The following is a 237221-nucleotide window of genomic DNA, read 5'->3' as shown; positions in this document are numbered from 1 at the left end:
AGATCCCCTTGGAAGCAAGATATAAGGAAACAGTTAATAACAAAGATATATGAGGGCTGAGTGGTTTGGAAATACAGAAACAGTAGATGACATCAGATCAATGAGATTAGTCCCTTGCACAGTGGCAGTCCAGATCTGGAAGAGTCCCCTGGAACATTCTTTGTCTTCTTCCTGCCCACCATGAGTGACTCTAAAGACTCTGAGTACCCAAGATAAAACATCACAAAAGAAAGCAGGAGAGAAAACCACAAAATCTACTGTGCTACAAATATTAGATGTAAAAAAGACCTTTCACTGGTCCTGTCACCATGAATAGTCCCTTCAGACCACAGGAATGGCAACAGGTTTCCTCTAAAATATGCTCACACCTGCACCCAGCATTCCTGCAGTCTTCCTGGGACATTTCAGAAAGCCTGAAAACTGACAGGCTTTTTACTGTACTGTGCACCTGTAATAAGGCACCTCTTGGTGAAGAGCTGATGTTACTGTCTCACAGTGGGAGCAGAACTCTCCACCAAGAGTAGAGCTATCAGATACCAGAAAACTTTTAATAGACAGAGCAAATCCTAAAGACCTGGTTGTGAAAACATTCCTACTTTAAAAAAAAAAAAGTGGTAAGAGAATAGGCTTAGAGTAACCTACCATAATCTAAGATTTAACACACAATGTGAGCAGACATGGTGACCAAGCATCTTTCCAGTACAGTTAGTAATCTGTCTCTCATAAGCAAATTTTTTTCCAGCAGAATTATCCCTGTCCTGTTATTCAATGTCTTTCCTAAACTGCTCATGTAGTACAAGCAACCCTTACTGATCTCCTTCCTCCTCTATGTTCTTTGGAAGATCATGTCTGAATGTGAATGAATATAAATTATAATATAATTCCCACTTTAAATGTAGTTGCAACTTATTTAGACACACTTGATTTCAATCCCATATTTTTTGGTAGAAATGCTCCTTCTTCCTTGATATTTACAGACCTTCAGCTCCACTTTCTCAAGCTCTTTCATAGTCTTTTCAGGAAGTCCTACTCATTCTGTAAGTCTCCACTTGGTCACTCAGCATATTTGACCAGAGCTGCACACAAAAATCTAAACAAGCCCTCACCAGTCCTCTGCACAAATTTTTTTCCTGCCTCTCCCAAAAATCATTTGCCTAATCTGCACTCAAATTACATGTACTTTCTACATGTGCATGTCATGTTAGTGACTCATTGTGTCCCTGGCACAAAGCAAAAAAGTTTTCTTTCTATCCTTAAGTATATGACTTTGCTATTAAAATTTGGTTGAGTTCTATCACTCCAATACACAAATTCTTCTCCTCCTTCCTGTATAACCTATTGGCTCACTCAGGATGATAACTGCTTAGCTTAGAATATCTTCAGGTAACATCAGTATAGGCCCTTCTCTTGAACCAGACCCAAGTAATGGATCAGACAGGATCAGACCCATGACTGATGCCTGCAGAACACTGCAAGTAATCCCAATTAAACTCAGTAATTCCCTTTCTGCTAAAGAGATGTGGCTTTAACCATCTCCTAGTCTACCTTACAGTCCTTCTGATAGGTCACATCTTCTCCCAATTCCTGTCACTTAAATTTCAACATAGGATATCACCTGAAATACTCTGCTGAAATCTAGACAAATAAGTAAATTGTATTGCCTTTGCCTTAAATGCCAGCTCAGCTTTGCAAAACAGGTATTAATTTATTAATTAATTTATTTATTAAGAGACATAATCCCTTGTTAGTGAAATCTATATTAGACGTAGCTACATATATCTGATGTTTTCTCATTCAAATAGGTTTTTTCAAAGTTTTTCTTGTGGTCAAAGAAATAAGCATGTAGCTGCCCTGGTGACTTCCTGGTTTTAGGAAAATAGGTAGAGTGTTTGCTAATTGCCCTTATAAGTATCTGTAGTTGTATTTGCTATTATCTATATAATAGATTGTGTTGATATATTTAATTGAAAGTTTAATAGAAAGCAAATTATTTGAGACTTACATCAACACAGTAATATTTTCAGTGCTGTAGCAGTGAGATTTTAGGAAAATCCTGATTTCCCCACAGAATGTAGTTTAAACCTTGCTTCTGACACAGATACAGTACTTTCCGGTTTTTTATGATTATATTTATTTATCCCCCATTGATTCATACTGAGAAGATTGGTCACTGAAAACTCAACTGATTGTTATTTAGAAGTTAGGCATCACCAATATATACTACTACCCTCTTTTCTGCATTAGCCAGCACTTCACTCCTCTTCTTCCTTCTTTCACCACTTTTCATTGAGTTTTTTGTTTTAGTTTTTGGGGTTTTTTCTAGATCTAGTTCACTGAAGTTTATGGCCATATGCCTTCTTCCTTTAATTTTTGTGCACAGGAAGTCTGCAGCACTACAGAACTTTAATACTCTGACCAGGACAATCCTATTTTTCTGATAGTATCATCTATGAAGAGCTCAATAATTAAAGGCTATATAGCAATATAGTTCAGCTTATTAGAGATAGAAAATTCCTTCAGATAATAAACATCCATGAAAGTCTGGGTCAGAAGGAAATGTATGGAATTTACAGTGAAGCCTAAATATAGGCAAATTCAGGAACCTTGAGTATGGAAAATAAAACCAAAATACATTTGCCTTTTTAATTCAGTCAAAGTTTACTGAAAAGAATAACTATATAATATTATCTTCAGCATAGACCTGGTTTACATGAAAATCTTGGAAGCAATTAAATGAATGAATAAAACCTATTCATCCTTCACAGCAGTGCAACGTAACCCAAACAAATACCGTTTACAATTCTGCTAGGTCTCTGATACTGTGCAAAATAAGAATACTGCTGATATCTTTGCATGTGAAGGCTGGGTAGACCACGTACACTCTCTAAAGAAACATTCATAGTGAAGGACAATGAACATATTTCACCCCTCTAGTTCAGTACCTACTCCTCAGCAGGCTTGAGGAGACAGAAAAACTAGAATTATGGTAAGTACAGGACTTCATTAATTTATTTTTTATTACATGGATTCATTAGCACTAAAGCTGCCATGGATGGGACTGTAAAACTTTAAATTTACTTCTATCAGATTTGAAATCCTTGAATTTGGCTTTCTTCTTTTGAGGGCATGAAGAAGCTTTTTTATTTTTTGGGGTCCTTCATCATCTGAACTGGTTTTTAATTTATTTACTGATTTTGGCATTCAAAATTAAGGAAAACAACTTCTTTCAATGTTAAACTGACAAATTTGTTTGTGTATCCAGAGGAATTCTGCAGTCAAATGTCCGTGTGACACTAGCCAAGAAATGGGAAGGGGTCACACCTTCTAACTAGATTAAAAAAAAAATAAAATCTATTATCTTATTCTGCTTCAGCAGGATTTTGTAACTAAAAAGGTAAGGGAATTTATCTGTATATCTTCAGAATAGTTGTATGGGGAGTGTGGTGTGGTGTTCTGTGTTTAGCAAACCGATAGAATATTTTCCTTACGAAGTCAGTTTTTTTAAACTTTCTGTATGTATGTTTTTGTAAATATTTTATTAACAAATCAAACAGATAATTTCAAGATTAGTGATTTTACAGATAAATGTTGCAAAGTAAGAAATCTGCATAACTTTTCAGGCCATCTTTTCTCTTGGAAATAATTTAGAACTCCTGAAGTAGCTTGTGTATACCATGTATCATATTACCTATGTCCAAACAATCATCCTACCTGGATGTAGTATTACTAAAGAGGTCGACTTGAAGCTGTCAATCCTGTTTCAAAAGAAAAAAAAAGGTGCCTTGTGATACTTAGAGGTGAAAAAGGTTGCCCATTGCAAGTGCTACTTGAAGAATAATAGTCAAATAGATTGAATAAAGAAAGTGCTTCTCAATAATGCTTCACTAAGTTCTGAGTTTTCTGGTTGAATTTGTCTCTGCTTTACACCATGACTGAATTCTTCCTGAATCCTAAGGAAAGTGTTTACATAAGGGATAATTTTAAAAATTTTAAAATTTGTTTTTATGCCAATAATTCAAGTCACAACTTACTCTAGATTCCATATGTATAAACAGGAGCTGAATAAGGACTACCAAAATAGCATCTTGCTGTGCTGTTGCCTGTTGATTTCTAGCTGCCACAAGGATTCTTTAATTTGTACTAGAGGAGACCAAATATGTATGGAATATTTATATTTGCAAAATCCTACATTAAAAATTGCACAGGAAGTGCACAGTTACTCTTCTGGCATGATTCAAGTGTCTAGCTGCTTTCACAACCAGGTTTGTTTAGAAACAATATGCATGTGGATATGCTGATCACTGAACTTCTGCTATTGACAAATACAGTTTGAAAATATGCAAAAATAGTTTCACTACTTGGATTCAATTTTTTCAAATTTCCAGGTTGCTTTCCCTGATTCCAAATATGAATGACAATTCAAAGTAATGCAAACCATAAATTTATTCCTTTAGTCTATTTTCTTCACAATGCCATACAGAACTGTGGGGAGGGAAGTGCTTTTATCTTTGCATCACAGGCAACCCAACAGTTTCACCAAGGAAGGAAATTACATTTTTTGGTCTTAGTTTTCATGCTGTACAGGTAGAAATTTATATTACAGCAAAACGAGAAGACAAAAGAAAAAATTAGGAGGCGAGCAAAACAAATAACAAAACAAAGTGGAGTGATGAGCACTCTAAGGAAGTTTGATTTGTGGCAGTTTTACACCAGAAAACAAACTTGTAGAAAAGAATGTATTTTTACAAAAAAAAGATAGTAAATGAACCTTTTGAACATGAAATTAGGTATAATCTGGTTTTAGTGCATACAGGAAGAGAAGCAGAGAAAAAAGTTAGGCCTGCAAAAACCTGAAATCCAAATAAGGACCAAAACATAGAATTCACTATTTCATTTCTGACCATCACCACAGAGGAAAGTTTAGACCAAAACACTTGGATATAATATGAGATGAAAAAATACCAGAACTACAATAACAGCTTCAGACAGGTGAGACTGAATCTTGTTAACACAAAGGAAAAAAGTTGCATTTGATTTCAAGCCAGGACAGGCTGCATTGGTTCCTGACCTATGAAATATCCCTAAACAAGTCTGTCTTTTTGCAGTGATACTGGTAGTTCTCAGATATACTCTAAGAAGGAAAAAACTTTCAAGATATGTGAATTCAGTAATAAATCTTATGATGGAAATAAGGCCAACCAAGGAACTTGATTGATCTATTTGATTTGCTCTTTAAAGAAAAAAAAGTCTTACAGATTCTGTACAGTAATACATTACATTATATACAATTATATGTTGATTATAAAATGCTGAATGTCTAAGCACATTCAGAAGGAACCATCTCTTAAGGAACTCTGTGGGAAGGGACTTCTAGCTGCTTGCAAAAATTACTGAGATCACTGGACTTCTGACAGCCACAGAAGACCAGCGGATCTTGCAGAACAGGGAACTCAGCAGACTTTTGAAAAAGATTTGTGCAAAATACAGCTGTCAGCTAAGAACAATAAATTACTCAGGATATCATATCACTGTTTTTCTTAAACATGCATGGGTTTTCTGTCCCCCAAGCTGAACTGGAACAGAAGTAGAGAAACATTGAGAGAGAATTTTTTTCCCTGATATTTATGCTACTTTCAAAAATTCTGTAAACCAACATCTGCCCCAATTAAATCCAAAAATGCTTTTTTTTTACTCAGTGTTTAAGACAGTAGGAAAAACACCATAACAGTAAAGCCAGACAAGCAGCAGGTGGATTGCTGGTAGCACCCGAGGACAGCTTTGCTCTGTGGGTGCATAATGCCCTCTGTTGGCACAGGGGGACACGCTGCACTCAGAGCCTCACCAACACCAGCACCCTAGTTTTAATCTGGTGTCCTGACAGCTTCAGAGCCTCATCATATTGCTGTGGAAAACCATTGGCAAGCCAGGTCTACTACTACATCCACCAGATCATTCACACTGAAATCAGGCAATATTTCAGCCTATTTAAGAGATGCTGAATTAATTGAAACCTTCCCCATCCCTGTACTCTGCAACTTGGACAAAAAACACATTTGCAGACATATTTAGAGTGCAGAACAACAATACCCTTCATATGATCTTTATTTGTTAAAGTTTTTCATATTTGTGGTGAATGGTGGGGGAGGGAGGAGGAGGGAAAGCTAATATAGGAAAATGTGTTAGATATGTAAATTAGACAAAGATAAATCATATGCATAAACAAATGTAAATATGAAGCTGATACAGAACATATCATGTGACTGTGTTAACATCTCCAGATAGCATAATGCAGAAAACACAAGAATATTAAAAGGTGCACTTTTAATTATTTAATATTTAAAGGCACACTTTTTGTGACAGGAGCAGTTTTAGTGTTTATCAGTAAATCATCTACACCTGAATCAACATTCTAGGATTAAGAACCTGCTGGGATTTGTGGGTTCATTTCAACAGAAAGTAATCTTTTCAGATATTTTTTCTTACAAACTATTCATATTGGGTTTTTTCATAGTTAAGGAAAAAAAATAACAGTAGTTCTTCAGCAGAGTTCAGGAGCATTTACAGGAAAAATATGAAATGAACAAAAAGAGCACCTACCTTCAGCCACAACCCTCTATGCAAAAGGTGAAGTACACAGAAAATTAAGAATGGAAAAATTACACAGAAATGTACCAAAACAAAGCCACGTCTATGTTCCAGCACTGAAATTGTGAACAACGGTCTCTCTAACTTGCAATATCCTGTTGAAGAGTAATGAAAATTATTTATTACACCTTTAAAAATGGGACATGTAAGAAATTTGCCAAATTCAATCCATAATTATAAACAAAATTATTTAATCATTTTAGGGAGTTTACCTTTTCATAGAATGAAATGGGGATCAGAGGATCTTGTGCATATTGTATTCGTAGCTATGGCTGGGTGTTCCTTTCACTTTTGCTGACACATCTCTAATAGCTTTTCTACCCATTAGACTCTTGTTTAGCTAAGTTTTAGAGAGGCGTCACAACCTCTATAATACCACGATTCTTCTCTAAACCCCTGAGGGCATCTGCATTCTGATTCTGAAGGTGAGTCATAGGGAGACCTGTTTTCTTATGTCTTTGGAGAAGAAAAACTTTCAGAAATCATGTCTCCAGGCTCTCGCTTATCTTCTAAAAAGGCCCACAGAACATCTCTTTATGTGCAACCATTGATCTCCATCTCTTAGTAATTTTTTTACCTTTTTTTCAAAATCCTTTTGTTAATCCTTTTTATATCTTAAGGTGTTTATTCCCCAGTGGTCCTGTTTCTATGATTTCTGCCGTCTTGTCTTATTCTCTTATGGATCTCAGTCTTGAATGCATTATTCCACACCTAAGTTTCCAGGGATTTGGGTATTTTCCACACATAACATGAGTTTTCTTATCAAATCTCTTTTCATCATCCCATAAGATAAGTTGTTCCAGCTCAATTTATGCAATAGCAATAGCTCACAAGAATGAACAGTATGGTCTTCCCCAAGCTGACCACTGTTGCATTTCTGCTTTCTGCTGCTCTTCTCCCCGTGACAGTCAGGAGCTGTCCTATGCTCCACATTAAAAATATTCTGTAGAACTGATGATCTACCCAATGGCCCAATCTTTGATAAATGCTCAGCAGACTCACATTTAAATCTAGCTCATGGTCAGCAAAATGTTGGCAGCATGATCTTGCATAAAAGAATGGATTAATTTTTTTCGCCATACAATTTAGCATCTGGAGCAAAAAAGCTGCTATATGCTGCCTCATCGGTCATGGCCTGTAACCCCCCTGAGGCAGCAGCAAAACTGAAAGAGACACTGCTGAATTTGCCCTTCTCATTCACCCAAATTGTGTAAACAGCAGATTCAAGTGCCTGAAACAGTGCAAATAACAGACTTGGTAAGTAACTAAATTTGCATCATTGAAGTTAGAAAAGCAGCCATAGCTTCTCTTGATGCCTCAGGTTTTAGCTTTTATATTTTTCAGATGCTGTACTCCTTTAGTATGAAGCTCTGAGCTTCATATTAAGGGATTAAGCTCTCTTCACAGAGTAGGTAGACAAAACAATTCCTTCTCTAGCTGGGGACCAAAGACAAATGATGCAAATTTCAGGTCCATGAGCATAACCAAACATAGACTGAAGACAGAAAAACAAGAAGGATGGGAGTTCATAAGCTAAAGCTATAACTGGACAATTAACTCCAACATGCAAATGGAACAGAACTTATAAAAGTGTGAGACCCCATGACCAGTCATGCATTTGTGACCATTTTGGGCTCACCTTGGGTGTAGCCCTGGCTGGGCTCTTGTACTGCCCAAGGTGTATCCATTGAGGCCTTCTAATAAACACCCACCTTATTCTTATTCTTGTCTCTGTTCTAGGTCAGCCTTCACAAGGCATCACTCTGCCTCTTAGGCAGGGCAGCAGGCAGGCACTGAGCAAACAAATCAGCAGCACCTGTAGGCGATCAGGGAGCCAGGATGCGTGACAGACTAGAAGCCAAGAGAAGGAGGCAAAGCAGAGACTTTATTGGTGTTTTCAAATGTCTGATGGAAGTGCGTCATACTCATCTCAGAGATGCACATGGACAGAGTGAGAGGCAAAATGGCCTTGGAAACAACACAAAAAGGAACCCCAAAATCCCAATTAGTTTCCTTCTTTTGTTGTTTTGGTTTTGTTGTTGCTGGCGTTCTGAAAGTTAGTTTGTTTGGGGTTTTTTTGTGTTTGGGGTTTTTTTTTCTTTTATTTTTCTTTTAACAGCGATAGAAATCAAATGCTGGTACAATTTAAAGGGTCAGCAGATTTTCCACCCTTGCTCCCTCCGTACCTAAATGATGCTGGAAGGTTAGGATTTGTCACAGGAGAGGCTCCCCCGTTAGAGGTCACTGTTGTGCCAGCGGCCGGGAAAGCCGCCACGTTAAAAACAGGCACGGGATGTTTGTCCCGAGGGAGTGCAGCTTGGAAGGGCTCCCTTCTGTGCACGGCTGGCAGGTGAGACCCATCTGACCAGGGCAGGTGTATGCTGTAAGAAGGGACACACAGCCCACCTACTCTCATTTCACAGGTAGCACATTCCAAACGCTGGATAAAGAGGGGAAAAGTAAGGCTAGCAGAAGAGAGGAAAGCCTTGGGAAATGCCAGGAGCATAGGATAGGAAAAAAGAAATGTTATTTTTGAAAGAAACTCTTAGTATGCCAGCAAGGCTTCAGAATATGGGGTTTGTGTACACTCTCTGTCTAAGCTGACTTTACCAAAAGGACTCTTAGCAGATGGAAAATTGATCCTGTTTTTCTGCTGTAATTGCCAGTGGCACAGGTGAATGCATTCTCACTTTAACTTATCCTTTCTTTAATTTATGGATTTATATCAGAGGCTAACCAATTATTTTAAAGCCAGAAGGTTTTGTGACCAACCTGCCACCACCTGCTAAAGATAAGGGATCTGGGATAGCAAAAATTGTTTAAAAGCCTGAAGAATAGGGACATAGAAAAGTTGTCAGGCATTAAGCAAATATTAGGCAGAAGGACTTAGGAAATTTTTCCAGAAACATTCTTCTTAAGATGTTTGGATTAAACTGTGTTTTCATTTTTAAACTTTGGTGTCTTTGACTAAAACTATTTCTGAAGTTTTTGAACTTCAGAAAAAAAAAACTATTTATTTGTGTTTTGAAATGTTTATGATGTGGGAGCATTCTCTTTGTTGTTTTTATTTAGGCCACATCATTGTCTCCTTTTTTTAAGCTTTCCCTTTCCACCTTCTTGCTTTAGAAATAAAAATAATTGCACTACAGCATACATGGTAACTAAAAAAATTAAAATTTTAGCCTAGGAATAGAAGACTCTACAAGTTTTAGATGTAGTTCTAATAAATAAGACTAATTATCACAGTAGCACTGGGAAAGGATACAGAAGCAGAGTGGTGAAATGCTCCTGGCAACTGAGAATTTAACTTGAGCTTTAACTTTCTGTTTCAGATCTGTTCAAATTTAGCCTCACTTGTGACAGGTAACTTCTTGAGAGCACATAAAGTACAGAAAGATGTAAATCTGCATTCAATAAGACTTACTTTTTTTCTAAACTTTACTAGGGTTTGACTAATTGAGATTTACTATGAAAATTTAGGAGATTTTGTTTGTTTGGGGTTTTTAAAGGAAATATCCTTTAAAAGCAAAAGCAGTGTGACCCTTCTAATATGAATTGGGGAATAGCTAGTAAATATAAGTCTGATCTTCCATTTTTAAAAAGGAAAAGACTGAAGAGCTGTTGTTAAGGAATCATCAGATATTAAGGAGACTAAATTGCTCTCATCTGAAACCTTTTACTCAGAGGTTTAAGGAGGATACCTTAAAGGGTAAAGGCCCTTTATTACCCACTTCCCAAAGAAAGCCTAAGATACCTGAGCTAGCTGATACCTGAAGAGGCACAGATGTCACCTCTGAGTCTTCTCTGTCCCATTAAGGTGGTGCAGAAGGCCAAACAGCTCAGAAGAGCACCTTGCCTGCAGCTTGGATGCTTTTTAGGAAATATGAGTTTCTGTTTTGCTCCTCTGCACTAATAGCAGGTGAGACCTGAAGAGCTGATGAATGTTTAATATATGAGAGGGCAGGAAAGGACGTTGTTAAATTTGTATATGAAAGTGTGGGGTGTCCCTGTCTCCCTCCCACAGGGTTTACACAACCCCTGGTGAGGTATTTGCATGGGTTTTTTGCACACCTTTTTGCCTCCCAGGCAGAGGCAGGGAGTGACATGTTGAAGAGGAAGGGAAGTCAGGAGTGTTTTGCTAAAGCTGTCCCTGCTGCTTTCCCACTTCCTCCTGGTATCAGCAGCTGTGGGGGGATGCTGAAGGGGAAGCCAGACCAGCTGATAACCCCCTGCTTAGCCATTCACATGAGGGCATATAGGGTGGAAACTGAAGCAACTTCTTCCTTGAGAGAGTTTCCCTTCCCCTCTGACGTCCCAGTGTGCGTTTCCCGCAGCTCGGGCTCGCTCCCTTCTCGTCTCCACGGCGCAGCTGCTGCCATCGCCGCCTCCGCGCTCTCAGGCCTGCGCCGGCTCCATCCAGCCCCGGGTCCCTCCGGGACAGCCTGAGCCCGGGCAGGGAGGCACAGAGTCGGGGCTCGGTGTGCAGATGGTGCGGGAAGGCAGAGCACAGGCACAGCCATTCCTGAAAGGCACGGAAGAGGGGGGCTGAGGGGGAAAAACTTCACCAGGACACACCCTCCCCAGCTGCCGGAGGTCCTCTCCCCACACAAAAAACTGCCCCTGCGCAGCTCCCAGCCCTGCCCTGCTCCTCCATCCTCCCTTCTCACCTCAATTTCTTCTGATTTCCTCTCATACACAGCTTCTAGCAACTTCCCAGCTAGGAGCCTGCTTGCCTGCCACTGTCTGAGTGGCTAGCTTGCCTTACCGACATGGCCACGACGTCCTCCCCACATCCCCCTTGCCTCAGACTAGGAGGCTTTGGTTACTGTAAACTCAGCCATCACAGCTACACTCACATCACCTGCAATTTAGCTCATTAAATCGTCTAACCAAGCTTCCCCTGGTGAGCAGTGCTGGCCCTCGGTGAGGTAGAGCTGTGTGAGCGGCAGTGGTGCTGTGGCACCCTGTGAGCCCCCTCAGCCCCTGTGTCACGGGGCTGTGCCTGCATTCATCAGGGCTCTTCACGCCATCGTGAACTCTGTGCCTTCCAGAGGGTTTCCCTGTGGAAGGGTTAGGAAAAGCCTGGTGTTCCCATTTGTTCTGTCTGCAGTGTTTTCTGCTGCGGCACTGCTTTCAATTCCCCCTGAGCTCCTGCTGCTGAACGCAGGCAGACAGAGCACAGGAGTACTGATGTGAGCAGAACCTACACAGTTTGCAGGGCAAAAAGCCTCATTCAAAAGCCACCTCACCTGAGACCCCGTGTGGGTGACCTTGGCAGCAAACGGGACAGGGATGAGCCTGTGACATGGCAGTGGGCACTGGGGGTCACCGCAGGGACAGGCATGGAAGGAGGTGCAGGGAAGTGCAGGTGAATCCCTTGGTCGAACATGACATCTAACGCTTGAATATGAGCTTTGTATTGAAATAAAAATTGCTTGAGATTTGAGCACTCCTTAAGTCACAAAATGCGAGACCTTTGAAAGTTTTTTTGGTTTTTTTTGGCACGGCAAGTGCCTTGTCTCAGCTTCAGCTGTCCCGAGGAAGGACTTATTACAGTACATACACTGCAGCAGAAAACCAGGATCTTAGTGCACCCTTGATTGTGATGCCCTGGAGTGCACTGGGGCTTCCTTCGTGACAGAAACATACCCCTCACAAGGCACAGTCAAGGCAAGGACACTGCCAGTGTCCCTTGACTTCTTTCTTGAATTTGTCAATCCTGCCTGTCTCTAGTATGGAAAAATATAAATAGTGGAAACAGATTTCTTGCTCTCTGTTCCGGCAAGTATAAATATATTGATATTAGGAAATGGTTATATAAAAATATTGAATAGCAAGAATTTAAAAGAGTCACAGCACTGAGCTGAGGATCTTCCTGGGAATCCTGCATGTCAGTAGTTCCCAAACAGCATCTGGAAAGCCGAATTGTTCCTATAAGCATAGCACTGCATGTAGACACAAGGAAATGCTGTTAATTTGCTTATGACCAAACTTCTGTCAGAAATACTAAAACTGTCTTCAATTGAGAAAGCAATGGAAATGCAGCAGCACATTTTTGAGGAAGTCTAGCTCTGTCTGCAGACACAAAGATAACAGAGACTTGCCCTACCAAAAATGTTGGTTCTCATAGTGCACTGTAGCAATTGCAAGCAGAAGTTCCTGCCAGCATTCAAGAATATTAAGTTTATTCTGAAAATCAGGTTATTTCCAAAGTGATGCTGTAACAGGATCACTCTCATGGCAAGATGGCACTTCACCCCAGAAGTCTGACACTGGGGAGTTGCACAGCATTATGAAGCAGGATTGCTGACTCTTTGCCTTGCCCCCGATGAGGTTCATGTCCTCAAAATGTTACCTCAGAAGCGGCACAAAACTAGGTAGTTTCAATACAGGTATGTACAAAGATTATTGATAAATGTTATTTTTTTCTCCTGTGCCAAGTCTGCCTCCGTGTCATGGAAAACTGGGAAATAACAAACTTGTTTGTTAAGAAGAATAACATTACTTATTAGTAACACTGGGTGCATGGGGAATTCTCCTTAAAACATATGTGTTCAGTAACCTAACAGACCACATTATATTCCTGAAACTAATAAATATTCATCACATTTCCTGAATACATGTATATGTATACTAATTATTTCAATTTAATTGTTTGGATACGGTTGCAGATCTTGTGATGAAACTTTTCTCCTTGAGACTGTCAGGTCATAATGTACTTCTCTTATCATTCTTAGCTCTGACACACAATCCTTGTTCTCAAAACTAAGATATCAGCTAGTACATATTAATCACTGATAGAAGTAAACAAGGAAGCATTAGCTGGCACAAGACTTATTAGTCACAGATGTAGGGAGTTAACACAAAGCCACATTAATCTCTGGTATTTGCACTAAGCACTGTATGGTACAAAACTAAGCATTAACCATTAATTCAGGGACCATACAACCAACATTTAGTAATGTGCTAAAGTTAAAAGAATTTTCCAACATCCTCCCTCACTGCTGCATAGACTACTTTTTACAGAAATATTACCTGTTCAGTAACAACTAGGAGGCAAAAGCCCTATGAGTGAGAGGAGGAGAAGGCAGGAAGCAAAGTTTCAGTGAAAAACGCTGCTAACCTTGACTTTGTCTTGCTCTGTGCTCCACATATTTGCATGTGTTTTATATTACAGAGCAACATTATTCTGACTTAAGAAGGAGTTTTTCAAACTGCTTTAATGATATTAATGCACTTGTCCAAAGGTGTTCTCCCACATACTGCCCCCCAGTCCTGTCTCCCACTATATACACATGGTTTAAGGATTAACTGCCCAAACCAGTCATTTTTGCCTGTTTCTTCTCCCACCCTCCCCCACAACTTACTCTGTTACACAGTCTCTCCTTATGTGGGATCATATAATACAGTTAGTGAAATTAAGCGGGTTAAAAACAATGTCAAAAGATTTAAAAAAAATTATTGTATCATGTCCCTTCAGTTTACAGCAACTTGAACAATCATATTTACACAGCTGTGGAGGTAACAAAATCCCAACTATGGTATTCTTTGTGAACATTGAATTGGAAACCAAGAGGTGTTCAAATGAAAGTGCCTGACTTTTCAAACCATTTTGGAGTAAAGAACATCAGTAGATTAAAGAAAAATATCTTAAAAATATGAACTAACATTTGCAGCAGAGACTCACAGAATCATTAGGGCTGGAAGGGAGCTCTGTAGATTCCTGATGGGGTTACACAGGAACATGTCCAGGTGGGTTTTGAATATCTCCAGAGAGGGAGACTCCATGACTGCCCTGGGCAGGTGTTCCAGTGTTCTGCCACCCTCAACTGAAAGAAGCTCCTACTCACATTGAGGTGGAACTTCTTGTGTTTTAATTTATTGACATTGCTCTTTGTCCTCTCTCTGCGTGTCACTGAAAAGAACCTGACACCATCATCTGGGCACCCACCTCTGAGATATTTTTATGCATTAATAAGATCCCCTCTTAGTCTTTTCTCTCCAGACTGAACACACCCAACTCCCACAGTCTCGCCTTGTAAGTGCGATGCTCCAGATCCTAAATCATCTTTCTAATCTTTGCTGAACCCTCTACAGTATTTGGTTTTCTTATGTGTACTGAGTAGCCCAGAAATGGACACAGCACTCCAGATGTGGCGTCAGCAGAGCCAAGTAGAGGGGGGATTACCTCCCTTGGCTTGCTGGCCAGACTCTTCCTGAATGGCCAAGGTTCTGATTCTTTTTCTTCCCTTTCTTTTTTCCATACTTTTTGACAAACTTAATTCCTATGTAGCCACTTTACCCAAAGTTACATGAAAACATCCAAATAAATGCTCTGATTAAAAAAAAAAAATTAAGTCACCACTGGTGTGCTGGAATTTAGATGCTGGGTTTGGTCTATACAGAGAATGTAATGGCATGTGTATACATGAGAAGGCATTATCATTATCAGCATCCTTGTCTTCCTTGAATATGAACTAGTGATTTTGTTGCTGCTGCTGCTGCTGCTGCTGCTGTTGTTTTTGTGAAAAGTGAAAAAGGCAAAATAACTTTACACTGCTTTCAGGTCCTGTTACTTAAAATATTAATTTATTCAGATTCTTTCTTCACCTAAAAATAGCTAATTTCCCTATATCACTCACAAACGACCTTCACAGAAGTAAGCAGGGAAAAACTAGAGAGATTTCAGGAACATATTGCACCTGCAAATGTAAAATGAGGCACGTGGTGGATATTGCAGATGGACAGGTTTCACAGAAATTCACAGCTTAAACTTATTTTCATTGTGTTTGTTGCAATTTACATTCTCATGAGCATTCTGTCAGTTAGGGATGTACTTATTTGTGTGTATTGGATGAAAGAGAAGACAACAGAAACTGTCTAGCATTCAGAGCTGTGAAGATAAGCTAGTTCTTTGATCATTGCATGATTTGTCTAGAGCTGATACTGTGAGCAAACCCTTGCAGTGGTGTTTACCCACATAAAATGGCTATTGCTACAGTTACCATCTTGAAACAGTCGTGAAGGCTGCCAGATACATCAGCAAGTCACAAATTCTAATCTGCCATAGTTTCATTTGTGATAAATATTTATATTCACAAATAAATACTATTTTATAAATAAAAATACAGTGTTTAGCTGAATGAACAGCATAAAACCCAGCATTTCTCCCACTACAAAAACCCATTATGTTATATTAGAAAAACATCAGTTGTCATTGGTATGCAGCAGTGTTTCTAACTCAAATAAGCTCCATCCAATACCCTAATAAACTTATGAAGTTTATTGTAGCTCAGCTACAAGTTTTTGTAAAATTAAGCTAGAAATATCAAGCACTTTCAATGTTTTACTTTAACACTCCAAAATATTTCAAATTATACTAAGAAGCTTGTGCAGAAGGAGAGTAGTAGACCATGAGGAAGATTCAGTTAACTTCTAATTAAAGACACACAGCTTTCTTCTGCAATCTCCTCCCCATGCACTGCTCCAGCAAATTCACTAAGCTGTTTTTTGTAGGGGGTTCAACCTCTGTTGTTTTAATTTACCTTCAACACAAACACACGTTTAGAATTTCTCGTGAAGCTTATTTACTCAGTATTGACTTTTCTATCCTGTATCATCCTTAAAACTCAAACACACATGAGGAAGGGCAGAAGAAATGTATGATCACAGCTTTGTTTTGTTTTATTTTTAATATCTCCACATAACAGAAGTTTTTAAAAACTGGCCAGCAGAATCTCAAGATCCCACTGGGGAATGTGAGGTGGCAAAGGAACATGCTAGCTGACACCTGAGAGTAGGCCATGTATGCAGGGTTCTCAGTGGTAGCAGGGCACTGGACCTGTGGCCCGCCCACCCTTTATGCCTGTTAATTGCCTCACACATTTGTTTAGCAGCTATTCTGTAAAGGCTCAGGCTTGTGTGCACCCAGGGAGCCTCACAGGGCTACGCAATATGGGGTGAATGCAATACTTTTGGATATCACATGGTACTTACTGCTGATGGAAGCAGCCAACCAGTCTGAACACATTTTAGTTCCCTTTTCCTCCAGCACTTCTTGCCTAATATCCTGTGGAGAGCAGTTACTGTTCATGATAATGAAACCCACAAGTGTATCTTGTGAGAAGCAAGAACTCTGTGAGAAGCAGAACTCCTCTTTAGCAAATAGACCAGGCTGTGAAGTTGTTACACCCGAGGATTGTCGCACTGAGGGAGCCAGTGTTACCGCTTGTTTCAAAATACTGGAAAGCTTTGGGATATCCAGGTAAACTGTTGCACGTGTTCATCTTAAAAATAAGCATGGAAAGTTCCACAAGACATAGAATCAGTACAAGGTATTGAATACAGCTTAAATAAGTAGTTGTAGATTTTACTTAGTTTAGAAGCTGAAAAGATGGTAAGCTGAAAAAATTGACTTTTCTCTCTCAGAGTTTTATAGTTAGTTCTCTGAAATTCTACTAAAAGTAATCCTAATTTAAGTGGCCTTTGCATTTTGAATAATAGCAGCAAGGGTATCACTCAAAGGCAATTATTTTTTAGTTATCCTATCACTTTTGCATTTTTTGTTGTTTGTTAAATTATGGGTAGGGTATAAATTAATATACTATACTCTGGGTTAAGATGTCAGTGTATGTGTTTTGTTAGTAGTTCATCATGGAAAGTATTTTCCTTTCCAGGTATGAGTCAAAATGCTACTCAATGTCTTTAAATTGCACAAAATTTCCTCTAAAATTATATGGGATCAGAAATTCCCAAAATAATGGTAGGAACTTTGCAGTGACAGGAATTCAAATTTTTCTTCCTTGAGACTTGGAGCATTCACTTTAGTGGGATAACCAGACAAGTAAGACATTCCTAAGACAGTTACTGTATACACTATATATATATAGGGTTCTGAGAGAAAAGAACTGTGTTTCATTTCTGGGCAGATCCTGAGAAAATTTACATTAATCAGAAATAAATAATTGATAAAGGTTATTAGAAGGCACACGATAAAAATAGGTTTTAAAATAAAATTAAGTATAATGAAATTTTGTGTTTATATAAAACCATGTTGCAAAAATGCAATCATTTTACAGAAATGGATATGAAGTAGTCTGTTTATACCAGATACAAATTCTTGATGGAAAAATTGAAGCCACCAGGCTTCTGTTGTTGAAGATTAAGTTGCCAGTGGTTGATAGTTCTTGTTTTCTCTTAAACAAGTACCAAATCAAATCCATGTAGAGAGAAACTTTGTGATCCTATTAGGACACAGAGCGAAGAGATGATCATGCCTCCATTGATACTTTGACTTCATGCATCGTCTTTGACAGAAGCAGTTTGGGAACAAGATGAGATGTCATCTGGCTGTTCTGGTCAAGCCCTATGCCCTCACTCATCCTGGTCTCAAACTCATCTGGAACTGGCCTTTTATTTTTCTGCAGTATGAATAGCTGGTCTTATGATTAGATAGAAGGAGAGAAAATGTGGCAAAAGAGAGATTAGAAAGATGTAGAGAAATGTACAGTTGAAAAGATACAGAATACACTGTGACCAGGCTGGAATATTGCTTTTACTAATTTTGAGAACCATATGTCCTCATGTGTGTGCTGTTTTTTCTTGCTGCTGTTAGAGGGATGTTTGAAATTATGCTCTTAGGGTAACTAAGGGGCTATCAGGGAGCTGTCAGCTCTCACTGGGGAATCTCTTAGATTTCTCTCTACCCTTTCCATCCTAGAGGTCTTCCTTTCATAAAAACCCAAGACAGAAGAATAGCCTGTCTCCTCATCCTTAAGTATTATCTGATGAGGGCTCATTTCTCTTTCATACCAACCATTGTATTAGTAATTAGCATTTTATGAGCAAACTGTGTCTCTTTGTCTTCTTTTCATGCTTCTGCTACATACATTTATAGGTGCAGAGCATTGCAACTTCTCAACTTCACTTTCCAATGCACTTACCCTTAGAGGGACTCTTGAACTAGTAATTACAGCTAGACTCAAGAGGAGGAAAAGCAGTTTGGAAACATCCTCTGCAAACAACAAATTTGCATAATGATAATTCTGAGGTGTCTGGAAAAGAAAGTAGTCAAGCAATAATTTATCACAAATTCAGAATGGCATTGCCATATAAACAAAAATCTAGACTGCCTCAAATCTACTACCTTCAGTAGAAGTTATATCAGACTATATAAATTTTCAAAATAATTTTCAGGTCTGTATTTTTATATAGTTCTCTTTGTAATTTTTCTTGCCATTTTTGTCCATTTTCATATTCCTTATATCCTGCACATAGGTTGGAGCTCAATTCCCTTAGTGGTTATCAACTTCTCTGGTTAGTTCACTATCAAAGAATTCATAATTAAGCATAGTTTTCTTCTTAAAGGGATAGTTTTGTAATCTTTATTTTATTACTGTCTAACAAGCTCATCAAGATCTGATTTTGAGTTTTGAAGGGTGTATTTAGACCCCATCACTTAGGAACAGAAATGTAAAAGTTACAGTTGAGAAGAGAAAAGATGGGGGTTTTATCCTTTATAAATCAGCTCTGCATGTATTTTGAATTAATTCTTTGTACAGTCAAAAATTTCATATTTTTCATTTGCCTAATTAATGATTGTATGCACACACATCTGCTGTTCTGTTCACTGATCCAGTGTTGCTGTTTAAAGAAAGCTTGGCCTCAAGGGCAAGTTGAACTGAAATAATCTTTTGGCTTCACCAAGACAGGAAAGTAAATAATAAAGTTGTATTTATGCCAAGGCAAAAAAAATCCAAGAAACTTTTTTGTTCAGGCTGCCAGTTGAGACTGAAGTATCCATACTAAACTCAGGAAGAATAGAGCTGAATTTTTTATGTACTTTCATGTCTTTAGTACAGTGTACTTCTGTACAGAAATGTACAGCCATATTGTAAATTATGGAGAATTATGTTTGTTAACAGTGAGGTGTAATTAAGGTGTAGTGTAACAACTCTGTACAAGTTTAACTCGGTAGCTCTGTGAGTCTGCTGAGGGCTGTGGGAGGCTCTGAAAGCTCTGTGTATAAAAAATATATCTATGGCATGAGAGCTGACACATAGGTGTTGATTTAGATTTGAGCAAACACATTTGAATAATGCAACCGTCTTATATTAAAGGAAATCTTGCTGTGCTCCTTATGTGTTGCTCGCAGTTCAGATCAAAAGTTGAAAAGCCAAAATATTTTGCACAGTTTCCAATAGACATCAAAGACAAAGTTCAGAAAATAACCCAAGCAGCTTTTGCACGAGACTCCTTTTTTGCACAGAGACTTAGAACTTTAGAGGGGAAGGGTAGAGGGAACTTAATCTCTCTTCAGAATATTTTCAAGTTCCCATTTCATGATTTACAACCTACTGTATGTGATAATGATGTAGGTAACTGCTGTCGCTTCTGAGAATGGAAGCACAGAAACTGTGGAGATTACTCTATGATCAGGGCCACAAACAAAAATATTTTTTCCCCAGTTCTCCTCTTTCTACCTGTCCAGTCAGGCTCTGCATTAAAATCTGCATGGCTTCTAATGTAACAGAGCTTATGAAGGCAGAAGCTGGGGATGTACGTTAAAGAGAAGCAGAAAGATTTCACCAAGTTTCTTACTCTGTTTTGATTCTTACTATTACCTTTACTAAGTAAATGAAAGAGGCTTTATTGCTAATTGTAAACTCTTCCACATGTCCAGGAACATTTTCCTCTTGCTGGGCTTGTAAATATGCATGACTAGGGCAAGGTTTGTTCACAGTGTTGTGAAGAAATTTATTTTAAAAAATTCATTGACACTCCTGACATGGCAGGAATGAATGGTTCAGTGCATTTGAAAGCATGTATGAATGTAATTCATGTAATTAATGTAATCTTGCTATTGCAAGTCTAGAAAATGCCTCAGAAACCATACATCATAATAATAAAATTTTCTTCAAAGTCACATTTCCAGCTTCCTAAAGGTCTGCATTCTGAATGGCACTTGCTTGTAAAAAGTATTATCATTTGCACAGTACATTTTCTTATATTTCAAACAGAAGAAGTAGCAAACATAAATTTATTGCTATGACTTTCAAAAGAAATGAGTAGCTGAGCTGGCCAAGCAGCTGATCAAATCCTAATTTAGAAGGTCTGAAGACTTCCGACATAAGCTATAATTGCAGTGTCTCTGGAGGTCTAGATTTTCTTACAGACCTTAGGAAAAAATCATTAATTAGTACAAAGTCAAAAGAGATCAGAGACAAAAGGCTTTTTACTTCTCTCTGTCTGAGTTGTCTAAACTGGGTAAAATCAGGGCCTTGTGAGGTTTGTGGGACAAATCTTGAATGATTAATGATGCATATACATACCTCTGCAATGTAATTGTGTGTGTGTGTGTGTGTGTGTGTGTGTGTGTGTGTGTGTGTGTGTGTGTGTGTGAGTGTGTATGCAACAGCAGTATATGCCTTAACCCTGATAATCTCCATAGTAAATGTGTACTTCCTCCCTTCTTTATATGCACAAAAATACCCAACAATGCGGTCGCTGGGTATAAGTTTCATTATGTCTCTCTTGTTTTGGCTGCATTTAGTGTAAGTAATTTGTAGCTCAACACAATCTGTTTGGAAAAATTTAATTTCTTGACAATGCCAAAAGTCTGGGATAGTTACCTTTAAGTTGCAGAAGTCTCTCTCTCTGTGTCTCTCTCTCTCTCTATATATATATGTAACTACTCCAACTTAACAGGCCATTTATGTAATGAGACACAGTCAAATGGAAGGCAAAAGGAGAAAAAGCCCAAGTGAGAAGCTTTCGTTATTGAATTAAAAAAAACAAACACAGAGTACTTGCTGGACCATAGTAAATAAAGACAGTTCATTCTTAAACCTCTAAATCTTCCAACACCTCTTTGTTATGTTTTGTAGCAATACTCCTTGTTTTACAGACAGATGATTCAGAACCCTACCTAGTTTATACCGTAAGTTTTACATTTGAACTCACACAGGAAATCCAGGTCCTGTTTCTGAATTTTATGTATCAATGTATCTGCCATAGCTGCACCCCTGCTGCCACTGCAAGCTGGGAAGAGGACCTCTTGATCCATGGGGCTCCTGGAAACCCAAGGTGCTGCCTGCCCAGTACAGTGGGACCAGCTCATTGCCTTTTGCTCCCATTCTGCACTGTGATGTGTTTTATTTTTCCTGAATTCAAATGTATTGAACTTTTGGGTTCAGTTCATAATTAAGACCAGTCCTGAAACTTATTGAATTGGGGTGACTATTTTTAAATGAAGCTGGATTTTATTCTCTTGGAATTACATATCTTCTTTTTTTTTATAAGATATTTAGTAACTTTGACAATATCTGGGTATATTGATTGTCATTTCTTTTAATTTTACTTCACATATTTTCATTTGCTACCTACACATGCACAGTTTTATTCAGATACAAAATGGAGAATAGAAACAAGGACAAAGTGAGAGTGTGGGAAGCAGAAAGTAAAAAAAATTGCTGAGAAAGGAAAGAAAAATTAACACACACATACATCAACCAGAAGAATTTGTTTTCACAGAGGAACTTGCAGTTCTCCAAAGAGTTAGCAGGAATAACATGGATCTGGTAGATTCCTCCAGATTCCAGTACAGGAACTTCTTATCACAGGAAAATAAAATGTTTAGGTAGGTTGATTTTAAAGTTGTATGTAATTTCTTATGTTTATTTCACAATTCCAGAAGTAAACAGAAACTTGAATATGCCCAAAAGGACTTGCAGTACCTGAAAGGCAACACCTGAAAAAAATTTCAAAAAAACCATATAAACGCTGCAAGGATACAACAAAATGTTCAGCTTCTCTTAACTCTACAGGAAGATGAGCTATAGCACCTTGTCAGCCAATCAGCAGTAGTAAAGCCTCAGACCAGGAAACTCTTTAAAGTACAGTATTTGTGAACTTTGCAACAGTACTTTCCCATTGCTGCCCTTTGTTTTTCTCTTCTTTATGTTTGCAGAATCAGAAGCCACTGGTGAAGTTAGTCATGGAGAAATTTGAGAGATGTAACAGAGACACAGAGGATCCTTCAAACAGCCGACCCATCAAAATTCCAAAACAAGATGCCCCCAAAGGATTACAGACAAGAAAAGCAACACTTGAGAAATTTGCAAATAAAGGATATACTGCGTTTTGTCCAGGACCGAGTACCCTTCACAAACCTGTTCAGTCTAAGCCTCCTATGGCAGTCAAGCCTTCAAGCGATGATAAAACAGAAAAAGATCCAAACTCACGACATTTGAACCCAGTGGCGCAAAGGTTTGGTGTTCAGCTTCAGCCCACTAACAGAGGAAATGATGAAAAAGCTGGATGCAGTAAATTCTCTATCAAAACCAGTGACCCATCAAAAGAGGACCCAAAGCCTTCAAACCCAAAACCTGCATGGAACAAGTTTGTCACTCCTGCTGATAACGAAAAAAATCCTCTGGGACGAAAACCTAATTTAAATTTTGCATCACAGGAGAATGAGGCAAAACCAGAATTTTCAAAGGTAGCTGCAGTTAAAGAAAAATTAAGGTCTGCAACACAAGAAAATGAGCCCAAGCCTCCTGTTTCTAAACCACCTGTTGCTCAGAAACCTTCTCTAAACAATGAGATATCACAGAATGAAGACACTTCTAATAAAACTGGTTTTCTGCAAAGACAGTCTGGACCCCGAACAAACATACACGCGCACCAAGAAGCAAAGGAAATGGGTGAAATTAGTAACTCTGCTGCAGAAGCTCAAGGCAGTAGTTTTCCTAAAATAGCTCTGAAGCCTACTGGCCACGGGTACGGCTCACCAAAAGGACCCCCCAAAACTGTGGCAGAAAACACTGAAGAAATGGGAATGAGTGCTGCCAAGAACATCTTCCTCAACAAAATCACCCAGGAAGAATCAGGTTCTTCTCATAAATTCCTAAAGACGAATTCAGCGCTTGCTGCAGGAAGACCATCAGGTGAATCACAAGCGAATGAGGAGAGGAAGTCCGAAATACCCAGGCGGAAAATCTTGCCCCCAGTGTTCAAGCTGGGCCAGCCCCCACAAAAGCCCAGCAGACCCCCCACTGTGCACCTGGAAAAGTTCCAGAAGAGCAGCCAAAAAAACAGTAAGTCCACTCTGTTCTTTCTTCCTTGAGTATTAGCTTTTTGATGCATTTAGAACCAGGTTAATTTCAGGTGGAATCTCCTCTTCTGTTCAGAAATAACGTGTGCATCAGAAAACCCTTTAAAACTGTAACTTGGGCTTCTGTCTCTTCTGTACAGAAATTAAAATTATATTCTCTATCCTTCAGTGGTAAAGTTCAGGAAGAATGTTTACAGTATTGAGTTCACCTATTTCTTAAAACTACTCAGATGCAGCTATAACTTGTGTCAGGGAGTATTTTCTCAAGACATTTAAGTCCTGACATAATTAAACAGTTCAAACTTAGATGCTTCAATTTTAAGTCTAGTTAGAGAGAAAGGGCCATGCCTAATGCTGTGATTCAGAGCTCTGAAGTTGCTGATAGTGGATCTCTAACTCCACACTGTGCATATGTGGTATATCAGGTGCATTCATGTAATTTAGTTGATACATAATTTGTTTTTGTACGAGAATGACACCTTCTGGGTCTGTGTCAGTGTCTAGAAACAGGATGGCTTGTGTTTCAGCAGTTCTGAATACACATAAGGCTGGTCTTCCTGAGGCAGAAGAGGTTCAGAGGGGCTATGGCAGCATGAAAAAGCTCAGAGCTGATTTCTCTTAAGAGAAAAAGCCTCATTGAAAACACAGTGCCTGCATGCAGCTATATATTGTGTTGCTATTAATTCCACTCAAAGATTAAGAGTGTGTCAGTAATAAAAAAATGCTTTCTTTTCAGCTGCTGTGTTCTGGTTTTCGTCTGTTACCTTACAGTTAAGGAAATGTTCTCAGAGATCCAAGATCAGGCCAAGAACCTCAAATGATGCAAATTTGTGTATATATTTGTGTATGTCTTTAAGACAAATATGCTCAAATACAATCTCAATACAAAAAGACAGCATTTTCAGCCAACTGCACAAGTAAATGTTTTGGTTATGTAAGAAAAGTGAGAGCTTTGCTAGTTAAAACTTTAAGAAATCCTAACAAAGGCTGGAAATACAGAAAATGACAATTTATTTAGAATACATTTTTAAATTTACTTTAAGTAATTAATTGAGGAATCTTTATTTCTTGTTCTGCTCATTGTTTATTCTGATTTTTTTCTGGGTCCCATTCAGTTATAGTCACAAAGCATTTTTTTCATTCTCTTTTTAAAACTGAACATAAGAAATATTTAGCCTGTGCATTTCAAATTAACACTGTGAGCAGGGCTGTAAGAATAATATCAGAATTTTTGTTAGAAGGAGGGTGTCCTGTTGTTACTAACCAGGTGTAAGAGAAGCCACTACCCTGACAGTCATGGGAACATGAGCTAAGGATGGAGCTGCCCAGCATGGTGGTCCAGGTGGTTTTCCAATTATGTTGCAAACCTCACAACTAAGTAGAAATTAAGGATCAGACATGGTCTTCTCTATCTCACAGTCACAGGGGCAGGTCACAAATGAAATATTTAGAAACCATATCCATGAGAACCTGTCCATAGTGTCCCTGGACTTCAGCCTTCACTCAGAGAGCTGGCATGTAGACCTTGATATTCAGTTTGGCTTTAATTAATGCAGCCCATTTCATTGTGGTCAAAAGTCTACACAGAACGGTTCTGGTGGACAGACAAGTTGTTCTAGAGTGAATCATGAACCAACTCCTTTTCAGCTCAACAGTTATTTGTTGATGGGTTTCTTGGAACATAAATTAAAAAATCTACCTGCTTTGGAAGGGCAGTTAAACTGAACTGTGGTTTTTTTTCTTAACTGTTATTTCAAGAATCAAAGTCATGTCAGGAAGACACCACCCTCACAACACAAATTCTTCCTGTTCATTACTGTGTCCTGTTGAACAGAAGCTTTCCATTGTTGCTTAATTTGCTGCTGTGATTCAGGTGCTGAAAGTAAAGAAGACTAAGCAAATGAAAATATTTTTTTCCATTCAACAAAGCTTTCTGAGATCTAACCTTTGGAGATTTTTGTCTGTAATAGGGCGAAAGTTAGGCTTTGTGCTGTTCTTTGAGAGGAGAAAACCTCCACACATAGTGGTTTTTACACTTGTGTTAGGGGCATGTGCCTGCACTTTAGAAAACCTTGTACCGCCTGATTTAAAACAGGAGTTTGAATTCTGCTTTCTCAGAAGTATCAATTCACCCTTTTTTCTTTGGTTGTTATCCTTTCCCATGAAACCTGTTTTACTGGTTTTTGAAAATAAGTATTCACTGGGCATGAAATTACATTAAATGTTAGAGGCTGAAGGACTTAGCTTTGATACAGCAGTCTTAGTTAAGTGTGGGAGAAGGATTTTAGTCATCCACCATGCCTGCATGAATGTTGTTCAGGGATGCTAGTTTGATATTGGCCTTGTCCTGAAAAACCTAGTCCTGAAAAACTTTTCATGATAAAAACTTCTGTAGATACAGATGTCTTTTTCAAGAAAGTCTCACTATTGACATGCTACTATTTTCCAGTGAAGGCAGGCTTTAAGAAATTCCTGTCTGGGCCTGCAGATATATGGCAGAATAGTAAATTCCTGTGTTATGTCCCATTGCAGCAATTTTGCATGACAGACCAGATTTACCTCAGCTAAGAATCAATGAGGTGCATGTGCCTTTTGTGTTCAGAAAACAATAACAACTATATTGTTTTACAATAAACACCCAAGGTCTTAGAAAAAAACGAAGAGAAACAAAGTAATTTTGCTGACAGCTTTCCATGTGAGGCCACAACTGCAGTGTTGCTTCCCGAGGAGAACCACAGTGGCAGAGGGGGACCACGCAGGTACAGGTAGTCACACACGCAAAGCCAGCCACAGGTTGAGCCCCTAGTACTTCACACACCTCTGCATAACTCCTGAACAACAAAGACCAGGGCTTCAGTGTTATTCAGTGAATTAAAAGTGGGTACATGCTGTCAGTCTGCTTCTGTCAGGGAGAAAATTCCTCAGAATTTTTAAAAGCCTCCACAACAAAGAATGTTAAGGCTGTGGAGGAAACCCTACCACTCTGGATTTTTGAAGCATTACCTTAAAAGGTCAAGGGTTTGTCACATAGTTCTCCTAAAACATGTGGACAAAACTGTAAATTAAACTGCCAGTATGGCTTACAACATTGAAAAAGATAAATTGTTGCAATTTAAAAATTAATTCAACCATCCTTAGAGAAATATGAATGAGACCATTATTTATCTGTCTTGGTTAGTTAGTTAGTCAATCTGCCCAAGAAAACAGATAAACCAACATTGAGTATTTCCTTGCAGGTGATTGTTCAGAGTGCAGCTTGCTGCTATTGTGTATAAAGAAGGAAAAGTACATAAAACCCACTGCAAATTAATATTTGAACTCATTATGCTTGATTATTGCCTTAGCTACAACATTCTGCAACATTTTCTAAATGTCTTAGAGTATATTTTTATTTTTAAGGGAATAAATTGTATCAATTTAACATCAGGAGACACCTCTCCATTGTGAATGGTCAAAGCTTCTGCAACCGGGAGAAGAATTTCTCCTAACTGTCTCCATTTTTGTTTGTTATGGCTTATGTGCCACACTTGTTCCCTTCAAGATTATCTATTCTAGAAAATTAACAGTAAGATGTGGATGGTTTTTATCAAAGGATGGAGGCACAGAAAACTATTTTTCTCATGTATACACTTGTTATAATCTGGACATGAATTCTAGTGTTGTTCGTGCAGCTGACTGCTCTAAATCCCATTGAGTCAGCTAAAACCACTCCTGAGTGGAGCAACTAACGTGCAGAATTTAGGACTCAGAAGAGAAACCATGTAAGTGCACCTGTTACTTTTGGTAAGAGGTTTGACATGTAATTTAAATGGCTTTGAGATTCAATGGTTTTGAATCAAAGTATATGCATAACATATTCACTCATTAGGTCTGGACCTCTGCAAAAGATTGAATGAAGCACATGAGGTATTATGCTCTAGTTGAAACCATTGCCCACCTTCCAGGGTCGGTGCTGGAAGGATTTAACACAGCACCTTGAGGATTACACTATGTGTGACAGCAGCCTTTGAGAAAAAGTGCTAAGAGGGGTAGTTAGAAAGGAAAACTCATAAGGACGCAGAAAAAAGACAGCCATGAGTTTCTCATGGAAGGTGACAGAAAGAAAGCTGCTGAAGAGAAAAAAGTAAAACTGATGGAACTGAGTTATACCTTCTGCTTAGTAAAATTTGGTTAATTTAATTTCTGAAATCTTGTTATTTTGTTCACTCATTTTGATTCACAAGAATAAACACCTATTTATGCACCTTCATCATGTGGTTGCATTATATGGGTCACAATACAAAAGCATCTCTGCTGTACCAACACCTCAAGTGTTCTGAAACCTGTCCAGATTCCAGAAAAAAAATGTGAACATGGAGTATATTTGATTTACAGATTGAAAAAGTTATAAGGACTGGCTGAAATTTTCCCATTCCTTGACACACATTTTTCTTAAAGCTTACTTTACAACTTTTTTTAGCAAGAGAGGGTATCCAGCATATCACACTATTTTATAGACAGCTTTATGTTGGAGAATATCTTGTTTTCCCTGATACATAGAAGTGCTGTAGTGATGGAGTTCTGGACATGTTCCTGGTATCATTGCTGTAGTATACATCTTGAACCCAAAACGTGTCTAGCTCCAAAAAAAAATACAGCTTTGTAGTCTGTTTACTTGTAATTACAGAAATAATTATCATATACTTCTCGTATTTGAAGTTTGATATGTACTGAAATTTCTCTCTGAGCTGAAAGTTCTAATTTCTCTGTACTCTTTAAGTATTTCCTGAGCAGCTCACAGAGGTAAAACCTATGCAACATGGGTAATGTTTGAATTTGAAACAATCTGTGCCCTACTGGTGCAAGTATTTTTACCTTTTTATTTTCTAGACCTATATTGGTTCACAGGGAGAAGTGCTCTTAATAAATCTTCATCATTTGGTAACATTGCATGAGTAATAATACAGCACAAACTAATATATTTCATTATAGAAAATATATTAAAATCATAATTCATTATAGTTCATATATGGAAAACTTCCAGTCATTCTTGACAGTTTTGATATTAAATGCTATAATAAATATTCAGTATTAATAGACACAAAAGAAAAAAAAAAACCAAAAAAACACAGGCCTTTCATAGTGAAGCTGTTAGGAAGATTTTGAAATTGTATTTTTTTTTTTTTAAATCCTAAATGGTTCATTTTAGTAAAGAACATTCCTGAGGTCATTGGTTTCTTCTTGAAATTGAACCCTCCTCAGATATGTGCATTTGGAACAATGGTGTTCCTTGTCTGCAAATTCTGAAGAGAAAATCTGCAACTTCCGCTATACAAATGCAAGACTTTGTTGCATGGGAATTTTTTATTAAAATTATTTTATATACCATGGTATGTATGATGCAATTATTTTTCACATTGAAAAATTTTAAAATCCCTCATCACTTTTTTAGTTTGGGAAATAGTTGCATTTTAAGAAAACTTTTCCACTACATTTTCTTTACAAAGTTGCCTTTGTATCATGGTGCACATTTTCTTTTGCCTTCTCTTTCAAATACAAATGAATTACAAAAGATTATTTTGAAACTATTACTATCTTTTATGTCCTCCAACTCGGAATGTTTTCAATTTTTATTCTTTTTCCTTGCATGTGAAATGATACCATGCAACATTAATTTACTCAGGTTTATAAATATTTTTAGTAGAACCAGAAGCAGTCATTAAGGCTTTTTATCAGACCAACTGCAGTTCAATGTAGATTTAATTTTGTGTTCCTTTTTAGCTAAGTACAGTCTTCTGTCTATGACAACACATCTGCAGTTGGAAATCACTTTCCTCATGCCAGTCAGCTGTGCACAGAAGAAGTGCTGGAGAATTAGGAATATCTAACCTCATATTTAGCCGCCACAAGGCTCAGTCCTGCAAACTTTTATATACTGAAGCACTTTGGGTCAAACTGTGGGCCTTCTTTTGGGGCAAGGCTATGGGCATGCTTAATATTTTTCAGCCTTCAACCTTAAATGTAAATGTAGATGCTCACTTTCATGTGCTCTGTATTCTTCATCTCTTTGTCTCTAATATAGGTATGGAAGGGGAAAAAGCCCCAACCTTGTATGGGGTCTAGAATTATGTCAACCTGTAATATGTCAACTATATGATATTTTTGAGAATATAAGTGTTAGAATAAGTGTTAAACCTTATGTGAAACACCCTTAAGGTAGTCTGTGCCTCTGTTGGGGAAAGATTTTCAAATTGAGACCAATGAGAGGTTTTGCTCTAAAAAGGACAGATTCTCCACCTGTTTTAATTGTCTTTTTCATGATGTTATGAGCAACCATCAGCAAATTTATCTGAAAAAGGATGAAGACTTAGGTCTTCATTTCCCCTTTTTTCCCCTTTGTCTGAAGTTCCACTCTTTTGGGACAAAATTTTGTTTGCACAAGGAGGAAAAAAAAAAGCTTAAACACCTAACTGGAAGGAGAATCAAGAGAGATGAGAAGAATAAAAGAAAAGAAAACTCATAAAAGCTTGTACCTAGGCATTTCTAAAAATAAGGTCTGGACTCAAGGAGAGCAACAGCCAGAAACTTTCCATGCTCTTTGTTTTCAAGGCGCAAGCAGTGTCACAACTGAACTTTGTTCTACACTACGTGTCACAATAGCATAATCAAAAGAACTGAGATTCAGCTCTTTTGTAAGCTTACCTGAGCAGCTCCAAAGCAACATAATAGTGAAACCTGAAACCATGGCTTGTATCTAAACGAAATTGTGGTTAGGGAAGCAGAGCAGAGCACAGCTCTCTGCACATTACAAATGAAGTAGGAAGTGGCTGATCAGCTGCTGCAGATGTTGTTGCAGGTTCTTAGTAAACCCTCTGTAAAACCCTGAAAACTACCCAGGTCTTGCATGTAGAAGTAGTGAGGTGCTTTGCAGTAAAACTGAAAAGCATGTTGGGTTTTCCAAATAGCTCAAAAGCATTTTGCTTTATAAAAAGATTCTTTTAAAGACTCTCTGATGTGTAACTGATTAAAAAATCCTGATGTAATTTTATGATAAAAACTATAAACATTCGCTAATAATTTTACAAGCGTTTTCTCCCGCAGAATATTTGAAGTTTCCTTGTAGCACCTCACCTGTCAGGTTTTCTTAACTTTACTAAAAGCAGGAGTCAGCAACAGACCAGGAGCTCACTGCATCAGAGCTCAAAGGGAGTGAGATCTCACCAAATGCCATACTCTATGCCAAAGAAAGAAGATGGGGTTTTTTTAGAATGCAAAGTCAGTGATCCATTTTTGCCTTGCATGTTGCAAGAGACTGCATTGTTATAGAAGGGATTTTCTTACATACATATAGATTTATGTTGTCTATTTGTGGTGAAGTGGTATGATGAGACCACTCAAAATGGAATGTACACAGTGCTATGCATTGCTGTTCAGTTCCAGTTTTATTTAGGATGCAGTCTTGGACTAGAAATTTCTGGATTGAGGCAAGGGATAAGCTGGATGCTACAGCCTGATACCTTAAATATCATTAACAGTTCAGTCTTTTGGTCAAGTCTGGACTATTTGGAGACTGGAGGCCAGGCTAATGCATTTGCAAGAGAATGTATTGCAGATAAGATCAACACAGCTGTTCTGAGCTAACTGGGATTTCTAAAGTGCTGCTGGCTTTGGAACAGGTATACATTGCTGCTGCAGTCCCACCAAGGGTGAGAAAAATATGAATAGCTGAAGCCAGACCACCCTCTGCTAGAACAGGATATTTGCCTGCTTCAAGGGAGACTATCAAAATTACTATTTTTCATTGTTGCCAATTAAAAGCTTTGTGCCAAATAAACACATTCTGTTGCAATACTGATTGGATTGAACAGATGGGTTTGTATCTTCAGCTGATGGCTGCAGAACTGCAGGTTTGAGTGCTAAATAATATGTGGGATTTTTTTCCCTTTGACAGCTTCTATTCTGCTCAGGTTGATAAGTGGATGTTCACTGTCTTCTATGTGCCAATGTCTCACCCAAACACCCACATACCCTGGTATTTAGGGAGGCAAGAAATAGAGAAATGTCCTTTAAGTTTTATGAACACTGGAGCCCTTGCACATGAGTCCAATTCATTTCACAGTTTTGAAAAACAGGGAACCACCTATGACCAAAGGACTGGTTCCCACAAGATTCCCATGTAAAGCATGTTCCAGGTGTACTCCATTACAGACTTCAGGCAGTGCTAGGACTTCCCTCCGTTTTGTGACATATTTATGGTATAAGCATCTCAGGACAGAGAGATGAAGTATCTCAGGACAGCAATGAAGGTTGTAATAGAGAGAGAATGGCCTTTTCTCATTCTGTCCTGAATGCTTTTGCCCACATAGAATTCACAAGTTCCAAAAGAGCTGGACTTCTAATTTCTCTTTGAGTTCACATGGGAGAAGCATAGAAATTATGCTCTTTTATGCAGGTTCATTTTTTCCACTGTTGAACACAGAATGTCTGGACATGAAGGGAACATGGGATCTTTCTCTAGATGTCATACTGGCTACCAAAGATGTATCAGTGTTTCCCTTTCACAAGCCAAGAATGGCAAGGGTCAAAGTCACAAGTACTGCATCAAGACAACTTCAGTGTCCTTCACTTCCCAATAAACAAACATTCCCAAGAACGTAAGTGAACATTTGGCCAATGCCCATATGAAAGCTGTTTGAGAAGGCTCTCCAAGAGCACAAGATAAATTTTTACAGTGTTCTGTGCACAGTTGTACTGTAAGTGCTGAGGATCTGGGCATTATTAAAAAATTTTAATCCCACAAGCAGCAGTATAATGGAATATTTGGGACATTCTGTGGACAGTTTTTATGGCAGGTTTCTCTATACAGCTTCTTCTGTTCTTTTGTTTCTATTTGAAGAGCTTCCATTTCTGCCTCTGTATATTCAGTGCAGCACTACATGTGAAAAAGCTGAGAGTCCTGAGAGGAGGGGCTATTTGGAAATCGAGGTGTTAGCTGCCAAAGCTGCCACACAGTGATCACCCTTAACACTGCATACTGTGATGAGAGTGCTTCAAGTGCATGTGAAGCCACAATGTACTTTCAGTTTAATTTATTGATCTGTGTCTGCTGCTGACTGCTGTTCCACTACCCCCATAGAGCTTTTCCATGGTTTTACAGTACCAAGTGTCCCAGATTAAAAAAAAAAAAAAAAGAAATAAAAAAGAAAAAAAAAAAAAGGAAAAAAAGGAACTGGAGTCAAAATTAAATGCTCCATCATAACAGGAAAAAAACCTGCTATTGAATGTTATGATAGGTTTGGCTCAGCAGGCTTGATTATTACACCTTTTTTTTTTTTCCAAACAGCTTTTCAGCATGTCACTTTCGTACCTAAATCATTCCACTATTCACTATTTCTAGTATTAGAATTAAAGTACTTTACACCTACATCAGTCTCGGTCATAAATGTAACTAATTAAGCTAATTAAAACTCTAAATGCAGAGAAGAGTCAGTTATAATTGTTAAAAAATAAAAAGCAGCATTTCCACTAATATGATGATCATTTAGTTACTGTTAGATTATAACAAACTACAAAAATTAAAAAGAACAGGTTGTTCGCCTTTATACTTAAAAATAAGCTCTTAATCTAAAATGCATGTGGTGTCCTTTCCTGGCTCACTTTCCTATTGCCTGTATTTGGCTCTCAAGAGACATCAGATGAAAGAAGTGTTATGCACAGAGACCTGGGAAGAATTTTTACCTTAGTCCTACAAAGGACTCATCACAAGAAGTAATACAATAAGAAGACAAAAGTTTCATATGCATGTTGTGCACATACCCAACACTCTGTTAGGACAATATAGATATAACCACAGAAAAACTGATATAGGATTCCCTATTAAAACACAAAAATAAATTTCAGAGTATTATTAATACCAATTAATGTGGCTTTCAAAACAACAACAACAACAAGAAACAAAAAAAACCCAACCAAACAAACCAAAAAACAGACTCCTGTCTGGTTGTTTTATTTGATTAGAACTCTAGAATTTATCTGGAGATACATGTCAGTGGTATTCATCTTTATAAGAAGTTTTAGAGCAATGAGAAATTGTAGTCTGCATATGAATAAAGACTGTGAAGAATTTAATGCTAAGACAGAGTCTGCAAATATTCAGATACAACAAGAGCACAGTCATGTGTTACCTTGGCTTGTTTAAGAAAAGTTTGCTTTTATTCAAATGCAATTTTACGTCTCTAATGTAGAAATGTAAACCATACATGCGAAACAAGGTTGTGTAATGATTTGTAGGAAAAAATCAAGTTATAAGCAGTTCTACAGTTGGGTAAGGACTATGATGAGACAAAAGAGTATAATGCATAAGGGTTATCAGCTTGTAACTCTAAATTCTTGGAGTTTTAACCTTAAAGAATTTTCATATAGTTACAAAGTTTTTGAATAAAAGATTTTTGCTCATGGGCATTAGTTTAATAGTCAGGAGTCTGCACTTCCAAAACAGGAGGAGAGATGAGAATGGAGAAAATACTGAAACTCCCTGGATGCAATCAGTAGAGATATGACCAGATGAAGAATGACTTGCAATTTTCATCACTACATGTGGTAGACAAGTGCATGCTCTGTAGAATTCCAGTGCCAGATTTTCTATGGTGTTGGAAAGGTTGGAGAGATAACAGAAATATCTATGAAATAATTGCTACATGGGAAAGAAAAAGAAAAAACAAGCACCCTTGATTGAGATTTAAAAGGTCAAGTCTTTTAAAGTCACTGAAAAGACATCTGAGTTATGTAACAATTCCAGTGGTGTCAATGCCATTTGGGTATAAAACAGTGGTGATAAAAATGCTTTTGACCCTGTGTGTAAAGGTAAAAATAAAATTAATAGAACATGAAGCCTAAGAAACTTGGAAAACCATAATATTCAGATTTTAATAGTAAGCAAACTTAAACAAGCACCACTACAAAAACTCTGTAGTATTATTTCTCTTGTCAACACCCCTCAAACAACTGAAAGACACATTTTAGCCAAAATGCTACTTTAGTATAGCTCCAGCTGTTGATCTCAATATAGCAGCAAATATTTCAAGTGTGATGTTATACACAAGACAGCAATGAAAGGATGTCAGCATTGAATTGGAAGGGATATAAAGAAGTTGTTTGTCACTATGTTGATGTCCATCCCAATGTACAGCATAAGAACAACTGTACTAGAACTTATTCATGCCATAAATTTATCCTACTTCTTCAACATGGACCTCAAAGCATGAAAACCCCACTTTCACTGTTAGAAAGTGCCTTCTAGCAAATGTTGCTTGGCTTTAAGCATGTTACTTATTGCCTCTTGGCAATATGGGAAAAATATAAATTATCCCTTTCTTCACTACCAGAGACTTAGGTATTAATTTTGTCCTACCCCAGTCTTACCACATTTCCCTAAACCACCACCATTTGTTCGATATATCTAGATCTCATTCTCACTATTCTCCACTATTGGGTACTCTCCAGCTGGCACACGTTGACTCTGCTGTAGCCTTCTCAGTACTGAGAGAAAGGATTATTTCACTTGACTTTTGGGCTATAATTTTTAATAAAATGTTAAAAAGATAAGTGGTACAAATTTAATCTTGACATATCCTAAATGGTAAGAATCTTCTTTTGTAATATGCATGTTCCTTATTGCACAAACCACAAAATAATTCACTTTTATGATCATCCATTTTGGGGCTATCAATATTTTGCCATTTAAGTAATGGAGGAATTGAACAGGTTTAAAGTGCTCCATTCCTCACATGTATGTTGACAAGTTGGTCTAAGCATCCATGAAGAAATATTTATCCTTAATTTTTTGAGTTGTGTGGTAGTAAGGAGAAAAATTGTCAAGGTTTGATGATTTCACTTTGATTTCCATGTGCAATACGGAAAGGTCCGTCCTAAAGTTACCAACTCCCCTTTTCTTGTCTATAACAAGGACAGAATTCCAGACACCCAATAAGCTAAAAAAGCTTTTCCAATAACTTCTTAAAATTTTCTGTCTTGCCATTAAACTAGTAAATATTTGTTGTTTTTCTGTGTTTTGAGCCCCTTTTTTTTCAATGAGGTTATCATTTCCTTTACTTGACAAGATTTTAATCTCTCATAGGTGTGAACTTAAATTCTCCAGAAGACAATGGGCTTCTTCTCAGCTGTAACTGATTTTAACAGAACTCTGAAATTGTTTTTTCCCACTGTTCTCCTTTTCCTTGGATTTTCCTGGATTTGTCTCCATGCAGCTGCGGACAGTTCTTTTTTGGTAGATTTTAGTCCACTAATGATACTTATTAAAACAAATAAACAAAACAAAAAAAAAAAAAAAAAAAAAAAACAAAAAACCAAAACAAAAAAACCCAAACAAACAAACAAAAAAATCCCAAAAAATACAAACAAAAAATTCAAAAACATCATGGCATCCAAACTCTGACTTAATTTCTCTCAAAAAAACTTAATTTCTCTCAAAACTCTGAATAATTTCTCTCAAAATCAACCCTCAGAGCAGTGGTTGCTATGGTTTGGTTGTGGTGTGTGCAGGGAGCATGAATTCAGTGCAGCACACATGCATACCAGCTCACTCATGCAATTGTGGCTTCTGTGCCTGGTGCAGAGCACCATCAGTTTTTGAGGCTATACCTGTCTGTTGAGGGTGTAGCTTCTGTGCAGCTTTGCAGACTGCCACTTTTCTAATCTGAGCTTGCTAGCAAAGTCCAGAATTTTACAACTTATATTAAAAATGTTTTTGAAGATGTTCAGAAACCTGTACCTCTCTTTATAAAGGCCAAAATATGTTTTTGTTTCTCATCTCTTCCCATAAAACTCTTTCTTTGAGCAAGAAAACTCAGCAAGACTACATCAGTGCTCATATGAAACTCTGCAGATGGTCAGATTTTTAATCAAATTGTGGAATTAAATTATAATTTAGTTTTGAAACACAGGTATTAATATATTGGATGAACTGTGCTGTTTTTGTGTCTAGTTCTTGTCTTGGCAAAGGTATTTTTGTGGCCTTGTACAGGGAGAACATTCTTGAATGCAGAGTCTCCTCTCTAGTGTGATAAGATAATGCAACAAAAATATCTAAGAGCAGGTTCAACAAAATATACTTTCTCTGGGGTGCGTGCAGTACTGATAGCTTACCCAAAAACTTCATCAAACACAGCGAAGTTCCTTCCTCAGATGTTTGCTTGATAAATACAGTCTGTTCTGCTATATTTCAGATCCTAAAAGTAAAGGTTTGAAACAGAAAACACCTTCCTCAGCAGCACTTGCCCCGCCGATACCTCCATCACACACTGCTGTGCCTCCTCCTCCGCCAGCCTTTCACCCATCCCTGCAGGTGCCAGCAGCTCCCAGTCTGCCTCCCAGAAACATCAAAACCAGCTCTGAAACAATGTGAGTGGACATAAGCAACAAGATCTTTGTTTTCTCAACTTTCTCTGCCTACCACTTTCCTCCTGGTGCAGCAGGCAAAGGCTACATGAGTTCTGGGTTTCTGAGAGAGGGGTGTCTCACATTATTTTCCTTATCCCACCCTGTACCTGGCCTGTTTAGAATTAGCTTTTTATGTTAATTTGTACCCTCCATCTATTCAGTTCTTTCCCTGAATTGTCTTGTGTATAACAACAATTTTTTTTTGTCCTTTGTTGGTGAGAATAGGGGGAAGGGAACAGACTGTTTTTTTACTCCAGAACAATCCAAAAACTTTAAACACTGATAGAAAATAAGTTGCCTCAATAGCTTAAGGTTTTCCCTGAATTTTTCTAGGCAGAGAGGATGAGGAGGGTCAGGTCTATGACCCAATACCCCAGGAAGCAGCTTTGCAAGCTGGAGGAACTGAGCTCAGCACTGGTTGTGAAACTGAACCGAGGCCATGTCATGGCCTTGTGTGATAACCCCGAGAAGCCTCTGTTGATATGGGGCTCCTTTCTTTATCCTTCTTTGAAGAGCTGCCTACAGAAGCAGAACCTCTGCTGACAGATTTATAAGTACTTGAGTCCAGCATCAAAACTGACTAGAATTAAGCTGAGCCTGAATAATGAGCTGCTTTCTGGAGGTCCTGCAAAGAGCATCAAACTGCAGGCAGGGAGAGTAGGGAGGAGTGTCCAGCTCAGCGTTCTGTGACAGCATCAGTCCTGCCTCTCAGCCATGCTGGGTATCCTCCTCTTTATCCAGGCATAGGGGCCAAGTTTGACATCAGACACTTCTGAAATGCACTCCCAGACGCCCTGTCTGCTCTCCCGTTCCTGTGTGCCTGTAAATTCTCCTCTCTGCTGAAAATTTTTGCCTGGGCACTGTAACCTTTGCTTTCACCTGTCTCCATGCTTTCCCCATCCAGTTTTAGAACATCCCATTCTGCTTTCAAGTCCTTTTTTGATTACACTTCTTCGATGATAACTGTCAGCCCTTGTTTGCTTTCTGCTGTTACAAAATATTATAAAGTTAAAAGTCCGTGATATTATTAGTCATATTCTCAATTCAATTTCCTGTTTCTCTCATTTGGACAACATCTTAAATCTAAGAGCTCTGGTGACATTTTACCTGGCCTAACCTACACCATTTCTCTTGTCCCTTGTTTAGACATTAAGCCCAACAAGTGAAAGTCTCAGAGCTGTATTTATCATTGTAACAGTCTGACATTGTACTTTTGCACTGTAAGAAGACTGCACCTGCAAAAATGGTTAAGAAGCCAAACAGATTCTTTCCATTCAGTCTGCTTATGATATTTTTCATACCACACTCTCTCTGAGTGCCTTTGGCTCACTTTGATGTTTTTTACTCTGCATCAAGATGGCCCCACCTGAAACACTGAGTCACAATCAGAGAGAACAATTTAGAAAATCTTGTGTGTACTTAAGTAGGATATAGGGCTCAATAGACTGTTCTGCCTTTGTATAAAATAGATAATAAAAAGCACCAGAAAAATGGTTAATTAAAATATAATCATAAAACCACCTTCATAGGTTTCACGTTTACCTTTTCATACTTACAGAAATGTAGAAAATGAAGAAAATTATGATGACGTTGAATTTGTTTCACAGGGTAAGCTGCATACATTTTATATATTTTAATTAATGGCTACTGTAAGCAGCTGTAAGCATGTTGTATTTATAAGATAAACAAGATGTTATTGTATTCAAGAGTGATTTGTTTACTAATGATACTGGCTCTGCTGCTTTATGGGTAAAGATGGTTGATGGACTCTCAGTTTCTGAGTCTATCATATTAATCACAAAACAGTAGATCCATAACACTGATGGATCTACTGTTTTGTGATTAATATGATAGACTCTCAGAAACTGCTTTAAATTTCTTTCTTCCCCCCTACACCCCCTTACTCTCTTTTTCTATATTTTCTTTTTTTTATCTCTCTTTTTGTTTTTGTTTGGTTAGAAATATGCTGGGACCATAAATCACCAGGTCTTCAAATCTGAACCAAAATGAATGCGGCTCTTTCAGAGCTGATGTTGTGTGGTCTAGTGAAGGAGGCACTGTTTTATACTTGATTTAAAAAAAAAAAAAAAAAAAAAAGATGGGTTGACTGTGCTTTTACTGTCACTTTGTGGTCTGAGGCAGTGAGAGGCAGTGAGTTGTACCAGGAGCAGCAGACAAGCAGATTGTGACACAAAGAATGTCAATCTGCCTTCTGAGCCCTCCTTGGTGGCACTTGGTCTGTGCATCATTTAGGGTGCTACCCATCCACGACTCACAGCACTGCAGGCTGTGCAGCTGGAACAGAGCTTTCCTTACCTGCCTGCAGAGTAAGGAGGAATCAGGAGATTTACAGAATATCTCTTCCTGCTGCCCACGCTGGCTTAGGAAAAGAGCCTTTGGCCAGCCTACTCAGCTGTTGGGCTGGTGCAAGCAATTTCTTTGAGGTCTCTTCAGATTTATTAGGTTTTGACAATTACTTTTTCCTATAAATAGTGATTTTGCAAACAAATAGCATAGGTAAATTCACTAATGTCATTAAAGATTTTTTAAAACAAATTTTCCACTTTTAAAATACATAGTGAAATATACTGTTTGTAGATATTTTTAGTTTGCAATGTTCCACAAAAGTAATCTAGAAAAACTGAATTTTGCATTCATACCTTCATCAAAAACAGGAGCCTGCACAAACTTTTAATTTTGAATTCATATTTTCATCAGAAAACAGGGTCCCGCATAATAAAAGTTTCTAGTTAATATCACTGATGTTATAGGCAGTTTTAAATAGTTAATGCTAGAAAGAATTCTTTTCTCTACAAGAAAAAAAATAAATATCCTGGTTTTATTTTTTTGTTCCTGTAGGTCATGGAAATACACAGAGGGTAAGTACTATCCAGCAACATAAACCTATCCTTTGTTAGCAAAAAATTACAAGTTTAGTGAAACTTTCAACACAGTAGACAATTACCTGCAGATTTAATCCAGTCTATCCACAGTAAGTAAGTTGTAGAAGCAATTATTTGTTGTGAAGGATAGAAATAAAATCAGAGAAGCAGAGTAAACTGGAACAAATTATCAAAGCTGGCTAGACACCAAAAATTGATTTAAAAAAAAAGAAAATGCAAAACTATCCTTCTATTAACACTGATATTTCACTGGAATTTTCCAGAAATAATAGAAATAATGACCCTGTTCCATTCCGGTAATAGAATATTTCAGTTAATATTTCAGTTAATCACAGATTTTTCTCAATTTGTTTAAGCACCTGTCTATATAAGAACTAAGACAATCTCTTAGACCCTAGTCTGAGTCCCATTTAGCTCCTTAGCATTCCAGTTTAAATAGGGCTAACCCTGACCCCTTCATCATGGCAGTGCAATCATCAGCAATGATAAAAATTTTACAGGACACACTTTGAAATTAAAACATCCACTTTGAAGCACATTAAGCAATGTGTTTAGGTGATTCTAACAATCCATAGCTTCATAAGTATGATATTGTAAAAAAAATAGCAGAAATATCAGTGTGTTTGAATAATGGAGTAACTCGTTTTGGGAAGAATAAGGGTATTTGCGTTTTGCTATAAATGTTTTATATATAGTTTGTATGAAACTTATATAGCAGACCAAGTTTCCTCATGTCTTTTCAACTGTACTTAGACCATTGAAAATGGATTATCTTTATAGGGTCAAGAAAGTGATGGAGAGATGTATGAAGACATTAATGACATCAGGTAATAATTCTAAACTCTATAACCTATTCTATCTTTATTACTATCTTTTCTAATAAGATATTATTTCATTTGTATTTCATTTGGTGTAAAAGTGCCATTCTGCTGCAGTCCCTGCAAGGAATTACTGTCTTCATTCATTTCACCTGGAGAAAATCTGTCAGTTCACAGGTTCTTTCCCAGTTAGACCTGCCATGCCCTGGCGTGGCAAAACTCCTGCAATTAAATAATGAAGTTATTGATTGAAGTAACAGAGCTCTGATTTCTGATCTAAGGAGTATGCCTGAACCACTGGTTGGAATTACAGCCTAGGAGGAGAAATAAGCTCAGCCCCAAGGTATTATGGTCCCAGATAGATCTTTTGTTTTTTTGGTTTTGGGTTTTTTGGGGGATTTTTTGTTTGGTTGTTTTTTTGTTTTTTTAATTGCTTTTCAGATAAATTTTCTTAGAACTCCTGAGAGATTCTGGATTGAAAATTTTCATTGCCTGAGTCAACTAGGATAGCTGCAGAGACTGAATACAAGCTCTGCTTATTCTTCTTCCACTTAGACCTTTCCTTTGATGACTCTCTCTGCCCTGGTAATATCTAAATCTATGGGATTTACTGTGTTACAATAGCCAAAGAAAAACTCTAATTCTCTCTGAATAAGTAATTGATGTAGAATATTTCAGATGTACAACAACTTTCAGCAAAAATTTATTGTTGAGTTCCCTTTGATTTATAGCACAAGTAATCCTCATTTAAGGCCTTTTTTTTAGCAATTTGAGCCTACCTGCTTAGCAAAAATATTGGGGACAGGGGGAGTTTCACCAGATCAGTTCCATGGGGTTTCTAAAACTCAGGTCTTCCAGCCAAATGGCAGAGCTGGAGGTGTAGGCCTAACCGCATCCCAAGTTCCCAAATCCAGTACCTTCAGTACAAAAGGCACAGCAGGTAATGTGCCCTGGTGTGAAGAAATGAGTGCAAAGACTGACTCATTGTGTACACTGCTGGAATAGGCTGCAATCAATTTTAAAAACACAGTTCAGTGGCAGCTCAGGTCTCAGTTCAGCCTGCATCAACCACTGTGGCATGAGTAAATATTTAACAGCTGCATCCAGTACAGCACCCAGACTGTTGCCAGCTCACAAGCATGCTCAACAAAACCATCTCAGAAACATTTGGACACACACATGTGGAGGCAGATAATCTTGTCTGGTGTGTTGTCCTCATGAGGGCAGACACTGTAACTTACAAATGTAGTAAAAGGCTGCTTACTCTATCTGTTGTAGCTGAATTATGGTTTAGAATCTGTAGCTTTGATTTCACTTGGAGAAGTCTTTTTCATCACCAGCAGTTTTTTTGTCAGCCTTGGGTATAGAAGATTTTCTTCACACATTCTGTTCTGGCATTCCACTTTCAGATCATCAAGGGGAAAAGAGAAGAAGCAGGACAAAGAAGATAAGAGAAGAATGGACCAAGAGAAGAAAGAACAAAAGGAAAAAGAAAAGAAAGAGCTTGAACTAAGGAAAAAGTTCAAAGTAAGCTTTTTATTTGGTAATGTGGATAAAGGTATGCAAGCAGCATTATTTAGCATTGTCAAGTTCAAAATAGACTTTTCACCTGGTTACAAAACTATTTGTCATGGTAGGTAGTTCAAACACCTGCATAAATTCTGAATTAGGGTTTAAGCTACCTTTTTTTGTTTGGCATATGTTTGAATGCAAGGTCTGTGCTGATGGATGGCAAAGACTGTTTGCTTACTGTTTTCATTAAATTACTTTCTCACCTTTTTTCAATGTAAGAAAATGTTAAAATAATTAAAAATCATTAAAATCATTCACTGTAGTCAGATACAAAAGAATTTAGCCCTTTAATGATTTCAAAATTGTATTGCAACACACTGCCCTTGCCTTGGTAGAAAGGGACTTACAGTGAATTCCAGGCTAAATGAGGAGGAGGAAAATCAGACTTGTATAGGAGAACTACAGTCATTCTCTGGGGCTAAATGATGAGACAATTCTTTCTGTTTTAAATCATTTTTGCATAGCTGGTGGTCAGCATGCTCTCACAGTTTACAAGTCTGCCAGTCAGTTTTTCTTAACTAATGCCCATTCACAATTCTCCATTCTGCTTCTTTCAGTGTCACTGTACACAGTGGGCAGCTTTGTTTTTCTTCCTATAATGCTCTATACACATAAAGCCATAGTGATTCACGTCATGGACTTGGTCTGCTGTGGAGAGCCTGACATGAGTTAAGAAGCAAATATTAAAGGTACACATAGTTAATAATAGTGAGTTAGCTGGTGTTTATTAGGTGCCAAATCTATTTTTCAGACTAGTCACAAAAAGTGTAAGCATTAGTGCACAGACAGTTTTTAGCTTTTATAGACTGTGCTCCTGCAGCCATTAAGGTATTTTATTATTCTTAAACAAATATCTTTTAATGAACATTTTCTTTCCCATTTATTGGCCACTTATACAGGATAGATATTCCTGAGTTAGTCTGAGTTAGGCAAGGCCAATACGCTTCTGAAAGACATATCTTAAAGTCACAAATACTAAATCCCAAAATGGCTTCTTCATAACATAATGTAAACACGTCACAAAGTGAATCCTGGACATCAGTAAACAGCGAGATCATCTCTTGTGAGTGCTTGCAAGATCATTTATAGAGTAGAAGAGTAAACATAAAGCATTACATGGCATATTCATTAACATTAATGTTAATTAATATTTACTCATATGACTTTTGTCAGGAATAGTGCGGGCAGCAGGGTCAGGGATTGTCTGACTGTCCCCTGTATTTGAGGAGGCTGCACCTTGAATCCCATGTCCAGTTTTGGGCCCCTCACTCCAAGAAAGATATTGAGGAGCTGGAGTGAGTCCAGAGAAAGGAAACAGAGTGGATCAAGGGTCTGGAGCACATGTCCTGTTGAGGAGCAGCTGAGGAATTTGCGGGTGTTTAGTCTGGAGAAAAGGTGGTTCAGGGGGGACCTTCTCACTCACTACAACTGCCTGACAGGGAATTGTAGCCAGGTGGGCATCAGTGTCTTCTCCCAAGTAACAAGGAATAGGAAAAGAGGAAATGGCCTCAAGTTGTTACCAGAAATGTGTAGTTTAAATATTAGGAAAAAATTTCTTCATGGGTTGAAGAAATTTCTTCATGGGTTGAAGAAAATTAAATCCTTCATTTCTTCAAGGATTGCAAAGGATTGGAAGAGGTGCCCAGTGAAGTGGTAGAATCACTCTCTGTGGAGGTATTTAGAATATCTGTAGACATGGTGCTTAGGGACAAGGTTTAGTTGAACTTGGCTGTGTTAGGTTAATGGTAGAGCTCAATGATTTTAGAGGTCTTTTCCAGACTAGTAGATTCTATCATTCTATGAGTAGTTCTGCTGGAAATAAATGGAGACACCCATTGAAATTAAATGCATCTGTTTCATGAACTCATTAAAGGTGTCATAGGCTAATCTTAGTATTAATCTTAGTATTTCTGTGATTTTGCCAGTCAGTTCTTCAATTGCTCTATTGCCATGCCATTCCCCTCTCTTTTAATCTCTGATTTTTAATTTAATTTCTGTAATTCGAGCAGGAGGAAGCCTTTTTGTTTATTTGGGAACAGTATTTTCAAATGTCAATGAAACAACCATCATTATAATTATTTTTTACTTTTTTTCTGAATGTCTGGGAAAGAACTCTCTTTTTCCACATCTGTGATGTCTTCTGTTTGTTCTTCAGTTAACAGGACCCATCGAAGTCCTTCATCAGGCACGAGCTTGCGCTGACTACAGGGGAGGGAGGAATGAACTGACTGTCAAACAGGGGGATAAGATTGAAATCATTCGCCTCACAAACAACCCAGAAGGAAAGTGGCTGGGCAGGATAAAAGGATGCTGTGAGTTCTCTTTCTTCACTGTGCTCCTGAATGTTTTCACTGAATGACAGCAAACATGTGAGCATTACACCAGGGACTAGCCCTATCACGTCTGAGTCACTGGCCACCAAAGTAAATCATTACCCCAAGTCACACTTCCGTCCTCAGCTAGTTCATAGCAGGAAGTTATTGCACAACATAATGTAACACCTATAGGCACTGGAACAAGTTAGGCACAGCATGCTGGGACCTTCACCTGACATACTCAGGGTTAATTCCCTGTCAGCAGCCTTCAAATAGCACCAGAACTCAGCTTCCTGCAAGTAACAAGTATCACGTTTTTTCATGTCTTTGTATTAAACGTAACATGGGTGTTATTTAAATAGAATTAGACCTGTTATAAGTGTTTTTCTTGTTCCTATTCCTATGGAAAATTTCTAACTGACTTCCAGGTTTTATTTTCTCTGAAATCCTAGATTCTTCTCCTATTAAGGTGTAAGTACAATCAGTGGATATTTGAGTATAACGAGGTTGATTATCTAGTTCCTGGGTTATAAAAGGTTGATCTATAAAATCAAACAGAATTATTAAAAGCATTTTCTTGATCTTTAGGGGAACTAAAATGCCAATAAAATTAGTAAGACAGCTCACACATGTTGAAGAGAGTTCTACAAAATTGTAGATGATAGCAGCTGAGCAGCTTGTATCTTACTATACAGATAGTAAGGAACTGAGTGTCTTTCATACAAAGAGAATCTGAGAGCTGGGGCTGCTGAAAGGAAAATTAAGGGGTATCTTATAGTTGTTCACAAATACAGAGAGGGGAGGATGTAAAAAAAATGGTTCTAGGCTCTTTCCAGTTACCTAATCACTTTGCATGAGGCAACAGGCACATACTGAAACACAAGGGTTCTATTTGAACAGCAGAAAACACTTTTTTTTTATTTTGAGGGTGACCAAGCAAGGGAAAATGTTGCTCAGAGAGGTGGTAGAGTCTCCATCTGTGGAGATCTTCAAAACCCAACAGGACAGTCCTAGCCAACTTGCTCTAATGGAGGATCATATTTGTTTAGAGAGATTGGCCAAGAAGATCTCAAGAGGCAAGTTCCAATAACAACTTTTCCACGATACCTTGAAGTTGTGAAAATCAGTCAATTACACTAACCATTTTGTACACAGAAAATCAAACCTTAGTGAGGGTTGGGAGAAGGGTATTTTCCAGTGCATATGCAGTCCATTAATTAATTTACTTTTCATTAATTAATTCACTTTTCATTAATTAATTATTACATCAGCAAAAATTGAACCTGTACAAGGCTTCATGTTGAAAAGTTTCAATAATACAGACCAGTTTTTTACACCAGTGCTTCAGCCTCCCATGTTCACAGGCCAGGTCTGTGAAGACCAAACAAAAGAAGAAAATCAGTTCTTATAATTTAAGTAAGAGGAAAGATCAGTGTCTACCTCTTTGAGAGCAACCACACTAAAAACTGCATTCACTCAGAAGAAGGAGAGTGGTGAATTTTCCATTTTCAAAAAAATTCATGAGCATTTTTCACCTTGGAGAAATCCATTTGTGTACTCTTTTGCACAGGCACTATGCCTGTCAAAAATTACCCTCAGGAGTGATAGCGTTCCTCATCTCAGATCAACTGCTCTGGTCAATGCAGCTCCAGTATGTCTGTCAGTCTGAAGGAAAATCAATGTACATGATCCTCCTGATGACCTGTCAGGAACTTTATGTCATGGACTGCCCTAAAATATGCCACAAGACTGCAGTGGTGTTATGAATAGATGTGGGGATTTAGATGAGTCCTTGCCTTTTGCCCAGGCCTCTGGCAGCAGGTAGTAGCTTTATTGATGTGTTCACCACCCCAAAACCCACTCTCATTTTCAAGTTCTTGAAAAAAGGCTGATTTGGTCTATTATAGAATGAATTATTTATTTAATAGACATAAAGCTAGCAGACGTAAGACTTAAACCAAACTAATACTACACAAAAATAAGGGCAAAAAAGGACTAATAGTAAGTAAATACAACATGAGGTTAAAGGTACCTATTAATGTTACAGCTAGCAAAGAAATAATATAACTTAGGATCCAATGTATCTTACCATCCAATTGTTGGTGCAGCACATGTGGAGATCCTTTCCTTCAATCCCCAAGGAAACACTTCCCCAGGGAAGTGTGTGCGGACTCTGGGGAGAGATCTCTACACTTTCAAGTGTGTGTGTAGGAGGCTTCTGCCTCTGTGATAAAGTATGTGTCTTTTATAGTTTGTAAAACAGGGTTTGTTAGTCAAGAATATTTCTTTTATCTCTTCCCACATCAAATCTTCAGACAAAGATGTTGATTCCTAGCTGAGGCCTGAGCCCTCCAGATTCCCCCTTGCTGAGCCTTTCAGGCCATCTCTTTATGCATCAACTCTCTGTGGTGGTGGGGACAGGGGCACAAGTGGTTCCACAAGATGTCCTGCCATAAGTGGTCCCAAAACCACTTATGGCAGGACAAGACACTGAGAAAAGACATCTGCCCCATGATTCCTGCATAGAAATTTCTTCTGCTGTAGCAGAAATTTAGTTCATATAGGTGAACTAAACATCAGCTGAGGAGAGTTTAACAGGGGGATCTGAGATAGATCTGATATTTGTGTTGATAGATGAGGATGCTTGGAATGAGAATTTCTTTGAAAGTTTTCAAAAATCATACAAAACAATTCAGTCATTGATTCTGAACCTCTTGTTAAAATCATCCCTTTTTCATGACCCTTAAACTGCATGGTTTCATTTATTTAGATGGATACATTAAAACAACCATGGTGGAGATTGATTATGATTCTTTAAAAAGAAAGAAAAAACCATCTACCAGAGCTGCTGTGAAACATACAGAGAGTGACCAAGAAACATATGATGATGTTGGAGAGCAGGACGCTACTAGCAGGTATGTATAAGGAATGCATGAAAAGAAACAAGTGATTCACCTGGGTCAGCCTACACGGGGGAAGTTTTCCAACAACAAACCCAGCTCTTGTCACAAAACAGCCATTTATTTATGGAATGTGTAACTATTATATGTAGCTATTCAGACTGAATAGTTCATATGTTGTCAGAGGAGTTAAAATGAATTCTGGAATCCAGCATCTGTAAGCACTCTTACTTAGGAGGAGCCCATACTATAGGAAGAGGACCTACTTCATTGAAATCCAAAGGAGAAAAAAGTGCAAGCCATACAGGATTACAAATCATCTGCAGGAATGAACTCTCTCTCTCTCTCTCTCTTTACTTGCTCTGTCTTTCGGAGTCACATGCTCCCTTTCCTAAGATGCAAGACTAAAAGACTCTAAAAGCAATGGAAACACTTACTGCACCAGGGAACTCCTGATCACCCTCATTGCCCTCATGAGCCTTTGCATGAGTCTTTAACTCTTACTACCCCTTTTGTTTTGACAAGAAGGGACCACTGAAATCCTGTCTATAACCCTTCAGAAGAGAGTGCAGATTATGAATTGAACCCTGAAAACAAGGCCTCTCAAATTCCATGAGATGGGTATAAGCTATACTTTTTTTTACTTCCATTGGAAGCTGCTTCTCTATATCAGTCTCCATGCATTTGCAGTGCAGTGCTACATTGCAGATTCTCTACTTCAATGTGTCATCTTTTTCATGTCAAATAGATCTGCAGCTAGAGAAGTGACAGATCCAGCAGTAGATCAGACTTGCTGGTAGGGAAATACCCTAGTGGTCTTGTTGCAAAACTCATGGCTATCACATAGCCTAGCATGACAGTGCTAATTATGTTGCCATACCCCACAGGAAATTTTGCTGCTTACATGTGATTTGACAAACCATTCTCCATTAAATGTCCTGATGTGCAGAAACAGAGCCTGGGATTCAGATAAGAGATCTGCATATGGGTGTAAAGGATTTCAATACGTAGGACAACCATCTTGAAGCACTCAGCCATTACACCTGCTTTTACTGCTTCCCACGAGGCTCCTTAGGTTAGATACCTGCCTGGAACAACAGGACTGCAGCTGGCTGGATGATAGAACATTCCCATGAGCTTCAGCAGCAGCACGTGGAAAAGTCTGCCTTCAGGCTGGCATTTTTCATGCAACCAGTATAGCTTTGTGTGTGATGTTTTTCCAGGTTGCTCAGTATCAGTTTTCCTCCCAGCACATTGGTCCCATAGCATCATGACCTCGCCATGAGAGCCATGTTAGTTGTTCTAGGTTTCAGCATTAGTTACTTCATTGCACATTGCACATCCTTGGCCAATCCTTTTCAGTAGGGCAAGCATTACAATTATTCACCTCAATGCAAGGAATTTGGAAAATGTATTGCATTCAAAAGTAAGCAATTGCACTGTTTGCTTACTAAAATAACAGTGTATTCCAAGGAGCTTCAAAGGATTAATGATTAGCTTAGATTCCTTAAATCCTTTAAACTGTATTTTGACTTTTTTTTCTTCTCTAGTGATTAATAACACTCTGTTCAGTTCATGAGCATGAAGTGTTGGAAGGTCTGACGTATATCAGTATGTTTTCAAACCACTGGAAGGATGCCATTCCAGAAAAAAGCTCTTAACCAAATAGTATTCTCTCATTAACAGTAGTATTGCTAATATTCCAAAATTAATAAATGACTAGGAGTGTTGTATTTCAGTATTTCTTGGCACAAGAGTTTAACAAGTACTTTGTTTTGATGTATAATTTTAGGTAAGTCTTTGACCTGGAAATAATCTCAGCTACTATGAACCTCTCAGGCTTTTTTCAACTACTGTTAGAATGTTGGGCTAATATGTACTCCATATTGTTAGAAGCATACACTTATACCCAGTGAAAGCTAGTTGAGCAATAAATTAACTTGTTTACTATTTCATGTCAAGGAGATCACCTCATAAGAAATGAATTTAAAGGGTCTGGATGTACTCTGTAGTGCTCAGTCAGATTATATTTTTATTCCCATCAGGTCTGACTACATGATCTCCTGAAATCCCCTCCAACACAAATTATCCTATGATACAAAGGCATATTTCGTACTTTAAGATATCAACGGGACTATAAAATACATTCTAAATATTTTTGCCAAGGCCAAAAGCTTTAGAATTAGAAAAGAAGTGATGGGTGATCATGGTGTTTTCTTTTTCTGAAGGATGACTGCTTTTCTCTAAAATGTCTTTTGTTTGCTTTTCCAGTCAAAGTGGTGACCAACGTGGAGGTGAAAGTAAGTTCTACTTATGTGTTTGGGGGAGTTTTTTCTCTGTATTTCTTACCCTCACATTCTGACTTCTGCAGCTTCCACATAATGCAGTAATTATCTGTAAGCAAGTTAAATGTCAGCTAACAGGCAACAGACAAGGAAGGGTGGTAGCCAACTAAACTTCCCCACTACCTATGGGAATTTGAGTTAGACAGAATGTTTGTCTCCAGATACTGTGAATCACCAGCATGCCAGATGATCAAACTTTAACTTTTTACTCGTGTGTGAAGGCAAATCATCCCACAAAACAGCACAGATGTAAGTGGAGAAATATTCACATAAGCAAGAGGTTTTGTACAGGAGAAATCCAGTTGTGAAATAGCCAGCACTACTATAAACTAAAGCTTATAGTTTATACTCATTTTGATGACAGAGTTAAGGGGAACTTCAATTTTGCAGCAGCACACTGGAGGCCCAACTGCAGCAGCTTCACACTGTCAAGCTGACACATTCAAACCCAATTTTCCCTTTGTTAGCATATATATTTATGTAGCATTCTCTGTTAATCACAAGAGCGCAGCTCATCTTCTCAGCTTCAAGTTTAGATACTGGTCATGGCAGAAGCATCCCCTGGCAGTAGCGAATGGAGCATCTGCCAGCCAAGTACAGATTTCAGTGCCTACTCTGACCAGTGTCTAGAATTGGACATGCAAACCAAGCTAACCCTGCACTGAAGGAGATGGGGCACAAAGGTCAAAACTGAGACCAAAATGGGGAGCTTACATTGCTCTTGTCTCTGATTTCTTTGGATGAAAACAAGATGTCAGGTGCTGAGAGTGTTAGTCTGACATGTTCGATCATCACTTGAGTCACACAGGAAAACTTAAAAGTCATCATAAGGTCTGGGCCAAAATCAGCCATTTAGAATTCCATTCACTACAGTGTAGAAGCATTTGTTTTCAGTATCCATGCTCTTGTGATTGGCAGTGCCATATTTAAATGCTGTGGATGGCATTCTAAATTGGAATAAGTCTAAATTTCTGTTTTAATAAAGGGTCTGGGCTGGTTTACAGAAAGATTCAATTTGCAAGGATATTACATAAACTGCACACACATCTGATACAGTAAAGAAGCCTATAATGAATACTTTATTCAGCAACATGAAACATAATTGCATTAACTCTCTATTTGATCTGTTGAAGACGTGTTCCAACCTCCTCCTTCTGATCAAGACATTTATGATGGAATTGATGATGAAGATGCTATAGCTAGGTATGTTTTTATATATTTTAAATAATTTGCTTCTTTGACAGAATGATTTCAGTTTTTAATAGTTTTGAATCAAGCATAATTATTAGCAGGTATTAAGATGATTAGCAAGTTGGTATACATTAGAATGGATATGGGAAGCTAGAGAAAAGGGTTCTTCAGTCTTTTGAAGAAGTTTTGTTCTGTAATTTTGATATGTCAGCAAAAGCAGTTTGCAATCACGAAAATGTCCCAATTTCCAACTAGACAGAATAGGTCTGAAATCAAAATAACAGACTAAAATTCTAGGTTGCTGAGTAACAACATGAAAACAGTAAGCCACTAGAAGAATATCTGTACTACAAATACATCTCAGTAGCTACAAGTGGCCTAACATACATATTTCTAGTTTAGCATGTTAGCATTTGGGTAAGAAACTTCACTTCAGGAGCTAATGATAATTATGTGCATCAATGGAGAATTTTACTGGGCCTTTTAAGAAGAACAGTACATTTTACATTGTGATAATCACATGCATACTCCAAAGGTCTGTATCGCAGGATGAAGATAAGAATGGTATCTGGCCCTGGGGAATCTTGAAGAGACTAAAGGCCAAAGATGGCAAAAAGAAAAGTGTACGAGAAAAAACAGCCAAAGTCAATGAGGCAGAAGAAAATGAAAATTTGTTGTAAGAGTCTGCCAGGAAATCAAAGTGCACATTAACTAATTCTAATAAAGCATTGATCACATGCTACTAACATATCCTCACAGCAGCCTAATGAATCATGCATAAAATTGCAGCTCAGGATGATACTTTTCTGCAAAAAACATGGAGCTTTCTTTTCACCTGCATAATTATTCTCTTAACAAGCTGTATTTGTTGCAAAAGTCTGGTAATCAAAATATGCTGAATTCTTTTTTTGGTGAAAAGCACCAGAATAATCTATCGTCTTTGTGCCACTGGTCATGTAAATTTGCTGTACACTCTGTTAAAATTTACTTTTCTCACTAGTGCAATGTAGCTGAGATGAACTGGTAAATCTAGGCCCAATTATCAAAATTTTAGGAATAATATGCCAAACAGAGAAATGCAAAATTGTCTTCTATCCATCTTACCTAGAGAATAAATCAGCAGGTGGTGATTTTGCCACATTCTTCAGTAATTTGGTTCTGAACCAGTTTACTTTAATTCAGTGATAAAAATATATTTAGTCCCTAAGTATTGCTGATGTTAGTGGCACTAAAAAATACCTGGAGATTACTTGAAACCCTTGTGTTGCAAGTTTTTTAAATGATTTTTAATAATTTAAAATAGCCTTACAAAAAAAGGCTATTAATGTGATATATGTACTTAATGAGCTTTTTTCCTCCCCCCAGCACATCTTCTTCAACAAAGCAGTCTGGAAAAGGTAATTAATAGCCTATTGTTCAGTCTCCATATTGATTCCTGATTCTTTTTCTGTATACGTTGCTCTGTATCGTGCTAGTCACAAAAATACATTCAAGGAAGGAAATGGGACTTCCTATTGCTTACCCCGTTCCAGTAAAAAAATTTCAAATATTGTGGCTGATCTGGCTGCAGACAAGGAGATACATATACATTGCAAGCTCCCTGGTAAACAATTTAAAGTATTTAATGTGATTTTTCTACCAGAGATTTGCACTAGTCCATTTTATTTGGCATTAAATAGGAACAGATACACCTAGAAATAAGCACTCAGTGAAAGACCTCAAAAGTAAAGAGGAATTATTTGTTTTATTTTTAGCACTTGCAGTGCCTCTGTAAAAGAACACATAAGCATCAGCTCAGTTCTGGAATAAAAAGGAAGTTCTTAAAATTTTTGAGTCTGCTTCCAGAACTGAGTTCTAAACCTTCTATATCCTGCTGATTTTTCTAGCCATTGGTTTGATGAGTCAAACAATTACTTCCCCTCTACAAACATGCTGAACATGATTGAAAAAGTATTCTTGGGCTAAGAATTCTCTTCACTGCTTTGGCATTGCAAGATGGCCTAAAAACTAACATACCCACCATTCATATCCACTTCTAAGCAATGTTGCATTGACCAGGGTGCTATAGAAGTTATTGAATGTGCATTAAAATCAAACTCATAAAATATACTTTAGTTCAATACAGTGGGAATTTGATTAATTAAAATGAAAATTAAAGGCTATCTCATGTGTCAAAACTTGCTTTAGCTTCAGAATATTAGTACTTCAGTGAATATCTGTTAATATTAATAAAGAATCTCAATCTGAAAAGGTTGGGTAGTGTTGCACAGGTTGTGCAAAACAGAGCCCAGAGTTACCATAGACAGTAAATGGCTACACTACTTGCCATAATTTCTTATCAATTTATCTTCATTGTAACACCAGATATTCACTTCTCATTTTTTCACACAATAATATTTCATTATTTTGAACACTATTGTTTCAGATTATGGAGACAATGTTTATGATGATGTAGATTCTTCAGACTTCCCTGCTCCGCCACCTGATTCCAGGCAAGTGAAAATATTACTTTCCTGATTAGAAATCTAATACACAGAGAGACATTTTTAAAGTATATACCACAGGCTGATTGCTACTAATATCTGCTTTATTTCGTGCTATCAGGTTTTGTATTTCTCATAAACCTACTGCTGATAACAGCAGTTAAATGCTCTTTCTTCCATTACAGATTGAAATAATAATTAGACTATAGACTAAGTAAGCATGTTTTGCATGTCAACATATTCATTCCCTGATGGAAAAGAGTTAGAAAATGATACATGGCCTAAAGGTACATTATAGTTCCTTTCCATATAGCTAAAGGTTATAGATCTTATAGAAAGGTTATAAGTTGTAGTTCTCTTTCTATCAAAATTTGGAGACTGTTAGGATACTTTACCTCAGCTGCTGCAGCATTTTATGAGAAGAGAACCCAGTGCCTGTGTTTAAAGTATGAAACATATTTGGAGGTGTAAGTTCAGCTTGAAAAACTTATCCTGAACCAGAAAATTATCATCATATCTGGAGGACAGTGTTGTGGGCACAGCTGCATCTGTGAGGATGACTATGACACGCCACATCCTGTTGTCACTTACTCCACTCAGGTGGACTACAATAATGTAGTCCGGAGATATAAAAAGAGAGAAATCTCTTTGGACTGTGTACCCAAAGGAAAATATGTGGAACTTCTAAGCTAAGTCTAGGATAGGTCACACACACATGCATTCATCATCAATGAAACTGTCATCCTGCCGAGATCAGCAAGGCAGATCAGCAAGAGTGGGACTTTACATTCCCAGGTGCATCATCAGAAAGGGCAGTTAGGGCATGAAACCCTTCCATGGTCTTTGGCAAAAGTCGGTGCTATCAGGGATGTGCAAAAAACAACAGAACTTGAAATAGATAATTTAGTGCAGATTCCCTGGTGTAGCAAAGTCTTCAAACACATAGAGTTAGCACACACAAGGATAAGATGTTCCAGCTGCCTCCACAGTGTGACGTGTCATTCAGCTTATTGCCCAAGGGTGCACAATCTTCCCAAAAACTGCTCCTTACTGAGCAATTCTAAAGTGTCTTAGTAGATAGATACTTAAAATTAATTTTTGATATTCACTTATGTGTTAGCTATACAAATATCAGTGAAGTAGGAAAGACAGCCCCAACTTTTTTACTTATTTTGAAGTCAAGTCTGTATTGTATTCTCAGTATTAGTTTTTCAGAGCAACAAAAAAATGTGATAAAGACATATGAAGGCAAATGCATTTTCACCAAAATTATCAGAAAGCATGTCAATGCCTCTGATATGTTCCTAATTTTGTTCTATCTGTAACCTCTTGGTTTAGTTCATCAAAATCAGGAAGCTTTGGAAAACCTAAGTCAGATGGAAAAGATGCACAAAAGCTCAAGAAGATGGAAAAAGAAGAGAAAGAGTTCAGAAAAAAGTTCAAAGTAAGTTTTGATCAAAGTGTTTTCTTCACATAAGATATAAAAACAAAATATCTGTATAGTGTCTTCTAATTTGTTCCCCATATCTTGGTTTTGAAAGGGAAAATATTACTTCATGTATAAATAAATAGTGATCTGAGCACCTCTGAGTTCAAATGGCAAGTATGGGCACACACACATATTGTAGCATATACAAATATTTGTTAATTTCCAAAAATTTAGTAATAAATGGGAATATTAGTGGGAAAACACCGATGGGTTCTAACATGGTTTGGGGATGTTTTTTCTCCTTTTCAGTTTGATGGTGAAATAAAAGTTCTTTACTCTACAACCACAGTCCAGAATTTATCTCAAAAAAGATGGGGATATAAAGACTTACAAATTAAACCAGGGGAATCTCTTGATATTATTGAAAGTACAGATGATACCAAGGTCCTCTGCAGGAACGAAGAAGGAAAATGTAAGTTTTGTTTAAAAACTGTTGTACATATCAAATTGTCAGGGAATGGTTGAGTAGGATGTGTAAAATCTCTCTTCCCTCATTTACTGAGGTTTACCTTGGCAGGTGGTTGACAGGAGGCAGATTGTTATCTTAATACTGTGTTTTAACACTGGCTTGCCTTAAAAAAATCCAAATCTCTTCCAGTGGACAAAACATACTAAGTATTAGAAAAAAAGGACAAATTTTTTGGTTAAGTTTTTTTTTACAGCTAGGATCAGCAGATGTTTTTCTTGCTTCTGTGTCTCCCCCGTGCCAAAAGGAGTGTAGCTAAGATAGCCCACTGAGTCTAGTAAAAGTAAAGTCCTTGCTGCACCTCTGGATAGCACTAGCACATTGATTGCAGCCAAGAGAAAATCAATAACAATGTTCTTACTTTGGAAGAGATGCCGTTTAATCTTTTCAACAGTCTGGGGGGAACATTGCTTTGGAGTCTTCCCCCAGCTCCCAGCTAATCCAAGGCATATATCCTTGCTGGCATGTCTGCTTGTTTTGGGAGCTGCACGAGGCCTTTCAGTGTTTCTTTGAAATCCTTGGCCAGGGTTTGCACTGGCAGAAATTTTTTAATTTTTGGAGAAGTCCAAAACCATCTCCTGATGGTTTCAATTTCATAATGAGCTTCTGTTACACTACTTTTCCAAATCTCTAGTGAAAACTCACTTTGTTCTGGAACAGCCTGCTTTCAAAGTAGCAGTGTGCTCCTGCTCACCTTTCCTCTTTACCTCTGACCCATGTAGAAGACAGTCCAATGCTGTAAACCTCTGAAGAGGATTCAGCCACATTCTTTTATTTTTTCCCTCCTGTAGTCAAGTGTTACAGTCTGGAGTACAGCCTTCTTCCTGGCAGGCCTGCAGGGAGAGGAAGAATTTCTTGCATAACAACACATATGTTTTTCAAAATATGGATTGCACTAGTAGAGCCACTTCCCAAAAAAAACAGCTTTCAAAGCTGCATTTTTTGAATCAAGCTAATAACAAAATATAAAGTAGTTCATGTTGGCTGTTTTCCTCTCATAGTCTTCAAAGCCTTTCAAATAATGACAGGAGCTACTGCTTTGCTATGCATAAAAGAGCAAAACAAATAAAAATATCCTCCCTGAAAACCTCTGAATAGATCCCAGTCAATTTACACATTAGTTAGCAAAGTTTGAATCCTTAACTTTATTTAAGGATGACAGTTTTTTTTATTTGCTCTAGTTGTTCTAGTTCCTCAGATCTTAAAGCTATGATTTTACCTTCTGAAGCCCAGGTAGACTGAAAATCCACAACTAAAGATGGTTTGTTATTTTCTTGCACATGAATTCTTTGATTTAATCATTAACTTATGAAGCACTTCTATAGTTTCAAGCAAACAATTAAATAAAACCACAATTTATATTTCAATGTGTTCTCACCTTTTAAAGCAAGGGCTGATGACCTTAGGAACATATTCTGCTATGGTTATTTTAAATGTTATGAAATTATTTGAATTGTCAGAAGTGAAACAAGGAACTGATTTTCATCTACCATCTCAAATTCCTTCTTGGTCTGAACTCACACATTTTGAAATACACAAAAGCTTTCAATTCAGCTTTGTAGATTTTGCTTAATCATTAGGACATAAATGGACTTCAGTGGCCCAAAGTCTAATTTTTGACCTCTCTGAGCTTCCTTTACATTGTCAGTGAGCAGCTGGCATGACGTGTTATGGCTTTCAGTGCTTGCTAAGTAACTAACATGGAGTGTGCTGACCTGGTGGCTTCTTCCTTATTTGGAAGCACTATAAAGAAATTAAATTATTTAGAAACTGAAACTTTGGACATGTAACTTTAGATTAGTAAATCTGAAAGAGTGTGAGACCAGCAGGGCTTGTATCTCCCACATATTTAAGGGCCAGTAATCACCAGAAGAACTTAGATAATGCTTTCCAATGATAGAAGCACTGTCACAGGCACATGACATCCAAGAACACTGTGTTTGTATGCCATGACTATGAGCAAAGAAATTTTGCATTCACATATTTCACTTGAGAAAATTATATGAACAAGCGGAGAAGCTTAGATTAGCCAAATGACTTTAAATTATTTCCTGGAGACTTCAAGAGTCATGGAAAATATTGGACTGCCTTATAAAGAATTTTGAAAAAACAATGTCTTAAAAAAAATTCAAAAAATCAAATTCTGTTGTTTTTATTCCAGAAAATAAAAACTGGGAAAAGACAACTGAGCTAAGATATCCTGAACAGACACTGCAAATGATTAAAATAAGGAAATTCACATAGTAATTTCAAATACAAGACAAGATCACATTTATTCCTTAGAACTCTCCTAATTTCATACCATCTTACGAGTGTTTACCTACAAATATGTAATTATTGTTGTGGCTCTCTCTTTTTTTGTATTCATTATACCAATTTAAAAGTACTTCAGTAGATATCTTTCACCAAAGACAGGAAATAATTTTTTTAAAGAAATTATATACATTAAAAAAGAGTATGTGTAATTTTATCTGATTTCATTAATAATGCCCCAGAGTAATAGAATAATAGTCAGTATTTTTTCTAAGGTATTTCCATTATTATATCCATTATTTGTCTTATTAATGCTACAGTTAAAATTTTAAACAGTTACACCTAATAATATTTAATTGGAGTACACATCTTGAAATAAATTTTTCTACTTGTATGAAACTAATACAAGTTAAATATTTATGTTAATTAATATTACTGCAAATATTATTATGTTGTTATTATTATACTGCATTTTTGTTATATAGTTTTTGTTAATAACTGGTATTTCACATCCCTCTCATGCAACCAAGAAACTGAAATAGAAGACAAAAACCTAATCTTGCATAAACTCAATTACTATTTAAGTAGGCAAAAAAGAATAAGCAAAACACTGCACATAGCAAAATCTTCATTGACTAGGTGCCTATTGTACATAGTTTTCCATCTATTATGTCTTTCTGTCTGAAGTATACAAAAGATAAAAACTGCATTTCATTAGTGCTAGCAACAAAGGTAATAATGGGTATTCCAATTTAACTTAAATACATCTATATTATTACAGATGGCTACGTTCTGAGAAGCAATTTAGTTCAGAAGTAAGTATAAAGTGATCATTTTGAAAAATTTGTTGTAACACTTAATTTTGTTCTAAACAGTCTAGTAAAAAAAGTAAAATATAATTCTTTTAGTCTGTCATTTTAAAGTTGAAAATTGAGTTTTTTCAAGGAGTTAGGGTTTGTCAAAAATTAATCACATACATCCATGCAGGAAATTTGCCAGTTTAATTCCTCATTGCTTAACCATAGACTCTGGTTAAACCATGACAAATCACATAAATTAAGCATTATTAGCACTAGACTCTATTACTGAACAGCAAATTAATGTGGTTAGGTGTATTGATGCCTTTTTCAAATATTTAACTAAAATGGACCCAATTTTCTTTAGTTTTTTTTGTAGTTCAGTCTTAGTGGGATAGAGATTTGGCTCAGTGTTGCTCCACATAATTGCATGGAGCTCAGCATTTTGGTTCTAATCCAAAACTCTTGTCAGACAAAGCCTCTCCATTTCCTTCAAGAGGCTTTTCATATTAGACCCTTAAATAACAAATCAGATGTCACTTTTAGAGTTGTCACTTAGAATTTAGAGGCATTTAACACTCATATTTGAATTATATGTATAAACAGTTTTACTGTCGTCCATGGGCCTGTCCATGTATCTTAGTCACATATTTGAAAATTCCTATTCATGGACCATGTATCTTTTATAGACATTATATAAATTCATTACATAAAAAGTAGCACCTCCAAAACTATTATGTAATTGCAGAGTACAGAAACAAAAAGAATTTCAAGGGCATACTGATTGGGTTTTTTAATTCAATTTTTCTGGTGACCATTTTAAAAGAAAAATTAAATATTTAATTTCTTTGTGGAAATAACTCTATGAGAATATCTATGTAAAAATGTAATAAATAAAATGGACTTTTAATAAAGCAACTTTTTCATGTTAGAAAGAAATGTATCCAAGTCTACTCTTCCCTGAAAATATTTTGGCCTGACCATCATGCTCAACATAGTTCTGTTACCACAAAGGTTGTGTTTTCCTAATTAACAAGTTAATTATTTGATAGATTGCCTGCACCATTCTGCTACTGTATTTTTTAATACATATCTGATTTTTCAACTTTTAAATATACTATTTGTCTTTTTTAACTTACAGTGATGGAGAGATTTATGACGATATTGGTGACGGTATGTTGAACATTTGGAACAATACTTCATTTCTATTCAATTACAATAAATAACTTTATCTTTGTGTTGAAGTACTGTACACATAATATTAATAGTTTTTCATTCTATTTCCATTTCAGATTGCATCTATGATAATGACTCTGATGCTGAATGCTCTTGAAATAACAACTTCATTAAAGATCAAACTTCAGTTTGGAATCCCACTTGTGAAAGCAAAAAGAGTCATAAATGCTGATTGCAAGTTAATTGGTGTCTCTTTTAAATGCACAATTAATCTTCTTTGGGATCTCTGCCTTTTGTCCTCCAATGCTTTGTATAAATTTGTATTCCCATTTATCTGAGCATTTAAAATTGAGCAAAAGCTAGGGTTATAATTTTTCACTTCCTTTTCACATTTTTGACAGTCCATGTAGAAACACATCTTTAATTATCTATTCCCAAAGAGGCCAGTTCACATCTGTGAAGGGTCTAGAGGACAACAATCCCTGGCAACAGGTTTTACTCTGACTTTCACCTATTAAGCACCAAAGAGAGCCACTCTGGGTAGGACAGTATTCTGAAAAAAAAAAAAAAAAAGGTGTTGTGAAAAGAAGAAATCAAAAGTGGGCATCAGAGAAGACAGTACATCACTGACCTGCCATTCCAACTGCAATAGTGTTAGCTACACTGACATATGCAGCCATGTTCCATTGTTTCCATGTTTTACTAATGATAGAATATCATTCTCCAAGATTTATATGAAGTCAACTTTTGAGTATTGTGTTCTACTTTATACTGTAGTGTTGCTCAAAATATACTCAGAACATTTAGGTTAAGATTTAGTTTCTGTTTAGTTTGAAGATAAGTTGTCACTATAGTAATATAGGTATTATAAGCTATAAACTGATGATAAACTGTTTGGAAATTACTTCTGGACTAAATACGTAGGTATATTTATCAGTCTATTTTGATAATGCCCTTTTCTTCAAAGTATTGTAATTTACTACTAGATTTGGCCAAGAAAGAGTACAGAACTCAAATATTTCCAAGCTTATCCATTGTAGAAATAACATCTATTCCTAATGTTCATTTTTAATGCTGTTGTCTGAATTACCAAGTTGTAAATAAAAGCAAAATCAACAGGTAACTCATAATGATAAATGTATCAGAAGTCACTGGAAATCAAAAGACATTTATAGTAAGCTCACAATAAAGAGGGTTAGTGTGTGCAAAAAATGGAACATCTATTGATTTTGCTGCAGTGCAAATTAATGAAAAACTTGTAATGAGCAATGTGGCTGTATTGGTGGAAGCAGTTACTTTTGATGAACGAGTCTCATACAATACTGAAGGGAAGTCAGGTACACTGTGCAACAGAGCCACTTTAGTTTATAAACATAAACATTAAAAATGTTGGCTCTGCTAAGTCAGTGACTTTTGGTCTTGCCTTCAGTGAAGCTGAGATTCCGTCTTATAAAAGTGTCTTTTATTGCTGCTTCAAAATACAGTAAATCTCAAAGGAGGCATAATGCAGTGGGGATATCAAACATAAAATTAAGAGATAGTGAACTATAAGCTAAAGCTATTTTGTACTGTGTATAAAACCACTGATAGCATACTGAAAAGCTATATGCAACTTGACTTATCTTTCTATTTGCTATTTATCTTATCCATTTAAAATTCAACCAGCATTCAGGCATCAAATACCAATTTTATGTGTAAACATCAGCTGCAGCACCCAAATATAAAACATGACCATGCATATTAAGTGCAATGAATATGTGTGACTATTTGACTGTCACTGCTAATGGATTATTTATTTTTCAGTGGCATTCAAGAGGCTGTCTGCATTAAATTAGTGATATGCCAAAGAACTGAGTGGGCATGCAGGCAACTACACAACTACATAGTTCTTCCATGTTCTTAGTGTTAATGTGTGTAGGCACTGCAATTCTATATCAATAAGACTGACTACATTGGCCATATGATACATTAAATAATGAAAAGAAATAAATATATTTATGGCTAAAACTCTATTTGTTGCTTGTTCAAATCAAATATTATGTGGTTGCTGCACACTGTTAAAATGAACATTTAAAGTATTACTCATTGAAAAATTAGTGGCATTGTATCTTTTAACTTTTACCAATGTGGGATGCTTTTTTATATTTCTTCTAAATAAACATTTGCTTGACAAGAAATGTGGGTACACTGTCTTCTGTCAAAATAGAGCAACAGTAGCTGAACAGTAATTTCTGAAAATTATCACTGAGCAGCTAACAGAGTGAAAATCAACTTTATTATTGTTGCAAAGGCTGCACAAATGCAACGTGGCATTTGTTAGTAATTGCTACACAGAAAATGAAATGTAAGCATAAAATCTTACAGACAAGAAAATCTATACTTCAGCAGTCTATATTCTAAGGGATTCTCACCTGTAATTTATTCTACTATCTTTTAAAAGACATAAAGAAAGAAGAGTTCACTTGATACTTTTCCACCACCAAATTCAGTCTATAATCCTGCAGTATTTGGCTGTGCCTGCTAAAACAGTCAGCAGTGAAAACATCAAAATATTGACATAAAAATTAGGTTTCAGCATGAACATCCTAGGTAGGGTAAACAGAGCTGGTTTCCATCTGTGTTGTACCTCTGTGCTGTCCCAGTAAACAGGCTAAGCAAAACCAAAACTGAGAGGGCAAAAAGACTTCTCTAATTCAGTAGCTTTATAACATTTCTCTGCTGTTACCGCAGGCTCTGGACTGAAGGAATGCAGCTGATCTCCTGCACATTCCTGTGTAAGAGGTTTATATTCTCGATCCACATAATTGCAGATCCCCTGGTTACTCCTCCAACAGTCAAAACAAAATTTCCTCTATGTGTGATCCCTTTGCATAATCCATTTTCAACTGGAAAGATCAGTATTTTAGTAAGAGCATGGAAATTCAGGGGTGGAATGTAGATTCTCTGTGTGAATTATAACACCCCTGACCACTACATTACTCTACAGCAGACACCATTGTAAGCACATGTGCATAGGAATGTGTGCATCTGTTGTGTGTGAGTATACCTCATGCACATATTAAGGCAAATTCTGAGAAAACTAGTGGACCCATAAAAGGGTACCTTTATGATTTCTGTACAGCAGCCTCAGACCACCCTGCACAGAAAAGCTTTTTCATGTAGTGAAAAGAACTCAAGTGCTAGGAGAGTCAATAGATGTGCTTGTATTTGCACAGCCTCTGTTCTGACTCCTTGTGTGGATACATTCTTAACTGTGTGCACAGTCTATAATTACATGATGGCTCAATATTTTTTTTCCACAGGATCCCTGCCTCATTTAGCACATGGGCTGGATGAGAACTAATAGAAAGGGCAGTTGTTCAGCCCTGCTTATTCAGTTTCTGGCCACTCCTTCATTTAGTGCAAATCTTCCCAAGCTTATGCTGCACCCAGAATTATTAGTTTCTCATGGCATTCTTCACAATGATATCTCACGTTCCCTTGAATAGGAATGGATTTGTCTTGTGAGAGAGGAAAACATTTTATCCCCATTTTAATGTATGAAAGGAAGGCACAAACAGAGAACAATTTGTGGCATATATCCATTAATCCTGTATATAAAACCAAACCACTGAAGCTAAATTAATTTTTTTGTACTTTCCTAGATTAGGACTCCCACTATTCTATCTTCCTGTTCTTTGCCTCTGCTTATGGTTAAATACAAAGCTAAGAGAGACATCATCTTGTGTTTAAAAAGTAATAGTATGCAAAATTTATACTGTAAATAGACTACAGAATTACAGACTTTCCAAATGCTTCTTGAATTTTGGCAGACTTGGTGCTTTGACCGTTTCCCTGTTCCAGAGCTCAAGCAATTTCTGTGTGAAGAACCTTTTCCTAACATTTAAATCTCCCCTGACTCATCTTTAGTTCATTCCCTCAGGTTCTGTCACTGGTCACCACAGAGAAGAGATCCATGCCTGCCCCTTTGTTTCCATTCGTGAGGGGGCTGTAACTGCAGTGAGGTGTCCCCTCAGTCTCCTCTTCTCCAGGCTGAACAGACCAAGTGACCTCAGAAACTTCTCATACGGCTTCCCCTCCAGACACTCGACCACCCTTGCTGCCCTCCTTTGGACACTCTCTAATAGTTCAATGTTTTTCTTACATTGTGGCACCCAAAACTGCCCCCAGCACTGGAGCTGAGGCCACCCCAGTGCAGAGCAGAGCGGGACAATCCCCTCCCTTGCCCGGCTGTTGATGCTGTGCCTGATGTCCCAGGACAGGGCTGGCCCTCCTGGCTGCCAGGGCACTGCTGGCTCGTGTTCAACTCACCAGTGACCAGGACGCCTTTCTGCAGTGCTGCTTTCCAGCACCTCATTCCCAGTTTGTCCATACATTCAGGGCTGCCCCATCTCAGGTACAGAGTCTTCTCTGCTTTAGAGGGAGTCAACAGCTCCTCCCAGTTTTGCATCATCTGCAAACGTGCTTAGTATCCATCCAGTCCTGTGTCCAAGTCATTTCTGAAGATGTTGAAGAGCACAGGGCTGAGGATGGAGCCCTGTGGAACCCCACTAGTGACAGATTACCATGTCACTAGTGATATCTCTGATCTCACCTGTCACTGTAACCTGATGTCACCCCAGTCACTGTAACCCCTTGTGTCCCACCCATGAGCCAGCTGCTCAGCCACCACAGGATGTGTTTATCCAGCTGTGGGCTGTAAATTTTGTCCAGAAGGCTCCTGTCAGAGTATCAAAAGCTTTGCTGAAATCCAAAAAGATTGTATCAACTGCCTTCTCTTGATCAACAACGTTGGCTACCTTATAATAAAAGAAAATCAGATTTTAACTATGTTTACAGTAATAAAAAGGTGAGTAAATAGAGAATAGTAATTAAAATTTAATGTAAATAATAGGTTAGGCTATATTGAGAAACTTAATAAAAAGCGAAGAAGAATATTAGAATTTAGTGGTTGACATTATTACACTTTATATCCATTGCCATCTTGCACCTCCCATGTTAACAGGCAGTTTGTTGGTATGGTTTTGGCTGACGTCTGTGGCTCTTGTCAGAATTAAACCTTTATGTGTATATGGTCTGCTATAGCCTGGTCCCAAGGCTGAGAAATCTGAACCAGCTCTGAAAGAGTCAAATTATCTATAAGAAGCAATTCTCTCAGGATAGCAGCATAACCCTACAAACTCTCCACCCTGACTGCTTAGCCTGGCTAAGAAATAAGGCTATAGTGCAGATGAAGGGTCATCTTAAGCAATTTCCAGAGCCCTAGACACTTGGGAACAATTTCAGTGCCACTCTGATTAGCCATGGTACTGCAGAACACCCCCTAACTCATGTTCTAACCTTGTGCTGAGCAGCAGTGTGGTACCTGCCAGTTCCCTGGGTGCAGAAAAGTACAGTGATCTCAGAGTTTTCCTTCTCCGTGTTTCATTCTAGATAGATGACTCCTAAACATGCATAGAATTTGGTAAATCATTTTTACTTGCCTCCTCTGAAAGCACTTTGAGAGAGAAGATTAAGATGTGAATAAATGTATAAAGTTTTATTGCTGGAGGATTTTTATATTGTGGGCCTTGCACAAAGAATATGGGACACTGTGTATCTTTTCTCTTAACACATAGACATGTAAATATTGCTTGAATTTAAAATACTCACTACTAGCCAGAAAGTAAGTGTGCAAAATGTCAACACAAACATGAATGAAATGCTAATGAGATGGATACCAAGGGTTTTAAGAAATATTATACGATTTGCATTACTTCAGTAATAGCACAAAATCCTACTGCTCAGGAATCATGAGACAGGAAAAGAAAGGAAAAATTAGCACTGGCTTTTTTCCCTGTTTTTTTTAAACTTTTTTTTTCTTTGGCCTGATTCCTGATTTTGAAGTTCTTAACAGAAAAAGCTGCCTGATCCTTCATTTACGTGTAGGTGTGCTTCAGGTGGAAAATGTACACAAAACACAGACACACAATACGAGGCTCTCATCCATTTTTGCTGCTGACAGAAGGGACACACTGCCAAGCTCCCTTCCCTTCTCCTGCGTCTCAGCTTCTTCCATGTTCTCCTGCCTTGGACAATGTTGTCACACACCTTCCAGCTCACACAGGTAAGCCCAGTTTCTTCTTCTGCATTGATCCAAAGAAAATCTATATTTTGTTTTCACTACCTCCTTTCAATGCCTGACATGTTTTCTGTACTTTTTTTATTCAATTACTTCCTGTTCCCCATAATTATTCCTCTTTTCCTTGACCATCTGACCATGGCATTCTGTTCTTTGCTTTTCTGCTTCCTTGTTCCTTTCTCCTTTCATCCTTTTAAACCGTTCCCCCTACTTCTGCATTCCTGCCCCTGGCACTTTCATTTTTATTCAATTTTTAAGCTGCTGTTTAAATGCCTTTTTTTTTTTGTCCAAGATTCCTAACTCTGTGGGTGACACCAGCAGAGGTTTAATGACAGGCAGTGAGGAGACTTATAATTCTTGTATATTGAGTTAGAGACTGTTTATCCCACAGCATTTAAAATCAGATCAAACATACCTTCCTCTGCCCTCAGTATTTGGGGGAGTTTTCTTTAGTACTCAAGTTGGGATGCTACATATAACTACATCTTACAACTGCCAGTTTAAACTTAAAAAAAAATTATTTTCTATCGTGTCCCTTTTTTCTACTTCTGTATTCATATTAAGCTACTTGCTACTGGCCATGTAAGAGACTGAAACATGTTCTAATGGCAATCACTGGCTGCTGAAAATCTCCAATATCCAAATATTTCAGTATGGATACCAAGATGTATATCAGCATGGCTACTGAAATGTTAGCCAGTGTTTGTCAGCCAGAGCTCAAAGAAAATATTAATGGGCTTCTTCAGTTTTAAGAAAAGACTATGAGTTACAAAAAGAGTTTCTGGTGTCACAAAGATTTTGCATCAGTAGATGAAAAATTATCCTTACATTGAGTTTCAGCACTATTACTGGAGTTTATTTGGACAGAAACAGCAGCTGTGTTTTGTTGAAGTTTTTTGCTCAGGTGTAATTATTATGCCAACCATACGCAAACTAAACACCTGCTGCTTTTCACAGCTTCAATAGGATTACAGAGTGTGGAATGCTGGGAAAAATCTTACATGAACGCGTGCCTAAGTATAAGGCTGTACTAATTAACAATCTAGTTAGCAACATGCCCAGTTAATCAGGAAGACTTGTTGCAGCACTTGACCTTCTGTTATTTTGCCACTGATTGTTACTGCTTTACTATGATACTTACTGCTGCTCTTGCTTAATTTTCTGCTATGCACTGTATGCTCATTTTTAAAATTTCTTCCATTATGGGGTACTGAAGAAATATTAACACTACAAACAACTACAATCAATTCTGATTTTTATTAATACCTTTTATTTCTGTCTTTATTTAAGCGTACTATCTTTGTGAATTAACTTGGATTATGATGATTTTCAAAATCAGAGCAATTTCAGGAAAAGAAAAGAAATTTCCTGAGCTAAAAAAATTGTGAGGTATTGGGGGGGTGTTTATAGCAAATTACATTACTTTTGCCAACTATATTGTTGATAGTTAAAATAGTGTCTACAGAACCCATTTTCAATATATGTAGAAATACACCTAGTTAATTATGTTTAAAAAGCATAGGAATATATAGGAAGAGCAAAGCATAGGAATATATTAGGGATATAGCATGTAAGCCAGAAGAGCATTCACATCCCAAAAAGCACGTCCAGTAGTAACTGCAACTGCAAATAGCCTACATTTTTTTTCTCCAAGACCAAAATGGTCAAATCAAAACCAACTAACATATATATCAAAATTTCAGAAAAAAAAAAAAAAAATCAGCATCCACTTAAGCAGTACTTACCCCTAAGGTCTTCCTTGCTTGAATTACTCTCTGCACTGTGCCAGTCTGGGCAGTTTGGCAACCCACACCTTGCCTGCAACCAGATGCAGCCCATAGCTGCATCCATACTACATCCACACATCATTTAAAACTCTGCCAGGGAACATCCCTGGGCACTGGACTTTGATGGCCTTTGCTGTCACATTGCCTGAATTTTGGCTCATGACCAGTGCAAGGTTGTCCAAAGGATTTCCAGCTCATCTTTTCAGGATATCCATGTCACTATTTCCCTCCCCAGGTGACCCCATGAACCAGATGGATTCCCAAGGGAGCAGATGCATATAAAATGCAATATCCCTGCTTTCACTTTGCAATTCTGTTTCAAGACCTCTGCCTTTCCCAATACCCCAAATTCTGCTAGGGTTTCAACACAGCTCTGGCCACACTGAATTTTTCTCAGATCCTCTGGTTGAACTCACAGCAAAAAGACTCTGTTCCCAGGAGTCAGATGAATTTACACGCAGGAGGAAGGACCTATTTCTGCGTGTTGCTGTATCATGGGGACGTAAAAACAAATCTCAAGAATAGCACATTAAAGGACTTTGATTTATGTAGATTAAGCTGCAGCTAATTTTCCCATTTTTTTCCCTCCTCACATCCTCTGAAGAGGATGCCTTTTCAATCTTGCAGCACAATCCTCTCCCAAGCAGGTCCTTCTGTTGCACAACAGGCACACAAGCCCAGAGCTGCAGCTGCATCCTCCCACACACTGCTCTGTATCTGGTTGGAGATGTGACATTCATTGTCACACTTATACCACTTTATGCCAACAGGGAAGCGCAGGGAGGTCTGAGAATTTCAGTGCCCAGGGGTCAGGCATTGTGCAGGTCTGCTCTAGGACCTCTGTTTTGCCTCAGAATGACCACTGGGTGTTCAGAGCTGCCAATAATTTAATTTGATACTATACATTTGTCTGGCTGCTAAAAAAGTGCCGATGAGCTGGATTTGATTTGACTGAAATAGTGGAACTTCTAAATCAAAAATCTACTAGGACCCATTCAAAGACAGAATGGTTTAGGTTGGAGAAGACATCTCAGATCATTGAGTCCAACTGTTAACCCAGCACTGCCAAGTCCACCATTACAGCATGTCCCTAAACTCCACGTCTATCCAGCTCTTAAATACCTCCAGGAATGGTGATTCCCTGGGCAACCTCTTCCAATGCTTGACCAACTTTCCTGTGAAGAAATATTTCCTATTCTCCAGTCTAAACCTCCCTGCTGAAACTTGAGGCCATTTCCTCTTGTCCTATTGCTTGGGGGAAGAGACTGACTCCCACCTTGCCAGATACAACCCTTGTCAGGGACCTCTAGAGAGTAATAGGGTCTCTCCTGAGCCTCCTTTTCTCCAGGCTAACATTCCCAGCTCCCTCAGCTGCTCCTCATAGGACTCCAGACCCTTCCCTAGGTCCATTGCCCTTCTCTGGACTCACTCAAGTACCTTAGTGTCTTTCTTGACCTGATTCTGAGCTGCTGCTCAGACAGACATTTTTACACCCTGAGATTTATTTTTTTTTTTATTTTACATAAGAAAAATCAGGTCAAATGATTTTTGTAACATTATATGGACAAACCAACATCAGATAAACTTCTGAGATACTTCATTCAGTGATGGTTTTTTTATACTTTTCTTTTTTATACCTCCACTGACATTATTTCTTAGCTGCAGAGAACAGAGCTCATGTTTTATCATGTTCTATGCAGTTTGCTGGTCTTCATGTCAAGAATAAGACTAAACAAACAGAGTGATTACAAAAATTCTTGCTAACAGTATAGAAATAGCAAAGAAGGGATGATTGTTTTAAAGTTTTGATCCCATTCATTAGATTTTCTTCTCTTTCTGTTTGTCCAATTGTCATTCAGTATTTACCATTTATTTATAGCCAATTTCATGATACTGCAAATTAAGGAAGAGTATTGCAAGTACATTTGGATAAGATAAAACACTCTGCAGCTACAAATCACAGCTTAGTTGAATTCAGTAAGTTATCTTCTTGTCTGCATAGTTTGATTCAAGTTTATGGTTTTTATTCTACATTTATACGATGGACAGGCTGCAGCTGGGGTACATTGCACATCCATATTCATTTCCGTGGAGTTTAAATGATTCAACACAGTAATGCTCTGCCACTAAGTTTCTTTCTTTGATTCCAAACAAGTGAAAAGCTTTCTTCTTTGATCTTTATTTCGGATTTTAGTTCTTGAAGATCTATAGCTCACATAGTAGTAGCTTCTACAGTATATGGCATATCCCTGTTCAGCGTGTAAAAAGGCTGCCCCACACATGAGGGGGCAAAAGCAACAATTTTGTGACTGGAAAAGAAAAGAACAAAGCAGGCTTTTTTTAGTCCTTCACATGCAAACACAGAAGTGTGACTCAAGTTTTAGAAGCCCCTTTCCAGTCCTTGAACATGCAGAAATGTTTTACCCTGGTTTCAAGACTAACCAGCCTCTGCACACCTCCAGGTGACACTAGAGGATAGTTATGGTCTCATATATCATGCTTTGCAGTAGAGAGGGGAAATACACCGGCAGCTCACAGGAAATTATGCTTTCACAGTGTGTCCCTGTGTCTCCTTTTGGAGATTTACTAAACTACATAGAGAACTAAACCACATACTTTCACATGAAATTATAAAGGAAGAATTAAACTGAAGCATTCTGATTGCCCAATTGGCCACTAATATGTCTTTTCTTTGACTGGATTTATAGTGATTTGATGTATTATGTTTTAGACACTGAATGACAAAAAATAAACAGAAGAGTCTGCCATACGCTGGATCAGCTTGTGTGACACACAAGCCTAGTGAAGAAGTTAATTTTCTCTTTGGTATTAATTTTCCCCCTCCAAAAGGGACAAAGAGATTCTCCCCCCTCCATATTTCTCTCTTTCCACATACTCAGGAGCAATAGTGGCTGATGAAAGTGTGTAGAAAATTTGACAGGTAAGGGAACTCTGTAATTTTTTGAATAAACTTTTGTGATTCTTTCCCCGCATTTGAGTAAAGACTAGAACATAGGAAAAGATCCAAAGACAGATCCAAAAATGTGCTCTGCTCTCCTAGGGTGAGAACTCCTCATGCCAGTGATGACCACAACATTTCAAGGCCCTGACTTTCCTTGCAGCCTTATGTATGGGGCTGTTGGGATTTCTGTGTTTTTTGTTTGTTTGTTTGTTTGTTTTGTGAAGATCTAAGCAGTGGTTGAGGTTAATGCATTCTCACAGTTTCCATTTCTCCATAATTAAAAATTTAAAATCTAATGTTATTTTTCCTTTTTTCTTTTTTTTTAATTGCAGTTGTGACAAATATTAATTATACCTCAACCTTCTTTTAACAGAACCTTGCGGATTAGCACTTATAACTGAGATTATGACATTCTTTTGTGTGTAATTATCAGAGACAACCACAATTTTGCCTGCAGAATCCAAATATAATTAACGTGGACAGGAAACTCAAGCTCCCCCCAAAATAAAAAGTAATATTTTGATTATTAAAGGGTGTCTGCAGGAAAGGATCCGCTAAAGAGTACTCTGGGATTTAAAAATAACTCCTTTCTTATTCTCCCTTGTTGAAATATAATGTTTGGGTTTTCTTGAAGTACCTAATTTCTTCCAGACTTTGTATCTCTTAGGGAAGAAGCAAGTGCTGAATGGCAGTAGCATTTACTATGAGTGTCCAAAGCACTTTATATAGCGATAACAAGTTCAAATCCAATCCAGACTGGACCAATATTTAGTGGTGAGTCAAAGTTACGTGAAAATAATTACACAACAGCAGAATGTGTATTAAATAGGATGCAGCATTACTACCACCAGCAGCAGTTAATTTGGCATTTGCAGGAGGTCAAGGGTTCCCTGAACTTGGAACCCTAAAGGACAGCCCTGAGGCACACTGATGAACCTGCTCAAGGAAGTTCAACCTGTTCCTGTGTCATGAGCAGATGAGATTTTGTTGCTTAGAGCTTCTAATTTTCAGAATCTTTGGTTCCCTCAAAACATTAGCTTCATATTTAACATATTTTAAAATCATGATGCAGAAGTTTCTGAAAATCATATTTTAAATTGAGTATACTTGATATAATTACATTATAACAAGATTCTTCTGTGTCTGGCATTAATTGATATGCCAAAAAGTTTTTCCACTCTGTCTTATCAAATAATTATTTTACTCTCCTAGATCAGCATTAATGTTTCAGAAGTGCACCAGTAAGTGTAAAAATTTTGAGATGAAACTTAACGTTCATGAATACTCAAAACCTGCAGATTTTTATAAGTAATGTTGGATCTGAATTGAAAGACCTCAAGAGAAGAGGGAAAATTCAGAATGGAAAATAATTGACTAGAAAACAGGAAAACAGTTACCTAAGCTTCTGAAGGTATTTTGATACAGCTGGCTACTTCCACACTTCAGCTTTATAATTGTTTGGTTTAGAGAATTTGGGATGTCAGAGTGCAGGATTTGCCTTGTCTGTGGCATCAGGGCTGGATGTGGGGCGCGATGAGCTAATTTAAACTTCTCCCTAAAGAGGTGACAGTATGGCAGTGAACGGTTTCTGGCAGTGGGACTTCTTTACCACATTGGGGTTTTTGGTTTGTTTTTCTTTGTATTTTTTAAATTGCATTTATTTTATTAACTAAGTTTCACAAATGTAAGAGCAGTAAGAAGTAGGTCAGCACTTGAGCCTAAAGAGACCCGCTGCGCACAAACCAAACAAGCGACGAAAAGCTGTTTCTTTTTTCCTGTTTTTAATTACTTCACGCTTTAAAAAAGCAGAAAACATCCGGCGTACAAAGCCCACGGTCACGCCGCACCCACGTGAATTACCACCTCATCACAAGGCCGAGAAAGCGGCCGGGCAAACCCCGAAAGGAACAAAGAATCAAGCAAAAATACAGCAAAAACAAAACCAAAAACAAACAAACAAACAAACAAAACAGAAGAAGGAAAAAAAAAAAAAGGAAAAAGGAGTTATTTCTGTTGCCAGGCCGCAGCCGCGCCCGCCCCACCCCCGCCGTGAGGGGGGAGGTGCCGGGGGGGGGGGGGGGGGCGCCCTCCGCGTCGGCGGCTCCGCGCGCCTCCCCTCGCGAGAGCGGGCGAGGTTTCCGGTGTTGTGGCTGCGGGGCCGCAAACATGGCGGCGACGCTCCGCGCCCGCTCGCTGAGGCACCTCCGCATCCGAGGTGAGGAGCGTCCCGCGGGCCGCCCCGCCGGCGCCCGCCCCGCCACGGTGCCCGCCGGCGCCCCCCGCTCCTCTCCTCCCTTTCCCTTCCCTGTCCCCGGCTTCTTCCTCCCCGCCCGTCTAACGCGCTTCTCTCCCCCCGTCCCCGCAGGTCGGAACGACAGCGGCGAGGAGAACGTGTCCCTCGATCTCAGCCGAGGTACGGGCGAGGCGGGGGGGCCGCCCGAGCCGCGCTGCGCCCGAGGCGGGCGGGGGGCGCGGCGGAGCGGAGCGGCCTGGCGGGGCCGTGGGGCGGGCGCGGGGGCCGGGGCCGCCGGCGGGGGCTGAGCGGAGCCGCCCGCGGCTGGGAGCCGCTCCGCGGGCACCGCGGGGCCGCGCCCGGGCAGCTCCGGGGCCGCGGCGCTCCCGCTCCCCGGCGTGCGTGCCGCGGCTGCTCGGCCGCCGCTGGGGCTGCCCTTGAAGCCCCTGTTGCTCGCAGACGGGGTTTTCACCGCGGCCGAGCCTCCGGCGGATCCTGCCGTGCGCCTGACTCCATCCCGTTTCCGTGTATATCCGTAGGCCGGCTGGCCACTCCGCGGGCCGTGAGCCTCTTGCTCCAAGACCAGCGGCCGCTCATATCCCCTTTACTTGTTAAATTGCTTCAGACATCCTCCAGTGCTCTCAGATGTGTCAGGGGGGAGTGGGGGTGGTTAAGAGGAAGGAAGCAACGCTGATATCTGCTACACGCTGAGAAGTTTTGTCTCAGACGAACAGGTACTGGTTCCCTACATACATGTATAGGGTACGAAATGTGATCTTGTCTAGCTGAGTACTGAGGTAAGGGTTAGACCCTCCCGAAGAGACTGGTAAAATTCAGAAAGCAAACTGGAATGTTCCTACTCTAGAAGTGGTGATATTTCATGGGACAGAGGATCCTGGTCTGGGGAGGGAGTGAAGTTTATGCTGGTGTGTAACTGTTCTGCTTCAGGAGATCCAGGATGACTGTTATGCTGAATAGATCCATTTTATTGGGAAGTAGGCAGGGAAATGACAGAATCAATGAGATAAAAGTGGCCTGTGAAATGGAAAGGAAGTAAAAATACCAGGAGCAGAAGTACTGTTTTCATCTTGGAATTGTTGATACTGCATTATACTTTCTCTAATTCGCTTTTCCCACAAAGTAAGCTGTGTTTAGAATTATTTTATTAAACAGTTTTATTGTGGGCTGCAAGTTATCTCTGTGTATACATATCATATTTACAAGTGTGTTTTAATAACTGGGAAAACAGCTAGGGTTCCCTCAGTTTAAAGAAACAGGCTCTTCTCATTCTGTCTCCCAATGGACATGATTACTTTAGAGAAGTGCTGTCTTTAAAAATTAAAACATGTGAAGCTTTCATCAGTAAAATGTGGAACGAAGGCCTTAACAGTTTAAGCACATGACAAAGTTGTTACTGTAAGCAAGGTTACCTGTTTATGAATTCTGCAGAATTAGGATTTTAATTAATGGGTCTAATAATTTCTTTTTAATGTTCTGTAGCATACTGAAGTATTTTGAGGTGAAAGAATAATACGCAAAATTTAAATGCTGGAGTGGTAATTTTGAGATGTGCTTGAAATCTTCTAATCAGAATTTGATAGGTGACTATCATTGTGATACCAATTCTTGCCATGAGATGTTTTCAGCTACCTGCTGATTCCAAGAGGCCTGTAGTAGTAGCAGTACAACTGTTACACTGTATCATGTTGTAAGATAGGCTCTTGAGTAAGATGCAAACTGCATTTTTAATATGTGTTTTTGTTTCTTTTTAATTAAAAAAGGTATTTTGCACTGTGCCAATTTATCTTCTATTACCAAAAGAATAAATCATTGGGGAAATCAAATAAGAAGCTTCTTTAAATTTAGATGTTAAAAACCAACGGTTTTGGGGTTTTTTTGGTTAGAAAGACTACAGCTGACTGATCTGTAACCATATAGCGCCGTATATCTATGTAGATATTAACTGCATTTTAAAGAGGAAACAAAAGCAAGAAGCTTAAAAGTCTCAGCAAGACATTAACTAAGCTAGATGATAACTTGATTTCCATGGTGAACACAACGAGTATTTGTTTTTCCAGCTGTTACAATAGTTATGTAAGCAATTATTTTAAATATTTTGTTACCCTAATTTGGTACTAATAGCACAATGTTTTGATTCACTGTGTTGTGCAGATCACATAGTTTTCCACAGGACTCACGTTTGCATTAGCTTAAAAGAATGTTCTAATGTTTTTTGTTTCCTGGTACAACTGAACTTTGTGTTGATTAATGTGAAATATCTGATTTGGGCAAAGTAGAGAATCACCATAAACAGAGCCTCGGCCATATGCTTCTAGTTACAGGGGCCTCTTTGTTACAAACACAAGAAATTCTATTGGCACTGCCTGATTTTGAATAGGTTCCTGTTAGTAATGGCATGACAGCCTACAGGTTAGACCTTTACTCGTCCACACCTGTGACTACACTTGCCATGCAAGAGGCCAGTGCTGTTATAAAGAATTTCAAAACAAATAATAGATGAGGGGAGAGCACTCCAGTTCATGCTGCTCTGACTTCTGCTTCTACCTAGCTTTTTGAGCAGTAAGGTGTGAGGACTGCCTTGCTGCTTGCAGAGTGATCTGCATTTCTCTGTATGTGTTTGGTTTGCTCTTTTTTCTGGTCCTGTAGTTTTCCCAGAAGACACCAAGCCTTTTACAAATTTTTACCGTGGCTGCTACACTGGGTTTACTTTTTGGAGCTACTTGGTGCTTTGCCTTTTTAAAAATGATGCATTATGTTTATGAAAGCCATTTTGCATGATGGTGGATGCTGCATTTTGTGTGTTTGTATAGGTATGTGTGAGCTTTCTGTTTACATTTATTAGCCTAGTTAAAGGTGATAATGTAAGTATATGGTTTGCTTTTTCTGAGTTTTTTAACTTTTTCAGGGTGTGGGGTTGGTTCTTTAAGGGGTTCTTTGTTCTTTTGTTTAGTTGGGATGATTTTTTTTGTTTTTGTTTGGGTTTTTTGTGTGTATTTGTTTGTTTGTTTTTTTGTATTTATTTTGTTTCTGAGCCACTAAACCCTGCCCATCTTGTAAGGGAATTCAGATAAAGCTTTTTTAAGAATACCACTTTGCTGAAGCATTGATCAGCTCTGGCAGAATTGTTCCCAGGATAAACATTTCTGCATATAATGTTGGTATAGTAAGAAATAATGGTGCAGATACAGGGTAGAGTCATTGCTTTTGTCTAGTTAAATAATACGTCATGTATTCTGTTGATTACAAAATTGCAATTAATAATTGGGATTTGGAACACTCATGTTTTGGCCTTGTGTTATATTACCTGCTCAGAATAGAACAGAAAAGGAAAAGGAGGACAGACTCACCACCAGTACAACTCCCACTGCAGTCATCTGGAAGGACTTAGCAGTGGGATGAGAGAGATTGGTTTAATTAGACTACTGAAATCAAGCTCATAACTTCTGAAGGCCAGAAATGACAATTGGAGGTATCAACCAGATTAGTGCATTTGGTAGGGGTTTTTCCACTGGCTTTGGCCATGGTTGTGTGTATAAGCGTAATACAAATATTGTGCACCTTTTCTTTGTTTCTGACTGTTTTACAGGCATTCGAAGTTGAATCACAGAAGCTCATACTCCTCCTGGAGCTCTGGGCACTGTTAAAGGCCTGTGTAATCCACACTTCATGTGCTCCTAAGTTTTGGCAGGGAGATTGAACTATGTGACCTTGAAAGATCCTTCCAACCCAAACCATTCTGTGATTCTTTGCTCACCTCTGTAACTGAATCACTTTATACTGCTGGGTGATGAACACCTCTTCTTTTGTTGGAATTTTGGCTGTTGTCCTTGGATCTTGAAGGCCTCAGTAGTTTGGAACTTGGCTAGTTGAGAGCAGTCTCATGGTTCATTATCTGTCGTCAGGCTCATCTTCCTTTGAGGGATCCCTATTTTCTTGGAATCCTGTAGCTCAGAGGTTGTGCTGGCTATTAGGACCTTTCCAGAGCTTGTTTGCTTACTGGTGCAGGGGTGCCAACTGCATACTGAAGTTGAGTGGAGTGCTGTTCGTGTGTGTAAGTGTTCATTTCCTTTGTTTTGAGGGTAGCAGTCTTCACTTGCTGATAGTGTACTCTTTAAACAACTGAAATGTACCTATCTCAAATATTAGTACTTTAATTTATTATTCAAAAACATGCATTGCAAGATTCTACTTTGGTTGGTTTATCAAATTTTCTTGTACAAATGATTCTATTTTAGATATTTTGTAGATGTTGAGTCTTTGACTAACATAGGACATACATGAACAAAGCAGCAGCTGAGAAAATGAGTTGGTTTTTTTTCTCCCTGAGACTGATATCACAAAATTGACTAGTGTTGTCTGAGAAAATACTCTTTCCTTTTTTGCCTTCATTTTTTCCAGTCACATAGGTAATAATAAAACATAAAGGAGTTCCATTTAACTTTATGAGGTCTAAGTGGTGTTACTTTTCTTACTGCACTTCCATAATTTCAAACCACATAGTATTTGAGTCCGTGTTCCCACACGGTATATCATAATGCATTGCATGCAGGGCAAACATCTCGGGATGCTATTTGCAGTTTACAGCCCACAGAAATGTCAGGCATTTTTAAGGGTTATTTGTGGGATAGTTAAAGAAGGCTAGATGAATTTTGTTTCCAAAATCAGCTTGAGATTTGGTGACCATACTGTTTCCAGCTTTCTTCATCAGTGTAGAAGAAGCAGGGAGAACAGAGCACACATCTGATACTGAAATCTCAAGTAGTGGGGGAAGCAGAAAAATAACCCTTTTGTGTTGCTTGCAGCGTGGCAGTAGGGAAACCACTGTAGAGATGGCAGCTGGTGTATACTTTCTAATGGCTCAGAGGCAGTTCTTCCATGCTAATGGCAAGTCTGTTACAGAAAGCCTTTAGGTGTTTCTTTCTGTTCTTGTGGAAAATGTACTTGGCTTGAAAATTTGGAGAAGTGGGGCTCCACCACACCATAGAAACAGTGTTTTTAAAACAGCCAGACAATCAAAATGTGTGGGTACCTTTCACACTCACGTTGCAGTATTGCCATCATTTTCATGGGTAGCTATAGCAAGATGATGTGCTTGAGCAAGTCACACAGAGCAATAGGTGTTTTTCGCTCCCTTTTTTGTGAATCTGTAACAGAAACTGTAACAGTCATAAGAAGATAATTAGTGACATTTTTTATGCAGTCTCCTGAGGCGAGAAATATGCAACAATGGGACAAAAACCGTTGGAGAGACCTCTTACTTTGTTGGCTGAGAAATGTTATGCTGTGTTATTTTTGTATGTTGGAGTTTTTTATTACATAGGAGGAGCAAAGAGAAAGTGATCAAGGATGGTGGCCTGCTAAGTTTTTTGGCAATATGTAAGCTTTCGATAGGTTTTAAAAGTAAGAGAGTTGAAGTGCTGAATACAGGCACTTCAGAATTAAGTCATACACTTAACTGTCCTGTCTGCACTTGTGCTTTAGTTGACTGTTGTTTTAGAATTGTATAGTGCATTGTCCCAGTTAGATTAATAACACTTTTGTACCTTTGGCTTTGCTTCCTAAGCACTACTTTTATAATCTTAAGACTTCACAGAACTACTAAGATGGTGTGTGCTTAAAATATTTCCACTTTCCATTTCTTCAAAACAAGAACCACATTTTTAATGAAAGAAAAATTTCAGCAAAAGACCACTTTAAAATCTTATGGCTTGCTTGTCTGTTGTTAAGATTACAGATTTCTTTAAGAATTGGGTACTACCATGTCTTTGAAGATCTACACTTATGTCTGTCTTTAAAGTTTTTAAGTACAGCACCTTTAAATTTGTTTTTGTGTGTGGGTTCTTTGTTCTTAATGTTGTGGTCAGAGAATAAAACGACTATTCTAAGATCTTGTACTTTCTATTACAAGAGATTTTTCTGTGATTTGGATCAGTATCACTATACTGATCCAAACACCTTTGTAGATGTTTAAGCAATGCTATGTTTTCACTACTTTCTTCAACATACTTCCTTCCTCCCTGAGTGCTGAAGTGTCAAAGTCTCCTGCTGCCTTCCTGATATATTTGAGTCTTTGTCATAAATGTTATTCATGGGTTTTTTGTTGCTTCCAGGCATCTCCCACTTAGAGATTAGAGCAATGCTTGATTTCAGCAATTTTTCTGTTAGAGCCTATCCCATGTAGATGCTGTCTAAAGGAACTCACCCTTCGTCATAAATGATAGTCAACAAGGAAGCTGTGTCAACCATCTCCTGTCCGTAAAATATGCATCACTTGCCCAAGCTGATGACCTTTATTTGTACTTTACCAGTTACCTAGCAATCTCAGAAGTTTTACCCTAGAAACATAGAAGAGACGCTTAACTTCAGTTACAGTTACTTTTCTTTAAAGTGGGAAGAAGTGAAATAGCCATATTAAAATTGCAGTTTTCCTACTCTTAATATCCATACAAAGTCTGACACTGCAGAAAGGAGCAATGCTCAAGAGCTTTACAGGACAGCTTAAGAAGAGATGCTGAAATGACAACTGACTTTGGGGAATGTACTGAAAAATCAGACAAGTTTTTCTTAATTTTTACACTAACAGAAACTCGTTCTGAGATTTCTTTTTCAAAACAGTAAATGGCAGAAGTCTACTTTTAATACTAACTACATCTGGCAACTAAGACAAGAATATGTGTCTTGAGGCTTAGATGACTACACAAAATATCAGGTAAAGTAAGAAGTTTGCTTTTCTTTGGAAGTGATTTACCTGCATGTAGGCAGATACTTGCACAATAGTGCAGGCGAATTCGCACACTGAGCAGTGTTCCTGTGAATAGGTCTGATGCAGAAGAGTCGGTATAGAGACACAACAGTGCTACGGAAGTGCTGGCTGGTATTTGTCAACATTTTAACTGGAGCACTTGTAACTGTGACAATAAAATGTATCTGTTCTAGTTTAAGAGTTTGTAATGTTGGTATATTTGTATATGTTGCAGAGTTTTTTTTTTCATTTGCCTATCATCTGGTGTGGTGATGGAGATTTTGGAAGCAAAACTTCTGAACGTGATTAGTAAAAAGTGTATTCATCAAATCTTTGCATCCTGATGTAAAGGAGGAACACTGGTAAAGATGCATAAGTGAGAAAATGTAGTAAAAAAATCCTCAAACCAAACACAAAACCCAATCCCAAAAAGCAAACAAAAAATACTTACAGTAATATTTTTTATTTATGTTACTGAATTTTACTAGCACATACTTGAAACCCTTCTAGATGTCACTAGTGGCTTGCATAAGTTTGCGTAAATAAATATGAGAAAATCTCTTCACCTGAATTCTACCTGAACAGCAATAGCCTTTGAATCAATGTTGTTCATTAAAAAATTAATCTGAGTGATAGCCTTTATGAACATTTTCTTAAAAGGGGAGATTTTTCCCCCCAGATTTACTGGTTTTGTTCTTCCCTAGACTTTTCTAAGCTCATTCTAGTTCATCTGCTGTCTACTGCTATGGGTTTGGGTAGATCTGAAAATTCATTCAGCTGGCTGCTCCTGCAACATTTCAGAAACACAGTTTTTAGTTTATTATTTATTTTCTTGTTTAGTAGAATTGTGTTTAATTGTTTGAAATGCAAAATGAAAGTTTTTAATCCTGTTTCAGTTGGAAAATGGTAAGAAAACATAATTTCATGCTGTTTGTAAATTATACTTTCAGTAACCATTTAAGTCCAAGGGAGGAAAAAGGGTGGCAAAATGGTAAAGATTTCTTACTTGCCATCTTTGAAATGGCTCCCGTGAGTTAGCAGTTGTTTGGCCGAAATTAAGTACATCTCTGTGCCCTTTTTGCATAAGTATTCATTGTGAAATGAACTACTTCTGTTGCTTTGAGACTACAGAATGATTGGTAGGAGATATTTATGCTAAGAGTTAAGGTGTTTAAAGCAAAACAATATGGTCTTGACTTATGGAAAAATACACAGTAACTGTAAGAGTAACAAGGAGTAATTTAATGAATCTCTTAATGTTAAGGTGCATGATGAACAACATAGGGATTTTGTTTGGGTTTTTTTAGCTGCATAGAAGATTGGTTTCCTGCTTGAAGTGTACATAGACTATAAATAAATACATATATTTAAAAATAATTACTTGGAGGACTGTCAAGAACAGCTGTTGCCTAGAAATTATTTATTTAAAAACAAATTATTAAATCTGTAAGTAATCTTATTCCTTTGTTACCTCCTTAGCATCAGTGAAGTCAGAATTCAGTTTGAGCAACCTCATATCTAGAGAATTTAGAATGTGTTCATCTCCTTCTTTATGCAAACCATATGTGTGTGTCATGGGTAGACTTCTGGGTTTTTTTCATGAAGTACAAAAAAATGAAATAGTAAAAAATCTTGCTGTTTCTATAAATGTGGCATTTGCAGCTCAGTTTTTAGCTTAGCTACTTCAGCTGGATAGGTTTTACTAAGTTGACATTGACCAATAGATTAGGTGTCTTCTATCTTCAGAGAATTGTATTTAGGTCTTGTGAAATCTATAAATATGACTGACACTTCCTGTCCCTTTTCAGGAGAAAGAGTAGAAGTCTTGAATGGTCACAGCAGTGTGACTATATTACTCGTGTGATGCAAGGACGTGTCCTATTCCTTAATGTGAAGGAATGAAGCCTTCAAATATCATCAGTCAGCACTGTTTTGAAATCTTCTGGTTATATAGCATTTTAGGATGGGGAAATTAGCGCATGACATTTGCTGCAGTTTAAATGTTTTCCTGCTTCTCTTGGTGCTGTTTATGAATTACTTGTAGTTTCTAGTTATGCCACTGTATTAAGGTTTGAATTTGACTATGTTACTGCTTTGGTGTTTCCATGTCATGCAAGTCACCCTTCATGCCTAGATTGGCAAACTAGGTGATCCTACATCTGCTAATGTTGATAGACTTCTTACATGATGCCCTGTGTAACAGGATATTTCTGGGGACAGTGGCTACTTCTGACAACTTTGAGGTTATTGATAAGAGCCCTGTAACATTTATGCTTTCAGGTTCTTGATTATATTGAAATGATGCAGAGAAGAATCAGAACACTGATTGAGAAAATAGTTTCAGAATAAGATCATATTTCAGTTTGATAATATTTAGAGAAATATGTGATCAGAATTCTCTTGGGTGGTTTTAAAGCAGATTTGCCTGGTCCACTCTCCAAATACTGTTTGCAAGATGTCAGAAAGGCACAGATTTTGTTAAAACAGCTTAAAATTACGACCATCCTGATGTTTCTGCTTCTAGGAGTGGTGGCAGAAAAGAAGAAAATGAATTGGAGGAACTGAAAATAATTTTCTAAACCATTACAATAAACTTATATTCACCATTCAAATTCATTGGTGATATTCTGGGAAGTATCAATTTGATTTGTGTACCGACATAAGAAATTTTGTAAATCTGGGAAAGGCTTTTACTGGCTCTTGACCATAAGAACAGTTGTACTGGGTCACTCCAACCTTGGCAGTAGTTTACAATTGTTGCAGAGAAGAGAGCAGAACAACAGGGCAAACAAATGCGTAGTCACACAGTTATGGAATGTTCCCCAGCCTCCAGGATTTTGACCCTCTTGTGTTTTTTGTCTCCTTTATTTTTTCTTTTTCTTTTAAACATCTGAGTTTTTGAAAGTTTAAGGAAGTTCTTCCTGAATTTAACTGTATTCCAGAATAATTTATATTTGATTGTTATTAAGCGATCATGATAAAAATTTCAAAAGAAAAGATTGGTTTTAGTCATGATAATATGCAATATTTATAGTTGTGTATCTTGTAGTGCAGAGCGATGACATTCTGTTGGGATTTTTTTGAGGGGTAAGAGGTGGGGGAATTGGGAATAAGTTTGTAATTCACAAAGATATGTATCAAGACTTATTGCTGTGATTCTTGTCATGAACATCATGTCTTCCTGGAAGCTGAGGATATAACTGTAAATTTAAATGGAGGACTAAATAGATATTTTCTCTCTATGAATAGACAAGGTTTTTTTAACAGTTGCTTTTTTAATATGCCTTGGTACCTTACATAGTCTTAACTAATACTATTTAATACTATTCTCATAATTGGTCTTGAGGAAGTTTATGCAGGATTCTAGATTTTGTGTAAAGAACGGTTTGTTTATCAGAAACTGTATGTAATTAATTGTCAAGTCAACCTTGTAGTAGTTATCCTTTGGAATGGTCCTTCAGTTTTCTCTTTCTATCCTGGGAAAGCTTTTAACGTTTCATTTATGAAACCCATTTTTTAGAAGTTTTAGCAGTAAAGCAATGCCCTTTACAAAGCTGCCATACAAGATCACACATTGGGAATAATTAACATAATTCCTAGGTGAGGATGTAAGAATGGCTTTTTTACAGGTGTAATCTCAGTGTCTTGGTTAGAATTAATATTATAAGACCATATTTTGGAAAGTGGTTCATTTTGCAGCTGCTCTTCAAGCTGACTGGAACACCAAACTGCTTATTTCCTGACACCTATTTACAGTATCTATGCACATCTGCAGAAGAAAAATCTGTACAATTGCAGTAGGCATTTAAATTTTACTTAATGTTTTCACAAGCACATATGTGCCAAAGTAATCCTGCTTTCCTGTTTATCTGAAGTTCTCTAGATTCCTATATCCTACCTTGAATACGCTGTCTTTTCCACTGATGTCTAGTTCGTAGGTATTTTTGTATATGAGCTTTTTACCAGAGTGATGTATGCAGAGGAATAGTTTTGAGACTTTCTTTGCTGACTGCCATGAAAGAGAGGATGTGTACTTTTTTCCATATTAGTGAGCCAGTTTCATATATTCATAGCTTTCTTAAGCAACCTTTCTTAAGCAAGAGGGAAAATAGTCTCAGTTCTTAGTTTTTGTTTGCTTTCTGTTTTCACGTACATGAGTTACTGGAACTTACCTATATTCAAAATAAAGTGGTCTTTGTATGGTTCCCCATGAAAGCTATGGGAATCAAACTAAATAAAGGTGCATTCTGCTGAAATTGCACTTAGTACTTTTTAAGGGGTTACTCTCAATGATAAGACTTGATATGCGTATGAATTTTTTTAATCAAAAATTTTCAAGTCTTAGTTGGCAAAACTTACAGTATGAAGTATTTATGGCTCGAAGTGTGATAGCAGAGTTTTAACTATGATCACAGAGGATATCTGTCTGGCTTACTATTCACTACAATTTTCACCATAACTATGTTAATGTGATACTAGAAACAGACAGGATATTTTGGATTTACACTATAAATTGAGATATACCTTCAGTCTAAACATATATTACTGTGTTTTTTTAAAACCACACATTGAGTGCAAAGTATTCGTGCACTCATTTTTTAGAATCTGGCAAAGTAGAGTTGATGTGTTAATACAAATAATACAATAAATCAATACAAGAGTGATTGTTTCGCAGAGTTTGGTTTTTTTATGTAGCTTTCTCATCTTTCATATTCTCAGGTTTTCTGTGCAGTTTCCACCTTTTGAATTAAATTTAAATTAAAAATACTTTAATATCAAGAAGATTACATAAGTAATTTATACATAAGTAATAAGTAATCCTGATTTTTTTTTTGCAACAAGTTGGTAATGGTAGAATATGACTTATTGTTGAAGCTCATTTTGTTATTAAAGGTCTTGATTAAAATGTGTTTTAGAAGGCTGATTACTAATCATATACTGTTACATAGGCACCTCCAAGTAACTGATTTCTTATGTTTCACTGCTTTTAATAACTGATAACTCATTTCAGGGGAAGTGGAGAACAGTGCATTAATGTTTCTAGTTGGTGTATTTCACTCCACTTCCTTCATTTTGGCAGCATGTACTTTAACAAGCTAAGAACAGCTTAACAATATGCAATTGCATGGCATTTACACTTCAAAAATATCTAGTAATTGTAGAGGTGTATAGGAGGTTCACCAGAATAAGCCATTATCCAATCGTTACTATGATTTTCTGTAAGAGGAAGATAACCTCTTGTGTATGTCAATGGTGAGATGATTGACTGTAGTGAAATACAACTTCCTTCTTTAAAGGAAGTATTTAGAAGTATTTAATCTTTTATTTCACTTTTTGGCCTTGTGATTCTAGTAGGTGTGACATCAGTCTCTCACTTTAGAGTTACTGAATATATACATTGGCTACTGTCTACAGTACTGTGTACTGTTTTAGCACCTACCAAGTGGTGCATGTAATACACACTCCTCAGTTTAACTCATGCCTGACTTCAGAGTTACTGAATTATTTGTGTGCTAAAGCCTGTCATTCTTTTTTTTTTTCCTTTTTCATTCACATGTGCATAGCAGAACAGTGAATTGGCATGCTTCTAGCATACTGAATTTGGTCAAACAATGCTGCTAAATCTGTTAGGCAAAAGGAGTTGTCACTTATGCTAATATAGCTATTACTGATCCTGTTTCATCCCTGCATTAGATGGAGCCTGGCTGTTTTGTGTAGCTGGACTTCTGTCATGTTCTTTCTCTCTGGAGAATGGGATCTGTCAGAATGCATCATGGTTCTCACTGGGGAAAAACAATGTCATGGTCCTGAAGGGGTGAAAAAATGAGTCAAGCCATAAAAGGTCATGAGAGTTTAAAAACAAACAACACAACATTGAAGATTTTTGATATACGGCATCTGTGAATTACTTTTAGGCATAGAGAATCATGGAGGTTTTGAGGCTGGAGTTTTAAAAAAACACCAGCTTTGCTCTGTGCTAAAGGTTATAATTTTAAGTACACGGTGTTAGTGCAAAGAATTGTGAGTGAGAAATTCTGTTCAGTATAACAGAAGTAAACAGAACAACCACTGCTACTTCAAAGTTTTTGCTTTTTTGTCCAACAAAAAGCAGACTGAGGAAAAATGAGAATATTGATGAGCAAGCTAAGCTGTTGCTGCAGGACACAAGTGGGCTGATTTGCAATTTTTTTATGTATCAACAAGTTTTTGGATGACATTTGAGCAAAGTGGCTTTGTGTACAGTAATTGCGACAACTTGCGAGTTGTAAAGTCCAGGTAAAAAAAAACCCAAAAATGGTGATTTCTTTCTACTGGGTTTTGTGTGGAACAGGTATGTCTTGCTTCCACCCCTCTACCTGGAAATGGCTCAGTGGCACAGCCAGTTCTGAGTGGGTTTTGTAAGAATTTAGTATTCAGTTTGAGTCAGTAACTCAGTAGAGAACTAACATAGTCAGAAGAACAAGAAAAGGATTCTACTGAGATACTTGGCAGGATAATTTTATTGTGAATTTGAAGATGGGTGCTGAAGCAGTGTAAAGGAGAAAGGTGCATTATATAGTGGGACAGGAGAGGGAAGGTAAGTAAAGGAAGAGGTTGCGCTTCTTTTGGCCGAAGAAAGCTGGAAGATCAGTTTAGTCATTTTGCACAGCTCCACCCTCAGAAGCACCATGGGAAAGAATGTGAAGTTATTTGGTTGTTGCTGTGTGCCAGCTGGAGATTGTCGAATTGTTTTGGTTGATCGTTGAGTTCAGCCATAAACCTGACATTGCCAAGTTCATCACTGAACTGTGTTCCTAAGTGCAACATCTGTGCATCTTTTATTACCTCCAAGGGTGGTGACTCAACTACTTCCCCAGGCAACTTGTTTCCAGTGCTTGACAGTGCTTTGGGTGAAAAAATTTCTCCCAATAAAAGTCAGTGTATCAGTAATAAATGCAGTGAGTCAGGAAAGAAAAGACTTTTGAGGGGATCTTAAAATAAGTGGCTTGTCTGCTCTTTTTTTTTCATTTTAGGTGCAAAACATGCATAGCTAGAGAGTAAGAGCTAAGAAATCTCTACAGCAGTGATATGGAGTCCTTACAACAACACATACAACACCGATGAGGGCAGTGGGCTAGAGCATGGTGCTAATAGCACCAGGGTTTTGAGTTCAGTCCTTGTATGAGCCATCTACCTAAGAGTTAGAGTCAGTGATTCCTGTGGGTCCCTTCCCGTTTAGAATATTCTGTGAATCTGTGAAACAGCAACAACAGCCCCTTCCTCTCCCTCTACAACCCTCCCACCAAAACAAAACAAAACCAAAAAAGAAACAAACCCAAAAAAACACCAAAAACAAAAAACCCACCCCCAACAAACTGAAACAAGCAGAAAACCAAACAACAAAAAAAAAGTCTTTGTCAAGGCCAAGATGAACTGTTAACCTTGACAGTTGAAATGAAATCTTAAGGCTGTGATATTTTATCGGAAAATCAGTCTGTGATTTTGCGCTGTGCTTTTTGTTATTTCTGCATTACTCGGCATTTTATAGTGCCTTTGTGAGATTTTGTGACAGGTAGATAGTGCTGGATCTGATCTGTGATTACAGGAAAGCTACCTAGCTTAGTTTTTAGAATCCAGGATGTATTCAGTCTCTTTCCAAGTCCATTTCAATGTGAGGGGCAGACTAGTGAAGGACTGAATTGCCACTTAGGAAGTCACATTGATTTGTTCAAATTCTTTTACATCTGTGACATGAAGTTTTCTTAGGCCTGTCTACATTCCTTACTGGCTGTACTTTTACTAAAATGAGTAATACTTTAGTTAGTAACATAAATTTTCTACTTCTTTGTAATGTATGATGCATTTTCAGGAGAAGGAAAAAGAAGATAACCAATCTTTCCATGAAGTTAGAATGTCACAGTTATTTTGTTAACTTTTTTATAGGATACTTTTTGTGAGAAGGTTCTTCTGAAGTTTAAAACAAGACTTCACCTGACAGTATTTGACCAAAAAAGCTTCTGTTATTTTAGTTCCTTCTGAGGTAATAAACTGTGCGAGGGTCTTTATTTCTCTACTGTCGTGTTTTTCTGTAGCAGTATTGGTTTTGATAGGATTGAAGAGTGACACAGCTAACTTGGTCTATTTATGTTATCAGTTCAGTAGTGGTAATGTCTGTCATGTTCTCAGTTTTCTCACAGTTTTGTAGCTTTTGCTCTGGAGTTCCTAGTTTGCTTCAAATTACTTACCTGATGATAAAGCTTCTGGGAAATACCTGTGTGCCCTGATAAGCTCCACAAACCTCTCTTTCCTCAGACTTTTAAGTCTCTAAAAATGAGTTTTTCCTCAACTGAAAGAGGACACAATGGGGAAAAAGTTGGTGTTTTTAATGCAAAAATAGAGTAAAATTGTTTTAGTAGACATTTTGTTGAGGTGTCCTTATTATACAGATCTGTCATTACTACAGAATTGTTATTATGGGAGATTGTAGTATTGTTGTGTCCTTATTTCTTCTCATCCAAACTGACTGCCTTTTTCCACAGGACAACTTGGGCACTTCTGAGTTAGTGCCAGCTTTATCAGATAGCCGAATGAGAATGTCCATTGCTATTGCACAAGAGGTTTTCTGGGCTGGTCTTGTGGTCTTTCCCGTCCACACAGAGTGCTTAGTTTTTGTAGGGGTTTATTGTGCATATGTAGCCATCTGCACTTTCAAAATCAAAACATACTTTCTGCCATTTTAGAAAGTTATGTTGCTTTAAAACTGCTCACCTGGGATCTTTCTTGTGGCATAACAGGGAATTCTACAGGTCCAAAAGTGTTATGAGCCAGGGAAATTCATACATGTTACCCAAGGCAAGCCAAAGCATAGATATGAGCCAGTGTGTATTGTCAAAGAAACCAGGTTATGAGGAAGCTATGTTCCTCTCCTGTTATGTTCTCTTGAAAGTAAGTTATGATATAAACTATTTGTAGTGCCATTAACTAATCCAAACTACTTGTTTTCAGTGAGCCCCATCCCTGAAAGTGTTCAAGGCCAGGTTAGGTGGGGCTCTGAGCAACCTGGTCTAGTGAAAAGATTCCCTGCCCACGGTGAGGGGGCCGGAACTAGGTGATCTTAAGATCCTTTCCAATCCAAGCCATTCCATGATTTTGTGTTGTGCTGTTGCAAACCTCTTAAACTGAGTGAAGCCCTGGAAAAGCAAATTGTGCAGAGGAATCCTAAACCTGGTATAGATCCAGTAAGATTCTCCCTGTCTCTAATTTCTGTAAAAATGTAAAAGATTTTTTTTCCTTTTTTCCTAGGGATGTGAAGAGGTCCATGCACATATTCCAATTTAATTTCAAAGTTATTAGATACCTGGTTTTACTGTGCATACTGCTGTGTAGCTGTGTCCATACTTGTGTATTTGGTGGTTGACTTTGTGTATGCTGTGAGTAGATTTGTGGAAAAGGATCTTTCACATCAAGCTAGTGCTAATAGAAATTGATGCCCATGTTTAAGACTTACCTTGTCTTCCCAAAATCTCACTGATCGTTTTTTTGAAAATTACCAGAATTATATGGTGTGACAGTAGCATGTCTCTACATGTGCTAAAGTGTCATTATAAACGCCATAGTCGATGCAATTGCATACCTTACCCTTGAGTAGGCATCTAGCAGCTAATCAAGGTGGTGGCAGTTGATTTCATTGGCTGATAGACAAAATCTTCATTGATTACTGTGGGTTAACAGGTTTGCACACTTCAATTGGGGGTGCCTACCTTTAAGTGTCATGCTTATAAATAATGTCTTGATTCCTAGTGGTGATGCAAATGCAGGTCTGTCCAAACACATTCTGGATATATCCTAGTAAGATTGCTACTTACGTTTGCTTTTCTAAACTTGTTTAAGTTTTTAAAGTACGGGAAGTGTTGTAAAAGCATGGTTTGTAGAGAGGTAGTGAAGGTGATGCTTTCTTTACATCTCCAATTCTTGATTTCCTTTCTATAATAAAATATACATAAACACACTTTTGCAAGTAACAGCAATGTAAAAGGCTCTGTATATGCCGCAAACTCGGCTGCAGCTGTTCCATTCTGTAGGAGGAGGCAAGTTTTTCTTACCAAACTTGGTGTGGGACATCACACAAAGAAGCTCTCTTTTTACTGCTTACTAGATGTCAGGCTTGTAATAAAGACTTAATTTTATGTAATGCAGTTATTTCTTTTATTTGGTAATGTGTTACTTTCTATGGTTTGCATCTTCAGGATAGCCTTGGTTTTTCATTTTTTTCGAACTGCTGATACCTATTCTCAGTGTCTAATCTAAAACTCCATGAGAATCCTGCATCAATAGGTCCCTTTAAAACCTGCCCTGCCACACTACCACCACATACAGAACTTACTGCAGTGAATGTTACAGCTCCCTGTGCAGCTCTCTGCGCCCAGCCTCACTCTGTGCAGCCTGTTCCACTCTGCCTCAATTCTAACCTTAATTCCAAAAGTGGGACAAAACTGTCTCTTCTCATCATGGTACTCCTTCTCTGGTTTCTGCCAGAATGCAGGGTCATCAGTTGGTGTGTGAATAGTGGTTTCTGGGTGGCATTTTTTTGTTCATCTGTTTTTGCTGTGATGGTGGACCCTTAAGAAGAAAGAAGACAGCATTCTTAAGGTTTTTGTTTGCCTTGTAGTTCACTTACCACGTCGCTGGAAAGGCCTACCCTTCTATTTAAAGCATCATTGTGGAGAGCAGTAAATTTGGAGAGCAGAAAAGAGGTCTCATCTTTCCAAAATCCCACCAGCCCTTTGTCTGGAGGAGAAAAAAGGAGTAATGTGGGGTGCCAGTAACACACTATATTTTAACTTCTGTTTTTGAGCTTACTTTAAGTTACAAGGGAATTAACAGTGAAGTTGTTGACTTACAAGATGTAAGGATTGGTATTTCAGACACTAAATGGATTTTTGTTAACTGCAAATCTAAGATATTGATTAAAATCTGCTTTGAAGTAAGAGTGTCTCTCTTCCATGGCCTTTAGCATTTATTCTACAGAACTCAGATATGCATGGTTTTGGTCCCTAGCATAAATCAAATTGATGCCTCTTGGAGCAAAAGTGCTCTGTATCCCTAAATGAGACCTGGAGAGTACCTGTTATATTTATGAAGCTGCATCTTGAATGCATGTTTAGATTTTTCTTCTTTTTATTTTTCTTTTACTGTATCTGCTAATACCCTCTTTTCTTTTGCAGACCCTTGTGATAACATGAGAGAGATTCTCCAAAATGTGGCCAAATTACAGGGCGTGTCAAATATGAGAAAACTAGGTCACTTGAATAATTTTACTAAGGTAAGAGCTCAAATAGTGTCATAGAACAAGTAACTGTGCAAGTAAAATGTTTTATATTTACTTAGTCAGACATTGGCTGGAATGTTAATGAAATTGCTTAATAATACAGAACAGTAATAATAGTAGTAGAACAGTACTTGAAGCCTGCATACTGTAGGAAAGGAAGGTAACAAATAAGGACAAGCAAATATGTGAATGCACAGTTATGCTGAAGTTTGCATATCTGTCCTGCTGGCTGAATTTTTGTAATATTTTAGTGCTTAGAAGATGGAAGTATCTCCCAATTAATGGGTTAAGTTGCATAACTCGAGCTAAAGATTTGGTTCCTGCTGTATAGAATTGAAATAAAAAATGTAAAATGCCATACTTTCTGAACGTAAACTGATTGAGTACAGTCAGAGGGGAGGACGGTATCAATGTACATTATATGCAATGTTTTGAGTAGTAATAGAATAGGAACTGTGACTTTCATTGCAGTTTCCATAGTGAAAAAGGTTTAAAGAGTCCATTTCTGCATTATGTCCTTGTTGGTGATTTTTGATGTGCTTCTTCCAAATCGCAGACCTGTGACAGGTACGCGCTGAAAATACAACAGATGTATTGGAAGCTGTCACTGTGAGCTGATGAGGCAAGAATTAAAAACTTACTGCAGCATGAGGGTGTAAGCTGACAAAAGAAACCGTGAAAGATTTTCAGAAGGACAGCAAGTAGCATTTTTTGGGTAAAAGAGAAACCCAAAAGAGAAGCTGAGACGACTCATGGGAGGTGGTCAGGGAGTTGGGGAAAAAGTGTTCATTGTAGGATGGTGAGTGGTTGTGGTTGCACCAGTGTTCCATTTGTCAGTCCAAGGGAAACATGCGTTGCAGTCAGTGAGGCAGGAGACATTAAAGCTTCAGTGTGAATCCAGATTGATGGACTGATAGAGGGATGTAGTGTGTTGTACACCTTTCTGATAGAGATAGGGGAACACACCTGAAAATGACAACTCGTTTCCTGTAATTGAGGATGGATCCTGCAACCAGTGGCAGCCAAGAAATAACATAGTAGCGGAGAATGTAAGGAATAAAGTACAGTTTAAACTATGCTTGCAGATAAGTTTGTTACAAAGAATTTAGTAAGGTCGCCAGGAGTCTATTTGACATTTTTGAGCCAGTCTTTAGAGAAGGAGTGAATACTCAAGGGAAGGTGCAAGGAACCAGCTGATGAAGGACAAACATGCTTGATAACCTTTGAAATAGGCATCTTGGCTGTTAAAGAAGGCATTCCTTGTGAGATTGACCACTTCAGTGGTAATATGTGAGATTCACTTAACAGAAAAGTGAGTACTGAGGACAAAAGCACAATAATTTATCTTCTAATGCATTAATAGCAAATCTGTAAGTTTTAAATTTTCTGGATTGGTTCAGAACATGTGTAGGAACGTTCAGTAAGAGGTTCATTCACTAAGAAGCTGAACTTCACACTGAGATCTCTTCTTTGTCCTATTGGCTTGTGTCTGTCAGATACCAGCCATCGACAGAATGCTGCTGTTTTCATTGGAATTCCAAAATGTGTTGCAAGAATGCCCTTTATTCTGCTAGAAAAGTTTGATGCATAGCTTGAAATCTGGAAACTTTGAAATGTGAATGCTTCAGAATTCTGTAGTTGTCTTAAAATTAAAGAGCTGAATTAGGTTTATAAATGCATGATTTGTAGTGAAAAGTCAATATTTGAACTAGGGATCTTAAAACGGGGTCAATTTTGCTATTGAAAATCAGATATAAAATCAGATAAAATAATCTATACCTTTGTTAAATTAATAAATATGTATATTGTAATAAAACATGAACCAAATATTCTTTTTACAAGATAGTTTTGAGATTGCATAATTCCATAATTGAATATTTGAAGATTATTTGGGTTTTTTGTTAAACTCAGTGTTGAAAACAAAAAATACTTATAGAAGTGTAAGTACAGTTTTCATAAATTGCACTGAAGACTGGCAGAAAATTACGAGTGTGTAAAGCAACTTAAATAAAATCAAATATGATGTTTGAGGACATAGACTGTAGTTCATAACCTGATTTTGATTCTAAATCAGAATCAAGGTGCATGAGGGAATCATACTACTCAATTTAATATTGAACACTTTTTCTTATATTCATCTCCCTGGAATGTTTTCTTTGTATAACTTAGTGCTTTGGTTTTAAAAAATCCTCCTATTTTTGTTTGAATTGTAAATGCAGTCATGAGAATGGAATAAAAGTTGCAAGTTGTACTGTATTGTCTGCCTTGTGGTTGGAACAATCCTGTGGTTTTCATTCCAGTGGTTAAAAGTGAAAGCCTGGAGCTTGGCAAGATGGTTTTATTTCCTTTTTGCACTCTGTTCTTCTACGATGAGTTGGTATAGTCTCAGTTCCTCCTTTGTGAGACAGGAGTGTGAGTAAGATTGATATGCTAAGGGCTGAGGATGTTTGTATCCTGTCTTGGAATTGTAGTGAATATGAACTTGATTTGTTTAGAAATTGTTGCATTTTGTGGTCCATTTTTAAAGAGCTACTTGTTATCTGCGATATTTGTACTATGGACAGGGAAAGGACCTTTGAACATTTTTAATAGTGTGTTTCAGATAAAATAATATGGAACATCTATTAGTCTCCTGCTAGAAATATTTACTTGAAAGAAAACATCTGAACTAGTCTAAGCAGTTGCTCCCAAATACCCCCCATTCTTCCTTCAAAGAGTGTGCATCTTACTGTTTTAGTTCTTCAGTCAGGGAAAGCAAAATGTTTTTATCACATGGAAACAAGTAATGTAATTTACTCCAAATGTGGAGTTTCCTGACAAGGAATCGTGGTAGACACCAAGTTTTGTATTATTTTCAGGATATCTGAGGTGTGTTATGTTCAGATTTCTTTACTTGAAACTGGACTGGACTTTTAAGGTGAGATCTGTTTCCCTCACCTCCCTTTTTTTAAGGAGCAGGAAGATAATAATTCTTTAAAATTGCTGAACTAGTACTGAACTAGATTTCAGGGTTTTATGTAGAAGTTAAATACTTTAAATTTTCTTTAAAATGATGGTGATCAGAAGTCAACAGGAGTTGACTTATAGTCCGCTAATTCATCTGCAAGAATGAGATAGTGAAGCAAATGCTTTGTGTGAAGCTTGTGTGCTTAGGTCCTGTAACTCCTGTTTCATTGCTACTTCCCTTTAAGAGAAGTGTTAACTGGTCGTGTTTGGATTTCCACAGCACGCATTATTACTGGGTAAAGTATTCTTCATAGATATTTTATAAAAACTTGCATTTCATTTATCAAGTTTCAGCTAGTATTCATTAGTAGCTAAGTCATTAGTGTTCAAGTTCTTTGCCTTTTGTGTGCAGAACCTGAGCTTTTCTTGCTTGACAGGTGGTCTTAAGTTTTCTGTTCCAGGAAATTAGCATTCCCAGTCTGGTGATGCACTGGCTATAGAAAGGTATGTTCAGTTCTGAATTGCAGCAGCAGCAGACTTAGAAATTTTATGTGCTTTGAATGAGAGCACACTCCTCCTCTGCTTCTTGTCACCTAGTAAGTGAGGCTGCAGTTTTGTGGGCAAAAGCTTTTATGAAATACTGCCTCAATCTATATTCTTTTCAAGCCACTTTATTTAAGCTAACTTATATTCTGACCTGAAAACTGTTTGAGAATTTGACCTCCAGTAAATGGTCAATGACACTTTCAAATGTCACAGCAGTTCACAAGTTCGGTATATGCATTTAGCTCCCGTAAGCTGTGTAGGATTATCCATCTTTAATTTATATGGCCGCCTACATAAGGCAAGCACCTCGAAGTTCCCCAGCTTCTGCTGGTTAGTACCAAAACATCATGGTTACGTCTTTTGGGTTTTCCCCACCCCCATGCAAAACAGTAAGATAAATCACTGAAAACCTGAGGAAACTGTACAATTGCATTTACCCAGTGGAATATATCTTTGTGATTTGAAGTATTTATTTATAATCCTCTGCTATAGCAGGTTTAGCCCACTGGGAGCTTCTGAGAGATCTTTCATAACTTTGTAAAATTAAAAGGGTATTTTAATAACAAGCTGGAAAAGAAATCCACAGATACTGTATGAATTTACGTTTTTCTTTCAAAAAGAAAGGTACTTCTTAAAGGACAAAATCAAGCAATTCATTTTAGATATAAACTTCGGAATGGAACATTCCTAAGCATCTGTAATATAGCGATATGGAAAATTATGTTTGCAATCTGTTTGAAACTAATTGTCATTATTTAAGGAAGCTTTGCTATTCTGCTCTAGCTGCTATTATGCTCTATCTGTTAGCTTTTGGCCATGCTGTTGACTTTCACTAGGATGATATGGATTGAGTGGCTTGGATATGGATATGGCAGTAGAGGCTTTCATGATTATGTCTCTGATTCATAGTCTGTCATTTTAGAGTCTCTTTGTCTTTTGCAAAACCCAGGTTATCTTAGACTGAATGTATTGCCTGACTGTAACATTCATCCAAGTAGATAAACCACTGACAAAACCTGAAATCTCACAATGATATAGCAGATAGGAACAGAACATGTTCTTGGAGACATTCAGCTGTGAATGGTTCCAGTGGGTGTTTCTCTTAACACTAGGATCTGCATAGTAGCCTTTGCTTAAATATTACCAGTGGTGGCTCAAACTGTATTTCCAAAGTTATAATGCAATAGTTACATTCTGAATGCACAGAATAGTATAATATTTTTACCTTGTAATTGCTGTGGCTATTCTGCTAAATATAAATTGGAATGGTCTCAAATGTGCACTCCATTTGTGCATGTTGTTGACCTCCTATGGTTTTGTTGTTCTGAGCTACTGTTTCCAAGACATGTTGATATGTTACTCATATTGCTGTGACTCATATGAGTAGTATGAAGAACTCATAGCTGACAGTAAACATGAAAAAAACTTTCAGTGTAAGTTAGTCACTGTCTGGCCTAGTGTACTTACCATTTTGTCCTAATATTTAATCTTATCCTCAGAGAGTCTTTGTTATGCTCAGTCACTGTGTATTTGATCACAAAATACTAATTTGCAGGTTTGATTCACAAAGTATACTCTGCTTGGTTTTGGTCATACCGATATAAAAATACATAAGATTTGTGTGTATTTAAAAATGTATACTTTTTATAGGTAATATCTGTATATTGAAAATATAAATAGTATAAACATATAAATAATTTCATAATTCCAGGTATTATATGATAATCCATTGCCATTTTAATGAACAATGTCAATGTATAGCCAAAGATAGATTTCAGTATTCTGGTACTGCTTGCTTACTGAGTTACACTATCATGGTATGGATGGTAATTGTTAAATCTTACAGTCAAACATATGACAGTAGCTTGACTTAGTCAGGAGTTCAGCCGTCTACAAATATCACTGCATTTGTGCCAGAATCATTGATCTACTTAATGTTGTTTGAAGGCAAAATGAGAAGAAAGCTATACTTTTTTAGTATATTTAAGGACAGACATTTATACCATAGCAAATGCCCAAGGAATTTGAACCAGCTGAAAAGAATCTGTTCGTTATGCAGCAGCTTCCATGACTATTTTTTCCCCCTTTCAAACTTACAGAAATCCAGCCTTACCAACCAGTTTGTTTTCTCCTTTCCCTAGGTTAAATAAACCAAATGGCTCAGGCTTCATGGGTGGATTTTCTACCTGCCTTGTCCATTTTTCTGCTACACATTTTCCACTTTGCTCTTAAAATATGGCGCACGAAATTTTGTTCTTGCAGTTTTGAGAGCAACCAGTGAAATGGAAAAAGTCTTAATCTGAAACATAAAGCAGTCCTAGTAGTATTTCCAGAGATAAATTTTTTCTTTTTTATTTAAATTAACATTCTGAATGTGAATTTCTGGACATTTTCTGTTACTCTGCTGCTCTACTTTCATTTCTTATGTGTCTTATGTTGATTTGTGGTACCCTGAAGGATATGATATGCTATTCCTACTATTTAGTTAAATCTTCTTACTGGGTTTGGGCACACCTTTCAAGTCACTGAAACATTTTTCAACTCTGATCTTGCTGTCCAACTTTTTAGGCCTTTTTCTATATGGAACATATAGAAATTTCAAGGAAGGCTGATACATAAGTACTGGTGTCCCATTAAAAGGAGAATTAACTAGTAGCTCTTTTTCTTTTTTGTGGGAGAAGTATTTTAGATGCATGCACAGATACCATGAAACACTTCTGTAATTATTACTGTCAAATTCAGAAATTTGTATCCAAACAGCAGTTAAACTTGATGAAAGTTATAACTTTTCAGGTTACATGACTGTGTTTGAATTTCAAGATAAGGTCAAGTTCTTTTCAGCATCAGCGAAGGTGTGTGCAGTGGGACCGCATACATAGTTGAAAACAGTTGATATTGAGGAGCTGATAACCACTGTATTTATTTGGTGAGAGTGACAACCACACTAGAACTGGTTCGGTGAACTGAATGCTTTTTAGCAGTGCAGCAAGTTAGGTAGGTTCCTGGAATACGTCAGGTGCATCAGTTTAATCTCAGGACTGCTCAAGGTGCAAACCAATGGTACATGTGTGATAGGAGACTAGCTTCACTAATGCACTAGTGCATACTATAGCAGCTTTCTAAAAAAATGGGGTTTTCCTACTTCAGAATCCTATGGGGTTTTTTAAGGTAGGAAATATAGGCTGTTGAGGGCAATCTGTTACGTTAAGTTAGGATTTCTCATTTGTGTCTAGGGTGGAACACTGGGGAAAGGTTTAGATGTATAAATGATTAGCCTAAACAACTATTCATGTAATTGTCTACAACTGAACAATGAACTGTTTTTACTCACTATCTTCTCGAACTGTTTTGCTTACACACTGCCAGCCAATTTTTACAGTTCATAAGATGTCAATACAAATGCTAAAGCAGCAGTGGTGGCCTTAGGCAGTCCAACAACATGGCATAAAAATAGATTGATGTTAGGAAGTGGCATACTGTCATAACCAGTTAGTGCATCAATTGTCTAGTTTTATTATCACTTGAATTTCAAAGGTGGTAAAAAAAGGTTATGTAAAAACTGTCCTTATGTTTTATAATTGTCTTTGGTTAAGAAAAATGCAAAATCCAAAATATTTCAATTAACTTATTTGAGCCCAAATGTGGAACTGATCCAGGCCAGTTTAATTATCTCTCATTAACAGCCTTAAATTTATCATTATTAACAATAATATAATATTAACAGCTTTATCACTAAGTATTTTTCTTGAAAGACAATTTTGTAAGACATAATGTGATTACCAAATTAATTTCTACTTAATGGTTTACTTAAAGGATGAGTTTCTGTCAATATGTCATTTTTTCAGATGGAGGTGAACAGTAGAACTGAAGCATGGAACACATTAAATACTTTAACTTAACAGTAGCCTTGATTTGGCTGTTTGTGTTGTTTATTATAAATGTCTTATTGTTAGAAGTGCACATAAAGAATGTGTCACAGGGTTTGATATATCACAGTATTTTCAGAGCAGAGGTAATGACTAGTTAGCACAAATACTTCCTGAATTCCTCACTAGGAGAAACTTAATACTGTGCTGACTTAGAGCTGAAGACATGCCTGTTTTGAAAATGGAGGACAAAGTGCAAAGCTATTGCAATCACTATTAGTCACTTGAGTTTTTGGAAGTGCTTAGAAAAGTGCTTTGGGATTTGGACATGATAATATTTTATAATTTTAGCCAGGGATAGTAAGTGAGATTACTAGGAATTTCTTTGCTGTTCTTGAAAAGAAGAACAGCATCAGCTCTTCTTACAGAAGAGATTGTTTTCCTTTCCTCAAGAGGCTAAAACACTGGCAAACTAGGTTGCTCATTTTAAGCATGGTTTTGGATTTAAAAACCGTGCTTGTAAATCTTCTCTGTTCACAGTGACTAGATATGGTTGAAGTGTCCAGTTTGTGACAGTATACAGCTGTCTTTTTGTGTGCATAAATTCAAACTTTGCTCTGATTTTTCAGAGGTACAAGTTCTATAGGATGGGTGGCAGGCCAAGACCAAATGTCTGTTACAGGACACTTGGTAATGCCTTCTGATTTTTTTGTACTTCTGTGCTGCTGTGACTAAACATGATAACGGCCCGTCAGTGTCAGTCTTTGTTCCAAAAACTCTTACCTGAGCCCCTGCAGATTTGCTTTGACTTCAGTCATTTTTGCTCTCTGCTCAAATTACCAGTTGTCAGCTAGCAATGTGGTGCTGTAAAATGGACTGATCAGTACACAGCTTACACAACTGTGCAACCTTTTTTTGGTATGAAAATCCACAGGTGAGTCCCCATATCTGGTGTGTATAGGAACACAATATGGACAGCAGAAGTTCTCAGGGAAGTCTGAAGCCGGTATTCTCTCCCTTGCTACAAATTAAATTCCTCTGGTTTTTTGAAAGCATTTCCCAAAATCTATGATTTTTCATGGTTATTTTTAGAGATCTATAAATAATAGATATTTTCTCTTATTTTCAGCTTCTTTGTAATACTGGCCATGCTGAAGAAAAGTTAGGTTTTACCTATGACAGCATCATTATATGGTAAGTAGTAAAGAGCACTAGGCAATCTTAGGGAGTTGCAGTTGTTTTGGTGCAACTAAATAAACTTCATTTGTACTTCTGAACTAGTATTTTGTATTTATAATATGTTTGAAGCTTCATAATGCAAGTATATAACCTGCAAATACTTTAATTAGTGAAACCAGAAATATATTACTCGCTTTTAGGCAAACAGAGACAAACCCTCCAAGTCAGAAGTGTAGATTTCTTCATTATGCTCCTCAGAGACGTAAAAGTACCTCTAAGTATTTCAGTAGTTGTAGAAAGCACTTCTAATAAAAATGTACATCTACAAAACACAGAGCAGTATTTTATGTTGTACAGGTCTGTATGTGTCCATGAAGCACTGCTTGCCTTGCTATTGACATGTTCTGTGTATATACTTTTAAGTGGAATTTCAGTCTATTTTATGGCCATTTTGACTGTCCAGTGTAAATGTATACTTATTTCCACACAGAAATTTATAAATTTGTCTTAAAGACCAGCACTGGTGACAAAAGCAAATAAGATGACTATTTAATGCATTTCTCTGTTCTTTCAATTTAGATCTCACTTAAGCAAAAAAGCTTAGGAAAGCGAATTGTTCTTTGAGCAAAATGTTGGGAAGCCTTGTGTTAAAACCAATGTCTTTATCTTTTTTATTAACTGTATGTTTTCACTGCATACCTAAAGATAGTGGCACATCTCTGTGTGGCAGCTTTTGCATTTGAGTGTTGAATCTCATGATAATATTTTCCTTTGTAATTTCACTGTGCCAGTTCTTTAACTGGTCTACAGCTTCCTCATGAGGGGAAGAGGAGAAGCAGGCACTGATCTGGTCTTTCCATTGACCAGCGACAGGACCTGAGGGAATGGCCTGGATTGTGTTAGGGGAAGTTTAGGCCAGATATCAGGAAAAGATTCTTTATCTAGAGGGTGGTTGGGCAGCATAACAGGCTCCCCAGAGCAGTGGTCACATCTCCAAGCCTGGCAGAGTTCAAGAAATGTTTGGACAGTGCTCTCAGGCTCATAGTGTGATCGTTGGTTGTCCTGTGCAGGGCCAGGAGTTGGACTCAAAGATCTGTGGTATCAAGAATACACTCAGTATCAATGCTGGCTGGGCTTGAAGTGATTGAGAGCAGCCCTGTTGAGAAGGACTTGAGGGTCCTGCTGGACGAGAGGCTGGACATGAGTCAGCAGTCCCATGTCCATTCTTGCAAGTCCAGAAATCCAGTTGTGTCCTGGGCTGCATCCAAAGAAGTGTGGGTAGCATATTCATATTACAGGAAAGATGGTCTTGAAACAATTCCCTATTTGGTGCTGAAAGTACTAATCAGTTTATCTTTTCTGCAATTGATATGGCAGCTTACATTGTCTAGCTATCACCTGGGAGTAAGCTCCCTGGCCAGGTATTCACCAAAAGACTCTGAAGATTTTTTGCCTTGGAGTAGCTGATTAACATGTAAGATAACCCTAGAATAAGGGAAAAAAAAACCAAAACAACCAAACCTTTTTAGAAGTAGAAACTCAGTCTCAGTGGCTGAAGTATTTACATTCTTAGAAGTCCGGTGAAAAATCCTATTAGAAAGTGTCGTTGGGAGGTTGAGGATTCCCACCTCACCCTGCATGTTGTTGAGAAGGAGGGATGAATATCTTGAGGGCCTTCAAAAGGACAGTGTGCTACCTCATGCTTTGTAACTCAATTTCTAGAGTTCTTCCATATCTCATTTCTTCTTACCTACCTTATTCTATCTCTTAATTTTCTTGGACCGGTATTATGCTCAGTTGAATAACAATTTATGTACAGGTTTTCATTCTGTGTCATTTCATGGATGTACAAGCTGTTATTTGGGGAAAAAATTAATTTGTGGCTTTTTAAGATTAATATATTGTCTATGTCTGCTGACCTGTATGAGGGCTTGCCTTCAGGGTTGCACATGAGAAGACCTGAAAGTCAGAAAATTAGTTCACAACATTTCTTTTTAAAAATCATACTTTTTGTCTTAAATGAGTGAGTAGTAGCTGCATGTTAGATGAAGTCTACCTGCTGCCTAATAGTTGTTTGTCCCTCTTGTTTTCTTCATTGTAGTCTGAGGTTAGCTTTACTAAATGAAGCAAAAGAGGTGCGAGCAGCAGGATTGCGAGCCCTCCGCTATCTTATTCGAGACTCCACTATTCTCCAGAAGGTGCTAAAGTTGAAAGTGGATTATTTGATAGCCAGGTAATTCTTATCTTTCTTCTTGTTGCAAGCTGTAAAGCTCCAAATCACTTGCCTTTTCATGGTTGATACAGGAGGGAAGTGTTTCCATATTCTCTTATGTTTTTAGTAAGTAGTTTTATAAAATATATTTTTCTTCAACAGAATATCTCATCACACTAGCTAATCCAAATAAAATGCTGTCCTAATATATGATACATTAGAAGTAATCCAAATAATATCTACTTTAGTCATAAATGCCATTAGCTGTTAGTTAATATGGTGGAAATAGTAATAATGTTTATGTCTTAAGTTTTTGTATGGGAATTGTTTGATTCTTTGTATTATCACATTGCTATAATAGTTGATGTCCAAGAATTTGTAGTCTAAATATAATCAATGATGCAACAGAAAAATACCACAGGGCAAACCAACAGTGAGATAATACAATCAGCATGATTAATAGATGTAAATAATAGCACTTCTAGTGCTTCCTGTAATGAAATTTTTTATTTAATACACTGGTACAGATGTGTGTGAATTTCTGTTTATAAATATACACATGTAATTTTAGTGTGCTGTTCAACCTTTTTGGAGCAAAAGGACTTTTCTGATCTCAAACACTCAAGGTGTAGTGACGTGAAACATTAGAAATAGTTGGTGCGGTCTCATTTGCAAATGACAAATGCAGCTAGCTCAGAAAATAGTTGTTGAAGCATTATGCTTTGCCATTTTATATTTGAGAACATTTTAGTGACTTAATTGTAATGAAAATAGCAGAGAAAATACAAACCAACTGATGTATCATAATGAGTATATTTGCTGAAAAGTGTCGTTTTTAAACCATAAGTGAGTTCTTTTTCTTTTGTACTCAAATGCACAAACATTAACATAAGTTGTTAACAGTTAAGGTGAAAGTTACAAACTGTGTTTTTTAACTTACTTTAGGTGCATTGACATACAGCAGAGTAATGAAGTAGAAAGAACACAAGCACTTCGATTAGTCAGAAAGGTAAAAGCTCCTATGTATGGTTGTATCTGTTGTACCACTCACTTGTGCTGACTCCTGGCTGTCTCCATCAACAATGCTTTTTTACAGTCTCTAATACCTTGCTTTACCTTTATCATGTAATATAGCTGATAATTTAAAAGACAGAAAATGTAGTGAAGACAGTTGTTTTGATTTTATAGTTTTACCATTTAGAATCTCAGGTATGCTAGAAAAATCATGCTTACTGGACGTGGTTTGGGAAAAACTTACCAAAGAGTGTATGCAAGGGCATAAAAACAACATTAAGTTTCAGTATTGAAATTATGACTACTTCATTGTATAGTTTGTTTAAGCACTTGTGAGTCAGAGATTGGGAGATTTGCTGCCATGTGAGAACTGAGACAAATTGTCACTGAAGTGATCATTCCAGTAATGCTTACAGCCTTACTGCTTTGGCAGTTGATGCTATCCACAGGATTTTGTCTCTGACACTCAATGAAATGTGTTTCCTCTGTGATGGTTACTGTACTGTGTACCCGTGGATGTAGATTTGAAAGTATGGTAGCTGTATTTTTGAGTTCACCCTAGAGAAATTGGCATATAGAGGTACCAAATGTATTCAGGAAATATAATATCCTGCCTTTGTGCTGGACTTCACTGTTCTTTATTATTCTCATATTCTAATAGAAACTACTGAAGACTGGAGTAAAGTTTGAAGTAGTTGAAGAATGGTTCCTCAGGAGTACTGTCTGTGTGAAATCTCTTTTTGTGTTTTAAATCTACCTAAATATATTTTCTGTCTCACAGAAGATACAATGTACTTGATTAACAATTGTGCCAAAAAAGAGTTTTAAATATTAAAGACAGCTGCCTCCAAACCCAAACAAGCCCAAAACAAACAAAAAAAGCCCCAGTATAAAGGAACAGGTCCTTGAGGAAGTTTTACTTTTATTATAAAATTTTTTGCGAATCTGTTTTGAAAGAAGAGCTTCATTGTGGACTCATCAGAAGATGGAAGCACATCCATAATGGGTTTTATTTAGGTTCGAAATTTATCCTCATTATTTCTGGGCTTTTTGGAGCATTTTCTGTCTTGCATGAAAGAAGAGACAGCAAGAGAAACAAATTCATGAGCTTGATCTGAAAAAAATGATGGTCAAAGAGAAACATCAAAAAAATCATAGAGCTGACCTTTGGTGTTTTTTTTTTCTCCATCATGGTGCAAGGGTATTGGTGCTCACCAGGTGTGTGCATCAGATACACAGGTTGTGCAGCCATGCTTGTGGTTCCTTGATGCTGAGAACTGTGTTGATGGAAAGCCTTTTCTAGCATCTTTTGAAACTTACTTATAGCATTCTGTTGTATTAAAAGACAGTGTCAGACCAACAAAAAGCCACACAGCCTGCTAGCACTGAATTTAACAGCTTTCTCATGTGCTGTCTAGGCCACAGCAGTTAGGCATACATTGGCATAGAGCAGTCAGTACTCATGAAATTCTTTTACAAGGAATACTGTGTTTCCTGAATAGCATATTCTGTATTTTCACACTGTCTTTTTGTTACCCTGCTTTTGCCCTTTTTCTACCTCTGTCTTCATCTCCCTCAGTATCTCAGATTTGGTGATTTGACACCAGGATTCCTAAAAGATTACATAAATGACTAAAAGGCAAGATAAATGGCAAATAAAATGAAAAAAGCTACCAGACTAGTTCAGAAGATAATTAACTGTGAAACTGAACTGGGTTTTTCCAGTATCACAGAACTATTGTTTTCAGTTTCAAGATGTGGCTCTTTAACCTCATCTTAGGTAGTAAAAATGTCAGTGAGAATTGCATACATTAAAATTAAAACCTTCTCTTTTCTTTCTTTTCATAGAGAAGAACAACAAAGTATAAAATAATATTTCTTTATGAATTTAGAAAAGGCAATCATAAACTTTATTTTAAAAATAATAGTTTAAATGGTGTAGGTAGATTTTAAAACAATCTGGCTTTTTAAAGTTCATGCCAAATAGTGTTTGAAGGCTGAGTGTTCACTGCCTGTTGTAATCATCTCTACATTTACGTGTAAAAGTCTTACAATTTAGTAACATCTTCAGCTGTGAAAAGGATGGCATGAAGTTGTTTCCAGAAGCATTTTTCTATCTGATAGAAGTCAATAAGACATTTCTTTTAAATTTAATAGTTTGGGTGTTTTCTTTTTATAGCAGAACTCAGGACTAGATGCAATATGAGCCATGTTCTTTCTTCCTCTTTTCTAAAAGCTGTCTTAAAAGACCAACTTCATAGTCTCCATTACTTCTTTCATTGTAGCTACTTGTAAGTAGCTTTCCGTTACCTGTCCTTGGTCTTTAGCACTGCATTTTATTACCTAGAACAGAACCTTTACAAAGTAAATACAAAGATTTGTTTTTTCTACTGATGTGTTTAGAATTGAGTGTTACAAGAAGCCTTTCCTTCTCTTGTTCTGCAAAGCAAAGACAGTGAAGCAGAGCAGCTTATCCTCTCAGGAAGTACCATTTCAATATCAGTAGCAAACAAGTTGCAGTTTCTAGAGTGGATTGGTGCACCTATTCTGTTGCTTATTCTTTTTGCTTCTTCCCAGTGTAAAAGTGAAAGACTGTGTGGGTGGGAGAGAATTTGTTTTTTCTCTAAAGTCCTATCTTAAAGCTTCCTGTTTCGTTGCATTAACATTATGTATAACAAGAAGCTTCTCAAAAACATGTATTTAAAGATAGATTTGTTAAAACTCTTCCAGTATTTTGGTTGTAGTTGTTGATCCCCTGTGATTTTAGCATCTGTGCAAAAAAAGGTAAAAAACTAATTGTCTTTGCACAAATATCTACAACACATCAAGGGGAGAGGTAAAATGGATGTAGGACAAAATGTTTTTGGAAGAATTATGAAGATAAGCCTGGTTTTGTTGTAAACAAAAAGGATGTTAAGCAAAAGCATGGGAAACTAGTCTTGATTTTTTAGGTGTTTGATGGATATTGAGTATTTTTTTATGTCTCATTTGTATTTATTAGTGGAGAAAAAAAGGTGAAATGGCTGAATGGGCTATAAAACATTGCACTGTTCCCTTTTTAAGCAGTCAGACAAAAACCTGCTTCCCCCTTAGTAATACATCTGTTTAGTGATCTTGTTCCAGAAGGATATGTGTATATAATTTTCACAAATTGAAAAAATACAAACAAGCAATTGCTCAGCCTTTGTAATCAAAGGCTCACTTGGGTGACGGTGACGAGTTGGTGGTATTGGTTGTTCAGGAATCGTTTTCTTTACCTTTAATGCATCTTGCTCCTTAAGCTGGTGTGAATTTTGAGCGTCCCAAACTCACAGCCGAGGCTTTCCGTAGTGCAAAATGTCCTTAATAGTAGATGAATTTGTAATCAACTCTGTGTCATTGGATAATGTTGTCAATAAAGATATTCTTGGGAGAAAGAAAACTATGATGATGGCAGTCTTAATTCTCGCTGCAAAAACCATCTTTTAAATTCTTTCTTATTAAGATAAAATATGAAAATAAAAAACCTGAAGCACAAAGAAAATGAAATTGACAAAAAAATTGAAAAAATTTCAAGAGCAAAATAAATAGTTGTGAAGATTCACCAGATACAACCAAGTAATAGGTGGACTGGTCTGTCTAACTGTGTATGAAGGTAGCAGAATACTGGTGAATATGTAAGTGCATTTAGAGAAATGTAAAGAAACCAGAAGGCTTTTTCTTTCCTTTTTGGCAGATGATCACTGTGAATGCTTCATTGTTCCCCAGTTCTATTACTAATTCTTTGATAGCAGTTGGAAATGATGGTCTTCAAGAAAGAGACAGAATGGTTCGAGCATGTATAGCCATTATCTGTGAACTAGGTAAGGTAATTTTTCTTAATTAGTGTTCAATTATGACGTGGTTGTCATTTACACTACTTGTTTAATAGGGAATTAGAGTGTTACTTGTTTAATAGGGAATTAGTGTTCCTATCGACAGTTTCATGGATTTCAGTTGTTTGTATGATATAAGCCAAAATTACTTTAAATCTGTTTATGTATCATAGGCAAAGGTTTCAAGTTTTCATCTTTTCCTTCAAGACTTAACAGTTTTTGGTTTGCCTTAAAAACATTTCTCTACTGCAGTTGGTGTTTCTTAAATTAATGTATTTGAAATAGGGAGATTTCCATACACAAGATGCTGACAAATTTAGAAGTGTTCAGAGAACTACAAAATATCCTCATTTCTAAAAAAATTTGGGGTGGGTACTGTAGTTATCAGGACAGTGATTTATACTAACTCCCTAAACTTTCATTTGGCTGCTAATTTTTGAAGGATTTCAAAATCAATCTGTGGGAAATAATTCAGTAATTTGTTTTCAGGATTAAAGCTTCTGTTTTAAAGAAACAAAACAAAATGTTACTCTTATTTCAGCATATTTTTTTTATCTATGTTGGTTCAGTGAAGTATGAAAAGTCTTTGTTGGAAAATCCAGAAATTACTGTATGGAAACTTGGTTGGGAATTAAGTTGAGAAATGGCCCAACTGGAAACTGAGTGACCAGTATTTTTGTGTATGATAAGTGAATTCAAAATCATCATTCATTACTAGTGTCAGCTAGTTCCATTAAAAGCTTTACATGTGCCTCAGCAGTGTTCAGGACAGATAAGATACCCATACTAGAGATGACAAGTTTGTCATATGCCATGAAAGGTTTTACCTTAGATCACTGGCCAAAATTACTTGTTTTCCTTTGTCTAGCGCTTCAGAATCCTGAGGTGGTGGCTCTTCGGGGTGGTTTAAGTACCATCTTGAAAAATGTTATTGACTGTCAGCTAAGCCGAATAAATGAGGCTCTGATAACTACAGTTTTGCACCTCATTAATCATCCAAAGACCCGACAGTATGTGCGAGCAGATGTAGAATTAGAGGTGAGTGCAGTTTTGTTTGTTTAGTGACAGAAATGAAACACTGTATTACCCATTAGAATGTTCTACTTTTGTCTCAGATTTCCTGTGTATTAGTGCACAGTGACATTTTATCTAAAAGATAAAATGTTTTAGGCTAAAAGCCTGAGATTTATGAAGCAGAAATAATATAACAGTTTGGAGTGGGACTGAGGAAAGGGCACTAGTGATTTAACTGTATTTTCATGTGTGTCTTTCTTTTGTTTAGCGAATTTTAGCCCCTTACACAGATTTTCACTACAGGCATAATCCAGACACAGCAGAAGGACAACTCAAGTAAGTGTTAGTACTGCTACTTGTGCCATCAGTTATGTTCATAGTATTAGAATTGAGCTGTACTTCCTTCCAAATACTAAATTTCTAAAAGTTGAATATCATAGGCCAGAATGCAGTTTTCTAAAATACGGTTAAGCATTTAAGATTTAAAAAGGCTTGTTTAGCCTAGAGAGGAGAGGGTTGAGGGACACCCTCTGCTGAATAGCAGCCTTTTTACTACCTATGAAAAAGCTTTCAAAATGATGTAGCCAGGGCCCTTCCTGGTGGTGTAAGGTGGGAGGACAAGAAGCAACAGAGACGAACAGCAACAGAAGACAAATGGAAGCAAGAAAGATTTCAACTTGATATGAGGGGCAGTGGGGATGATTTTATATGAGGCTGGTCAAGAGTTAGAGTATGTTGTCCAGAGAGGTCCTGCTGCCTTGAGTTTCTAGCACCCAGCTGGATAAAGCCTTGAGTTTTTTTGCAGGTAATCCAAGCTGAAATACAGAAGCTTGTATACCCCCTAAAGCTCTGGAACTGTCAAGGCATTTGCTGAGTTCTTGCAGTGGGGTTGAACTATGATGACTTTTAAAGGTGCCTTCCAACCCAAACCATTCCATGTTTTTATAATCTGGCATAGTCTGATAACAGGTGTTTGTGCAGTAATTTGGACTAGAGAGAGATCTCTTGAGGTGGCTTACAACTTGAATTTTTCAGGATTTTTAAATTATGAAGTGGGATTAGATGCTTAGGTCTGGGTAACTGAATAAGGTCCAAATCTTTACATCTCTGCTATAGACTTTGTGTCAGCAGAGGTGCAGAGTGATTGATCTGACCCCTCTGGGATTTTTTTATGTTCTTGTCCTCTGGAAACTCCCCTGGAAGAGGAAAAATAACAATAATCAAAAATTCTAAAACTTTTATGTATGTATATGCATTGTGTAAATACATATGTACACATGTATGCATACTTAAAATATTTCTTTTACTCTGGATTTTGTCCCCAATCTCAGTTAACTACCTTTTAATAATAATACTGTAGTACTGTAGTTTGTTTTGTAATGATTACCTGCATTGTGACATTTGTTGTTTCAATGGCAGAGAGGACAGAGAAGCACGATTCCTAGCTAGTAAAATGGGCATAGTGGCAGCATTCCGATCATGGGCAGGTAAGGTTTGTTTATTTGTTTGAAATGGGATGATTGGAAGTGTGATTTTACTTTCTAATATAAATGACACAGGATCTGTTCATTTCATGTCTAATTTCTATCAATACCTTCCTACAATGCTACTTAATATGTGTTTTGATACTGTAAAGTTGGAGGATGCACTGCATAGTTTTCTTAGACTCCTGAGAAGGCACAGCTTTTCCCCTTCTGTGTAAAATGCCTTATAAATTATATCTTGATGGTCATTCTTGAAATCTAATGCGTGAAAGGATGTTTAAAATAGCATCATATCATAAGAACTTACATTTGAGATGGTTCTGCCTCTGTAAATGAAGTCTTTTTGTCTGTGTTAAGAGTTATTGGCAAATGCTTTACCTGCTTTTGCCATAGTTGAAGAGAAGTTGGAAATGGACATAGTTAGCAATTTTTCATGTAGAAAATATTTCTAAATCAATTTTTTTTTTCATTTTACTAAATCCTTTCTCTGTGATATTACAATATGTAAGATGAAGGTACTGCCTCAGGGATTGTCTTTTTTTTTTTTTTTGTCAAGACACTGTCTTGCAGATTTAAATCAGTTAAAATAAACATTTACCAGAATTTTGAGTGGAATTTTTCCAGGCTGTACTTAAGCAATTTTGTGACGCTATTTGTGTTATTTTTTAATTTCTGTCAGTGATTGCTAAGCTTAATTTTAATATCCAGATATCTTTCAAGTTTCTTGTGAGGAGGCATGTGTTGACTTTAAAACTTTCAAAAAACAGTTTGTAATAGGTGTGTTACTGCATCTTCCGGCATTCAGGTACTTGGATCTAACAGCTGTTAGAATTCTCCTGAGACTAAAGAGAAGTTAATTAATTTGTTAGGTTAAAATACAGCTTTTGATTGAAATACCTTTCATTTCTGCTCAGATGATGAAAACCTTTCAGGCTTAAGCGTTACTCATTACAGACATCTTTGTCTTTTTGTCATTTCTTCCATGCATATGTTGTTTTCACAGGTAACTTTTGAGTATTGTTCACAATAGGAAGGATGAAAGTAGCACAGTCTTTTAATGAGGACATAAAGTTTTGTTATTAGGAAGCTTTGTTAAATATTATTGACTGGGAAGGAGAAAATTTTATCCTGGTGAAAATGTTCATGATTAGTAATTCTTTTTCATGTGTGCTTGTTTTCAAACTGGAAATCTAATTTAGCAATGTGTCTATTGTCCGTTCTTTTGTTGATGAGGGAGTATTGTTATACATTTAATGTTTTCTAGGTATTATCAGTCTGTGCAAACCTGGAAATTCTGGGATTCAGTCTCTTATTGGGGTACTCTGTATACCAAATATGGAAATCCGGGTAGGTGTGAATATTTAGTACTAATGTAGGAATAATACTTAATAATTTAATTAAATTATTCTTAACTTTTAAACAATTAAATGGTTTAAATAAACACAAACTCCAGTTATGAGACAGCTGTTCTTGAGTTTATTTAACCCCCAAAATTCAAGTCTGTAATTGTTACAAAATTCCTATGAAATTGGGAAGCACACCATGTATATGTGACAAAATAGAGGAGAGAAAAGTTCATAAATTAGTTTTTACTCTGGTCACAAACCAAAGCAAGGTTACAGTAGCTGCAGTCACAAGAATAAAGCATAATAATCAAAGTTGAATTCCAGGGAAAAAAAATATTTCTTCACAAATTAAACTTACTAGAGAAAAGTTGATGGCTCCAGATGTAACTGTTCTAACAATCTGCAGTCCAAGTAGCCTGAGCTACTATAGCACTAATAGTGACAATAAAGGACAATTCAAAAGTAAAAAAGCCCCATCCTCTCTTCTGCAGTTTATTTCCATTTGTGAAAAAAGCACTTCAACAAATGCACCCATGTTAGCACTTTAGAAATCTTAAGGTCAGTATTAATAGTGAAAAAGGGACAATTTTGTAAGTGTGTAAAATATCTGTTGTGTTATGTTTTCCTTGGTAGCGAGGTCTGCTTGAAGTTCTCTACGATATATTTCGCCTTCCTCTCCCTGTTATTGCAGAAGAATTTATCGAGGCACTTCTCAGTGTAGGTAAGTATTTAAAACAAATCACATAAGAATTGTGTCTGTTACACTCCTATACAAATTTGAAAACTTTGCTGTCTCCTATGTACTGTAAATTGCCTTTGTTTTATCACTGAATTTATTAGGTGCTCTGAAGTCCTGTCTGAAATTCTTTATCACCTGTTAAGTGTTATAAGTTTGATGAAAGATCAGCATAGTTAGACATTAGCACAAGATACTGTAAGGTCAGCAGTGCAGATCAGACTTCTTTGAACTGTTAGGAATATTCAGAATTGTGGATGTGTTAGTGAATACTACAGACGAGTTATTAGTCTGTTAGTTCTGTATATTGTCTGTTAGCTGTCCACATTGTCCTTAGACTACTGCTTTTTTGAGGGCAAATGCATGCTTTTTCATGTCTTTAAATTTAAACCAAATTAGTAGTTTACCTTTGGAATTACTCTTTTGTAAACCCAAGAGAAGTCTCTGCTTTTTTAAATTTGTAAGTAAATAAATGATTCTTTGTTGCAAACTTGCTACTCCTATATATGGATGCACCTGGTAACATTTTAGGTGCTAATGGTATTTTCTCTTAAACATGTTTATGAATTGGAAATATCACTGGTTTTGTTGACACTTAGATACAATCTTTGTCCTAGCTTTCAAGGTACCCTTGCTGTGTTCAGGACTGTGGATTAGATGACTTGTTAGAGATCTCCTCTGACAAAATTTTCTGTAATTTGAAACTACCTGAAATAATATTTGCAGGCAAGGATTATTATTAACATACTGACTGCCATTATAATAATACTGTAAAAACAAAGTTTATAAACAACATTGTCCATATTTTCTTGTTCTAGATCCAGGCAGATTTCAAGACTGCTGGAGACTTTCTGATGGCTTTGTAGCTGCTGAGGCTAAAACTGTTTTACCCCATCGAGCCAGGTCAAGGTGAGGATTTACTGAACTTAACTTAGTCTAAACCATTCTTCTTGTTTTGTTTTGTGGCAGTGTGGACAAAACATTTCTCATTTTATTGCTGGAACAATAAGAATGTACTTTCTAAACTGTTTTCCTACTTTCTTTCTCTTTAGGCCAGATCTCATGGATAATTACTTGGCTTTAGTCCTTTCTGCTTTTATTACCAATGGACTTTTAGAGGTAACTAATGACTTTCAGTTTTAGTACATGCTTGCTACGTTTTTCCTGCAAGAGTTAAGTAAGATGTTATACATTGAATGTTGTCATATTTTTTTGCTTTCTGAAGGGTCTGGTTGAAGTGATCACAAGTAGCGATGACCATGTATCTGTCAGAGCAACTATCCTTTTGGGAGAACTTCTGCACATGGTAAATACCACTCTATGTAACTACTTGTAAATAGATACTTGCTATTATAGCATTAATTTGTATTCTAAGTTTGAAATATGTCATTTTCATCTGAATAGTGGATTAATTTCACATTATATCTTCCGGCACTTCATAGATTAAAACCAGTATAATTCAGTAGGAAGACTTTTTAGAAAGTATTTAAAGTGCTAGGGGTTCTGCTCCAAGGCTATGTGTAGGTCTGACTCTCACTTTCTTGCCATAGTAGCAGTTGTATTTTTAGGCTGGAACTTTGCAAACTCTCCCATCAGTAACTGTGTTTGGGAAAAGGACCATTGCTAATTTTTGCTTTTCTTAGAATGATGGTCAGTAGTCCTCTGACCAAGTGTGTTCAGCTTTCTGCCTCACAGGGGAGACAGATGAAAATTTTTTCATACTCAGCTTGATGTACTTTTGGCACTCAATTTTACTCATTCAGGCAACTCCGTCTTGGTGCAGTGCTCCTGCTGCAGGGAAACTTCAGCTTCATTCCACTTCAGTGGACCTAAGACAGCTCTTACAGTATCTTCTCTCTCTTAAACTAATCTTGTACTGAGATGATGATACTGTTTTCATAAGCACTCCAGTGCTACATTTTTTTATAATATTATATCCTAGTTTTCTGGTTTTCTGAATACTTTTGAATGGGCATGATCAGTAACTCACACTGGAGTATGCTGTAAAGCACAGGTATTTTTTGATTTTCTGAAGGATGATCTGTTAATCAGATATGGCTACTGTTTCTCAGAAACTGAAAAAAATACTTACCTGTTTATTTAGTGTTTGGAAATGTAAGTAATCTTTTTATCTTCCTGTTCTTGAGTTTCTAAAAATATTTGCAGAGCTACATAGGTTTGTTAAAAGCAGTTAAATGTCTAGTAACTTAGAATGAATAAATCAGGGGGGTTTGTGCAGTAATGCTTTAGTAGAATCATCAGCTTCAATTTGATTTCTGATTTTAGGGTTTTTCAGTACTTTTATGTACATGACATAAGCATATCTCATGCTTTGCAAGTTTTTGTGTATTACAACTTAAACTCCAGTGGAAACAGTATGTATTATAAAACTCTGAAATTGTTTCAAGGTACTTTCTAGTGCAATTCAGGTTGATTTGTTAGATTACAAATTCAAAATGGTGTGTGTAATTATGCTCAGACACTAAGCAAAATGTAATTTTGTTGTCATAAATTTTTTTAAATCTTGTGAAAAGTGGTAGATTCTTGAAATGTTGATCCTAAAAAGATAGATGAAATTGTTGTAATAAGTTGTTCTAACTGGTCCTTTGTTGGGTTTTTTGTAGGCAAATACAATTCTTCCTCATTCTCATAGCCATCACTTGCATTGCTTACCAACATTGATGAATATGGCAGCATCCTTTGACATCATGAAAGAGAAAAGACAGTAAGAATTATATGTTACATTTGAAAGCATAAATTTCTGTCACAAAATGCTATTTTCTCTGTGCTTTATACAATTGAAATTTCCTAATGGAAGAAATCAAATAATTTTATAAATTCATGTCTTTAATATGTATTTCTTCAACTTTATGTTCAGAGTTGGTTTTCTTTGTAGAAGACAAAATGAGTGTGTAGAGGTTTCTTTCACTTGTAAAAATGTATTTGTTAAGGACTCTTGCCATTTCTGATCTGTCTTGTCAAACCAGTGTTTTGATATATAATGTTCTGTCTTTCATTGTGTTATCAGTGATAAATTACAGCATTTTTCTAAACTGCTAGTGTGAAATGATAAATGCTGCTTGTAGAGTACTTCCTGAAAGTGTAATGCTCTTCTGTTTTTTAGTTTTGAAGGTTTCTTATATGTCAGTGGAAGACTTTGCTATGCAATGACAGCATTAGTTTTCAAAAAAGGCATATCTGAAATTTCAGGAGAGGATATTTCACATGGCCAAAGTGCTGGGGTGAAAGAAAGGATAAAGAGCAGAAGACAGATATACATTATCTGGAATTGTTGTCCTTGTTGGCCTTTCTGCACACACCAGATAGAGTAGTAAGAATTCCCATTTCTGTTGAAAGAAAGTTTTTTTTTTTAGAAGTAGTATTTTTTGTTTGAGGATTTTGGAATTGGTCAGCACTCTACACTATTTTATAGTCTGAAAAAACTGTAATCTGTGTTACAGATTAAATTCAAATAATTTAAATAAGTGACCAAATCCAAAGGTATTTGCTTGAAAATAAAATAAAAGCACTCTCCTACACTATGACAATTTTTGTTTATGGGGAAGAAAGATAGACTTAACTCTTCTTTTTTAGACTTCTTTATTTTTATTTGCTCAGTAGGTGGTTTTTTTTCTGCTACCATTATTTTATAATTAACTGGTTTTACCTTGTCAGCTGTCAATCAAGTTACTCCCTATCTTTTCCCAGAAAACAGAAACAAGATTAGGTATATGAAACAAGTTTAGATATAAGAACAGGAAGTGTACTATTGATGCTCCTGCCACCCTTGCAGGGAGGCGGGATGGGGATAAGAATGGATGAGAGACACTTTGTTACTCTAAGTTGAAGCTAGCATTCTCAGCTACCAACTTTACTGCAGGATGTTGATCTACTGTGATATCTCACAATGGAAATCAACTTTAAACTTTCCAATATCCTCTCTGAACTGTGACAGACACCAGTAATTGCAGAGCAGAAGAAAAGTTACCAGTAAGGATAATACTAGAAACTAGTGCTAGAAACTCTAAATGATAATTTTCTGTGTAATTTTGATATGAGACTGACTGGTAGATGTATAAAAATGCGTCTCAAGAAAATAATTTTCTTTGTTTCAGAATTGTTTGTCAGCTCTTTCTCTTGAACTGTTTGCTCAGGAGATGGTGGTCCCCTTTAGTCTGATAGCAATTGCCAAATAGTAATTATAACATTTATGTTTTTATTAGGCGAGCAAGTGCAGCACTCAACTGCTTAAAACGTTTCCACGAGATGAAGAAAAGAGGCCCTAAACCTTACAGCCTCCATTTAGATCATATTATTCAGAAAGCAATCTCAACACACCAGAAAAGGGATCAGTACCGTGTGCAGAAAGACATCTTTATTTTAAAGGTATTATGATAATTCATTTTTCCAACTGAATTTCACCCTGTGTTGTGGAGACTTGCATCCTACCCCTCAAGCTTCACTCAGTGTAATTCAGAATCATTTGTGTGATTCTGTGTAGTATTTTTTTATCTCATTAGTCTTGTGAGTACTTCTGGATACTAAATCGCATTTCTGTAAATTGGGGAATGAAATTCCAATAAATTTTAATGCATTTTGCAACCAGTTGTAAACTCTTACTTTTAGATTCTTAATGCAGTACTCTAACCATACAATTTACCTTCAAGTGCACATTACTGTGAAACACAGCCCTTTTAATGGTTTTTGCATGAGCGGTATTTCATGTGGCAAGACTGAACAAGATGATGCAGGGAAACCTGTTGTAATTTTTCATGTCTGTGTTCCAGGATACAGAAGAAGCACTCATCATGAATCTTCGAGACAGCCAAGTTCTCAATCACAAAGAGAACCTCGACTGGAATTGGAATTTAATAGGGACCATACTGAAGGTGAGCTTACAAAAGATAATATGTTGGAGAAAAAGTCTATTTCACATGTGAGCTTTGGCTTTCTAATATGCATTCCAGAGTACATCTAATAATTTGTTTTATTTCAGGGAATTAGAATCTCCTGGGTTTAGTCAGTGCTGCTGTAGTCTCTTTGTATACAGCCCTTAAACTATATTAAAAAACTCATAGTTAAATTCACAGTTTTCCTAAGAAGCATGTATTAAATGTTTTATGTCTTTATTTATATAGAAATCAACATTATAGAATTAGGTATATTGTCTTTAAAGCTGCTGATACTTCAGACTGCAGAGGGGTACTGCTATGATTCGATTCATAGCAGATTTTTTTAAATAATGTGAGCTGAAAGTTGTAGTAAGAGGTGGGATCTAGATCAAACTTGAGATGCTTAGACGGAACCATGTAGGAAAACTTCATTAAATGTTTTGAACTAATGCAAATACTTCTGTAGCATTGATTTCATTACAGAATTAATTTCTTTTACATCATAAAGGAAATAACTAATGGGGTGATGGGCATTGTTTTAAATATATTTGTATATCTTAAATATATTTAATGCACAGATTTTAAGATACTGCCTCTTTTTGTAAGCAGAAAATATATTTTGCCTGACTAAGAAAACTTTCTAAGTACTTAATATAATCTTCAAACCAAAATTGTTCCAAGATGTCATTCTGTGCATCAAAGCCATCTTTGAGCTGAGTAGCATTCTCTTACTGTCTTCTTTACTGTGTTGTTACAAAGATGGTGAAAGTACAAAAAAGGCTTAATGGTGACAGTCATAATCAAGACTATGTTGTTTTTTTGAGAAAAAGAAAAGAAACTAAATATTTCTGTGCCTTTTTTTCAGGGACCGATAAAGTTGAAAGAGCAAGAATCTGTCTGGTATAAAGACCTGAATATGTATATGACAGTAGCTTTGCTCCACCAGATTTCACTGTTTACAGACTTTTTTACTGCCATTATACAATTTACTGGGTTACTAGATAACTATTATTAGTCGTACTTTTATCTTTGATTCACAATTAAAGATATTATCAGAACACTGTTTTTCAGTATCTCACTGTTTAGTCTGTGTAGTATTTTAACAGTGGAAGCCTTATATAGTAGACCTCCATGTTTTGGGGTTTTTTTAACTGAAATTTGTGTGAAACAGCCAGTTTCTCTGCCATCTCAAACTTCCCCAGCAATGTATTTTCTAGTGTTCTGTCAGAAGGTTCCTAATGTCTGAAAACTGGGAACTCCTTTCTGAATTAGAAGTGTGTGTGTTTTCTGGCTTACTTTTAACCATTTCTGTTCTTGTGTAACACCAGCATAAACTGAGATAATGTTACCAGAGTAGTTGTCTTTAGTCCTGTAATGAGCAGGATCCAGATCCAGTGTCTGAAATGTGTTACCTCATTTGGCTGCTCACCTCCTGCTTGTCTGTTGCAGCCTTGTATCTGTGGAGCATCAGCTCTCCAACCACCTCATTGTGTGCAGCTCAGGTGGTGCCTTACTGCCTTTTTCGCTTGCTCAGCTTGCTGTTTAAGCTGCTAAAAGAGCAGCAAAATGTCAGCCTTGTCTGTATGTGGCACTGTTACATGGTGTAGTCAATTTTACTAATCATTAACTAGTGCCATGTGTGTCTTAATACTGGAATACCAACTGGAAATGTAGAACAGTGTCACATAGATAGGAAAGAAGAATGTTTGATTCACTTTTTTTTCCATTCCTGACAAGAAGATGCTCACTAGTAGCAACAGAAAGAAATCTGAAACCATAGAGACAACAGATGGCTGTAAAAACAGAGGAAAATGTAATGGGAAAAAAGAGAATGTTATTTCTCATGTGGTCCTTCTTAATATATCTTAGAAAGTATCAACAAGGGAGTTTAAATACCATTTTAATAAGCAGCATTTAAGTAATCTGTAACAGAATAATGATTACTTTTAAGCCAAATCTGATGAATATTCAAAACAGCAGCCAAAAATTATTTCCCTGTTATGCATATCAAATTTTTTATTACTTGCAGAAAAGAAACTAAGCAAAATCTTTTTTTTTTAATCAGTTTATCATAGTTGTGGGGGGTTTTTTTGTTTGGTTTTTTTTTTTTTTTCATTAGAACTGTGGTCTTGTACATATAGCATGTGACCAACATTCCCTATCCTTCACAAAAAAAACCTGAACAATTCTTGAGGCAGGCAGTGTGGGCTTTTTAATAAAATCATGTCTTTTTTAAGATGTAACATTAGGTGCAATAAAATTTTTTAATTATTAAGTAAATACAACTGATAGAAATAAGTGAATTTTACTGGCTAATGAAGGACTGATGTACAAGTTTCATATAATGCTATATTTGCTGTTTTTTCTAGTGGCCAAATATAAATCTAAGGAACTACAAAGATGAACAGTTGCACAGGTATGTAAAAGTTATGTAGACTTCCTTTGAAGAAAGAAATTTGGAAAACTGGTTTTTAGTACTGCAATTAAATATTCCCTAGATATATTTAGACATTTCTAAAACCTAATCTATAGATGAGAAGTTGAGGTGTAAATTTGGATAATTGAGTTGCAATATTTGCTTTAAATAAACAGGTGTTTAAGCTTCTTTTCTCTGCACAAATACTTTATATATTTAGTCCCTTAGGAATCATACCACCTTTGCAAATACTAAATTTAATTAATTTAAACCTTAGAAATGTTACTGCTTGCTTGATACATCAGTCAGAAGTGTTTTATGTCAGAGCTTGGAAAATTTTTACCGAGTTAAGTCCATAGCTATTGAGGTTTTTAACTACAGCTTTCATCAATAACTAAGAGGAAATTATTTCTAGTTGCTGTTAATGGGAGGAGAAGCATGTGTAATTTGGGAAGAACAACCAAACAAAAAACCTGCAGTACAGCTCTGGTTCCTTCCATGTCTGTTGTCTGTAAGACATGTTTATTACTTCTGTGCCTGTGTGGTCACAGTGTTACTAATTAGTTTTTGGATATGCCTTTTAGCATATGTTTCAGAAATAGATTACATTATTTTGAAGGATAGGTCAGTACTTGTGGGCATGAAAAGCTGCTTCCTGAACTGGGGGAAAACCCAAAAGATAGAATGTATGCTGAAAGGCTCGTGTGGCTCTGCTTTAAATTTTTACCAAAAAACAGTCAAAAAAAAATCATTTTATGACGTATTTACAGCATAAGCAGTAGTCCCATTGTTATAACCATGATTCAGTTTTACATTTGTATTTTTTCTGGGTTTCCCTGAAATGTTAATTGCCAGTCTGTACTTTAGGGTAAAGGATTATTTTCCAAATATGTGGTGATTTATAACATTGGTTCTCTAAAGCAGTGTCTGCAGTTCTGACTGTGAAACCAGCACAAACTTCTCAACCTACCTGTGTGGGACAGTGTTCCTGTTCCATGGTTTTGTGCTGCACTCAGACATTGTTCAGTGACTCAGTGATTTAACGCCAAATAAATTGGGAAATTTATTATTGAATTGGTGTGAAGCTCTATAGTTCACTGATACTTTCTGCAGAATTGGGAGATTAATGGCTTTAAAATGCTGTTGCTCCTGTTTCATTATAAGTAGCTAAGCTCCAAATCTCTTCCGTTTCACTGCTGGTGACAAAAAAAAATTCTGACACTTTGTTTTTCAAGGGTAAATTATATTTATTTCTCCTTCTATAAATGGATCTTTTTAATGTTAGTGTTGTTGTGATGATCTTACTGTTGTAAAAGTGAAATTCCAGTTTTTTTTAAGATTCCTTTAATTTCATAGACATACAGTTCCTGCAGTGTATGTATACACACAGGATCACAGAATCATGAAAAAGACCTCAAACATCATTGGGTCCAACTGTTCACTTCTAAAGTATGTTTCCAAGTGCCATATCTATGTGTCCTTTAAATCCCTCTGGAAATGGTGACTTCAACAGTTCCCTGAGTAGTTCAAGTGCCTGACCTCTCATTTAGTCCAGAAATTTTTCCTAAAATCCAGTCAAAACTTCTTTGGGGCAATGAAAGGCCTTTTTTTCTCATTCTGTCACTTGTCATCTGAGAGGAGAGACCACCTCTGCCTGGCTACAACCTCCTGTCATGGAGTTGTAAAGAGCACTAAGGTCTCCCCTGAGCCTCCTTTTCTAAAACCAGGATAAACACCCCCAGCTCCCTCAGCTGCTCCTCACATGACTTGTGCTCCAGACCCTTCCCCAGTTCTGTTGCCCTTCTCTGGACACACTCCAGCCCCTTCGTGTAGTGAGGGGCCCAGGGGCACCAAAACTGAATGCATGCATGTTGATAAACTCACATTTAAATATACACATAGATACATATGTGTGTCAATGTATATTTATTGCTAGTAACCCAGGATAAAATACATTTTATTTCACAAAACTTAATTAAGCCCTCAAGTTTCCTTTGTAATTGGTCCTGGTTTGGAGTTAAGCGTAGTGGATTACTCTGGCTTTTTCAAGCTTTTACAGAGTGCAGTTATGTAATTAAGTTTCCTTAATGCCTGACTTATCTGCCTTCTGATGGAACATTTTGTGTTATTTTAAAGCACAAATGCGTGTTTATATTTTGAAGAACTTGTGAGAGGAGGATCTTTGCTAAAGACTTACTCCTGTGGTGCAAAACTCAAGCTACATTGCTTACAGTGATTTTAAAAAGTCTGAGGGTGTGTTAGCAATCAGTGTGTTATGCTTCAGAAATGTTTAAGTGAGGTGTTTGGAAATAGTGTTGCTGAATAAATGAGACTTTTTCATGTCAGAACATGAAAAATGTGTTTTTCCTGGTAGCAATAACTCTAATCACTGAAGAAGGCTCAGGTCACAAGTTTCTTTTTTAAGCTGTTTGTTGGTCTAGATAATACTGTCTTTGAAACTTGCCACAGGGTAAATTACAGCAGAATAAGTTATGAGAATGAAAAGGAAGATACAGCTTCTGAGAGCATAGATATTTTAAGTTCGTTTGCTTATAGTACGCCATGGTATAGAAAACTCTTTGTAATGCACAGTACAGCAGCATCTCTGAAACTGTGTCTGGATAGAGTCACTACCGCCACCTGCTTCTCTTTTGATAAATTTTTAAGATTTACTGCCAAGAAACCAAGTACAACCCATTGTTTCTAGCATCATTTTGTATTGTGAGACCATCCTTGTCATACTGAAAAATAGGCAATTCTGTTTTATTTTCCATAGGTTTGTAAGGAGATTGCTGTATTTTTACAAGCCTAGCAGTAAACTCTATGCTAACCTGGATCTGGACTATGCCAAGGCAAAGCAGCTCACTGTTGTGGGTTGTCAATTTACTGAATTTCTTCTTGAATCAGAAGAGGTAAGAAGTTTTCAGCTATAAGACTGGAAGTAGAATGAGTAGTCTTCTTGAATGCCATCTGGAAAAACCTTAGTTTTTGGTAAAGACTTCTGAGATTTTGAGTGTTAAGTCTAAAATATCAGTGTAATTAAGAAATACAATGTGAAATATTGAGGAAGATGACCATGTTTCCATATAAGTTTTATTAAATACAGCTTTGTTAAATGCAGTTTAGAGTTTGAAGGATTTTTTTTTATTATTCATGCTATGTATAACCTTCCTTTTCAAACTCCTTCTTTTGCGTTAAAGACTTCTATGCCTCAGGTCAAAGGAAAATGTCATTGAATAATGCTTTGCCCTTTTCCTGGAAAGAGAGAAGTAATCCTAAGATGTCTTCATGCTTAGCTCCTTTTATTTGCCTTGAAACTTACTCTTTAGTCTAAATTGTTTCCCAGTCTGCATTTCTGTTTTGTGTCTGTATTGTGTTTGTACCTTGTAAGAAATTTAAATTAGTGAGTTTCAGTAAAAAATGCATTTCTGTTGCTAACAGATGCTATTCCTCTTTATTGTGCTAGGATGGACAAGGTTATCTGGAGGAATTGGTTAAAGATATTGTACTTTGGCTCAACTCTTCATCAGGCATGAAACCTGAACGTAGTCTTCAGAATAATGGGTTACTAAATACCCTTAGCCAGCACTACTTCCTGTTTTTTGGTACTTTATCTTGTCACCCTCATGGAGTGAAAATGCTTGAAAAATGTAATGTTTTTCAGTGGTGAGTGCTTTTTTTTGGCTTGAGTTGTACTTGCAGTGTAGTAGCTATGCAAATTTTAAACTGTGTGAGGGGCACCATCTGAAAAGCTGAAAGCTTTAAGGTTATTTTGGTGTAGTTTGCAAGTAAAGGTACGCATTTTTTTCTAAAGTCTTCTAATCTGTCATTACTAACAAGACAGAAGTGATAAACAGTTTACTTTTTCCTATCCACACCTGTGTGACAGAGATGAGTATCAGGAAGGATTATAGGGTACTGAAAGATGCAGCGTGGGGAAATAGAAAAACAAACAAAACTAAAAACACACAAACCATGATAAAAATGGCAAGTACTATACTATTTGTGAAATGTTGGTGTATGTTGCACTTAAGACTTCACTTCGGTATATTTAAGTGAAGTTTTGCAGCTCAAAATTTTGTTCAGGTACAAACAAACTTTGCGTCCTTTGGAAATAAATTGGCTGGTGACTAGTACTAGTTTATCAACATATAATAAACTTGAAGTAAAAATGCCAGTGTTTTAATGTACTGCTTTTTAACTTTTATTGTTGATTTTGTTGATTTTTAGAAAGCAAGCTTTTTACTGGCTTTAGAAAACATAATATACAATAAAATCTAGACAGTTAATAGGCTAACTTCATGGCAAACTTTATGCACAATGTTTTAAAATGAAGAATTGTTCACAGAGCTTCATGAGCATTTGTTTTTATACTTATAATCACAAATTATGCTGACAAAATTTTTACAGGGCAATTATAAAAGATGTTGGTTTGAGGTTTTCTCCTTCCAGTTCAGTGCGTTATTTCATCCCTATTTGAATTTATAGTTATAATAATTTAAAGTTACTCAGTTTCATACAAGAATATACTTTGTATATTGCATTTATAGTAATAAAAGTATAATTCAAAGTACTTAAGTTTGAATTATTGATGTTTCAAGTGGGTTCAAATGCTAATTTTATTTTCTTCCTCCTTCCCTTCCATGCCTCCAGTCTTCTTAATCTTTGTTCTTTAAAGAACCAAGATCACTTGTTAAAACTGACTGTTTCTAGTCTGGATTATAGCAGAGATGGATTGGCAAGAGTCATCCTTTCTAAAATCCTGACAGCAGCTACTGATGTAAGTTCAGTTCCACTTATATTCCTTTTTACTGCCCTCTACACATTTATTTTATTAGTGAAGATGTATGACTTTATATTTAAGCTGTTATATATGAAAAGGGTTCTTAATTTTGTATTCAGAGAAATTAACCTCCTAGAAGCATAGCTTTTGAGTATGTTGTGAACTTCATACCCTCTATTATATTTGTGCTCAAGAAATTAAGTCCTTCAAATAGAACTTTATCTCACATCAGACGGGGTCTAAAGTCTTGATATGTATAACTAAGTGTAATGTAATTGTTTAGGTCAGTGGCATCTTAAATGAATTGTGAAGGCATTGCTGTCACAAACAGAAATCTGTATTTCTAGCAGCACTAAGCATGTTAGCCTTCTAGTAGACACTGTTCTGATAATGATTGAGGTTACTCAGTGTGTTGGAATGAAGCAGATACTGTAGCTGCTGGAATGAGAAGTTGGTTCAAAAACAGGCATTGGGATTTGTTCTTCTCAATCAAAGAAGGTGGATAGGGATAAAAAATACATGGATTTGGGAGAGGAAACTTGACTTTTAAGGTAACATTGTTAGGTAATCACTGATGTCAGGGAGATAGATGACAACTAAGTTGAAATGCAGCTAGGAAAGAATGTTCATTACTTCAAATGAAGTTGTTTCTGTTGTCTGAGCAGACAGAATGTGTTCTAGAATAGATACAAGAGAGAAAAATGTAGGTGCTAGCTTTAAATGTCTCACTGTATTCTGGAAGAGGAGGACAGATTGAGAGTATTTCTCTGATACTGTCAAAGATATGATGATTCTTATGGATAAAGAGTGGAGTCTGAAAGTAGTGAAGATAGTTGAGGTTGAAGGAATGACTCATTGAAAGACGAAGCTCCCTACTGACTATAATTTTTTTTACTTGCTTCTAAATTCTCTTCAAAAGGTATAATACAATAATAAAAGATGTAGGATTGAACACTTATGATGACCAATTTACTTGTGATCTTAGATTTCCGTTTTCCCATTTGCTAAGATATAAAAAGCTCTCTAATAAACTGTAATTTTAATAGATAAGGTGTGCATCACAGTTGCTTGCTGCAAAATGCAGTAATTGAAAGGTATTTTTAGAAGTTATATATCATTAACTATGTTAGTTATTTTTCTTCCATTCAAGAAAATATTTTCCTTATTTTACAGAGCTGCAGGTTGTATGCAACAAAACACTTAAGGGTGTTGCTGAGAGCTAATGTAGAGTTCTTCAGCAACTGGGGGATTGAATTACTGGTGACCCAGTTACATGATAAAAATAAAACTATTTCTTCTGAGGCACTTGATATTCTAGATGAGGCCTGTGAAGACAAGGTGAGCATCCCTTCTCTTGTTAACCTCTTTTTGGTATGCTGCTCTTAAGCTCTTCCCCACCCCCTTCCCTAGTAGCAACAAACAGGCAAGAAGCTACTGATGGTTTCCTTTTTGAATTGTCATTGATGGACTTTAAATAGTTTATAAGACCCCTTTGATGAAACTACTGCAATATTACTTACAAGAAAACATAGACTTCTGGATTATGCCTGTATTTAAATATGAATTGCAAATTACTTTATTCATTATTCTTCTTGTGAAGTAATTTATATTTAATGACAGAAGATACCTAAAATTGATAGTACTGGGATTAAGTTAGCATTTGATACTTGTGAAAAACTTGCTGTTTCATTGCAGGCAGCATGTTATAGTTATTGCAGTTTTCAGAATTATAATAGTAGTCAAATACTCTTTGTGTTCTAAATTATTTTAGGCCAATCTTCATGCCCTTATCCAAATGAAACCAGCTCTTTCTCATCTTGGAGACAAGGGTTTACTTCTACTCCTAAGGTAAATGTTGAATGTGCTGTTTGATTTCACATTGTGGAAGCAAATTCAGATTCTGGGAGTTGTTTAAATTAGAATGTTAACTATGATTTTTTTTTTTTACAGATTTCTGTCCATCCCAAAGGGGTTTTCATATCTAAATGAAAGAGGTTATGTAACAAAACAGATGGAAAAGTGGCAAAAGGTAATGCTAAGAAGAAAATGTTTGCCAGATGTTAGGAGGAATGGTGTAAATATGCAGATTTAGAATAGGGATTCTTAAAAATACGTGCCTTTTAATGTACCTGTAAAGCTTGTGCAAATACATTGCATCAGTGACATAATGTTTTTGCTAGTAAAGGTTGACAGAGACTTACAGTTCCATAGCTTCTCTGTACATACATGATTTTGATCTGCAAAGACCTTTATATAATTTTGGTATTTCAGCAAATATTTTAGGAGTGTAGTGACCTTCTAAAATAGGTTGTTGTGGAAGGTCGTTATCTAGAGAAGTGTGCAAAGTAATGCTGCTTTTCAATATACCTGTTACCTCTGGTAATTAAAGTTAGACCTAGAGCTCATGAAGACAGAATTGGCTGATGCTGTTAGGAAGTAAAGAGGAACACAAGAGCATTAATAAAAATTCATTATTGTCATAACTTGAATAAAACTCTTCATATGTTATTTTGGTTTTGTAATTGATTATAAGACATTGGTCTCATTCCTGTTGGCAACTTTTTTAGTTGTTTAAGTGTCACTTCTCAAGGAGTACTTAAATGCATGATCTATTGAAATTGAGTGTGTCAGATATGAAGTATTTTTCTTCCTTTTTTTAACAGATTCCCTGAAATAATTATGAAATCAATTGTTGAATTGTTGACTTGCAAATTCATTATATGTGTGAAGTGCATTCATTTTCTTGAGCCCCACCTTCAGATCATAAAAAAATTCAGTCTTTCTTAAGGAGCCTTCCCCAATTATTTCTTCTTTATAAAGTCACATGCTATAACACCATCAACCACTAAATATACTGTGTCAACCCTCCTCTGCTTTCTTAAAGGAATATAACTTAAAATATGTTGAATTGATTGAAGAACAACTTAATGAAGCACTTACAACATACCGCAAACCTGTTGATGGGGATAACTATGTTCGTCGGAGCAACCAAAGGTAAATTTGGGAAAATGTGTTCTGAGGTGCAAGCTCGTGGGACTGATCAGGAGAGCTGTAAACTGAAATGTATGAGGAAAAGGGGTACCAACAGGAGGATTTCAGTTTACTACGCTTCTGGAGCAGTACATCGGCACAGTATGAGAAACACACAGGACAAACTGGATGCATTGCTTAGCTCCCAGAGTTTTAATATAATTTATTTCAGAGCTTTTATATAATTAGTTTTAGAGCTTTTAGAATTCATTTTATTAAGACTTGGTGGAGTGAGTCCCATGACTGGAGTGCTGGAATGGAGGGCTACAGGCTTTTCAGCAGGGATGGGCAGATGAGTATGTCACTATATAAGGAAGAGTTTTGATTATACAGCCCTAACAGTTAGTGGTAATGTGGTTGAGAACCTCTGGGTGAGGATTAAGGGGATAGAATACAAAGGAAGTGATGTAGTGGTGTCTGCTACTGATTGCTCAGCCAGGATGTTAGTACTGATGAGTCATTCTGTAGACAATTAGGAGAAACTTCTGGAAGCTCTTCAGTAGCTCTTGTTCTTGTGGGCTTCCTGTGGAAGATTTCGACTGCCAGGCATCAGCTGCATGTAATGTAATGCAGTGACAAGCAGCCTTGGAAATGCTCAGTAGGAGAAAGTCTGTAGGAGAGGTACTCAGTGAGCCAACTAGGAAAGATGCCTTCCTCAGCTTGCTGTTTGTGAATGTAGACGTAGGGGAGGTGCTCTAGGCCACAGTGATGATGGCATGGTTAATTTTAAAATTTTCAATGTAATGAGAAAAAGCACAGCAGAGTTGCTACCCAGGGTTCAGGAGAGCTAACTTGGGGAGCTACTTTAGCAGACTACATTTTTGAGGCCCAGGAGTCCAGAAGTTCTGATCTGTCTTTGGGAGGTACCTTTTAGAAGGACAGGAACAGGCAATGCCATGGTACTGTAAGTCAAGCAAGTGGGGCAGAAGACCACCTTGGCTGAACAGGGACCTCCTCATGAAGCTCTAGAGGAAAAGGAAATTAAATGATTTCTAGAAGGTCACCCTTCACAGGAAGGACTACAAAACTGTGATTCACATAAGGAGAAAGAAGGCACAGAAAGCCAAAGCTCATTCAGGACTGAAGCTGAGCAGTGTTCTGTCACACAACAGGAAAGAGGAGGTCTGGAGAAAACACATCATCAATTCTTGCTGAAGATGGTCACCTAACTTACAGCAATTAAGAAAAAACAGAGATGAATTAAAATTTTATGGGTTTTTTTGTCTCAGTCTTTAGCAATATTGATAGACCTTAGGCTGTGTGGTTCTCTGAGCCAGAGGTCCACAGATGTGGAAACAGTGGCTTTCTGTTTGTGGACACTTAACATTATACGGGACCATCTGTATCAGCTGAATGTTCACCAGGTCATGGGGCCTGCTTACCACCAGGCTGAGGGTTCCTCATCAGTACTAGCCCACCAGTACTAAAGGAGCTAGCAGATTTTGTGTCAGGACCCATCTCTTATCATCTACCAAAAGTCTTGTGAATCTAGGGAATTCCATGCTGACTGGAATCTAGCTAGTTTATTCTAGTTTGCAAGAAGCATATAAGGGAAGACCCAGAGAAGTACACACCTGTTAGTCTAGCCTCAGTTAGTGGGGAAAAATTATGTAGAAGATTATACTGGATATAGTTGAAAGGCACTTGAAAAACAATGCAGTCATCAGGCACAGTTAGCATGAGTTCACAAAGGGGAAGTTTTCTTTAAGTTGTTAGCCTTCTATGGTAAGGTCACCCAGCAGGGTGAAGGGAAGGTGGTGAATATTGTTTTGTTAGATCTTGGCAAGATTTCTGATGCTGTCCATCACAGCATCCTTCTGGACAAGTATTTTAGCTGTGGGATGAGCAGGTTGATGTTGTAGTGGGTGAAGAACTGGCTGAGGGTCTGAGCTTAAAGGGCTGCAGTGAATGGGGCAACATCTGGTTGGTGACTGGTCACACCAGTGGTTGTTCCTCAGGGCTCCATTCCAGAGCCAGTTCTGTTCTGTGTATTTATGCACCATCTGCATGCAGCAGGTGAGTGCACCAGTAGCAGGTTTGCTGATGATCCAGACTGGGAGGTGCTGTGGATTCCCTTGAGGGACAAGAGGCTTTGCAGAGGGATGTAGATAGATTGGAGCACTGAGCAATCTCAAATGGAGTGAAATTTGTCAAGTCCAAATGGTGGATTCTGCGCCTGGGAAGGAGTGACACCAGGCACAGGGTGAAGTGGGAGAGGGGTGGCTCAGGGTGGGTGAGCAGCCCCGAGGACAGAGCCCAGCCCAGAGCAGCGAGCACGGCACAGCCCAGGGAGGGGATGGGCCCAGGACAGAGCCCAGCCCAGAGCAGCGAGCACAGCACAGCCCAGGGAGGGGATGGGCCCAGGACAGAGCCCAGCCCAGAGCACCGAGCACGGCACAGCCCAGGGAGGGGATGGGCCCAGGACAGAGCCCAGCCCAGAGCACCGAGCACGGCACAGCCCAGGGAGGGGATGGGCCCAGGACAGAGCCCAGCCCAGAGCACCGAGCACGGCACAGCCCAGGGAGGGGATGGGCCCGCTGGGCCCGGCCTCGGGGCCGCCTCTCCTGGGCCTGCTGGGCCCTGCAGCTGGGGAGGGATGGGAAGGTCCTTCCGTGCATCCTGAGGAGGGAAACAGAGCTGGAACCTCCTGGGAGGAGCAGCTGAAGTCTTTGGGCTTGTCCACTTTGGACAAAGGGAGGCTGAGGTGTGACCTCGCTGCTCTCTGCAGCTTCATGAGAGGGGAAGGGCACAGGGTGGTGCTGAGCTCTTGTCATCCAGTGGCAGGAGTCATGGGAATGGCTCAGAGCTGAAGCAGGAGAGGTTCAGATTGGATACTAAGAAGCATTTCCTTACCGCAAGGTTCTTGGGTGGTCACATAGAAGAACAGGCATCCTGGAGGGGTGGTTGATGCCCCAAGTCTGTCAGTATTCAGGAAGCATTTGGACAGTGTCCTTAATAAAAGGCTTTAACTTCTAATCAGCCCTGAAGTGGACTGGCAGTTGGATTTGATTATTGTTGTACATCCCTTCCAACTGAAACAGTTTGTTCCTTACTAAATTTCTCAAAAGAATTCTGTTTGAAAAAAAACGAGGGTAAGTCGTATTACATTGCAGTGTAATTTAGTTTAGAATATATTTGAAGTGCTGGGAAACTATGTATGTTTCTCTTTCTGCCAGATTACAGCGACCACATGTCTACCTGCCAGTTCACCTTTATGGCCAACTGGTGCACCATAAAACAGGCTGCCATTTGTTGGAGTCTCAGGTGAGAATAATAATAATTTATAACTTGAAATATTTTAAAGATCATTATAAACCTTTTAAAAAAAGGTTTTAAAAAGATGGCATTGAAATAGGCATTGCAGAAGAAGTTGATTATGAGTCTTGAGTTGTGAACACAGTCTTTGCCATCTAATCTCATGCAAAATCCCTTCATGACATTGAAGTACCACCAAAATAGGTTGCAACATTTCTCTTAAAATGAAGCAAACTCTTAGCATGGAGAGCCAATTCATAAATAGAAAAAATTGTTCATTTCTGTGGATTGTATATTGACAGTTATACATGTGGTAAAACTATGCCTGTCCTTTTAAGCATACAGAAATGGGGACATGTGGGAATAAAATCTTCCTAATATTTTGAAAATCTAAGAAAAGAAACCCTAAGCCATAATTGCTTAAATTCACTTTTGATGTGGGTTGGTAAAATGATTTAATGAATTGGCAGTGCTCTTTGAAAAGTTCAAGAGAAAGTGTATATGTTGCAGTGTGTTAGTTTGACTAATCTATCATCCTTAAAATATCTGAAATAACTTCATGCAATCTGTGATTTCATTAAAATTTTCTTTTGCATCATCACTGCTGTTAATTTATGGTTATTATTCCAGAATTACCTAGAGTGCATGATTTAAATTATTGCTTTAACTTCTACTATGAAGGCAAGAGAACCTGTTTGGCTGAAGTCTCCTATTCATTTTCAACTTAGTTTTTTTTTCTTCTGTTCTTCTCCTTCAGAGTATTGTTACAGATCTAAGTTACACTGTTCGTTCTCCAATGCTGGATAAGTGGGAAGGAATTAAGCAGCTGAAAGCAGCTCTTTGGGCCTTGGTTAGTAGTATATTTATTGAGTTTTGCAGTTGTTTAGTTCTGTTATAACTGTTGATTCTTAAATAACTAAGCAAAATTCTATAAAAATAAAAAGGTGTTGGGTTTGCTTGGGGTTTTTTTTGGTTTTTTTTTTCAAAAAGTGTGTGTGATTTTTTTCAAGTTAGCATTTGTTCCATAACAATACTTTCAGTGGAAGATGGTTCACTGCAACTGTTTCATTCGGAGGTTTTAATAATCTTTGTCTTTTTTTCTTTTTAACAAATAAGAATAACAATTGCCATATGAATATTAGTATGGAATTGATAGTTACAAGTTAAAAGTTGCCATAGTCTGAGTTTAATGTATTTGCTGTGGTAGTCCCTAATGTTTCTGCAAGGATGTTGGCTGCCAGTGTTGATCCATGTGATCATGATGCCCTGGTACTTGGGACGGGCAAAAAGCTAGTGTTGGTGTGTATCCAAGCTACACTCCTAAATGTGCTTCTTGTCTTTCCCAAAGTTAATTTTGGAACATTTGTCCAAGGGGACTGTTAGTGGAAGGTACTGTAGGTATGTAACAAGATGCCTGTATAAGAGGAGTGTAAAATTAATAAATCAAGATCATGCTGCAGGCTGTAGTAGAAGTTACAGAGTGAGGAATACATAATAGTTATAACTTTGAGCAGCTTTAGGTATTAAACAAAGTGTGCTGAGTGCTTTTTTGTATTAGCACAGCTAGGAAATGCCAGAAAGGGTACTCAGATCTTTCAACTGCTTTGAGAAGATGTGGCTTTAAACTCTACTACGAACAAACAAAATTGTAAAAGCTTTACATTGATAGTGCTGCAGATCACATTAAGATAAAAACTTACTTGACAAATTTCATTCCAGGGCAATATCGGATCATCGAATTGGGGTCTTAACTTGCTTCAAGAGGAGAATGTAATTCCTGATATAATGGCACTTGCTCAACATTGTGAGGTTCTGTCTGTTAGAGGGTATGTGTATCTGATATATACATAACATTTTCAAATGCTAGTTGTGATCAGTTTTCAGATTTTTACTTGATTTACATGAGCACAGATTTCTACTTTATTGGAAACCAGCTATTAAAGTCACCAATGTTTGAGTATCAGTCTCGGTTCTATGCAACTGCAGAATTGTGTAGGAAGTCTGAAAGAACATGCAGTAAACAAATCTGTGAAAAAAGGCAGACGCTACTTTTCTCCTGTTCTGTAAAAGAAAATACTTGCTGTTTATATCTCTGTGAGAATTTATGATTCCATCTTTTTTATTCAATATATTTTTAAATATTTAAAAGCATAAATAGATGGTATTTTGTCTATTATTGCTACTACATAAATGTTTGTCCTATTTGTTTGAAAGGTTCTTTTCTACTTTATGTAATCAGGCTCTTGTGATAATTTTTATTTTTCAATGGTATCTTGTTCTCAGATATATTAATGAATTTCCTGAGCTTACACTGATTTGCAAATTAAAATTAACAGTATACTGTTTGTAAGTTTTGTGAAGTTTCTCCTGAATTGCTTTGAAATTGTTTCCTTTCAAATGTCAAGTAAGTTTACTTACATTAGGTGCTATTATTGTTGCTCTTTTTTCTGTGTGTACCTTAAATACAGAACCTGTGTCTACGTGCTTGGTCTAATAGCCAAAACTAAACAAGGGTGTGACATTTTGAAGCATCACAACTGGGATGCAGTGAGACACAGTCGTAGACAGCCTTGGCCAGTGGTCCCTGATGACATGGAGCAGCTCTGCAATGAACTTTCTTCTATACCAAGCACTCTTAGCTTGAACTCTGAATCTACTAGTTCAAGGCACAACAGTGAAAGTGAATCTGCTCCATCAAGTAAGTAACACCAAAACAAGAAAACAGGAGAAAAATGAACAAGCAAGCAAAAAACACCTGCAAAGAGCCCAACTCACCACAAGCAGCATTTTGGTGTTCTTATCAACTTTTCAGTGTGGTGAGATTCACACCATGGTGTAAAGGTGGTCTTGCAGTAAAACACTACAAGCAATGGGACAGTTATGTCCATTCAGAGAGATGCAGACAAGTCAGAGGAAGTAAAACAGTGTCTTAGCTTCACGCTTGGTGTGGAAGAAAAATTTTCACATGAGGGTAAATTGCTAATTTTTATGTTGAGTCATGGCAGTTTGCTGTAACGTGCTACAGAAACCACCATGCTTAGGTATAAAAATACACTTGGTTGTCCTCAAAGGAATAAGTATTTATGTTCTCTGGGTGTACACACACACACAGAATTTTGCTGTATTTAAATTATTGTGTATTTCAAGTACCTAATGCGTTCTATTTTTTCTATGGATACTTGGAATTTAAATTAAGAAATATACCACATTTAGGTATCATTAAAGGAGTTCTTAGGTTGTAATCCTAGTCGCTGGATGTTTGCACTGAAATATGACACTGTGGCTTTTCTTTTGAAGCAGGGAAATCTTCAGGTCAGTTACTCCTCAAAATAGCTAATTTGCATGAAGTTCTGCAGAAAAAAAAAAAGAGAAATTAAAGTTCCAGTAAATTGCAGAGATTCTCACTTGAGCTTCTGTAGAATGGCTTCCTGTTTTGCAACATAGTTTGCAGACTTGGAAGAAATTCCTATTTTTGTGACAAAGTCTTATATAATTTCAGGTATGTTCATCATGGAGGATGACCGTTTTGGTAGTACTTCCACCAGTACTTTCTTCCTAGATATTACTGAAGATGCAGAACAAATATTTTATGACAGACCTGGACCTTCAAAGGACAAAGATCGTAGTCCCTTTCCTTTTTTTTCTTCTAGCAGACTTGTGAAAAATCGCATTCTAAACTCTCTTACTCTACCTAATAAAAAACACAGAAGTAGCAGTGATCCAAAAGGAGGAAAGCTGACATCATCTGACAGTAAATCAGGCCTGAGGCGAAATCGTACAGTAACAGAACCTAGTGGTAGCATAGACTTTCCTGCTGGGGAAGAATTGAACCCTGTTTTCAGAGTTCCAAAAATCCAGACTTTACGTTTAGAAACTTCTTTTGTTGGAAGTAAACATGTGGAAGATACTGATTGTACTCAGAGTATCGGAGAAAATGATCTGAAGCTGCCAAAAGGCCTTGGAAATGAAATTCATCGGGAAAACACAAGCAAAGAAAGGCTAATTGGAGATGGTACTACACAAACGCATTTCAAGAGTCGTAGCTTAAGTTTTAATACAGATACCACAACAAGCGGCATAAGTTCAATGAGCTCTAGCCCTTCAAGGGAGACTGTAGGTGTAGACACTACAAATGTAGATACTGACTGTGGAAGTTTGAGTACCGTCGTAAGCACAAAGACAGTTAAACCAAGTCACTGTTCAACACCACAGTCTAACCACCTGCCTCTCTCAAAGTCCAACTCTGTATCCCTGGTTCCACCAGGGTCTTCTCATACCCTTCCCAGAAGAGCCCAGTCTCTTAAAGCTCCTTCTCTTGCTACAATAAAAAGTCTTGCTGACTATAACTTCAGCTACACAAGTTCTCGAGATGCATTTGGCTATGCTACACTAAAACGCCTGCAGCAGCAGAGGATGCATCCCTCACTGTCTCACTCAGAAGCCCTGGCATCTCCAGCAAAGGATGTGCTGTTTACTGACACTATCACCATGAAGTCTGGCAGCCTGGATTCTCGACTAACCCCAAGCCGGTAAGAAATTATTCTGAACTAATTTCTTACTTCAGTGCTGTGTGAACAACTTAAGTGTCTTCCTGATTTTTTTTTTCTCTGCACCTTAAAGGGACAGTCGATGCAAGGTGATTTATAACTTCACAGAAAGCAGTACTGATATTAAGTGAATAACAGAAGGATAATTCTCCACTTTATAAGTGCTGTCTGAGAAGCCCAGCTTTCATAGCTGTGCTCAACCTCTTACCATACTGTTGGTGACAAATGAAAAAATTTCATTTTATCACATTTTCTTCTTGTTCTAATTTTTATAATATAAAAAAATGCAGTTGCACTGCTAACATTATTAAAGTTGCTAACATTATTAAAGTTGCAAACACACCAAATTGCCCATGTAGTCAAAGGTACATTTCAGAAGAGAATTTTCTCGATGTCACTTGGGGAGGTTTTAGGACAGGGTCTCCTGCCAATATGCTATATTTGTGTTCACTGCAGCACTGAGGCCAGTGATGAGATACTGGTACCACTGATAGGAATGTCAGTTTGGCTTCTTAGCTACAGCAGATCAAAGATTTTACTCATAGCATTTATTTTTAGATGGCAGTGTCACCTCTTTATTTTTGAGCAATATTAGATGTTCTGAAGACTAATTAGATAGTTACATAAGATGTCTAGCTCTTGACATTGACACTGTTCCCAGCTGCAACAGTTACTGCTTAATAACCTTTCCTTAAAAGCTCTTGTACTAAATTTTTCCTTCACATAATCTTTTAGCTAGTGCATTGGATTTTCATATTACTGTTGAGATGGAAAAGGCACTTTTTATCTCTGTTCTTGCCTTATCATTTCTCGATTGAGAGAGGGGGGAGATGCTACTGGTACATGAGTCATCTGCTTACTGTGGAAAAAGCGAATGCTCAGTCCTTGAGCTGCCCTCCTCATACCCAGCTGAGTGTATATGCCCTGATTAAAAGAAACATCCATTTGTGCTTATATTTTCACATCATTTTGAAAACATGACATGAAAGATGCCTTTATTCAAGTAAGCTAGAGCTAGACTGAGTATGTTGGTTAGATTAAGGATGATTTAGTAGTTACACTGCATTATCCTGCAAATAGAAGTGCCATTCCTAGCTATGTCACTGGCATCCTGTGCGAGTGCAGGAACGAGTGGGTGTCATTTCAGTGGTAGTACAGGTTCTGTAATGGCTGTAAGTAATGTTTTACCATTCCTTGCAGTCATGCCCTTGATATGCAGAGCAGCCTTGCTGCAGTGGATTTTGATCCTGCACGCAATGTCATACTGACTATTCCTGGTGCTTAGCTGTTCATGTTCTCTTGTGTCAGTGGATAGAGTCAAGGATTTGAGCTGACCTGCTTAACACTGAACTGAAATGTCTGGAGTGCTTATATCTCTGAGAAAGTTAAATTATTGCAGACATGCATACTCAAAGAGAGATTCGGATTGTGTTAGTTGCTAATATAATTGATTGGAAAGACTACAGGGAAACTAGTACATGTGTTTTTCTTGGTGGTTGTGGTGTGTCCCCACTGAAAAATTATGGTCCTTGCAATTTCAGATTATATATTTACGAATAAATTTCAGAGTATGTTTACTGGTCCAGCTAAAACTGTCCTTAGCTGCTTTTTAAAAATAAACTGAAAGAAAAATTCCGTCCTTTTTAACTGCCAAATCAAATTTTCTGTCAGTTTTCTGAGAAGTTTAATTTACAGTTTATTGAGAGATTCATGTGTTAGTAGCAACTGATAATCATAGATTTACTTTTGCAATGTTTTTAGTTGTTCTCTTTATTCAGATGGTTAAAAAGCATTTTTCTTTGCATAAATTTTGTGAGGATAAATTTCCCACCTTTCTCTTTAAAGACCAGCTAGAAATACTAATGTGCATATTTTGGATCCTGATATTGGCTCTCACGCCGTCCCCTGAAGACATTCTGTCATGACAACTTGATGCTGTTTATCACTGCTAATACCAGTAGTTAGTAACTTAGTAGTTTATTACTACTTATCTGTTAGTTTTTCTAGGAAAAGCAGGGACAAACATTTGGGATTAATACTTCTATCTTTAATTTATGTTGAGAGTAATTGTAGAATGTTTTATTATTAAGTATTTAATGCAGTTGGTAACTTTTTGAGTTTCATGATTACACAGTTATTTAGGTTGGAAAAGACCCTTAAGATTGAGTCCATCTATTAACACAACACGCTCAAGTGCTCTACTAAACCATGTCCCTAAGCGCCACATCTACATGTTAAATGTCTTCAGGGATGGTGGCTCACCTACCTCCCTGGGCAGGCTGTTCCAGTGCTTGACAACCCTTTCAGTGAAGTTTTTCCTAATATCCAATGTAAACCTCCTCTGGCACAATGTGAGGTCTTTTCCCTATTTTTTTAAGTATGGCTTGACTTTGTGAGTTCACTGCTGCTGTCACTACCACTGGTCAGAATTACCAAGAAGAAAACTGTTGATATTCTGTCAGCTGTATTTTGTGCATTTCCATTGCATAATAATTTCTTGAACCTTCCATGGTCAACCTTTGATAATTTAATTTTATCTCAATATAAATCCCATCTGTAGGGATAAGAGGACACATTATTGCCCAAATAAAAAAAATGGATAGAAGACTTCTTCCAAGGCAAAAAGTCAAAAAATCCAATGTTCACTTTACCCTCTAGCGTGTCATAATTTGCAATAAAAATTCACTGTTCCTGAGGTGTGTCTTTATTAGGAAGCTTTAATCCAATGCATATAGGCCGTCTACATAGATTGGTTATCAGAAAACATTTGTAGGTTTTTCTGTTTGATGAGAAAGAAGATGACAGATGGCCAAATGTGAAATTTCCATAATCGGGGCTCTGGGTAGCAGTTGAGGTCTTGTTCTCCAGCCTCTTCTCTCCTGCTGTTTTTTCTATCCTGTTACTTTCTTTGTTCTTCAAGCTATTTGTCACAGTCAGCTCCACTCACAGTGCAGGTTTAAGTTTGTTCTTTGTGCATTCATGTTGGGCAATACACCTCTGTGCTTGGGTGACTCTACTGGGTGGCTCCTTTGGGAGAGAAATGGTTCCTTGTGTGTATCGCTGGTAGGCTCAAGGTGTGCCTTTGCAGGGATGTGCCTGCTCAGCTCAGAGTTTGTGAATATCCAGGAAATACACATTCAGTGCATAGGTACATTTCAAAATTAGGTAGTTACGAGTATAGAAACCCAAATCTTTACTGGCTGTAAATATTCAAAGCTAGAATGTTGAAGAAAATGCATGGTTAGCAGGATGGCCACGAGTTCCTGTACCAAGAATTACAAAGGAATTGCCAGGAACTGCCAAACCATGCAAGACAATATGACACGAGGCAGAAAAAGCAATGAGCCTGTAGCTGCAATTTGTCCTAACAAGCTCTGAGATCTGCAGTGGGAGGATGAGGATGGTCTTTGTGTCAACAGTCCTTTCTACTTCTCATGTGCCAGAATGAGAGAGTAACTGCAATTGTGATTTTTTTTGTTTCAATGTTACAGGTTCATGAAAGCTTTAAGTTATGCTTCATTGGATAAAGAAGATTTATTAAGTCCTATTAACCAAAACACACTTCAGCGTTCCTCCTCTGTTCGCTCCATGGTTTCTAACGCTACGTATGGTAGCTCTGATGATTATATTGGCCTTGCTCTCCCAGTGGATATCAACGAAATATTTCAGGTATGTATGTGTTAACTGATTTGGTTCGTTTGCATTTTCATACTGAAAGGCAGTCAGCTGTTGCCTTTTCATCAGAATAGATTGAATCTAGAGAAAAGAGGAAAAATTGATGTGGTACTCTAAAGAAATACATTTTGGAGAGCTGGAGTTTCTTTTCTAACTGTTCTTACTTGTTTAAACAAGATCACTAGGCTGGTTTGTGTTAAATAAATGGTTGTGGCAAATAATGGCAAAGACTGTGTTAGCTGTGAGTGTTAAACAGTGGTTTTCCTGACAAATTTGCTGTCATAAGATTTTTAGTTGACATCTGGCTTTTATACTAAAATTAGCATGGTCTGTGCACATTTGTTAATTCTGCTTTAGCCAACCAATAATTGACATGTTCATTAGCCACCTATAAATTATGTGCATAGTCACACAGTTAACTCCCTGCTACCATGCTCTGTATTAAATAATAGATTCTTTTTTTATATATATCATTATAGTATCAAATTATATTGTCTTAACTTTGAAAATACATATATTTAGATTAAAAGAGTTTATTTTCAGTGTCTCAGAAAATCCTTTCCGCTTTCTACTTGGTAGAAACACATCTCTATTTAACAAACTGATGCATCATAGGGTTTAATATTCTGTTACTTAATTATCAAAACCAGGATGTAGTCTATGTCAAAGGTAAAAGTGGTCTTCCTTATCTTTATTTTACCTAATCTTTGCCTTTCAAATCTAAATAAACTTCTTACTAACCTCAAAAAATTGCTAAACACAGAGCAAAATCATGGTAAATCATGTATCTGCTTCTGTTTTCCTTTGTGAAATAACTACTTTTTCTTTCTCCTTCACAGTCTTTGTGGCATATTTATTACCTCATTTTGTCTCTCTCAGCTTTCTTTGTAGTTGAGCCATGCCTCAGCTCTACATCCTACAGGCAGCATTTTAGATATCCTGGTTGCTTTTGTAGTTAATTTCCAAGATCTTCAGTTGTGTAGCATGATCATGGACAGATTATGAATGGCCACTGTGGGTCACTGGTTTCCTTACAGCCTGTCATGTCTGCTAACACTTCATGAGCCTTTGTCAATAAATGTTCATTCACAGATATATATTTTTCTCATTTGGCTTTTCTTTAGTACTCAGGAGCTCATTCTTAGTTTCTTCCTCTAATGATGCATTTTTCCTGAAGTAAAAGAAAAGCAAGATTTAATTTCGTCATAAAATGTTTGGGTTTTTTTTTTTCCTTGTGTTTGATTATCACCTCTGTTAATTTTAATTTTCACTTGGGTATTCCAGGTAAAGGAAACCCCATATTTCCAGAAGAAAACTGCACCTCCATTTGATGAGCATGGATCTAGGGTCTTTACATCTGATGCAGGAGGTACTGGTTTTATTCCTCTCCTGTAGCTTTCTGTTGTTTATTGGTATATTGGGTGGCTTGTTGAATTATTTGTTCATTTTTCTTTACAGAAAACATCACTTTAGCTATTAAGCTTTGATGACTATGTTCTGGAATCAGGATAGTAGGCCATTAATTCCCTGTTTTATTTAGTTTGAGCTAATGTGTTGCTTCAAAGTCTGGTCCTGCTCTAAAAAAATGAAGGAGGAAAGCTTGCATATCTCTGATAACGTGAACTAATGCTGCTCAAAGTCTGGTAGGGATACTGTATTACAGGAAATAACAAAATTTAAGCTTAGAAAATATTGAACTATTTCCTTTGGATTACAAGATCATTTATAGGAACTTATTATGGTATTAGATGTGTATATCAGAAAGTAAATTGTCTTTCTGTTCTATGATGACAATTGATCAATGAAGGTTATGGGACACGAGAATTGCAAGTGTTCTAATGCTTGACTTGCTCTGGAATGTACCTCTTGAGAAGTCAGAAATCTGTGTTTTTTCAACTGAAAAAAGGCTTGACACTGTTTTCTTAATAGTTTATTTGTTTAGCTGTTGTCCTACATTTTTTGGGGGGTTTTCCCACTTTAATATTATACACAAAGTTGATTTTTCTGGATGTGTGTCTGTAGTTTGCTAAGTTTTAGTGCAAAGTAACTCTTGTTCAAAACTGTATTTTTTTTTTCCACCCAGTGAAGAGCATGTCACTAAATGTCTTCTGCTTGTTTCTGCATTGCTAAGTCTAGTTTCTTCCTGTCACAGTCACTAAGTTACAGTTTTTTAAATAGTGTTTATTTTTGCATTGGTGCATGTGTAATTTCAAAATCTGGTATATTGTTATATTAATCTCATTTGACACATGAAATCTGTAATGTACTGGTGTTATGTGGGTATTAGTAATGTTGATGCCATGTGAGGAATACCACTTACCTTCTGACAGTGTGTGTACTTAGAGGTTGAATTCCGTCCTTTGCAATGTTTTGTTACATATAATAAGTTGGAACTAAAACTTTGTCTCTTTCTCAAATGCTAACAGTCTTGGGAGCTTAACCACTCAAAAAAAAAACTCTCTAGGTCTTCACATGCCCTCCATCCCCAGCCTTAAAAGGCATGAAAGTGGAAATTAATTGAAAGAGTTAGTGTTGATTTCTTGGTTTTCTGGGGTTTTTTTGATAACTGAATCTTGTTTACAGGTCTTCCATCAGGTGCAAGTGATGCTGTCAAAAGCCCTTTTCAGATGCTCCGCCAGCAGATCAGTCTCACAGAAATAATGAACACCAGCCGTTCTGATGCCTGTCAGTTCTTAGAAGGTACAGAGGACACAGGGCTCCAGGAGCACACAGATGAGAACTGTCTGTACTGTGTCTGCGTTCAGATTCTGGGTTATCAGCCTAACACCAAAGTGAGCTCTTCCTATAATCGTACAGGTTAGTGTTCCTTGTGGAGAAGTGTGATAAAACTGAGCAAACATACTGGCTTTTGTTCATTTCTAAATGATCTGAAAGGGTTTTTATATAACTGACTATTGACCTTAAAATTATTTCTCTAATAAGCTCATTGTGCCACGAGTGGTCATTGCTGTGGTCATTTCCAGCTTTCCACTTGTTTAATAGGAATAGGTGTCTGCATGTTTCTTTAGTATTTCTAATAGCATGTCAAAATAAAAAATTTGAAACCTTATTTAGTACTTAAAATGTGTGTTCTGAAAACTGACACTTTTGCTGTTCAACTAATGGAAAGTCTGACATCAAATCAAGTCTGTGCCATAAAATACAACAAAGGAAATCCATGGAGTCTGTTGAAGCTGATCTGTAATTTCTGGGATTTAGTAATCTTTTCTCATACTTTGAGATTCAGATGAGATTTGGAGTTATTTTTAACCTTCTCTGCAGAGTTTGCAGTTACATGCCTTTTGTCAATTCCTGTGATGGAAAGATAAATCCAGTAGTGGCTACTTTTGTAGGAGCAGTCAGTGTTTTACAATACTGCTAGACATTTATTAGTAGCAATGTTGGCAAAGGGGGTGATACACAAATGTGAGGGATGGCTCAGAGAACTCAGCTGGAGGTTGAGTTCAGTAGCAAGAAGGGTGGCAAATAAAATCCCAGCTGTACTTACCGGTGCAGCAGAGCCTGGCTCTTGCCAGAGCCCTTCCTGCACACACCTGTGACAGTTGTGTGAACAAAAAGAAGTCTGCACATGCAAGAGCATCTGTGTTGTGTTACAAAAAATGAAGCATGGATATATCAGTAACAGTACTGTGTGTGAATAAATAATAATTTTAATAAAATAGTAAAATTTAGGAAGATTTTGAGTATAATTTGTCCTGAATACACCATCTAGGCCTGAGCTGATTTTACACATAGTACTTAGTGCATTTTGCATGTTTGCAGTTGTTTAAAAATAATGAAAGCAAGTGAATTAAGGAAAAGTGTGAATGACAAAGGTACAACATCTTGTTTATGTCAGATTTTTCAGACATTCCATATACTGACTGGTGTGGGCAGACCATTCACAATCACTTAGATGTGCATTCCTCCAAATTTTCTGGAATTTCAGGCTGCAGTGATGCAGTATCCCATGGTTCGGCCAGCAGCACCAAGAGTACAGAGCTTGTATTAGGTAAGTCTGTAAGTCTGAAAGCCTTATGATTATTAGAGACTATCACTAATGAAGTATATTTTAGGCTTTGTGAATTAATTATAATTCACTTATGTACATTGCAACAAAGTAATGTCCTTTATTACAAATCTGAATAAAAACATAATCCATCTCCAGGTGGGAGAATATAGTTCTAAACTCTTCTCCCTCTGCTATACAGGATTTCTGCTGATTATTCAATACCCTGACATTACAAGCAAATTGATTGTCTTTTTTCCTACAGATGTTAATCTAAAAAAAAAGTCTAAGAATTAGTGAATTACTGTAAAGAGAGACTTTATTATATACTTATGTATTATAGTTTGAAACATGATTTAGTGGTAACAATACCACTGTAACTTTATCTTGCAGGTTTTTCTTTTGAATAGTAAAAATATTTTTGAAAAGGTTAACTGTTTAAAGTCCTGAAAAAGTGGTGTGCCCAGTTCTCATTTCAATACAAGTATTTTTGATAGCTCAGAATACATATGTGAATATGTGTGTTCATGTCTGTATGGAATGCATAAACAGACTTACTGTACAAGATTAGCTCAGTCAAAGATAATTCCGTTTAAATTTTATTTGTTTATTTGTTTTATTTGTTTTTCCAGGGGTAAAGTCAATCCCAGATGACACACCAGTGTGCAGGATACTTCTGCGGAAAGAGGTCTTACGTTTAGTTATCAATTTGAGCAGTTCAGTGGGAACTAAGGGCCATGAAACTGGACTTCTGACGTAAGTTCAATGCATTACAGATGCTTTGGCAACACTTAGTCATATGTATTCTCTTAAGGTCTCAGGGACCATGAATAATCTCACGTCTCAAAAGTTGTCAGGCAGATATGATTGAATGTAATGTAGAAGCTAAACAAATTGTCTTAACATCGTTGCTCTGTGTTTAATATTTTTAAATATTAAAATAATAAATATCCTTTTTAAATCAGGAATTGAACTGATTACATATACCTAGTGTAGCATGTAGATAAAAGAAACAAATACTTTTTTTATTTTTGCTGAATAATAGATAAGTACAATAACAAACCAAAAGTGATTTCTTGAGAAATCCAGCTATACTTTAAGTGAGAGTACAACTCCTGAAAATAATTTACTTTTAGAAAATATGCAAATATAGAAAATAAATCCTGGGACTAAATGTTACAAGCTGTAGGTTTCTGGGCCAGTGACATTGGAAACCAACAACAAAAGAAAGAAAAGAAAATGCAGAAGTGTATGGTTTAGTTTCAAAAATGCTTATAGGTTTAAAAGATCAGTTTAATCTTTTTCCATGTTTTTGTGACTGCTGTACATGTGGATGCCAGTTATTTGATACACTCTTCTCTTTCCAAGTCTGTTATTTTAAGCCTAGACAATCACAGTAATTCTGTACAACTTATAAGTTGTATATTCTGTTTCATCTCATTAGTTTAGATTTTTTCCAGTTTTGTACAAAGTGATGCTGTCTGTTGTGATTTTCTTACTGTGTCAGTTCTAGGATTTATAATGCCTGTTACTGAAGAATTAGTGATGACATATTGAAAAGTTTGGTTATTTTTTAATACAATAGAAATCTGTTGAAGACTGATAAATTTTTATTTATTCTCTCATTCAGAATTAAGGAGAAGTATCCCCAAGCATTTGATGACATATGCCTTTACTCTGAGGTGTCCTACTTGCTAGCACACTGTACATTTCGACTTCCATCCCGAAGGTTCATTCAGGAGCTATTTCAGGATGTTCAGTTCTTGCAGGTGAGGGAGGGTGCACATGCACTGAATGTACCAGAATGGCTGGCTGGGTGCAGGTTCCATGTCCCGAGTAAGAGATGCTTTCAGATAGGAACATCCTAAAGGAAACCATTTTGTGATGTCTCCTGAGTAAAGTCTTTAGCAACATTAATACTCCTTCCTTCCTTCCCTTGTAGATGCATGAGGAGGCAGAGGCTATTTTGGCAACGGCAATGCAACAGCCTGTAATCGATGCATCAGCTGAGTCCTGACCTCTGCTCAGGCAGTGCTCTGCATATGGACTTGGAAATGCTCAGACAACCTCCCACTGACTGGATAAAAAGTTTGGAACATCATCTTCGAAACCTTCCAGAAGCTACTGGTACCTGAAGACTGAACTGAAAACATTTTCTTCCTCAACCAATTACTGGCACAGTCATTTGAGCCCTTTGGGGATTTATTAGACATTACCTTAGTTTTAATAATAGTAATTACCAGTATATGCAAGAGCCAAGCACTGAACACCTCCACAAGTTTTCATTTCATTTTCTACCATAAACTACAATGAAATAGGACAACTTGCAGAGACATTTTTAATTGACTTCCGATTCTGTTCCAGAGAAGCAGAACGATGCCTTGCTTTTTAAACCCTGGATACCAGGAATCAGAGAGATGGGGGTGCATTCCACTGCCAGCAATGGGGAGCCATGCTGTAGTTGTGGGCACCAGGGGATTAATGTTAGCCCTTCTCTGTTGATTTTTGTACTGTTTATAACACTACTTTGGGGATTTGTAACTTCAGACAGAAAGAAATGCCTCTGAATCTGAGGTTTCATTAAGTTATTTTAATATTGCTATAGTTCTAAGACATTTTATTAGCAGTATCTTCAATTTTATTGCATTTACATACATGTATCTTGTCTGAACCAGTTAAGGATTTTCACTACAATTTGATTTTCAAAACAAGTCATTTAAAACTTAAAATGCTGAAATCAGATTGTTTTCCCTGAATACTATGCATGTGTTTGCAGTTTCTACAGTCATGCTCATATAGTACAAATGTGGGTCTTACTCAACTCCAATCCTTTAAAACGCATGATTTGTATCAGATAAGCAAATATTGTATAAACTGAACTGGAAGACATTTAATCATGCAGATTTTGTGAGGAAGCTTAAGTATGAGTGTTTTCCAAGTTCCATAGAAACAGCTTTTTATAAAAACAAAGGTTTATTTGAATTTTCAATGGATTAGTGATCAAGCATCAGCTAGTACTAATAATTGTAGTGAAAAGCCTTAAGTAACAAATTTTGGAGCAGCTGTACTTATAATTTTGTACTGGTATTTAAGACTTGTTGCAAAAGTTAAATGATACAGTGACTGGTAATGATTGAAGTAGTTGCCTCTATCATGTTACTAGTGCCGTTTCTAAACTAGTAAGTGCAAGCTAAAAAAAAATAGGAATCCCTGTCACTTTTATCATGGATCTAAAGATTCAGAAGCCTTTATATAAAGGTAGTATAAATATATGCAAATGTGTATATACAGTAGCATGGCCACCTTTGTTAGAATGCCTGTAATAGAGGGGATTACCCTTTGGTTTTGATATAGGTGAATAATTCAGCTGGACTGTACTAAGTAGAACGTATTTTTATCCATTCACTCCTACCATTTTTTATAATTGTCAGATTAATACTTAAGTGAAATTTATCCTGATGCTCATATCTCTGTTCTTACTAGCTATGCTACTGGAGATTTCAATAAGTAGTCCTGTGAACAGTAACACACAATTCCTAGTGAAATGTAGAATTTATTTGTTCTTATTGGAAATTTCATGATGTCACATAAGCACTGCTTTGCAGCTATCACTTCACTGAATTCTTATGTGCACTGCATACCATCAGGTTCTGGTAAAGCAGACTGTAAGTTGCTGCTCATAGTCAAATTTAATTTTAGGATTATCTTTTCATGAGTTCCCACTGAAAGGAGCAAAAAGAAACTGATTGAACTCTTCTATGGTCGTTGACATAAATAATACATCTGTGTGGCAAGACATGTTTGAAATGTTTAGAAAACACACCACACCAGTAACTATTGGACTTCTGGTCATGAGACATAAATGCTTCTGTAAAACCAAAATGTCAATCACAGTAGACCAAATAGTGGTATAAACTCCAAAGGAAAATAATGTAGTTTTCCCACAAATGGGGATAGCGTATGTTATACAGTAGTTTCAAACACTACCTCAGTTAGGCTAGAGTAGAAGAGATTTGTTTTAATAACTAAATGGGGTTACATCAAACAACTCCATGTTATTTTTCTGCAGTTAAGGCAAAATAAACAAGTTTTATCACCTGTATTTAAAAAACCCACCTCGCTTCATTTCTTGAGTTTAACCCATAGCACTTAATGTAGAAAGCATCATAGGAAGGCCTCTGATTATAGAAAGGTAAGCAAATATACTTTTGAAAGAATCTCCATCCTGAAATGCTCATGTGTTCTGAATAACGCACTTGTGTGGGGATCCATGGCAGCAGAAACTTGACATAAAAAATTATGGCTGCAAATTTAGTTATAAAGCGTGATTTTTCTTCTGAAAGTGTATGAGTGTCAGTAGATTTCAACAAGTATGCATCAAGGTTAAGTCTGTATTGTACATAACATACATTTCTAGAAAATTAATTTACACACTGACATTAAGCTCACATTGATGTTTCACTTTAATTGGCAGATGAAGGGGATACTGTTATTGAAGGAAATTTATATTGGCTTAGTTATAAACTGTGAATTTCTGATTTTATAGTTCTCTTTTTTTTTAATGTCCCTTTCAAAGTCCTTATTTTGAGGTTTTATTTGTATCATGAGAAGCTTTGAAAGAAAGCTGTAGTAAATAATGATTGTGCTTACATTAGCCCTAATAAAAAATCTCTTCCACTTCTCCTAGGGAAGCTGACAGACCACCCACTTTTTATATTTCCAGTCTGAGTGATTGGTGATAATGCTCAATAAACGGTAACGTGTGTAGCATTCACTTACACTGTATTCAAATGCAGTTTGGTTGCTGTGGCAAAGAAAACTCCTCAGGAGCTCAGCTTGCTCGCACACAGCTCGGCAGCGGGAGCCGCTCCAGGAAGGAGAGGCTGCTTGTGGAACCAGCCACAGTTAGCATCAGCTGCCTGATTTCTCTTGGCCTGCCCTTACAGGCAGGGGAAAGGGGGGCACTTTCCAAAGAGCAGAGCTGACTGACCCACACCCAGGCCCCTCCACAAGGGCCTGGTCTTCTCCACCAGGGGAGGGAGGACAGGGCTGGGGGCTGAGTGTCTCCTTTTGGAGTAGGAAAACTTTTCACCTCTCTGAAATTCAGAAATGCCGAACGCTCCCAGCTGTTGTGGACATCACTTGGAGCTGGAGATGATCAGGCTTTGGAGTTCCCAACTAGTATGTGGGGCCCCTGGCATATTGTGCTTGAAACAGTTGCTTTTCCTCATCTGCCAGCTCTTACTTGACTGATGTCTGACAAACATACCCTAAACACGCTCTCTTTGCGGGGTGGTGGTGGCTTTTCCCAGGTGGAGTCCTAAACAATTCACTAGTTTCAGGCACAGTGGCTCAGCACACTGAGGTAAGCTGCCCTTATACACATTTATAAGGCACCTGTGAGACTCCTGCTTGTCTTTCTGATTTCACTTTGAAACATACATAGTGGTCTGGAAAGAGAGTTGTGGTTTGCAGTGAGACTGAAAACAAAACCAAAGTGCCTCTCCTAGGTGTCCGAATGGTAAGGTAGCTAGCTGCTCAGGAGAAAGACACTGTAACCAAAACCTGGTGAGGGATGCAAGAGTTGCTGCTTTGTAGTCTGTGCCTTGGACTTGGTCTTTGGCAGTTTGGAAGCTGGCAAAGCTTGTAAGCCAGCATGAGCTCAGGTGCAGCAACCGCAGCGGCGGAATTCTCACCGCTCACCTCCCCGCAGTCCTGCTCTGAGCTGCTCTGCAGCCACCTGAAAGCAGGTCCAGCAACTTTCTTTTTTAAGTCACTCTTCTATTACTGTGTCCTTCTGAAAGTATACGATGTGAGAGCAAAGTCTTGCAACTGCAAAAGACTTTTGAGGACATGCTGGAAACCACGTTTTTATTTTTCTGGAGGTCTCCAATCTCCTTGGTTTTTGTTTAACATAAAATAGTTCCCTGTGTAGTTTTGTTTTAAACAGATTTATAGTCATTAAGGAATGTGGATTTTCTTTGGGTTGTTTTTGTAGTGTAGATAGACAGCAATGCCACAGCATGCGGAAATTGCACATTTTGCTTGAGTTGCTTTTTAAAATACACTATTTTGTTTGCAAAATGCAATTTATGCCAAAAAATGTAATGTTTTGCCACTGAATAGGGTGTTTCAGCACAAGATGCTATGTCTAAAGGGGAAAAAGGCTTTACACTTTGTAAATCTAATTGAAAAATTGTTACAATACTGGGCTGTCAGTATCCCTAAAACTGCATTACAGGACATTGTAATGTAATCTAAATTAATCATTCTGATCTGAGGGAAGGGATCAAGAAAAATCTCAATACTTATTCTCCCTGTCCTGTGTGGTCATTTTTTTGTTTAGTAATACGCTGCTACATATTTGGAGGTTCTAGTGTTTGTAGGTCACTGAACAGACATTGAAATCTGATTTATATTGTATACCTGTAACATAGAAAGAAAAAGTATTTATATATTTTACGTAAGAATATTGCATTGAGCTGTGTATAATTTAAACAGAGGCTTGTCCCAGAATCATATTGCCCACCTTGATTTTTTTCATGTTTTCCTTTCTTTTTCTTTTCTTTTTCTTTTTTCTTTTTTTTGTTTTTGTTTGTTTTTGGTTTTTTTATATACTGTGTACAGTTCATGTCAATGAGCATTAAAGGCCTCCTGAAGCGTAGTCTTATCAAAGGGATGCATTGTTAATAAAATGTACTTAAACTTCTTATAATTGTTCTGGTCTCCTATGTACGTCTCAGAAAGGGATTGGAATTTAATTCATATTTGCAAGTTACTAGTTAACTAGAATAATCAGAAGCTTTCTGAATAAAATTTTTGGGCCAAAAGAATTTTAGATTAGTGCTTTGTAAGACACAGAGACTCTAATAGTTCACACACTAATTTTATTTTAAAAATTTAACATACTGAGAATGATGTTTAATTATATGATGGTTTAAATATTAGCATTTCAACAACAGCTGTGAAAGTTGCATTACGAACAAAAAAAAGGGATTACAGTTTTGAATTCATTCAACCATTAATGCAAGACAGATGTTTTAATATATAAAAATAATATACACTTCTCCACATATGCCAAAATACTTCTCTAATCTTAAGTTGTGGTGCCCAGACTGTGCTCTTTGACTGGCACAGAGGCATTGTCCTTCCTGGAATCCTCCATTTGTGTGCTTTTTATGCACAGGAGGTTTCACAAAGCACCATCCATCAGAGCCAGGAAGCAGAAGGGTTTATAGGGAAAGAGAAGCCAGCTTCTCCTTCCCTCGCCCAGCGATCTGGAATGTTGTCAAGTGTGTCACTGCATCCAGATAATGGAATTTCATCAGAGCAGGAGGATCTCTGTGGGAGCAGCCAGGGGACTGAGAGGTGAGACCTCAGCCAGGCCCACGTGTCTCACCCCACCATCAGGAAGGCTCAACTGGCTGACCCCACAAACCCCTTCATTCACTTCCTGGGTGAATGAAGGCCTCAGTGACAGCAGCTCTTTCACAGCTGGGAGTTGTGCCAGGTTGCAGCAGTCCCCCTGGCAGGAGGAACTGCAGCAAGGTCAAAATTTAATATGCTTTGTATGATACTCTGATTTCTCTGACTGACATCTATATCTGAATTCTTTAGTATATAACTCTTGATTTAGGATACCTTTTCAACATTTTAGAAAAAATACATCTTTTTCTGAAATGTACAGCTCAGAAGTTTTGTATTGGTTGTGACAAAGCAGCTCCCTTATGTTTATTGGCCTTTTATCCAGCAGTAAAGCTTTTTAAGCTACACAAGTACATACAATATGATGAAGCATTCTGGAGAAGCAAATGTTCCAAGCTGTAAAGATACTGTGGTATCAAGCCTTCAGGTGCATTGTTACTCAAAGAAGAGACTAAGATAAAGGAAGTTTCCCTGGAATGTATCTGTCAAATCGGCCCTCTCCCTTACCCTCCTTGCTCTCTTGCCCTTCAGCAGAATGTGTTTGCTTACTCAGCTGGCTGGAGGCTGAAAGGAAGGACCACGCTGCAAACTCTACCTCTCCAGTCTGTGAGCCACCTGCACCTGTGCACAGCACACGGATGGACGTGGCACGGTGTGGACTGAACACCTCCAACCACACCTGCCCATCTCTGTGTCTGTATCTTTGTACCTCCCCTTTTCCTGGCTGAAGACTTAGCCCTCTGTTTGCAGGCAGTGCTTGTCTCAGCCCACAGGCTGTGCAAGGTCTTACTGGTTTTCCTATTGCAACACAGCTTGTGACATTGCAACAATATCTGTAAGCAACAGTATAAAAACTAGATGTCATTCAGTATCAGAGCTCACTTTGCCTGCAGCTGGCTTGGTTTCTAGAACTGTGATTAGTTAATTAAAGGGAAGGCAAGTAACTGCATTTTAGCAAACAAGCTGAACATCAAATTGTCAGACACCCTTCATTTGTTTCACCTTTGAGAATTGCTTATGCTGCGCTCTTGGCTGAAAACATCTCTTTGTGACAGATTCCAACCAGCATAAGAAGGTAAAACCAAAGGGTTCCTTGTGCACTGAGGTAAAGCTGACAAGACTTTCAGCTACAATCCCAACTTTGCTGCTTCATTACAAATGTATGATTTCCTGAAATCAAAATGAAAGGCCAAATTCACTGCTGTCTACTGTAGGGATTCTGAGTGTTACAATAAGTATTTTTTGGTTTTGCTTTTTTAACAAATGCAGAAGTAGTGTTGGGAGATCTCGATGTATGTAGCCTGAATATGATGTCCTTCACAAATGGGATTCATACACCTGTGCTTCTTACCAGCCTGTCTGGTTGGTTGGGGCTTGCTGTGGAAGTACAGGGGTCAATGCTAAAAGTTCAGTTCATGTGCACCAGCAGAGACCATGTCCTGTGGTACCACCTCTGTCCTTCTGGAAAATTGACTCCTTTCCACCTAACTCCCTACATCTCTTCAATGTACAGTTAACAGGATTTTAAAGGGTCTTTAGCCAGAGAAGGCAGAAGCACGAGGAGCCCCAGTTACAAGAAATGGAAGCAATGGTCCTCCCTATGAAAATCTGGTTTTTGTGCTCTTTCCCACATCAAGTATAGCTAGGACACAGGTGAAATAAAAGGATGATTAGTGGATTTGGGTGCCCTTGGCAGCACTCCTGGGAAAGTCAAAGTTCCTTCAGATCTTCTAGGAATGAGCCACACTGTGTGTAAGTAACGCTTCTACAATCCTTACATCATTGGAGAGACAGAAAATACAACCCAGCCCCAGAAATGACTGGGTAATGCTCCATGCCCAGCAGCACAGGACCCATTGTCTGGGGTGGCCAGGGTACAAGAACACTGCAAATATACACCTTGAGCAGCACAACCTTCCCCCTTGTTTCATTTGCTCCTCTACTTTATGAATAGTTTAATCTCTGCAAAATAAAGCAGTTCTCTGCATCAGCCTGTGACAGATTGCTGTGATGTAACTTGCTGGATAATGCAAGCCACAGACCAGCCTATAAATCTCATCTAATGCCCGTAAGTTGTAATGGAACCATAACATACACATGATTCCTGCGCAAATCAGAACTCAAAACTAGTCCAGGAACAACAGCTTTGCTGTTATTCATGGAAGTCAGGCAATCTTGTGAGAGCCCTAATCACAAGAAGTTGTGGCTTCAGAAATTCTCATTTACAGTGTGTAGCCAAACACTGGATGGACTCACTGGAGGGCAGAACATCAAAGCCTTCCCCCAGCCAGCACGCATCTGTTTGTGAGATGTATTTCAGACTGTTCTTTCTCTCACCTGTTTCTCTGGTGGTTGAGGTTGCATCCTCATGAAAAATATCTATATAGCATTGTGGCTGGTACAGCACCACTGCCTGATTTGTCTTACCTGCTTCCAGTGTCTCTGGTATTTGGTAGGGATCAGATTCAGCCTCAAGTGGAGAAGAATAAGCAAAATTCTCAAAACAAGTATGAGTTTGAGGTGTAGGTGTGGGTAGAAAGTCCTCTGCTACAGTATCACTAGGGTAAATCCAGGAAGAATTGTGACTATCAATCTTATCTTCAGATGGTGTTGAAGACAATGGGCTCCAGGTAACAGGATGCAATTTGTGAGCTTCAGCATTACTGTCCATGGCTAGCATGTCAGGAAGGCAGTCATTTATCTTCAGCACTTTCTCAGAATCAATCTGCAAGAGAATCATTAAACAAAAAAAAAATACTCAATGTAAGAAGCCCAGAGTAAAGAAAAGAGAGTGACCATTTTAAGGAATACTAATATTCCCACACAATGTTTTTTTAGTTTGCACTTTTCAAATAAATTAATTTGAAGGAAAACCTAGATAGAGAATGTTCAATGGATGCTGTATTTTATGTGAAATTTATCAGACTATTTATTTAGAGATTTCTCTTTTAAGTAAACTCACGATGACTATATTTGAGGAAGGAACCACGTCACTCTACTCTAAAGACCTTGCCACATGTTTGATGTGTGCTGGTTGTAGCTTGAGGCAGAAGAAACTGGAAGACAGCAGCAGTGGCTGTTAGGTTCACTTCACTCCTCGCTCTCCTGCTGCTGTTCAGTGAACACCAGCAGCTCCACCTGTGCCAGGGCAAAGGCTTTGGAGCCCCCTGCACACAGCACAGAAGCAGCACTCCCCAGTTCAAAGGGGCTACAGAAGAAGCTGAAGGCCTTTTGCCAATCCTGCTCTCCCAGCCAGGCCTGGCAGTGCCTGGCAGAACCATCCTCCCAGGGCCAGCAAGCGCCTGGCCCTGCAGTGTCCTCTGGAGGGCACTGGGGCAGACACAGCTCCCGGGCTGCAGGGCAGTCCAGTGTCCTCTGGGCTGCTGAGTTCAGACAGTGCAGGGGTTTGAACACTGACAGTGGAGGAATCACCTGCTGATCAACAGATCTCATTTATTCTCCAGTTGTACATTTTCTTTTTGCAGTAACAGACTGCAGTATAAGCTGGTCATTGCAGAGTCACATGAATGTCAAAACAACAGTTTTCCACTAAATGGTAATATTAAGCTCTGTTAATTTGTGTATAATGATTAAATGTAGTCAACACAAAAACTGACAAGAAGTTAATTTTTAAATGCAGTCAATACAAGAATAATTATTTTTTTTAATCTACTAAGCAAAGAATGGACAAATCAAAAACTCTAGATTTTCAGTGATCTTACCTTAAACTCTTTGAATGACAGCACTTTGCTCTTGTTAGGACTAGGTATTACAGGACAGCACCACTCCTTCACCCTGGAAATAGAGACCAAAGCAAATGACATTTTTGTCCTCCTATAAAAGCACACACTACCAGCAGAAGCCACCCACAGATGCGTACAGGCACAGCAGCAGATGACCAGTGTCTCAGAAACACCACAAGCCAAGTACAAAAAGCATCCACACAATCAGACAGCCAAAGGAAGAAATGAACAAGGCCTTGCAATGGGCTGGAAGCAGCAAGCTGCAGCAGCAATTTGCGCATTAGTTTAGTAATACTCTCTGCCTACAACAGAAACATGCATTACAACTTACCACTTCATCTTCCAGTGGCATACAGCTGCTACTAGGGTTGGAACTATCACTAGCAGGAATACAAAGTACAGCATGTTTGCTGCGGAAGAAAAATACTTTGAATTTTGGGTTTAACATCTCACATGTTAAAGTCAATATAGCTTGAGTTTCTGGGGCACAAATAACATCAAGTCTGTGTGGGATGCCTACCACTAACTCAGCAGTAAAATTGTGTGGTCCATGGTAGCTTGGCTGGAAGTTCTGGGATATGTCTGTAAGCCTTTAGACCTTGATTCCCTTTATCAGAATGGAATTATAACTAGATTGCTTTTTTTTTTTTTTGCCCTCATATTGGCACCTTAGCTGTTAAGAGTAATTTTCAAAAGTAACGCAATGATAACCTCACCTAAATATTGTTTCAGGTTTTCTCTCAGACCTGCAGAGCAGACAGATTTTTACTGTGTGACATGAACAACATCTGTACTTCCATTTTGGACTGACTATAGCAAGAAAAACACTACAAAAGTGCTGAAGTTTCCTAGGATTTATGCTGATACAGGGATCTCAGTATTTCCTTCTAGCTGGAAGAGAGCCTTGGGCTATGCTGCTCACAAACAGCTGAGGCTGTAGGTGGGCTGAGGGGTGCACTAGTTATTGCCTGCTCTCCCTCTGCCTTGTCCAGTGCCCTCGGGCCCTACACCAGAGAGTTTGTGTACCCCTACCACAAGCCACAGGAGGGAATGGACATGTTACATTCTCCTTGTATCTCTTTAGGATTAATTAAGCCTTTGTTTCTATTCTCTGCTTGGCTGTACCAATGTCTGGCTGGCTGATGAGAGCTAGAACGTGTGTTAGAAGCAGAACTGTACCTGTGAGGGTGCCATGATGGTCAGACACTGTAGTAGTTAGCCTAAAACATGGAGTCTCCTTGCATAAGCCAATGCTTCCCCCTTTCCCATCCCTTCCCCTTCATCTCCAACCCCAGCAAGTTTTTCAAAACCAGGCATCTCTAGTTTGGATCCTAAGTTTCACAGCCATGCTGCCTGGTATTTTTAAGGGAAAAAGTTATGGGCAAGTGATTTCCTCTTCTGTTTGGTGATCAAATCTACCCAGTTAGCAAACTACTGTGCCCATGCCAACAACCCTTCTGTACTGATTTATAAAGCAGTGAACTTGGCAACAGTTTTAAAGACTGATGAGAGTAAGAATCAACATTAGAAGTTCAAGAGTCCATACAGGAATTACCTGTTTGCACACAAGTCTGTAGGTTTTTTCTAGAAAACGAGTTAAATCTAAATCTAATTCTTCAATGAGTTCTTACAAACAGGACACACTAGGCATGCAAATGTGCGTATATTGAGCTATTTCCCAAAAGCATATAAGACTTAAATAAACATGTAAATTAGGCTTATTCTAAAGATTAGAAAAAATCCTTTCTACTTAGAAGTATCAAAATGCCACGTTGGTATGCTTGTATAATTTCTCAGTTGGATTCTTTCTTAAGTGAATGTTGCATCAAATTAAATGTTTTCCCTTAAGAAAGGAAGATTATTATACCACTTTAAATCATCCCATCCTTCTGCTAGGGGATATTATTCACAGCCAGTACTCACAGTTATATGGTGTATCTATGTATCTGAAGTTAACAATGGGAGTCTCTCCTCCACCTGTAAATGCTTTAACCACTATTTTGTATTTTGTGTTTGGCATCAGGTGTTTCACAGTGTATCTCTTTTCTTCTGGGTTTTCAATTGTGTATTTACATAGCTCTGATTCATCTAAAAGAAAACAGATCAGATAGAATCACTGGATCACAGAATGTTCTGGGTTAGAAAGGACACTACCCATCACCTAGTTCCAGCTCCCCTTCCATGGGCAGGGACACCTTCCACTAGACCAGGTTACTCAGCCCCATCCAGCCTGACCTTGAACACTTCCAGACATCCACAGCTTCTCTGGGCAACCTCTTCCAGAGCTTCACTACCCTCACAGCAAATCTTCTCCCAACAGCTAATCTAAACCTACACTCTTTCAGGTTAAAACCATTACCACTTCTCCTATCAGTACAGGCCCTGGTAAGAAGTCTCTCTCCATCTTTTTTTATAAGCCCCCTGTTAGGTACTGAAAGGTTGCAATAAGCTGGCCACAAAATATTACAAAATCAGTTAACTGAAATAACAAAACATTTGCAATCTGCCTTCTTTGTAATTTGCACACTTTCTTCCAGGAAGGATGATGCATCCTGACTCACTGCCACTGGGCTGGACTCACATCCCTTCTAACTGGACTGGCCACACCATTGCCCTCCTCTGGCAGACATTTAACACCTTGTTGTCAAAGAACCTTGTTTATTTTAATTTCTTTTTCCTTGAGCATTGTACCAGAATGATTTGAGTTTTGCCATTTCTTTTTTTTACCAGAATCCTTTAGCCCTGAAGCTCATATCAATTTATTTGAAGATAATCAAAAGCAAGAAACCTCTGCCTGAAAAAGAGCTCTTTTGCCTCTCTACTGTGCAACTCCCAAACCCCAGGGAGAAATGGGTTAGCTTATTTCTGCTATTTTTCAGTCACACCCCTTGTCTGCTAACAGAAGCAGTGAAGCAGAAAATCTTTGATTTAAACTTTTTAAAGTGTAACTGGGATTACTTATAGAATTATGGTACTCATATGGTTAGTTCAGTTCTGACAAGAATTTCTACATAAGCCTCCCTCAGTTCAAACTGTACTTTTCATCCTGGCACTAGTCTAATCAGCAGAACACAGGACATGACCCAAGCAGAAGAAGAGGCATGGGAAAAAAGATTTTTCTAATGTGTTGGAAGCATCTGAAAATTATAGTAAAGCAAAGTCATCTGGAGCAGTTTTGCATGTAGAACAGAAAAGTCTGAGATAAATGTGTGGCTTTGTGCCACCTCACAGCTCAGTTCTGCTAAAGGAACTCCACTGTAGAGTACACACACAAATACTTTCACTAAAAAAGAACTTACATGGGAAATTTATAAAGTGCTCCAATTCTGAAGGAAATAAATTGTATCCCATGTGCTTCTAAAATACCCCAAATCCTAACAAGACTAACATGCCTATGACTTCTATCCAAGTAGACCAAAAATAGATGTTTTGCAACATTCATTCAGAACTCACATTAAAAGAGGCAGAACTCCTCCTATAGTACCAAAGTCTTTTCTGGAGCTAAAAATGAGTCATGGACAACAGGATGTGGGCTGTAAATCACTATAAAGCCAGGAATCACTTTTGCCTACGAGCACCTCAAGCACGAGAGGAACCAAAAGCAACAGGTGTTGAAATACAGAGATGGCTGAATGAGGCAGCCAGACTGCCTAAGGTGAACTTTCTAAGATGCTGCAATACCAACAAGTCTTCCACCTTATCAGTGGCACAACCTTCTGTAGCAGAGAGCTCAGTTACCTGAAAGAATGTGCTTTTTTGATCCTTTCAAATTGCAGTTCCCTTGTACAGGTGACACATAAATATGGTAGCCTCTTACAAAACCAGGCTCTGACTCATTTGTGAGATAAGAGTCCCAAGATAGTGTTACTGAATCGTAAGTCAAGTCAACTTTTCTCACAATAGGGTCAAGACAAGGAGCTGGAAGAAAGGAAATCTGAGTTAAATTTGCAATTATTTTTCAAGACTGTTTTCTCTTATCATCTCAAAACTCCATACTCCCATATGGTGTTTATATCTTTCTTGTATTTAAAAGCTGAACAAAGCCAAAAGTTCTCAGCAAAAATGTCAGCTTCACAGAGCCTTCATGCATCCACCTAATATATGAAGCAATAACTGATAATCACAGCTTTGTTTAGCTCTCCTAAAAAACATGGGCTCTACCTGGTCACTGCACTAGCCAAATACCCTCCAAGTAGGGCCTGTACATTGACATAGAACATTTAAATGTCTCACTAAAGATACAGAAAGAACACAAAAACTCCAATTTTATCTACCTGTAGGAGGAGGCAATTATTCTATTTGTGACAGATCAATTTAGCAAATGCACAAACCCCACACAAGTTGCCAACTTACGCAGCTCCCTGAGATAACCAATCTTCTTTTCCAGTAAGGAGGCTCTATTAGCAACAGATCCATAGATGTGGAATTTGTATCTCACCCCCGGGACAAAAGCAGCTAGAAAACAGTTGAACAAAAACAGGCTACGGTTTGTCTTTCAATGTTACTTTTCTTTAATTGCTTCCTACCAAGGTCAATAACCTATTAGACACCTTCTCTGAGTGCTATTGTGCTATTAAAGAAACTGAAGGAGACAGAGGGCAAACCAATTCTTGGTGTGCATTATGTGAATTAAACACATTTATTCTGTCTCTTTCTGAAAAAGAGAATTGGGAGAAAAGTTTATATAATTTTTTCCCATACAGTATTCAAGGTGACTGAACAATAAACTCCAAATGCACCAAAAAGAAAAACAATTTCATTTCCGTTTCTGGAAAAGGCAAAGGTTGTGTTTTGGAATATTTGATGCAGACACATATCCAAGTATCAGGATTCCTTATTATCCTCACTGACATCCACTCCCATTCACATTAAGCAAGTGCAAACCACTGAAGAATTTGACAATATTCTTCCCATCTGTTACCACAGACCCCATCATTACGTGCAGGTTTCCACACATTTGTGGGAATTGAGCTGCAGTTCCAAATATTGCAAATTTTTGTGTGTTCAATCAAATTTTGTTCAAACTAGTTTCATGCCAAAGAACTCTCAGCCTGAGAGACACCAGGAAAGCTAAATTCTTGCAGCTGTGGAAGCATAAGAGAACAACTTTGACAGAGACATAAAGGATTTAGGTATACTGGCCACAAACAGGATAAAAAACATGCAACTGATCCTAAGCAAGGACTGGTGCTGAGACACATAATTTGTGGCACACTGACAGCACCAAACCTCTCACCACACCACGAGTTTAAATTGTCTAAATTTCTCAACCATGTTACAGATAGGATAGAGCTCCTTTCTGCATCTCTCTTGCTAAATTATTTTAAATTCTTCATTAACCTTACCATCCTCCTTCAAGATGTGCTATAAACCACTCAGAAGAGGTTTTGTCTAAAATACTGTGTTGACTTTTCTAATATATTATGCCTTTCAAGGCTTAATGGTTCTGGTAAATTTGTGGTGTCTAATTATTTTGGTAGGAAAAACATGATGTTACATGCCTTTGAAGAATTACACCTGCACAGCACAGAATTCAATATTCAAAATATTTAAAAAATTACTTGTTTCCTAAATTCAATTAATGTCCACAACTTGAAGGACTGCTGTACAGTCAGAAAGAGTATTTGTTTGGCTTTCACCTGAGCTGATCACAGCACTGGAAGTGTTAGGTCCAAATCTCTTCCACTGCAAATCACAAGGCTGCAACCTGGGGAAGTTACACCAATCAATAATGTAACTGTCATATATACTTCTGGGCTCCCAGGAGATGAAAATGCCATCATCTGTACCATTAACCTGTCCTTCCTTAAGCTCTTCAGTGCCTAGGAATGAACAAAATAGAATCTCTTATTATTAAGCAAGACACTTCAGACTCATAAATGAAGATCAATACAGTTCCTATACTACAGTTGAAAACAACATTAAAAGAGTTGCATTCCTTCACTAAATGACATATGGGGTCTTTCACATGCTGAAAGCTGACAGCTCTGAGACCTTCCAGCAATTGTTATTACCTATTCACAAAAACCATCAGCTGCAGAAACCTAGAGTGACAAAGTCACAAGAGGATAATCACACTGGCACTGGCAGCACCATCAAGGCACCCACTGCAGGTCTGAGGCCCTAGTTTTAGGCTAAATGTGTTTTGCTCTTTGGAGACACTCTCTGCACTTAAACTTAATAAACATACAGCTGCCACCCTGTAGGAAAAAATACAGTTGTAATTTTCATACAGCAGTGGCGTGAGTTACGAGATAAGGTTAATTTGCTGCCCAAGATGATAAATTATGTCTTCACCCAAAACAAGCAGAAACAAAACTCTAGCAATATAACTGAACATACTCCTACTGTTATCTGTAGCTCTAGAGATGATCAATACTGAAGGAAGTGAAAAATTAACACTGTTATTTGCCATGATACTGATTCTGTAGGAATGGTTATCAATGAAAAGCCTTGTGCTATTGTAGACTGAAGAAATGGATATTCTTTCAGGCTGGGAGCCATCTTCTATTTTTTCCCAGGTTACTTCATATGAAATTATTTTTCCATTTGCTTGAAAACTTGGTGTTTCCTGAGAAAAAAAGTTATGGAGGAAGAGAACAATAACTTAGTAAATTTTGCTGAAAAATATGAGAGGATCATTCAGAATTTTAAATAACAGGATGTGTTACTTCTGTAAGAATATAAACACTTGCTTCGATACATTCATACTGGTCAAAATGGAAACATAGAAGCCTTGGTTATGGGATCTGTCCTGTTCTAATACTTAGAAAAACAGAACTGTATGTCTGAAATTCCAGGACAGCATACCATAATAGCTACATATGTTCTGAGATATTTTGTATGCAATCTGTTTTAGATTTGTAAAAGAAATGTTCATACTGAATTGCTATCAGCTGCACACAAATCATGGGAGAAATTTTCAACCCCTTTATGAAGGGCTTTGTTTTTATTTCTGTAGGGATGTCTCACCTTCCAGAACAAGGTCACATTTCGTCCCCCAAAAACTGGTGTAATTTCTCTCCATATGTCCAGTTTCCCTGATGGAGCTACAACAAATACAGCAAAACAATAAAATGAGAATGCTCTGGGTGTGGAAAAGATAGGCAGTTTAACTGCTTCCTCCCATTTGAAGAAATTCCACTCACAAAACCTCCTTTCCCATCACTCCCAGGTCTTGCCCAAACATTATCCTTTAACATAATTTTCCCTTTGTTCCTTTTTCTGAATCAATGTCTGCTTGATTTCCCTAGAAATACTTTGTTTGCAGTCACCAGAATCTTGTTTCCACCTCTGCACCATTCCTCCAGGCCTGAAATGGCGCTGTAACTCTGTCCATCTTCCCAGTTAACTGGATTTCCCACTGGCTGCACTGCAGGAAATGTCTGAGACTGAAAATTCACACACTGAAAATTACTTAAAAAGTCATCTTCTTGGAGTTTGCTTAGCATTGTGTCTTTTATGCATGCAACAGGCCTCTGCTTTAGCCACACAATGGAAGAGTAACAACAAACAGCAAAGACAGGTGGCAAGCAAGGAACATCCTTCAAATTTTGCTTCTCAGCATTGCATGGACATACTTCCTTCCTTTGTTCTGGTGGTCAGGGGCTGGCTCCACTCACTCCACCTCCAGAAGTGCCTGGCTGCCCCGCAGCGCACCCTGGCCGTGTACTCCGTGTACGGCTGCAGCCCACGCACCGTGACGCGCCGCGAGTCCGCCACGGAGCTGTTGTGCTGCAGAACAAAGACACAACAGGCACAGCTCAGAACAGCTTCCACAGCAAGGTGCTCTTCTCTGAGAAAATTGCTCTTCCTCTAGATGCTGCAAGAGCCGGTTAAGCGTCACTTGGGAAAGACAGTCATGGAAAAACTATCAAAAAAAAGCAAATAATGCATAAGATCAAAACAGTGGGAGATTCTAAAAGAGGGCAGGAAGCCACCTCTGTGTAACTGAGTCACTCAGAACCCACCACATGAGCACTTTTACATCCAGGAGGGAATTTACTGAAATCTTGGCCTCATAGAGTCTTGGGCTATTACCTCATATAAAAGTTTTTCCAGATCTATTGCAGAGCAATCTACAGCCACCTTCTCTCTCCATGTTTTTTTTCCCAGCCTTTACCTCACTCTCTCCTAAGAGACAGAGTGAATTCTGGTAAAAGTCAAAAAGCCAGATGCTTTTAAGCCTCTCCTCAAAACTGTCTCCTGCAAAGGGCAGCTGCAGTGGTGACTTGATCTGACAGCTACAATCTTAAGCTACGATCAAGACAGAACACAGCTTGACTGTGATCTGCACTGTGCCTTTTTAATGTGTTAGAGGCAAGCTGCCTTCTAAGAGCTACAGAGAGGTGACAGTAAATGGGCAAAGAGTCCATCAAGCTCACCATTTGTGGAAGAGGTGGAAAAAGATAAGGAATCCAGTCAAATAATCTTCAAGGAGATTGAAGAGGAAGGGAAACAAAACTGTTCTGGGATTCCATCACTAGAAATGAAACTCTCTACCATCAACTACAGTCAATACCACACAGAAAAAGCTTGCACTGATACAAAAGAAACCTTCAACACTGCTCTGGTGAGTGTGAAATAGCATGAGCAACAAAAACAAATCAAGATTATCAGTAGCTAATATATATATATAATATATTATACAACTTTACAATTATTAGGCCCTTCAGTGTTTTCACTATCTTCAACAAATCTCAGAACCCATTTGGCAGAGCACTGAGCCACATAGTCAGACCAGTCACACCGTGTACTTCTGCCAGGGTACAGGCAGTGCTTGGAGTGTGAATTAGAGCAAACAGTGGCAGCCCACACGGACTGCATAATCAGCGTAGAGCTTAGGAAGCAAACAAATCCAGAAAGCAGACACATCAACACAATCACAAGACTTACAGTGTATTTGTATTGCTGGGGAATTATTTTTTAATCACATCAGAAAGATTCTCACTATGTTTTTGTTTAGGAAATTCAGATTTCATACCAGTTCTACTTTGCCATCAGGTTGAACCACTTCAGTCTGACAAAAGAGTTCAATTCCATTGTTTTCATAATTCCACTGTAATGTCATTTCTGTATCTGTGCAATCTTCCCAAACCTGGAAAGGTGCAGTGGGATACACTGCCAATGGAAAAATCTGAGTTAGCTCTTGCAAAGCATAAAATACATGCAATAGTATATTAAGGTATTTTAGCTGAGTAGTAAAAGCAAATAAAAAATACAGATTTTTCTTCCAATCTAGAAGAAACACATATAAAACTTCATTTCAGAATGTAAATGTAAGCAAATGTTACACAAATTTTAAATATCCCCTCATGACTTAGAAATGTTTTAAAACATCATGGACAAAAGGAAAAGAGACATTTATTACAAACCATTAAAATCCTCTACTTCAGGGCCTGGCAGAAGCTCCTCATATAACATGGTAACATTTGACATATTTCTACACCCCAGAACTGGACCTCTTTGAATGAAGTTTTATTCACAATTCTAACACTGACTACTGTTAGTAGTTACGCTCTGGTAAACAGTGCCAATGCTACTTCTCTCAAAAGATTTCTGAGATCTTTTACTGCTGTGTAAGAGTATTCAGCAAGTGAAATAAATCTCAAACTCACCCAATATTATCAATATAATAGTGAGGAAAGCAATGCAATGAGAGGGCATGGCAATGCAGGTGAGGGGTATGCTTACACCCTTGGCCATTTAACCTAAAACTTCACAAATTAATGATTGAATTACACTACTCCACGAAATATAATTTGAGAACTTTCATACTGAAAAGAGTTTGCATTTGATATAGAAGGTCCAAACTACCACATGCAGAATTGGAAGCAATGGATTTACATTTTCCTTTAAGTAGGGAAAATTCTAATGTAAATATCTGCAGGATCAGAGAAAACATGAAGGGATTTTACAGGAATCACTACTTAAAACTCATCACACATACATAATTTCTTTAACTTGCAACTATCACTAGGACTGGAAAAACAATATTGTAATAAATTTTAATATACTTATCACGTTCAATGTGTTAAGTATATTAATTTTAATATACTTATCACATTGAATGTAAACTATTCTAGCCTGACTTCCCATGAAAACTGTGTTTATGACATTGTGTCATCTCCCTACAATCTGTCAGTTTACTTCTCTATTTCTTGACCTGTTTCTTCCACTGCCAAACAATCAGATAATCAAATTTTAGAATTGTCATGCTTCTCTGGGACAAATTTAGAGATTTCACCTAAGTTCCTTCATATTAAAAAGTGTGGCTTGCAAAACTGTCAGCAATGCCTTTGGGGAAGGAAACAGTGCCAGGGTACAGCAGTTACACCAACAGCATCCTAGGCTATTGCCCTGTCAGCTTGCATCCTGCACAAAGCACATGATGCTGCCTGCTTCTTCAAACAGGTAAGGCAGCCACCGGACCAGTGAACAGTTCTCCTTGAAGAGGACTTAAGGAGAACTGAAAATACTGCTGGAGACTGAAGAAATACCCAGTTATTTTGAGGCAAGTGTAGGAAGGATCTCATGGGTCCTAGGGCACACTAAGATAAAGGACACAACTACCAGGGAAAAAGGAACCACAGCCATTAGATACTTCTCAGAGAATAACCTGAACTGCTCTTCCTCCCTTACAGTAGCACAGTGGTGGTACTGTCCCATATTAGGAACAAGAGCAGGTTAGCACCATCACTTCTTTCCCAGCAATAGCTCTTACACGTCATACCATACCAATTCCCAAGTAACCTACACATACATTTTGCTTAAACTCCCCATTTTATATCCTTGTTTCATTTTGCTTTATCTTCCATTAACCAGCTTCAGCAAAGCAGCAGACTGCAAAACATTAAGCGATCATTCCAATAACCATATCTGACCTTTGGAGTAAAGCTGTACTGTTAGTACAATTTTCCAAAGGCGAAACTGTAGAGAGAGCAGGTAACTATAGCACAGGGACAGATAAGTAATTAAACTGTGAAGATAAAAATCAAGGACTTTCATACTTTAAACCGGGACATAGAAGTATCAAGCTCAGAAGGAGCAACAGGAAGCCCTAAACAAAGGCATAGGAAAAAAGCCCTCTTACTTCTGTGATTCACATCAAAAACATCTGCGGCAGTTTTCTTTCCCAGCGGGTTTTCCAGAGTCACTGTGACATTCCAAATCCACTGCTGGCCTATATCCCAAGAGCATGAGCACTGCTTAAAACAACTTCCTTTGCACAGAACTTTCTTCTGGGATGACCTATCAAAGAAAGTGAGAGGTAGGAGGCAGGGCAAAGAGAGAAAGATGTTGTCCATAATATACAATCAGCATAGATCTTGGAAGCTTCTGATGTCCAACTAGAACACAGCATCATAAAAAATAAGGCTAAGGGGCCTTATATAAGAAGCCACCCACTTCTTTCCCTTAGCTTGATGTATGATGAATACAAATACTCTTAAAATAAAGTTTCCTTTGAAATCCAGGTTTGTCTTTTTAAGATACAGCTACATTGCTTTTAGAAATCTCCTTATGGATAATCTAAATCAGAGACTTATTTGCGAAGACTTAAATAATTTACATGTTTACCACCAAGCTTTTAAATGAAGTTGTAATTTCAACCATCTTGAAGCGCATCTTCTAACTTTTCATTTTTAAATCAGCATTAAAGTATCTTAATGGAAGGGAGTAATGCAAGAACAGGAAGGTATGTGCAATGCTGTCCTGCTTTCTGCTGAGATCTTCTGTTGAAAGTTTGTTTTGATTATGACCTGTCCTGTTCTGTGAGTTTCCCTTTCTCTGCAGGCCTTGCTGGAAAGCCCCTCTCCTCATGTAAGGGCCAAGTCTGATATACCACAGCTCTGTAGCCATGACTCAGACTGCTAAGACCTTTGAGAAAGTCTGCAGATATTTTTTTTAAAATAAACAAGCCAGCTGAAACTACAGAAATTATAGACACAAGAAGGACATTTGAAGTAGGATTGTCAGTGGCTCAAGGACTCAAGAAGGATAAGATCAACATGTAAAGCTCTAAAATCCTAAAGGAAAATAACTAGGGAGGTTAATCAGGCACAGTGCTAAGTTTGAGTCAGCATTAGTACCAATGTATCATGAGCACACTAATACCCAGCCTACCACCTGATCAGATCCTAGTTATCTGTTTATTGTATGTGCTACCCCATAATTATGTTATACTTTTAAGTTACATCCTGATTTCAGGGTGTCTTCATATGTACTGAACAACATCCAAACATATTAACTCAAAAGAATGGTTAGAATAAGCTTTATCAGGCAGAACTTGATCTAAAGGACTGCCAACTTTGTAATAGTTAGTCTGATTCAGAGCAGTTCTGCACTGCTCAAGCTTTGTTAAGTAAGTGGTAAGTGAGGTGGAAAAAGGCAAGGACCTAATTACACACACAAATCCACAGATTATAAGGGAAAGAAGGAAAGAAGGTGACTGGTACAGCACAGATCAGAGTTAATATAACTTACGTTTCAGACAAGGTGTATTGTGGTGAATTTGTTCCATAGAGATAGGTCTCTTCTTCTCTCCAAGTACATGTTACTCTTTTCATGTCTTGAGTTTGGCAGGAAAAATCTTTAGGTGTATCAGGTGGTTCTTGTCAGATGAAATAACCAAAAAAACAACAACATCACGGCAGTCAAGGCAAAACTCATCAACATTTTTTAATACATTAACAACCTAGTAATAACTTTTAAGTATGAAGTCTGGTTTACTGTAGGTGTTATTACCGAAATTACACTTATTCAATGGCCGCTCGGCACAGATAGTCAGGATAACACCAAGAGTCAACAGCAATCAAACACTTTTATACTCCATTATCTTTCTTTAATATTCATTCATTAATTTATTCAAACTGTATTCTTTTCTATCTTTAAAAATTACTATTGGCCTTTGAAAAGGAGACTGTGCTGAGTTTTTACCACACACACACACAATGAAGCTGAACTCCTAAACAGGTGGGTATATTTATGAATCAACCACCTGTCATAGGGTTGATTAATTTAATGCTATTATTTCCTGCTTCCTTTATATAAATTTACAGATCTCAATTCAAATGGAGTTCAGCCAGACATGACAAGAGCATGACAACTTACAGCAAGGTTTTTTCCCCATCCATTTATAATACAGTCATTCTTGAGTTAATAAAAAGAGGAAAATAAAACTGTAACAATGTATTCACTTACTACCCACAAAGAAAGCTGCTTCATGTGACCGGTTATCCTCATCATAACAGTAGACATGAATGTTAGACCCTTTGTCATGCGACAGATTATTCACTGGGAGAAATCTGACTTGACTGTTTGTGTGGTTGACTGTGTTGTTAACATAAACAGTTGGGTATACAGAGAATTCCTTAATGGTTTGACCTTTCCCTCCTATGCAGCAAAGAGTGATATTAGAGCCTTCTGCTAAAATTTTTTCTTTTGGAAAGATTTGTGGCCCATTTCTATTTGAAGTGTCCAGGCCTGCAAATTAAAAAAAAAAATAATTTCAAAATCTGCTCACGGCAGCAGCCTTTGGGCAGAACACAAAACTAAGCATTTACTAATTGCTAATGTTATATTATTAAATTGCTAATGTTATATTATCCACAGATACAGACTTTTATTTAGTATTTTTCTTAATACAGAGATTAATTTCAAATGCAATAAGACCTTTCTCTTAAACTCATAAACATGTAATGTAGTCCAATAAACTACCTAAGAGAGTAAATCTGTTTTACTGCCTTTCACTTAAAGGAAAACAAAAATGTTCTGTCAAGAATTCTCTTTACAAAGGAACACCACCTCCTGCTCCTATGCACAGGCTGTTGCTCATATCCAAACCAAATGCTCTTGAAGACTTGTAGCTGGGGGCTACAAAAACATCATGGTCTGATGCTCATGCAGAGCTCAGCTAAGATGAGTCAACATTGACTGAATCAGATCAAGAGGATAATCAACTTGGAATGAGATTCCCATAGCTTTCTATGTTGGACTGCTTGCTGGATGGGAAAGTTAGTGGAATTTAAGTGACTCATAAATTTTACACATATTGCACAGGTGAAATCTACTCCTAAGAATCTGATCCAAAAACCTGATGACATCTAGAGTTACTATCTTTCAGAGAGCTCTAAATATAGAGCTGTAATGTGAGATCAGCTTGTGACCAAGAAATAGTATTTTTGAGCTGCATCCACTTGAAACTGAAAAAAATAAAATCTCCAGGACTGAGGAGGTTATGGAATAAAAAAGAGTCTTGCATCTTACTGCCCATTATATAACAAGAGGGAGATGAGTACCACAATCCAAGTATGAACACCTGTAATGCCTCTTTTGTTGGGAGACAGATGTCTCCAATATCTAAAAGCTCTCGCTGCTCCAAATGAGTGCTTCATCATAAAATCACTACAGTCATGTTTCCTAAAGTAGTTACATATTTTGTTTAAACAAGATTGTCTGGAAACCAAACTGCTCTAGTAAGACATGGTAATCCAAAAAAAAAAAAAAAAAGATAAATTTTGTGATGTCATTAATTACATTATTGGTTCACTCCCTGTTTATCCTCATATAATTCGCAAGACATTCCCTCCAAATGAAGGAAAGCTTCCAAGGAGCTTACTTGCTCCTTTCTCTGTGCTTCTGTAACACCATTTCAAGTTATGAATCCCAGACAAAAGCCATGCATTCATGACATCATGATGCCAACTAGCTCTGTGCTCTGTGCTTCCCCTCCTTTCCCTGAGTCTGGGACAGGGATGTGCCTATCCAAGATCCCTCGTCACTTCATGCAGTACATGTGTGAGTAAAAAACATGCTCTAAAACTTTTGGTCCACTAGCTTAGGAAGATAGTCTGCAAATTATAGCAACGGCTGAAGAACTTCTATTATTGCTGGCAAAATATAAGGAACTGGTTAGTGCTTAGAGCAAATGGATTCTTGATGTGATGCCATCTCTCCTAACTGTCCTATGTGGTTACATTCACTGATGAATTACAAACTAGCTTTATACTTGAAAAAAAAACCCAATATTACAAAGTCTTGCTTTGCTTACCCGGGAGAGTCTCCCACAAACTCCACTGACTCCAGATTTTTGACGTTTCTGCCTTGCTCCTGATCCTCACAGCATGTGACATACACTCCAAAGGTACGTCTGAATCCCATGCCCAATGAAGAGGCTTTCCCAATTTATCTAGTGTGACATTTTGAAACCCCTGCAAACAAAAGCAGTAAGGCAAAGTACTGAAAACACAGCAACGTGAAGATTTGGAAATACAATCAAAAGCAACGGGAAAGCTCAAAGGAGAAAAATGCTTTTAAAAATTAATTTTTGAAACTCTGCTAGCTACATGTGATCTCACACTAAGTAACTAGTCAGCTAATTAACTGTTTACAGATCAGTACTAGCAGTGGCAGAGTGACTGATGTGCTGTATGTATATTTGGGAGTGAGACCCTGCTTCTCATGACATGGATTTGCTCTTGGAGACACTCTGTAGGTTATTTGTGTATGCTATTACACCAGCTGCTGCCTACAAATGCATCCTAATGCTCTGGATTACATATCCCTGTGGTGGAGTCACCATCCCTAGAGTGATTTAAAAGAAGTGCAGATTCAGCATTTAGAGATGTGGCTTAGTGTGGACTTGGTATAGCTGGGTTAACAGCTGGACTCAGTGACATCATAATTTTTCCAACCTATGAGATTCTATCATTCTACATGCTTTAGTACTTGTTATAGCAACCATTACACATTCTCAACATATAGATCTGTGCTACTTGTATGATTTCTGCCAAAGCCCTGACTCACACTGAGCAGTAGAGAACTTCTCTCCAGTACTGCTTTCCATCAGCAACACCTGCACTTTCATATTACCACTGCTCTGAGAAAAACTCTGCCATCAGTTCAAAATTTAATTTCTCAGTTATAGACATGAGGAATGTGGCCATGGCTGTAGAAGTTATATATTTATAGTTTATTGGTACACATACTTCAGGAAAAACACAGAAACAAATATTTTCCTGTATGGTAGTGACATCCAAAGTAACTTGTCATGTTTATTACGAATGACAGAACAGACTACTGTCATGTTGCACTAAATAGTTTATTTAGTTATTGTTTTGCACTAGGTGATTGGAATTTTGCGCTGAGTAGTTTTTATATTGCACTAAGTGGTTTGTTTGTATCACATGGTTTGTTTCATTCTCCCCTCTCCCCCAAAGCCCTGGTGGTGGTGGTCTTGCCCTGGGTTACTCCCTCACCCTGCCCCTTCCATCAGATGTATCCTATTGGCTGTGGCCCCTCTCCTCTGCCCCCCCTCCCCGGGTTTAAAATCTCCCATCATGAGAGACTCTTTCTCCTGGATGGATCCTTCACAGACCTCCCTCCTGGACTCTCTCTTTCCCAGGAGGTGCTCCACAATAAAGTTGTGGGACGATCATCCTAAGAAGAGTGCCTCCCTTCTTTTGCTTTTGTCCTTGTCAGCTTGAAGCTGGGGGTCAGAGCTAGCCAAACAGGACCCCAAAAGCTCTCAAACCAACAGCCTTCATCCCTGGATTCGAAACACTTTTACATCCTTCCAACAAGTTAATATGAATTTGTTGAAAGACACTTCAAAAAACCCAAAACTCAATTATTTGTAGCTATATGGCCCCAGTTACTAACACCCGGGTTAGATCTACTCATTGAGCTAAAAATCTTATCCAGCATATCAAAGTGGTAAAAATCTTCAGAACTGCATAGAGCTCATTTGCAGCGAAAATGTGGTTCTTCAAACTCAGAGACAAAACACCACCAACTAGGGTGATCAAAGTAATCTGTGATTTATAACAATGCCTATTTTATTTTATTGATCCCTGATTTCAGAAAAATAAGCCCTTTTCTGTTTTATGTACTTTCTGACAAATAGCAAATCTAAACAAAGTAGTGCAGCTTTTCAGTTTAACTAAGTTCTAAATTTTCTTTGGAGTCTGCTCCCATACAGAAGTCACAAACAGAAAAAAACCCAGAACAGGCCTATGCCTATTATTTGGGTGATCTCCTCTTCAGAAAATGTTGCTGGTTTAGATTCTAGGGAAAACTACCGGGACAGGGACTTTGCAAAGACACATCACTACATCTTCCATCATTGTAAATCACTAGTACACTTCTTTCCTAAGTGCACTTACTGTCCACACAGTAGTATTGATTCGGCGGACTTCTATCTCAAAAGATATTGCCAGCTCAGCCTCATGCGCTGACTTTATAACATCCCATTCCACCAGCAGCCGCTGAAGATCCAAATCCTTGGAAACACTAAGGTACATTACTGGAAACACATCAGATTCTAGGAGCAGAAAAAAGGGCACAAAAATATTACTGTCTAGCTAAGTTACAAAGCAGATCTGAAAAAAACAGTGGTTAGAGGTAAGATAGGTTCCACACCAGATGGTTCTGAAGGAAAAAACAAAAGTGATCAGGACCTATGCTGATGACGACAAAAGGAAAGATAATTCTTCTTCTTAAGGAATCAGCAGGCTAAAATGAGATTTCTGAATCTATTCACTGGCTCCCCACCATGATATTTAGTATACTGTTTAATTTCTTTATGCTCTCAATTTACTAGCTGTTTTATGATAATACAGATCCCTCCCTTTGTAATCTTTTGAAGAGGAACAATATAATGTATTAAGAAGGACTAAATCCCCAAAAATCCCAAACCCCAGCAAGCCTTCATATCATTAGGGGAGAAACTCTGGGCTCAGTTTTGATCTCTGACTTAATACAGACTAAAGGAGTTAATGCAAAACTGTTATTTGAACAGAATAGGATAAGGGTTTCCCTCCAGTAGCTAGCTTAGATCATAGTCTAGTATTAAGTGCATTCCTAGTTGCTCTACACAGAGCTTAGGTCATGGCCATGGATTCTTCTGCTGGAATCAGACATTTAGTTCTAATGGCACTTGCGTATTTCTCTTGGTCTGGATTTAATTCCAGACCATGACATGATAAAGCAAAGTTTAAAATGAGACTGAAGTCCCTTTTGGCTGGGAAATAAAAGTCCCTGCAAGATTGTTCTGTGGAAAACTACAAATAACCCTGTAAGTGCTTCCTCTTTTTAAATGATTCCTTTGTGACCCCGCCCTAAAAACCCTAACTGTTGGAAGAGATGAAATACAGCACTCACTGATTTGTCATTTCTCTACTTCCTGAAAACTAAACAAACATAAACCCTGTAAATTTGATCTGGTTGTTAATGAAGCCAGGGAGCTGAAACGACTGAATAACCAGGCTTCTTGGTCTGCCACAGGTGCTTTCCAAGGTGCTTCTGCTTGTTACAAAAGGACAAGGTCAGAATGTTTATCCTAACCAAGACACAGAAAAAAGAGACACAAAACCGCTACACCTTTTAATAAAATAGACTCATTCTGTGCATTCCTGCTCCATTACAGCCAGAATCATCAGGGACGCAATGGACTGAGTGACCTCAGCAGCCTCCTCTCACAAAACCGCCACCTCCACTCCTGTCTCCCAGAGACACTTGGCCCACTTAACTACCCAAAACTTTCACCATGTATCACTAGCAGAAACACAAGCATTCAGGAGATTTAGACTGAGAATCTACATTTTGATAGATGCTTCTGGTAGCCATCATGTATCCAAATCATTCTGCAGTTTATCCTGGAGTATATCCTGCACAGTAACCTCTGTGCAGCAGTTTTCTGACATGGATTTTTATATTACGAGAAGGGAATGAAAGGCTAAAGAGAAGCAGCAGTTATAACAATCTCTGGTCAATCAATGGAAGCAAATAAAACTTTATAAGCATATTTCTTTATTATGAGAATACAGACACTGACACAGCTTTGTTGTTTATATAAGCCCAGTCTGTAATTAAAGAATAAATGGAGGAAAGAAAGTACAAAGTTACTAAAAAACTGCTGGAAGAAAGGATTCTCTTTTAGGAAATCATCCAAAAACTCTGTTGGGATATTTTTAACCTATTTCATTTTCAAGGGTACTAAAAGTCAGAGCAAAATGAAAACCATATGCTTTCCATCTAAAGAAAACTACTGGTATGGGCATCTTCAGATAAGCTTGGAGAAGAAATCAAGTTTAAATGATGAAAACACATGGTCTTAGAACCAGGACTGTGGTATCTTTAAGTGTTTTGGAGAAAGAAATATATGCAACACACCTTCTATAAAGTCTCACTGCAGTCTTAATATATAATTACCAATAAATGATTAACACGTAAATTTATGTGAAAGCAGAATTGACAGCCTTAGTGTCTCTGCAAGGTAAGCGCAAAATGTTTCACATGTAGAAATGAAATTTCCTTTTTGGCTATGGTAATGTGGTCCATAAAAAGTGTATCTGGTGCTTCACAGCTGCCTTTGCCTATCAGTTTTATACAGCCATAAGGAAACCCAGTACCTATGACAACTACTGTCCGAAACTGAATAAACAAGGTGGAAGGCTTGGGGGTAAATTTCACTGAATGATGACAGAGCATCAATTTTACGTTTTACCGGAAAAAAGAAATATTATTAGCTTCACTGCCAACAACTGACTAGGCAAGGAGCCAGAACAACCAAAACAACGCAGTGATTCATAAACTCAACTGTGGAAGTGGAGTATCATTTTATTTTGGGAAGATAGGACAAAACACACTTCATTTTCCCACATTTTCCAGACTTTTACCACCTAAACAAGATAAACACTTGGGATTTAAACAAGTTAAAATCCCACTTATGCTAAAGAATTGACTGTAATGTTGTTTTGTCTCCAGTATTCTGGTCAACCTTACTTGTATGTTCATCATCCGTTTGCCTGAAGCACTGTGTACCAAATCTCTTGGGGGATTTCATTTCACATACACAAGGTGATCTAGAACTCTGGGCCTTGCTGTCTGCTGTTTTTCTGTCTACACTGCTGGAGCAACAGAGGAAGAAAGGAACTGCGGGAAGGAAAGGGCCCTGGTAGTCTCTCAATGAAATTCAATGGCACAAAGGAGGAGTACAGGGAAAGAAAATAAATACACCTGAAAGAAAAGCCATCCAGTTGGCAGAAACACCTTTCTTTTTCAGGATACACCATTAAAATAAACTTCTGCATATCTTCTGAATTTCCCTATCTTCTTTCTAGCAAATTTTAATTGCAAGTGTCACTATTATGCCTACTGCATTGACGATGAGCCTGCATCTCCTCTCTATCCGTTTCTTTTTGTCCAAATGAAATTTTATTTTTTTTTTTTGCCATAAAGAATACTTCCACCTGCCACACTTAATTAAAGAACTGCTAAGGTATTTTAAGGTCTTCTGTTTTTTCTCCATCTGTACAACTGTCCCTACACTACTTCTCTTCAGCTAGATGACACATCACTTCACACCCCACACTATTTTGTTTTCTTCAGAATCTGGCATAAGACAGTATTGATCATCAGTTGGAGCTTATACACAGTACTAAAAAATGGAAGAAACAATAGCGTTAAGGATATATCCAAAATATTGATGACCACCAACTTACAATGTAGGTATTAAAGAATTTTGTACTGTATCTTTAACATGTGGAAGTATTTGCAGCATTCACAGTTACAATATTCTCTCCTAGCAAAATTAAGTGATCAAGGCATCTTAAGACTTGTTTTAACTTGAAAGCTAACTCAAGACTATACAAATAGTTATGATTAACAACAGACACTAATTTTATTCCTGAAAAATTGCATTTGAAAACAAGTGACCAAGTTACTGTAATAGAGTAACTGTTTGGACTTGCCTGCATTACAAAGTTGTGCCATTCTAAGAGCCCTAGTAATAAATCTCAAAACTGAGACTTGGGTGAGTGGTGTGTGAACACATGAATTTCAAGGCTGAAGAGAGACAAAATGTCTGAAAGAGATATATTACCCCTTCAGTATGATAATAAATATATTTTTAAAACCCCAAACATCTCTCTTCCTTCTTCACCAACTTTAAAAAGGCAATAAAATTTCCATAATGCAGACTAGAATCTGGTAAGGTCTGCCTTCTTAGTAGTGGTCACAGAAAGATCAATTAAGAATTTTCTTTTTTCTTTTAACCGAGACATACCCAAATGCTATTGCTAGCAGCAAGTATACAAGAAGTGTTTTTTACCTTAAAATACACAGCCTTTTGAAAAGTTATCATTATATTCAAGTTTTTCCCCTTCAAATATGCATATATGCTTTTTGTATTTGTATTGGATAAGTATCTGAAGTGTAAAAAATAACAATCTGGTCCTGGAATCTTGCGGTACAATCAGAAAAGGGCCAGCAGAAATGCTAAAGTTTTCAGAGATGAGACAAAAAAAGAAAGGAAAGAAATAAAAAACCACAAAAATTGTCAAAGAGGAAATTATTTGAAGATGACAGTACAGATCATAGGAGAAAGATGAGGAGAAAATAAATAAATACACATTGGCTTGACATCATTCCAAGTTGATTCAACTTGGACGCTATCTATGGAGGGCTTTAGTTAGGCAATTTTGCATAATAAGGTTACAAAAGGTAATAATGAAAGTTGCTCCATCACCTTACCAAAGAGAATAATTTTAATAAATGTGTGACATGTTGCTTGATCAGAGACTTACAAATCAGCACATTGAAAGCTTCAGTTGCTTCAGTTGCTTTCAAATAAAAAAATCAAACATTCAGACATTTACCTTGCTGTGAGTATTTAGTGTAGCATGTCCTCAGGGGGAGCAGCACTGCCAGAATCATGAAGTGATTCATCATTTGTCTACCTTTTCCTGCATAAGATTTAACAGCAAAGAAAACATTTTTATTTATTTGTTTCTTTCAGGAGAAATGCAACATGCCAAACAATAGTCCAGATAATATTACTATATTTAAGCATGAATAAATAAAAAACCCAATCACACAGACTCCAGGAAGTTAAAGAGAAATTCAGGAAGAATGCACAAAGAAAGATAAGGAATGAAAAAAGTAAACCTCTTGCTTTTCAGACCTAGTTATAGAAAAGTAGCATTATACTCAAAAAGTTCAACTAAGTCTAAGCAAATACATCACACAGTATCTTTAAAGCTGTTTATACACTTATTTCAAATAAATATTGAAGTAGAAGTTTGTCCTAATATATTTTGTCTTTCTTCCTGCACAAGTAAGAAGATATCCATCCTAACAGGGGAAAACAGTATTAAAGGTGCAAAACACCTTGTGATTTCTGCCCCACCTACAGCCTGACTGATGAATCCAGCAGACTCCTCTGTCAGCACCCAGGATGCTATATATGGAGGGCTTTAGTTAGACTGGAGCTGAAACACACATATCAAGTCTTAGCAGGTTCCATTCCCAGATGGATTGTCATCTCAAGAACCACAGAGCTCTATCCCACATTCCATTTACAGCTTTGACACTCACGCTGTGCCAGGATGAAACTCTTGGACTTGCACAGCCTAGTTCTGGAGGACTGATCATACGTTAGATTTCAGAAGGCATGAATCACTTGCAAATCCTCCATGCCAAAGGGAAAGCTAAACATCAGGCTGAAAAATGGTTAAAGCTCTCAGGCACAGAGGGTACAAGGAGTACAAACAACAGGAACAGGACAATGGATACAGCTATCTTCAAGGTAAAACTTGTACATTTTACATTTCTGAAGCTGTGCAGAATACTGATAGTCTTCTATCACTACTTCCATAACAGACGTTGCAGCTGCTTAGCAGGAGATAACCAAAATGGCCTGTCCCCACTAAAGCTAAGAACAAAACATTTACAGATTTCAGAAAGGCCAGGGATTCACTACAGAATTTATTTCTAGCAGAAAACTTCTGATTTAATGCCTCAGAGCTGCAGACTCTTAAGTCTAATAAGTTCAATTAAATTAAATGGTTTTGAGAAGCTCTGAATTCCTCTGAAGGATAAAAAGACTTCAAACTTTTTTCTAAAGTGTGTTTCTAAAGGTCACACAAACACTGTAGAACAGTCCTGCATGCAGCATTGCAATCCAGGGCTCGATGCACACAACAAGCACCCTTGCTGCAACGTGCCCAAACTTCTCCTTGTGAGGTCAAATGCTTCACATGGAGGCCCTCTGTACTTACCAGGTGAATGTTGTCTTGCCTAATGCATAAGCTTCTGCAGTCTTTCCTGCCACTAAACAAATATCCTCAGAAGTATTTATGTAACACTAAGATCCATGTATGAAGAATCTAAATATTCTTGAGAAGCTAGGCTAAATTCACATGCAACTATTAGATTATTCCAAGAACTGATATAGGGAAATATTTATTTTTTTTCTAGATTTTCCAAGGGCTTTTTAGCACCTAGAAGTGAAAATAATTGGTCATGTATTGTCTGGAATAAACAATACAATATAGAGAAGAGAGTGATAAATGACACAAAAAAAAAACTCTTCCAAGGCAGATCATGTTAAAACTTCTGGTAACTCCTTCAGCAGACTGCTGTTTTTTAAGCTGTATGAAATTATATTAAGATACAAAGCCAAATCTTACAAACCTCTTTCCCCTCCCTTCCCCCCGCCCCAGGAAAAATATGGAACTAAATCTGTTTTCAAAGTCGAAGGATGAAACTCTCTGCTCTAAGACAGGTCAGTTAGGTTCAGCAGCATATCTCCTGACTTAATTACACCAGCATGATGAAAATCTGGCCCAGCAAGACTCCTAATTTTGTAAATATCTTTCGGGTTAGACACACAAACTTTGCCCCATTGGTTATGAATAATTTAAATCCAACATTACAAACAGTGGGGAGGTACTGTAGAATACTGAAATATTAGACTGTTTAAGTTACTTCCTCTTTGGAAAATAAACCCAAACCTTTTTATGCTGTTAAGAGCCATTCTCAACTATTATCATGAAACTGATGTCTAATTTAACTATCTCAAATAATTTACACCACCAGTTCACTAATGGCACAGCCTAGATCACTTTTATTGATGCAAAAGCCTTATGCTACTATGGTGTAATATAATAAATGATCACCAAAATACAATCTTATTTTAGGTAGTGACAATGGTTTTCACTATGTTAGTAATCTAGTTTAATAGTGTATAATAAATAAATTATGGTAATATGTGCAATTGTAGGTAACAAACCAGTTTTCAAGAGGAAAGTTCTGGAATTCTCTAACAAAAGAGAATATGAAGTAATTTTAAATAAATTAAACACTAGTTGAGAAAAAAGAAATAGGGTCCTTAATATGAAAGCAATATTTTGAATTAAATCCTCTTTATTCAGAAACATCTGCCTGTGAATTAATCACACATAATAATTACCACCAACGAATGTCAAGCACTTATACTGTATTATCAATAATTAAGTACTTTTATAAAATCATCATTTATAAGTCTGTGTCTTGGCTACAGTTCTACAAAATACATTACCAATTTAATAATAAAAAAAAACCTAACAACAGAAAAATGATGGTAATAGATTAACAACATCCTTGCCAAAAGTGCAAATAGAACCACAAAGGGAATGAAGACAGGTAGCGAGAACAGGGGAGATGATGAGTAGCAAGTTGAAGTCAGTTTGGCATAAAATGATCTGTCAGGACTACAGACGTTAGCCGAGTAACAAATCTTTCATTGTTAGTGTACATTCTTTCCATTCTTATAAAAACTCAAATTTCTGGGGGAAATAAAGCAGACTTGCTTGGTTTTGTCAGGCTGCAGGCTAAAACGCTAGGGTTTTTGTTTTTTTTTTCTCTTTTTAATCCTAGCTTCATAGTCTAATTATAATTGTCCTGTGGGAAAAATGTAACCTGAGATGTGACAAAACTGATACAGAGGGATTCAGGACTCCCCTGCCTATCTTGAAATTAATCAGCACTGATAGATAATTCAATATAACACTAATATTTTGAAGACCTGACAGCAATTGAAATAATATTCAGCAACAACAGAATTGTTCAGACTAAACACAATTAAAGTGGAGTCATTCAAGAAGTGGAGACAGCACAGGAGTAAATTACCTTTGAGAAAATGAAATTTCCTTAAGTAGGTGGTCTGTGAATATTTTAAATAAATATCTCCAGGTAGACTATTTCTCCTTCAGAGCTAAAGGCCTGTTACACGATCCCCGAAGTCCTGTCCAAGCCAAAGTTTTTGTGATGCCATCCATGAAATTAAAAAGAAATCCTCATTATTTACCTATTAAACACACCAAAGACTGACATTTCATCAAACACCATTTCAAAGTCACTGAAGCACCAAAATCCAATTGACTAGGATTTGGACCTATACAGTGCACATACTGTTGCAGCACCTAGAACCTGTGCGAGTCAGGAAAAGAAGCTCCTCCTATGAACATCTAGTCAAAGCTGACTGCAGATTTAATCTGCTTTGCAGCAATCTTGCAAGGCACATATTTCAAATCATACTTACCACAAATTTGTTTTCTCAGTGCCCTTTGCTTTGCTCAATTAAAAAAGCTGCCAGGCACAAGCCAAATCCTTAAATTAATCTGAGCATGTACATAGGCTGAGAAAAGAAATGTTTTCAGTTGCAGAATACTTAATCTACTTAATGGAGAGTGCTTAGATATTAGATACGGATAACAGCTCATGAACACCATGGACTGAACAAGTTTTTCTAAAGCAGACCGGAAGAAGACTCTCAGTGAGGCAAATCAAGTAATAATACATATAACACCGTTCATCCTATGTTGTTATTCCCTCTACTTCATAAACTAACTAAGGATCAGGATCACAATCCAAGTTTCTACCACGCAACACAACATTGATAACAGAAGTGACATTTCAGTGCCCAAATCTAATAAACTCTATCCACAGCCTACAAAGAGGCACCCCTAGTAAGTAAGCAAAGCACAGGTAGGCTAATCCTCCTGATGAGGTTTTCTGTCTCATAAATAAAGAGATAACTATGTAACTGTCAAAAAGAGCTGGAAGTCCCTAAGTCAGTGATTTGTACAAAGACTCTACAACACTGAGTGTCTCTGCTCTCCTGATTTCTGCAAAAACCAACAGTGCAGAGCTGACATCCAACTCAGTTTCCTTCAAACAGGGACTGTCAAGCCACCAGGAAGCTATGGAGTGTTGGTAAAGTAGTGTCTTCTAAAACATTCCAGCTAAATAGATCCCTTCTGAAAACAAACACAAAAACAAAAATATGGAAAATTGAAAATGTGATTGCCAACAATCCTGAATGCTAAAAAGAAAATGAATATCTGAGATACCACATTCTAAAGTGGATGAATCTCTCCTTTAGTCATTTTACTTGCTTTTTTCTCCCAAGCAATTTTAAAGGTGGTTTCAATTACATTTAGTACACAAAAATATATCTGTGTATTAGACACTGAAAGCTCCTAATAAGCCTTGTAATTTAATAGCTGAGCAACAAGTTTAAAAGGCTGCATAAGAAAGAAAGTAATTTCTATAATTAAGGTCTGATACACATGTAATGATTTGACCACTGAGGGGTAGCTTTTCTCCTGTGTTTTGATAAACAGAAAGCTCTTTGACGCATGCTGTTGCTTTTCTAAAAAGCTCTGCCAAAATAGAAAAAACATGTATTTCATGGTCCCACAAAGACAAGAATCCAAACAAAAAAGCAGTTGAAATAGGGAGGAAATGGGATCTAAAATTATAAAGCAATTAATGAACTTGAGAAAACTACTCCTGCCCCATCAGAAAAGAAATGTCAGCAATTGTAGGGAAGATATTTATCAAGCATTATCTACTTGTACCTCTGTTAGGATCTATTTGGTTTGCCCTGCTGGAGTTTGGTCCACGCATGCAAAATTTAGAAAAAATGAGAGGCAAAAAGATTATGCCAAAAAATAGTCAAACTCCAAAAACTTCAGGAACCACACTGGAATTTATGCTTTCTAGTTTACTCAAACGGCCTTGAGATCAAGCAATGGATTTCAGCTGCTTAAAAGAAAGCAGGAGCAACAAGTTTTCTCTGTATGATGCCAGATTTAAAGGTCTGAGCTCACATTTCTGAGCAAGTCAACATGTTCTTGAAGCAGTGGCCACAGGCAATGTTGAAACCAAACCTGAAATCACCGCTGGCAGATGCAGCATCCTCATCCCACGAGGTATTTTATCCACTACCCGCCTAGGTGATTTTTGCTCAAGTCAAATCAGCAGCTTTTATGCTGTAGCTAAGCAGTGGCATCCCGAAAGCAGGGGAGAGTAGACGGTCATGAGGCGCCTTAAATTCATCGGTATGCGATGATGCTGTACGAGGCGCTGCTCCAGCCCTCCCGCACCGCCGTACCGAAGGGTGCCTGCAAAACACGGGAGAACGAGCGGGAAAAGGGTGGAGAGGGAGAAGTGCTAAAATTCAACGTAAAAACTCCACAGCGCTCTTCAAAACAAGTGCCGGAGCGGAGAGGCGGGTGTTCCTCAGCGGGGCAGACTGAGCTCCCCTCAGCGAGGGCGCTCGGGACGCCCGCGGACGGAGAGGAGAAGGGGTCACTGAAGGAGCGGGGAGCTGCCGTGACGGGGAGACACCGGCATCACTCACCTGCAGCCGCCGGCAGCTCCCTCACGGCCGGCTCCGCGGGGTCCCCGCGCCGGCCCCCCCGGCCAGTGCCGGGAAGCGGCTCGGCCGCCCCTCCCCGGGCAGGGCGGCGACTCCTCCCACCCCGAGGAGCCGGGTGAGCCGCTTCTCGGAACTTTCTCCCCGCTCCGGGAAGCGCGGCCCGTTCCCTTGGCCGCGCTCCCAAAGACAGAACGCGGGCCGCCCCCTCCTCGAGGCGCCTCAGGGCCGCAGCGTCCGGGGTGGGCCGAGCAGGGACAGCGGGACGGGCTAGCCCGAGAGGGACAGAGAATGGACGCGTTCCGATCTGCCCAGTCCCCAGCGGGCAGGAGTGATGTCCCCAAGCCGCCTTCACCTCTGGCGCCCTGTCCCCAGGGCCCCTGTGTGTCCGGGAGCAGGGACGGGCGCTCTGGCGGGCACGGCGGAGGTGAGGAGGTGCCGCAGCGGGGCTCAGGGCCGGTCTGGTGCAGTGCCACATCACCGCAGGCAGCTGTCTGAGGAAACCCCTCACAGAACCGCGTCATCCAAGGCTACGGATCACAAAGCAAACTGTTCAGTCCCAAAAAACTCACATAAATGATGGAGGGAGACCAGGAATTGACCATGTTTCTGTTGTGCCCTTATGACTTGCCTCATTCAGAGAGGTATAGTATGCCAAAAGCTGCCTCACTGCGTCTTCTGATGTAGCCGTGAGAAAGTTTTGTTTAAGGTTGTTGCTCATCCTTTCCAGGACATTCATGGTGAAGGTTTTTTTCAGTTTGTAAAATTTCTTTATGAAAGAGGTCTTCTGTCTGTTATTGAAGCTTGGTTGCTTTTTATCAGGGAGATGTGATCTGGAAAGTTTACAGCCTTATAGGCTATCTTCTTTTTATACCTCATGATATATAGTTTGCCCTTTTTTTGTACTAGCATAGCGTTGCCAATACACACATTTCTTGTGGTCCACTTCAGCACCTTGATTCTTCTCTTCTGAACTGCTGTCTCGCCATTTGTTCCCTGCCTCATTGTATTTCAGGGATGTCTCATACTTCCCTCTGCCAAGTAACATCCTGTTCCTTAGTCAGGAGTTCCATGATCTTACGATGATCTTGCTTTTCAGTCAAGCAAATAATTTCTAGTCAAAGGATAGTTTTGCTCTTCAAGACTGTATTCTGAATAGTTGCATCTATTTCTTCCACACAGTTCTTATGCATGTTTTGTGAGTCATATAAACTGAACTTTTCACAGACGGTCACTCACTTTTCATTGCCTGCCTGTGGTCTGGAGACACCACAGCTGGACGTTTGCTGTTGTTTCAGAATTCAGACCTGACATAAAAGGTCATCTAACTGCTGAGTTTTACTGAAAATGCAAATCACAGATGTCTACGGTTAGATGCCAAAATTTTAGCTTTTCTTTTTTTCTTACGTTCGTTAACAAGTCTCTGCAGTATGCTAATGAGTTCTTTCTTCTAATGTTTCTAGACATCATAGTTAGTAAAGCTTGAAATCTATCAATTGCATGTTTAAAGTAGATTTTTAATTATATACAATAAATAAAATGTGGGGTAGGAAATCTTTGCACATACTATATTAATGATAACTTATTTTTGTGCTTTGAGCACTCTCATCTGTGTTTGAAAATATTTATTCTTTTAGGTCTGTAGTGGAGATACCTTTTAAAATCTATTCGTATATTTAATATCTTCTGAGTCATTTCAACCCTGATGTGGCAGGGGTTGAAAAATTCTCTATTGCCTCTATGTTTGGGTAGCAGCAACAGTCTCTGATTATGCTTTTACTGATCCACATGATCTGTAAGTTCCAGAATGAACAATGTATTAGCTTATCTTGTGAATGCTTCCTTATGAACATATGAATTCACTGCTATTTAGAAATAATGCTCAAGATACTAATTAGAACCAAAAAGACCCTAAAGAGTTATTGAATAATGTCTGTAATGAATTTCATGCCTCGTCCGAAAGTGTTTCAAAAAGCAAGTTATCAAGTTCCTGATACTTGAGCAGGAAAAACTGAAAAACAAAGAGAAGAACGAAGGTAAATCCACAAAATAGCCTGCAAGTTCAATGTGTCAAGTGTCACAGAACCTAGAGAATTTAAAATCCCAGGTCAGGTAACAAACTTCTCTATATACACCAGCTTATATCAATGTAGTTTGGAACGACCTAGAAGGCATCCAATCCAACCTGGTGCTCTCTGTGTCTGTGAGAACAGCTCTGAGTTTCACCTCACTTTCCTGGGTGTTTTGTTGGCTGTGTACCTATATCCAAAGCCCACCTCTGGCACAACGCACCTGCTGGACCTTGATCCAGACTGCTATGAAAGTCTGCCATCTGTAGAGGTTTTGAGAGTGGACATGAGATTGTTGATGTTCAAAGATTTCACAGCAGAAGTACCAGCATGAGAAGGTGTAAAATCATAAAGATAACCTGGGGAAGCCTGGTCAAGCTAGACAGTCAGTTGGGGGCTAGCTGTGAGCCCTTGTATTTTAAGTGTCAAAGGAAGACTGCAAATTAGAAATGCTGGGATTCCTCTCCAGAGAGCCATGGGAACTGACCCTTACCCTTTTGGCTCATGCCTGCCTGCTCAGCAAAGACTTCTTGAGTAGCTTAATATGAGTGGTGAGTATAGTAATGCTTTGTCTAGCAGCTCGTTAAACTCTAGCTAGCTCTTCTCTCTGTTAGCCTAAAACTAACTGCTTTATTTTCAGTTATGTGTATTCTCCTTGCAGAGTCTCTGTGCCTGGCTAAAATACTTAAACAAGCTGACCAAGTGTGACAAACATAGTCAACTCCTTAATCAAACTAAGGGTAGCTATTACAGGCTCCAAAGAAGGTAAAGACCTCAGGCATTACCAAGGCAAGAACTTCTCTAGTTCCAGTCCATTCTATAAAAATAAAAAAGAGGTGAGCATTGACGCATATGAGCTTGGCTCACTGATCATATAAATAACACAGGAATAGCAGGTAGCTTTTCTAGGACTCATTTATCAGAGAACAAAGAAAGTTGTGGGTGCAAGGAATCTCAAGCATATGCTTCCCATTGTATGTAATTTGACTACAAGGAAACCACTTTATTCCAGAAATATCTCAGCCTAAATGAGCATTTTTCAAGCTCTCTGTGCTAAGCTGCTGTTTGCTTGGGATCCCGCCTTGATCAGGGAAACCTCTTTTGAGTTTGCCCTTCAAAGCAGAGAGACATCCCACCAAAAGCAGATGCTCAGTAACTGACAGATACCATGCATAGTCTGGTATTATAATGCATGAAGTTTTTTGCATTGGTAGCTTTGACTCATTGTTATATCCTTTTTGAAATAATACAGCAAACCTTGCCATTGAATGTTGCTATAAAAGTTGCACTTTTACAACATATCTCAATAAACTCACTTTTGCTGATACCTTTGGTGGTAATTCTTTATTTCTCATATTTGAGTGTCAGCTGTTCCTAAAATAAAATATTTCCTCTTTTATATGTCAAGTGTTTGTAGCTTCTTGGCATCAAAAACTAATTCTTCTCTGTCGAGGTCTGTATTACACAATGTTCTTGTAATGCTACATAACCTACTTGCATAATTTGCAAAATGTACCACTGACGTAGGTATATTAATAATTTCTACCCATATGTTACACAATGTAGTAAATCTGCCCCTTATGAGTAATAAAAAGGTAATTTTCTTATTTCTCCACCCTTCAGGAAGAAAGTTAGCCATTGGAACAATGCTATCTATGTTAACAGGACCATTTCAAAGGAAAACAAAAAAAAAATCTGCAAACATATGGCACAAAACACAGTTCCCTTTGTCAGGCAATGAATCAAAGACTTGAAAGAAGAAAAACTTAATGTTAGTTTAATGTTCCTCGTTAACCAGTGTAATGAAAGATTTTATTGTGTTGTTTAAAGTAAAGCAAAAATATTTGTATTTCAAGAGTTTCCGATTCCAGTTAATTAGTGATCATATGTATGAGCTTCTGCACTGTTTAGTAGAGGTGTTGATTCTCCTATTAAAATCTAGTAATTTATATAAAAAATCTGAAGTTCTTTTGGTTGCAAATTAATATTCAAAATAGTGTGCAAGATGTCATCTTTAGCCCCAAAGCAGGATGAATCCCACCTGATTCTCAAGGTTTTTTTCTTAAAGTCTCCTGTTCCCAGAGCTTCCACTGCCTTCAAAGACAGCCTCTGGCTCAGACCTCACTATAATGATAAAAAGTCCTCTTTTTCAAAAAGGCTTAGTAGGTCTTTATACCCACTGTTCTCTGTGTGCAAACTAATAGAGACCAAGTTATTATTTCCTGTTCTCCAGCAGCCTTTGAAGCATTGAAGATTAATAATAGGACCCCCTCAGGCCTCTCTAGGTTAAACAAACTAAATTCTTTCCATGATTTACAGAATGTTGATTGTGTTCGGTGCTATTCACATGTCTCATGAGTCCAGTTTCAAATAAGAATTGATGGACACAGCACTCCTTTTAACAGGAGCCTTATTAACACTGTATTTACTAACAGGTGACACTTCTGTTCCTACCTGTCTCTATGTTTGCTGTTTCCTCAGAAGCAGAACGTTGTTTATTTAAGACCTACCTGTGATGTTCCGTAAGTCACAGATCATTTTGTCTTACCAGCTCTTTCCTTGTTTCATTATTTCTGCTTAACGCTGCAGCATTGCTCTTTTCCTTTTGACACACCATTTCTTTAACTCGTCAAGATACTTTTGAATCTTAATCCTGTTTTCTGATATGATTGTGATCCCTTATATCTTCATATCATTTGGAAATCCTGGGCATTTTCTGTTTTATCAGACAGATTGTTGGCTCTGTACAGCCCAGATGGGTGTTTTGAACTCCACTATTGTTTCTTTTTTGCTGCAAGCCTCTGCTAAATGCTTTCTGATGGCACGGTGGCAACTTCCAAACACAAAGTAAAGCAAACCACTGTTTTCCATAAACAGTGTTCTTCATAACATGATTTCATTCCTACCCAGGAACAATTTCTATTTAGTCAGAAGTTTCAGAAGTACTCTACAGGGTGAAAGAGTTCAGAGAAAAGTTATTGAGCTGAACTGCACTGAATAATTTCAGATATATATTTTAGAGCATCCAGAATGCTAAGAGGTTTTCATAAATATTCATGGAAGTAATTTTGGTCATTCCACAGCTGCAGAGGAGCTGTTGAAACTGTACAACCATATTGCATAGGCATAGTACTCTTTATTTCTCAATAGGCCTCTCAGCTTGGAGTCAAGCTAGGATTCTTCAGTGCCAATCTGAATTGTCTCCCAAAATGTCGGAGGCAGGAATAGTCCAATTGTTTGCACTTGTTTTGTAGGTGAGTTCTGAGTACCATACACAGATAAGGTTTGAGTTTATATTGTCATTTCCATTGTAGTTGTGGTAGGTCACTGTAAAGGGCAAAGCCTGATCTTGTATTGAATTGCAGTTTGTTGTACACAAACTTTTGTGGTTGCAGCAACAGTCTCTCCTCCAGACATACTTCTTTGATCAAGTAATAATTGTAGTTCCTGGCAAGAGATGGTGCACATGTTATATATGTATCGTCTGATATGATCTTAACTAATAAGTAACAAGTGTAGGTTTGTTCTAAATAATTACAATCACAGTAGCATAAATAAATTATGGGCTTAATGAAGAAGAAATTATCTTTGCCTTTTAATAGTAATTGCCCAACAATCCCTATTGTAAATGATTGTTATTTAGATGAAAAATCAGTGAAATGTAGGAAGTAACAACATTAGAATAAATTACTAACTGCAAGTGTCTTTTTATCTATATACATGGTTTATATTGTGCTAAATTATGTCAGGTCTGCTTTTTTTTCATGAAGTCTGGTTTTGTGGTGGACACTGAGATATATGAAGTTCACTTATTCTGTAGAGCCTCTGTATTTTATTTTCTCCCAAATGTCAAGTGGAAGGTCTGCAGCTTTGATATGCTGAAATATTTAAACCCAGCTCAAAAACTTTAAAAAAATTCAGTATTATATTTTTTTTCTGTAGTCCTTCATCCACAATGTCATAGAAGTGAAATTTATGTACATCAATTTAATAGCAATCTCTCAATATTTTTCCCTGCCTAACTTACTTGGAAACTAAAGCTATGAAAATTTTGTAATGTTATTTGAAATGCAGTTGGATTCTGCAGTGCAAGATAATAGATTCATTACTAACTAATAACTACTTACATCATTTAGACACTTATGTGCCACTGAGATTGTTTGTGGTTTAGAAAACAGTACCTTCCAAGAATATTTAAAAGTCCTAGGTTCTCCTCTGAATAGATAAATTGCAGCCTAATCATGTTCCAGAACTATTTTGTCCCACTGGATTGGATGAGGCACAAGTAGCCTGTCTCTCCAGGTCACATGCTTCTGTGTCTTTCTGAAGAGTTGACAGCTTTAAATGGAGGGCAGTGGCTGTATCCATTTACACTACTGTTAAATCTCTGTCTTTAGTCATTCCTTGGGGTTATTCCAAGCATGTATTTGAAATTCTTCCAAGTGAAGAGGGAATTGAATCCTTTTCTTTACTGTCTGCTTGAGCACTCTGGTCAGTAGGCTATTGTAAAAGGGCTGCATGCCTTTGCATTTTAACAGAGCGGGCCTCAACATCTTCATGTGAAGGACAAGCATGCAACATGCAATAGTCATACTCTGAGAATGAGCTTCCTGGGAATCCCGACACCTACCTTTTGACCCTAAAAGCATTTTTGCAGGCTGCATGCTTCTCACTGCAATGATTCTGTACACATGAAGTCTAGTTCCTCAAGGAATTTGAGTGTAGAGATGCCAAGTGTATTCAGACTTTCAGGTTAATGGTGAGCTAGATAGAATTCCCAAAAGCAAATTAGCTTCTGCCTAAGAGCCTCGATATGTAATTGTGTAGTTTCCTGCCTCATCAGAACCATGCACTCTGCCTGTTGGGGGCCCAAACTTGAGACAATTCAGTCTTATTTTCAGATCAGTTTTCTTCGGGAGAAGCTCTCTGCTACCATCTTGTGGTAGAGGAGAAGACATCAAAAGCAAACATTCTCGGTTCACATCGAAGTCAAGGGTTAAAATTCATTCCGTTCTTGGACTAATAAAACATGGAGAGTGTGATGTAGCATATCAGGAGAGGAAAGTAAACAGCACGGTGTGGTAGAACAAAATGGTTGCCCACTTCTGCATAATGAGAATGTGTGGTCAAATATGGTTTATGCATATTTGTTTTGTTTTTGGATTTGTAGGTGTTGTTTTTTTTGGTTTTTTTTCTGTGAGATAATTTGCTAGGATGAAAAAGGAGCACAGTATTTCTCTCTGTGTGATCAGAATATTATTTATAGCAGTAGGAGGGCTACTTGATGACTTTTATGGTTATGTTAGACAGCAGTTATTCAGGACATATATGCAGAATATTTCATATCAGTGTCCAGAAAAACTGCCTTTTTTGAGTGGCAATGGAGCTGGGCATATTCAAAAGGAGGAGAAGAAGGTTCTCTGGAGATTTTTGCTGTTCTATGGACCCTCACACTGTTGTAAGAACAGATCTGCCTGGTATCTGATGGAGAAATCATGCAAATCCAGCATTCCAATTGGAGTTAACAGCTAGCAGATGACACAAAGACACTTGTCTTCTAGAGTCCCTCTGGTGGCACAGGACTAGCCTGAAACCATTCCTGAGTTCTGGAACACTACAATCCACTGACAAAACTTGATGGGTTACAGGCAACAGCTGAGATCGAGGCAAAGGACTGTTTTTTTCCACAGGGTGAGTGTAGAAAGTGAGGCTTGCTACAACAAAATGGTTGTTTCCATAGATGCTCCACTTTCTCCAATTAATACTATGCTATTCTAACTCATAGCACAATTATTTGCTTTACACGTAGTTTCAAGGTATGTCTACTGTGGACCACACAGAAAAATCTGGATTAGTTGAATGGGCTGAAAGTGAATGGGCTGCTGCAACTAGATGGTTTCCGGTTTCTTAGCTAGTTATTTAAAATGAGCAAGGGGATTTCCAGTCAAGCATTGGAGACACTGGGACAGCTCTAAACAAGTGTCTGGTTTTCCATTAAATATATCTGCTAGAAACTCCAAAGTCACTTGAAATGGAGTTTAAGAAAACAAACAGGCCTGCAAGAAACAACTGTTTTTCAACTGAATGAATGACTGACAGAAACATCTTGAAATGGTAGTGCTACATTTATATGCCTGTTTGTCAGTTCACAGTAGTCAATAAAATGAATTGGAAAAGGACTTTTTAAGCCCATTGGTGACGCAAACAGGAAAAAAACCCCTCTGTTTTCTTCCATGTATTGGCTTTGAATTGCTGTATTCAACATTCTTGTTCCTGAAAGTCTTGTTCAGTAGAGTCTGTGGAAAGTGGAGTCAAGCTCCAAAAGATGAGGTAGGCTTTCCCAGGTGTAAGTCAGGATGCCTCAGCAGCAATTGGGATCTTTTCTTTATACGTTGTTGGAATATCTTGGATTAAAAACGTACTGCATTTTTTTTTTGAAAAATAAAAGAGCTGGGTGTTATGTGGATGTGCCAGAAGTAGAAATTCAAATTCTTATCACTGAGAATTAATTAGTTGTCTTTTTCCCCTTTCCCCAAAATGTAGATGCCAGAGGCTTAGGATGTGTGAAATGTAAAGAAATTAGAGGGCAGAAATCTTGTGATTTTAAGTACGTTTGTGTCATGTACTGTATCTTGAATAAGCTGAGATACCTAGATTTAAATTATATGCCATAAATAATGTTATTACTTGCTTAAACTTGGCTGTGCCTTTAGTGAATTAATAGGTAATTAATCAATTAGAAATAAATAATAAATTCACAGCAGAAGATGGTATAGTGTGAATGCACAATGAATGTATAAAAGACTGGCTACATTATTTAAAGAAAAATGTGGCTTTGATTCCTTGGATGCTTAGGCTCAGTGGATTGATGAAATTAGTGCAGTGTTTCCTATCTGGCAGACTGAATCTGTGGTGAGGCCTGTGTTGTGTTCTGTTCTGTTCTGTTCTGTTGCACAGTGCACTTAGGCGAGGCTGAGGAAGTCTGGCTTGTGGAGGCATTGGAAGCACATCCTGGATTAGTGGGCTGAGAGCACCAAGCAATCATTCCAGAGTGTGGGATGGCAGGAGTTGGGAGCGCTGTGGCTGATAGTGCCAGTTAATGACAGTTAAGTGGGGAGGAGGCACATTCGGCAAGGAGCTGCCCAAAGACTATGTCATTAGAGCTGCTCTCAAGTGTTGTCCGTGCATCAGGGGATTGTAGGCATTCCGACAGCAGCTATTCCAGTCCTAAAGTGGTATCAGCAAGCCTCTGCTGGAGACAGAACTTCGTCGTGATATAACCGGAGCCAGAAGTTCGGCACCATGCAGCCGCTCACCCACCCCACCTCCCGGTGGAATGGGAAGGAGAATCAAAAGTAAAATTCATAGGCTGAGGTAAGGAAAGTTTAGTAATTGAAACGTAAATTGAAAAGTAAAAAGTAAAATATACGAATGATATTAAATAAAAAAGGGAAGAAACAAAATTCAAGCAAAACCAATTGATGCACAGTGGAGTTTCTCACCCCCTTCTGATGCCAGACCAAATTCTTGCACCCTGATCAGCCCTGCTTCCAGGTAATTCCCCAGTTTATAAACTGGGGATGGTGTTCTATGCTGTGAAATATCCCTCTGACCAGTTCAGGTCACCTGTTCTTGCTGTGCTCCCTCCTAACTTTTTTTATGTACCTGTTCAGTGACAGAGTATGAGACACAAAAAAGAGTCATTGAATTAGGACAAACACTAGTTGGCAGAAATCAAAATGTTAGCCTGTTATCAATGTGATTCTCATACTGAATCCAAAACACATTGTACCAGATATGGAGAAGAAATTAACTGTATCCCAGACAAAACCGGAACAAAAAAAGGTTCTGTTTTCTTCATACTGCTTCCCCAAGAAAAAGAATTGCTGCCAGCCAGTGGCTTTTCTGGTGACATAGAGAGTGTTTGCATAGGGTGTAGGTCCCACACAAAGTTGCACTTGTACAGCTTAGCAATATGACGTTTTTTTCTCTGATGACAGATGTATAGATGTTTGCAGATCATATCTTTTTCTGAAAAGGTAACTTTTCTGAATTAGCTATAATGCCTTCAGAGATGAGAAACACAAGCTGCAAAATACCACTGTCATACGAGGCTGTTTTACCCATGGAAATACTTCACTGTGCACTCAGTCTATTTAAATCCACTTCTTGATTGATACACATTGCTCCGTGACAACGGATTCCAGGGGAAAATGTCCTCCAGACAAGGCTAGATGGCGCAGTAGGTCAATGCATTGAAGTTTTAAGGTCTGCAAATTCCTGTAAATTTCCACAGCCTCATATGTTTAGAGACATATTGGTGCATTGATTACTGTAGAGGAATCTCATTACCTTTTGTGGCTTTTCTGGGTCGTAATTTTTCATACTCATCCAAGTAAAATCCATAGAGAAGAAGGTATCCAAGGTATCCAGGAATCCAAGGTACTCTCTGGACTAAACAACAAAATACTTTCCTCATTTTTTGTACCTTGCCTTCCAAGCAGAAGTATAGTTGAGGGCAAACAGAGTCTGGCTGCTGCTAATTTGGGAAAATTAGAGTTTATTTCATTCTTACTGCCCTCTTGAATACCGCAGTAGTGTGTTTATAGATGTTTTGTATACCAATAAACCACTGTCTCCAAATACTTACCAAACATTAAAGAAATCTTCAGTGTCAGCTGTTTCCTCTATGGAAAAGGAAATATTTTTGAAAATACATTATTAGTGTGCCCTCAGTACTTCTTCTGTCTACCATGAAAAATAAAGCTGAGTCTAGTAGTGAAAAAATTCTATTTTGCTTTGAAAACCTCAGGAGAACTAGCTGGACAGTTTCGTGAAGCTACTTAGTGAGCATTAAGTAGAATATTTTATAGTTGCCAAATAGGTTGTAGCAAACTTCCAGTTTCTCAGATAGAGAATATTGTTTACATAAAAAGCTCAAGATAAGTGTCCATCTCATGCCTTTTTATTTGTAGAAGATAACTAAGTCATGATTAGTGAGTTATTTATATTATTTAGAAAAGTTCAGGAGAAGAGTTATTAATATTTGAGCAGCAGTATGTGGCATTTTAAATAACCCCTATTATCAAAAAGCTTGAGGGTAACAATCAGATGGTTAATGTACTGAGCATTTAGCATCTGCTCCTCTGAGGTGTCAAGTGCCTTTGCAAGGCACTGAGTGCACTCAAATTACATTAAAATAATGATGGAACTCACTTCCTTACAGGAGATTCTCAGCCATTGGCAGGATAAAGCTATTATCATGTGGGCTGTAATGGATAGTAGGAAAAAGCCATTTCCTTCTTTAATTTTTTTTTTTTTTTTATGTGCATGTAGCTTTCTACTCCTGAAATGGCTTGTGGAAGTTACAAATCCCCTGTAAACACCAGCGTGAAAGCTGAGTGCCTGCAAGCAAAGTATCTTCTGTCTGCTCTGAGACACAGGGCAAGCACAAAAGCTAAAGACAACAGGGGGAAATTGAAGAGAGCAAGGAGCCACGAAAACCTTTACGTGGTAGATTTTAAATCCTTCGCTGCAATCTGTTTCCACAGCAGTGCGTGCAGCTCCAGACATCTCTGAGCAATGTGGCCACTCCTTTGTGTGCGGGCACATGGTGGGAGCTCTCTGCTGCCAGCCTCTGCCCCGAGATAGAAATGCAGTTGCTCAACAGCCTAACTGCACAAATCCCAGGAATCACACATTCACAGATCATATTCCCCACTTTTTCCAGGATAATCTGCTTGTCCTGTCATGTGGTTGAGGAAGGTGCTGGTTCTGATCCACTTTGTGGGGGTTTCTACTCTTGAAGTAGCTGTGCCAGCTGCTTGTGATATTTTCAGTGGCTACAACACTGATTTTGGAAGGTTTAGACCAGAAGGAAAGTAACATCTGTATTCCACAGGAAAGCAACAGCAACTGAAAGAATCTGTGAAGGTTTAAAGAAGTGTGAACCAAGGTGATGCTGCTTTAGAACAGAAAATACCTTCTACTTAAGTAGGAGCATTTTTATTGAGGCAGTGTCCATACACTTCATACAGTGTAATCATAAGAGATACATGCATTACTCTGCAGGAAGAAATACTCTGGAGTTTGAGTGACACCCTGGTGAAAGAACCAGCAATAGGTGAGTGTTTAAATTATTGAGGAAATTCTCTCCTGAAGCCTCCATCTCTTCTATGCCTAGGTCCTACACAAATATTGGACAAAATAAATGTAAATTCCAAATGGTTGAGCAAATTTGAAATAAAAGACAGCTGATGCTTATATGCAGAGAGGGAATGACAAAGAAACAATATTTTTCATGTGATAAGTAGTGATAGCAGAATTATATGATACTCCAGCTATGGTTGAAATTTATGATATGGTTGAAATTTATGATAGGGTTGAAATTTATGATATTGGGTGTGAAGTTGCTCTGGGGAAGCAAACAGACAATATGAGTTTCTCAAGCTATTGAAGCATGGGGTCCATTCTAAGTCCTGTCACCAGGGCTGGGGTGGAACAAGTTGCTGAGTATTCTCAGCTCCTCTCTGTGGGAGAAAGTAAACCAGCAAGGATTTCTGAAGCTGGCACTGTGAGATAATGCTAGAACCCAGCTCAGCCCCAAACCACAGAGAGGATTGTGGGTCTTCTAGGGAGCTCCTGTCATCTTTTTAGGACAATGTTCTTGCTCTACTCAGATCTTGGAGGGATATGGTGAGTGCCTTCTGATTCCTAGCCCTCTGGTTTAAGGGTCAGCAAGGGTGTCTGTGCTTGGGTTAGTTCATGAAAGGCCTTGAAAGACAAGAAAGGGAAGTCAGAGAAGTGGTACTGAAAGGAAGATAGCCAGTCAAAATGCTGGCAATAATATTCTGGGCAGATGAGCAAGTCAGTCTGGACAAGGCCAGGGAGGAAAGTTTCTTAGGTGCCGACATGAGACTCAGCAGTCTTTTTAGAGGAGTTTTAGCTAGCTGTGTAGATAGAAGAGCCTAAGCTGTAGAAATGTTTTGTGGGAATGATGCTCAGAATTTAGATCTAACCTGTCCATAAAGACAAGGGAGGGTGTAGCCAGTCAATGATAATTCTTAGACTATTGACTTGAGAGAGTAAGTGATGTTATCTCAGAAAATGAGAGTGGGGGATATGTAGTAGATTTATGAGGAGGTTGCATGCCATCAGTTTACCAGCAGATGGTTTACGACTGGAAAAAAAATTATGAGTAATCTGGGGAAGTAAATATCAATAAAAAGAACTGGATAAATTATTTGTATTTCTGGGAATATTTGTTTCTGCTGAATGGACCACACAGCAATCATATTGGGTAAATGGGCCTTAGTTCATTCTGTATCTATGCTAGGAATTGTGCTTTGTATTCTGCGGTACCTGGTAGCATCAAGACTATGCCAGGGAACATTCTGAGAGTTTTCTACTGTCGTTTATAACTCAAAACTTACCTTTTAAACCCCGTGGACATAATTGAAACACTGAGGCTTACTCACTGATGACACAATCATGTGTCATGCCCTTTTCTCACTTCCCCTCAACATCTTTCTCCTGTTCTTTGCTGTGCTGTGTCATTTTCTGATCAATTAGAGCAATCCTTTGTGTAACATTACTCATCCTCTACTTCACTGTCAACTTTTGTCTTCTGTCCCAGACACTGAATATTCTGCTAATTACCAGCTTATAACTTCACATGTTTAAAAATTTGCTCTTATTCTCAGCAGTCATGGAGAAAAAATGAAGAATTCCCCTCAAATTCATGTAAATTTTTTGTAAATCTTTGCAAGTGATAGATTTTGAATAAAAAAAAAAATTTCTTGCTTACTCATGCTTTTGAGTCATTTTTGAAGAATAAAAAAATAAAAACTTCATTTGATGAGATCACATAAAAGAAAAGTATTCCTTCATCAAATCTGTGTTGTCTACTGTTTGTGACCATAATGCCACTTCATCTGCTTTCTCACCAATCCTGTTCACCTAGAAAGTGTTCTGAAGGATGCATAAATCCGACATGAGAATACATTAATAACAGCTTGATGGTACCAGTTTTTCTTTTTTGACTTCACAAAATGTCATCTTGTAGCAATACCAAACATCCTATGTGGGCAGAGAAAAGGAATGGTGAGAAACCAGTTATTTCTTTCTTGTGTAGCTGGTTGGCATCTAGTGAATCTTTAGACGTACTTCGAAGACTCTGTGGTTGCCCTGGGCTTGTTTCATTTTGACTCATAGGAAGAGATCAAAGGATCATGATAACTGTGTTGTGGTTGTCCAGAGCAGCACGTTTTCTTTGTGGTAATGTGGAGTAATAAAATGCCTTGAGAGATACCATGAGATTTGCCAAGTGGCTTACCTCATGGTGGATGTCTTACCTTGTAGTACTGAGAATGGAGTGTAGTTGTGTGAATGTTGGGCAAATAGGAAATTATGGATGAGAGACAGGAGAAAACAAAGATGTTACAAGTCCAGCAAACAGTGGCAACAACATCTAGGGTATTAGAAGTAACAATTGAAAGGAGATACATTATATTCAGAATTTTTTTGATCTTCTGGATTGTATTCAGACTTCAAAATCAGTATGACCTAATGCGTTAAGACCTCTTAAATTTCACAACTTTGTGTGATCTGAGCTTCACAGATATATGATTTGTATTTTGGCTATAGTTTTCTTTACCTGTCACAATCACCACTCACAACATAAGGATATAAAAAGATCTTGTCTGTATTGTTTTCCTGTGTCATTTAAATCCCCTTCAGGTTAGCAAAGTGTGAGTGAACCATTAAGTTGTTATTACTACCATGGGTACTCAGGCCCAGCAAATCCTTTTGGAGTAAAAGGTGAGTGGATCCTTTGAATGGCCCCGTGATGGTGTAATAGCTCCGTCACTATGTGCTGTTTCCATAACGAGAGATCTTTTTGAGATACTTTTCATTCAGTTCCTCAAAATCTCTTGAAAATGTAGACTGTAGAATTTCATTATTTGGACAGTGATCTCATCATTTTACATGTAGAAGCAGTACTACTACCACTTCTCTCTGTTTGGATTCTTCCTCCTTCTTTACTGTTCTGTCACTGAGACACTGACATTTCTAGTGAGTTCCTTGTCCACTTGGCTCCATGCCCTTTCCAAATTTGTTTTAGGACACTTTCTCCTCCTTTTTTTCAACTAAACCCACTTAAGTTTCTAGTATGAAGGACTTCAGCTCACCCAAATGATTTGAGGCTGTTCTCTGCTTACCTTTCTTTTCACTTGCCACACCCTTGATTTTGTGTCACCCAAAAAACTCACATTTATTTTCAAATTAAGATTCTTTCTGAAAACATGAGATAGCATACAGTCCTGGAAAACTGGTGAAAGCAGTTTGGTGAAACTTTTTGAAATTATAAAAATTATTTCTCTGCATTTGCAGAAAGCATTCAGCAGATATCTTAGAGGATGTATGCCTAACCATTGTAACAGTTCTTTACTAAGTTGAATGTTTACGAAGTGTTTCATTATAATTGTCTAGATGAGCACCCCATATGGACCTTCATTACCTTCTAGGGCATTGTATTAGTGAACGGATTCATATATGTATTATTTGAGATTTCAGGATTTCCAGAGTCATTGATCTTTTGCATAAGTCTTTCCCATGATTCCTACCAGTTACAGGGTGGTTTCATGTTTCAGTTACCTGGAGTTGCTTCTTTAGCTTGTGAGCAAGTAAGAATTTCCTTTATATCCTTTGTCACATCGATTCAGTTTCTCTCTTAAATACAGAATTTTAGCTTGCATGGTACTTCATTCTTTTTTCCCATTCTTCATATCTCTGCCCTTTTTGATGGTTAACAAATGTATCAGTTCCTGCTGGAAATTTGGACCAGAAGCACACTGAAACAAGGCAGCCATGTTTGCATTTTACAGAAGACATTTGGAACATTATAAAGCACAGGGAAATCAGGTTCTGCCTGGAACTATAATCTCAAGTACAAACAAAAATTGCCCACAGTCAAACCTTATCAACAATAGCCTGATTGTACTATTTGAGATTAGAGATGCTATGCTGAAAGAAGCACTGTATCTTTTTCTTTGTAGCACACAAACACAAAGATACAGTGAGAAGGCAAGCAGAGTTTTCCAGTGGCCATATTATGCTTTGGCACAGAGTCTGCTTGGTAAAAGGGAATGAAAGTGATCCATACATGGTCAGCTTTCTTCAAGAGAAAATACAAACCTATACAGAGAGTGTCTAGATTGTGCAAATCAAGTAAGACATTAATTTGAACTTTAATAACCACAGCTCTGTCTCCACAAATCAGCACTGCAAGCATTTAAGAATTACAGGCTAAAGCGGGAAGCATTGGATCAGTTTACTTCCCAGAGTAGAGTTGAAGGAAGTTTAATGGGTCACCTGCAACTCTTCTGAGAAATTAGAATGGTAAGGCATGCCAGAAATGGTTGAATTTTTCATCTGCAGTTAAAGTCCCCAGCACAAATGTCACGTCTCATCTTTATCAGTGTGTGCATGTGTGAGTAGAGGATGCTACAGGATATGACCGGTTCTCAACTGAAAACATTAAGAGAGAAGATCAGTGCTGCCAAAAGATTTTGTGTGACATTTGTGTACACTGCAGACTCAACAAAATTTGTCCAGTCTCCACAGGATTTCTGTACATTTGACCAAGATGTCTGGCAGTTGAATCCACGTCTTTATTTCAGTGCAATAGGGACAGTGCAGCCTGTCATTTTTATATAAGAAAAATGCAATGCAGTACAATCACACAAGAATAAAGAACAGACAGGAATGAATCCCTTGCCCTCTGCAATAAGATTTCCTCAGTAACTCTCATATTTCACACTTTCACAGAGGATCTTTGATGACCTAGTTCAACATCCACATAAATTTAGAATTTCAGCTTTGTGAGAAAAGGCATTTGTACACATGAAATTGCAGTTTAATATACAGTGCAGCAGTAGGCAGAATTTTTCCACAATTTTTCATTATAGGCTCCAGTCATAGGCAGATGGGAAAGCCAGAAATAAAAGGCCCACATGCAGAAGTGAAAGGCACATTTGCTGTCATCTATCTTGAGCACAAGAAATGGTTGCAGCCTCTGTTTACATTCTCAGATGATGCTGGATCAGAGGATAATTGGGGCGGAACTCATAGAGATGGAATTGGGAGAGGCTGCTTAATTTCTCAAAGTTGTATGTGGCACAGACCCATTTTTTTTTCCTGTGTTTAAATTGTCCCATCCTTATTCTTGGAAAATGGCTTTGAAAATGTTGATTTTTGTAAAGATTGTGTCTCTTCGTTGTAGTACCTGGAGGTCATTTTTTGGAGCATTTACGGGAGAAGTGGATGGAATGGTTACAACTCGTATGTCAGATCTGAAGTTGCAGAGAGGCAAAGGCTTCTCACAGCCCAGTTCTGATGGCAGCTTTATAATTACTGATCTTGCTTTTCTTTCTCAGCATGCTGTGCAGTCACAAAGATGCAGGATTTCTTGCATAAACAGTTGTGAGATCACACCATTTCCATCTCTGCTGAGACTGAGCTAAGAAAGGAGGTTTTTTTAGCATGAGTCAATGCCTCAATTCAAGAAATGCAGCCTGCTTTTTGAAGCCTGCCCCTTATTGTAACCACAGGCTGTCTTTAAAATGGCAGATCTCAAGACCATAAACTTAGCTGACATGCCTGTGATCTGCTTTTGTTTAATTAGTCACAAAATCCTTCTGCTAGCCACTCACCCCACTTGCCATCTGCAGAAAAGATGTTATGAACCACTCAAAATCTGTCTGAAAAAGTAGATCTGAGATTTGTATAGAAAAAGGAAAGTATTTTGGGCCTTAGACACTACACTAGCAGGAGTAAGCTTCCTGTGTTTGGACTAGTACTCATAAGCCCATCATAAGTGGGCACTCCTGAAGGGCAGCATGTGGGCAGTCAGGTAGGAGACACAGATCTAGAAAACACAACTTTAATGACTGAAGTGGAAACATACCAGCACCAAGAATTTTGTTTTCTTTTTTTTTTTTTCTCCTTTTTTTCTGAAAGAAATGGAAGAAGCATATAGGAAATTTTTCATTTATTGAACAAGGCAAAATGTAGGCTAATTTCTAAATTATATTGCCAGAATTTGCTTTTTAAAATGTTTTCTGTAAAAAATGAATTGGAAGTTTATTTCTAATTTTAGACTATTAGGCAGACTAATTAGGGAGATTTCTCCTGTATAACATGTAAGACCGGTATGGTATGTAGAGTCATGCAACTTCCACATCCTGGTGTAATAATACACAAAAGACTCTCCTGTGTATTTTCCATTTTTTCTCAGAAACAGGAGAGGTTTTTGTATCTTTATTCTAAAAGCACTTCTTTCACACTTTTTAGGGGCTTTCATCATACAGATATAAGCTTTCTTTGATAGTCTGCATTACTAAAACTTTCCATTTCCCTAAGTCTTAAATAATATATAAAAAGTAATAAAATAATGTAATTTAATACACAGCATGAATCTATCTGTGGTGTAATTATGCTGTTTATTAATCAAATAATTATATTCTTTACGTATCTTTGAATGCTGTCTACTATGCACAACACCTTTCTGATGCTTAAATAAGCAAATATGGTCTAATTTACATCATCCTTTTGCTGGTATTTTGATTTCCTTCTCACTGTGTTTGTTTTCTTATGGACAGAGGGAGTAATCAGTGTTGTATGTAAGGACTGAATGGCTTTGGATTTGCTTCAGTTCTGATTAGGAGATATATAGGCTTGTCTTTCTTACATGACCCTGAGCAAGCAGCTTTCCCCTCTTAGTTTAATCTTTGTAGATAAGACATTTTTTGTAATGTAGTCCTTACCTACAAAATCTCCATATTGATGTCTGTGTGACCCGTTTCTTGGAAAATAACATGGATGCCATGTCTGAAAAGCATTGATGGTAGGTTTTGTGGCAACACCTGACATTTAGTTTCCAGCTGATGAATATGTATGGAAGCTCTGTTTTGTCAGCATTCCTTCACTGGCTATCTGTGTTAGGAACATGTAGACTTGTGTTCTTCTCAGCACGAGATATGCTTATTTTGTCCTGATACATAACCTCCTGCTTATTATTATTAGAAATTTCCAAGTTAATTTTCTATTTATACCTGAAAACCTTTGCTACATTTGATCAACCACGGTAAAGAAATGCTCTAAATGTCAAACTTTAGCCATTTGTTTTTTAGGTGTTGAAGTCACTGGACAAGAGATCAAATTATTTAGTACAGGTTTCAAGGAAAATTATTGATTGATCTGAAGTCTTCACACTTTACCTTTTCCTGGGCCTCTTCTCTGACCAGTGGTCAAGTTCTCTCTCTTGTGTAGTAAAACAGGTTTATTGGGAAAGGAATCTCGTCATTAAGCTCTGAATGTTTAAGTCTCTTGCAGTATTAGATTTTAAAAAATAATTACTTTTCTACCAGAGGTAATTTGTTTTGGTGACATAGCAGAAATGCACATTCCAGCAGCTAAACTGTGTCACAAGGATAAACTCGTTGATGGAGCCGCTTGGCTGTGGCCACGCCAATTCACTCTTGAACAAGGAGCAGCATTCAGTTTACTGTTAACTGGAGCTGCTCAGGCTGTGCCATAGGTCTGGTTTTTCTCAAGATGTTAGGTGAAGGAGGTGGCCTTCCCTATTTATTGACATAATTGGAAAAAATAAATTGTGGGCACACCTTTAAATGGCAAAAAATTTCCTACGGAACTGCAAAAAACATTCTGATCTTCCAGAGAGAGAACCAGGACATTCAAAGGTGTTCAAAGCTGTTTTTTGAAAAATCTATTGCAACACTCAGAGCATCTAAATCATTTTTTGAAAATAAAGTTTATACAAGTATACTGACAAAAGAGGTTTCATAGTCACTCTGATTGATAGTGGTCCTGAATCTCTCAGTTTGGATTCAAGGCTTTCAAGGAACCAGCACCTTTTTCAAGATTAACACACAAGGCTCAAGAAGAGGACAAAGAGTCAAAGAAACTTGGAGGCAGCAGCACAGATCCTAATACTTTCTAATTCTATCTTCTGCTTTTTTTTGTAAGGCAGTCTTTGGGAAAACTCCGAATTGAAGGAAAATAAATACAGGAAAATTATTCAAAGAAAAAAGCCAAAATGTACCTTAGTGGAAGTTGGAGTTGACAGCAAATAAGATTTATTCTTTACATTCTAATAAGAAAGCATAGAGAGGAGAGGAGGCCTGAAAAAGACTGGAAGCAGGAGTGCAGTCAGTGGTAGGTAAGAGGAGAGAAAATAACTCCAAAGAAGGAGCCATTCAAATTTGAAGAGATTCAGAATGCTTGTGATTCCAAAAATAAAAATAAATACTTTAATGTTGAGTGACCCAAAAGCCAAATCTTGTTGCTTGCTTCTGAAGGCAGCAGGAAAGGGAGTATTCAGTATTTAAATGTCAATAACTTTTGAAAAAGGAGATTTAAAATATACGCTCATCTTCCCTTATACTGTTTCTTTACAAGAATATATTTGTGGTTTTTGTATTTCTATAATACATTCCAATAATTTCTAATAATTTATATTATTATCATGTTTTTATATTTATATAAAAAAATATATTTCTTTATAGAATAGATTTGTGTTTACCTCCTAAGCACATTCTCTTTTCCATGAATACTTTCCTTCTAATGCAGTCTTATTTTTTCTAATTTATTTTTTTTTTCCACTGAAATTAAGCACAAACACTACTTTTAAAAAGGAGTAATAACTACCTAAACAACCTGTGTTTTTCCTTTTTTTTTTTTTGTTTTTCCTTTTTTTAAATTTTTGAATGCTGGAACAATTCATTTGCATTTGTTCTTGAGATTGTCATCTGACTAGATATAGGTACTTGCTTAGTGTTGGTGCTGTCAACATTCAGAAACAGAGACAATGGGTTGGCTAAAATCCAGCTGTCATTAGAATACTTATTCTAAAAAGAACTCTGTGGGATTTTAATTCCATCTGTCCTTCATCATGACTTCAAACACACCAGTGTTTCTAAAAGCCAACTAAGTTCCTTTTAGGTCAGTCATTCTCTCTAGGGACCAAAGTAAAAAAGAAAAGCTTTAGCTGACAGCTTTATCAATGATATATGAGGGAAAACAGAATTCAGTGTTGTTTTTTATAGCTGCATTAGTTATGCATTGCTGGCAATTAAATATCATTTTCAGCAGTAAAATAAGAACAGAGCTATGGGTGATTTCTTCTCCCTTGAAAAGCTTTCCCATACTGGTGAACTGCAAACTGTGCACATTGAAAAGGGAGTTGCTGGAAGAAATGCATGAATGCATGAGACAGAATGGGACAGGACAGGGTGAGACAGGATAGGATGGAATGGGATGGGTTGGGATGGGATGGGATAGTCAAAATCCTGGCAGGATCTTAACAGAGTTAAAAACACTGCCTCATACAAGGAACAGATCTCTCTATAGGTAGTTAGAAAGTGATGATGGGGAAAGATGGTAAAAGTTCCAGTGGTTTCCTTGGGAAAGGGGAAGAAATATACTTTGTGAAATTACTGTTTTAGGGGTGTGCATCTTCTCCAGGACCTGGGAGCCGTACCATACATGTACAGCCAAGAACTAGGGTAGAAAATGGGGGATCTCCAAATGTGGTTTTGCCTAAGATTGGAGGGGTCCTGACACTGGCTCTTAGTTATAAGCTACTCTGTGTAAATAAGATGTCCATCACTTTCAAGGGTCTTAATTGAATATCACTGAACCAGCCACGCTTCAGACCTTCAGAAGCTCAGCCAATATGCAGTGAAGCAAATTACTTAAAATAGCCAGTCCTGATATTCTCCTGATATTCTCTGAAGATGGTGCATTTTGAATTCAAGAGTATTGAATAGGACATAATATGCAAAGCAAAACAAGGAAATACGATCTAGAAGATACAATAGCTTAGTTCTGGTCCCAAAGCTAGTCTGGAAATAATAGTGAGTAGCATTTTACTTTGGCAGTTAGTACAATGCCTCATCATTTAGCTTTGGCATCTGGAAGCAAAAGATTTCTTGTCCACAAACACAAAAATTTCCTTTAATTGTGTCAAATTTATTAAGTGTTGAAGAAAATTATCCTTTTATTGGTCTTTTGTTCAAATCTGTGGCTGCCCTACTTGAGGATTGAGATACTGTTAACAGTCTAAAAGTTGTGAATGAGAGCAAATGTGATACAGCCTTTTGGGCACAGCCATCTAGTGGTTTATGCTTTAGACTGGGCTTTCACAAGGGGATAATATTTCAATTTAAGCTTTCAGTGTAAAATTACACTATTGTTCTGTCTCAAGATTGATTATTTGAAGATAAGTATTATACAGTAGACTTCAGAAAAAAAAAATAAAACAAACAAAAACAATCCAAAACCCAATCTGGTAAATGTGGGGGAGCTTAACTAGATTTTCCCAAGAAGACCAGAGAGAGAAGGGAAGGGAGGGTTATAGCTATGGGACTTACTGAAATCCCTCAGCTGTTTCTGAGCTAATCATCACTGGCTTTGAAGTGAGTAATTCAGCGCAAAAATCAAATTTATTTCCCCATCTGATTAGGGAAGGTGGAGTTCAGGCTTTAAACATAGGATCAAAAGTTTTCTTGAAATCTCTGTGTGATATTTTAAGATTTGAGACCTTTAAAGATACTTGTCTTTCTACTGCCTTCAAGTTTATACAATCTATATCCATTGATGATAAATGGGAATGTTTATGCCATCAGAGAGGATGTTACAGTATCACAAAATTTTGTCCCATTTGCTTCAGTGGTATATTTTATAGATTTTATAGATTTTTCTAGAGCTGAACTGTGCATTTTCTTTTGGGATGATGTCTTAGAAATGCTTTCTGTCTTTTGACATAATGTTTCTTGAGACTGAGTCCATACTTGTGATATTCTGCCAGGAAGAAAAGCACATATTCAATATCATGACTGCCATCTTTGAGCAAGTATTGGGAAAATTAAGAACTGCCTGCTGTAAGACATGACTAGGTTAATGAACTTGAAGGTGCAAAAGTCCATGATGACATGCATCCGTGAGTCCTAGGAAGTTACTAAGGCATCAACCATCATATTTGAGGAGCTGTGGCAGTCCAGTCAAACATTGGATAATGCCCTATTAAAAAGGGAAACAAGTAACACCCAGGAAACTACAGACCAGTCAGTCTTACCAGTGGCTGGTAAGTTCATGGAGGAGATTCTCCTGAAAACTGTGCTGAGGCAGATGGAAAACAAAGAGGTGATTGTTGACAACCAATCACCATGTTAACATGGCTTCAAGTAAGGGAAAAATGTGCCTGACAAATTTGGTCACCTTCTACGATGGGTTTGCAGCAGTGGTGGATGAAGGCAGGGTAAGAGACATCTGCTACCTGGACTTGTGCAAAGCATTTGACACTGACTGGCACAACATCCCTGTCTCTAAACTGCAGAGACGTGGATTTGATGGATGGGCCACTTGGTAAAAGATTGGCTGGATGGTAACACTCAAAGAGTTATAATCAACAGCTCAGTATCTAAGTGGAGACTGGTGGTGTCCCTCAGGGATCAGTGTAGGGACACTGTTCAACACGTTGGCCAGGGACATGGACTGTGGGATTGATGGTGCCCTCAGCAAGTTCACTGAGCTGTGGGATGTGGTAACTACACTGGAGGCAAGGGATTCTGTCCAAAGGGACCTGGACAGGCTTGAGGGGTGGATCTGTACAAAGTTCAACACAGCCAATTTCCACGTCCTACACCTGGGCTGGCACAATTCCAAGCGGAAATACAGTCTGGGTAAAGAATGGATTGAGATTAGACCTCGGGAGAAAGTTCAGGGGGTGTTTGTGGGAAAAAAACCTCAATATGACTCAGCCACGTGCACTTGCAACCCAGAAAGCCAATTGTATCCTGGGCTGCGTCCAGAGCAGTGTGACCAGCAGGTTGAGACAGATTCTCTCCCTCTACTCTGCTCTGGTGAGACCCACCTGGAGCACTGCATCCAGCCCTGCGGTCCACAGCATGAAGAAGGCCATGGACCTTCCAGAGCAAGTCCAGAGGAGGCCACAAAGATGATCAGCGAGCTGAAGCACCTCTCCTGTGAGGAAAGGCTGAGACCATTTGGGTCGTTCATGCTGGAGAAACAAAGGCCCACAGGAGACCTCACAGCACCTTCCAGTACCTAACTACCCCTACCAGAGGGGTCACAAGAGAGCTGGAGAGGGACTTTTTGCATGGGAGTGTAGTGACAGGACAAGGAGCAATGGTTTTAAACTGAAGGAGAGTAGGTTTACATTAGGTATTAAGAAGAAATTATTTAATGTGAATATGGTGAGGAAGTGGAATAGGTTGCCAAGACAAGATGTGGACTTCACAATCCTTGAGGTACTCCAGACTAGACTGGATGGGCTCTAAATAATCTAGTCTAGTGGAAGGTTCCTTTTCCATGCAGGAAATGTTGGAACAAGATGATCTTTAAGATTCCTTCCAACCCAGGTCATTCTATGATTCTCTATTCCTGTGATTGTATGATCTGAGCTGGTTGAGCACCAAGAGTTTGCCATGCAGCTTACCTTTCAAGAACCCTAAGATTTCAGCTTATGATTTTAGTTGCTGGGATAAACACCAATTCTGTGTCTCTATATTCCAGACTTTTTTTTAATCCATTTTTCACTGCCATGACTAACAGTAATGCTACTCTTGACATAGTGAAATGACACCGCCTGAATTTCTCTGTAAATGTTTGATGAGAGAAGGAAGGCTTTTAATTTGCCAAACGGTAGTTTCATAATGCAAAGTTTAGATGTAAATACCACTTCCATCTTTCAAACATCTGAAGTATAATTAGACAAATCTTAAGTACTTTTGAGCACTCCGTTCCAGGATGACAGCCCTGATCCCATGTTAGAGCACAACTAATGCAAGCCTCTACATAGTGCCTTTGAAAAGTGGAAGAGGTTGGCAGAGACATCAAATAATGATACTTATCTCTTGGAGCACTTTTTGGCTGTAGACAACCAGAAGTTCTCCAAGTATTGTTGCAGCAAACTGAACTACAGTTGATAAACACAGGTACCCCCTCCTTTTCTTACTATGGCACTAACTTTAACCGGCTCACCCCAGAAAATTGGTCACATTGAGGAAACAAAATCTCCTCATTGGATGCAAGATGGCTTTATTTAAAGGACTTTCCTCTTTTTAGAAAACTTTGGAGCTCCTAATGCCTCAGTCCAGGCAGGCACACAGATCAGAGACTGTTCTGTGTTCTCTTGGATTTTTCCTTTACACCCTAGCAGAGGATAAGAGGGAAAACACAGACCAGCTAATACTGGGAATGCTAGCCTGCATACAGATTCAGGGAAGAGCTATAATTAAGTCCATGCCTCCTACATTGCATGTAGGCACTTGCATAGCTTTTATCCCTAAAGGCTTCTCTGCGTGCCAGAGAATGCCTAGGAGCTGTTGAAGGCTTCTGACAACTCCTGCAGAGAGGCAGTATTTCATGGTTCCGAGTCCTCTCATCTACTAACACAGGTTTCACTTCCTTTTCCTCATATTCTCCGTTAACTATATTTCTTGCTTTTTTCTACACAAGAGGTAAAGACAAAAGGGTTGATTCTCAGACACTCAAAGAACCTTTTCCTGTAGATTGTGAGAAGTAACAGAGCATCAAACTACATGGTGAAATTAAAAGCTAACCCTGAAATATTTCCATGTATTGTTATTATTATTGTTGTTACTTCATTATCTGTTATTATTTTAGAAGTAAATGTATACATTAGATTTCAACAGTTTCCAGCACTAGTTTTCAACTCTACTTGATTCCTGATCTATTTTGGACTTCTGCTTTTTTCCCCAAATGGATGTACTTCAGCAACAATGCCTTGTCCCCACTCGAACATTAAATTTAGCACTTTTGACCATAACCAGGAGAATCAGAGTATGCTTAGAACAGCAGTAACTCCCAGCAAATTCTGTCTTGCCCTTAAACATCTTCAGAAAGCTTCAAAAGTTTCAGAGAATGAAACAGTTTTTCAAAAACACATAGGGAAGCTAGGACAAGGCTTGCCTGCAAGAGGTCAGAGCTTTGCAATACCTTTTCTTTTTTCTGGGAAAATCCAGACATAGGTTATTGCTCTTTCTGGAGAAAAACAGAACCACCCATAAAATCATGGGTATTTTCTGCTGTGCAGAAACCTTACGAAATAGAGTTAATATGTTTAATATGGTGTAACCACCCTATAGGAATATCCTCCTTTGTTTTTAGGATAACTAGAATTTTATACAAGTTTGTTCTGCATCTGGGCTAAGAGAAAACTGAGTCAGAGGGTCCAAGTAGCATCACCTTTAGAAAAAGAAAAATATTTTCTGAAAGCCTTAAAGTAGTAATTTGCTTAGAAATTCCAAGACAAAGGAAATGAAAGTAATGAGTAAGTGAGCATTTTAAGAGAGAACAGATCTTGTGGGAAAGTCTCCTGGGGAAGAATTGTTCCAGCCACTGTGAGTGAAAGCAAACACTGTTTTAATGTTTAATAACATGTTTTTTTTCCTTTGGCCTGGCTTTCCTCTAGAAAATGTTCCAGTGCAACTGAGTGGTAAAGAAAAGAAACTGATTGTCTTGGAGCAGTATTATTAGGCTTTGTATAGCAGATATGTACTGGACCATGGAAGTGCACAAGTAAGATCTCACCTGTGCAACAGAGATGAAAATACTTTCCACCTACCTACTCTTACAGTGATCTCAAAGTCATCCACCACTGCAGTCAGGAGTAGCTTTCCCATTTTCCAGATATACAGACAGCCTAAAATACATTAATCAGAAGGTGATATTTGAAATGTACAGCCCCTACGTGTCTGCGGCCTGGTTCTACTTTGTACACATAGTTTCTACCAATTTGTTCCATTAGAGCAGCCAAAAGGCTAAACTCAGAATCCTCCACAAAACCAGTACTTTTGTAATAATGCAGCACTACCTGTGTGTAGTGCTGCATGATGAATCTGTGTGTTTCTCTTACCCCTTCCACCCACTGGAACTCATTGCATGCCTAGCTAGAACTACCTAACACTCCTAGCAGTGGTCAGTTCTGGTCTCTAGCCATAAAGAAAATGTCAGTGTGCTAGTATGGAAGGCAACAAGGATTTCAGAAAAAGCTGTTGTACTTGTCAGACCACAACAGGGAGATCCAACTCTTCTCCTAGAGTGCTGGAAAGATGCCAGGGAGAAATTATTTAAAAATCCAGGTCCTTTGATCAGGCTTTCCACCTGAGTGCTGCTGAGTGATTTTGCACAAACAGTGTATGAGGTCAGGCACCTATCAAGCCTGCAAAGGGCTTCACCTATAACTCTGAATGTAATTAGATGTCTATACAAAGGACCACGGGAATTCCCAGTACGAGGTGTGTGTGGCTTGGCTATTCTGTGTGCTGCTCAGATGTATTGGGAAGAAGTTTATGATGACATCCAACAGATGATTAAAACAAACTGGCAAGCAGAGGATGAAGAATCAGCAACACAGGAGCGTGGTTTTAACCTAATGATTTGTTGCCTCCACTGGGCAGCTTGCCTAACTTTGGTATATCTGAGTTGCATCATTTCAGGGAATAATGTCCTTGAGTGATTAGTACTGCAGTAAAGTTACAGGTCAAAAGGTCTGAAACATGACCTGCTTGGAAAGATGGAAGAAAAGGCAGTTGTTTAGTCTGGAGGAGTAAAGACTGTGGGAAGGAGCGGTACAGCTTCAAATTTGCAGGGAAAAAGGAAAGGAATACAATATTGCAGAGAAGAGAGAAAGTGGTGGGTATGAGTTACAGCAACAGAGATAATGTGGCAGAAGCATTAGGTAATCTGTCTCCAGCTTAAGTTGCCTAAAAAAGCATTGAAGCCTCATCAATTAAACTAAATATGAATTAGACAAGAATCACCAAGTGACATGGATACTGTAGCTAGGCAGGGAGATGACCTAGATGAACTCATCCTTTATTCTGGCAGTGATTTCAGTAATTTTTGTGGTACCTCTACATACTGGAAATACACACAAGGCTAAGGCTGTGTATTTTAGTACCTATTCATGAAGGACTTCTACTAATCTTTAAGGATGCTTGATTGTAGAGATTTGCACTGAACATTTTGCACAGCATCATGGGGCTTTTTCTCTTTCAACCCTTTTCAGCATCTCATATTTGAAGAGAATTATGGTAGAGTTTTGCAACTGTAGCACCCATGCGATAAAAGCAGCTTACTGTTTTATTTCCTTAGTTCCTTATGTTTGCATTTCTTGAGTTTGTTTTGCTAGCATTTGTTGCCAACAGATCCAAAGCAGAGAAGCTAGGCAGAAGAAACCCTGTAAAACATTGACAACTGTTCATCACACCATATCACTAACTGCAGTTTGTAAGGTTTTTCCTGATTCTCAGGCTGCATGTGATAAACAAACACACAACTACTACAGTCAGGGCTGGTCTAAGCCCAGCCAAGGGCAGCTGGTACAAATGTGTAGAGATTCACAGGGAGCAATCAGACAAGCAAGGAGCTGTCTAATTCTGTAGTAAAGTAACATAACAAGAACTGACAGCTTGCTTATCACTACTTGTCCGTGTTTTGGTAGAAAGAAATAGGTCTCTTTGCTGTTCACTGCAGTCTTTTCCTGCACAATCTATTTTCCTTCTGATCTGATGATTCATGTTTATGAAACTTTTTTGATCAATGATATGACTTGCTGCTTAAGACCAAGGCTGTCTGCCAGTTCCGATTAGGGGAAATCCATGAACGCACACAGCCAGATGGTGCTTGCTTGCTTTACTTAGATTGTGTAGAAATTTAGGCAGAAATAAATGGTGTAAATACAATGCAATGCCTCTCAGAGACACTGGACTGGGTCCCAAATAGCCATATTTGCATGGCACTGCATTGTGTTCAGACTTTGCTCAAGTGTTCCTACATTTTCCTGTAAATGGTATTTCTATTAGTTTGTGATTTGGCCAAAGCTTGACAGATTTTCATGCAAGCAACACAAGGTCTAACATTCTCAGATTGTCCCTTTATCATATTGCAAGATTTAGTCTAAATCTTGAGGGGTTTGAAATAAATTTTTTAATCTGATATGATCTGTTTTCTCCTTATTACTTTCAGGAATGGAGGGAATGTTTTGCCAAAACTAGGAAAAATTCTGATTGTTGTAGTAATGCTCCTTAAGTGGTAAACTTTTGAGAAAAGAAAAAGAAGGTATACGACAACATAAATTAAACCATTTTATATTGCTAGCTCTCTTGCTTATGGTCAGTATCATTTAAGATCTTTGCTTCATAGAGAAAGGACAATGAGAAACCAATTGATTTCTAGTTCTTAGGAACATTGACAACTTTTAACTTGAAGTTTGTATCTTGCTCTGATGAAAAGTCATGTTTGAACATGGTATGACCTTTGCATTTCTTATAACAGCCAGGTAATCCAATGTTATTAATAACAAAGTATTTAGAAATGTTGTTCTTGTTCTGGGCTGACAAGTGACATGTACTGTGTTATCAGTTGGCTCTCTCCTGCATACCTTCTTAGGGAAGTAAATAGCTGGCACACTTGGAGACCTCTGGTGAAGATAATCTGGGGACAAGAGCAAGGAAACTGGAGGTGTTGGAGATACGCATGATATTTGGCAAATACCTGTCTATATTCTTTGTGGTTGTAGCCTTTGATTTTTATTCCTCCCTAAACACTAGGCGTGTTAAGAATTTCAGGTGAAAAGTTCAAGGAAAAGGTTAAGGGCAATTCCTTTTACCTTTTTTGCAGCTAGTAGTTCTAAAACATAAAGAACCTCTATGACAGTGTTTATCAGAGATAGGAGAGAAAGGAAAAAGTAAATCAAAAGGACAGTGGCATTTGCTTCTAGGCTCTTAAAATACACAAAAGCATTTTAAGTTGCCTTTCATGCGTGACTACATTCCAAAAAATACAGAAGACCTTGAGACTGAGTTGCCAAAATATTTTTTAAAAACCAGCCATAATTTTTTCCATTTTTGATGTATCCTGCAGAATGTACTCTGATGTACTCTGCTATCCAGTCTCATCACAGACACATTCTGTTGTCTGTCTCCCAACTATAGAAATACTCACGTGTTTTAAACAATAGATTCTCACAGAAATGAGCTCAGCACAATGGCCTCTCTCCTTCTCCACATACAAGATGCAGCTGGTTGGTCTGATTTTTTGCTCCTCTAATCAAAGCACTCAGCACATGTGGCCCTGAACAGGGTGATGATCATTCTGCAGTGCTATAGCCAAGGCAAGAAAGGACAATTAATCTGTACCTCATGGCATGTCCTTTGAAATACAAGAGCCTTGCCAGAGGCACACTGACAAGCTGCAGCCAGGCTCTGCTCCCCTGTGCTATGTGTGGACCCTGTTTTTCAAGGAAATACTCCCCACCATGTGTCCTGGTATGCCTCCATCTGTCAGTAGCAAAGAGAAAGTCACCTGCAAGGCTTACAAATATCTTGTGGTCGCTTTCTTAAATGTAGAGTGCTTCCTTTCTTCCTTCAGAGAGTTTGAAATAAGATCAGTCTCTGACTTTTTCCAAAACAAATTGTACATTGAGCCAAGTTCCCGTATTAAGTATGAGCTTCATGGACCATGTCAGTCACAGGTTTTATTTGTGATACCTACAGTCCAATGTTATGCAGCTAAAAAGCTACAGCTAGCCAGAGAGAATAAAAAACTCAGCTTGCTCTGGAATAGATTGCCTCATGTCTGTACTGGCAAAATTATAATAAGCTGATAATAATCTATCACTTTGGGTGGATCTCATATCTTCTTTTAAGTGACAATATTTTAAAATATAACAAGTGAAAAAAAGGTGAACTATCTCTGCGTAAAAATAAATGAAGACATTATTAAACACTGAAAGATAATTTTATGCACATTTTGCTGTGTCCTAGTACCAAGTAAATATCATAAAATCATTGCATGAATGTACAGAAATGAAAAACTATGACAGGTAATTTCTGTCATGTGTTTTGCCTTTGGGTTAGGGATTGTCTGTGAAAAGGGTATGATTTTCTAAAACTGAGTCATCTGTATGTAAAACAGCTAGAAATAATATTTTAATGTAGGCTTTAAGATTACAACACTCATGTAATTAAAAGCCTTTTTCTTCCCTGGAGGTCAGTGTTTAAAATCACATGAGAATCCTTATAACATGCTTGATCATAAGACTACAATTAGATTTGATATTGGTTAGGTGAAATTAGGAGCCAAGGTTTCCCAAGACAGAGAACATCTTTGGCATTCTTCTATCCAAACCCAACATGATGGACAAGATTAAGAATATATTTTCCCCTTCCTCCTTCTCTCTTGAAGTTCAAATCATTACTCCAGTTGCTTAATGAGAACTGTCATGCTGACAAGCCTGTTAGGCTCTGACAAAGCCTCTTGCCCAGTACCCTGTCTCTGACAGGGAACAGTAACAGATACTGAGCAAGAACTTGAACAGTGTGACCTGCTGCTAGGGTCCGTGTCCTAGCTGTTGGTCTTTGGCAGCTTAATGCCTTCCTGAGCCTGTGGCTGCATCTGGGCGTGCCTGACAGCCACTGGCAGATGCAGTGCTGTAATATTCTTCAGTCTTTTCTTCAGCCTTATAGAGGTTGCAATTTGCTATAACTCTCTGTGCATTCCTCTGGGAGAAGCAGATCAAATAACAGAGAGGATGTCTGCTTTCCATGGCCAAAAAAGGGTCATTCAATGCCCTCCTTTCTTGAAAGGCAGCTGAATGTTCTTGACAGGAGCAGGACAGAAAGATGGGCAAAGAGCCCTATCCACAGTATGGAGTGGAACAGGCAGAAAGGAGTCACTAAAGCTAAACACTAAAGTGTTTTTGTTGCTAAATGGTACAGACTTAGGAGAGGAGCTTAGCTGCTGGTACAGTTTTGGCCTGTGTCATCTAGCACCCTCTGAAATACTGCGTGAGTATAGTACAGGCAATAGCATGTGCCAGGCTATTCCCAGGCTATTCCCAACAGGCATTCATATGTTGAATCCCTAGCCTTGAACACAGTCCTTTTTCTATTCTTAGACAATTTAAACTGAGAGAAAAAAAAAAAAAAATTTAGAGCTGCATAATCATTACATGGAACACAAAGGAGACCCAGAGCTCTGTGTAGTGTGAACCCTGCCATTTGGCACAGGGTATGGGAACAGTCCCTGCCCTTGTGTCATTTAGCAGAATGAATGGATCCAGAGAGACTGGGAAGCTGATGAGAAAAATCAGTAAGCACACCCTAACCAGAACTGAGAGATGGTAGAAAGAGTGTTTTTTTAAATGAACCAGCATGGAACTGGTTGTATGTCAGAAACCCGATACTGATGGAGTGAAAGTCTGAATCCAACATCAAGATAATTAGAATACTTCTAAGCCTTGTTAATATCTAATTCTGTCTCAGTATGATCTTCTCTACTTTAAAACAAGTTTGTACCCATAGTTTATCATTAACGTCCCAAAAATGTTCAAGCTTAGCCAAACTCAAACTAATGAAGCCTTCACAGAGTCATTCTGAGGTCTCCACTCAACCCATGCTCTGACACACTCATAGGGCACTGGATAAAGCTGTACCTTTCAGCTGTTCTGAAAAGGATACATACCTTGCTCCATAAAATATACTATCAGTAAAATTTTACTAATTATTCTCTGTGTGAGTTGTCTTCTATACTGCTTCTTTGTAAACTACTTCCATTAAACTTCTAGTTCCATTAAACTCCTATAGCAGGTTACTCAGGAATAGGACCTGCGTCACACAACAGGGGTAATGTAACTTTTAAGTAACTGTTGATAACTGTTCTTAATAAGTAACTTTTCCTTAATTGGAGTTATAGTGGCAAAAAAATTTCTCCTCAAAAGAAAGCTGGTCTTCCAGAGTATCTCTTATCATATATCTGATTCAAGCAAGTCCTGAGAAGCTGTGATGAGCACTATTTTCAGACAACTCAGTTTTGCACACTGAATTTAACTCCATCATTCTGAAATGACTCTCCCTACTGGTAGGACAAGCTACATGTGGTTAAACACATGTCGGTTCTTTCAGTTCCTTGTTTTCAAAAATCTGAATATATTTTTTCTGAAAATGGAAATGTTAACTTTCTGCGCACATAAATTCCTGTAACCATATCATTTGTTATTGAAATAGTGCATTTTGCAGTATAACTTGTTTCATAAAATTTGGTTTCTCATCTCTTTAAAAATAAATATTCCGTCAGAAAGAAACACAAGAAATACATAAGCATTTAAAATTATATGTGTTTGTTGAAAGCACTGCATATCATATGTACGTATAACAAGTATTCACACTTTTTCATTCATCTTCTTAGTGGCCATTTCATTCCTACAAAAGATAGAAGACAGCCAGGATAAAGATAGATATGTGATCCGAGAAAAACAAGAAATATTGGAGGTGCTAAATATATTCACCCTGTAAATGGCTTCAGATGCCTCTTTCTCTAAATCCACAACCCTGTCAGTGCTTTCCAACACTTCATCAATTTGTTGTGGAGAATGAAATGGAATGCTAACTTGGGAACATTTTTTTCCATTGGCATCTTCTGGTGCCAGTAAATCACTCACCCCCTGGGTTGTCACAGCACACATGTCAACATATTGAACTTAGCTAGACAAACTGGGGCCTAATTTGAAGCATTCAGCTGAGCTCTTATTCCACATGTGGAATATTCATAGTGAGAACATCACTAGAATTCATGAGTGTTATGAAAAGAGGGAAAACCAATCCCTTGAGTAAAAAAAATGAAAGGAATTGGCTCATTTCGTGATTCAGAGTGACTAACTACATACAAATTCTTTTTTTCTAGTGCAAATGGCATTTGCTACCATGAGGGTCAAAACTGACAATAATAGTATATACTCAAGAAAAAAGAATTTAGGTGCTCAGAGCCTATAATACAGTGAAATCACTGTTTTCATTCTCTTCCTCAGTGCACCTAGAGAAGCATAAAGCCAGTCTTCATAGAGTACATTAGCAACTTGATGCACAGGGACACCATGACACCAATTAAGCTTAATAAAAGTTCTACAGCAGAATTCCCTTATGCCTTCCACTGAAAATGTACTTCTAATGGTGTTTGAACTAATTTCTCTCCATGAGTTTTTCTCTGCAGGTTTTTTCTCTTTTATGTCATTAAAAATCGCAGCACAATTTGCATATTTTGCAGTCACTGTGTCCATGTTTCTTAATCATGTGGTTTTCCTCCTTAATTGAATTTCAATGGAATTGCTCTGCATGCTGTGAACGATAAGGCAGAAAGTGTTGACATACAGCATTGATCTCCACAACCACCACCACCTGCCAAATTGGATCCTGACTTTGTTCATTTGTAGAAGGTTCTATTAATTTACTTACTGCCTTCACTTTTTTCTGATCATGTTTTGCATTTTGTTTTCCTCTAAGTGCTCTTCTTGTCCCTACTTTCTACCTATTCTCTTGATTTTCTTCTCAACTGCATAATCAACACAGTATTTCTCATTATATATTAATGGCCTGCATGTTTCCAAAGCTTTTATCACATCTGTTTAATCGTGGGGGGGGGGGGGGGGGAGAAACAAACAAATGAAACCAACAAAACCATGTGGGGAAGATAAATCACAGGTTTTCAAAATAAAACTCTTACTTTTTATCAGTGACACCCACCTTGTTCATTTAACAATTTACATAAGATTACATGCCATTCTGGACAGGTGATAGCTTCTTGTAAGTTTCATTGTGTACCAGAGAACTTTAGGACATTTTCCTGTTTTTACAATGCAAATGTTGAGATTTCATTTTGACCAGATGCATTGAAGAGAAATGTGCAAGCATTTATTTTAAAAAAATGAGTAGTTTTGTGTTTGATCTTACATACTCTCTTTCTAGAAGGGGAAGAACTCATAAAATCTGTCTCTGTCTTTTGTGTCAAGGAGTAGCAAGAGCAGACCATTTTTCAAGGTAAGATAAACCAAGACAAACCAACCATAACAGGCTGGGCAGAATGTTCCCTCAACAGCTCCACGCCTGGGGAAGAGGTGGAGCAGTCCAGGAGCCATCCAGAGAGTCTTGTCAGGAGCAGCAGGAGATGGGATCAGGGAAAAGACTTAACTGGGCTCTGGCATTGCCCCAGGAGTCATTTAGGAGGGAGGGCTGAAGGCAGGTGTGCTAACAACATAGCCCAGCCAGGGAGTGAAAGGCCCTGGTTCCTCGATGTGGGCAAAGGTTGGAGCCCCAGATGATGCTGGTCAGAGCTTCTAAGATCTATTGGTGTACTCACACCACTCACCATGGGGTCTTCCATGAATTTCTTAGTGTCAGGTTTTTCATCTGTGTCATCTAATTCCTACCTACTTAATAATTAAAATTTAGGGAGCTCTTTAAATGTCTTTAGAAACTTGGCTGCAAGTGCAGAAGATACTCAGCTGTTAGGCACCTAAGAAGCTTTCAAACACATTCCTGAGGTTAGTGAGGCCATTTAGCTGGTAAACAAATGTTTGCATTGCATTTTAGCTTTAAACTCTCTGTCTCTTAACTTTGTTGTCTTCAAGATAGTATTCTCATGAGGATTAATTAGCCCAAACCCATATTGCATGGAAAGCGCAGAAAGTTCTTCAAACTGCAAACAGTTATGCTAGGAGTCATTTTACATGCTAATCCTAACATCAGAATTGATCTTTATATCAGATGAACTTTAAAAGAGATCTAGTAGTAGCCATTCAGAATTTCTCCATGTGCTTTGCTTTAATCAGTTTTTCTGCATAAACAGGCATATGAAACATCGAAACCAGAAAAGTTTCCTGATGGTGTTTCAGTAGGTGAGGCAGAATAGCAGTGGCAAGGAAGCATGAATATCAGATATGTGAAACTTGATAACAGATCTGTAGTTTGTTGAGATAAATATCCTGAGCCCCCACTTGCCTCATGAACCATCTCAGGGTAGCCAAAGCAGAGCACGTGAGAGCACAAGTACAAGATGGGACTGAGTTCAGGCGGAATGTACTTTGTAATGGATAGGGACTGTTCCTCAATGTCCATGTGGCAGATTGTTTTGCACTACTGATCTTGCCATTCCAAATGCCTTAATCCCTCTTGACTTAAGAATTGCAGCTGAGACATTTGGCAGGGCATGGAGGCTTCTGTGGGAAAAGAAAAATGACTGTCATACATTGAAAGTAAAAATGGCAAGGAATAGAGATCAACTTCTGATGCATTCCTTGAATGCATATGTAGGGAATATTATCCACATATTTCTCATTTCCAAAGTTCATTTTGGATTTTTAGCAGTTCAGCTATGTGGCTGTATAGCTGATTACTAATTTTGTAGTAATGCTATCTTTGGAAGGTGAGCCATTACTAGCTGATTGCTATAGCAGGATGTTGAGCCAAATTTACTCTGACATGACTGCTTTGCTCATAGCAGCCACAGAGGTCTGTGAGATTTTCAGACAGCAGTTCACATCTTCTCAATGCTCAACAATTTCTATTTCAGGTCCCTTTATCCAGGCTTGGATCAACACTGCATTACTCCACAATTGTGCTGGTAGAACTACTTTAGACAAGTTGGTGTAAGCTGGAAGAACACAATGATAAAATAGTCTTCCTATTCTTATTTTCAGGACAGTAAGGCTACCTCCCCATGATAAGGATGAATAGAAGCATCCTGTTCCAAATTATTTCCTCAGCATGTGTTTTTCCCTTGTTCTTTTGGATCTTTGAAGCTTTTAAATATTTGCTGCATGTTTCTGAGCACCCCTATTGGATTAGTCTGGTTTGGTTTCTCCCACAGAAAACTGACATTAAGTGGTTCTTTTCCCAGCAATAATAATCTCATTTACTATAAATTATTATATCTGGAATACCTTGGAGAATCCCCTAATGCTTTTACATAATGAAAGGAGCATTTCTTTCCAAATATTGCAAGGCCAGTTTTCAATATTTTTTTCCTTATTTTTAAGTGGAAATCATAGAATTTTATGGGGAAATAATTGCTTTTACAAAAGAAATCAGTTATACAAGCATCTGTATAACTTATGTACAGGCAGAGAAACAAGATGTTTATTTCTGAAACATACAGAAGAAAATATGATCTTTGTATAGAAAATAAAAGTAAAAAAGTACACAAAACAAGTGAACTATGCATTAGGTTTAGCTTTTCCTTGACATTCACATTAAAGTGGACAGGTGTTTGCACAAAAGAGATGTCTGATAATAAGGTAAGTTTTAGAAATTTAGCTTGCACCAACATGACTTTCTTTTTAGGCAAGTCTGGCAAAGACAGGAAACTTCAAAACCCAGTTACAGAGGGAGGGTGAGGTAATGATACAGGTGTTTGCATAATGTTTTACATAAACCAAGCAAGAGAGCAGTCAGATAAGGCTGTTCAGTATATATTGGAAAGAGGATACACAAGGTACCACAGCAGCATAAAAGCAAGGGAAAGAAATTTTCAAATTTATGGAATATATTCCAGATGTGGAATTATTCTGTAGGCATCTGAACCGCCCCAGTGTATCTTCTGGAGAAAAGAACCAGCTGGCCCAGTCCAGTTCCATGGTTCCCACTAAGCAGCTGGGATCTGCTTTGGCAGCTTGTGCCACAGTGTGATTGACTCTAAATAAGCAGTCCTCTCAAGCTGCATAATGACAGCTGGGAGGTTAAAAGGATTTCACACTGTCCCATGAGCACTTCTTAAACCCAGATCAAATGTAGCAGAGGTGCATATGTTGCTTCTTCAGAAAGACCCTGCGACCAGTGACTCTGTGGTGGGAATCTGCATCCCTATGTAATGGGCCAGGCAGCAGGGAGGCAGTGGATCTCATTGAAAGGGTGGATTGTGTAGTGTGGAGGGGCTGAACAGAGTATGGGCCAGGAATGTTAATGTTTTAATATAAATGCCACAGATTTTATTTCTGATTATTTATCATATTTGTAGCTGCCTTCAGTTCAAGGCTTGGACCTAGAAAGGCTTGAGACATGGTCTGCTGCAAATCACCTGACTTTCAACACATCCAAGTGCCAGATTCTGCACCTGGATCAGGGTAATCCCAAAGACAAACACATGCTGGATGGGGAAAGGATTGAAAGCCAAGAGGGACTTTGGGGATAAGAAGCTACACCTGAGCCAGCCCTGTGCATTCAGAGCCCAGAAAGCAATGGGCATCCAGAGCCCCATGGGCAGCAGTTGTTGGAGGAGATTCTGCTCTGCTCTGGTGAGACCCACCTGCAGCACTGCATCCAGCTCTGGGGTCCCCAATGCAGAAAGAATGTGGACCTTTTGTACCTGGTCCAGAGGAAGCCAAGAACATGATCAGAGGGCTGGAGCACCTCTCCTTGAAAGACAGGCTGAGTAAGCTGAAGTTGTCTGGCCTGGGGAAGAGAAGGCTCTGGGGAAGCCTTATAGCACCTTCCAGTACCTGAAGAGAGCCTATAAGAAAGTTGGAGAGCATGTGCTTTCAGAAGCATGTGTAGTGATAGGACAAGATGGAATGGCTTTAATCTGAGAGAAGCCAGGTTTAGATTAATTATTAGAAGAAATTCTTTACTGAGAGTGATGAGGCTCTGGAACAGGCTGCCCAGAGAAGTTGTGGATGTCCCCTGTATGGAACTGTTCAAGACCAGGTTGGATAGAGCTTTGGGCAACATGGTCAAGTGGGAGGTGTCTCTGCCCATGGCAGGGGGCTTAGAACTGTACATTCTCTAAGATTTCTTACAATCTAAACCATTCTGTAATTATGTGATTGTATATCAAGTAGATACCTGTGATTTGATACCTAGGTGACTGCATGGTAAATGTGTGTAGGTTCATACAGGAGTCAGTTCTTTGTTTGGACTGTTATTAGTGCTGTTCAGCATATGCAGTTTATTCCCAGCTGGCAGGAATGACAAGTCACCACAAACACAAATCAGTGGATTTGATATTCTGGGCATGCAGCCCTTTTTTTGGGCCATTCCTAATTGAAAGACATTGTCCCACTGGTGATAGTCAGATCTCTTCCTAGGTGAAGGGCTAGCAAAATTGAAGCCAGAGTTATAAATCAATGTTTACCCCATGAGTCATGGAACATATTAGAAATCATGCATTACTATCAAAAAACTGGTCTTACTTAATTGGTAGCAAGGCTTGAAGAATAATTGATAAAATGCTCTGATTTCCCAGTCTGTATTGATCAGTCTACCTCCCCATCACTTTGATGATTAGGATTTTTCCTATGAACAGCCAATCACTTGATTTTTATGGAAGTAGTTGCTGGCATTTACGTTTGTTCTTGTTCTTATCTATCAGTATCATTATCCTTTGATATGACTATTTTTTAAACAATTTTGTGTGTATTAAGAGTGCTGTGTTAATGCTGCAAAGCTAAACATCCCATATGAATCATAAATAATTATTGATACAGTTTGTCTTCTCACATACTTGGAACATAGGTACATTTTTAAGGTTCACTGACATGATTTTGTGGTAGAGAAAGTAAATGCAAAAGTAATTAGGAACAGTTCAGCAGTGGGACTGTAAGATTTTTATGTCATTGGTTCGGTTTTGCAAGTACTCAGTGTGAATGTCGAATGTTCAACAGCTGAGCAAGCACGTAAGTGGCAGTGGAGATGCTCTAGGAACCTTATGCTTAGGACATAAGAAATAGAATCTCTTCTACTCGCTCAGCAGTAGATACTGCAGTTGGAGTATCCACTGCTTTTTACTTTGTTGAGTGCTGTCAAAATAGTGTGCAAATCTTTGCATTCAATATATGCACTCCATGGAAGATACATTAAAAGGAGGAGACTCATTGATTTTTCTGGTAAGAATTCTACTTTTTATTCTTAGCTCTGAGAGAGACAAATTATTAGCTATCAGTAGAGGTTGCAGGATGTTTGAACTCTGCTTTTTAATGCCAAGAAAGGGAGATTAATGTGAGTTCTAGTATATCTCTTCTGACAAAAAACCCATTTTCATTTTTGCTTTTAAAGGAAAGTGCCACATTTCTCGTAATTTGCAAGACAGCTATCAGCTACATATAAGGAAAAGAATATAAATTCAGCCTCTCTGCTGAGCTATGACATCCTGGTTGTCACACTTACTGGCAAAAGAGCATTCAAAAACACTGCACTGCTGTGTTTGTTGAGCAGTAAGTGCAGACTTCAGTATACTGAGACTTCATAATACACACTCCACCCTCCAATTAACCCACATGTTGACTTTGCATTCTTCTCCTGGGCTTCTGTCTTGCATGTCTTTCCTCTGCTGCAGATAGTTTCACAGAATTCTGTGTTGAAACAAGGTCAGCCTCTGTGTCCTTGGTCAAACAGTTCTTCCTGAGTGAAGCTTGCCTTTGGGAGCTTGGGTTGTGGGCAGTGAAACACTACAGAAACCATTCTGTGTCTCTAGTGGTTTGTGTGCACAGATCTGTCACACTGTCTTGTATTTGCCCTGAAGGCTTGTCTGGCACCTTTTGACTGATTGTGCAATGATTCACTTGATTCACTTCCTCTATTTCTTTTCCCAATCCACACTTACCAGCACTGAGAAGGGACTGCACACAAAGTGTTTTAGCCTGTGAATTTTCTGTAAGGTTTTCTGCATAATTCCTAGACTCGTCTATTTCATAGAGTCACAGAAGATGTCAAGGTGGAAGGCACCTATAAGGATCACTGAGTCCAACTCCCTGATCCTCACAGGACAACATAAAGCTAAATCATATCACTGAGAGCATCATCCAGATGCTTTCTCATGAACTGTAGAGGAGTTCTCAATAACTATTGTATTGCAAGCCATTCTTGGACTGCCATACCTAGGAAATGAAAAGGTGGAATGGAAAGGAAGAAGATATTTGTTAGGAAGTGGGTGAAACCTCTTCTGGCTAATTAAGGTGTCTTGGTGCACTCATTGCCCCCAGAGCTCTCTAGGGATATTATAGTAATAGTGGTGAGTGCTGCCAAGAGAAAGAGCCATTTGAGCCTGCTGTGGCACTGAAGGCAAAGGGCTGGGAAGAGGGAAAGTGATGTGTTTGGAATGTGGTGTGGAAAGCAGGTGGTAAAAGCACAGGGGAGATCTGGATGGAAGACATTACCCAAGCTGAGAGCTTGCCATCTTTACTGGCTCAGCTTCTAGTGATACAAAAGCATTGGTGAAATACTAAATGAAACACCACCATAAGGTTTTTGGCTGTTTCATACAGGATATCTCATTTGCCTAACTTTGGTCTGAAAAAGTTATTCCTAGTTATTCCTGTCTAGGGATTGCTGCGGAAATACAGAGTCTAGTGGGATGATCAAGATCTAAAGTAAACAGTTTCTAATTTTTGCTTTACTGAGAGCTCAATATACAAGTTTTGTTATTTCCATACATGTTTTCCACAGTCGCTTGTTGCACTAATTTTAGTCCCTTAAAACAATGGGAGGAAAATTGTACATGGCAAAATATTGTAGATTAGGCAGCAGGGAAGATTTTGCAGCCTACCCAGATTCTGAGTCACAAATGAGATATCCAAATTTACCATTCTTCAGAACCTCCTTTGTGGTTTGCCTGAATCTGAAATTTTGTTCTCTCATACAACAGTGTTATTTCTACCACCTAATAAATTGCCATAACTTAGTATATTTATGTGATCTGCTAAAACTTTTGATATGTTGTGTTAAAGTATCTCATACTGCATCTCTTAATACAGTCATCTTTACTCAGAAAGTGGCCTCAGATTAGCCCAGCTTCTGGGCTATTTTAACTTTCCTGTTATAATTGAATAGATACAACTCAGGCTCTTCAGGCCTTATTTATAGTAGTTATAGCACTGCACTTCCTTCCTCGGGGAAAAGATATGTACACTGGCAAAAGAGTTGTTTTGCTGTTACTGCCCTTACCAGTTCCAGGAATTCAATGTCTATTCACTTTTAGGCTGGTATGACCATGGCTTCAGACCTTGGGTCAACCTCAGTGAAAGGGGGCTAAGCTGATTCAAACTACCTTGCTTCTCATGCAGGCAGAGTATACACAGACAGTTGCAGCTACCCTGCAGAAACTTGTTTTGTCTATCTAGGGACTCCTCTGGAGTGTCTGCCAGCACGCTTGTCAGAGAGGTGTGCAATGTTTTTTCCCCACACTCTTAACCAGTGTCTCTCTGCCAGTAAAACTTCTAAGTTTAGGCAGGCTGTATTGTGAATGCAGCTGTATCAGTAAAGCTCATTTCTGCATTAGAAGAGAACAGTGTTGTACCATTGTAAGGAACTTTATCATCACACTTATATTAGGGGCTAATATCACCATAAGCACTTTGGCACAAGTGAGAATTAGGCCATTTATCTATTGCACACCCCACTGCCGATGAAAGGGCTCAGTTACAATCATCTCTGAACTTCTTAGGAAAACTGAAGGATTTGCTGACTGAGACAAGTTAATATATCGCTGGAGATATTCACAATGTCATGCAGTTCTAGTGGAGAAAAAAAGCATGGGAACTAAAAAAAAAAAATCTAGCAGTTACCATAGCCACCTGATGGGCCATTGCATGTTTGCTGGCTGGTGGCATCACCCTTGTTTGCAGAGTTTGTTGGGCTAGCCAAGCTTTTTTTGTCTTAATCATTCATGCAGTTCTTAATAAGATGTGATTCTGTAACCACCTCAAAGGGGTTTTTTTAGCTGAAGAAAAGGCTGCACCTAGATTTCATGCATTTTATTTTCAAAAAGATTGTTCAAGAGGAAAGAAAAACTCAGTTGAAAAAACACTGGAGTATAAGAAGAGCATGGCAGAATGAAGAAAACTGCATTGCCCTTAAAATTTTAGTAGATTTTTCACAAAGTTTTTTCCCTGTATTCTCTGGCTTTGTAACCCGAGTATCATTTCATTTTATGTCCCTTACCTGTTAGGAACATGTACATGCTTTTTATGAGGACTGTGAGGGATTGCAAAGTATTTTACTGGTCATTCTGTGTACACTGCAGTTGAGTGGGAACTGTTTTCCCCATTTTCTGGGGAATTCCAGAATTGCCATTTCAAAATTGTTTACATCACAAAACGGTTCAGACAAACAGGCAAGTATCTGCCAGGAACCAGAATTGTCCAAAATTTGTCCTTTACCTGAGAGCTTTAAGCCCTTGTGTTTGAAGAGTTTTCTGGCAAGTACATAACTTTGTACTTAGTGGTTTCAGTAAGACATGAAGAAGCTGAAGGAGGCAATATCTGTGTCTGCCATTGCTCGCGTGAGAGGATATATGGGAGGAAGGTGCTTACAGCAGTAATCTGTACCCTCAGAACAAGATTTCTAAGCCTTTCCTAGTACCCAACGTGTAGGCTCTAGAGGTGATGTTTCTGCTACACTTTCCCCTCCCCTGTCTGTACACAAAAGATTGCAATACTACCATTTAATAATATTGTGAGGAATCATCTATTCCTTTAACATAAATGCTCTGCAACATGCCACTGCAGGGACCTGAAAAAATGTTTAAAAACAATTGACTCTTGTCTTTCTCAAGCAGTAGTAAACTGGTTTGGATGGGCAGTAGCAGGGTTTAAAGGCAAAGATTGCCATTGATCTGAATCAGCAAAATTTCTGCCATAATCTAGGATGAAGCCAGACAGAGCCCTGAACGGAAGCAGGGGAAGGCTGAGAAAGCTTTTGCTTGTCTTGACTTACTGACCATGGAAGTGCACTGCAGGCTCCCACCTCAGCACCCCAGCACAGGCTGTAAGGTGTCCAGGAAGGGTCTTTCTTTTCTCACAGAAATGACATCAAACAAATCTTCCAGGAGAGTGAAAGCAAAGTCAGCAGCTAGAATGGATTCACTAGTGTTTCAGTTGGGTTGTTAGCTGTTTTGGATTACTCTTAAAAAAGAAATATAACTGTCTAGTTCTCCTTCTTAGGTGGACCAAAACCAAATTATGAAGTTTTCATTATTTTTTTTCTCAGAACAGGAATCATGTCCATCATGTACAACAAACTAGGCAGGTTGTCTCAGGTGTCTCTTCTCAAGAGTTCAAAACACTCTTGCCCTGTATTACTTAAGTTTGCTATGGAGCAAAGGCAGAGACAACTCCAGAGTCTCTAGGATCTTTCTAGGCTTTAGTAAATGCATGCAGGAGCAGAATACCCCTTGTTTCTGGACTATCCTTATCACTCAGGTGGGTTTCAGCTTAAGCACATGCTGATGGACCATCAATAAGAAAAGACAGGTAATAAAACACTGAGAGCAAGTTTCCACATCCCCCTTTCCCTCCTTCAGGTCTTTGCATACATGGTTCTTTTTGGCTGGAGCAGAATTTTAGAGGTCAGGTTGTTTCAGACCTTTGAACCCCACTGTTCTGTATGTCCTTTGAAACACTCTGTTCTTACTTACAGCTTCCAACCTCTTTACATCAGCACATTTGGTGTAGGAATCTGCTCTTTGGATGTTAGCAAATATGACCTGTCCAACTTTCAGGATGAGTGTTGTTTAATCTTGAGTCCTCCACTCAGCTTTTCTATTTTTTCTAGACCCATTTCTCAGGGGATGAAGTGCAAAAAGCTAGTTTCTGTAAACGCCTGGAGTTGGTTAAAGGAATTTGGAAAAATTCAGGGGATTTGAATATAAAGGGTACAGTGTGTTTTCTGCTTTTGATTTTTTTTCTGCCTCTACATTCATCTATAATTTGTGGCATCACAGTTAAATCATGTTATGCCACTGACATTTTTGTATGGTGTAATCATTCCTGATTGCTGTCTCTGCCCTTTGCTAGCTGGTTTCCCTCTACAGTACAAAAAGAAAAGAAAAGAAAAGAAAAGAAAAGAAAAGAAAAGAAAAGAAAAGAAAAGAAAAGAAAAGAAAAGAAAAGAAAAGAAAAGAAAAGAAAAGAAAAGAAAAGAAAAGAAAAGAAAAGAAAAGAAAAGAAAAGAAAAGAAAAGAAAAGAAAAGAAAAGAAAAGAAAAGAAAAGAAAAGAAAAGAAAAGAAAAGAAAAGAAAAAGAAATATTACCATAAAGACAATTTTTTTATTTCCAAATGTTTGAGTAAAACAGGTCTCAAAATAAAGTAGTATTAATAGATGAGATAAGTTTCATGTCACCTTGTCAGCTTTTTTACCAGTTTCTTTCAAATCAACAGAAACTTGCTGTTCTCAGCAAGTCTTAAGAAACATGGGTTACTGGAAGAGAATCAGTTTATATTCTAGCAAGGCTTTGCCTCGCCATGAAGTAAATAAATGCACAATTCCCATGTTTCTGCACTGTACCATGTGTACCTCTGTTGAACTCCTGGCAGTGCCCTGGCACATATGCCTTGGTCTTTCTAGTTGCTCTCAGTGTGCTGAGGTGGGCTGGTCATGAAGGAGGCTGTCCACCCCCACAGACAGGACATTCTGACACTCCTGCCCTGTGGCTGGCCTCAACAGTGCAGCAAGGAAACTGCTTTCTGAACAAAACATAGCTCATAGGCAAAATGAAAGGCTGTGTTGTGGCCTGGCTCTGGAAGTGTCAGTTGAGTCTAGCTGGCTTGGAAACATTGGGAAGCTTCCTCTGCTCCGGCCATATGCCCACAGTCTCCACTGCACTGCTCTCCCTATCCAGATACCTGAGTCTTCAGGGTCAGGAAATCACCAGGCAGTCCTAGAGCCAGTATTTGTCACTTTTCAGGCATTGCTTAGGACATACAATCAGTGTTGCAGTAGGATTTTTGAATGGTGTAGTGACAGTTTTTAACTCCAGATGGGTTTTAATCATTAGTGTGGCTCATATGTCTTGAGAACAAAACATGACATCTTTTTCCTCCAGAGTCTACAAAATGGCAAGCTGTGTGTTAGGATCTTTTCAACTGTGCTTTTAAACAAACACATTCTAGCCTGTCAGCTTGGTTATACTAAAACTTCAGCTAAAAACCTGCCCAATTTTTTTCTGACACAACCATCTCTTCACTCTCAGCTGGCTTAATCCAACAAGTCATTAGCTGGTGCATTTGAGACAGGATTGTGAGCAGTGGTGAGAGAATTCACTGACAGCTTGCTGTTGGTAGCTTACTGGCACTGGCTATAGCTACAGTCTTATGTAACTCATTAGAAAATGGAAACCAAAGGTGCTGAAGTTCACTATTACAGAGCATTTCTCAACAGCACAGAAAGCTTAGGTTAGTTTTCATATGTTTATAAGTCAGCATCATTAGACAGCTCTTCCTTTTGGATGATTTGTTTAATGAGAAAACCTCCTCATGGGATTATTTAAAGATTTAGGATTGTTTTGGTTTGGTTGGGGTTTTTTTACTATGGATGTTCTACAGTCATAAAGTTTAGCTTTTGCTCATTTTTAGCCACACTAAGTTGTTGCAAATTGCAACATCTTGCATCCCTTCTCAACTCTAATAACTGTACCATCAGGTAATATAAATAACAAGTCTTTCAAAGAATGTGTTATCTGTATCAACCTCATGAACTTGAAAAATCTGATATTTAATATCTCTGTGCATTAGTTCTGATTTGTAAAAACTATGAGATCTAATTGGCCTCTGTATTTCTTTTTTATTTTTGATTAATAGGACTCAAATGTGGATAGGACTATAGTATTTACTTTAGTAAAATCTGGTGTTTTGCAGATGACTGACTGATGTATGGACCTCTGACATTTGGACACCATGAGGAATTTATTTTGATTCATACAGTTAAGGAGAAGGATAATTTTTTCCTTGCAGTTGAGCTAGTCTTTATTTTTCAGAAAGCACATCAATGTAAAGACCTTATGTGTGAAATTTCTTTTACATCATTCCAGCTTTAATGTTCAGTGTTTGTGTAGGTTCACTCTCCAGTTAGCAGAGAAACAGACATTGAAGGCTGACATTTCTGAGAATGATGGGCTCTGTCATCTCAAGAGCCATCTGTCTCTCCCCACTGACTCTAGAGGGGACCTGGACAATTAGTTGAGGACAGATTGTCATAAGCAATACTATTAAGAGGCACCCCAAGTGCTAGTGTGGGGATGTGACATCAGCACTCTAATTACTATTGCTTACACATCATATCTTAAGTTTTTCTAATAGCTTCCTACAACAAACACTTGCTAAGACCCTTGATATATTAAATTTTGACTCAGGTAAACGAGAACACTCCTCTTTATGGTACATCCTAAGACAATGACCCTGTGGAATTTCTATTCTCTTTCACAAACTTAGGCCAACTTCTTTTAATGTCTTTTAATAATCCTGTTTTTCTAGGTTGTGCATCTTCTGTGCTGACAGAGAAACAACCAGAAAATAATCCTGCAAAAAGACCCTTCAGCTTGTTTCCACTTTGTCCTTTTCCTGGGTTAATGGCATCCTCTTCCTTCCTTCCCATTCCTAACAGAAATTTTCATAGCTTATTCTTTAAATCCTCCAAACATGGAGATTTCAGCCTTGAATTCTGTCACCTAGCCATGCTATATCTTCACTGTTCTTCTTAGAAGAAAGTTTTCCTTAAGATTTAAGCTTCATTATTGTGGCTGCACTTTAGAGTCCATTGATACTGCCTTTGTAGTCTTCCAGTCCTGGGATATGATACAGTAGTGGTTTACTCAGCACCATACACAGGACAAACTTTACTTTCCCCCTCTTCTCTCATTTCACAGAAATGCAAAAAGTCATGAGTATTTTCTCTTTTTAGCAATGTTGTTTGGAATTTTTAATCTCTATGCAGAGTATAGGTGTTACCTGACAATAGGTTACCTGTCTGTCTGTCTATGTACCACTAACATAATTCCTTCTTAGTCTTACACTGTGGAGAATCTGGGGTATACATAGGTGAAACAGTCCTCCTGAATTTGTGATGGACAAAGAATTACTAATGAGTCTTAATAAGGAAAGGCACGCTGGAAAAGTAGCCACCAGACTGAGTAACTATAGCAATAAATTCAAGGCTGTGGAAAAAACCATTCTGCTCCTAGATTCAACTCTGATTTCTCGAGAAAAGACTGGCAGACTGTAGCAGCTGACAGGCTATTGTTCTTCACAGACACAGAATCTGCTGAGACAGGAAGGTGCTGAAATGGATAGCTAAGTTTTAACTTGCATGCAGTTTTAACTTGCACTGCCAGGACAAACAAGCTTTCTGGATAATTTCCTAACAAGAAATCAGGATATTGTTTTACTTCAGGGATGTATTAACAAGAGAAGGTTGCTGAACTAATGATCTCCATGTCATACACAATGCCACAAACTTCCAGAGTTGAAAAAATCCAGTGAAAATTATGGTCCTATTCAGCAGAAAAAATGCTTGACTACAGCCAGCTAAGGTGCACTTACACTATTTGGCTTAACACTCTGCAGCTGTGTGTGGTATAAATGGAAATGAAATGTTTTATAGAGGTTTAGGTCAGTATTCCTTCTACTGTGCACCTTCTGAGTGGTGTAGCAGCTACAGCTGCATATAAAAGAATATAGTAGCTCCTCAAGTCCAAAACTTATTTTGTGAAAAAGGATCTTATTATGTTTATAAATCTGCAAGTTGTCGCATTCCTTTAACCTTCAGCCTCCATATATACTGGCATAGGACAGGGTTTTCCAGAGCAATGCCATACACCCTGTGCCTGTGTCATACAAACACATAAACAAAAGAGATGGTACTTGCTGTAGCTGGAAGCATCCTGAAGCGAAGTCTACATGAATAAGCATGGAATCTTTGTGACAATTCCAAAGGAAGACCCTGCATTCTTGAACTCTTGATTGAGTTTAACTCTGAATGAGAGCCTGGAATGAGAGTGCCTATTGTAAACACTACTGTGAAATACTGGGTTGTTTATTTGGAGACTCAAACCAGACATGTTAGAAAGAACATAGGACCAACTATTACAAAGCTGTATACATACAGAACCTGCTCTCAAATGTTTTGAAGTTTAGAGATAAAACAATCTTTTACAGCTTTTTTTTTTTTCGTTATTATTCTGAGTCGTCATTTTCTTCTCTGTCCCTGCTTCAGTGTTTCTTGTGGTGCTCCTGTCATGGAGAGTCTGTGTTTCATTATCAAGCTCATGGCTGGATACCATCACAAACCCCTTCTTTAGAGCATGCAGGAAAAAACAGACCATGCATTAGCTGACCAGACATCTCTATTTCTGAAACAGTTTTTGACTGAAGCTTGTATCCAAATATTCACTGGTTGGAGAGGATTCTTGTGTGACAGATTGACGATGAACATCAGATAGCTCAATCCACCAAAAACAGTGGTATGGTTATAAGGGCATGGAGGAAAAAAATGGGGTTTTTTGCCACTGAAAATGAATTTTCTTCCAATAATGTCAGTATGAGAGCGAATGAAGAATGAAGGCTGACCAGGAGGTAGGAATGAGCCAAGCTAAAGTAAAAAAATAGTTAAGGAAAAATTAAGTCACATTTTTATTACTTTAAAATAACACTATACTTTCCTTATATAAATAAACTCACAAAACAAATATTCAAAATATTATGTGTGGTTTATATAAAAAAAAATCATACTATCAGATGATGAATTTAGGAGGAACTGTCTCCTCATACATGCAGGATCAGTAGTTACAGACTGAATTACTCAGTTAATCCTCCAGACTGTGGCTACAGAGACAGGATCTTGTCAGTCCCCATGGTGTACCCACAGGACTTAACTGCATTGTCTAGCCTCACCTGGGGCCTCCACACACTCTGCCCCTGCAGCTAGGTGCCTCTTTTTAGCTCCTGCCTGGGATTTAGTCCCTGCTGAAATTATGTTGTGGGAATACTGATCTCTAGCTCGGCCACAGCCCAGGCTATCAGTGGATCCCCTTGATGATCCCTGTCTGCAAAATGACTCCTTTGCTTGTTCTGAGGCTTCTCTCATTACTCTGGACCTGCTCCATTACTGCTGAGCTGTGTTTTCCCCTGGGATGCCCTCATCAAATCTTATCCTGGTCCTGATCTGTGGATTTACTTCGTGCCTTACCATCAGACCTGACATACTACCATGAATTCACCTGACAATCTGGATCCTTTGCTGACTCTGGCTGCCACCTCTGAGCCCATGCTGCTCATCTTCCTTGGCCAGGGTGTGGTTTGGCCTTTGCCCTGCTAGTCTTGTATTGTGCTCAGCTCCTGTCTCCTCTTCCGTTGAGGAACAGCCAGTCCTCACTGTACCCTGAAAGGTCTATCTAAAGCACTGGTACTGCTGTATTTCCAAATTACTCTGTTCCAATTACAGGAGAACTCAAACTATCTATGCTACATTTCAAAGACAAAAAATGCTCCAGCACAGAATAATTCTGTATTGCTATTAGCTCATATGGGACTAAAAACAGTGCATCCTAACTTTTGGGTTGAATTTGCTGCTATTTTACACAGATTAATATATTTTCGTTTTCTGTCCTCCTCTATGTGTGGCAGTAATGCAGCCCCATTCTTTTAGTCAGAGTCCTAGAGCTTTATTATTTCCTACAGCTGTGCTAGTAGGATGGCCCAAGTTGCTTAAATGAGAAGGAGACAATTAAACTGACAGCTGTCTACTGGGATGTAGTGGAGCAAATAACTGTCTGTACTTGAAAAAGAAATTGTGCTACAGATACATGACAACATAGCCAATCTCTTTGAACAGGGAGAATAAAACTGTCTGTTCCCTGAAATAGTGTCTGACTATATTTGGAACACTAAGGTATGACTCTGAAAGCTGTGGCTTCAGCAAGCAAAAAGTGATCACAAAATAAATAAAGAAATGAAAATACACACATTCCCACACACTCAAGCAGAACAGGGAAAATAGAAAGGATAAACACAGAGTTCAGTTTATTTACTTTGTTGCGAATGACAGTCAGTGTTTTAGCTAAGAACAACAAGGGCCTTGGATTATTTTTCAAATAGGTGAGGCAGTCTTTTGGTTAGAACCAGAAGAGAAGCAGTTTGAGTCAAAGTGCCTCGAGAAATAAGCCAGATTTTCAGAGTGCCCAAGTCTCACTTCAGTTTGAAGCCTTAATTAAGTCCTCATTTTAGGGTCAGTACTGGAGACTTCTAAATTTAAGTAGAAGGACTAGGAGTTATCCAAAGCCATTCACGTCAACAGCAGCTCCATGGACTTCAGCGAGCTTGAGCTCAGGTCCTTAATGGGAGTATTTAGCTGCTATGTACATCTACAGAATAAATATATAATATATATGTAATGCATGTATTCCTACAAAATAAACCCATATATTACGTACAGATTTTCCTTCCTACCTAGCATTAATAAAGAGGGTTAAGCATGCCATTTTTCTTTTTTTTTTTCTCCTAAGGCAACCCATTTCAGATATGAACAATCACGTTTTTGCATGTTAAAGATTACACAGTGAGTTATTAACTTTAAACACCCTTCATTCCTGAAAGCTATGTGGTAGAGACATTTTAGGTTGGGGCAACTCCTCTTACATAAGAGAGTTTTTCTGCCAAGTTATTACCTCAGACACTTTTTGTGTTGTAGGTGAATATTTATACAGAGATTTCTCCTCCTCACAAAAGGCCTACTGGAAAGCCTGGATATCCAGAATACGGCAAAAGCAGAAATAAGGCAGTCTTGGGCTTGAAAAAACTGAAGAAAGACATCTCCAAAAAGAATAGACAAAAATGAAACTAAATGCTGATTTGTAATCCTGTCTTCTGTGACGTTTTCCTCCCTCCTACTGCTTCCAGCATAAGCAGAGCTCTCTTGACACCTTGCAGAAACTTAGGAGCACCTGGCTGGCTCTCAAGGGTAAGTCTCAACTTGTCTATGAGTTCACTAGAAAAACACTAGCATGTTGTTCTTCTTCCACCTGATATTTATTTTCAGTTTGCCTACAAAGGCTCTGGTCAGTGCAGTTTCTGTTTCTCAGAAATTACAGCAAATGAATGCTGATATGCTTGGCTTGCAAATTAAAGTGCCAAGTTAAGCAGCTGTCCTGAAGGTCTTGGGCTCCCTTGGGTGCCTGAGGTTTCAGTGTCCTTACAAAAAGAATAGAGAAGATGACAAAAATACATCCTCCTTTATTTTTTTCTTTTCACTGGTTTGTTGGTCTGGGGACAGCATGTACTAGTTAACAAGTTCTGCCCTTTGCTATTGTTATCCTAAATTGGTACTCTTTGGGCAACTAGACGACTCTGTTGCCTGTTGTCAGGCTCCCTTTAATGTGTATTTCGATTAGGGTCAGCCTAAAAAGACTAGTGTGGGTGTCTGGCTGGAGCCATACAATAGGGTTAAGAACTACTCAGTCAAATTCACTTTTTTACCTCTGTCAGTAAAAAATATTACCGTGTTTAACAGGGAGGAAAGTAAGGGGTTTCTCACTAGTCTGACTTTTAAGGAGTGGTGTCTATGAATGAACTGGAGGAAGGCTGAAAAATCCTGCAGAATAAAACTGCTTTGGCCCCAAAAAAGAGGTGTGAGCAAAGAAACTTTCAGACACTGGCTTACTTTTCACTCCCAGTGGAGTCAGTGAAGATGCCTGTAATTGATTTCAAAGGGAGAAAACCATGCCAGCATTTGTACAGAAGTATTTTTTATATATTTCAATACATGGAACCAAAGTTCTGGCTCTTCTGTAGCTTATGTAATGGAGTAATCTCCAAGGAAAGGGAAAATTGGCTGCTATATAGACGTGGAAACATTCATTAATCATTGGATCAGCACTCTAAACATTTCCTGTTTATATCCAGAGTGACACTTCTTTAAATTATATTGCCAGTTTTAATTTGGCATAGATGTCTTATTTTGTAAAAACAAGCTGTTATCAAATTTAACAAAAATAGAACAGTTTCCATGAAGAAAATTATTCTGAACGGCCTTTGGTCCAGATCATGTTTCAGAAAACCATGCTTTCTTCAAAAGTTTTGATCTAGTCACCTCAGACTGAAAAACTGAAGGGAAACTTGTTTAAAAATAAAAAATGAAAAAAAAGGGGGTTGAAATTGTCCTGTATCGTCCACTTCAGATGAAAAAAATGAATTATTAAAGAGATGTGCAATTTTCTGGCTCAGGTCATAGTAAATGAGCCTGTGGTGGATATCTGTTTAAAAAGAATTTGCAGTTGCACTGCTCACACACAATTACATCCATTCTGATTATTGCTGTTTGTCCCTCCTGCTGTCTCAGAATTTCCATGATCAACAGTTCTCAATCTCTCCCATCCCCAGCCCCCTAGACCTAAACCTACCTCCTTTTCTCATCAGGACCCAAATAACTCACAGATTTTAACATATTTCAGACTACTGCATGAATGTATAAACAGATTTTGCAGGGAGAGAGAGAGCAAAAGGAGTGGGGGAAGGAAAAAAAAGCATCTGAAAGGTAAACCTTCTAATATTCCATTTCTATCAATTGTCTTCAGCATCACAAGGCTGAGTTTTTCATGGTAAAGGTAGATAAGCAATTTCCTATAACGGGGAAAAAAAGCATTTTTGGCACTGAGTTTAACTGATGCAGAGTACCTGTGTCTATGAAGTTAAACAACTTTGCCCTCTGAGATGGGTTGGCTGTATCCAGACCACTAGCTGTGACTGAATCCTGCAAGCCTACCTGGGAATTCTCTGGGAGACCCCCACTTGGCTTCATCCGAAGCTGTACCCCACTGTGCCACTGCTTGAGCAGTTCAACAGGGAAGGCAGTTCATCAAGAATCACACAAGTTTCCCAGATCTGCTCACTGGTGTGAAGACAATGTAGTTTCTCCCTGAACTGCAACTACTAAGGACACTATACCAAAAGAAAAGTGCAGTGAAAGTTCAAGTTATAAAATATTCAGGGTTCCAGGGTCTCTGTGTTGTAATCATGAAGTTTCATTTTGACAGTCTGATGTATCTCTCCTCTCCCCTACATACCTAGCCAGGGAAGTTCCTATATGGTAGTGGCAATACTGGCAAGCTCTCTATTCCCTAGGGTTTATAAGTGAAGAAGAAAAGGAGTTTAGGAGAGAATATAGTGAAGAATGCATCCAGCCCCCCAGTTTTTCCCTTGCCTGTGTGTCTTAGCCATCACATAGCACAAAAACACCATACCCAAATATCAAAATCCCATACCTTTCACCTCTTGGAAAACAGGTAGATGAGTAATTTACCTAAGGCATGGTTGGCTAAAATACAGTAAATACCAGAACACCGTGTCTGTTCCTACTTCTTATCTGTTCTGCTGTTTCAGCACATGAAACAAACAGGCTTTAGTGGCATATAAACTGCTGATGAAAGTGTGAGTCTCTTGTCATATTTTGTATGAAGTAATGGTGAATCTCAGAGTTTGGCTTGCAAGGTGAAAGGGTCTTTAGTAATCCCAGCAGAAAATCATTGATGTTCCAGTGTTGTGGCATTTTTAAATCAATTCATAACATTTCAATAAGGAAGAACATTCTAATCCAAGGAAATTTTTCCCAGTGTAAGAGAAACAGTTTTAAATTCAATGGGTTGTATCAAAAGAGGCTACAGAATAACTTAATCTAGTAATAATTTGTAAAATTCAGGTTGCAGGATACGGCCACCAGAAGGACTGTAAAACTTTGGCTTCTTGTTTGAGCTGTCCTGACATACATTACCCACAACAAAGCAATTGGCCTTTGCCTCTACAACACTGGCTTGTTCTGTGGCAGAGCCAGGAATGTAGGAATGTGGCTCCCAGCCAAGCTGGTGGGGAGAGGAGAATGCCCTCGACCTGGAGGATTCCAGCTCTTTCCATGTCTGCATCTTTTATCCAGCACTTTATGACAGTTGAAGAGGGTGCTTTTCCATGCTGCCCACAGCTGCTGTTCTCCCTCCTGCATCTGCCATTCTCACACTCCCAGCCCGGGTGGTCGTGCTGGGTTTGTGCACTGCGGGCTAGCCAGGATGTGGCTATTGAAAAGACAAACGTGGGGAAGGCCAGAGCTTGGCTATATGTGCATAACAGCAAGTCAGTCAGTGTTCACAGGCTGAGAATACCACAGTGTTTGAGCTAAGGGAAGCTCTTTGTTTGCTTTTCCTTGCACTACTGACTGGGTTACTTCAGCCTAATAGAAGGCTCTTTATTTTATTTTATGCTCTGTGAACCTGACCCATCACAAATCAATTACAAAAAGCTTATAGGTTCTTTCATCCTGCTCCTCCCAGGAAGGGCAGCTGAGAATAATTCATAATGAATAAATCTGATAGTTCCCAGAAGACTGTACTTAGTGGGCTTGAAGTTCTTCCTTCTGCTTCAAACAATCACTGAAAGAGAGAGTTGAGTTTCAGGTGAGGTAGTGGTAGTAGAAGAAAAGATGTTTTACACTTCATTTTTACCAGTGGGCAATTTCTGACTGTTCCTCTGATGTACTCTATAACTTTGGAAAGCATCATCACCCAGGGTACTCCCAGGAGATAAAGTCAGTAGTAACTGCAGGGCAGCAGGGCTCTGGACACTTTCTTGACACTTCACAGTTCTCCCTGACATCTGAATGTACCAATTTCTGGGAAGTTAGGGTTAAATAAGTGAGTAGTTTATTCTGTTGTAAAGACTATTAGAGGAACTATTGTGAGTTCATCTTGTGGCTGTGGGTCCCGATGTTAAAACTGACTGAGGCCCACCTCTAATTCTAAACTCAGTGGTAGTCTACAGAGAAATTAAATTTATCAGCAAGAATTTAAATTACATCTTTTTCCAAAGACTGTTTATATTCTTTTCTTTAATCATACTTTCATTGGGCCAGCAAATAATAACATTGTAATAACATCATGCCAGACAAGCCACTTCAAAACCAAGAAGAAATAAAAATTACAAACACTGAACTGGCAGAGAAGACGACCACTAGAGATTGCCCAAATGGTGCCACGGTGTCTGCAGACATTGCAGGGAGACAGTGGGATGCTGTAGAAGGGATAAGAACCAGTTCTGGAGGCAGGGTGTTTTTTCAGGACATGGAGAATCACAGTCTGTGGGATTTTTATTACATGGGCCATATTTAAGGGCCATATTAGATATCTAAAGTCAGATTGTACCTCTGGGATTTTAGATGGACAGTGGAGATGTAGGTGCTTTTGAGACCTTACAAGTCACTATTCTACTGCTTTAAAGACTTTAAGAGTTTGGCTTTTTGAGACTGAGGAGTGACACAATCAAAGTTAGGGAATGCATAAATATTGAGTAGCCTCCCTTCCCATTCACACTGATGGGAGTATGCAGAACCTATCCTCTACCTCAGTGTTGCTTTGACCCATAATTTAAAATACCTAGACCCAAAGGTAAGCTCTGACCCACATGAAATTGCTGCAACAAGTGTTGATTTTTGCCAGCTTTTTAATTTCCTTTCTACCTTGCAATGGTGTTGTGATGCATAATTTGAGTTTGCAAATTACTCTGGCAGGAAAGCTTTCTGACAAGCAATGACACAGTATATTGTGTACTTCAGAACTTGACTTTAGGCCAAACAGATAGAAAAGAGCAGGAAGGGGGTCAAAATTTTATTTCATCCCTTGTATTTCTGAATCCATGTAGGAAGAACCTGGGTGTGCCCAGAAATAGCCACATGCTGGAGATCCTAATAGTTTTCACTTCTGCTTATGAAACTAATGGAAGTTTTTCTCATGCCATCCACTCTTGCAGGTCCAACACATTTAGTGCCTCCAGGCTGAGAGAGGAGCCACAGTAAAGTTCAGGGTGAATAATGCAGAAGAGTTACCTCTAGGTACCAAGGATGGTTCAGTCCTAGAACCTCCATCTGTTTAAATGTCTGAAATGAGTGGATTCCCAAGGCATAGGAAAGGGAAGTTAGTTCACTA

At 38.0% G+C, this 237221-nt stretch overlaps 3 protein-coding genes and 3 long non-coding RNA genes across 15 annotated transcripts; 4 read left to right on the top strand and 2 right to left on the bottom strand.

Annotated features, from left to right (window-relative positions):
* Positions 1-2808: 2808 nt before the first annotated feature.
* On the top strand, positions 2809-62080 carry FYB1 (FYN binding protein 1). 6 transcript variants are annotated; one of them, XM_064405493.1, is made up of 20 exons: positions 16605-16909; positions 21531-21583; positions 22613-23741; positions 36982-37156; positions 38754-38803; positions 40055-40074; positions 40879-40925; positions 42326-42443; positions 44644-44800; positions 47574-47718; positions 49975-50003; positions 51182-51251; positions 51775-51915; positions 52605-52636; positions 53665-53731; positions 55061-55166; positions 55461-55623; positions 58712-58745; positions 59869-59900; positions 60020-62080. In XM_064405493.1, the coding sequence occupies exons 3-20, from the start codon at positions 22640-22642 to the stop codon at positions 60058-60060; spliced, it is 2529 nt and encodes an 842-aa protein (XP_064261563.1). In that variant the 5' UTR covers positions 16605-16909; positions 21531-21583; positions 22613-22639; the 3' UTR covers positions 60061-62080. The 6 variants fall into 6 exon arrangements, with proteins under 6 accessions (XP_064261561.1, XP_064261567.1, XP_064261566.1 ...); XM_064405491.1 differs by lacking the exons at positions 16605-16909; positions 21531-21583 and adding an exon at positions 2809-2986; XM_064405496.1 differs by lacking the exons at positions 16605-16909; positions 21531-21583 and adding an exon at positions 12774-13037.
* Positions 5212-11002, bottom strand: LOC135291368 (uncharacterized). Its single transcript, XR_010354174.1, has 2 exons — positions 10416-11002; positions 5212-8496 (listed from the first exon to the last, which is right to left on the bottom strand). It is a non-coding gene; the product is annotated as an uncharacterized LOC135291368 (long non-coding RNA).
* Positions 62081-72878: 10798 nt separating the features above from the next.
* Positions 72879-148590, top strand: RICTOR (RPTOR independent companion of MTOR complex 2). Of its 2 annotated transcripts, none has more exons than XM_064405137.1 (38): positions 72879-72988; positions 73139-73186; positions 90974-91071; positions 99565-99629; positions 101716-101847; positions 102772-102835; positions 106556-106682; positions 107563-107732; positions 107977-108044; positions 109128-109195; positions 110457-110539; positions 111172-111259; positions 112093-112183; positions 112327-112393; positions 112500-112580; positions 113899-113999; positions 115498-115660; positions 116062-116163; positions 118536-118582; positions 121359-121494; positions 122049-122248; positions 123236-123362; positions 124539-124703; positions 125137-125213; positions 125316-125394; positions 126250-126359; positions 129572-129659; positions 130408-130500; positions 131370-131476; positions 132119-132348; positions 133150-134179; positions 137689-137866; positions 139157-139241; positions 140456-140689; positions 141822-141884; positions 142514-142637; positions 143512-143650; positions 143824-148590. In XM_064405137.1, exons 1-38 carry the CDS (start codon positions 72940-72942, stop codon positions 143896-143898), a joined length of 5052 nt encoding a protein of 1683 aa, XP_064261207.1. In that variant the 5' UTR covers positions 72879-72939; the 3' UTR covers positions 143899-148590. The 2 variants fall into 2 exon arrangements, with proteins under 2 accessions (XP_064261207.1, XP_064261206.1); XM_064405136.1 differs by having other exon boundaries at positions 141732-141884.
* Positions 148591-148748: 158 nt separating this feature from the next.
* On the bottom strand, positions 148749-180653 carry LOC135291142 (oncostatin-M-specific receptor subunit beta-like). Of its 4 annotated transcripts, none has more exons than XM_064405140.1 (20): positions 180516-180653; positions 179983-180276; positions 177998-178112; positions 174706-174792; positions 170212-170369; positions 168099-168258; positions 166250-166531; positions 165533-165659; positions 164142-164299; positions 162033-162169; positions 160630-160783; positions 160022-160098; positions 159392-159620; positions 158689-158871; positions 157403-157504; positions 156788-156967; positions 154973-155137; positions 153381-153459; positions 153029-153101; positions 148749-152031 (listed from the first exon to the last, which is right to left on the bottom strand). In XM_064405140.1, exons 4-20 carry the CDS (start codon positions 174776-174778, stop codon positions 151525-151527), a joined length of 2844 nt encoding a protein of 947 aa, XP_064261210.1. In that variant the 5' UTR covers positions 174779-174792; positions 177998-178112; positions 179983-180276; positions 180516-180653; the 3' UTR covers positions 148749-151524. The 4 variants fall into 4 exon arrangements, with proteins under 4 accessions (XP_064261210.1, XP_064261208.1, XP_064261211.1 ...); XM_064405138.1 differs by having other exon boundaries at positions 180043-180276; XM_064405141.1 differs by having other exon boundaries at positions 159398-159620; positions 180043-180276.
* Positions 180654-180813: 160 nt separating this feature from the next.
* Positions 180814-183924, top strand: LOC135291144 (uncharacterized). Its single transcript, XR_010354015.1, has 2 exons — positions 180814-183150; positions 183261-183924. It is a non-coding gene; the product is annotated as an uncharacterized LOC135291144 (long non-coding RNA).
* Positions 183925-187959: 4035 nt separating this feature from the next.
* Positions 187960-233801, top strand: LOC135289266 (uncharacterized). The gene is made up of 5 exons (XR_010352049.1): positions 187960-188290; positions 189557-189973; positions 191936-192722; positions 231950-232219; positions 233709-233801. It is a non-coding gene; the product is annotated as an uncharacterized LOC135289266 (long non-coding RNA).
* Positions 233802-237221: the final 3420 nt, after the last annotated feature.

This window comes from Passer domesticus, chromosome Z (genome assembly GCF_036417665.1).
Source record: "Passer domesticus isolate bPasDom1 chromosome Z, bPasDom1.hap1, whole genome shotgun sequence".
NCBI classification, from domain to species: domain Eukaryota; kingdom Metazoa; phylum Chordata; class Aves; order Passeriformes; family Passeridae; genus Passer; species Passer domesticus.
The sequence above is the reverse complement of the archived record's forward strand: the minus strand, read 5'-3'. Positions and strand labels throughout refer to the sequence as shown.

What these genes read in the sequence shown, in the direction of transcription:
- FYB1 (XM_064405491.1), top strand. An exon ending in GGGCAGGATAAAAGGATGCT is followed by an intron (nt 44,801 to 47,573) that starts GTGAGTTCTCTT and finishes TCATTTATTTAG; the next exon opens with ATGGATACATTAAAACAACC. An exon ending in TGACCAACGTGGAGGTGAAA is followed by an intron (nt 50,004 to 51,181) that starts GTAAGTTCTACT and finishes GATCTGTTGAAG; the next exon opens with ACGTGTTCCAACCTCCTCCT.
- RICTOR (XM_064405136.1), top strand. Translation starts at nt 72,940, where the DNA reads ATGGCGGCGACGCTCCGCGCCCGCTCGCTGAGGCACCTCCGCATCCGA. An exon ending in GCCATTTGTTGGAGTCTCAG is followed by an intron (nt 129,660 to 130,407) that starts GTGAGAATAATA and finishes CTTCTCCTTCAG; the next exon opens with AGTATTGTTACAGATCTAAG. An exon ending in GAGTACAGAGCTTGTATTAG is followed by an intron (nt 141,885 to 142,513) that starts GTAAGTCTGTAA and finishes TTGTTTTTCCAG; the next exon opens with GGGTAAAGTCAATCCCAGAT.
- LOC135291142 (XM_064405140.1), bottom strand. Translation starts at nt 174,778, where the DNA reads ATGATGAATCACTTCATGATTCTGGCAGTGCTGCTCCCCCTGAGGACA. An exon ending in CAGTGCTGTGATCAGCTCAG is followed by an intron (nt 157,505 to 158,688) that starts GTGAAAGCCAAA and finishes ACTGTTTTCTAG; the next exon opens with CTGCTTTTGTCCCGGGGGTG. An exon ending in TGCCACTGGAAGATGAAGTG is followed by an intron (nt 153,102 to 153,380) that starts GTAAGTTGTAAT and finishes CTCTATTTCCAG; the next exon opens with GGTGAAGGAGTGGTGCTGTC.